Genomic DNA, 265,413 nt, shown 5'->3' on the forward strand with positions numbered 1-265,413 from the left:
AGGTGTCGATATATGTAATTTTTGTTTGTTCCGCTACTCATTTATCGTCATCGTCGGGATTAGTCCAAGAGGTAGAGAAGCTACGTAAAAAAATGATGAAATACGAACATTATTTCAATGAATTGTGTTTAATTTACCAGCTTGTTAACTGAAACAAATTTATTTCGATAAACAAATTAGGACTGTATTGAAGGGAATTCATTGAATACGTATCACTCACTGTCGTTTAGCCCCAGCATGATAATTTACAAGAGCTTTCCAGTTTATGTCTACATGTGACGTCACAAAACCACATTTTCCTGATACCGCGATCTCTTCACCGCTCCGTCTGCTTCAGTGTCATGGCCGTTGTGTTGTGGTTAACGTGTCTACCCGAAATAGCATTTATGTATTATTTACCGTAAAACAACAGTGACATGTTCTGATATTGGTGTGTTAGGGGTGCCGAAGCTCAAGAATTTTGTGGATGTAAAGTGACATGTTGTTGTGATTGAAAAAATAGTAAGTATAAATTATCGTAACATAGGGATCAAAGTTGCTTGCTACAATATGATTTGTCAGTTGTGTTGTTATCGTAGGAAGATGTTGTTCTAAGTTCCTTGTGCTGTTTGTTTATGCTTTCTCTTGTTTGTCCGTCTAAAATGTTATGACTGCATATATTTAGGGAAAACGTGTTGAAAATAATGTGATCAATTTCTCGATTGAAAATTAAACCAAGTCATGGATAGATAAAAGAAAGGGAGGGAGGGAACTGTTACGTAATATTCGTGTTTTGTGGATGAAGTGTCGTGGACTTACCTCGTGTGTGGACGGAGGTCATCCTCTTTTTTTTTATAACAGTACACAGCAAATTCTGTAGTCACCTTATATTATTTGTTTAATGTGTTTTGAGCGTTAGTTATTAAATTTCCGATAAAGATATATTTGTCGTTTTCATTGTATACTTATGTTAAGATAAAAGTGCAACTACCAAGTTTAGAACACAATTTGGTGTTACGCCGTCAGGGACACAATTGTCCACCCGTATAAAATTGACTATTTTAGGATTTTTTCGTAGGGGTAGAGTGTCTTTCAAACGTTCCCAAAGAATCCCAATTGAAATTTGTTTCTGCAAATTTTCCACTTGGCTTTCGAACTTCACTCTCTCATTTAGTAATGACATTGGTAAAACTATCATATGCGGGAAATCGCTTTAACTCGTTCATTCTCTACTTTTTTACATTCGTACTTACCTATTATCCATTGCGAAACATTTTTTAACAAGGGATTTCGCTTTTTTTTAATGAAATTAGTGGTACTGCTTTACTATACCGGAAACACCTATCAATGATTTATTTCGCAATTTTTTACATTGCTAACGTACTATTCTGCATTGCGGAACATTTATTTAGGTGAAATAACGAATTTCTAACGAAAATAATGTCTATTTCTTACATTAACGAGTACTTACTGTTGTTCCTTATTTCCCACAAACCATCCACGGGTAGCCCCAAAAACCATTGACATTAGCCCAAAAATTCACGAACCATCACGGGGACGAGGTATGCCTACTAGGTTAGGTTAGGCCTGTTAGGTTAGGTTCCATTAGCACTCCTTTCGTTCAATTTACCATATACGGACAATACGAGAGCGTATTGTGCTCTCATGCAGAAAGCAAATGGCGGCAGAAGCAATAGCGCATCGGAAATAGATTTTCGTAGAAAACAACATGCATTCGCATTAAAATGAATCAAAACTACATTCCCGAACATCAACAACGCTACAGAAAATGATTTGCCTAAGTACTTTCTCCTGTAAATTTGAAGAAATCCATCTCCGGTATAGTAAAGTGTTACCTTATTTTCGTTAGAAATTCATTATTTCACCTAAATAAATGTTCCGCAATGCAGAATAGTACGTTAGCAATGTAAAAAATTGCAAAATAAATCATTGATAGGTGTCTCTGGTATAGTAAAGTAGTACCAAATTAGTATCTATTGTCGACATATCGAGTAATTATTGTTCATTCTTTTCTCGCTTCTTGAACTTGCAAAATGGCGGGCAAATCTTGACTAGTGTGTTCAAACGGCAAGGTAGTGTTTCAACCTTAACAGAAAAATTCCCACATAGCCCCAAAAACCATTCATGCATAGCCCCAAAAACCATTTGGGATAGTATATCCATCCACGAATAGCCCCAAAAACCATTCTGGATCGTATAATCCACGAATAGCACCATCACAGTAAGGTTAGGTTAGGCTGCTTTAGATTGGGCAATATAGTGAAAAAACTGTGTGTTTGGATACACTTACCGGGGATTACGTCATCAGATGCTCGCAACATCTGGTTCAAGTACATGGATGGAAATGCAAGCAACAGCTTTCGTGCATTGGAGGGACATTATTATAGAAAAATACATGATTTAGCGGCCAAATACATTGCAAAATGCTAGAAAACACTTCTACGACCTTCCGAAATTACACAGAAATTCAATTCCGTAAGTACTTTCTCCTGTAAATTTGAAGAAATCCATTTCCCGGATATGACATTTTCATAAAATCTTATCCACACAGGAACTGTTGAGGTGATCATAGATAGTGGAGTTTATACTGTTCTGTGTGAAAAGGAAAACAACAACTTTATGCATTAATGGCCATGAAATATTCTTCTAACAATACTACGAGGGTGGTTCAATAATTATTGTCCCTGACATATAAGCAGTATTATTTTTCCACAAAGTCCCCCTTCACAGTAATGCACTTCTTCCACCTATGCTGTAAAGCCACTATGCCAGCTTCAAAGAATGTCTGTGGCTGAGCCGTGAGCCATTCTTCCACAGCGTCCATAACAGCAGCATTTGAGGGAAAATGCGTCCCCTTGAGGTGCTCCTTCAACTTCGGGAACAAATGAAAGTCACTAGGGGCGAGGTCGGGTGAGTAGGGAGGGTGTTCCAACACATGGAAACCAGCAGCATGGATTGCGGCACCAGTAACATGGCTTCTGTGTGCTGGAGCATTATTGTGGTGAAACAGCACTTTTCGCCGCAACATCCCACGCCGTTTCTCCTTGATTGCTTCGCGTAACTTAGGGATTAGGGCTGCATAATAGTCCCCAGTAACAGTGTCCCACCAGGTAGTCAATAAGGAGCACACCCTTCGCATCCCAAAAAATTGTGGCCATAACCTTGCGTGCTGATGCTTGCACCCTGAATTTGCGGGGGGGAGGTGAATTGCTGTGCCGCCACTCCATACTCTGTCGTTTGGACTCGGGATCATAGTGGTGGAGCCATGTCTCATCCACTGTCACAAATCTATCACAGAACTGCTTCAGGTCTGCCCCATCAGCTCCAAACCAGCCCTTGAACATTGAACTCTGTCTTTCTGTTGTTCACGGGATAACATTTTGGGGACCCATCGCGCTGACACCTTTCTGAATCCCAAGTGTTCATGCACAATGGTTTCCACTGAGCCTACAGAGATGTGCATGATGTCTGCTAACTGTTGCACCGTGATTCTTCTGTCAGCCATAATCATGTCATGCACAGCATCAATGTTTTCTGGGGTGGATGCTGTTGTTGGAGGACCAGCACCAGGGGCCTGTTGACAGCTTTTCCTGCCGCAACGGAAATCGCGGCACCAGTTTTTTACCACCTGGTAGGTAGGAGCCCCATCACCCAACACACTGACCATGTCCTCATGAATCTCCTTTGGGCTTAGCCCCTTTTTCTGGAGGTACTTGATGACAGCTCGTTGTTCGGTTTTCTCCATTTTTCAAACTAAGTACCACCTCTCACACCTAAAACAAGAAAAACAAATTTACTATAGCACCTACGGTTCTGAAATTTTGCATATAGGCATCTAAGACATTAGGCTACAATATCCCCATCATTCATTGCAATTCATATACTTTAAGTATGCCGGGGACAATAATTATTGAATCGCCCTCGTACTATACCATGAACCTTCTTGTGTAGCCCTATATATTTAAGCTAGCAGGATGCATGCTGTGTAAATATAATCCACATGCAAAATTTCTTGTCAAGTCCAAATTATAATTGTTTTAAAGAATGCAAATAGTAATACCTTTATTATTATTATTACTCAAGTAAAGTAGTTATGTTTAAACAATTTTATTGTATTACTGAATTGGGTAAATGTCTGTTATATCGGAGACACTTTTCTTCAAATTTACAGCAGAAACTACTTACGGAAATGAGTTTCTGTTGCATTTATCAAACTTCGTGGAGGTATTTTGTCACTATGGAATGCTGCACAACAGAAAATAAGCACTTTTGATGTAATAAAGTAGCCTTTTGTGCAAAGCGACAACATTATGCTGTTGTTTCCATTATGAACCTGCAGATGGCGCAAGTGTCGAAAGTCACGCGGTCTCGCGAGAGGAAGAAGTGTTTCCAAATGTGCATTTTTTTACCAGAATTTTTTAATTTTTTTAACTATGCTTACCCAACCTAACCTTGCCAGAAATGGTTCGTGGGGCTAACGTGAATGGTTTTTGGGGCTATCCGTCAATGGTTTGTGGGGCTATCGTGAATGGTTTGTGGGGCTATCGTGAATGGTTTTTTGGGGCTATCCATCAATGGTTTGTGATGACATAATGAACACAAAAGTAGGAATTTTTCGGTTAAGAAGGTTGCTACACTGCATGCCCACTCCAAATCGACAAAACACAAGCACGACGCGTGATGATCCACAGCTGTGCGTGAAATATTCTATGTTCCGCAACGGAAGAAAGGACCCAGAAGAATTACTCGTAATGTGAAAAATGAAAGTTATTTTCATGTAAAAAGCATAATGGTACCTTGAAATAGGTTCCGCAATACACAATTGGTAAGTACGAACCATTTGAAACTGAAAATATGCGTTAGAAATGTGTCTCCGATATAACAGACATTTACAATACACTATGAGATACACTGGTAACCATTCAGTTTTTGATACTTTATTGGCAATATTTCATGCATCTTAAGACACCCATCATTTGTGGAGGGAGGGCAAGAACTAGGAGAAAGTCAAAGTTAGGGTATAGTGGTCACACTACCTCACTTTTCACCCATTGCTTCTGTAATTTCATCTAGTCTCGGACAGGGTTGGCCCATGTGGGCCCAGCCCAGTTTTCCCCCATGCGATTTTTTTTTTTTCCCAGAAAAACCCACCTTGAAAAAACCACTCAGAGTGTGGGTTTTTCAGAAAAGGTTTAAGTAATTGTGTTTCTAGAATTGTCAACAGTTTGAAGACATTTGTAAAATAAAGGCTTAGCCAAGCTTACAATACTCAAAATAATTAATGTGGTACGACAAGTCACAGTGGGTTTTTTCAGGATATTTTTCTCAAATCATGCTAGAAATAGACATTTAACAGAAATAATACGAACATATAACAGAAATAATACGAACATATAACCAAGAAACAAAAAATCAAAAGTGTATGAAATATTTAGATAAAACTTTGAACGAACAAAGCTTATAATTTTGAAATGTGGTAGAACTTTAGATATCAGTCACTTCCGTATGAGGGCAAGCCACATAGTTTCACCTGTGACGATCAACTTTTAGAATAAATTTCTCCATGTATAAAACATTACAAAGGAGAATTGAATACATGTTACTGAAATGTCATGAAAGTAGAATAAAGTTAACTGTGGTATAATGAAATCAAACACTTTTCAAATTATTAATTTCATTTCTCAAAATTTAGTATGTGTGGAAACTATCTGTTTTCTTCCCAGTGCCTTGCACTCCCTCCTGTTCAGTGCATTGATTGAACGTACTGGGTTGCTTGCCCATGTAACATACATGTTATTGTGTTTAGGAGCTCTATACCCAAGAAGTCGAGCATGCTCATAATCTACCACAATTTCTTTTTTTTCTTCTTAAAAACAGGAGGTAGGGGTACTCAAGTAAATAGAATGCATACGTATACTTTCATATTTTGACCATTTTTGACATTTTCAAACCTTTATAGAGACTACAATTTCGAGCTTTGTGCATAATACTTTCAGGAGTATTGTGACATTACTTGCACTGTAAATTCACAATAAAATTATCGAAACATAAGGCACTACTTTGGAGAAGCATGGGTGGGGTGGATGGGCAAAGAAAGACAAGTCATCTATTTAGTGACCATGATAACATGTAATGTTTCTGCAGCTAGAAAACTTGACAGACTGCAATAGTATTATATGTGAGTGAAATTGAACAATGTGTTTCAAGATGTTGAATGAAAAACTGATTTTACTAATGTTGCATGCGTGCGTGCTCTGTGCCATGCTCTCTTTTCCCCAAAACTGATTACAATGCGTTTTCGGAGTACACTGGAACGAAACTCAGTTATTGTAGATAATCCATCGATCCGCAATTTTGCAGTAAAACTTTTAAAATTATATTTTATAGTTTAGGAGAGGAGTGGTGTTAAAATTGCAAACATACATTTTGCCATAAATGTAAAGCTTTTGAATTGCAATTTTTAGAGTTACAAAATAACTTAAAGGATTGGTGTCATATTATATTCGAGAAAAAAATGTCACCATGTTTATAGACGGTGGACTATTTAACATGCCTTGAGAGAGCTTTAAGTTATGCAAATATTTGAGGTTAGATTTACGTAGATTAAGAAAACCAAGTCTCAGCTACGTTAGGACATTGCTTGAGTTTGAAGCTTTTAATAAAAACTCTGTAATATAGTGTGTGGTTTATGAAGGGTGGGGCAAAGTCACCAATTTTGAGACCACGATATCTGTAGGAAATTTAGAGTTTTTAAGCTGAAATTCATGTCGCACCCAGGGATTGATGTTATTTTGCATTTGTTCAAAGCATTTCAAGATGGTGGAATAAAAATTGAGTTTTCATATTCTCAGGTAGCTCCAAATTCTGATGCCACTTTCAAATATCAGTGCAAACTACATTTTTGGAGATTAGAAAAAGAGACAAATATTTTAGGGCATTTTTTGAGCTATGGCATGACAATTTTTAACAGTATAGTGCATATGTATATTGGGATCCAAATGGGGGCCACTAATGTTTTGTCCATGGGAACTGTTAGTTTTATAACAGCCAGATGTTTTGGAGGATGGATACAGTATTCCATTTGGATGAAATCAGTCAATTAAATATGTCAGCCTTATAATTTTGGCATGGTTAATACACAGAAGCGATATTTAAACTTGAAAGATCCACAAGAATAATGGGAAAACAAAACTGTGAACAAACTGTATTAATGTTGTTTAGTAGGTAAAGGTAAAGTTCCCTGTGTATATAGCACAGCACCATGAAGGCACATTCAGGGACAAGACCAGGACAAATCCGACCTTAGACCACACACCCCAAGATTCGAACCCGGGTCTTCTGCATGGCAGTCAGCCAGCCTGTCTACTTTTTTTTTTACATTCGTAATAAAAGTAATACCCCTAAGCAATAGTATCCCCCTTTATCTCTATTTTCTCTATTATCATTGGGACAAACATCCACATCTGAACCAGGATTCGAACCCAGGACACCTGGCATTGCAGTGTGCTGTGCTAACCACTCTGCCACGGAGGTTGACTAAACCACCGCAGCTATCAAGTATTAGTATAGTATTGCAATGCGCCAACCCCGGAAACTGATCATATTAACTGTTACAGCATCCAGCAAGAGTAGAATCAAAGTATTGGTCAAATTTTTCAGAACATAGTATTTTAGATAATTTCATCATTTGTCCCGCACTGTGGCTGTGCGGTCATGCTTTGTGCTCCGGCTATGGGACGTGTGCAGGTTTGAGTCTCCATGGGGAAATCCAGGTATGTCTCTCCTTTGGGAAATGTAACAGCTTTCTCCTGAGATTTCGGCCTGTGTATGAGACTGGTGAACACTCACCATCATGATTAAATTGGGGAACTACGAATGAGTAGCTTAACCTGGTCATGAAAACCTACAGCGACGACTGGGGGTTCATCGTGCTGACCACACGTCACCCCGTAACAGGTTGGATGATCTTGTGCCTCAAAGTAGGATCAGGTGGGAGTGCGGCCGGCCAGTCGGTAGGTAGGCCTGGGCTCTCAATGGTCTGTTGCGGCACAGGTTATGTATGATTTTACTTTAATCATATCAAGGTGTGAGACCTTCAATAGCCATTCTTAACTATGTTAACAGAAAATATTAAATCGTTTTTGATTCAGTGAACTAAAACAATACAAATTGAATGTTCCAATATATTACTATCAGCGAAAAATGTATTTCATTTTTAAAATATATAGTATATTTATAAACATAGCCTGAAAAAACCCATTTTGCTCAGGTTTTATCTGAACCTCCCCCCCCCCCCAACCACCCAGGTTGTTTTTTTTTCGAGAAAAAAAAAACAGGCAAAATGCCAACCCTGGTGTGTGAGAGTGTGGCATCTTCAGAACTTGACGGATTACACACCATTGGAATTAGAAAATTGTTTATTCATGGGCGAAGTTAAGCCTGTGGCTGCTCTACCACAATTCTATAGTTACAGAATATTATAAAACCACAGTGCCACAAAACCAGCACACTGAAAATACTACTCTGTTGGTAAAGACAAAGAAATCAATAATAAACATCAATCCAAAAATGAAACACATGAGTGTGTGAGCAAACTTTTTTCGGTAAAAAGTCATCTTTTCCGCCAGTCGCAGCTAATCTATTTCACTGCAATTTCTGTTGTGAATTTACAGCTTTATAATGCCAGATTTTGCAATTAACTAAATAATTACATGGTGTAGCAGGAAAGAGGCAGATTTTGGCCTTTGCTTCTTGTTACTAATTTGTGTTAGTCTTGCACGTGTGTGGTGTGTACCCACTAGCCTAGTGGTAATCAAAGGGTAGTTAGTTTTGTGGTGGAACTGAACCACAGTGGAGATATATTGCATAGTGGTTCAGATTCCATTCTAAAACTGTAGTTTCAGTCCTGATTAACGTATCTTGGCTTTTTTATTTTTTTATTGCATTTGTATTATAAATGGACCTCCAGAATGGCATAAAGTAAAGCAGTTGCCTTGTAATAATAAGGAATTTCCAGTGGAGGCACAGTGGTTCGGATCACATATTAAATGGTAGGTCCAGTCACAATTATCCTATCGACCATAACATGGACTTAAAACAAATTGTTCCATGTTACTGCACGATTAAAAAAAATGATTCTTTTGCAGGTAGTCTTATTTGCTTCTGTATCAGTTTTAGGGCCACCATGCACTAGGCCAGTGTTCTCAATTGCTGACCCGTGAGAGGTTCCTTGACAATTAATTAAAATCTCAATTTATATTAAGAACTATGACTCTTTATGATCATGCCTCTATTTATTAATATTTAATTTCAAAGATTCATATTAAATAACTAAATTAAAGTTTAAAAAATCAAAAGAGTATCGGGACATCAGTTTCTAAGAAATGAAAATACCAGTCTGTGGTCTCACAAGGATTGAGAACCACTGCACTAGGCAGCCAAAATGCACCAGACCAGGTTTGGCCATTTAGTCCAATTATGCATGATACACTTGACAGCCAAAATACCAATTTATTTAGTGAACACAAATGTAAAGGAGTTTGTTACTAGATTTCATAAGATGTAGCAGTATTTTTCTTTTCGTTTATGTCAAATTCAAATGTTGAAAATCGTATCATACTATTAGATGCTATTTACAAAAAATATAGAAAACTACCTTGTTACATGAAAGTATATGTAGATATATTTAATAAGTCTACTGAAATATGAAGATAATATTAGGAAAAAAAACATCCATTCAAAGAAGCCACTTTTTTTAAACCACTTCTTAAGTCTAGCTATGAATGTTTAAATTTAGCAGTGAATGTATTTTTACAGTAGAGAGATAAACAAAAGTCATGTAAGAAGAAAAAATATTGCCAACTTGTGTATTTTCATTGATTTTAAACACTTTGAAAAGAAAAAGAGCCCAAAAATCCATGGAAAAAACTGATTTTTTCCCCAACAATTCTAAAGGAACCGAGAAGGGTAACCTCTGGCACACATTAGAAATGGTCAAAAGCTATATTTCAAATTCACTTCAGTAAGTTTACCCATGTGCATGGGCATCCGGAAAATGAAAGGCACCAAAAATTATGTATTTCACACATATAATTTCACTTTAGCCACAATAATATGTGTTAATTATTGCATTAACACCACAAATTCAAATTTAAGCAATGTTTTTTTAGGGAACTAACTTACACTCTTTTGGGGGAAAATGTGACTTCTTTGCCCCCCTGGAAAAAAAATACCTTCCTTGCCCCTCCCTGGAAAAAATCCTGCGGACGTCCATGCCCATGTGCATGTCCTTATGGGTTAATTAACTTTTGAGCACTCACTTTGAAGTAAATTTGCCCTTTTTTAACACAACAAAAAAAAATCACATTCCCAGAACGTTATCTGTGATTATGTTTGATCCTTTGACAAGATTCTTGTACAGGGCATTTTTTTGTTTGTTTATTCTGGTGTTACCTTGTTTATTAATTGTCAACCTCTTCGTTGATCAGTCTTTAATTTTGATACCAGCCTTATGTCCAGGCACATTAAGTGGCCATATTTCGATCTTGTCACCGAAGTTCACAGGTTTTGATTCCAGCCGGCGTATGAGTAATATTTGTGAATGTTCCTCATCTTCATCATGATTAGCCAAAAGTGGCAGAAAAGCAATGGAAAATAATAGAGAATCAAATACAATTTTGATGATTTGAAGTTTTAATACTTTTTTCCGAGTACAGTTTCCACAAACAGTGATGAAGCTTCAGTGGAAAAATTGCTTTCTTAAAAGTATTTAAGTCTCTGTTGTATTTAATTTTCTCTATAAAATAGCAGTTCAATTGGTGGATGAAATTCAGTGCTTACCAAATTGCTTTACTTACAAATGCAAGCAGTCATTCTTGCTGACACCCTCTGCTGTGTATCAACAGCATGTTGTATGAACCAAAAACTTTGCTTTTTTTTTTTTAGCTGTTACAGTGGTGGCGATTGGGTTCCAAAACTTGAGGGGGGGAGCAAAGACAGTATATTTCCCTTTGTAGATAAGGTTTAGCATTGTGCGGAGGCAAAAGTGGGGGGGGGGGCAACTGCTCCCCTAATCGCCGCCATACTGGCCTGTTTATCACTCCCGAGAATAGCCTGCTGATTCGCAAGTCAATGCAATGAACACTTTCTTTAGGCAAGCACGTACATACACTCGTGAAATTTGTGTACACATTTTTCAGACAGAACCTGTGGTTTGAATTGTTCTTACTGAACTGAATTTTATGTACCTAGTTATTTTCACGGAGTCATTGTTCATTAAAAAATAGTATGTTTTGGTTTTCTATTGTTGGTAGGGCATCTGACTGCCATACGGGAGACCCGGTTTCGATTCCTGGGTTGGGTGATCTAAGGTCAGAATTTTTTCAGCTTTGTTCTCACATAAAGCAGCTCTGGGGCTAGCCCAGCCTCAAACCAGTGTGTACCTGGGGGCAACCTATAGGATAAAAATGTCCGGTGCATGGTTGAATTTGAAGTTAAAATTTTGGGTGCGTCAGCACTTAGGCTATTTTGCACCCGTCACATTATACGGGGTCCAGCCCCTTATCGTTACACATAACAACTCTAACGTTAGTAGGAGCATTTAGAGAGTTCACAGCCCTCATTTGGGGCTCGAATCATCATGTGGGGCTCAGTGTTGCCAACTCACCCCACGAAAATTTCACCAACTGATATTTTGAAGTTTTTTATGATTTGAGGACAGAGTTGGCAACACTGTGGGCCCACTGTAGCCTTTTATGATGTATATTTTGAGGACAGAGTTGGCAACACTGTGGGCTTTTACTGTAGCCTTTTATGGGGGGGGTTTATTGCCCCCCCCCTGTTTACATCTGGCAACACTACCGTAGATTTGACAGTGTTGTCAACCTACTGGGTTTTATCACTGTAAACTTTCATCAAAGGACCTGAGGGGCCCATGTACCTATGTCTGGCAACACTGTTGGGGGCACAGTTGGCAACACTGTGGGCTCACTGTAGCTTTTTATGAGGGGTCTATTGCTCTGTTTATGTCTGGCAACACTGCCGTATGACAGAGTTGGGTTCACTGTAATCAAAGGACCTGAGGGGCCCATGCACCTGTCTGGCAACTGCCGTAGACAGAGTTGGCCTGTGGGCCCACTGTAGCCTTATGTATTTGAGGACAGAGTTGGCAACACTGTGTTACTGTAGCTTTTTATGAGGGGGGTCTATGGTTTTCTGTTTATGTCTGGCAACACTACCGTGGATTTTCTGACAGAGTTGGCAACACTGTGGGCTTTTACTGTAGCTTTTTATGTCTGCCAACACTGTTGGGGGCCCAGTGTTGCCAACTCTGTGTTACTGTAGTTTTTTATGAGGGGGGTCTATGGCCCCCTGTTTATGTCTGACAACACTGCCGTGGATTTTCTGACAGTGTTGTCAACCTGGGTTCACTGTAAATTTTCAAAGGGGCCTGAGGGGCCCATGTATTTTTTATGTCTGCCAACACTGTTGGGGGCACAGAGTTGGCGACACTGTGTTACTGTAGCTTTTTATGAGGGGGACCCATTGCCCTCTGTTTATATTTAGCAACGCATTCGAAGAAAATTCTACTATATGATCTTTCACTGGCTAAGCTAACCTACAAATAGGAATTGGCAACACGAGGCTCGAATTATTATTTGAGGCTCGAATTATTATTTGACGCTCGAATTATTATTTGAGGCTCGTCGGTGCTGCCTACCCATCCGAAGAAAATTCCACTATATGATTTTTCACTGGCTAAGCTAACCTACAAATAGGAATTGGCAGCACTGACTTATAAACCTACTGGGTCCTCTTGGCATGTTTTTTCATGATGTGTTGCTAGGCTATTGAGCATCTTGGCGTATACAATGTATATATTTTGAGAGGGGGGTTATGGCTTTTTATGCTGTACGAATACTGGAAGCTTGACAGTGACAACCAACAGAGTAGGTAAACCTACATCCAGGAACTGGCAACACTAGTTTCTGACAGTGAATTTGAAATAAAATATTAAACAAAATACACTGGGGGAAATAATTGTACAACAATTTGTACCTAATTGTACAACTTAGGCTGTGTCCCCTTGTAGTACGGTTGTTACTTTTCCCGCCAGGTGTCAGCCCGAATTTCACCCACAGCGCTCTGGGGCGCAGGCGCGCAGTGTGGAAGCAGAAGGTAGACGCCAAACAAACGTCACAATGATTTCCACCTATTTACTAGTTATATTAAAAATGTAACGTGCTACTTTATCATTTACAATTTTTCTACATTCAGTATTATCGATAAACTGTTAAAGTTTTACATTGTTTAATTAGTAAATGTTAGAATATGACTGCCAAGCGCAGGGTCACGGCGAGTTCAAGCGTGCATCTGTCGCGCCTCTCTGCTCTCCCATTCAACTTCACGTTTGCCGCGAATTCGGACAACAATGAAAGCACATGTTTTTTACGTTCTCGTAATACTAACCTTGCTCCATTGATTTTAAATTGCTTCCATCCGCTTTTTTTTTTTCTGTGTTATTTCCGTATGCACGCAACATTCGCTTTCAATAGTATTATCGCTCAGAAACAGAAGGAGTGTTAGTATAGCAGGCTCCGAGTTTACAATTTATTAAATTAAACAATAATTTATGTAAGAATATACTTGTACTTACCGAACACAAAATAAAAAGCACATGTGAATGTTTGCGTGTGTTTATGTTATATGACGAGTGAGTAAAAAATAATGTTGACTCCCCGAAACATAGAAATAAAAAGTAGGTCAAACTTTTTCAACACCCAACCATTTTAAACGTCCTCGCGTAGTAATACGATTTAGCTCAAGACGTTTAAAAGAGTACTCTTAGTCGACAAAGCTAATTGCTAGGGCCCTTATATTACTAAAATATTCTTTAATTTGCATATTTCTCATACCGCCATATGTTGTTCTAGTTGACTTCTTCCAAAAAAATGCTAATTAGTGAGAGTTAATTAAGCAAGGCGAGTAAAAGAAGCAAAATAGAACATATGTGCCGGCGTGAGAATATGTAAAAATTCGATTCAGAGGTGGGTCGAATTAAAATTGGAGGATATTTTGCATTTTTTTTTATCGTACATAATTTTTCCATTTACAACAGTATAAAATAAGAGGAATGTGTGACAATATCCATATTGCAGAATCTTCTACAACATTTTTATGCAACATGTTTGCAAGACGTAACAAATGAAGGTTTGTTTACATGAGAAATTACTAAACAATACACACTTGAAATAGTATAAAAAACTTGAGCAGCGCAAACATACGCGTCATAGATTTGAAAGATCATACAACCTCTGCCATCTATTGAATGAAAAAGAAACTACGTGATGAAAATCGGGAAGCTGTCGATTCTGTATAGAGGGAAGATGGAAAAAGAAAGCTCTACGGAAACTGACGCTTTTGACAATATTGTACGTCCGTAAAATTATATATAAATAAGACTGAGGCGTATTATCTGCTTTCATGTGAAATTTTACCAACCTGTCAGCTGTAGTGTTTAGATGACAAGCGACTTGCTCAAATATGATGCTCTTAACAATATTGTACACCCGTAAAAATTATATATAAATAAGACTTAAGTGTATTATCTGCCTTCATGTGAAATTTTACCAACCTGTCAGCTGTAGTGTTTAGGTAACAAGCGACTTGCTCAAATATGACGCTCTTAACAATATTGTACGCTCGTGAAAATTATATATAAATAAGACTTAAGCGTATTATCTGCTTTGATGTGAAATTTTACCAACCTGTCAGCTGTAGTGTTTAGGTAACAAGCGACTTGCTCAAATATGACGCTCTTAACAATATTGTACGCTCGTGAAAATTATATATAAATAAGACTTAAGCGTATTATCTGCTTTCATTTCAGATTTTACCAACCTGTCAGGTGTAGTGTTTAGGTAACAAGCGACTTGCTCAAATATGACGCTCTTGACAATATTGTACGCCCGTAAAATTATATATAAATAAGACTGAGGCGTATTATCTGCTTTGATGTGAAATTTTACCAACCTGCCAGCTGTAGTGTTTAGGTGACAAGCGACTTACTCAAATATGACGCTTTTGACAATATTGTACGTATATTGTATTGTATAGGAGGCTAGAAGCATATAATTTGACGAAAAAAAACCCAAGTAAGGTCTTAGAGAATAGTTAATAGTTAAAAAAAAAAAGTGAACAATTATATTTTGCATTGCACACCATTTGATATTAAATAACATACCCCCAAAAAATCTCTGCATTATGCGTTCTGTAAAAAATTGCCCTACGTGCCAAACTGCTGTGTCAAGTAAACATTTTCAAAGGCACTGTCGTACTTGTGTGCCGGAAAAGCGAATATGTGCGACCAAACTGTGCTCTAAGTGTGGAAAAAATATTTCTATTGCCAACTTCAAGCGACACCAGCTTACTTGCAAGAGCACTGGAACATCTCTACCGCAACCTTCCAAGCGAAAGGTAGAAGTAACCTCCCTCGATGCATCGCCACCTGCCAAACGCGTCAAGCTGGCGAAGAAAGCAGACCAATTTGCGTTTGAGCATTTATTAGAAGATTTTAACATAACATCAGACAGCTTCTGCGATGTGCGTAGTTTTCTGGAGAGCGAGCGAGCTAACATAATATCCATCCTCAACGATGCATTGGCTACACACTCCACTAAATTCTATGCTGTGCTATGCTGCAAGTATAAGAAACCGTCTGATGAAATATATAAATTCTTCCATGCCACAAAAGCAAAAACACTGCATCAGGCAGATGTCACTGACCTCGACAGCATCTACGGCAAGTTTGTCGAGAAGCTTGTAGCAAAGCACGAGGAGCATCAGGCTGAAGGCTCGGGCCACAAACTTCGTCTGAAACTTAACAAATTCCTGCCACTGGCAGGGTCTAGCTATATTGCCCTGCCACCCGAGGTTGAAGCAAGGAAAGCTGTTCTCAATATTCAGAACAAAGACACCAAATGCTTCCTCTGGTCGGTGCTGGCAGCATTGCACCCTATACCTTGGGAAAACCACTCGTACCGTGTTAACCACTACAAGCAGTATGAGTCGGAACTGGAGGATGCAATGGCCGAGATTGCCTACCCTGTAGAAGTCTCGCATATTCGCAAGTTTGAGGTTCGTGCTCGTGACTTGTTGGGCCTGCAATTAAGCATCAATGTTTACGGTCTCACCAAGACAAACATCGTCTACCCTATTCGGGTAAGTGATGTAGATGATGATAGTGCACAGCAAATTGACCTTCTTCTTATCAAGAATAACACCTGCCACCATTATACGCTTATTCGCTCTTTTTCCAGACTTGTTTCAAATCAGAAAAATAGACATAATGGTCACATCGAGGTGTGTCGCAGGTGCCTGTCCACTTTCGACAACCAAGGTCCCAACATTGCTGCTGAGAAGCTAGCTCGCCACATGCTCTACTGTGGTACCAACAAGCCTGCACGAACTATTCTGCCCGAACCTGGTGCAGTAGAGTGTTTTCGCATGCACAGTGCTATGGTGAAGCATCCTGCCTATATTGTAGCAGACTTCGAGGCTTTTCTTCAACCTCTGTCTAACTGCGAGCCCAACCCCGAAACATCCTCTACTATTCCTTTCCAAATCCACGAGGCCTCGAGTTACTCCTATGTTGTGGTGTGGCGAGACCATATTGCCTCCGAGCCCTATGTGTATCGCGGTCCCGACCCGGTCAAACACTTCCTGAAGAAAATGCAACAGGAAGCCATCAAAATAGGGAAGGTGCTGTTGGCCCCCAAGCCCATGCTGCCTCTGTCTCCGGAAGACAAGCATCAGCACGAAATGGCTCTAAATTGTCCTGTTTGCAAGTCGGTCTTCACTGACGATAACAAAAAGGTCCACCACCATGACCATTATGGGACCGGAAGCTACATTGGCCCGTGGTGCAACAGATGTAACTTGAGAGCCAGGGACCCGCGCTTCATACCGGTCTTTTTTCACAATGGCTCGGGATATGATTTCCATCACTTGGTCACACATCTAGGGTACGACAATACAAGAATCAATGTCCTGGCACAGAACGAGGAGCGTTACATTAGCATCAGCAAGTGGGTGCCGATCCCCGACTCAAGCAAGAGCATCGAGCTTCGGTTCCTCGACTCTCTGAGGTTCCTCCAGGCAAGCCTCGATGCTCTTGCTGGGAAGCTCAGAGACGACCAACTAGCCATTACCACATCAAGTTTCCCAAACTTAGATGTCGCACTCATCAGACGTAAAGGGGTCTACCCCTACGAATACGTCACAGACCGCTCCAAGTTCGAAGAAGAGTTGCTGCCTCCCCAGGATAAGTTCTACAGCCAGCTGAGAGGTTCAGGTATTACCGACGAGGAGTACAAGCATGCTCAGTCTATGTGGGTCGAGTTGGGTTGTCGAACTTTCGGTGATTACCACGATGCATACCTGAAGCTTGATGTGACGCTTCTTGCCGATGTGTTCCAGGCGTTTCGGGCGACTGCGATAAACATTTACAACCTGGACCCTGTATATTTTTACAGCCTTCCTGGACTGGCATGGTCGGCCATGCTCCTGCTGACTAAAATTAAACTTTCACTTATCTTCGATGTTGATATCATGCTTTTCATCGAGAGAGCTATCCGGGGCGGCATGGTCCAAGTGTCGCAACGCTTCGCACACGCCAACAATTACCACATGGCCACTGGTTACGACCCCTCCCAACCATCAAGCTACATCATGTACACTGACGTGAATAATCTTTACGGGCACTCCATGATGCGGCCACTCCCAACAGGACAGTTTGAGTGGGTTGATCCTTCCAACTTCGACGTTAAAGGTTTTGACGATTCGGAACATGGGTTTTTTGCCGAGGTGGACCTTGACTTCCCCGAGAAGCTGCAGGATACATTCTCTGACCTTTCGCCTGCTCCGGAATTCAAGTGTCCACCTGGCTCGGATCAACCGAAGCTCGTCATGGACTTGGAGCCCAAAAAACGTTATGTGCTACACTACCGGAACCTCCAGTGGTTAATACAGCAAGGGGTCTCGGTCAAAGCAGTTTACCACGTGCTCTTGTTCAGGCAGTCTCCATGGTTGAAGCCGTACATCGAACTGAACACCAAACATCGCACTGATGCCACTTCGGAACTTGATCGCGATTTTTTCAAATTAATGAACAATGCGGTATTTGGGAAGACCATGGAGAATGTGCGAAATAGCGTTGATGTGAGGTTGGTGACGAAGAAAACAGAATGTCGTCGACTTGTTGCAAGCCCGCTGTTTAGGTCTCGAACAATTTACAATGAACAGATGTCTCTGGTTCACATGAACCGGTGCGAGGTGCTACTCAACAAGCCCATCTATGTGGGAGCTGCAGTTTTGGATCTGAGCAAGTTGTGCATGTTCGAGACATATTACGACATACTACGTGCACACTACAACCACAATATCTCGCTCCTCTACACAGACACAGACAGCTTGGTGTACCATGTTCGCACGGACGATGCGTATGACGATATAGCCAAAGTTCCAGCTCTTGTCAAGCTCTTCGACACATCGGGCTATCCCCAGCTAAACCGGTATGGAATTCTACCCCAGAACAAAAAAATACCCGGCAAACTCAAGGACGAGAAAGACGGGGATGTGATTGTGGAGTTTGCTGGACTTCGTGCCAAAGCCTATGCGATCCGGGCTGAGGGCTCTGTAACAAAAAAGGTAAAGGGTGTAAGCAGGCAAGTGGTTCGGGAGCACCTCAAGTTTGAGGATTACCTCGAGTGCCTCAGAACAAAATCGCCCATTCTACAAAAAGAGCATCGTATCCAAAGCGTCGATCATGTGCTTACAACTAATATTGTCAGGAAAGTTGCTCTGGATGCACACGACGACAAGAGGTGTATTCTTGAATGTGGGGTCCATACACTTCCGTGGGGCCACTATCGCCTCCAAACTAGTAAGGCCTGCCCAGAGTGCAACAAAAAATAATAGGCAATGCGGAAAAAAAAATCAATTTTAATTTACTTCCACTTCCTCGATTACATGCATGGCACAGCAAAATTAAACTTCTGGAAACTGCTAATTGCAATTTGTACTTGTGTATATAAAATTCCACATTTCTTATTGTGTGCTATTTTTTTAAAATTTTTTTTGTATCTAAAACTGTTCAGTTACTCTTTCATTCTTGACGTCATACACAAATGTTTTCTCTGCAATAAGAATGACACTGCACAGAGTATCTGCAGGCAAGGCGTCGTGGAACTCGCATACAATCTTGATGTTGGTACGATCGTTGACAACCACGTGCTTCCTCTTAGATGTGTTGATGACGAACATGGGTCTGCGAGCTATGAACTCGTTGGGGTTGTAGTACACGTCCACATTGCTGGAGGTCACTCTCTTGTAAGCTGTGTACGCCTCGTAAAGTTTCAGGTAATCGTTGTTCGTAATGTTTAGATTGTAGTTCTCGCGTGGGAAAACTTCATTCCTACCATTTTTGAGGTAAACATTCTTAATTTTGCAATTATCGAACTGGCTAGAATCTTTCTCTTGGTTATTATCTTTCCCCGTCTGGAAGAGCACAACGGTAAACTCAGGCATATCGTACCGGATGCTGTTGAACTGCGTAGTAACATCAAATTCAAAATGGCTGCCGGAAGCAGGTTTCTGCACGCACTGGTAGCCGTAAAATTGGATGGGTACTTGGGGGTTCTTCAAGATGTCGGCTTTGTACTTGAGACCGTAATTAGATTCGTATTCTACCACAGGTATGCGCAGCTCCATGGACTGGATGACGCACTTGGCAGCGTCGGGTAGTGTGTTGGCAAGTGCTGCACCGTCTGCACCCAAGGTGCTGTAACGCATCAGCACATCGTTGTCGTTGGCGCTTCTGCGAAAAGTGACGCGTAAACCACCCTTCCACATAATCTCCGTGTAGTCGGAGAAAAAGCCTGGAAGCAAGCGCATGGGAAACAGTACTGTGTGGCTTTGAGTTTTGATTTTTGTATCTGCTTCGAATCCCCCTGCCTGGTAGTATGCTGCATCCGTCTTGGAGAGCTTCAGTGTTCCCACAGCTGTAGAAGTAATCCCGGGGTAGTCAACCCTATCGATGACGGTGCCATGCTTTCTAACTTCCACTTGCGAGAACAGATGCGGCACAAAATTGTCCACAAGTCTTAAATTTGCATTGGCGTTAAATGCTTCGCTGTTGTCTCTCTTCACCACATCAAACTTGATATACAAATCAGCTCTGTGAGGGTGAATAAACCCATCCCCGACGTCCACATCGTATTCGATCTCCCTGTTCGGTTCGTTCAAATTGGCAAACGTGCGACGATTGGGTGGGAAGGACTGCAACTCGTAACTTTCGATTTGCTCCATGATTGTTATTTATTATACGTTAATCTCCACGACGGCGGTGGTAGTAGCTCCGGCAAAATTCACCACCTCCCCCTTCTCGTTTGTCACTGCCAATTCTATGTTGTCTATGCGATTACGAGATATAGGGAAGTATATCGGTGGTGAGGGTGTGTATATAATCGGCTCCATGAATTCAGAGTTTGGTTTGAACGTAGCGATGATACCTGTCTGCTTGTGGCTGCCTGGGATGCCATCCGAGGATTTGGTGATCATGCCTTCTGCCACGTTGCAATGTATGTTCAGAGTCTCGATGGCTAGAAATTTAGGAATGTTGGCACCGATGTGCTTGATGCCAGGTTCGAGCTTTGTGTTGTTCTCGAATCCCAGAAGCTCTCCAATAGTGCCTAGGTCTACTGTTTCTGTAGCAGACACAATTTCAACTCTGTGAGTTACAGAATTTTGAGATAGCAGTATATTTCTTGGCAATTGGGCTTGCAAGGTAGACAGATTGTACTGCCCTGGCGTGATAACTATTTTTTCATTTCCAACAGTAATTTTGTTATTGTGCTCCGTGACATTGGGTATCAGGTACATGCTGTAGAATGCACGAAGAGCAATAGATTTAGGATAGATGATGTCGTCATGCAACGCGAGTTTCAAGACCGAAGTCTCGCTGGTGAGATGGAACACTCCCATGGTGTTTTAGGTACCACAATGCTTTCTGAAAATGCTCCACTGAGGGGTTATTTATTTTAGACATGTGTGCGAGAACAGAAAGGCATAGGTGGCCGCAGTTAACATCGGTGAAACCCTGGATGCGTTTGTCATTGTAGTAGAGGTTGGCAACACTGAGATACTTCACCAACCTGGCAGGCGGTGTGCCACCGAACGAATCGAAAACAAATGCTTTGTCATCGTCAATTTTGAGGTAGCATATCCAATGTGTACCAGGATTTTTGTAACTGTCCAGGTTGACCACGCCATACTCCTTTTTCTTCACAGCAGAGGGTAGAGAATCGGACATGAAAACACCCCTGAAGTTCCTTATTCCCAACAGTTCGATCAGAGATTCAATATCGAAGTTGGACAGGGCTTCTTCTTTTTTTTATATTTGTTCAAAGCATCGAGGTTGTTTTTTCGCTTTTTGGTCACACCTTTCCCCTTCTTTTCCATAGCCAGGTTGTGACGTTTCTGTTCTTCCAGCTCGGCCTTGTTCTTTTTTGCATCGATGACGGTTTTGGCGATAGCGGCACTGCCTCCAGCCAAGCTGCCCACTGCACCCAAAGCTGCCAAGATGGCCGGAATGCTGAATATGAAACCTCCAATCTTCTGCTGCTTCCGCGAATGCTGCAACTTTTTCAATTGTGGAGTGCTGAGCAGCAATTTCATTCCGTGTCCTTTGGACAAGCATGAACGTTTCTTCTTGAGTTGTTTCTTGGTGAGTAACCCATCGAGGGCACCCAGCGTTTTCAGATTCGAATATGGTATCTGGTACACGACGCCCTTGGCCTTCATGATGTAATTTTTTTTTTACGGTATGTTATTTTATATATGTTCAGAGATTTTTTGTTTTTCTCTCCCGTATAATTTTTTTACGGTATGTTATTTATATATACTTTGCAGCTATTAAACAAATTCGATTATGTGCTTTGTTTTCTTACCAAGAAGTTCTTTTGTCCCCTTGTACACGATTCGAGTTGTGTTCTCGATTAAAATGGATAGCTTCTCGTCGGATAACATGCCAGCGTATCGATCTGGTAAAAATAGACTGTATTGTCCGTTGAGCAACAGACGTACTTTAGGACCAAACTGGGTTGCAACAATTGAACCAGAAGTTATTGCATAAGGTTTGTCCACTTCCAATTCCTGAATTTTTATATATTCGATTGACAAATTTAGCATTTGTTTTAATGCCTGGACGTCACTAATTTTTTCACTCATATCGAAGAAATATTTTTTTGGTCTCGTAGATTTTTTACAGTATGTTATTTATAGAAAAAATTTCGGCATTGCCTAATGCGATCAAGTGATCGATGATCCTGCTGGTTTCAGCATTTGAAGCATACCAGTCGTCTGTATATCGTTTTCTCCCCTGTCTCCACTTGTGAAGTTCGTCCATCTTATCAGCCAATTTTTCATCAGCAGCCCGAAAAAAAAAAAAGCATAGGGAGAAGAAGAAGATTTTACATCGCTTATTTTTCTCAGATGATCCAGAAGTAGCATTTCACAGGGCAGGCAAAATTGTGGTGTTATTTTAGCTAAATCAATAAGCTTTTTAACATCCTCGTGACTATCGTCGAAAGTAAATGTAAATATTTTGTATAACACTTCTGTTGGTAAGTCTGTAGACATTTTTTTACTGTATGTTATTTAATTACAGCCCCCACCCCAATTTTTGTTTTGTATTCATGGCAATGGTCGTGCCCAATGCTGCAACCCGTTCACCCAGCGAGGCGTCTCTGCTGACGAGTCTCCCGAACGCGGCATGCTCCAATTTTCTATCAGCATCGTGACGCGCATCTAAATTCGTATATGTGTTGTAAGCAATGTCGTGATCCTTGCATGCAGCATCCAGCAGATTTACCCCCTTGTCTCCTCTCTCCAGTCGCCGTTCCAGTTTAGTACCCGGTCCGCAGTATTGGTAACCTGGTAGGTGCATCTCGAAGGGTAGCTTGTTGATGATGTCGTTCACGAGACCTCGACCCTCGGCCACATTCCAGAATTTGGGAGGCAGGGTGTTGATGATTTTGATAAGGTAACCTATACCTTTATTGTCGTTGACAATAAAGTTGCTAAGCTTGGTGCTAATCATGTCCATGATGCCCGCCTTCTCGTTGTGGAAGTTGCGATTGCCTGCATTTTCTTCGCCTGCGATAACCAGCAATCGATCTACAAGCTTCCTTACGTCGTCTACCCAAACAAACTCTTTAGGTAGGGTATTGTAGAGTTTGACACCGCTGCCAGTTTTAATTTGGTTCCATATTGGCTTGATGAGGTTCCTGTATTTTTCTCCACTGCTTGATTTTACGCGATTCTGTGTTGCATCGTTGTTTTGGTACAGGGCATCTGTTATGATTAAAATTTCTGTGTAACTTTGGTAATCCTCGTCTGTATAATCTTTAGGTTGCTTTTTGGTGATAAGTTCCCACAGGCCCACAGTGCCAGGATACCTAGTCCAGCTGTTCTTCTCGCCCAAATTAATTTTCACGTCGTCACCTTCGAACGTAACTTTTGACTTTCCAATTTTCCAAACCACACCCTCGTTAGGTTCCACAGAGGGGTACAATCCAAACACCTCGTCCTTTTCAAATTTCCCGGTGCTCAGGTAATCTCTCGCCAACGGACCTAATTCAACTACCTTGTCCGAAGAGGTACTGCCTAGAACCTGACGTCTCAGAGGTGCAGCTCCAAGTTCGAACGGGGTAGTGTGAATACTGGATATCGGTGTAGGCACAGCATAATTTCGAGCAGCAAGTGGCACGAGCTCGTTGATTAAATCTTTATTTTGCTCGGTAACATCTTTGATGTCTTTACCTAGTCCACTTATAGCATCGATGATAGGTTGGTCCTGTCGCTTTTTCTCTTCGTAAATTCCGCGATTCTCTGATTTCCAACCCCTGAAGCGTTTGGCCAGGTAGTCGCGCAGCTTCAAGTTGTCGTCTGCGAGTTTGCGTTTCATCATTTGTTATTTATAATACGTCAAGACGTTTCTTGTAACGTCGCAACGTTTAGAAAGTTGTTTATTTTGTTTCTGTATTTTCCGTCATTGGGTTTCCTCGTCATGTCTATCGTGGCGAATCCGAAATCATCTTGATTCCAGCATGAAGAGCAAAATTTGGAAAACTGATTGTAGTTCATGTCCCCGCCTACATAATCATCGTAAGCATGTTTTAAATTGGTGTGGTCTTGACGAAACAAGCAAATAAAATTAGCGTTGTCTCGGAGAAGCTGCTTGGGAATTTTAGAAAAAGTCTGAGCAAGATAGAAGCAGTCCATGCCTCTGTGCCGCCCCTGTGTAAAAAAATTGCGAATTTCGTTATGGTTCTCCAGGATGACATCGTCGAAGACCACCACCGAATTTTCGTGGCAGCAGTCTAGCGGCATTACTTCGGAGGCGAAAGTAGCTATGCTCAGCCCTTCGTACAGTTTTGTCAGCTGTTGATATTTTGCTTGCTCCAAACTTTTGGAAAAAACATACAAGTGCCTGTTCTTCCAATCTAACCAGTCGGGAGCAAGAAGAAAATTATCAATAAGTAAAGTTGTTTTCCCACACCCTGAAGGTCCGACAATAAGGCAGCGAATGTTGTCCGGCAACAGTTCGCCGTTTTTCCTAGCCTGACGCTCCGGGGGAAAATCTGGCAGTCGCCTCACCACATCCCAAGCACCCGTTACACAATCACCTCGTTTGCGTCGATCCAACTTTTTTCCTCGAGTCCCAACCATTTCACCAACAGTTTGTCACCTTTTCTACGTAATACTTTTTCGATAAGATACGTATTGGGGTATTTTGTTTTGGAGAGTTCCTCCTCGTAGAATCGCCCTTTCAAAATTTCGTCGCGATTATCTTTTATTATATACGTGTGACGGTTACCGGGTAACAATCGAGCAACAGTGAAAAGTTCCGTACTCCAGTTTTTGGTAAAGCCTTTTTCAAACATGCGTTTAAATTTACTAATTCTTACTTGGTCTCCAATTTTGAATTTCGGTTTTTTGTTAGTGGGCCGGTACTTGGGACAATAAACAGTAGAGATCAGTCGTGCCTCATCAGACTTGCTGACATCGGCAGGCTTCATGCGTATCGTGCTATGCAAACTGTGATTATAGTCGTTTACGAGTTCCGGAAGCACATTGACCCACTTGTGGTTACCTTGAAGCGTGAATCGTTTCCACATGCGTGTTTTGAGAGTACGGTTAAAACGTTCCACTATGCTGGCTTTGATGTGACTGAAAGTCGAGTAATGTTGAATATTTTGCTTCTGAACAAACTGTTGAAATATCGAGTTGTAAAATTCCTTTCCGTTATCCGTTTGAAGAAATCGAGGTCGCCTGCCACTTTCATTGAAAATAGTTTTGAATGCTTCCATTACGCACACACCTGTTTTAGCCTTGAGGGGCAAAGCCCACGCAAATTTTGAAAATGTATCTATAACAGTAAGAAGATACTTGTATCCTTTGTTGATTTTATGTAAATTTTTTAGGTTGCCGCTACTCATTTCCACAAGGTCAGCCTGCCAAAGGTCATCCACGCCTTTGGTCACCACCGCCAGTCGTTTGTAGTTTCGTCGTGCAGGTTTATGCAGCTCGTTCACGATACCCTGCCTAGACATGGCGCGAAAATAAGAATATAGCATGGATGGGATTTCTGGCTGCAGACAATGCTGGGTTTTCTATATACAGCTTGTCACCTATTTCTATGTCGATAATTTGAGTGGCATCTTCGGCATAGGCAGTCTCGCGACTTTCGGGGTGTGTGAAATCGACCAGCTCAACTCCTCTTATTTTAGGCTCATCGCCAATGTTCGTCACGGTCATGATTGGGTAGTGGGTTGCGTGAGGCAAAGACCAGTAGGAAACCTTGACGAACTGAAGTGTGCCAGCGAGGAAAAATTGATGATAGGCTTTTGCAGGAGTCAACATGTAGAGTTTGTAACCTGGATTGAAAGGGGAGGAGAATTCTCTGTTTGGTATGCTGTACAGTTCGATGACAATCGTAGACTTGAGATTGTCGATGCTGGCATTTAGAGTGTTTACGTTGGTTCGAACCTCAGTCTCCACATCCTCCAATCTACCATTCACCGATTCCAGGTGTTCCTCGATAGCGTGAACAACAGTGTCGTAGTTTGGTTTGATCTTTACATCGACAATAAGGCTCTTGAATTTTTCATTTAAGTCATGTAGTTGGGTGCTGAAATTAGCTATAGCCGATTCCTGACTTGCCTCGATACTCCCAATTTGCTCTTTCACGCTGGCAATAATCTGCTGCAGGCTTTCTACAAGCGTCAACTTGGAGCTCTGTATTACAAGGTCGTGGACCTGGGTTCTAATTTCCGCAAACAATTCATGCAGCTCGGTGATGTTCTGGTTGGTAGGTAAAGTCGCGACAGACCCCCGTATCGATTCAATTTCGGATTGGATGTTTTTGATGTCGTCGGATTTGAGTATTCGGTTGAGAGTTCTCTTCACGCTTTTCAGTTCCTGAGAGGTAGGCAGGGTGGCCACCGTGTTTTGGAGCGATTCCAAAGCTTTTTTCACCGCGTCCAACTCGGAGGCATCGGCAGCAGCACGTATGCCTTCTTGCAGTTGCGTTATGTCATCCTGGGTGGGGGTAGATTGTTGCAGGGTTTCCAACTTAGTCTGTATGTCGTCGATCAAGTGATGGAAATGAGACAACTCGGATTCTGCATTCAGATTTTCCAGTTTGGCGATTTGCTGTTGGACGTTGGCCAGTGTATCCCTGATGCCCGGCAGTTTGGTTTCCAGCTCATCGTGAACGTTCGCCAGATCATTTCTAATGACAGCAAGAGCATCCTCAATATGGGTTATGGTGCCTTGCAGCTTCCCGAAATCCTCGTAGGTCTCAAGTTGGACTTTGATGTTGGCCACGCTACGGGCAATGGCGTTCAGTTCGCTGGACGACGGTAGATTGTTGATAAAATCCTCCAGCGTTTGGAGTTTAGTTTTTACTTCGTTGATGGCCGCATGCAAAGCATCCGTTTGAAGCTCAGCCTTGATGCTTTCCAACGTAGGGATTTCGAAAGATTGAAACTGTTCGCGCAATTTAGCAATACTAGCGTTCACGCGATCGTAGTCGTCTTGTGTTTTAATGCTTTGGATGATAGTTTGCAGTTCGGTCTGGATGTTGCTTGTTTGATCCTGCAAGCGTTGTTTCAGCTGTTCAACGTCTGAGGTTTGCGTTTGTTGCAGCTTCAGAAGTTTGTTCTGCAGATTGCCCACACTCAGTGCCAGCTTGTCGAGATTGTCTATCGACGCAAGGTCGGTGTATTTTTGCAGCAGCGATTTTAGCTCTGCATCAATCTTGAGTACAGGGTCCAAGCACTGAGACTGCAAGCTGGCTATCTCGGACTGGAGGCTGGAGTTGAGCGTGGACTGGAGGGCCTGCAGATCGCTTCGCAGCTTCTTGACCCTGACGTCGAGCATGAGAAGCTCGTCGCCATGGTCGTCGCGTTTCGTATGGCCAAAAATATCGTTAGGCATTATTGTTATTTATTATAGGATAGCTGATTTTCATTTCTATGAAAAGAGGGATGAGTTTGTCGTAGTCGTCCAAGAGCTCTATGTACAGGCGATCGCCAGCAGATACATCGTACGTGGTGGTACTGTTCATCCTATCGTGTTTGATGCGATAGATGTTCTTGCCGGAGGAAATTTTGGCCTCTCCTTTATTCTCGGGATTCATGTCAAACTGCAGTTTGCCGGAGATGGGGAATTGGTAATAATTTAAGTTGTTGTTGAATATGTAGAAAGTCTTGCCCACATCCTCGTCGTACTGGGTCAGGATGCTATTCAAGTGTATAATCAACAAACCGTTGAGTTTAGATAATAGGGAGGGTAACAGGTCCCAGCTTGCAGGTGGCGATGGTGCGCTTTGGGCGGATACCTCCATAGCTTGCTTTCTGAAGCCAAACAGGTTCATAGGCATTGTTATTTTATTTTATATTTAGTGATTCGTTTCGAGCAAGCCAATTTCAGCAAGTTTAGTATTTTGTAGAGCGAGTTGGCAACACTGCCAGTGAGGTTAACATATATTATCAAAAACACATCATGAAAAGCTACGTTTTGTTCGGGCACACGTACACTCACACACACAAAAAGCTAAAAATTATATACCGTGAAAAGCTACGACGAGTTGGAAACACTGCTGGTGGGGTTAACATACACCATAAAAGGCTACGCCTCGCCCCGAGTTGGCAACACTGCTTGTGAGGTTAACATACACCGTGAAAAGCTTCAAAATATCTAGTAGAATTTTTGTAGAGTGGGTAGGCAACACCGACAAGCCTCAAATAATAATTCGAGCCTCGTCAGTGTTGCCACTATTTGTAGGTTAGCTTAGCCAGTGAAAGATCATATAGTGGAATTTTCTTCGAATAGGTTGGCAAAACCCCCTAAAAAAAACATCCAATAGAGTTGCAAAATATAAAAAGGGGGCAATAGGTCCCCCTCATAAAAAGCTACAGTGGGCCCACAGGCCAACACTAGGCCCCCAACAGTGTTGCCAGACATAGGTACATGGGCCCCTCAGGTCCTTTGATGAAAGTTTACAGTGATAAAACCCAGTAGGTTGACAACACTGTCAAATCTACGGTAGTGTTGCCAGATGTAAACAGGGGGGGCAATAAACCCCCCCCATAAAAGGCTACAGTAAAAGCCCACAGTGTTGCCAACTCTGTCCTCAAAATATACATCATAAAAGGCTACAGTGGGCCCACAGTGTTGCCAACTCTGTCCTCAAATCATAAAAAACTTCAAAATATCAGTTGGTGAAATTTTCGTGGGGTGAGTTGGCAACACTGAGCCCCACATGATGATTCGAGCCCCAAATGAGGGCTGTGAACTCTCTAAATGCTCCTACTAACGTTGCATAAATAAAATCATAAAATATTAAAATCTTCTCCGTTTCCGTTATGCAAGAGAACAGCTTTGAGACTAGTTTTTGAGAAATCTATGAATAGGCGCCATTTTTCCGGATTGTGAATCATTCCAAATTCCGTAAACAGCCCATTTATGTCATTACAATATACCAGATTCTCTGCCATTGAGAAAAAAGTGGAAAGACCAAGCTGTCGCGTAGGGTTTTTCTTGAAGACTAGATCCAAGTAATTCTGCTTGCCTTTTTGAAAGATTTATATGTCTTACAAGATCGTTCAATTCTGCCTGTGACAATGGCTGTGGTTGGGGCTGTGATGTAGATGCATGTAATCAAGATCTTCGTCATCACTACCATCGTCTGTTTCATCTTCCAGTCTCCATTCCACTGGTGGTTTTGGAACTGGGAGAGAATCAGAATGCAGAACTGAGCTCATTGCAGATTCCAAATTTGGATATGAAACTGTGTGTTTTGATTTACTTGAGATTCCTCTTACTTTCGTTAAACAAAAGTAGCAATCTGTTATATGGTCTCTAGGTTTCTTTCACAACTGTGGTACGGCAAATGGCATAGATGTGCGGGTTCCATGCAACCAACCTCTTAAATAGCGGTAGCAACGTGAGCAACAGTTCTGTGGTGCCCAACACTTACCCTCATCTGAGCGAGGAAATGGGATGTCTTTGGGACTTCGTCGTAAACTCATCACACATAACAGAAAAGGTTTGGTGAATTAATACACATCCTAGACATCGCTGACCACAAGAAACACGCGAACACGCACAAACCGTATTCTTCACGTTAGGGGATTTGCACGACACACACTGCAGGAACAGACACTGCTTGATCCCACTTGCAACTGACTGATGCAAATAACTGCAACTACACTATTCCTCAACCAAGTGGCTATCTATCCCTTCCCTCTCCACCACCTTTCCTATGCACTGTCGAGCCCTAGTAACAGGCTGTGCTGATAAGCGCCGCGACAACAATGACATGCAGTCGTACGCTGATAAAATTATGTTTCCAGAGAAAAGTTTAGGTGATAGTGAAAAACGGTTTTCACTATCGTCATCAGGGCACTGAACAAGGCACAGGTCACATGTTTTTGTTCTGCGGCAATTTTCATTGTCGCACAGTGTTATTAGAACTATTCCATTCTCTTTTGCAAACAGAATAGCTTCAAGGTTGCAATGGCTTTTGTGGTTATCAATTAGTAAAATAGTTTGCTACATGAAGCAAATTTATTAACATGCTCAAGAAATTTTGTAAACAAAGTCCCTGTCATCCATGAACTACATGGACCATTTAAAATCACATGAAATGTATTAGTTAATATTGCGGGAACTTTGATCACCATTCAAATATGCCCCAAAGATGCTGTTCAAATGTGGCCCAACAGAGCTGTTCAAATCTGCCCCCAATTTCCTTAATCTTTGTGAATGTCCCTCATCCTCGTCATCATACTCCCTTCGAAGATCCGGCGCATGCTACTGAGCCACCAGATGTTCATTGTGAGGTTAGGGAATACAGAAGGTCGTTTCACGTCCATGGTAACAAAGTTAGAACCCACCTTACCTTAAGAAAAACCGTGACACCAGGAGCGGTGGTGCTCCACGTGATACCCCTGTCATGTAGCAATGGCCCTGCAGCTGAGTTTCCATTGGAGGAGACTGCGTTGAAGAACAGATTGGTTCAAACGAACATATTCTTCCTGACAAGCTTTCCAAAGACTCTCAATTGTGCGGGGCCGTCTGCTTCCCAAGGCTCGTTTCAACAACGGAAACCCACAAAAATCCATGGAAGAGGCATCGGGGGATTTCACAGGGATGTCTGTAAAGGGGATTACATGAATGCCCGTTTCACGTGCCATCCGATCCATGTATGCCTGCGTGGACTTTGCCGTATGACTGGAAGCCTTGTCCTGGTGGATGACAACACGAGATGTGTTGCTGCCATAGAGAGAAGGAATATCATGGCTGTAAAGTGGCTCCAAAATATTCGTCTGGTAATAGGCTGCATTTATTTTAGCCTTTTTTTCCACTCTGCGCAGTGAAGTTTGCCGTTGTGGCAGTAACCACCAACAACCATGAACCCGCGTGGAAAACTTTCAGCACATTAACGTACCCACTCAGATCGACCTCTTGCATCACGTGGACGATAGTAGATGGCCTTTTTTTTTTTTTATCACATCACACCCATGCTTCATCCAGGAACACCACATACTTCCAGCGGTCCCCTGCCAGATGGCGTTCGTAGAGCTTCCGACTGTTGGTCTTCCTCTCCTGGACATGTGAGGCACGCAACTTATGAACTTGAGCCTTGTGCTTCCGCACAAGTTGTAAATCTTGGGCTATGATGCGATTCACAGTTGCAGGGAAACATTGCACTGCCTGTGCAATCACTCTTTGCGTTGCAGGGTTTTCACATCGCACCAAGGATCTCACTTTCCGCACAACATCGGAGGAACGCTTGGGCTTCCGATATGTCCGAGGCCCACTTTGACTGGTTCCAACAACAGGTACAGTGCAAGCTCTATGGCGATTCAACACTGCATTGATGCCCTTCTTTGATACATGGAAGGCTTTCGTCTGGCACTGTTGAATTATCTGGCTATAACTATAACCAACGTCGGAAAGTGCACAGATGTACCCCTCCTAAAAGACTGGAATTTTTGGTGCCATATAAGCACTCACTCACACACCAACCATCGTCTTTGAAAGTCAACACACAGTACTTTCGTCTTACTGGCTCTGGCTGCTCTGTGCTGTGCCTAAGTGCTGCTCCCTGGTGATCTAAATCGTTACCATCAACGTGAAACAACCTTCTGTATATGGCGTAATCTCTTGTTCTGAACAGATTTTTTTTTTTTTAAAGCATGTGTTTTATTTGGGTGTTTTTCTTCATCATACCATCACTCATCTTCACCTTCGCGATTAGCCAAAAGTTGCAGATATGCGAAGTAAAATAAACCAAATCAATCAATCAATCAACCCTCCGCTTAAAGCGCTGTTTATGATAAGCTCCAAACAATCATAACAACATTTCTCATAGTTTCCTTTGTTCCTTCTTGAATGCTTGACAAGATAAAGGAGGTGGAAGGAACTCGATCAAGGCTGTCCAAACTTTATTTTATTTTATTTTTTGTATTTATGGCCAACATATTACTTTAGAAAATTGTCGCGAGCCATGTTGCTTACATCAACAAAGACAATGTCCCAAAATAAAAGTAGCTATAAGTTTTATCACTGCCAAAGGCGGTCCACATAAAGTACTCTGGCATATCGGATGAGGCTCGCGGAACATACTGTGGGCAGCCCTGAAATAAATGGTGTTCTATATTTGAAATTTCAAATGTGGTGGGGTAATTATTATTACTGAATTGTGAGTGAGCCACCTCGGTTCAAGTAATTATCATTTATCTTCATCGTCGCGATTATCCAAACGCAACGTAAAATAGGAAAATGAAAAATTGATTGTGGTTAAAATTCCAAGTTTATGTAGGGGAAATGCGATGACAAATCATAGAAAATATCATTCTAAAAAGCACAACAGAAAAAGTAAAATTCAATAGATTAATTAATAAATGTCGGGAATAATTTTATGGGAAGTTTCTAAACAGCCACATGTACTGCTGCGCCAATAAATTTGATTTTAAACAGTTGTAACATATTGTAAGGATCCGCCCTGGATCGTACTTGGTTCGATTGGGTCTATTGAGCCTCGGCTTCACGCTCAGTATCTCTTCGGGGCTTGAGTCTCCTCGGCCCAAGGTTCGGGTTATTCCGGCTACTTCAATCCTCGATGTAAGGTCCCTCGAATTCTAGGTCAAAGGTTCTCAATGTACTTATAGATCTTGACCAAGATTCTATAAGCAATCGACAATCCTTTTTCCCACTGGGTTCTGTCGATATTCAGTTAAGTACCCAACTTCCTTTTCTCTTTTCAGCCTCTGACCAGAGAACTGAAAATTAATCCGTGACCACAGAATAAGAAAAGGTGTTCCCTGACCAGGGACACAAACGTTGACTACTAACAGTCTATCGACCGATCCCGAATTCTGGTGTATCCTACGACAATCACAATCCTCTCAATTATATCTCCTGACCAGGAGCATAGAACCGAGAGAACATAAGCCTTCTGACCAGAAGAGCTAAGTAATTGTCCTAACGATAATCCAGAATAAACTAATTCCTAGTAGCGACGTGGAAGTAAGCGCAGAAATACGGGTGTGAAAAGAAAAGACGGTAATACGAGTTCCGTATTTATCTGGAGTTCGAATACAAAAGGCCACGGGCCACCGAGCTTTGTTGCTTATATAGGATTTCTCGGTGCCGTGAAGGATTTACCAACTTTTATCTTTACCTCAATTTTACATTACAATAAAATACATATTAATAAAATATCAAAGAGGAACATAATTAGCTATATACAGAAATTATTATTTTTACCCTTTTGTGGATATTAAACATGCAATATAATTTTAATTGTTACACTCAGCATTTAATTTGACTAGGGAGTAAGGCTTCTTCCAACTCCCCTCTCTCCCTGCAACGGCCACGCGAAAAGACAACAAAGAAAAGAAAGAAAGTTTACAACGTTAAAATGTTAAGCAAAATTTTCTTTTAAATACAGGTTTTGTCTTGCGCGGGCATAACTTTCGTTTACCTTAACGTAACTAAATTCTGATTACACCGTCTTGAAGTAAAAGAATCAGGGATTAATATGATATTAGTTAAATTATTGTCCGCCAAGGGACACGACAGATATAGCGTGGGAAAGACAGCCTAATCTTTCGTCTTTTTCCCGGTTTCAACGTTTACATAAAGTTGAGTCTGCCTGGCTTCTACACAATAGCGATTGTTTTCTCGCATTGTTGTCACCGATAAAGAAATTCCAGCTCAGCTTGCTGGCAGAAAGAAACAAACTCTTTAAACTTATATTTAACATCTGGATGTATACTCTATATACGAGGTGGGTTCCACTTTTCTTGGTAATTAACCATTAACACCCAAAAATTATAAATACCAAACAAAGGAAAATATTAAGTTTATATACATCCTTGTAACGTGAACACTGCTACACGTTACAATTGCCCCGCTTCCTACGAGAAAATTTGAACAATTTTCTCTTTCATAGAAAAATTGTGAAAATTTTCAAAACTTCACTTAATGTTCATAAACAATTCACTGACAACTCTTGACGTTCCACACTAGTCACAAGAAATCTGGCTTTCTCCGAGTATTTCTCTCCGTCGTTCCTGGGAGCAGGTGAACTTCTTTAGGTTCTGGTAGTTAACCCGATCTATAGGCTCCTTTGTAGACGGCTGCAGGAGAAGTGCGGAGTTGTCCCTCATCTGGGTAGCGATGTATGGACCGACGTACACCTCGAAGAGTTTGGAGATGGTTTGGAGACGACTGGAGCTCAGCTTACGGTTCTTCACTAGGACCAGATCTCCTTCCTTCAAGATCAATGCTTGTCCTTGATTCTTCACTCTTCTCTTCTTCTGTTGGGCTTTTTCTCTCCCTTGAGCTTGATATAATTTAAAGGCCCAAGTCGTCTTCTCATCCTGTGGTACAGGCCAATAAAACCTTTCATGAGTTTCCTCCGGGATGGCTCTATTGAAGAAAAGTTCAGAAGGAGCATATCCCGTAACAGAGGAGACGGAATTGTTCAATAACCAAACCACATCATTGATGAAGGTGGCCCAACGAGTATGCTCTCTGTAGCAAAACAGCCGCAAAAGACGGACGACTTCTTGGTTAATTCTCTCTACCACATTACTGCTGGGATGATAGGCTGTAGTGCAGACATGAGTAATGCCCTTCCTTCTCATATACTCGCTCCAGGTTGTCGAAGTGAACTGGGTACCTCGGTCTGAGAGGATGACTTTTACTCGAGGATAGTGAGCAAAATACGTCTTCTCCAATAAGTTCACGATCTCCTGAGATGTAGCTCTCCTCAGAGGATAGGCCGAAACGAATTTCGTGCCAATGTCAACGGCGGTAAAAATGTAGGAGAACCCATGGGAAGTTGGTAGCTGGCCTATAATATCAATTGACAGCATCTCATGAGGGTCCTTGGGTGAAATGTGAAGCTTCTCTCTCAGGATTCCTATCTTATCCATTTTTGTCTTGGCACACATCTCACAGTCCTTAACATACCGAATAACATCTCCGGATAGTTTGGGCCAAAAATATCTATATTTTATTTTAGCTTTGGTTTTTGTAATGCCAAAGTGTCCTAGGTTATCGTGATTTTCTCTAAGTATCTGGGAAACAAATATTGCCGGCACACAAAGCTTCCAAATAATGGATTCACCCTGAACTCTTCTGAACAATAAACCTCCATGTAGACAATAATTCTTCCTAGTTCTACCTTGAGTAATGGTATCAGTCTCTTCTGGAGCTTCCAAGATGCTCAAGATGCTTTGACAAAACAAGTCCTCCCTCTGAGCTTCAATCCACTTTTCCAGTTCCACAGTTTCTTCCCGTTCTTGCCAAATATAGTTCACCTTAAAAAGTGTCTTCGGAATATCTCCTTCTGGTGAATCGGACACAGGATACCGGGAAAGAGTGTCAGCTATCTCATTATCCTTTCCTCTGACGTAAATAATCTGGAATTGGTAAGCCTGTAGTTTCAAAGCCCATCTAGTTAACCTGCTATTAAGATCCTGAGAGTTTTTTAACCAGATGAGTCCCTTGTGGTCCGAGTATATTTTAAATGATTGGCCTTTTAGATAAACAGAAAATTTCTCCACACCAAAAATGATACTCAGACACTCCAGTTCATGGATGGAATAATGTCTCTCATTGTTCCTCAGTTTTCGACTTGCATATTGGATAACATTTACAAATTTCTCGCCACCCTCTGGTTCTTGGAACAATATGCAGCCTAGCCCTTTAGCAGAGGCGTCGCACTGTAGACAAAAGCTTAAATTAAAGTCTGGCTGAGACAATGCACCAGTAGTAACTAACGTAATCTTAATTTTCTGGAACGCCTGTTCTTCCTCTTCACCCCAGCTCCACTTAACATCCTTCCTTAGGAGGTGACTTAAGGGTTCTACATCCTGTGCTAATCCAGGGTAAAATTTTCTTCTCCAATTAGCAAGACCTAAGAACTTCCGGAGGTCTTTCCTACAGGCTGGCCGAGGAAATCTCAAAATGGCTTCATTACCAGCAGGGTCAGGTTTTACTTCTTCTCCTGATACTATATGCCCTAAAAAGCGAATCTCCTTTTTGACAAATTCACATTTCCTTAATTTAATGGTCATCCCACATTCTCTCAATCGTTCTATGAGCAATTGTAAATGCTGTAAATGCTCTAGAAGCGTCTTGGAGTGAACAAGTAAATCATCCAGATACACGGTAAGATACTCCTCACTCTCTGGACCAAAATATTTTTGCATGACTGAGACAAAAGTGCTGACCGCATTCGAAAGTCCAAAAGGCATCCGAGTAAATTCATATAAGCGACCTCGATAAGAAAAAGCTGTGTATTTTCTGTGGCCAGGGTGTATTTTTACTTGAAGGTAGCCAGACGCGAGATCCAAGCTGGAAAAGTACCTGGATCCTCGGAAACGTTGCAAAGACTCATGGATGGGTTCGACGGAGCTTCTTGGAACTATCATTTTGTTGTTGAGCTGGCGAAAATCAATGCACGGGCGTATTTGTCCTTGAGGCTTATCCACTACTATCAAAGGATTCAAATAGGCAGAATTCGAAGGTTGAATGACTCCCCATTCCTTCCATAGATTTAGTTCCTTTTCTAAAGCTTCACGCTTGGCAACAGGGATAGGATAAGGCTTCCTAAACACTGGCTCTAAATCCTTCAACCATATCTCACACTGAACGTCTCTAGCACAGCCAGGTCTTTCTGAAAATACATGGTGATATTTCATAAGCAAATGGAACAAACTATCCTGTTCACTCTTGGACAAGAACTGACTTTCTTCAACCTTTTCCCTAATTTTATCTTCACTGGCACTCCACTTATCCAACACAGCGACGTTTACTCTGGCTTCCTTGCCTCCGTCGTAATCTATATTAACAGTGAGCGGGGTGCAACTACTTTGCAGTGTCAACTCGTTCTCCAACAAACAGATATTGGCTCCATAGGGCTTAAGAAACGGCATGCCCAGTAAAACATCAACACCTAACTTCTTTATCACAAATACTTCAGTGTTCAATTCTTCTTCTCCAAATTTAATGCTAATATTCCTTCTCCCACAAATCCTTATCCGATTCGAACCGGTTACTCCAACTATTCGAATTTCTGGATCCTTCTATAGTTTCATTCCCCTGTATTTCTCAAGTAGTTCCATCCAAATGTCGAAATTTAACAACGAAGCCTCGCTCCCAGTGTCGAGTAAGCAAACGACAGGAATGTCTGCAACTTGAGCTTTAACTTTGGGCGTACTATGGAAAGTAGTTAATTCAACAGACCTCTTAATCCCTTCTTCTACAGCTTTCTCTTCTACTTTGGTTAATGAGTAGCTGTAATGGATTTCGTAAGCCCTGTTAAAAGTTTCGCCATTGGATATTATTCGTTCCTTACTACTTCCTTGCCCAAGCGGAACGGAACTTAAGCAAGATTCCCATTTAAACCTTGGTTAGAGGGAACCACTGGAGCGCTCCAATAGAACTGACGAGTCTGATCAACAGCTTGTTGTTGCTCGAAGGTCCTCGGTAACTCTGATTCATATGTCTGAGATCCTGAAGTCATGAATTGCCGGTTAGGAGAATTGTACTCTCTTCTTCGAGGAGGAGATGCTGAGTTTCTTCTTCTCTCGACGTAACCTCCTTCTGGTGCTCTCGTCTCGGGATCAGATCTGGGTTCTTGTCTATTAGGTCGACTTCTATACCACGTCCTTCCTCTAAACTCCCTAGTTTGACGGTAACCATTATTACCTGTCCTTGGTTCTTCATGGTTACGAACGTTGTTGTTAATATTTCTTCCCGCAGGTACGTGGTTTTCTCGGACGACTTGTCTCACTGCTGCATTTCTCTGTATTGGTTGCTGATTTCTAAACCTTCCATTATTACTGTTCCCAGCTTCATTTCTCTTGAACCAATCTGTTCTCCAGCTTTCGGTCTCCTCATTCACTTCATATCTTTTCAGGAACGCTGCTAACTCTTCCATTGTCTTCGGTGGGTTAACGAGGCAAAGTTGTCTGACTTTATAAGACATCTGTTTAATTATCAAATTCAAGACCTCACTTTCTATGAGTACTGGAGAAAGATTCTTAAACCCAGCATAGATTCCCCACGCATACTCTTCCATGGTTTGATTGGAGCCTTTAGTGTACTTTCTATTTCTCAAGACGTCCAATTGTCTTTGCTTTGCTTCCTCTGAAGCAAATGTAGCAGTGAACTTTTTACAAAATCCATTGTAGCCCCTAAACTCTTCGTAATGGGCCTGGAACCAATGCTCGGCTTGTCCGGTAAACAATCTGGATAGTAACTGGAGACGATATTTCTCTGGAACTTGCATAAGCTCAAAGTTAACATTTAGTTCCTTCAAGTACTTCTGTGCACTTTGAGCTTCAATGTTACCACTGAACTTAGGGAGTTGATTTAAGTCAGATATTCGAGGTAATTTGACATATCGTCCTCCGATTTTTTTATCTAATTCCGAATCTGAAGATGGAGTTGAATTCCTTCCAGGTTTCCGCCTCTTTCGACGAATCCTTCCCGGTGGTCTTTCGTCCTCCGAAGATGAATCACAAGAAGGTCTCTTCCGATTTTTTTCTGTCTTCGAGGTTTTTCCAAACCTTCCAGCATCAGAGTTTCCAATGGAGGTCACAACTTTACTGTGATTAATTCTTTCTTCCATACCTCGAACAATTTGATCTTCCACTGTGGGCCTATCATTATTCTTCCTTGAGATCTTTCTCTTATTCGGAGGTCCACGTGCACCCTCACACTCAACGTAATCTGACGTCTCTCTAGCTGACTGATGGTTATCAAAGCGATAAGGTGACTTAACAGCGGTTTCCTGTTGAGATGAATCTACGTGAAGTCCTTGAAGCCTGTCTCTCAGGGAGCTTATGTTTTGTTCCACGTTTAATTTCAGCTGACGTAACTCGGTGGCCACACAAGTGTTATTCTTTGCAATGTTGTCCACATCTTCACGAACGCTGGTTATATTGTGGGTAACTTCTTCTCGGAAGCTGGAAATACTAGTATTTATCTCTTCACAAAAAGAGGAAGCCTTACTTTCTCCTTGACGTAGTTCTTCAGCAAAATTCTCTAACCTCTCGAAGCACTCAGCAACCTTAGAACTCACTTCCTCATTTTTCCCTAGATAAGCAGTCATCTGTTCCTTAATCTCGGTTACACTCACTCCCAGAGTGTCCATGGAACGAGTAATTCCTTCCATTTCACGCTCTCGCTCAACTGTAAGCGTTGTGTGCAGTACTTCCCATTTCTCATTATTTTGGGACTGTTCCCTGCTTAGAGTTTCATGCAGCTGTTTCCACCGTTCTTCATTTTCCGATCTATCAGCATGTCGCTGTCTTTCTTCTTCTGCTTTCTCTTCTTGTCGCTTTCTTTCTTCTTCGGCTTTCTCTTCTTGTCGCTTTCTTTCTTCTTCTGCTTTCTCTTCTTGTCGTTTTCTTTCTTCTTCTGCCTTCTCTTCTTGTCGCTTTCTTTTTTCTTCGGCTTTCTCTTCTTGTCGTTTTCTTTCTTCTTCGGCTTTCTCTTCTTGTCGTTTTCTTTCTTCTTCTGCTTTCTCTTCTTGTCGCTTTCTTTCTTCTTCTGCTTTCTCTTCTTGTCGTTTTCTTTCTTCTTCGGCTTTCTCTTCTTGTCGCTTTCTTTCTTCTTCTGCTTTCTCTTCTTGACGTTTTCTTTCTTCTTCGGCTTTCTCTTCTTGTCGCTTTCTTTCTTCTTCTGCTTTCTCTTCTTGTCGTTTTCTTTCTTCTTCGGCTTTCTCTTCTTGTCGCTTTCTTTCTTCTTCTGCTTTCTCTTCTTGTCGTTTTCTTTCTTCTTCGGCTTTCTCTTCTCTTAACATACTCCAGAACTGTTGCCACCTGTTCTCTTCAGCGATTTTTTTAGCTTTCTCTTCCGCCTTCCGAGCTTTTACCTCTGCAGCCTTTTCTATTTGACGTTTCCTTTCTTCTTCTGCTTTCTCTTCTGCTTTCTCTTTCTTTCTTTTCTTTCCTTCCATTTCGGACCAAACTGTCAACCACGGAGGAAGTTCAATAGCAGGTTCCTTATTCTCATCGTCATCGCCCTGGCAACCTTTACACCGGATGGCATCTAAATTTTGCCCTTCCACGGTTTCAGCCTCAAATTCGCAAACAAAATGCCTCCACTGGCTGCAGGAAATGCACCTAAGTGCCCCTTTATCTTCATCTTGATCGGAGCAACAATCAAAGTGCAAAATCCCATGTTCCTCTACAATCGTCGGCAATGAATTGCGTTTAGACTTTCTTGTTGCCATCTCGATGATTCGTAATTTCTGAACAACCACCGGATATATACTTCGAGCCCCAACGTTGCAGCGCCACTTGTAAGGATCCGCCCTGGATCGTACTTGGTTCGATTGGGTCTATTGAGCCTCGGCTTCACGCTCAGTATCTCTTCGGGGCTTGAGTCTCCTCGGCCCAAGGTTCGGGTTATTCCGGCTACTTCAATCCTCGATGTAAGGTCCCTCGAATTCTAGGTCAAAGGTTCTCAATGTACTTATAGATCTTGACCAAGATTCTATAAGCAATCGACAATCCTTTTTCCCACTGGGTTCTGTCGATATTCAGTTAAGTACCCAACTTCCTTTTCTCTTTTCAGCCTCTGACCAGAGAACTGAAAATTAATCCGTGACCACAGAATAAGAAAAGGTGTTCCCTGACCAGGGACACAAACGTTGACTACTAACAGTCTATCGACCGATCCCGAATTCTGGTGTATCCTACGACAATCACAATCCTCTCAATTATATCTCCTGACCAGGAGCATAGAACCGAGAGAACATAAGCCTTCTGACCAGAAGAGCTAAGTAATTGTCCTAACGATAATCCAGAATAAACTAATTCCTAGTAGCGACGTGGAAGTAAGCGCAGAAATACGGGTGTGAAAAGAAAAGACGGTAATACGAGTTCCGTATTTATCTGGAGTTCGAATACAAAAGGCCACGGGCCACCGAGCTTTGTTGCTTATATAGGATTTCTCGGTGCCGTGAAGGATTTACCAACTTTTATCTTTACCTCAATTTTACATTACAATAAAATACATATTAATAAAATATCAAAGAGGAACATAATTAGCTATATACAGAAATTATTATTTTTACCCTTTTGTGGATATTAAACATGCAATATAATTTTAATTGTTACACTCAGCATTTAATTTGACTAGGGAGTAAGGCTTCTTCCAACTCCCCTCTCTCCCTGCAACGGCCACGCGAAAAGACAACAAAGAAAAGAAAGAAAGTTTACAACGTTAAAATGTTAAGCAAAATTTTCTTTTAAATACAGGTTTTGTCTTGCGCGGGCATAACTTTCGTTTACCTTAACGTAACTAAATTCTGATTACACCGTCTTGAAGTAAAAGAATCGGGGATTAATATGATATTAGTTAAATTATTGTCCGCCAAGGGACACGACAGATATAGCGTGGGAAAGACAGCCTAATCTTTCGTCTTTTTCCCGGTTTCAACGTTTACATAAAGTTGAGTCTGCCTGGCTTCTACACAATAGCGATTGTTTTCTCGCATTGTTGTCACCGATAAAGAAATTCCAGCTCAGCTTGCTGGCAGAAAGAAACAAACTCTTTAAACTTATATTTAACATCTGGATGTATACTCTATATACGAGGTGGGTTCCACTTTTCTTGGTAATTAACCATTAACACCCAAAAATTATAAATACCAAACAAAGGAAAATATTAAGTTTATATACATCCTTGTAACGTGAACACTGCTACACGTTACAATATACGCGTAATATGTTGCATAATTTTTTACAAAAGCGTGGCTTAAGTACTGAACAGAGCTCTGTGAAGGAGGATGGAATGAAACCTTGACCATCAATAGAGAAAATTCTGCAGACAACCTTTTGCGCGCCCGTGTGTATGCACATATGTAATCTGTGCTCGTAGTTTTTAAATTTGGTTCTTGGGAAGTAAACATTTTCAGGAAAAATATACATCATTGTGTCGGAATGTTTAAGTACTTTTCCACGGTCTGAAGAATCGGAAATCCTCCACGTGCAGCGAAGTCCGCTATGTTTCAGGGACATCCTGAGTGGCCATGTATCTCCAGTCAGTGCCCAGCACGTGCAAGGTCGATACTGATGTGTCTGCTATCGGTCGAACTACCGTGTGTCGTGGTCGACCTAATCACCTTTATTTTTGATGGGTCCTTTCAGTTTCATATCCACTTTCAGCACAGAACTTGTAATGTTGTTTTCTTCATAGGGGGCGTTTCAAATCCTAAATACATTTTTACAAAATTTGATTTTTTATATTTTATTGATATATAGGGTGTTCCGTAAGTATGGAAACTCCCATTTGAAACAAATATTGATAATGAAATATGAATAAAACATACGGAAGTAGATGGGAAAATACTTGGGAGCAATTAATCATCATTTTAATTGACATTAATGGCTTTTTTATTCATTTTCGAGGGTGACGCTATTGTTAATTAATCAAGCGCCACGTGTCGTGGGTGGAGGAGGTGATGAGTCATCGATGACTCATGCACACGTGTGAGTTTGAAATTAATGGTTTTCCATTAGTGCACAAAAGATACTATTATGTATTCCGTTTTTTACCCTAACCTAACACTATATATGCGTTTCTGCCGGATATGAGTCATGGGTGCTTTATACAGACGTGGGAACTTGGAATTAATGGTTTTTCCATTAATGTACAAAAGACATTTTCGGCCTATTGTAAGGCGTCACGTCCGGCCATTTTGGCGTCGGTGGTGAGTCATATTAGCTATAATTAAGGATCCGGATTTACCCGTATTCAATCGGTGCCGACGCGTTCGAACGGAGGTAGAAGATATTATAACACATGTTCGCTTTAAACGCGAAGAAATTGAACGATGTATCCTATATGAAAACGAAGTATGCAGGCAGAATCCATGTTATTAATATTAACCTGTTATGAGTTTGCATTCTTCGCCACCCCATTCAGCGTGCGATCATGGATGCACGAGGGGGAGAATCGCCTCTATTGTTACGGGCCCCATCGGTCTTTTTCAGGAGTTGAATGGAAGCCTGGTCCCGCCAATTCTTTTACACGCGGGTATTGATTTTCTTTGAGGTTCCAATTCTATTTGGTGGAAGTAATCTACGCGTTCTTTTTTCTTCCGCCTTTTGTAACATTGCAAAGATTATTTAACCTAAGGCGTAACAAATTTGACTGAACTAGGAACATTCAGTTCCTGTATCTACAGGTTAAAGTGGATGCGATCCACTATTTGCCCTTATTTCGGGGTTGCGAACCACGGACCATTTGATTATTGCCTTATAAACATCAGGATTCACGTAAAATTGACCAGATGTTTTTACTGTTAGGGACAATATTTCGCATTTTTTCTGTATTTTTACTCAGAAAACGCTATTTGAACGATTCAAGCAAGAGTTCGCATGGCAATTTAGACACACAAACTGTGTTTCTTCAACTTTAGTTGAAGTTTAGGTTTATTTTTTACTCTAATATCACAATTTCTTCTATTCAGGCAACATTTTTTATTAAATTTTGGACTCACAAAGACATTTTTCAACTTTTAACTTGTTATTTTAAAAGTTTATTTCCATTTTTTACTCTAATATCACAATTTCATCTATTCTGGCAGGAGTGTTTATTGCAGTTTAGACTTGCAAAGATAATTTTTTCAACTTCTTTTATTAATTTTTCTATTTATTGCCTTTTGTATCTTATATTTATTAATTCTTAACTTTGAGTTTTGTTCTTTATTTAAAAAAATTCTCTAATCACTAAGGAAGAAGTACTTTTAAGTAAAACTGTACCCACAAATTTTATTATTACTATTATTATTATTATTATTATTATTATTGTTGTTTTTGTTTTGATGTAGTTGTTGAATCTTGTTGTTGTTGTTAGGGTTTATTGACTTCCACTACGCTATTTTTGGTTTGGTTCGTAGGAAAGTTTGCTTATTTTAGAGTTTCCTCGGTATTTTCTTACTGTTAGTGTAGGTAAAGTTTCCTAAATATATGAGTAGGGTTCCATATATTCTTGTTCTTGCATGTTTTTCATATGATGTGATCACCACAACTCTCCAAGTGCTTTTACTGCATGTTTCTATTTTTATTGAGGCTGAGTGATTCCTAGAGCCACTTTATGCATGAGAGAAAGCTTGAAAATTTTGATCTCAGATAATCGCCAACCTTATGTCAGAGTATTTTCGAGTATATTTTAGACTTATTATGGGCCACTAGAATATCACGGCTTGCTTAATTTTTAAGTATGTTGCGCAGTTATTGTATTTTTGCTTTTGCTTACTAGATAATCTGTATGAAATGTTTAATATTTGTACTTTTTTTGCACTTATAAGAGGCCAAACTTTTACTGTAACTAAAATTATTATGTCTCTAGGCACTGTAACCCCTTTACCAAGAGTACTATAACTGAATGTTTATTAATATTGTTTCTTTCATCCCTTAAATATAACAATTTAACAATATAATGACAAATCACAGGACAAGTCGATGTTAGCAGATGACTACGTGGCTTTTAAGTCCACCTGCCAAACTTTTCTTACCATGCTATTTACCTTTATAGTCTTTTATTCGGGTACGTTTCAACTACTATTGACTTTTTGAGTGTTTGATTAATACCAGGGGTTATTTGTATCTGTTATGCTGTATTATTTGAGGCTTCTTTTTTTATTCTACAATCACTATATGTCCCTGAGAACTAAATTCCGCTGACTGAAGCTTAAAGCTTAGGCTCTACAGCATGTTGAATGGTTAAGCACTGGTCAATATGAATTTTACAGAGGCTAGTAGGAGGCATAGGAACACACGCCAGAGCCTTATTAGCGTGCAAGAAGCACTTTCAGGGAGTACTACGAGGAAACGAAGTTGATTTTTTGAGTGCTTTACCAGTTACACAGCCAATATTTGCTATTTCAAGTAACTACATGTACCAGAACATTTTACAGCCCAACACTAACTAGACTTCAATTTATACTTTATTAGGTGCTAAATGTAGCAAGAACTCTGATTGTACATACTTTTAAGAATCCAACTATTTCAGGATTTTTTCTATGTAAGCATATTTTTATTGATTACTAACTTTAACAGACCAATCAGGAAGACGCCAAAATTCACTAAACTTAGTACTATAGTGTAGGTGATTGCATGAAAAGTAGAAATTATAACAACCACAAGATTTCGCTTTTTTGCTTTTGTGACTAATCGTGACGCTGAGGATGAATGGATGGCCAAAAATCTTAAGGACTGGATGTATTTTACCACTACAGACGCCTATGTAGAAACACTAGAGTACTGTTAGCTTTCAAAATTGAGGTTATACTGTACTGTTTCTTAAATATTTCGTATTTGGCACGCTTAACAAGTTACACTTATAACCATTTCAGGACAAATATTGCTAAAGCTCTCAAATTAATGTGTACAAGTTGATATTTCTGCTATCAGAGGAATTAACAACCATATTTTACAAACAAATGGTATTGTTTACACTTTATTTACTTCAATCTGAGACTAATATTTTACAGTAATTGAATCATTCAGCCCTAGTCAATACTTTACTGCATCAGAAAGTTTGTTATTAATCTAATAAGTATGCTATTTTGTGCTATTCTAACGCAAACGTTGTTTAATTCACTGGTTATAATGCAAACTTTTGCACAAATTCGATATATTCACTACCTTCAAACCAAACAATTGTACTTATTTAGCGCATTTCATTTATATTTCTTGTAATTAACTTATGTTTCTTATAATTAACAAACTAAACTAATTACTTTGGCATGTTAAAAACCTTATTTTTTACTATTTCCTATTCTATCAGGTTCTATATTGCTGTTTTTATCAATTTATGTAAGACCACACTCTGGTAAATGCACATATATTCTCTTTTATACACACACACACACACACACACACACACACACACACACACACACACACATACATTTACACACTTATACGAACATACATCTGACGTTTTTCAATATTTTGCTATGAAGTTTGCATCCACGCTATTCAAACAAGGGCAGGCAATGTAGTATTTATGAGTATTAGTAATCCCAAAGTGGTGTTTTTGGTGTCCAAGTTCAGATGAGAGTCTGCTATGTGCCTTTTGCAGGGGATTGCATGTGAAGTGTACGCATATTGAGCATTACTGAGTGTGTAGGCTTCCAAGTTTTGCTGTTATTTTCCTATAATTCTGCGAGACTGTTGAGAGTTCTCCCTTTTCTACCAGTTTTCTTTCATTGATTGGATACTTTTTGGGAACTTAGCAGTTTTTATGTTATGAAGCAGATTGTTGTAGAATATTTTGCCTGGTCTTTTGTGATATTGAGTGGCTGCTGTAACGGTAGTAAGTATCTTTCCTTCTTGTGTTGATGTTCTCGTGTAGGTTTCCTATTTTCGGTCAAGTTGCAGTAGGGAACTTAGCAGTTTTTTATGTTATGAAGCAGATTGTTGTAGAATATTTTGCATGGTCTTTTGTGATATTGAGTGGGTGCTGTAACGGTAGTAAGTATCTTTCCTTCTTGTGTTGATGTTCTTGTGTAGGTTTCCTATTTTCGGTCAAGTTGCAGTACTTAGAATAATCGCTATTGTCTTATTGATCTACGAAGCTCCTTTGAATAATCATTTGCATGTGACCCTATACTCCACGCTGTACTTTGTTCTGGGAGCTATCTTTTGAAGCCTTGGCATTCTGCTAGTACAGTATTATTATCGTAGAGGTAAATTAGTTCGTGAAAATATGTATTTTTCTGATTAACTATAGTCGCTTAGTTGTTCTAGCAGGTATAAGTAGTTACTGTTGATGTTGTTAATTTTCTATTCGCAGGGGCTATGTATGATGTAGCGTATTTGTGTTGGCTGTCCCTTTTATTCCTATGATGTTGAGTTTCTCCATAAGCATGTCCTGTTTTACTCTATTCTATGCCTTGTTCCTGCTAGATATCTGAGGTATGTTGCTGGTTCATATCTGAGTTAGCTTGTTTGACTATCTATTATTTTTGCTATGGCTGTGGCTATTGATGTCCCTTTCTGAATTCCATGTTGGTTTCTATTTATCCTTGTTGCTGCTTGTTATCTGAGTTAGCTCGATTGACTTCAGTGCTATCCTTTTTTAACTTTATTGTTGATTACTTTTTTGTTTATTTCCTTAATTTTTCTATTTGTTTACTGAATCTATTTGTTTTGTGTCTTGTAATATTATTTACTATAGTAACAAAATTATTTTCCTTCCATCCCACATTTATTATTCTGAGCAACAGAACTTCTCCTTCTTTCCCATATATTTGATTATTTCTTGTTCAGTATTTGTCAAAGTTTAATTTATTTTGTCCGCTATCTTTAGCAAGTAACACTATTTTGAAATTTAATATATAAATTCATGAAAATGTACTGTAATTTTATATCAACTAACATATTTATTTTAACAACAATAACAAAATTGTACAAAAGTTCAAATAGCAGAAGAATTGTACTTTTAAATTATTAACTTTGAAAGAATAAAATTTTTAAAACATTAACTTTGTAAAAATTGTACTTTTAAAACATTCACTTTGAAAAAATTGTACTTTTAAATCATTAACTTTGAAAAAATTGTACTTTTAAAACATTCACTTTGAAAAAATTGTACTTTTAAATTATTAACTTTGAAAAAATTGTACTTTTACACCAGAAATAATCAAATATATGGGAAAGAAGGAGAAGTTCTGTTGCTCAGAATAATAAATGTGGGATGGAAGGAAAATAATTTTGTTACTATAGTAAATAATATTACAAGACACAAAACAAATAGATTCAGTAAACAAATAGAAAAAATAAGGAAATAAACAAAAAAGTAATCAACAATAAAGTTAAAAAAGGATAGCACTGAAGTCAATCGAGCTAACTCAGATAACAAGCAGCAACAAGGATAAATAGAAGCCAACATGGAATTCAGAAAGGGACATCAATAGCCACAGCCATAGCAAAAATAATAAATAGTCAAACAAGCTAACTCAGATATGAACCAGCAACATACCTCAGATATCTAGCAGGAACAAGGCATAGAATAGAGTAAAACAGGACATGCTTATGGAGAAACTCAACATCATAGGAATAAAAGGGACAGCCAACACAAATACGCTACATCATACATAGCCCCTGCGAATAGAAAATTAACAACATCAGCAGTAACTACTTATACCTGCTAGAACAACTAAGCGACTATAGTTAATCAGAAAAATACATATTTTCACGAACTAATTTACCTCTACGATAATAATACTGTACTAGCAGAATGCCAAGGCTTCAAAAGTTAGCTCCCAGAACAAAGTACAGCGTGGAGTATAGGGTCACATGCAAATGATTATTCAAAGGAGCTTCGTAGATCAATAAGACAATAGCGATTATTCTAAGTACTGCAACTTGACCGAAAATAGGAAACCTACACAAGAACATCAACACAAGAAGGAAAGATACTTACTACCGTTACAGCACCCACTCAATATCACAAAAGACCATGCAAAATATTCTACAACAATCTGCTTCATAACATAAAAAACTGCTAAGTTCCCTACTGCAACTTGACCGAAAATAGGAAACCTACACGAGAACATCAACACAAGAAGGAAAGATACTTACTACCGTTACAGCAGCCACTCAATATCACAAAAGACCAGGCAAAATATTCTACAACAATCTGCTTCATAACATAAAAACTGCTAAGTTCCCAAAAAGTATCCAATCAATGAAAGAAAACTGGTAGAAAAGGGAGAACTCTCAACAGTCTCGCAGAATTATAGGAAAATAACAGCAAAACTTGGAAGCCTACACACTCAGTAATGCTCAATATGCGTACACTTCACATGCAATCCCCTGCAAAAGGCACATAGCAGACTCTCATCTGAACTTGGACACCAAAAACACCACTTTGGGATTACTAATACTCATAAATACTACATTGCCTGCCCTTGTTTGAATAGCGTGGATGCAAACTTCATAGCAAAATATTGAAAAACGTCAGATGTATGTTCGTATAAGTGTGTAAATGTATGTGTGTGTGTGTGTGTGTGTGTGTGTGTGTGTGTGTGTGTGTGTGTGTGTATAAAAGAGAATATATGTGCATTTACCAGAGTGTGGTCTTACATAAATTGATAAAAACAGCAATATAGAACCTGATAGAATAGGAAATAGTAAAAAATAAGGTTTTTAACATGCCAAAGTAATTAGTTTAGTTTGTTAATTATAAGAAACATAAGTTAATTACAAGAAATATAAATGAAATGCGCTAAATAAGTACAATTGTTTGGTTTGAAGGTAGTGAATATATCGAATTTGTGCAAAAGTTTGCATTATAACCAGTGAATTAAACAACGTTTGCGTTAGAATAGCACAAAATAGCATACTTATTAGATTAATAACAAACTTTCTGATGCAGTAAAGTATTGACTAGGGCTGAATGATTCAATTACTGTAAAATATTAGTCTCAGATTGAAGTAAATAAAGTGTAAACAATACCATTTGTTTGTAAAATATGGTTGTTAATTCCTCTGATAGCAGAAATATCAACTTGTACACATTAATTTGAGAGCTTTAGCAATATTTGTCCTGAAATGGTTATAAGTGTAACTTGTTAAGCGTGCCAAATACGAAATATTTAAGAAACAGTACAGTATAACCTCAATTTTGAAAGCTAACAGTACTCTAGTGTTTCTACATAGGCGTCTGTAGTGGTAAAATACATCCAGTCCTTAAGATTTTTGGCCATCCATTCATCCTCAGCGTCACGATTAGTCACAAAAGCAAAAAAGCGAAATCTTGTGGTTGTTATAATTTCTACTTTTCATGCAATCACCTACACTATAGTACTAAGTTTAGTGAATTTTGGCGTCTTCCTGATTGGTCTGTTAAAGTTAGTAATCAATAAAAATATGCTTACATAGAAAAAATCCTGAAATAGTTGGATTCTTAAAAGTATGTACAATCAGAGTTCTTGCTACATTTAGCACCTAATAAAGTATAAATTGAAGTCTAGTTAGTGTTGGGCTGTAAAATGTTCTGGTACATGTAGTTACTTGAAATAGCAAATATTGGCTGTGTAACTGGTAAAGCACTCAAAAAATCAACTTCGTTTCCTCGTAGTACTCCCTGAAAGTGCTTCTTGCACGCTAATAAGGCTCTGGCGTGTGTTCCTATGCCTCCTACTAGCCTCTGTAAAATTCATATTGACCAGTGCTTAACCATTCAACATGCTGTAGAGCCTAAGCTTTAAGCTTCAGTCAGCGGAATTTAGTTCTCAGGGACATATAGTGATTGTAGAATAAAAAAAGAAGCCTCAAATAATACAGCATAACAGATACAAATAACCCCTGGTATTAATCAAACACTCAAAAAGTCAATAGTAGTTGAAACGTACCCGAATAAAAGACTATAAAGGTAAATAGCATGGTAAGAAAAGTTTGGCAGGTGGACTTAAAAGCCACGTAGTCATCTGCTAACATCGACTTGTCCTGTGATTTGTCATTATATTGTTAAATTGTTATATTTAAGGGATGAAAGAAACAATATTAATAAACATTCAGTTATAGTACTCTTGGTAAAGGGGTTACAGTGCCTAGAGACATAATAATTTTAGTTACAGTAAAAGTTTGGCCTCTTATAAGTGCAAAAAAAGTACAAATATTAAACATTTCATACAGATTATCTAGTAAGCAAAAGCAAAAATACAATAACTGCGCAACATACTTAAAAATTAAGCAAGCCGTGATATTCTAGTGGCCCATAATAAGTCTAAAATATACTCGAAAATACTCTGACATAAGGTTGGCGATTATCTGAGATCAAAATTTTCAAGCTTTCTCTCATGCATAAAGTGGCTCTAGGAATTACTCAGCCTCAATAAAAATAGAAACATGCAGTAAAAGCACTTGGAGAGTTGTGGTGATCACATCATATGAAAAACATGCAAGAACAAGAATATATGGAACCCTACTCATATATTTAGGAAACTTTACCTACCCAAACAGTAAGAAAATACCGAGGAAACTCTAAAATAAGCAAACTTTCCTACGAACCAAACCAAAAATAGCGTAGTGGAAGTCAATAAACCCTAACAACAACAACAAGATTCAACAACTACATCAAAACAAAAACAACAATAATAATAATAATAATAATAATAATAGTAATAATAAAATTTGTGGGTACAGTTTTACTTAAAAGTACTTCTTCCTTAGTGATTAGAGAAATTTTTTAAATAAAGAACAAAACTCAAAGTTAAGAATTAATAAATATAAGATACAAAAGGCAATAAATAGAAAAATTAATAAAAGAAGTTGAAAAAATTATCTTTGCAAGTCTAAACTGCAATAAACACTCCTGCCAGAATAGATGAAATTGTGATATTAGAGTAAAAAATGGAAATAAACTTTTAAAATAACAAGTTAAAAGTTGAAAAATGTCTTTGTGAGTCCAAAATTTAATAAAAAATGTTGCCTGAATAGAAGAAATTGTGATATTAGAGTAAAAAATAAACCTAAACTTCAACTAAAGTTGAAGAAACACAGTTTGTGTGTCTAAATTGCCATGCGAACTCTTGCTTGAATCGTTCAAATAGCGTTTTCTGAGTAAAAATACAGAAAAAATGCGAAATATTGTCCCTAATAGTAAAAACATCTGGTCAATTTTACGTGAATCCTGATGTTTATAAGGCAATAATCAAATGGTCCGTGGTTCGCAACCCCGAAATAAGGGCAAATAGTGGATCGCATCCACTTTAACCTGTAGATACAGGAACTGAATGTTCCTAGTTCAGTCAAATTTGTTACGCCTTAGGTTAAATAATCTTTGCAATGTTACAAAAGGCGGAAGAAAAAAGAACGCGTAGATTACTTCCACCAAATAGAATTGGAACCTCAAAGAAAATCAATACCCGCGTGTAAAAGAATTGGCGGGACCAGGCTTCCATTCAACTCCTGAAAAAGACCGATGGGGCCCGTAACAATAGAGGCGATTCTCCCCCTCGTGCATCCATGATCGCACGCTGAATGGGGTGGCGAAGAATGCAAACTCATAACAGGTTAATATTAATAACATGGATTCTGCCTGCATACTTCGTTTTCATATAGGATACATCGTTCAATTTCTTCGCGTTTAAAGCGAACATGTGTTATAATATCTTCTACCTCCGTTCGAACGCGTCGGCACCGATTGAATACGGGTAAATCCGGATCCTTAATTATAGCTAATATGACTCACCACCGACGCCAAAATGGCCGGACGTGACGCCTTACAATAGGCCGAAAATGTCTTTTGTACATTAATGGAAAAACCATTAATTCCAAGTTCCCACGTCTGTATAAAGCACCCATGACTCATATCCGGCAGAAACGCATATATAGTGTTAGGTTAGGGTAAAAAACGGAATACATAATAGTATCTTTTGTGCACTAATGGAAAACCATTAATTTCAAACTCACACGTGTGCATGAGTCATCGATGACTCATCACCTCCTCCACCCACGACACGTGGCGCTTGATTAATTAACAATAGCGTCACCCTCGAAAATGAATAAAAAAGCCATTAATGTCAATTAAAATGATGATTAATTGCTCCCAAGTATTTTCCCATCTACTTACGGATACATTGAAGTCCGTCATCTTGGATTGAATTTCAGTTTTTAGTTGGGGAGATGGCCATGCGACATCCGAAAATGGGATAGAATTTGAAGATATATACGAGATTTGTGTGTCTCTTTCTCATGTAAATTTAACCCTACAAAGCTGGAAATTTCTCCAATTTGTTCCGATAGCCAATATGAGTTTTTAGACACACTATCGGAACCGATTGGTCAATTGTAATGAATTGGTTTCTATTGGAAAGTATTTTATTGTTTTCAATATACTGCTTATGAAAAATTCTTATCTATACAACTGTAAATGCAATGGAGAAATCATATAAAACAACTATAATAAATCTATCGTAAAGCATGTAGAATTTCTAACTTAAAAAAAACTTTCACATACAAAACTTTTTCAAATATATTAACACGTTTTTAACTCTGTAGCTTCATTGTGTTTAACACACTTATAGAAAATCGAAAAACATGCTGCTTCAGTCATAAATTGACATGTTGTTGTTCCTTTATACATGCGAAAACAACAAAAAATGAGGTTAAACAAAGACTCTCACCCACAACACTTGAAAAGGTGATGAGCAAACAACACACTGTCGAGATCGACGTAGTTGATCAAAAGATTGCTCATTTTTCCAATTGCATTACATACACATAAGATGAACCATGGAAATTCCATATTTAAAAAACAAAAAAACAAACAATAACTAATTGTAACATTTATTCCCTGCTTTAAGGTTGAGTTTGTTCTTAAGAAATAGTTCTACTTAGGTATTTATTCAGATAAATCTGACTGCAGTAGTATGCATTAGAATTCAGAAGAAATTTAGATCACAGATCACGTGTGTTGTTTTTTCGAAGAACTTCTAAATTCTAGGAAATGTGGTGTCAAGAATTAAACTACCTACGCTTGGAGTCAATAAATGAATTTATAACATGATGCTTCTACAATATATAGACCGTGTTAAAAATGTAAACATAAACATTGGTGAGGTCTTGCCCGGTCCCCCCGGAACTTCCGGTTTAGGCCAGTCCCCGTTGTTGCCAATGCAGATTCACCGGCATGCGAAGTAAGAAATGGGCGCTTGTTTTCATCAGTTGTGCGACGATAGTCAAGAAAGGTATTTGTTAAAGTTCTACTATGAAGGAGTGGACGTCTAGATTCCGTCGGATGATCAACTGCAGAGCAGATTATTTGGTTAAATATGACTTGTCTTTGTGGCTGCCAGTTGTATAGCACTGACAAGTATCTCATGTACATGCACGACGAACTCAAAATGTATGAAAGTTTATATATATATTCAATTATTTTGTGAATGGAAAAGTGAGGGAAAGATAATTCTATAAAACTTGTGATATTATTATATTATAAAGTATGGTTAAGTGAATCTTTGTCAACAAAGCTGCAGAAGTAATGAAATGACACATAACAAATGCTAGTAAATATATGTGCTTTCAACGTCGCCTTTCCGCCTGAGGGATTTAGGGAAAACCTATGATATGGCATGCCACTTTCACTTGCACGAATTTACTTCAAACAACAAGGGAGTTTTCAGACTGAAGCGACAAGCGATATCGGGATTTCGTACAGAAGCATTCGATCTAAAGCAAACCATTCACCAGTCAGGCTTGGGCAAATAACAGGCCGGGGCAACACAATACATTGATAAAACGGCCCATTCCAAGCGACAAGCGACACCTGCAATTTGTCGTGTCTCTTTAATTCGGAAGGTGTTGTTTATTTTTGAATGTTGGTTTCCAAGAGACGCGTATCGCTGCAGTCTGAAAGCTTCCTTTCGAACCAATTCACCACGAGAAAATGAACATGTCGCTTTGACTGGACTTGTTTTCTCGTGTCGCGTTGGTCTGTTGTACTCATATGAAAGGTGAATTGTTTCCTTTAGAGTAAAGGGGCTGTTGCTTGTCGCTTCGGTGTGTAATCTCCGTGCCACTTAAAAGTGAATCCTCAATGATCAATGAAATTTTTCGAACCGAAGCGACAGGACGAGCTGCACGTGTCGCTCAGATTTCCAATGGCGTGTATTGTGCCGCCTGAGACTTGATTTCCCATGAGCGGAAAATGCTTATTTATAGACTAAATGGGCCGGTGTCGCTTGTCACTTCGGTACGAACCACTGCTGTAGCGTGTCGCTTCGGTTTGAAACCTCACTAAGAGGCTTGCTTTTCACAACAACACAATACGCAGATAAACGATCAACAAGTTTGTAACATGCAAGTCGTACAAATCCTTTCCGGGTACCAATCCTTTCTTCGTTCTGCTTGTATCAAGAGATTTTGTCCCTCCACGTCCTTCGGAAACCTACGAAGTGATACTTGACTCAATAAATTTGTTCCCGATCGAACTGTACAACCATATGCTACACAGCTGACACCCTATTTCCTTGTAAAATAATCTCCACTTTGCCCTTTCATACTAACGTCCATAGCACCGTAAGGGTAGCCGGATGTTCGAGGGGGACCAGACGAGTGCGCATGCTCCTCAGTAGCTCCGCCTTTAACACCGTCTATACAAACTTACAATTGGATACAATTCACCAATTGGAAATTGTCTTGATTTTCTAATTGGTTTCAGTTGAGATTCCGATTGAAACCAATACATTCCAATAGCTGTATTAGGCGTCCGATAGAATCCGATTCATTCCAATTCAATCCAATCCAATTGAAATTTCAATTGGAACCAATAGAAAATTCCAGCTGGTAAAGCTGTTCAAAAATCGAACATTAACCGAGAAAGTTAGGTTTTGAAAAGCTTTAGGATTAAAGTTACACAAAAATTAAGCGTAGCACAGCGTTTCTCTTCAAATTCTAGCACATTTTCATGTATCGCATGCCCACTTTTCTATTTAAGAAAAACTGATGTTGAATCCAAGATGGCCGCCAAGCTTGCAGTATCTGGTTTTCCCTCTTCCCCGTATCGTCTTTTTTTTTTCCACAATTTATTCTTGTTTTAAATGGGAGTTGCCACTCTTATAAACCACCCTGTATTTTGCATTAAACGCTACTGAACATTTGGGAACAAATTTGACAGGATCTCAGCCGTACAATGAACGAGCTCGTTACGTATTTAAAATCAAAGGATTCGAGTCGTGGCGTTGAAGGATTAATTCGTATACATTTATGGTTTTGTGGAAGATAGGAGCAGACATAAATTAGTCCACTAATGGGTTGCTCTGAATTTTAGACTCGTCCCCAGTTTCTTTCTAAAAGTTTGTTCACCTTTTGCTCAGATAAGCTAATCGGGACTGGACCTACAGGTTTAATCCTTAAAAGCGATTTTATCTCTATAACCAGTTTACCACTTTGGGGATCTGAGAGGCCCCGATTTATTTTGGTGAACTGAGTGGCTGAAATTGTAAATTAAAATTTAAAATACGCATTTTACATGTTAATTAATAGTTATTGCTATTGTATTGATTAAAGCACAATGGGATCCTATGTTATGAATGAAAGTATTATTTTATGATTGGTATTTCCTGTGGATCATTGTAACGTTGACATCCTTGTTCACACTTAGAAGCCAGTTTTACAATTTTTGAATTGTTATTTAATTGAATATTTTCAGTTTTCTAATTTTCCCCGTATCATTGTCCATTTAAGGGGAACGTTATGGAAAACCGAACATACACAATCATACCTACTCCGTCTCTCTGTCTCACTCACGTCTGAAATTTCAAGATTTTGAGAAAGAAATCAATTTTAGATGGAGAAATTGACAGGAAGGGCTTTCAACCTCGGGCCCATTTAATCATGTCTGAACTAATCATACGTAGTTCCTGTGCAAAAATTAACAATCTCTGGATTTAAACACTTTCAATTTTACAGATCTATAAAATCGGCACGTTAATACCCACGAATTACAGTTAGAACCAAGTTTTATCTTTTATACTTATACACTTTCTGAAAATCCAAGACGCCTCCCTGATGGCGTAGTGGTAACGTACTCGCCTTGTAATCAACGGGTTCTGTTTAGATGCCCGGTGGAGGCACATAATGGTTCTCATTCCACTTTAAACTGTAGGTTCAGTCCCTATTAGCCTATCCAGCGATGGATGCTCAGCAGCGTAATATGGGACCTAACTTCGTGGGGGAGAGGGCATAACCCGTTAACAAAAAATGCCCTTAAATTATTTTTTTTATGAACCTGAAAATTAGGAGGCGGCAGTGCCCCCAAGTTAAGCCTAGGATGATGCTGATTGTTATCCAAGAACGAGACAATGACATAAACTAAACACAAAATTGAATATCGGTGACTGACTACAGAAAAACAATGTGGATTTATTACATAAGCGACGTTACCTTTGAATTATTTGTTGGAAAACACAAGAAATATTCCATACATGCAAAAAAAAAAAAAATAATTAAAAAAGAGGATTATTAGGGGGACCCCTCCCTCGCGCCCGCTAAGAACGCCCAACGCCAGTGTTCTATTACATATAGCGGCACGTGTACGTACCTAAGCTCAAGATCCGAAATGTGTGTTCTCTTATATTTTATCATCGAACATTAATTCGTATCATCTCGGCTAACATACGGCAGGTTAGATAGCCTAATGAAACTCCTGCCGAGATTTGCTTTTGGAGGTTTTATTTTCTGAGAAGGAAAAGGTAGCGGGCCACTGACCCGGAAGCATTTCTACTGTTACACTTTTCATTCTATTCCGTATGTGAGGATAATGGAAAAGGTCATTATGCGCCGGCGGCAAACATTCTGACACCGGTTTCTGCGCTGTCAGCATCAGAGGTACTTACTTACCCTGTGGCATAAGAAGAACCATTTTTTTTTACTATCTTATTTTAATTCCCTATGACGGAATTAAGGAACAGACTCAACCATTTTTGACACACATCTTACTTTTACATCTATGTTTTCAGTGACTAATACAGCCGACTTCTATGGCGGAGTGCTTAGAACAGCGCACTACTAGAGCAGAGGTCCTTGATTCGAATCCCAGCCTGGGCATGGGTGTTCTTTGTGAGTGTCCCCTTCATCAATTTCATCATATGATCACTCATCCTCATCGTTGCGATTGGCCAACCAAAAGTGTCAGAAAAGCGACGCTAAATAATAAATCAACAATAACTAATACAGTTCAACATTTCAAATCTAATAGGTAAAAAGGGGCAAAGCTCATGAAGGCACATTAAAGGATGTGAAAGTAGGGCCCCATTCATTCACAATGTCAACAATTTTTTGTAGGTGATGTGATCAGCACCACGATCTGGTCGCCTTTACTTCACAGGCACGCAATTATTAGAGGCTAGGTGAACACCAGAGTCGCTTTATGCAGAGACAGGCCGGAAGAGAGGGTTAGAGCGCTCGCGTTCGATTCTCGGTAGTAGCCACCAATTCGGCGTTGACCCTTGACCTAGCATTGAAAGGAAGTTGCAGACTCTCGAAAACCAGAAAACAGCTACGACGGAACTTGATGCTGTAGCCACGCAATCACGCATCATCCAATGAAAAGGCTGCTGGTAGTACCTGGACCGTATAAGGGTTTTGCACAATGGAGTTATTAGCCCAGCAGCGGCGCTAGAAAAATAAAGGAGATGCGAAAATGTATTGGAGGGTTTTGGGGGTTATATATAAATCATTCGAATCAGAGACCGTAAGCTAGCGGAGAGCGCTGTTTACCATGTAATCCTGCCCTTGCGTTGCCAAAAATGTGCGGCGTTTTTCAAGACATCGTCGTCACCTTTAGTGTCAAGTGTTTCTGTCACCCTGAAGGGGAAAACCGCACGCAGCGTATTATTTAAAGTTGTTGAAGAATTTGACAAGGAAGCAAGAGAGGGAAGCTGTACATATGGCAACAAACAAGTGGCTCTTGGGCATACGCGAAGGGGAATCGAAAGGAGAAAACATTCTTTCTTTCCTTCCTTCTTTCTTTCTTTCCTTCCTTCCTTCTTTCTTTCTTTCTTTCCCTCCTTTTTTTCTTTCTTTCTTTCTTTCCTTCTTTATTTCTTTCTTTCCTTCTTTCTTTCCTTCTTTCCTCCTTCTTTCTTTCTTCTTTCCTTCTTTCTTTCTTTCCTTCTTTCTATCTTAACTTCTTTAATTCTTTCTTTCCTTCTTTCTTCCTTTCCTTCTTTCTTTTTCTTTCTTCGTTCTTTTTCTTTCTTCGTTCTTTTTCTTTCTTCGTTCTTTTTCTTTCCTTCTTTCTTTTTTCTTTCTTCTTTCTTTCTTCTTTCTTTTTTCTTTCCTTCTTTCTTTCTTTCTGCCCTTCTTTCTTTGTCCTTCTTTCTTTCCTTCCTTCTTTAATTCTTTCTTTCCTTCTCTCTTTCTTTCTTTCTTTCTTTCTTTCTATAATTCTGTCCTCTTTGGTTCACGAATTTACCGGGGGTTTTCTCAATTTGATTGAGCTGTAGAATCGTCAAATACTACAAATATCTTGAAGTTACTGTCTCACATTAGAAGTAACAACTGTTTACGTTTTCATTGTTCATTACTTAAGTATTATTGTTTGGTTATTACTACAGCGCCTTGAATAACGTAGTGTGGAAAACGACCCAAGAAACTGGTTCCCCAGACGGATGAGAAACATAGATGGCAGTGTGATCAATGTCGGTGCTAATTTTCTTATGAAAGTAATGCGGCTTTGTTAGTTTTTTGAATATATTATGTAGATTTGTTTGTCTTGAAAGGCGGTACGTGAATTGATGGAAACAGTTATATTTGTGGAGTGATTTGCAGTCACGAAATGACATTAATTTGGAAAGAAAAGTAAAATAAAATTAATTAATAAATAGCATGAGTAACACAAGAAGAAACATCGCAAAGTGATTCCGGACGTCAGGGGTTGGATTGTGTACTAGAGTTTATTTTTCTATGTTATTAGAATATAAATAGTATCCTGAGAGATATTTCATACCGAGGCGACAAACCACAAGTGTCGCTTGGAAGCGAGCAGTCCGTAATCAATGCAGCCTTTCGAACCTTAGGGACACAAGCTCTGACTGCAACGTATCCTAAAGGAGATTTTACACCAAATTTGACACGCGACATACGATACGAGGATTTCACACCAAAGCGACACGGGTCCTTCGGTCCAAGGCAACTTTCATACCGAAGCGAGACATGTTGCTTGGAAACGAGCCAATCAAGAGCAACATTTCACATCGTAGCGGCATGACGGGAAGCACAGGCCAGCGTTCGGTTGGTGAAATCCTCAAGCGACAAGTGTCGCGTGCCCCCTGTCGCTTTGGTGGGCAATCTCCGTAAAGCAAGACACCCATTGCATCGCGCATGCGCGAACAACAAACCACGGCAACATGTTGCAAGATATTGAGGAAATGGCCCAGTTTGAGCGACGCACAACCGACAAAGCGACACGTGTGACTTATCGTGTCGCCTAGTCTGTTGTTGTAATGTGCGGTTTTTCTTGTCGCCTATCTGTTTGATTTGATTTGATTTTGATTTGATTTAGTTTATTGTACTTCGCGTTTTGTGCCTCTTGGCTAATTTGCGAAGATGGGGATGAGTGATGAAATGATGAAATTGATGAATGGACATTCACAAACAACCAAGCCCGAGCGGGATTCGAACCCGGGACCCTTGGCGTCGCAGCGCGATGTGCTAACCACTCGGCCACAGGGTCGGGCCCGCCTATCTGTTGTTCGCACAATTAGCAGCGAACGCTTGCCAATAGACTGAAGGCACCATGTCGCTTGTCACTTAGTTGGGAACTCCCCCTGTAGCGCGTCGAGCACCCTTCCTTTAAGGAGCTTTCCGACCGAAGTAACAAGTAGCACGCGAATACGCCATATGAACGTGTCGTTTGCTGTTTGGACCCTCATGTGCAATGAATGCTATTTTACAGTCTGGAAGTGTGTGTCACTAGTGTGACAGTATGAACATCCCGTGTCGCTTGTCCCATTGGTTTGAAAGTTTCCTTGCACTCATGTCGATGGCACTAAGAAAGTTTTGTGGGGTTCCCCTTGCCGTTTCATGGAATCATCATCGCCGCGATTAGTTTAAAGCGGAAGAAAAGAGACAGTAAATATCAAAAATACAAATGCTTCATTGTGTATATCTTTAAAAGAAATGATGATGTTTGATGATAATAATAATAATAATGAACCTAATTCATACACAAAAATTTAGTTGCCAAGGGCATTCCACGCGTATTTTTTCTCCCGTATTATTAAGGAAAGTATGACGATAACAGGACGTGGTCGACTGTCTAGGATGTTCGTTAATATCTTCGCGACCACTGTACCAAATATCATAGCAATTATCACATTCATAGAAATGCTTCATGTAAAAGAATCAGACGTTGCAGCGAAAACTCCATTTACTTCCATTATAAGCAGACGAATACCAACACCGGGTTCAACACCAGCCTGTAGCGGAGCATTTTCGAGTGGAACCAGCCAGAGCGCGCAGAACTGTGCCGTTTTCCACACTACGTTATTCAAGGCGCTGTAGTTATTACTGATTGATTGATTGATTTAGTTTATTTTACTTCGCGTTTTGTGCCTCTTGGCTAATTTGCGAAGATGGGGATGAGTGATGAAATGATGAAATTGATGAATGGACATTCACAAACAACCAAGCCCGACCAGGATTCGAATCCGGGACCCTTGGCGTCGCAGCGCGATGTGCTAACCACTTGGCCACAGGGTGTAGTTATTACTGTTAGATTTTAACAACTAAAATATGAATTATTCAAAAATGAAATTGTGTCATTGTGTTGTACTTTGTTGCCGTACTGGCAGTTATTATTATTAATATAATAATAATAATAATAATAGAGGATAACTCCGGGGCTTTTCTATATTGTTTAAACGAGTATTTGCCCTGTCATCCCAGATATCAACACAAATTGGTGTTTGTGTATCTTGAGTACTCCCTCTGTCCCATAATTATAGTCCGGTATGCCAAAATGGTAGTACAGAAATGACAGACGAAGAGGCAGATGGAAAGCACAATTTGTACTGATCCTTGAGTAGTAAAATTGTATGGCTCATTCCCTTGTTTCATGTTCTTCTTCTGTATACACCAATGTCACAGTTTGAATATCGGGCAATTATTATGAGACAACAAACAAAGGTGTACCGGACAATAATTATGGGACAGAGGGAGTACTAAACAAAATACTTACCCTCTTACGATCATATCCCGGCCTACGAGAATCTTAGTTGATAATTATCTTAGAACAGAATACACACTTCGCCACTGATCACGTCATTACCCTATCGGTATTGCTGTGTGAGATAATAGTGAATGCAAATCCCACGTACCCTCTGCCTTCGAGCGCACGCACGAGAAAAACGAACAAGTAGTTCGTTCATGAGATTTATTTAGTACCATATTTCCCAGATTCTTGTTGATAAATTGGCCAGACAAAAAAATCCAGAAAAATATATTTCATGAACGTACGTTCTCAATTTGTTTATAAGCAAGATTTTTGTGTTGTACTCAATGTACTATAGAGATAATTGTTTTTGTTTTTTCCCCCGCCGTTTGGCCGGTTTTCAAGGTCGAAACTAGCTATATCACACCGGATGTGCATTGCGAGGCCTTCGTGTTAGTGGTTTCGATTTACGTAACGGTAGCAGATTTGAGGTTGGTCATGATCTAACTTCACAACGTCAACAGTGTGTCGGAGCGTGGAGAAGAGTTGTGTAGAAGGTCGAGGCTTCTGAAAGTGAGAATTCCCTGATTTCATCTCGCTCATAGCAGGTGTCCACTGATTTGTGCTTGCGAGAGAAGAAAATACTCATTGGCCGAGTTTTTTCCCGACAGTTTTCAATGATTTGTAGTGCTTCTTTAATGTTCATTGACTTGGATTGATACTGTCAATTCATGTTCAGTCATTTGGACGCTTCGTTTATTCGGATTATTTCTGACAATGGTGAGTAGTATACATTGATTTTGATTGTAGTGGTAGTAGAACATTCTTTCAATTTGGGTGTTTGTGCTGGGTGTTCAGCGACATGGAAAGAGTCGTCTGTTTACGTACATTGTTAGAGACTATTAGTCAGTGACGTGCAGTGACGTCGACACTTGGGGTAGCAGTCAGTGGCGTGCTCAAGGGGCCTGGGGTTGGTGTGGGTCACACCCCTCCCCCCTTTAGGGTCTAGTATTCCTAGAAAAAAATAATGTCAATAGCAGGAAAAGATTGCAAAATGATGAACGAGTAGAGTAGAGGCGGCAAATGTGGAATACCGTTTTTGTTTTGAACTATAATTACTTTATTTGTGCACATTTTGATATGAAAATTCAACAAAAAAATACAATACACATTCCTTTTTCAAAAAAAACACTCAGAATATTTAAAATAATTAATGTGCTTTTGAAGAAAAAAACATTAGTGAATAAAGTGCGAAATGTCAACAAAATGAAAGGGGGGGATAATGTGGAATACAGTATTCCACATTACCCTCATAATTAGAGATTACGCAACTTTGACACTTAGCCTTATTGTTCTGTTCATTTATGTTAATTCGACATTCGTTATGCAGTTAAATGAAAAACTACATATTTACTTGCAAAAATCGCAAATAAACACATCTCCCTCTGATGCACTACAGAGGTCATGGACCCAGAATTCACACAATATACACTGGATCCACTTACTGCCTGGAACATCAGTCGACCAATTCTCTCCACAGAACAAGCACTCAGTGTCTGGGTTCCTCGGACCTACACTTTCACCAATCACACTACAAAGATCAGAGGTGATTCCATCACTTTCAATGGTCGATTCACTTGTTGTACGTGCAATGTCTTCCTGCTTCTTGCCACGCTTCGTTCTGGATTTTGCCATTTCATCTTTTCCTTTCCCTTCACACTGATTTGATTCTTTGAAGATACATCTCTTGCACGAGTTGCTTTTCTTTGACTACTTCTTTTCTGATTCATGAAGAGAGTGTTGTCGAGAATGTTTATAAGGTGTTCCTGTGAGTACAGTTGACGAAGTGGTTCTTGGATTGTGCATTACTTGTAGTTGGAACTGGAGATATATCCCATGGTGTTACTGCATGGTTGGGTTGAGTTGATCGGCGAGTGTAGACAGCATTTGTAGACTTTTCACTTGGTGAAGTTGTTTCCTGTACAGGCGGTGTGGGATTTTCAGTTGGCGAAGATGTGGATGGTTGTGGATTAACACTATCAGGAGGTAGAGAGACGTCATTACTGGCTGTGTTGGTAGCTCCAATGAAATCACTGTCCCTAAAAACGTTTGGATTCAGGGGATGAATCCCTGTGCATTTGAATCCATTAACAGCAATCTCGCCCGACTGAGCACGTAGGTAAGCTCTGGAAAAAGAGTTCTCCTACGTCAAAATGAGTTGCTCTTCTCCCATGGTTACGGAGAAACAATCTCAACTCCTCGTTGTAATATCTCTTCAGAGGGCCCAAGAATGTTCTATCAAGAGGTTGTAGCTTATGTGTCGAGTGTGGTGGCAAAGAAATTATAACAACAGATTCTTTCCGAGCTAGGTCAATAACCTCAATATTCCAGGTGTGGCTGTAGTGGCCATCAAGTATGAGGAGTACTGGGTCATCTTTGCTTGGCTTCACTTTACTGATGAAGTGACGAAACCAGTTAGTGAATATTGAGAGTTGAATCCAGCCTGAGGGATGGTACACTGCGATGGAACCTGGAGGTGCATATTTCATCAGTTGAACATTTTCATTTTTCCTTGGAAAAATTAACATGGGAGGGACAAATGAACCACCCGCACTCATACATGTTACTACAGTTATTAGTGATCCTCGCTCAGTGGATGTCAGAGTACCCACCTGTCTTTTCCCCTTTAATGCAATGATTTTGTCCTGCTTGGTTTGCGCCACAGTAAGTCCACTCTCATCTACACACGCCCAAGGGGGAAATTGAACTTCTTGTAGGCATCTTCCAAGTTGTTGAAACATTTAGCCACATTTTCGCGACTGAAGCCATTTACTCTCGCAAATGAGGTTCCAATGGGATTTCGAAGAGTCGCTACATCTTTATGTCTTTACCAGCACATTCTCTTACCACAGAGAACGGGTGCTTCACATTATTTCGAACAGCTAATTGATAAGCAACTGAACAAATGTCACGTTTTGTGAGTCCATAGTAACGAGATTCCATTTCTAAGACATAACTGACAAGATCATTTTCCATGGCTGGAGAGAAGATTGGCTTTCGACCTACACGTATTCTTGCAGCGTCATCTGCAGATTTGTCAGAATGTTCTCTAACTAATCGAAATAATGTGGTCCGTGGAACATCATATGTTTTGCTGGCACGCAGAAATCCCATTTCTTTTTGCCTGACTGCTGTCACTGCCTGCGTCATTTTCTCTGGGTCCCACTTCTTCTGCTGTACTCCTCCTTTCGGCATTCTGGGAGGGTCTGTGAATCTGCAAAATATAAAGAGACCATTTTGAGCATTAAATATGCAGATGAAATATAGGATTTTTTGTCATAATACATTTACAGTAATTATTCTATCTTAACATGGGTACAATTTCAATTTTCTTTCTGCAAGGGTTTAGGAAAATTTAATTTCGTAATAAGAACAGCAATAAGGGCTGAAGAAGGAATGGCTGCCGCATAATAAGATCAATGTCGAGGGAATATTTGCCAAAAATGTTCTCATTAACAAGTTGCAAAAATTTTGAGGGTGTCTTGAACCCTTCCCCCCCCCCACAACATGATAAACATTCTCTGCCATTTAGCTGTACCTTATAACTGCATGCAGGAAGTCATAAAACTATAAAAATGTGATTTTAACAAATTGTATCAAGGCCTGAAAAAAGATAGGGTAATGTGGAATAGTATTCCACATTAACCACCCTCACGTATTCCACATTACCCGCTAACTACTTTTCTTTTTTAATCTTAAATTAGATAATAACGGAAACTTCCAGGACACCTAATTGACAATGCTTATTTAGCTACGACATTGGTGAACAATGTCACATAGAACACTTGCAGAAATCTTACCTTGTGTTTGCTTTGTGTGTACAAAACGACGGTAACGAAAAAAAGTCCGCTCCCTCCAAAACAGCTTTTTGTGCTCTGTCAGCAAACATTCACAGTGGATGGCGGGGGTTGCTTCAGTGCTGCCATCTGTACATACTGTCTGATGGTTCTAAACTACCCCGATAGATGGTAGACGTATGTAGTTGTAAATATCATGGTATTCCACTTTTGCCGACCATTCCACATTCGCCGCCTCTACTCTACTAAAAAAAGTACACGTAAACGCCGCCCACATTCGAAAATAAAAAACTATTTTGGTTCGAATCTCGGCTTGGCCATGGGGTATTCTTTGTGTTTGTCTCTTCATCAATTTTATCGTCTCGTCTTCGCGATTAGCCAAAAATAGCGGAAAAGCGAAGTGAAATAAACCAAATCAAGCAATCAATCAATGATTTGATTTAATTTTTGTTAATTAGCGTCGCTTTTTCTCATATTTGGTTAATTGCGAAGATGATACGATAAACGTAATGAAGGGACAAACACAAAGAACACCCACGCCCAGGTAGGGGTTCGAACTCGGAATTCCTCGTGTCGTAGCGCGCTGTGATAACCACTCCCCCACGGTTGGTTGATTTGGTGTTTTAAGTACACTTTATGCACAGAAACAAAACAGGTAACAAAACACACTTTTTTGTAGTTTCTTCGATAATATTAGTAGTATAAGTGGCCCGGTTCTACGCCCGAAAATGAGGCTCGGTGAGGCTCGCAGTGTTGCCAACCCCTTATTCGAAAAAATCACCAAGGTTTTTATCTCGGTCTAACCTAATTTAAAGCAAAAAGCTGGCAATACTGCGAATCTCACCGAGCCTCATTTTCTTGCAGTGTTGCCAGCTCGAGCGAGGCGTAGCCTTTTACGGTGTATGTTAACGGTTTGCTCTCGTAAGGCATGAGCCTCATTTTCTCGCAGTGTTGCCAGCTCACCCCAAGAATATTTCACCATGTGATATTTTACAGGCGAAGCTAACCTACAAATGGGAGCTGGCAACACTGGCAACATCAATTGCGGTTCAGTGTTGCCAACTCACCTCAAGGATATTTTACCATGTGATATTTTACAGGCGAAGCTAACTTACAGAGTAGAGTAATCAAGCCGGTTCACCAACCGAAAATGGCGCTCGGTGGCGCTCGCAGTGTTGCTAACTCCTCACTTGAAAAAATCACCAAGGTTTTTGTTTTTGGGTATAACCTAACCTCAAGCAAGGAGCTGGCAACGCTTGAGGCTTTCTCGCAGTGTTGCCAACTCACCCCAAGAATATTTCACCATGTGATATTTTACAAGCGAAGCTAACCTACCAATGGGAGTTGGCAACACTGATTAGTGGAGGTGCACGGGTTCTGCAACATCAATTGGCGATCAGTGTTGCCAACTCACCCCAAGAATATTTCACCATGTGATATTTTACAAGCGAAGCTAACCTACGAATGGGAGTTAGCAACACTGATTAGTGTAATCAGCTCAGTTGAGCGCCATCAATTGGCGATGAGTGTTGCCAACTCACCCCAAGAATATTTCACCATATGATATTTTACAAGCAAAGCTAACCTACGAATGGGAGTTGGCAATACTGACTAGTGGAGGTGTACGGGTTCTGCGCTATTATTTGCGGTTCAGTGTTGCCAACTCACCTCAAGAATATTTCACCATGTGATATTTTACAGGCGAAGCTAACCTACAAATAGAAGTTAACAACACTGGCAACATCAATTGCGGTTCAATGTTGCCAACTCACCTGAAGAATATTTCACCATGTGATATTTTACAGGCGAAGCTAACCTACAAATAGAAGTTGACAACACTGGTAACATCAATTGCGATTCAATGTTGCCAACTCACCTGAAGAATATTTCACCATGTGATATTTTACAGGCGAAGCTAACCTACAAATAGAAGTTGACAACACTGACTAATAGAAGTGGCCAGGGTTGCGTCCGAATCAGCAGCAGATGTCACCTACACTGTTTCATCCGGGACTCAGCCAATCTCTGTTGTCCGAATTTGCGGTAGACGTGGAGTCGGAGGGAAGAGCAGAGAGGCGCGACAGATGCACGCTTGAACTCGCTGTGACGCTGCGCTTGGCAGCCATATTCTAACTTTCACTTTGTACAGACAATATTTACTGATTAGAGGATGTAAAACTCTATATTTTAATATTTTATCGATAATACTGAATGCAGAAAACATAAATAATGAAATAGCGTGTTATATTTTTAATGTGAGTAGTTAGGTGGAAATCATTGTCATGTTTGTTTGCGCCCCAGAGCGCGGTGGGTGAAGTTCGGGCTGACACCTGGCGGGAAAAGTGACAGGCGTACTACAAGGGGACATGCAGATTCGGACGACTTGGACGCGACTTCGAGTGCACGCGAGAGCAACGGGGGAGAACGGGATGGAGCGCTTGCCAATCCGGACACGGCTTTTGTAAACCTCTCTCGGGAACGATGTGCCACACACGCGCGCGCGCGCCTATCGGTAGATTACGTTTCGCGTATTTATTCGTTGTGCTGGCACAGCGTGATGAGTAAATAATGCATTTTCTCATTTTTGAAGTACGAATGCACTTTATCGTAATCTTCCAAGTCCCGGGGACACTAATGTTTGTATATCGTGACTTTTGTAAACCTCTCTCGGGAACGATGTGCCACACACACACACACGTGCACGCGCTGGCGCCTCTTATTATTTGTGCAAGAAAAAAGATGTTAAACATGTTAAAACTGCTCTGTGACCCTCTCGTTCTTCACGTCGTGGACGAAGGACTTCTCGGCGACCAGGATCACACTGCATACGGTGTCCTCGGGCAACGGACTGTTGAACTCGCAGACGATCTTGATGTTGGTTCGATCGTTGACCACCACCTGCTTCCTCTTAGATGTGTTGATGACGAACATCGGCCTGCGGGTTTTGAATTCACTGGGGGTGTAGTACATGTCCATGCTTCCCTCGGTCACGCGTTTGAAAGCCGTGTAAGCTTCGTAAAGTTTGAGATAATCGTCTTTGGTCATGTCGAGGTTGTAATTCTCGCGCGGGAACACTTCGTTGCGTCCATTTTTGAGATAAATGTTTTTGATCTTGCAGTCGTCGAATTTGCTGGAATCTTTTTCCTGGTTGTTATCGCGCCCGGTTTGAAAGAACACTACGACGAAATCTGGCATGTCGAACTGTATGTTGTTGAACTGCGTCGTCACGTCGAATTCCATGTGACTTCCCGATGCCATCTTCTGCACGCACTGGTAACCGTGAAAATGAATCGGCACCTGCGGACTCTTCAAGATCTCCGCTTTGTACTTGAGGGCGTAGTTTGTTTCGTATTCCACGATCGGCATTCTCAACTCCATGCTCCGGATGACGCACTTGGCCGCTTCGGGTAATGTGTTGGCTATCGGCGTGCCGTCAGCGTTCAAGTTGGTGTATCGCATCAGTGCGTTGTTGTCGTTGGCTGCTCTTCGAAACGTGACGCGCAATCCCCCCTTCCACATGATCTCCTTGTAGTCCGAGAAGAATCCCGGTAGCAGACGCATGGGAAAGAGTACCGTGTGACTTCTAGTCGATATTTTGGTCCCCGCTTCGAATCCTCCCGCCTGGTAGTATGCTGCGTCAGTTTTGGATAATTTCAATGTTCCCACTGCCGTCGACGTGATGCCTGGATAATCTATTCTGTCTATGACGGTGTTGTGTTTCCTCACCTCCACCTGCGAGAACAGGTGAGGCACGAAGTTGTCCACGAGTATCAAATTTGCTGTTGCGGGAAACGCGTCTCCGCTTTCCTTCTTCACCACGTCGAATTGAAGATAGAGGTCCGCTCTGTGAGGATGAACAAACCCGTCGCCTACGTCCACGTCGTATTCGATCTCCCTGTTCGCTTCGTTGAGATTGGCGAACGTGCGACGGTTGGGAGGGAAAGATTGCAATTCGTAACTTTCGATTTGCTCCATTTTTACTATGCGTGTTATTTATTATACGTTGATCTCCACGATGGCAGTGGTCGTTGCACCTGCGAAATCCACCACGTCTTTTTTCTCGTTTGTCACCACCAACTCTATGTCGTCTATGCGGTTGCGGCATACTGGAAAATAGATCGGCGAAGAGGGTGTGTAGATGATCGGTTCCATGAATTCGGAACTAGGTTTGAATGTGGCTATGATTCCTGTCTGCTTGTGACTTCCCAGTAATCCGTCCGAAGATTTAGTGATCATGCCTTCCGCCACGTTGCAGTGAACGTTTAGAGTTTCTATGGCTAGAAATTTAGGAATGTTGGTTGCCGTATGTTTGATGCCAGCTTCGAGTTTGGTGTCGTTCTCGAAACCTAAAAGTTCTCCCATGGTGCCCAGGTTTATGGTCTCCGTCGCCGATAGGATTTCCACTCTGTGCGTGACCGAATTTTGAGAAAAGTACGTGCCTTTGGGTAATTGAGCTTGCAAAGTGGAAAGATTGTATTGGCCTGGCGTGACGATGATGTGTTCGTTTCCGACGCTAATTTTGTTATTGTGCTCCGTGACATTGGGTATCAGGTACATGCTGTAGAATGCACGAAGAGCAATAGATTTAGGATAAATGATGTCGTCATGCAACGCGAGTTTCAAGACCGAAGTCTCGCTGGTGAGATGGAACACTCCCATGGTGTTTTAGGTACCACAATGCTTTCTGAAAATGTTCCACCGACGGGTTATTTATTTTAGACATGTATGCGAGAACGGAAAGGCATAGGTGGCCGCAGTTAACATCGGTGAAACCCTGGATGCGTTTGTCATTGTAGTAGAGGTTGGCAACACTGAGATACTTCACCAACCTGGCAGGCGGTGTGCCACCGAACGAATCGAAAACAAATGCATTGTTATCGTCAATTTTGAGGTAGCATATCCAATGTGTACCAGGATTTTTGTAACTGTCCAGGTTGACCACGCCATACTCCTTTTTCTTCACAGCAGAGGGTAGAGAATCGGACATGAAAACACCCCTGAAGTTTTTTATTCCCAACGGTTCGATCAGAGATTCAATATCGAAGTTGGACAGGGCTTCTTCTTTTTTTTATATTTCTTCAAAGCATCGAGGTTGCTTTTTCGCTTTTTGGTCACACCTTTCCCCTTCTTCTCCATAGCCAGGTTGTGACGTTTCTGTTCTTCCAATTCTGCCTTGTTTTTCTTCGAGTCGATGACGGTTTTCGCGATGGCGGCGCTACCGCCGGCCAAACTTCCAACGGCCCCCCAATGCTGCCAGGATGGCTGGGATGCTGAATATGAAACCTCCGATTTTTTGCTGTTTTCGCGAACGCTGCAAGCGTTTCAATTGAGGTGTGCTGAGAAGTAATTTCATTCCGTGTCCTTTCGTCAAGCAAGAACGTTTCTTCTCGCGTTGTTTCTTGGTGAGTAACCCATCGAGGGCACCTAGATTTTTCAGATTGGAGTATGGTATCTGGTACACGACACCCTTGGGCTTCATGATGATGCTCTATATGCTATCTTCACGGTATGTTATTTATATATATGTTCTGAGATTTTTTTTGTGTAATTTTTTTGGTATGTTATTTATATATAAATGTTCTGAGATTTTTTTTGTTCCGTGTAATTTTTTTTCAAGGATATACTTCGCGCAGAGTCGTTACACAAATTCTATTACGTGCTTTGTTTTTTTACCAAGAAGTTCTTTTGTACCCTTGTACACGATTCGAGTTTTGTTCTCGATTAAAATAGCTAGCTTCTCGTCGGATAACATGTCAGCGTATCGATCTGGTAAAAATAGACTGTATTGTGCGTTGAGCAACAGACGCGCCTTGGGGCCATACTGGGTAGAAACAATTGAACCGGAAGTTATCGTGTAAGGTTTGTCCACTTCTAATTCCTGAATTTTTACATATTCGACTGATGAATTTAGCATTTGTTTTAATGCTTGGGCGTCTAGTGATTGTTTACTCATTTTATAAATGGCAAACACAATTGGAGTTTTTTTTTTTTTACGTAGTGTTATTTATATACCGAAGAAATTTTTTTCACGGTAGAGAAATTCTTTTATTTCTACACACCCCATCCAAGTTTTTGTTTCGTGTTCATGGCGATGGTGGTGCCCAGTGCTGCAACTTTTTCTCCCAGCGAAGCGTCTCTGCTAACGAATCTTTCGAAAGCTGCGTGCTCTAACTTTCTGTCTGCTTCGTGACGTGCATCCAGATCGGAGCGAGTGGTGTTGTAAGCGATGTCGTGATCTTTGCATGCGGCGTCCAACAGATTCACACCCTTGTCTCCTCTCTCCAATCTTTTCTCGAGTTTGGTACCTGGTCCGCAGTACTGGTAGCCAGGTAAATGCATCTCGAAAGGTAACTTGTTGATGATGTCGTTCACGAGACCCTTTCCTTCGGCCACGTTCCAGAATCTCGGAGGCAGCGTGTTGATGATTTTAATGAGGTACCCTATGCCCTTGTCGTCGTTCACGATGAAGTTGGAAAGTTTTGTGCTGATCATGTCCACGATGCCAACCTTCTCGTTGTAGAAATTACGATTGCCTGCATTCTCCTCTCCTGCAATAACCAACAACCTGTCTATGAGCTTGCGCACGTCGTCCACCCACACAAACTCTTTGGGCAGGGTGTTGTAGAGTTTGACGCCGCTGCCTGTTTTCACCTGGTTCCATATCGGCTTGATGAGATTCCTGTATTTTTCGCCGCTGCTCGATTTCACCCTATTCTGCGTAGCGTCGTTGTTCTGGTACAAGGCGTCCGTCATGATCAGAATTTCCTTGTAACTCTGGTAATCTTCGTCGGTGTAATCTTTCGGCTGCTTTTTGGCAACAAGTTCCCACAGTCCCACCGTACCCGGATACCTGTTCCAGCTATTCTTATCGCCTAAATTGACTTTAATGTCGTTGCCTTCGAAGGTAACTTTCGATTTTCCAATCTTCCAAACCACACCGCCGCCTTCATTGGTTTCCATGGTGGGATACAATCCGAACACTTCATCCTTGTCGAACTTGCCCGTGCTCAGGTAGTCTCGTGCCAAAGGTCCCAACTCGATCTTATCCAAAGACGACGACGTGCTGCTTATGGCTCGACGTCCTGGCGGTACGTCCTTCAGTTCGAACGGCGTTGAAGGAATGCTCGAAATAGGCGTGGGTACGGTGTAACTTTTAGCTGCAAGTGGTACGAGTTCGTTGATCAAATTTTTATTTTGTTCTGTGACGCCTTTAATTTCTTTACCTAGATCGCTGATGGCATCGATCACAGGTTGATCTTGACGTTTCTTCTCTTCGTAGAATCCGCGATTCTCGGATTTCCAACCTTTGAAGCGTTTTGCGAGGTAGTTTCGCAACTTGAGATTTTCGTCTTCGATTTTTCGTTTCGCCATAACGTTATTTATACACGTTGTTGCTCACAACGTTGCAACGTTTAGAAAGTTGTTGATTTTGTTTCTGTATTTTCCATCGTTGGGTTTCCTCGTCATGTCGATCGTCGCGAATCCGAAATCGTCACTGTTCCAACAGTGGGAGCAGCAGCGTTCCGAAAATTGATTGTAGTTCATGTCTCCGCCTACGTAGTCATCGTACGCGTGCTTCAGGTTGGTGTGATCTTGACGAAACAAACATATGAAATTAGCGTTGTCACGTACTAACTGTTTTGGAATTTTGGAAAACGTTTGAGCTAGGAAGAAGCAATCTATTCCTTTGTGACGACCTTGCGTGAAAAAATTGCGAATTTCATTTTGATTTTCCAGAATAACATCGTCGAACACAACAACTGAATTTTCACGACAATCGTCGAGTGGTTTTATTTCCGAAGCGAACGTTGCAATGTCCAGACCATCGTACAGTTTTATCAGTTGCTGGTATTTCGCTTGTTCGAGACTTTTCGAAAATACGTAGAGGTGCCTGTTCTTCCAATCTAACCAATTCGGTGCGAGGAGAAAATTGTCCACGAGCAGTGTTGTTTTCCCACACCCTGAAGGGCCTACGATTAGACAACGGATGCTGTCGGGAAGCAACTCGCCGTTCTTTTTTCTCGTTTGACTTTCCGAATCCGGTAGACGTTTCACGACATTCCATGTACTTACAAGATCACTTCGTTCGCGTCGATCCAACTTTTTTCCGGAAGTCCCAGCCATTTCACCAATAGTTTGTCGCCTTTCCTACGCAATACTTTCTCGATGAGGTACGTGTCGGGGTGTTTTGTTTTAGAGAGTTCCTCCTCGTAGAAGCGCCCCAATAAAATTTCACCGCCACTGTCCTTTATTATATACGTGTGACGGTTTCCGGGTAAAACTCGAACCACGGTAAAAAGTTCCGTGCTCCAATTTTTTGTGAACCCCTTCTCGAAGGTGCGTTTGAATTTGCTGATCCTCACCTGGTCTCCAATTTTGAATTTTGATTTCTTGGTAGTCGTGGGAGTGTACTTTGGACAGTAAACTGAAGAAATTAAATGCTGCTCGTCAGATTTCGTAACGTCAGCTGGCTTCATGCCTATCGTTCTGTGTACCGTATCATTATAGGTGTCGACGAGTTCCGGCAGTATGTCGACCCATTTGTAATTTCCTCGAAGCGTGAATCGTTTCCACATGTGTGTTTTCAAGGTTCGATTAAATCTTTCCACGATGCTGGCTTTGATGTGACTGAAGGTTGAATAATGTCGAATGCCATGTTTTTGAATAAACTTTTGGAATACGACATTGTAAAATTCTTTACCGTTGTCTGTTTGCAAAAACCGAGGTTGTCTGTCGCTTTCGCGAAAAATTGTCTTGAATGCTTCCGTGACGCACGTTCCTGTTTTGGCTTTCAAAGGTAGAGCCCATGCGAATTTCGAAAACGTGTCTATGACGGTGAGGAGGTACTTGTTGCCCTTGTTCAATTTATGCACATTTTTTAGATTGCCGCTACTCATCTCCACGAGGTCACTTTGCCAGAGGTCATCGATTCCCTTGGTCACCACCGCCAAACGTTCGTAGTTGCGGCGTGCGGGTTTATGCAATTCTTCGACGATGGCTTGCCTAGACATTTTTAGAGATTACGTTTGAAGAGAAACACCAGCGTGATGGGATTCAAAGAGGGTGGCACTTCGCTCGTGTTTTGAATGATCAGCTTATCGCCGGCACTCACGTCAAAAACGGTGAGATCTTCGTCTTCGTGTATTTCATATATGTTGCGCGTTTCGTTCCAACGTGCCAGAGGAATGTTTCCTGCTTTCTGGACACCACGATTCGATATCAAGGTCATGGTGGGAACGCTAGCTTTTCTGCCGTGAGACCAATACGAAAATTCGTTTATCTGAATCGTGCCATCGAGGAGAAACTTGTAGTACGGATGATAAGGATGCAACATGTACAGTTTGTTACCTTCGACGAACGTGGAGATTCTCTGTTGATTGGGTACGCTGTTGATTTCGATGGCTTGCAGAGAATGCAGTTTAGCAAATTTAGTATCGACGCTAACGAGGTTGCTGTGAAGCTGCCCCAGTGTATTTTGTACGGGCAACAAATGTTCGACGATGGTATCCGTTACTGTAGAAAATGACGGTTTGATTTTCACTTCCACGTTCAACTGCTTGTAGTTTTCGTTGAGTTCTTGTAATTTGGCACCGAAAGAGGCCAGCGTCGATTCCTGCGTGGATTCCAGCACTCCAACTTGATCTCTGATGTTGACGACGATATTCTGAAGGTTCTCGACTTGATTCAATTTCGAGCTCTTCTCGGTAAGATCGTTCACGATGCTTCGCATCTCGGTAAACTGTGTGTGAAGGTCGGCGACGCTCTGCGAAGTGGGCAGCGTCGACACCAGCGAAGTAAGTTCGTCTCGAATCTGTTCCACGTTCGCCGTTTCCGTTTCTAGTCGTTTCAGCATACGTGATATGTTCCTTTTCAAAGCGTGTAATTCTTTGGAGGTGGGGAGATTGGCCACCCTACTCTCGAGATCGCTCAACGAACTTTTGATGTCGCTCGAATCGGATAGTGCCGTCACCGCCGTTTTCAATTTTTCCAAATCTTCGCTCGAAGGTACGCTCGTCCGTAACGATTCCAAGTCACCCTGTATGTTGTCTAGTACGTGATGAAAATGAGCAAGGTTCGATTCGACGTTCAAATTTTCCAAATATTCGATCTTCTGCTGAACCGTGCTCAACGTGTCTTGTATGCTCGTCAACGCGCTCGCTTCAGCGTGAATATTTTTAATTTCTTCGTTGATCAACTCCAGAGATGCCTGAAGCGTAGCGATGGTGGTTTGAATGTGTTCGAAATCTTGATAAGCCTCCAATTGAATTTTTATGTTCGCGACGCTTTTGCCGATGACCTGCAGTTCGTCTGACGATGGTAGGTTGGTCATGGTATCTTCCAAAGTCTGTAACTTGGATTTAATTTCTTCCAACGTGCCGGCGAATTCTTCTTGTAATTTGGAAACGACGACGTGCAAGCGTTCTACATCAATATCCTTCACGACGGTTTGAAGTTCAGAGAAATTCTTTTCGATTGCCGAAGTTCGTTCTTCGATTTCGAGTTTCAATTTTTCCAAATCTTCATTTTTTGATTGAAATTGCTGCAATTTGGCCAAATCATTTTGAAGCTTATCCACGCTCAACTGTATATTTTGAACGTTGTCGTAAGAAGGTACGTCGACATAATTTTTTATGAGCGTTTTTAGTTCGGAATCGATTTTCAGAATAGGGTCGAGACATTGCGTTTGGAGCGTAGCGATCTCCGACTCTAAACTTTTGTTTAAGGTCTCCTGCAAAGCGATTAAATCGCTCCTCAACTTTTTAATTCGGACGTCCAACATGAGAATCTCTTCTGCGTGGTCTACACGCTTAGTGTTGCCGAAAATATCGTTAGGCATTTTGGTTAACGGTTATTTATAATAGGATAGACGATTCGTAATTCTACGAAGAGAGGAATGAGTTTGTCGTAATCTCCGAGGAGTTCGACGTACAGGTAATCTCCTGCGGAAACATCGTACGTAATGTTAGAAAGCATCTTGTCGTGCTTGATTCGAAAAATGTTCTTGCCGGTAGATATTTTGATTTCGCCTACGTTTTCCGGATTCACGGCAATTTGAAGTTTTCCATCAATCGGAATTTCGTAGAAATGTAAATTGTTGTTGAAGACGTAAAACATCTTGCCCACATCGTCATCCAATTTCGTCCAAATGCTGTTAAGGTGAACGATCAGTAGACCGTTGAGTTTAGTTAACATGGAAGGTAGAAATTCATGATCTGTCGTCGCGCGGTGTACAGTCTCCATGTTGGTTTGTTTTCGGAAACCAAAAAGATTCATATTATGCTGGTTATTTAAAATACGGTCAAAGTTTTTTGTAATAACAGTCAGTGTTGTTTTTTTTTGTTTTCTTTTTTTTGTTTTGTTTTATGAATCTTCTGTTGAAGATGGGCATATGTTGCAGGTTTTGCTTTCTGCTAAGCGATAGTGCCCCCACGGCAGTGTGTGGATTCCACATTGGAGAACGCACCTCTTGTCGTCGTTGGGATCCAGGGCAATCTTCCTCACTTTGTTGGTGGTCAACACATGGTCGACGCTCTGGATGCGCTGTTCTGCTCTTAGAACCGACGACCTGGTCTTGAGGCAATCCACGAAGTCCTCGAATGTGAGATGCTCCCGAACCACCTGTCTGCCGACACCCTTGGCCTTTTTGGTAACGCTGCCCTCGGCTTTGATGGTATAGGCCTTGGCGCGAAGACCTGCAAACTCGAGAATCACGTCTCCATCCTTCTCATCTTTGAGTTTGCCGGGCACCTTCTTGTTGCTGGCCAGGATACCGTACTGGTTCGGCTGGGGATAGCCTGAGGTGTCGAAGAGCTCTTCAAGAGCTGGAACTGTGGCTATATCCCCGTATGCGTCGGCTGTGCGAACGTGGTACACCAAGCTGTCCGTGTCCGTGTAGAGAAGCGAGATGTCGTGGCCGTAGTGTGGACGTAATATGTCGTAGTATGTTTCGAACATGTGGAGCTTGCTCAGATCCAGAACAGTGGCTCCAACGTAGATGGGCTTGGTGAGTTTCACCACACCTTGCCTCATGTGAATCAGAGCCAGCTGCTCGTTATAGATTGTTCGAGACTTGAACAATGGACTCGCGACAAGCTGACGACATTGCTCTTTCCTCGTCACCAATTTTATGTCCACGCGATTCCGTACATTCTCCATGGTCTTGCCAAACACCGCATTATTCATGAGCTTGAAGAAATCCTTATCAAGCTCGGACGTGGCTGCGGTGCGGTGTTTAGTGTTGACTTCGATATATGGACGCAACCATGAAGAATGCTCGAACTTGAGGATGCGGTGAACTACGTGGACTGTGACCCCTCGCTGTATCAACCACCGGAGATTTCGGTAGTGAAGGACGTAATTCTTCTTGGGTTCGAAATCCATGACGAGCTTCTTCTGGTTGGAATCGGGTGGACACTTGAACTCGGGTGCAGGGGGGAGATCGCAGAACAAATCCTGCAGCTTCTCGGAGAACTCAAGGTCCACCTCGGCGAAGAACCCATGTTCCGAATCGTCGAAACCTTTAATGTTGAAGTTGGAAGGGTCAGCCCACTCGAACCCTCTAAAGGGGAGCGGCTGCATCATGGAGTGCCCGTACAAGTTATTCACGTCCGTGTGCATGATGTAGCTCGACGGCTGGGTGGAGTCGTAGCCAGTAGCCATGTGACGGTTGTTGGCGCGCGCGTGCCGTTGCGACACCTGGACCATGCCACCCCGCACGGCGCGTTCCACAAACAGCATCATGTCCACGTCCGAAAGAAGCTCCAGCTTGATTTTCGTCACCAGAAACATGGCTGACCACGCCAGTCCGGGGAGACTATAGAAGTAGGCGGGATCCAGGTGGTAGATGTTCATTGCAGTCGCCCGGAACGTCTGGAACACGTCGGCGAGGAGCGTCACATCAAGTCTGAGGTAGGCATCGTGGTAGTCTCCGAGATTTTGGCAATCCAGCTCGCGCCACATGGACTGGGCGTGATGATATTCTTCGTCGGTGATGTTCGAGCCTCGTAGCTGACTGTAGAACTTCGCCTGGGGAGGTAGCGACGTCTCCGCAAACTTGGTAGAGTCGGTGACGTATTCGTAGGGGTAGACCCCCTTACGCCTGAAGAGACCGGCGTCCAAGTTTGGAAAATTCGCAGAGGTAATGAGCATTTGCTCGTTGCTCAGCTTCCCTGCAAGGGCATCGAGGCTGGCCGGGAGGAACCTCAGGGAATCGAGGAAGCGAAGCTCGACGGTAGAGCCGGATTCTGGGATCGACACTCGCTTGCTCACACTGATGTAACGCTCCTCGTTCTGGGCGAGAACGTTGATTCGCATGTCGTCGTACCCAAGATGTTTGATCAGGTGGTGAAAGTCGTACCCCGAGCCGTTGTGAAAAAACACAGGGATGAAGCGTGGGTCCCGGGCCATACGGTTGCAATCATTGCACCAAGGACCAACGTACCTACCGTTAAAGTGATCGTGGTGACGGACTTAACGGTTTTTGGTAGTGTACTCCTCGACGCAGACAGGGCAAGCGATGGCCTCGTCGTGTCTGCGTTGATCGTCGGGGGACAGTGGGAGCATAGACTTGGGGGTCAACAGCACCTTCCCTATCTCGATGGCCTCGTCAACCATCCTCTCGAGGAAGTGTTTGGCTGCGTCGGGACCGCGATACACATAGGGCTCGGGGGCGATGTGTTGATCTCGTCGCACCACAACGTAAGCGAAACTGGATGCATCGTGGAGTTGGTAAGGGGTGGTGGAGGAAACTTCAGGATCGGGGTCGCAAGTGGACAGGGGTTTGAGGAAGGCCTCGAAATCCGCGATGATGATAGCAGGGTGCTCCACCATGGCACCGTGCATGTGGAAACGCTCCACGGTGCCAGGTTTGGGCAAGTCTGCCACCCCCGGTTCGTTGGCTTTGCAGTAGAGCTTGTGGTTAGCGAGCTTCTCGACAGCGATGTTGGGACCTCTGATGCGTTGATAATCCTGCTGTTTTTGATTACGAAATTTAGACAAGCACCTGGGACAAACTTCTATGTGGGTTTTGTCTTTGCTCAGCTGGCTTGAAACAAGCCGAGAGAGGGAACGGATGAGAGTGTAGTGGTGATGGGTCTCGTTCTTGATGAGTAGGAGATGAATTTCTTGCACACCATCATCGTCTACGTCGCTCACCCGGATAGGGTACACCACATTTTCGTCGGTGAGGCCGTAAACGTTGATGGCCAACCGAGGGTTGTGTGTACGGGCCTCGAACTTGCGAATGTCCGAAAGCGCCACCGGGTAGTCGATCCCAGCCATGGCATCTTCCAGCTCTGGCTCGTAGGGTAGGTAGTGGTTAACTCGGCGTGGTTGTTTTTTCCGGTCGACAGGGTGTAAGGCTGCAAGCACCGACCAGAGAAAACACTTGGCGTCACTGTTCTGAATGTTCAGGACGGCCTTTTTATCCTCAATCGCTTCTGGTAAGCGGACGTAGCTGGAGGCGGAGAGAGGTACAAACTTGCAAAGTTTGACGCGCAGTTCGTGAGGCTCGCCACACAGCGAACCCCCCGAGCCCTTGGCTTGATGTTCCTCCTGCTTTGCCACCAGCTCCTCGACAAACTTGTTGTAAATATCCTCGAGGTTGTCGACATCCGCCAGATGCAACGTCTTCGCCTTGGTGTTGTGGCAGAAGCTGTAAATTTCATCAGACGGCTTCTTGTACCGACAACGTAGCGATGCGTAGAATTTAGTGGAGTGCGTTGCAAGCGCATCGCCGAGGACGGAAATAATTTGCGCTTGCACGTTCTCTAAAAAGCTACGCACGTCGCATGAGCCCTCCGAAATAAAAGAAAAGTCCTCTAACGAACGCTGGAAAGCAGACTGGTCTGCTTTTATCGCAGGCTTGACGCGTTTGGCGAGTGGTGCATTGATGGAGGCTGCTTCCGCCTTCCTCTTGGTGGAGGTCGAAGGCTGGACCCCAGATGTATTTTTGTTTAGGCAAGTAAGCTTATGCTTTTTGGCATACGCAATTGTAATATGTTTATTACATCCGGAACACAGTTCGGTGGCAGCCAAATGCTTGCCTGGCACGCAGGTGCGACAATGTCTTGCAAAATGTTCGCTTGATATAGTTTTTTCGCACACAGGGCAACTTTTCATGGAGCGCATTTTTTTTGGGGTATGTTTATTTATATATGGGTGGTGTTGTCTTCCTCAAATATATGCTTTAATCAACTCTATAAAAAAAATTTAAAAAAATATATAAGAAAAATATGATTGTAGATAGAAAAAACACAATAAATATTGTCTGCATGTGTAATTCTATTTAGCTTATTTTTGCTAGACACGAATTTTCTTCAGATTTTATTGCCCACTAATATATTTTTTCTACCAATTTAATAGAAGTGTGAAACTATGAAAATGTTCTGAGACAATCTTCTCTAGAATATTCTTCCCCAAAGCTAATGTTAACAACCTGTTGTAATCTAAGCATCGTGTGTATTGCATCCGGCGAAGCCACGCTAACGCCCAAGCAGCTCGCTATTATGTACCTGCACGCTCCGGATATGCTGATGATCTTCCATCCCAGCTCGCTGTTGTGTGCCTGCATGCTCCGGTTATCTCGCTTGCTTTGAAACAAAATATAAATAAAACAAATTGTATACACCCAAGCGACCCGCTATTTATGTATTTTGCACGCTCCAGATGTTGCGGGGTAGGTGTATTGACGAGGCTCACCGTTGTGTAATTTTCGTCGTCCCAAGGCTTACGTATTGTTGATAGCACACGCAGAGAGGAGAGGGAGCAAAATTGTAGTTTTTCTAGATGTGTTTGCGCCATAATACAGAAATAATAAGAGGCGCCAGCGCGTGCACGTGTGTGTGTGTGTGGCACATCGTTCCCGAGAGAGGTTTACAAAAGTCACGATATACAAACATTAGTGTCCCCGGGACTTGGAAGATTACGATAAAGTGCATTCGTACTTCAAAAATGAGAAAATGCATTATTTACTCATCACGCTGTGCCAGCACAACGAATAAATACGCGAAACGTAATCTACCGATAGGCGCGCGCGCGCGTGTGTGGCACATCGTTCCCGAGAGAGGTTTACAAAAGCCGTGTCCGGATTGGCAAGCGCTCCATCCCGTTCTCCCCCGTTGCTCTCGCGTGCACTCGAAGTCGCGTCCAAGTCGTCCGAATCTGCATGTCACTTTTCCCGCCAGGTGTCAGCCCGAACTTCACCCACCGCGCTCTGGGGCGCAAACAAACATGACAATGATTTCCACCTAACTACTCACATTAAAAATATAACACGCTATTTCATTATTTGTTTTCTGCATTCAGTATTATCGATAAAATATTAAAATATAGAGTTTTACATCCTCTAATCAGTAAATATTGTCTGTACAAAGTGAAAGTTAGAATATGGCTGCCAAGCGCAGCGTCACAGCGAGTTCAAGCGTGCATCTGTCGCGCCTCCCTCCGACTCCACGTCTACCGCAAATTCGGACAACAGAGATTGGCTGAGTCCCGGATGAAACAGTGTAGGTGACATCTGCTGCTGATTCGGACGCAACCCTGGCCACTTCTATTAGTCAGTGTTGTCAACTTCTATTTGTAGGTTAGCTTCGCCTGTAAAATATCACATGGTGAAATATTCTTCAGGTGAGTTGGCAACATTGAATCGCAATTGATGTTACCAGTGTTGTCAACTTCTATTTGTAGGTTAGCTTCGCCTGTAAAATATCACATGGTGAAATATTCTTCAGGTGAGTTGGCAACATTGAACCGCAATTGATGTTGCCAGTGTTGTTAACTTCTATTTGTAGGTTAGCTTCGCCTGTAAAATATCACATGGTGAAATATTCTTGAGGTGAGTTGGCAACACTGAACCGCAAATAATAGCGCAGAACCCGTACACCTCCACTAGTCAGTATTGCCAACTCCCATTCGTAGGTTAGCTTTGCTTGTAAAATATCATATGGTGAAATATTCTTGGGGTGAGTTGGCAACACTCATCGCCAATTGATGGCGCTCAACTGAGCTGATTACACTAATCAGTGTTGCTAACTCCCATTCGTAGGTTAGCTTCGCTTGTAAAATATCACATGGTGAAATATTCTTGGGGTGAGTTGGCAACACTGATCGCCAATTGATGTTGCAGAACCCGTGCACCTCCACTAATCAGTGTTGCCAACTCCCATTGGTAGGTTAGCTTCGCTTGTAAAATATCACATGGTGAAATATTCTTGGGGTGAGTTGGCAACACTGCGAGAAAGCCTCAAGCGTTGCCAGCTCCTTGCTTGAGGTTAGGTTATACCCAAAAACAAAAACCTTGGTGATTTTTTCAAGTGAGGAGTTAGCAACACTGCGAGCGCCACCGAGCGCCATTTTCGGTTGGTGAACCGGCTTGATTACTCTACTCTGTAAGTTAGCTTCGCCTGTAAAATATCACATGGTAAAATATCCTTGAGGTGAGTTGGCAACACTGAACCGCAATTGATGTTGCCAGTGTTGCCAGCTCCCATTTGTAGGTTAGCTTCGCCTGTAAAATATCACATGGTGAAATATTCTTGGGGTGAGCTGGCAACACTGCGAGAAAATGAGGCTCATGCCTTACGAGAGCAAACCGTTAACATACACCGTAAAAGGCTACGCCTCGCTCGAGCTGGCAACACTGCAAGAAAATGAGGCTCGGTGAGATTCGCAGTATTGCCAGCTTTTTGCTTTAAATTAGGTTAGACCGAGATAAAAACCTTGGTGATTTTTTCGAGTAAGGGGTTGGCAACACTGCGAGCCTCACCGAGCCTCATTTTCGGGCGCAGAACCCGCACACCTGTACTACTAATATTCATTTAGCTTTTTGAGTTCTGAGATACATTTTTCATTCCAAATTATTTCATTATTCACTGCAGAGTACAACACATAGGACAAGAATGCACACTCATCACGGGTTCGAATCCTGGCCTGGATTGTTCATATGAGGTCCTTTAATCAATTTCATCATATCATCACTCATCCTCATTTTCGCGATAACCAAATGTGGCAGAAGAGCTAAGTAAAATAAACCAAACCAACAGCAATATGAACGCGCGTTCTCTTGCCCAAATAAATACATCCGTATTTATAACTGTTAGAGGCCAAGAGTAGTATATTTAAATAAAGCACTACTAAAACGAGAGTGAGAGAGAGCCCGAGCACATATTTGTAATTTAATCATTATATATTCCATACTTGAAAAAAAAAAAAAAAAAAAAAAGCATAACATTATTGTCTGCACATAACACGTTCCCATTTCATAAATAATAAAACTACATCCCATATTATACATACATATTGTACAACGTGTAAAAGGTTGTGTAAATAGAGAACATAAGTCCTGCAAAAATTTTACCCTGAATTCTTTAGAGGATTTACAAAAAATCTAAGAGAAACCAATCCCCTATCTGTCCTATAGGAGATAGACTAGGGGACCTGAAAGCGCGTGCTTTCAACCATTGCAACGGGGGGCGAGGGGGCAAGGGAGTTAGAGTTAAAAATCTTCCTTTTTCCTTCGGGCGGCCGTTTCTACCTGGAAACTGGTCAGGCGGAAGACGAGCGAGCTAGGGTATCCAGTCAGCTGTGTCCGCCGATCACACCGATGGACGAGAAGCGCGTGGAAAAGAAAGTGTTGCATATGAACTGTGGCTTTAACAAGACAATAAGTATTGTGATTTGAATATAATTCGAAATGTGAGATTGATTGATCTATCTCTGCTAGACTAGCTACTCCTCAGTGCACGTCCAGTCCAAATGAAGGAGTAGTTTCTGGGTTGTTCAGAAAGAAAACCTTTGTGATTTGAATTGTTTGAGAAAGAAAACTTGATCTGGATTGTTCAGAGGAGGTGTTCAAATCGTTGAAATAGAAGCTCATACTTTGGCTTGATCTCCGATACGAATTGTTCACTGGTTTGGTTAGTGCTGACACCGAGTGCTAATCCATTGAATTGTTTGGAAAAGAGCTGATCATTCGATTGGCTTTTTCTTCATAGCCAATTTGAATGGACACCCAGGTAATTATTTCGAGTTCTATCACGCTGAGTATGTCAGGGGAGTATAGGGTGCAGGATAGGAAGGGCCTCATATGCACTGGGCAATGTAGAGTGTCTTTTACGTAACATCCATTATGTCAGCACGAGGTTACTGGATCCAATATATGAAGTCACGGTGAAGGCAACTCTATTTTACCGCGCGGAACTATAAGGCGAGTGGTGGGGGTACGAGTTTCCAAGCGCGATTCATAAAACAACTACTTGGAACCAACATTACACGTATGGTGTTTTGCGAGATAAGGCAAAGCACAGGGAGGGAGTGGGGCCACGACGCGTTCTTTTAAGTACTGGTGAAATTGGAACAATGGGCTGGAGACTCGTTGAAGGAACAGTCTTTAAAGGTTCAGATTGGGGAAGAGTTTGCACGCCATTGGGCAATGGAGATCAGATGTGGCCTATATAGAATTTATCTGGGGGAACTGTGGGAAGAGGTGAGTGCGGGAGGTGTGATGTAGATATTGCAAATTATAAGGGAGAGAATGGCGGATAGCAGCAGACAAGATATCATTGCCGAATGTAGGGAGAAGGTAGCGCTCGCCGCCACACAACCACCAGTGATGTGGATGGGATGGAACATTGATGGATGTTCAAACCAGCAAAGAAGTGGACTCCTGGTTTCTGCTAGGGGGATTGGAGGCAATACAAGCTCAAAGAGCCGGAAGGTCATGCCATGTGCACACTACGGTGAACAAGAGACGAGGAAGCATATACTGGTTGCGTTTGCACACATAGTCTAATCTTAACTGGACCTACAGCTTAAAGTGGGATTCGAACTACTGTACAATGTGCCCTCACCGGTACCGAACCCGGGAATATACAGGTTGAATGTGTTTGGTCAGCGCCCCTCAGACAACGTAACTGGAAGGGGGGCGGAGTGCAAATATATATTTATGACATATACAGTCATGGACATAAGTATTCATACAAAGGCACTCTCTGAATGAAACGTGTTATTATACGAAGAAGACCGTAAAAACAAGTCAAGTCTGTAGCATATATGCTCCATTGGAATGGCAAGAATAGAAACGCAAAGCAATTGTGTGCGTAGAATTTAAATTGTCATGAGAAATGTGTGTAATCCTTAGATAAACTGCTTTCTGGATGGTCATAAGTTTCATACGCCAGGTTATAAACCCCCCAAAAAGTTCGTGAAACAACCGTTTCCATCATTCAGTGCCAGATATTTGTTTACTGCAGTTGCACCTGGGTAAGGAAGTGGTTGGTGTTGGCGTGCTGCAGGAAGTCAAATGAGCCGCAAAGGGAAGGAAACCACGATCAAAGAGAGGAGAATTATGATATCATTATACCACAATAAGAAATCATATTCTGAAATCACAGACATAGTTGGGAGAAGTCGTGCGACTGTGCAAAGTGTCATCAAACGATATAAAGACACAAAAGTGCTGATAAATAGGGAATGGGTTGGACGTCCTCAGAAACTTACTTAGAGAGAAACAAGGACTGTTGAGAATGATCAAGAAAAACCCAAAATTAACATCGTCAGCAGTGTCGGCACATGTTCACGAAAACCTGGGAAAACAAGTGTCCTCAAGAAGTATTAGAAGGCTTTTCAACCGAGCAGGGTACAGAGCTAGGGTACCTAGAAGGAAGCCATAAATCAGTAAGAAGAACAAGAAGGCCAGATTAACATTTGCAAAGGAGTTTGTGAGTAAAATTTGTACTTCTGGGATAAAGTGTTGTTTAGACGAGAGTAAATTTAATATTATCCATAGTGATGGTAGAATTTTGGTGTGGAGAAAGCCCAATACTGAGCTTGAGCCTCGAAATCTCTTGGCCACAGTTAAACATGGAGGTGGTGGCGTTATGGTCTGGGGCTGTATGTCAGCCTCAGGTGCTGGAGAACTCGTCTTTATTGAGGGAACTATGGATAGATTTGTCTACTTGGATATTCTGAAGAACAATTTGCAGCAGAGTATCGATCATTTGGGTCTTGGGAATGATTTTTACTTCCAGCAGGACAACGACCCTAAACATACAGCTGAAATTGTCCGCCTTTAGTTGTTATATAATACTCCCCACACACTCAAAACTCCACCTCAGTCCCCCGACCTTAACCCCATTGAACATCTTTGGAGCCATTTGGAAACCAGACTCCGAAAACATGACATAACAAGCAAGAATAGACTGAAAGAGGTCATTTTGCATAAGTGGCATAATATTACATCTGAAATAACCACGCCTCTTGTTCATTCTATGCAAGAGAGACTTACAGCTGTTCTCCATAACAGAGGAATGCATACTAAATTCTGACGACATGGTATTTGTTTCTTTATTTTCTTCAAAGTGAACTTTTATGTTGGTGTATGCATACTTTTGTCCAGCCAAAGAACCGGGTATTGAGAATGTATTGTATTTTATTTTTCTACAAGCAGCATCTGATATTTATTTTTGTTGTCAATATATCGTTTGGTGCATGCATGGCAAAGCATTAACAGTTTTGACTTCCTTATTGTTTTCCTAGCTGCTGCAATTCGTCCTTTCTTCCTTTCAGTTCCACTGTATGATTACTTTTGTCCATCACTGTAGGTATATTATTCTTAATGTGTGTTAACGTAACTTATGACGCATAGCTGAGCGGGGGAAAAGGTTTTTTTTCCTTAAATCGTGCCAATCAACCTAATATCATTGAACTTGTGATATGTATACACAAGAGAAAAATCGAGCAAACTGAACAGATGGAGCATTCCTCGAAATGTGCATTGCATAGGGTGTATCAGTGATCTGATGTACTCAGTAAATATCAAAGTCTCTTTCACCTAACAAGAATAAAATGAAAGAGGAGAGGGTGTGGTTTGAACCTACGGCGTTTCGTTCTTAACCAAAAAGAAGGATATCAACGATCTCTTGCGATGTCTTACCAACTGCCCCATTACATTACCAACGGGAAACTTTTCGAAATATTCGAACAGTAAAACCAAAGTAAAAGATGCGTTAGGTCGATTAGAAAATAACGTAAAATACAGGAACCAGGTTATGTTTTCATATCCTACCATTTAATCCAGATAATAAATGGTTCTACAGTTTTCAAAGCTATATATTTTGATGTGAAAGGTCCAAACGGTGTCCTGTAAAACGTGCCCAGTGAAAATTGCGCCTCCTACCTGTCCTACGGTTCCTACCTGTCAGAGTAAAACACACCCAGTACTGTCCCTACATGTCGATTGATCATATTTTTCAAATAAAACTGACTCCCATCACACTTTATCCACACTTTCCTTCGTTTGCCTTCCATACTTAACTCTGTCCTTATTAACGCACACACTGAATTTTCTGCTTCTGTCTTCATACATTCGATCACGTCTTTAATTTTTTAGGATTCGGCTTTCCCAGCATATTATTATTTTTTTTGTGCCAGCCTCCTACAGCGTTGGTGGTTCGATGACGCTGTCTGTAGCAACTCCAAAGACTGACCGGGACTTCACAATTTTCTAACCACCTCTCCACAAAATAGTCGAAAAACTCAGAAAGCTTGGCGACTGTAGGTGCTTGGGAATGTACGCTTGAGCCAGCCGTGAAAGACATCTCAGGCCGAAGGAACGCCAGCGCAGCACACATGCGGATATGCAATCTTACTTCTTCATTTTCCCTGTATTCGCGAGTAAGTCCCAATTCTTGCACTTTTCTCCACAGACATTTTTTCATGTGGAAATGGCATCCATGCACTTCAACTGATGGGAACGCAAGTTTTAGCGCAGAAATCGCTGCTGGTTCAAAATCAGCGGTCACATTTTTAGGATTCCCTTCTTTAATATGTTCAAGTACATTACGAAAAAGACGTATGTATGTCTCTTTTCTTTTGTTTGGTAAGAATGCAAGGGCCACTGGATAGATACTTGTTTCACTCTTTGAACTTCCAAAGTCTATATGGATCGTGCATATTTGAGAAAATTGCTTGCTACAGATTTTAAAGGTCCCATCCATAAAAAAAAGTCATGTTTACCGCGGTGGAATGTGTCTCATGGGGAGCAGGTGGGCCGTGACTCATGGTGACCAGGTAGTCGCTAGGAATGAATACTTGAACTGGTCGCAATTTACACAGATTTTTGTATGGGCGCGATTTTCATATATTCGGTCCAAACGACATAATTTTGTGGCTAAATATTTCTCTGATAGAAGTTTTCTCATGAATAACTTAGCATTTCAGTACACAACTGGATGAGATGTATAAAAGATAATGGTAAATAGTTGTGCTGGATAGTCGCTGGACCAGTGGATCGAGTAGAAAAGTATCCCCAATAATCAAAGAAATAATAATAATAAAAAAATGGAATAAATTTGGTTAATTTTTTCATTTTATAATAGTGATGTAGGTCATAACCATAATAATTATTACTGTTATTTCTTTTTTACTATTCGAGTTTTTATCAGTGGCCTGTCCCCCCCCCCCTTACAAAATTTTCTGGCGATGCCCATGATCTTTGTGGAAACAATCATTTGTCGGTGTTCTGCAAGGTATCGTTACTGAAAATTCGCCTAGAAATGTGAGAAATTTGCTTGTGTGTGTTCAAATGTGACGGCGATTCACTCCAGGTGGAGGAAAACGTGTTCAGTTTTTCAAACTGCACATACATTTCTCTCTCTTCAATTTGAGAACGTAAAATCGTAAATAATCTTCAACATTCTTATTTCTCCTTACATCTCTTTGATCGTGTATTATATTATTGGTTTATATTCTAACTCCATGAAATGTAGGAGAATGAAATCTTTTCACAAGAGCGTTTTCAGTTAGTCGGAATAGCTGTTTCAAAGTTGGTTTACTCTGTTGGTTCTGAAGTGCTATGTTACTAAATTGACGAATTGAAGACTGATATTTTTTCAAGGCGAGCAAATAAGAAGTTGAGAAGTGTACTTTTTTTTGTCTGTGTGTGTGTTCCGTAGGCGGATTTGTAAATAACGTATGATTATGATCTCAGTTTGTTTCTTTTCGCCTTCGAGTACCTTTCCGAAAAATAATGTAGTTTTGTGTGAATTTCTAAAATTACTTTTTTCTTGATCTAAAGTTCCACCCTCCCCTCGCGAGACCACTTATTTCTGATTTGGACTTATGGCCAAAATTGGTATTTGAAAAATTTCCAGTGAAGGGGAAAATTTCAGTAACTTTTCGAAGCATCGGAATTTATACATACACACTCATTCACACGCAGCAATATGTGTGTGTGTGTATTGTTTTTTGATATTTTACTTCGCCACGTTTGGCTAATAGTCCAGGAAACTAAGGCAAAAAATGGGGGGTTTGTCAGAAATAATTAGGGGAAAGCTGAATTTTGGTTTATTGTTATACCATCACAAGAGATGTATTTTCCCAAAAGTCCTCCCCCTCCCCTCCGTAGCTCCTCCCTTTACGCCCCCCTGAACATTCAATATGCAGTGTTTTATGAAAACGTCCATATCTCTGAAACTAGTGGACATATCGGGACGTTCTTTTTTAAAATTTCAGTGCCAACATTACTCTCTATAAATTTAGTCCTCTTTATGTTTTAAATTTTCTCAATGGGTTTTGAGTTATTTTAAGACAAAATAAAAAAAATATGTAAATTTTCATGCTTACTTTTTTTATTTTTGGCACTGCATTTTCGTTACGAATGATAATATTGGAAAATTATCCGAACAAAAGTTGTAGAGTATAAAATTACTTTTAATTTGATACCAATAATGACAAGATTGTTACTAAAATTTGCCCTTTAGCGAGTAAAATTTGAACGCGCGCGCGCGTTTTCACTCGCTATGTGCGCTCCCATACTCTCGCTGCGTTCTGCAAAAATTCACACAAAACATCATCTGTAGTACGGGCAGATTATTCTAATCGTGGGTCGTTAGTGACAACGCTAATTAGTAAAAGACATTCAAAGTTGATTCAAGATTTGGTTGGTTGGTTGATTTGGTGTTTGAAGTCCACTTAATGCAAGTAAGGCTATTCGGGAGACTGGACCTACACTTTGAAGTGCAGAAATGCCGGGTTGCCATATTTAACATTTTAATTTTTGAGGCAGAAACCTGGAAATCGATATGCTGCTTATTTATGGTAATGTGGTTTTAAGAAAATTGGGGCAATTTGGAAAAGACAAATACAATTTTTAACTTTCTGAATCCAGGAAACTGGAAACGGTGTACTGCTTAGCTATCAGAAATCTAACCAAATTGTGAAATGTTAAAAAAGAATAATGGTATGGGGGTTATGACTAACTTACTTGAAAAGTAGAAATCGAGCCTCGTCAAGTTCAGAGCCTTAGCTAGGGGGCGGCGGGAGTCGGCCATGTTTTCAGTTGCAAAAATTGGATCTAAAAATTTTCTTGCTTGCTTCGCTCGCAATATAGTTGTTATCTGTAATGTATTTAAATAATATATGTTGTATATGTGTATTGAATAAACTTTGAATACGTACACAATTTAGTGTTAGCATGTTACATATATATTTTCTTATTTTATGTCGCTCCATGTTGCATATGTGTAAAACATATCTTGTACGTGAAAGTTCCTACATGTTATGCAGAAAAAAATTATCTTCGGAATGCATTTATCGTTCATTGTCTGCCATTCATAAATACAGTTTGTGTGTTTGTTTTCCATTATTAACTAATGTGAAATTGCACGTGTTGAAAAAAATATTTCAAATCGTTTGTTCCAAACATATGCTTTAGCACCGACTTCTATCCCCTTTTTGCGTAATTTATGAGGAGAATCACGTCTTTGATACTACTACTATTAACACACTAGTAGTAATAATAGTAATAATAATAATGTCATTATTATTGTCATTATTATTAGTGTTATTATTATTGGTACGTTTATCCTGGTACTTGCCCCCTCCCCGACAAGAAATCGCGGTTGCGCCTCTGACTACGTGGAAGGGAAGTTGAGGATCATAAGTGATTACTGATTAGATTAAATTGATGAAGGAAAGCTCACAAAGAGTACCTATTCTCAGCCTGGGACTCAACCCCGGGATCTTTGGTGACGACCAATTAAAACACGTTCACAGAGACATACAGGCATATTCCTTAAGGTTGAAGCAAATAAGAGAGGGGCAAGCAATAATCAGGTGGAATTCCTCCTCATTCCCCCATCGAAGAACCACTGGAAGAGCATATTGAAAAATTTTCTAAAAATGAATTGAATGCAAGAACAATTTTTTATATGTATATAAACATGAGTATATATATATATATACATACATACACTGTTTGTACGTAGGATGTACGTATATGTGTATACATACTTGAGACCTATTTTTTTCTGATAGAACCATGCCCTTGATCACAACAAATAGCATAAAAACTTTGCAAAAAATGGAATCGATGAACTTCGAATTGCATAACCATGACATTCAGTTGAACAAATCACACGTGTTTGTGAGTAGCGCGTGCAGGAGTGTGCGTGCGTCCGAGACAGGAAAGACAGTCATTTTTCTGCGTTGCCAGTTGGCGGTTCATGACTGTGCGAATGCGGAGGAAACTTCAGGGAACTTGGTTTGCTGCTATTTCGGTCAAGGTCGCCGGCGTGCTCTCGCCAATTCACTGAGAAGAGTCTTCAAGGGAATCAAGGTTCCTCACCAACTGTTCGGAACGAACCGGATCATCAATACAAACCGTTCCAAGGAATCATATTTTAGACTTTTGCAAGTAATACGGATCAGTTTGTTTTAAGCCCATATTATGATGCGCAGGCTAATTGGCACTGGAGCTACAGTTTAAATTGGGATCCGAACCACCACGTGTCTCTCCTGGGGATCGAACCCAGGACTCCTTGGTTGCATTACCTGCAGGTCATCAGGGAGGCCCTAGGGTGTCTGCCTGACACGCAGAATGCCCCAGTTCAATTCTAAGGGGGTGGTTGATTTTAGGTATTTCTTCTTTCTTTTTACAACAATATCCCTGCATAAAGAGACTATTGGCTTCCTTAGCAGGTGTGCAGAGCGCGGTGGTTACATCACCTGCAGCAGTGGTTCCCAAAGTGTGCGCCGCGGCGCCTTCGGTGCCTTACTGGGCGCAGCGAAATGTTCCAATATTTTCACTGAAATGACACTTACTTGTTAGTCTACATATGGTTTTGGACATAATTGTGCCAAATATGTGCTTATTTAGTACTTTGTATAAAATGTTTCTGAATTTGAAATATGTGTTTATTTTTTAACTTAAGGCAAGCAACCTAACCACGCTAACTGAGCGTTGAAAGTGTTAGATAGGCCTACATTCTGACTTGAGCATCGCGGAAACATCTTGAAACACTAAGGGCGCCGTGAAACGAAAAAGTTTGAGAACCCCCCTCTTGTAATCAAGGGATCCCGGGTTCGATACCCGGTGGAGGCACATAGTGGTTCGGATACCGCTTTAAACTGTAGGTCCAGTCTCAATAGCCTTAATGTCCATAAAGAGGACTTAAAACACCAAATCAATCAATCTTTTATTGTGTAGCAGAAACAACTTTAAAAGTAACCTTAATTGAATTCGGTACCCAGCAAATACGTCATAAAAATCTCACTCCGGAAACCACAGCTGCCCTGAAAAGGTGATCACTTAATGTTAGACGTTAAGGAGGAGGTGATTATCATTTACGTAAATGCTAAATGATGATTTATTATCAGTTTTAGATATATTGTGGAGGGAATCGTCCACTCCACTCTTTCCATTATTCGCCTTGTAACGGAGTAGAGAAACTCCAAAGCATTGACTCTTTTCTTAAAATTTCATTCAGAAATCGCACTTCAACACACAACAATATCAGGAGTCCTACATCAGCAACCGTGTATAATATAGTCACACTTTTGACCTCGCTATCTGTGATTTCTGCAACCTGAAAGAAGTAAAAAAAAGTTATAGATTTTGTCACAGTACCCTAACCCATTCCTCATCTGCAGAAATATCAACTCGAGTCGCAGTTTGCAGTCCGAAGCCTCACCACATCTTGTTCATCTTCTCGGCAACCTGCCTATCTCCAGTTATTGTCCCTGGAACGCCCAGCGCCATGTCTATGAGGGGTGAAATAGAACAAGGAGAAAACGATCGCCCCTGCCACGCTTCCCCTGTCCTGTTAAATTGGGGGTGGCAAGAGGCTTGACTACTCTGTATTAGACTTTTTGTCGATGTGCAGAACACACATGTCGTTCCTCCCACATTGGGGGAGACGAGGGCCATCATACTCTGTCCAGGAGAATAGTCACAGTTTGTTGTACGATTGAATATTTAGCTGTCATTGTGATAAACGAGCGTCAGTGATCTTCTGTCCGTCTACCACTGACAATGGTCAGGCAAAAAGCGTCTCTGCGTTTACAAAGAGTAAATGTAGGACTATAAAAATATACAGTTACTCACATTGTTGATCGTACAGATGAAATGTAAACGAAAGCAAAAATTACAATAAGCCTTAGTACATTAGGTATTCTCCCTACATGTAATTATAACACGTGTGCTGATTTATTTACAACCGTTTGTTTCCCCACAAACTCTATTAATAACGAAAGAACATTATATTTTAGCACAAACATGCTATTTTGATGTCGACATTTCTGTTCGTAAAGTTGCAATGAAAACAGAAAAAACAAACATAAAAAAATTACAAAATGAGACAATTTTATCGGCAGAATCATAACCCTGTGCATACGTAGAAGCGACCAAGGTGTTGAAGGTGTCTGGGCAGATTCACTCCCACTTTAAAGCGACTGCCCTCTTCAGATGTTCTTTTGACTTGCACTCATGTTTAGGGACACGTTTCTTTCAAAATGTCCATAAATGCTCAATCGGATTCCGATCTGAACTTTGAACTAGTGTTTTCAAGTGCTTTGGTACATTCAGAATCAACCAGTCCCTGTTGAGTTGAGCAGTATGTTTGCTGGCGTTATCCTGTTGGAACGTGAACACACGTGGCAACCCCATTTTTTCACGTTATTCTTCAGGATATTATTACAGACATGTTTGTCCAGGATTCCACCAATGACTGGCATTTTCCCAACTCCTTTAGTCGACATACAGGCCCATGCCCAGATCATAATGTATCCTCCACCATGTTTTACCGTAGGCGTTGTATTGGCAACATTGTCCTGCGTATTTACCTTCCTCCACACTCTTGTCGCACCAACCGATCAGTGCAGGTTTATTTTGGTTTCATCGGACCAGATCACGTTGTCCCAAAACTCCTGATCCTTATGTAAATGCTCTTTAGCAAATCCGACTCTGTCGATACGTTTGCCCTGTACGAACAACATTGTGAGTAACTGTATTAAGCAGAGTTGCAGTCAACCTCTTCACAGTCTCCTAACACCTTGAAATATTTATGAGAACGAACTCCAAATGTTTTTGCACAAATCTTTAAGTTATTTATTTTGGTGTCACATTTACCATTACATTCTCCGTCCTGTAGGGTAACACGTCCTTCGTCGTCCCCAACGTAGGAAAATCACAACGTGTAAGCCAGTCTAGTGATGGTTAACAAATGGCAGACGTATGATTTGATCACTGTAATCCATGTATCACGAAGTGTATTTATATGGACAATTTTGAGAAACATGAGTTCAACATACCCGAGAGAAAAATCGATTTAGTGGAGGTTGTTTCTTTCTGTTCAGGAGCTTTAAGTCCACTTTATGCACAGAAAGGCTAATCTGAACTGGTCCTACAGTTTAAAGTGGAATCCTAGCCACCGTGTGTCTGCGCCGGGTATCGAATTCGACACCCCTTGATTACGAGGCTACTATATTACCATTACGCCATCGTGGAGGCCCTCTTGCTGTTCAACATTGCACATAGATTCAAAACGTGTTAATAATGCCTTTTGGTCCAGAAAAAGTGTGTATGCAGGTCTTAAGCCTGAAAATGAGACTTTGCTCACCTTTCTATTGTGATTAATTCCCAATATAATTCAATTAAGATGCCACGTTTCATAAATAACCGTCCCCTCTCCTCCGGAAAACGATCAAATAGGATCCACATCCACTCGCAATATTTAGATTCGGGCAAATCTAAATTTTTGAATTCGACCTTCCATTCCTTCTTGCAGCTATCTCTCTCGGTACCTCTTTGTTTTTTTCCCAATACCGAGATTGAACATACATGTATGCTAACATGTGCGCATGTATGTGTCGCTTCCTATGAATTGGAAATCACCAAACTGGAAATTTTCCTTGCTTTCTCCGACGCCCCTGGCTATAAAAGTCCTGTAAAAGTTCGAAAGTTGCATTATGTGGTGCAGGCATGAAGGTTCGTCAAATGTAGACCACAGAACCCGTTTGTAACTCGAATGCCACGTTGTGACGTCAGAGTTTCGAAAACCCGCCGGGCTTCTTCGCAAGTAGTTCCGTTTTCTTGTTTACTTTGCAACCTGAGCTGATTTTGTAGCAGCTCAAGTTGATCTTAAGATGTGACAGATGAGTGGGGTAGACGGTTTTAACATAGCAGAAATAAAACAAACACGTTTCGCTACAGCATATTATGTAAATGGAATAATTTCTACACTTCTAGGAGATTAATTCAAACAATACACATACACCCACAAACTGATACTAACCAAACATAATTCAATTTCAATTTTTCTTTATTGAAGGGTGAAGTTCAGCTTGCGGCTGTTCTGCCACCTAACCCCAATGGATACACAAACTACATACACATACATACTAAATGTTTGTACAAATAACAAACAACAAAAAAGAAGAAATAAACATAAAGAAGATACAAAAGTTAGAAAAAGTTAGGAAAAGGATTGAAATCAAATTCACAAAAGATACTCAAATTAAGAGACACAATTGTGCTTGGTGTGATATAGTTAAGACTAATACAAATTAAGATTATATAAAAACATATAAGCATTCTTAATACACGAGAAAGGACAAAATATGGTCAAGGGTTGGCAACATGTAAGGGTAAAGTAAATAAGCAAAATGAGAATGAAAATACTTGTTTTTAGTAAGTTGGTTCAGAAGTGAGATCTACTATTCGTGAGTGCTGTCTTTCAAGTGGCCATCTTGTGATATGCTTCCCAGTATTGAAGTCTTATCGAGCGAGTAATTTAGAGTATTGGGAAGGATGTTTAAGCGCGTGATGTTACTGCAGAAAAAGACTCCAGTACTGTGTAGCATCACAAGGCCACTTGTCCACAAGGCGACCACTTGAGATACATTCTTTTCTTTTTTTTTTTTTTTTTTTTTTTTTTTGTTAGTAACAGTTTATAGGTGCTTGTGTGTTATCTGATTTAATCTCCAAATGTACAGATTAATTGTTTCTGTTTTTTGAATTTATCTCCAAGAAGTGTAGAATTTATTCCATTTACGTAATATGCTCCAGTGAAACGTGTTCGTTTTGTTTCTGCTATTTTAAAACCGTCGGCTAATTATGCTCATCCCTGCACTTTTTTTGTAGGACACAGTGCGTACTGCGTAGTCGTGAGTCGTAGTCAACAATTTTTGCTATTTTTTATAGGACAATGAACTTATATTGTTATATATCTGTACTAGGATTATATAAAATTGAATATGTGGAAAACAAAAATTGTATTGAGTTGTCGTTAAGATTATGTTCTTGTATGCGTGATGTTTTGTTAAAATATTATATAAAGTAATGTGGCCATTTCCCATCCAGGATGAAGACTCTGAAGCATTAATTTTACATGCAATAATGTTTAAAGCAAGTCAAAATATATTGTTAAAGTTCAGCTTCAGTTTTCATCTTAACCGGCCTTGTGGTAGGTTTTTTTTATTGAATAAAATATATTTTTTCTTAATTTTGCAACTATACCTAAGTAGGGGGCGATTAAGTAAATGTTAAGAAAAAAAAAGAAAAAAAAAGGTCAAGAAAAGGGAAGGAGAGGTTCAGATACATACGCCTACAGCCTGTGCATTTCCTGTTCTATTACGATATGTGCTTGGTAGCTATCAACAAGACAGAATCCGGATATTACGATGAAGCTCAGGGTAAACAAACAAGAAATGTCAGCTAATGATTATATTCATATTAATTCTTGATTCTTTTGATGATCTGTGTTGCCAAGTCGGATAAAAATGTCAGCGGTTAAACTTCGGACGTTAGTAAAAAGTACCCGAAACAAAAAGGTGAAAGTTGTTGCATAATAGAGGAGGCAACCGTGCAATTACTTACATGGGTTTTTCAGACAAAAAAAGTTGCATTTAATCGTGCAACAAGTGACAAAGTTTACAGTCTACTTCATTAAGAGACCAGAAGCAGTGACTTCCCTCTAATCACTGTGATTATAAGCTACTAGGCTGAGAGACTTTCAGTGCGTCTCAGAAAAACCCTTCAAAGTATACACGTACGCTTCAAGCTTCAGTGGAATGCAACCCTGAATTGCAAGTAAATCTTTCGAGGACGACTCATTACCCAGAAGACATCATCTCTAGACGAGCTCAGGTACAGTCACCGGCAATAAAACTGAGAAACCTGGATCCTGAGCAAGGTGTTTTTTGTGTTGCCTAACTCTACGGCGATACGTGGATAATAGCTAATTTTCAATGGCAACTTCTACCACCGCCGTAGAGTTAGGCAACACACAAAACGTCTTGCAGGGAAGCGAGTATTTCAGGATCCATGTGTGCCAGTTTTATTGCCGGTGACTGTACCTAACGACCCTTTGGTTGAAAATGAGAAAAGGAAGTATACTTAAAGAACCCTCTTCACCCCTCTCAGAATAAGTAAATAACGTTTATTTCTAATTAATTTATTTTACGCCACTTCTCTGCCTCTTGGTGTAATTACAGCGATGATTGATTGATTTTAGTTTATTTTACTTCGCGTTTTGTGCCTCTTGGCTAATTTGCAAAGATGGGGATGAGTGATGAAATTGATAAATGGACATTCACAAACAACCAAGCCCGAGCGGGATTCGAACCCGGGACACTTGGCGTCGCAGCGCGATGTGCTAACCACACGGCCACAGGGTCCGGCAATTACAGCGATGAGAATGAACTGATGAACTAGATGATGCCCCAAGATGAACCTAAAACATCGGTCATTGTAGTTCGTTAGATGGACCACTCAGTCAGCGAAGCCGGCGGTAATGGTTTTGTGGTGTGTGTACTGGGTCTTTCTGCAGGTCACTCTACCTGATTCCAACATGATGATGCTCTTGTCCGTTATGCCCTTCCTGTTTGCCCTTGGCTTGATGGCAACTGCCCTGGAAAAGGAATTAAAAATAGACGCGGCTTTAAAGTGAAGTGGACTCCACATTCCTCAGACCTCACTCCTTTGGACTTCTTCCTCTAGTGGTAGAGTTTAATAATCTTCGTTTAACGCAATGATAAGAGAATTTAAACAAAACGCCAAACAAACTTCTGACAACCTCTCCATCAACATACGTAAAAATCCGTTCTAATCTGCTTCAATTTAATCGTTGAATGCACTGTTGAGGCTGAGAACGGAAAATGCCTTGTCAAATGCTTCGTCGTTAAAAGGGACATTTACAATGCCACAAAACCGTACTGTACGGGATAGAAAAAGTCATCAATACTTAATTTACCGAAGTACGGTTTTGCGAAAACGTTAATCTCCCCTTTATGGACGAGGTATATAACAAGGCCTTTTCCGTTGTCATTGAAGCCTCTACGTTGAAAGTTGAAGCACATTAGATTGAAAATCTCATATCTTCTACAACTTTCCCCTCTTTCCATTTTTTCGCTATCTGCGCTAATAACAGAGTTGTCCCATGGTGTCGGGACTTCTGAATCACCCTGTACCTGTGATTGATATTTTCTTCACAGAGGTAATTTATACTCTAAACAACCCTCTCGCCTAAGATGCAATAAATTTGAACCTAAGATTGATTCATTCTAATCGCAGATATTAATATATTTCATTTAACTTTTTTACAGGTTTTATTCAACGGTGTTATGGCATCGTTGGAGTAGCGCCTATGGTTTTGTGACCCTCAAATATTCCTAGAAGGTGAGTAACAATGATTTCTCCTTTCTGTTTGTGATCACTTTCACTAGTATTTAGACAGCTGTCCACTTCATGATTTGTGAGAGGTGAACATGGACTAGAATGATGTTTATAAATGAGATGGAAAAGGGAGAATTGTATTCGAATTATAGAGACGAGGCCCGAGCAACAAGAAATCGGCTCAGTTGAATCACGTGTATTGACATGACGTTCACTGTAAAGAAGTGGTAAAAGGTAAAGGTAAAGTGCTCCCCTGTGCTTAGCACCACGCCATGAAGGCGTATAGGGGGTGTGGTAGCGCACACTGTAAAGAAATGGGCGAACTATATTTGTTTGGAATTAATTTTTATTCAGAGAATTTTTTTAATTGCATAGTTGATTGATTTAGTTTATTTTACTTCGCGTTTTGTGCCTCTTGGCTAATTTGCGAAGATGGGGATGAGTGATGAAATGATGAAATTGATGAATGGACATTGACAAACAACCAAGCCCGAGCGGGATTCGAACCCGGGACCCTTGGCGTCGCAGCGCGATGTACTAACCACTCGGCCACAAGGTCCGGCTCTAATTCACACCTTTGGCAATAAAGTTATTTCGTAGTAATTTATAAAAGAAACCGAATAGAAATTTGCCAGCACTGACACTCAACATCAATGGGTTTCGGATTGGTGGGGAAAATTATTTGACAATGCAGTCAGTATACATAGTAGGCTACACGGTGATTCAAAAGTCTGAGAATAACCATATGATTTTTATAGATTTATTATTATTATTATTATATGCAATATCTAGGAGACCAAGTGAGGCATATTTGATGCATGTTACACGCCATCTTGGATCCACCATATTGGATTCAACTTAAATTTTTCAAATGGAAATAGGGGCATTTCAGAGACAGTGTAAAATGCCCGTGGTTATCAAAAATCTAGAAATATTACGTTGAACCACTCATAATCTTCCAACATATGAGAGGGAGTCGAGAAGATGAGAAACTTTGTCTGATACATTAAAATCTGTATTTTCGATAAGAATATGCCGAGCACTTAAAATGAAATTACATGCAGGGCAAAGCCGAAGTTCCAGCCCTTGCAGCAAATGACCATGCGTGAGGCAGATGTGTCCAATACGAAGCCGAGTTAGTACTACCCTTCTTTTCTGGAGGGACCTGTAAAATAACTAAAGGTTTCCAGGTATCGCTCATTGAAGAAGGGTTGCCACATGTCGTTGCTTTCAACTACAATAGAAGATTCCAGGAACTTTTGCTTTCAACTACAATAGAAGATTCCAGGAACTTTTGAGTATAACTATTACGAATATCAGAAAATGTTGTGATGTGTAGATTTTATGTTTATGAAGAGAGTTAATGGTAGATGGATTTACATGGGCCTTAGTCACAACGCGAATGCTGCAATGCCTGGTGGAGGGGAACTTACTTTTAGTTGTGATTTGATTGAATTGTTGTTTTAAGTCCACTTTATGCACAGAAAGGCACGGGACTTGGCCTACAGTTTAAAGTGGGATCGGAACCACTGTGCCATGTGCCTCCACCGGGTATCGAACCCGGGAACACTTGACTACAAGGAAACAATTTTACCACTACATTATCGGGAGGCCCTTAGTTGTGATTTGTTGTATGTTACAATCTTGGAAAAAAAAATTGGAAAATAATTCCAATTAGAAAGTAACCCAATTTACGTATATACCTGGACACATTAATAACGAATAAAAATTAAGAAAAAGAAATACATAAATTTTCTTTGATTTTTGTTATGTAGCGTCGCTTTTACTCCACTTTTGGTTAATCGCGACGATGATGAATGATGATATGATGAAATTGACGAAGCCACTCAGAAAGAACACCCATACCCAAGCCGGGATTCGAACCCGTATAATGAAAAATAAAGATTCGCACAGAAATGTGAAACTGAGATTGCATAAAACAATGGTGAAAACAGCGATATTAAACGTGGACATTAAGACAAAAGTAGGGAAAACAAATTGAACACATTTGAGAGAGAAAAAAATATTTGGAACAGTATGAGAAGGAAATCAATGGAGAAAAGATGCAAAAAACTTTACCAAAAGTATAAATACATAGATGTGGCATCAGATAACAAAATTTGAACATTACAATGGGCAGGACATGTAATCCGAAGGGACACAGCAAGGATCCCAAGGAAAGTCAGAGGGAAAGATGTGTATGGTTTGACAGCATTTATAGTTTTCTTGGTGAGATCAACAAGAGGTATTTTCATCCTCGCGAAAGAAGACATTGACACTCAATGTCTGAAGCACCTTCACACGTGGTGCCATGCCCAGTAAGTGACCTCCTAAAAATGTCTTCTCTCTCCATCCGCGCGTGGGTAGAAGCTGTACATCTCTGTCACCTGCCGTCTAATTACTGAATCACCATGCACTCTATTTTGTCCGATGCCGCCAGGCACCCAAAGAGATGTTTGCTCCTTATCAGGAACAAGGGAAGTAGAGGTTCCGCTGATGGAACTCAAAGATCAACTCCTTCTTTATTTGGAATGGATTCTGTGAAAAGAAATCGACAGGCTATGTTTCTAAATGACAACCTTTCGTTTGGGTGAGTAGACTGATCAGTGTTAGCACGTATTTAAGGGTGGGTGGGTCCCTCCCGGGGGTCCGGACCCCCCGAAAGACTTAACAAGTACTTAAATAATGAAAATAAACTTGTTTAGCATTTGTTGCATAATCGAGGGTTATTAATTTCCTCCAAACTTACTGGAGTGCAAGGATTATATTGGGATCATACGACTGCAGTAGAGGAGACCGGGTTTAGTTGAGCATGTTTCTATGTTTAAATTTCTGCAAGTCTTAAAAATTACTATCTACTATTGATGAAATGCTACGAGCAATACCTGTAGTTTCCTTGACCACTGTAATTTTTTATTACACCATGATGCTAAAACTTGTAAAGTTATTCCTTGTTTTTTCGAAGCGTGTCAGTATTGTCAATTCACCCCGTATATATGGGGTGAGTTAAGTATATGTGCGGGGTCAGTTGACAATATGTGTAATTCTACCTCATACATGGTTTGGAATATTTTATTTCAAACAATATACTGCCTTATAAATTACGGATTACAAAAATGTTTTCAAATGAACAGTATAACGTGAGACATACGCGTAAATGTTCCAAGCTTTAAAAAAAGTTTACAAAAGTGTTTACTGAATTTTTTACCCAGTGTTTGTTTATATATCACAAATACAAATGCAATATGCTGTCCTATAATCTTAATCTAATATATATTATTACAAACAATGTGTCTATATGCTAAGATGTTTTTGATGAAACAACAGAAGAACAATTTTCTCAATAGGCATACAGTATTGCCAACTAGCCCCTTCCTTCCTATTGTCAACTCACCCCGATCGCCATATTGGACTTCCTGGTCATGCCGCTGCTAAACATTGCAGTTTAACAAAGTATCCGAGTGTAGTATCGGTGCAATTTATCATAGTCTTCTGGATAGCCTTAGCATAAACTATGTGCTTACTTACTTTGAAAACGTATAAGAAAGAATATAGAGTTGAGAAAATTTACTTCGCAAGTAAGAATTGATGTTATTTGTCGTGCACTAGAAACTTTGTGAACAAGACACTCAACTTCTTAGGTGTGAATTGGTTCTAGAGAAGACACATATACACAGTAACCTGCAATGTTGCCAACTCTTGACTGGTAGGAATAAAATGGACTTTGTCAACTCGCCCCTATGGGCAACTCCCCCCGGTCTCCCCTACCAAAGATAATTTTATTTATTTATTATTTTGATTTGCTTTATTTTACTTCGCTTTTTGTGCCACTTTTGGCTAATTTGTGAAGATGGAGATGAGTGATGACATGATGAAATTGATGAATGTACACTCACAAACATCCACGCCCAGGCCGGGATTCGAACCCTACCAAAGATGAACACTACTACTTATAATAATATGCCTAAAATAATAATCAGAAACTTTATTTTTGTTCAATGATTATTCATTTTTTATCATTTTGACGTTCATTTCCGTGCCAGGACAGTTGTTTTTACAAATTTTGTCGATCTTAACTACATGGAAACTAGATAATGAATATGTGTTGTTATATCTCTATTCTTATACTGTCTTTTTACGTATTTATGTAATTATAACAATACAATATCAATTTACATATTATTATTACATATAAATTGTGAAGAAGGGAAAGCATATTAATTCAAACATTTATATTATTATTTCTGAGACACTTGTTTCGGACACTCCGCAATATATTTATAGATACTTGCCTGTGATAATCTTCACAATTGGATCTTGTGATTTTCTGGATATTCTTGGAATGAACGAATAGATTTATGATACTACATATATCGCTAATAAGTTCCTCATTAACAAGATGATAGATATCCCCTTCCCCTTGTCGTGACATTCGTCATACTATTCTAGATGTTTCACAAAAGAGATCTGCTTCTTTTATGTGGAGATTTCGAGGGAAAATCGTTCAACTCGGAGTTGGTGAATTGGAGTAAAGGTCAAAGGTTCGAATCCTGGTTAAGGTACGGACGTTTATTGCGTTGTTTCCTTAATCCATCCCATCCTCATCCAATCCAACTGTCACGAGGTAGTAAAGCAATATAAAATAACCGAAATACATTACAATGCAGCTGCAGGTCCACGCTAGAATTGCTCTCCAGAGGGGGGGGGGGGCTCACGGGTTATCAGGGGTGGCTTTGTAAATCAAGTCCATTTTTCAAAAAAATTGACAGAATTAAATGAGTCATTAACTTATATAAAATTTATAAATATCATGCAAATACTACATTTTTCTACATCTTTTAAATCATCTCTTAAAGTGTTAATTGATTGATACTGAAATCACCCTTTACAGTAGAGGTTCCCAAACGTTTTCGTTTCACAGCGCCCCTAGTGTTTCAAGATTCTTCCGCGGCGCCCTAGTCAGAATGTGGGCCTGGGAACAATATAATTATTTCAGTGAAAATAATGTAAAATTTGGCAGAGCCCCTAAAACAGAGCCACGGTGCACCAGGGTGCCGCGGCACACACTTCGGGGTCCACTACACACTCAATACTACTTTAGATGATATAGATATATATATATATCACACAAAAAAAATTACAATATTCAATCACATTGCTTACAGTAGAGGAGTAGGTCTAAATATGGGCGATTGTTTAAATATGGGTTTTGGAGTTATCAGCGCTCTCGGGTGCTGCAGCCTGGCAGAGGCTATTGGAACTGGTTATCTGTCAAGGACAAAGGTTGCCGCGCCAATTCCCAAGATAAAGTGGTGGTTAGTTTCGGCCTTGGACTCTGTTAATTTCGACCTCCGAAAACTTTTTGCAGGGATGTTTTAACTCAGCGTTTTCTGAATTCTCATCTGCTTTGTATGGGTTATGACATTAGCGGTACATAAAACAAATGTGGGCTTTTATAATGCCATGATATGTTTGTGAAATATGTACCACAGAGAGCAAAAATAAATTGAATAAGAAAAATAGCGTGATGGTCTAAATATGGGCTATGTCATGAGGTCTAATGTTGAGATCACATTTTCAACAAATATTTGGATGTTTTTCTTAATTTCGATTTTTCCCATTCCGCGTGATTTTCAAAATAACAGATTATTCATAAATATGAATTTTATAATGTTTTAGCGATAAATGACTGTTTTTTAAAATTTGAATTGCTTTTTTGCGATATTGCCACTAGTAGCCCATATTTAGACCACAATTTTGAAATACATCATTTTACAATTTTTTGGAAATTGCTTTTTTTTAAAAAAAATGGAGACCTTCTATACTTTAACATGCCATTACTTTTAAGTATATATTTCATCGATATGCATTTTAAAGGCAGGTGCTTGATATATTATTTTTTTCTCTCCGAAAATGACAACATAAAAAGGGGGGCCCATATTTAGACCTTTTCCTCTACATTTCACCCCCGGCCGAAGCAATGACACTCCCCTTCGTTCCTAAAACTTGGAGCTGTTGACCTTTGATGCAGATGCGAAGGGAATTTGCATGATGACATCAAAGTCACAGATTTCTGTCTGAACGGAAGGTCACAACAGGGACAGTGAAGGTACAGATAAAGAAGCCCCCCTATGAAAGAACTTACAAAGTCTAGATAATCTTCTAAATATTTGCAGCTACTTACACTCCTGCTCGTAAACAAGATGAGAGAATGTAACCGTTGCTGTTCATGTTCTGTGGATTTATCCTTAAAGTTGTGAGCTGTGTACATTTTCACTCTTCACTGGAAACAAATTACACAAAATAGTTTTACCTAATGTCAAGGGCGGCTGATGGTAGTGCCGGGGTGGGGGGGGGGGCTGAGCCCCCTGGCCCCTGCCTGGCTACGGGCCTGTGCAGCTGGCTCAGAGATATACTACGACTTTCAAGAAATTTGTCTTCTGTTTGCCCATATGAACTCGTACTTGGTCTAGTCTCAATTCGCACTATCGTCGATATAGGTTGTTTGATCACAATAATATCACGGATACGACGTTGCACTGGAGAACCTGACAGAAAGCAGTGGTTGAAGTGACGGACTCGTATTCAGGAAGTCTCCCATTCTAATTCTGACCGAATTGTTTTTGTAGTGGTTCATCATGCCTTCAGCAAATGAAGACATGGTCAGACAGTAGAAAGTACGTAAGAAGACACTGGCGTACCGAGAGGGAAGGTGATGGGATTATAGCCCTTTCCAAAATTTTGAGAAGATATAAATGTTCAAATGAAAGCAGTAAACAACTAAAAAGAAAAAAGTGGCGAATGCAACCCCCCCCCCCCCCATCCTTAAAATGACCTCAGATTACTATTTTCGTATTTGAACAACTTTTAAAATGAAGGTTAAGATGAGTTATTAACAAATGTTTTATTGTGTATCCCGTTCCCCTAGAACTGCAGCTACATCCATTTTTACAACCTTTACAACCTGCTCCGAAAAAAAATCCTATGCACGCTAATAACCACAAAGCCTAGTTGTAGGTAGTCTAGTCGTTAGAGCATCTACTCTCATGCGGGATACCCGGGGCTGGTGATCCAAGGTCAGAATTTTTCCGGCCTTGTCCCCGCATAAAGCGGCTCCGGGGCTCACCCAGCCTGAAATCAACGAATACTTACATTTTTTACCTAGTTACCACAAGAGCGGTCATGTCACCTTTTGGAGGAGGCGGTGAGTCAATTCTATATCTTGCCTTATTTACGTGCATTCGAAGTTCTTTTTTAATTAGGAAAGCTGACCAAATAGAGAGATATCACCGTCCCTAGGTACGCCATTGCCCACGGCCGTTGAAGAGCGACACACAGCAACTAAAATACACTACGATACAGTCCATCTAACCGTGGGAAGACCTGAAAATCAATCTACACGACGATGTTGCAACTGACCGTTAACCCTTCACCCCGAGACGAGGCTTTGTGATGGGGGGGACACGGAATGACCCTTCGCCGTCGTGTCCACAGCGTGTTTATTGTACGCTAGCTTTATCGGGACTGTTATCACGCCCTCTGTACAGGCCAAGTTCACTTTTGGTATTTTTCCAAGCGAGGCAACAACAGTCTGGGACGTGAAGGTGGATTCGTCTCGAAAGGTGAGTTAGGCGAGTCTCAACTCAGGAAAGACTTGGAGGTTAGTGCTCCTGTATCCGGAGGTTTTATTTTCCCTCCGATCTCATGACCTTGGCGTTTTCAGCGTGGTTGTAAGTTTGTTACATAAGTGCAGTTACGTCACGGGATAGTAAGTGTTCCTTGGCAAGTGTATAGCCGTGACCTTGTATCTACACTCGTACAGCGCAGTGCAGTGTGGAAGTTCAAGTTTTCGCCGCTCTGTGGCGCTCTGGATCTGTCTGTCGTTCAGAAGCTTTACGAACGAACCGAAAGATGGCTGTGCTGCTTATCATTTATTGGTTTGGTGTTGTTTGTGTCTGCGTTCGCAGAAGGAGTGAAAGGGAACACTTGCCCCCTGAGATATTTGGATAAAGTTTCTTGTAATTCGAATAATGAAATCGTACCGATATTTTAGTACAAATAATATTGTTTTCTGTTATTCACAGGCTGTAAATTACAGTAATGAACTGCCATATCCAACAAAATCACAGGCTGTAAATTACAGTAATTAACTGCTATATCCAACAAAATAACGAGAGAACGTTTTCACCAGAGACACTAAGGTCATGTTGAATGCCGTAGATATGTGCGGGACGGAAGAGTTTTGGTCGGGACGGGATTGAGAATGGAAATTTTTATACTCCCGACCTTCGGGACTGAAAAAAATCGCCATTTCCCGACCTGGTTGGGAATTTTCGAGACGGGAAATTTTCGAAATTTGATGATGCGGTGAAAATATCGAATTCTACACACTAGTTCTTTCTGAAATGATTGTTTTAGCACTTCTGGAATGAAAACTGTTAATTTCAAGAAATTTCAGACACTTAGTTCAGAAAATATCAAGAATTAACCACTTTAAATACAATATTTTGGAATTTCTCGACTCTTCGGGAACCGCAAAAATCGGTAAATTATTTCACGAAATCGTAATCTTAACATGTCAATTTTCGCGCCATCACTATGAATTACTTTTTGACAGTTCCCTTCGGTGAGTAAAAACAAGGATCAGAGGTGCCATGAAGGAGATAGATTAAGTTTGATGCATTATTCATCAACAAAGTAATAGATGTTTACGGAAAGGAAGCAAGGCGAATCCAGTTTCTAGCGGACTCATGTCTGAACTTGTCTACTTCAAAATATTTTCAAATCAATTTGAATTTTATGATTTATAAAATAATAAATATAATAATAACATCAATAAAAGGTAAAATATAAGTTTCTATGGCCAAAGGGCAAGATATGAAATCCTACTGCCCCCCCCCCCTCCCGCGAGAAAATATTCTGTGGGCGCCATTCATATAGAGAGTGCATCTGTGACGTCAGCTGAAGCCCAAATCGCTTGTGGCGGCTGTCGTGATTGTTCGTACCACGAACCCGTTAGCCCATTTGTTAACATTTAGCGAGAGGGAATTTCGTTGCGGGAAATGAAGTTGCTTGTTATGTTACCTTGCGTGTAAATCATGAGAAACATTTACACAAAGTTCATAACGAATTTTTATTTTGGTTTAGTAAATATTTCGGATTCATTTTATAACAGATCAATGAAATACATAAGACTGGACAATACTGCATCATATTTGTTTAACAGATATAGTTACCCGGGGACATAATTGCTACTGTGTAAATGTTAATAATACGTTGCATGTAATAATTCGAAAGGATAATATCACATTTTCTCCCCCTAGAATTAAACATTTTAGCAAAAAATGTGGTTTCTTCAATTTCAGTAATGTGATTTCCTTCACATTGTTATGAACACAGACACTCACTCACACTCTCTATCACACACACACATAGCACTTCTTACATATCAAAAATTAAAGTCGAACTAATAAATATTAAATGTAAAAAGAATAATGTTATGTATCGACTGACTACCATGCGAGAGACCCGGGTTCGATAACCGGCGGGGGAGAACCGGAATTTTTTCTGTCTGTTCAAGCAGCTCCGGCACCCACCCAGCGTCGTATAAAGTGGGTACCCGGAGGAAACTCTGTGGGGGTAAAGACGGTCAGAGGCGTGGTGCTAATCACATCACCCCATCTTCGGCCGAGATCAATAAAGTGTGGTGCCCTAACTCCACACCCCCTATACGCCTTCATGGCGTGTTGTAAAGTACAGGGGAGCACTTTACTTTTTTTAAAATTTGTTATGTACATTAATATTATATTATTCCAATATTTAGATTAACGCTGTTTAGAAATGCATTGTTGTTTAGCTGTAGCCTCGTTTATGACACTAAAACTACTAACATTAATAATGACGACAGTGGCTATTAAAAGGTTAGTATCTTTGGGCGACTGAAAGCTGAACGCCTCCCATTCTTAATGTATATACGTATTATGGGCCATGCTTCTTTAGATACGAGAAAGTAAACCCATTTCTCTGAAATATCCAAGGTCGGATAACAAAGCCTTCCAGGAAACAAAGGCAGGGTACTCACCCTTTCGCGATCCGTACGTAAATACCTCCCGCGTGTCGCTACCAAGGAGTGCAAATAGCATATGGAAACGACATGTGACAATTGCACACAGCCCCTCTTGTTATGCTATTCTTATTCGCCCAGCATGAGTACCTCCCGCCACAATGTGCCTTTCTCTTCGGCTCTTGCTGGGCCGGAAAAGAATACTCTGCAGAAGGTATTCCTGTTCAGTCCTCCCACGGGAACTCCTTGATAATTCCCTCATAACCTGGAAACTTGTGGACAATTCCCATGTCACTCGCTAGGCTTTGCGTGTCAACAACATTGCGATCACCTCTGGTTGTCCTTTGCTCTGTTCCTTTTTATTACGTTTGATGTGAATTCCGTCATCAGATTCCATTCCAGCTTGTTCGGTGCGTATAGACACATTTGGGACAATGTGTCTAAAAATAATAACAAAACGAAACCTTCTGGAAGGTGTTCGGCAAGTGTCCTTCAAAGTTCCGAAGTTTTTGCATTGCAAGAAAATCCGTCATCTTGATAAAGTCAGCCATGTTAGATGCATCATTTTTAATTTGTCGACCATATCTCTTGTGCTACTCAATATAAAACCTTGATCTTTTATGAACCCTTGAGTACAATATACATAATATAAAACGTTATCAGTATTTTTTCTATAAATACAACCAAATTGCAGAATAAAAAAAACCACTATAATTGAAGTGAAGAAATCATTTTCGTTTCATAATAACTTTTTATAGGGGACGATGTAGAAAAATATACTCAAGAAAGTTCTAGACTTTATAAGCTTTAAAATGATAAATAATTTCAAAATATAATCGTATCTGTGGTGTCTCTGTAGTCTTATGTCTAATGTTATCACAGTAATTTTAGAACACTAACTCACCTCCCCTAAAAAATTGTGACAACTCTTTATGAACAATACTATGTGATATTATAAATATATGTCATATAATTGTAACTTTACTACGTAACAAATGTACGTCAAGTTGTTTGACGCTCAGTTGCACGTTACGTAAGTGGAAGAGGGAGGGAAAAGTAATATTACGGTATTGACTGTAGGCCAACAAGAATCCCCATATCCTCCTACATGAAGTGTATTATATGTAATTTATTTTGGCACTTATTTTTAGGATGAAAAATGGTGTGTGTGTTCGTAAAGTTTCCTATTTTTTTATTTCTCCCCTTTCTTTGTCGTTTTGACCACTTTTTTTCCTTTGTGATTTTAAATGCCTGATAGTCTTTACCAGTGTTTATTAGCTCTTTCCTCCTCCTGTTGGGAAGTTTTTAGTGCTTATGTTCGTTATCACACCATGTGCAATATGCATTAGTTTGGAGCATTTGCTTTTTGTCGAAAAATCCAGTTTATTGAGAGGATGCCTGCACTCGTAGGCTACCCGTAAAGCAGGCTGCGTTTTCGGGTAGCCTACTCGACAGGATACACAGTATGGTAGTACGTATTATAGCACAGTGCCTGAAGTGGAAAACGTTAGCTGAGGTAAAGCCTTATGGTTAGCTGGGGAAATGCTCCTATGGTTTAACATGGTGACAATGAGACAACGGAGGGATACTTTACGAAATTTTGCTCTCTGGGGGATACCACACCACCCCCTTCGCTTCGAGCAATGAATTATCTATTCTTATGCAGAGATATTTTCTGTTTACAGTGTAGGCCTGAAGCGAAATACAGCAGTAACACTTTTTTTTTCTAGGAATTGACAAGTCTGGTATTGATTTATTTGTCTTGAAATATTGTGCGTGGATATCCTCAAATTATATTAAACTCGTAATAAATACCCTCTGTTTTTACTGCACTTATGAGTAAACCATGCAGTGGTGTGCCAAAAAGGGGGTCATAACAGTCCCCTCTCCTTTTGACCCAGCTTTCATGAAAAGAAACGTGTAATGCAGGAAAATGGCAAACAATAGGACTGACTATTGAAAGAAAGACGAACTTTCTTACGGAAATCGTGGGTATTCACTCACCATCTCCAGTTACAATAAAAGTTACCGCCGGCCCCCGTGGCGGAGTGGTTAGCACATTGCGCTACGACGCTAGGGGTCCCGGGTTCGAATTCTGACTTGGGCATGGGTGTTTGAGAGTGTCTGTCCATTCATCAATCATCACTCATCCCCATCTTCGCAATTAGCCAAAAGTGGCAGAAAAGCGATGTAAGATAAACTGAATCAAAGCAAATAAAATAAAATAAAATTCACTGCGTAAGGAAAGTAATTTTGGGAAAACAATGGCTTATGCTGGAAGTATGCATTTGAGAAGCTGCCTTCTAATCGATACTTATATAATTGTTATTTTTTGTTAATATGCTTAAGTCATGATGTCCCTTTTCGTATCAACTTACTAACCTGTCTAACGATACATCAACAGTTGTTTCCTAGAGTAGACATACAAAGGATCGGCGCGTGTACCAGATTGGATCTGAGAACACAGACTTCGCATAACGAAGTAAGGTGATATTCCAGAACCTCTTTGTGGGTGCTAGAAACATGTATCACGTTCTCCATTTCATAGACTGTTTACTTTTTCTTTTCAGACATCATATATGACACCCTTTTCCTTTCGCAAATCACGTGAGCAGTTTCCGGTGTTATGAAGGGAAACATGCATGGAAGGAAATTTTGCTCAGTCCACTATCCGTCATCCGGATAAAATGGATAACAAGGTTACATAGGTATCAGTTGTGAACTTTCTCAGAATCGGGACATCTTTCATTATTATATTCCGTTTGAGTCTTCACTATCGCGATGCTATTTGTTTGTTTTCCTGTTTTTTTGTATTTTTATCCCACAGAGTTACATGACTAGCTGGAAAAAGGAAACAAACAGTTTGTTGACTTTTCATGATCATCTGTGAAATGAAACGTAGAGGAAAACTTCACATAACTTCTGTTATGTCTTAATCTTCATGACAAACAAAAATACACATGCCAAGAGTGGAACTTCATAAAATATATATTTTAACTTATAACAAGGTGGATTTACATTTTAACACACAAAGCCATACATAGCAAGGTCCAATAAAGTTGCTGTGCACAGACTATTACAATTGCTCATAGCTGCCCGTTCACCATGCATAATAATACAGGTTATGGTGTATATATAACAACTTCTCTTTTCACAATGTGAAAATTTTAATGCAGTGTGATTTACTTGATAATGTTACAAATAGGAATTAAAATTGTTTCATTATAATACCAAGAGCAACGAGAGTAAAATTTTAGGATCCTCTTTAAATTATCCTTTATCCACATTTACATGTTTAATTTACACTTCCAGGATTATGACATTTTCAGCTACTGTTATTTGCAAATGAAATAAATTACTACAAGCACCACCACCACAAACGGTAGCAGCAGAAATAGCAACAGGAACACAGGGCCTCCCCGATGGCGTAGTGGTAACATCGTCACTTTTTAATCAAGGGGTCACAGGTTCGATACCTGGTGAAGGCACTTAGTGGTTTGGATCCCACTTTTAAACTGTAGATCCAAACCCGATTGGCCTTTCTGTCCATAAAGTGGGCTTGAAAGATTCAAACTCAGAACAGTAACAATGATAAGACACATGTTGAAAACAGGGAAATATACACATCTTTCTCCCTTCGAGAACGAATTATAAATGTGGAACTTGTGATAAAGACGAAATTCTCTTGTATGGTTCCCCCACCCACTCATTTCAGACACCGATAGTTAACTGAATTATGTTCCATCCAGGTAACAGTAACTCTCATTTCACTTGTCGGCTGAGTGCTAATTAGCATTTCTTTTTCGAGCTTACTCGAATGGCAAACTAAACTTTTGCAGCTAGAGTGAGATTATTTCCGTAACATTTTTGTTTGTTCTCATTTGCAGCTTGGTAGCGAGTCGCAAATCCAGAAGCTGCCAATCATCAAGTAATCCACTGACGTCATCTCAACCCAGCACCAATCCCTAATCGTCTTGCTCACGCTCTGCGCTGTGAAAGGCTCTCTAGCTAGACTCGCGCAGTCAGCCGGAGATGTCTCGAAAATAATCTGACTCTACTAATCTCATTTATTCTATCATTTTCTCCACATTAGGTCCCATTCTTCATTTTTTCCAGTGTTGTAAACATGTATGCAATACTTTCTGGCTTCTTGATACGGCTATTGTCGTTCATTGCTACAGCTTTTTTGTTGTTATTGTTCTTTAATTGAAATTGCATTTGTTCTTTGCAGAAAGCACTATGACTGAGGAAAGACCGTAAGGCCTGCGAAAGAGGTATGAGCAGCGGGAAGCAGCGAGATTGTTCCCAGAATTCCAGGGAGGAGTGGCGCCATATTGCGGCCCTGGTGTGTATCATTTAACTTCTCTTACTTGTGGGGAAAATACGGGGGCACACCCTTACCATAGGTTTTAATGTAACTCCTGGTGTTTTAAATATTTCGTAACATGTTAGGTAGCCAATTATTGCAAAACCTGCAGAAACAAAATTAAAGTACGTAGTAGGGTGGCGAACAATGCCCGACACCAGAGTGACTTTTAATTTTGCTTCTGCAGAGTTTGCAGGAAGAGTAGATTCCAGAAAACTTCGAGGTAACCGCTTCGATGTGAAAGTTGGCTTAGAATGGAGCTGTGCGATTGTTCATACTATTTGGTCTAACGTGTTGTCCTTCCCGCACGAGCGGCGGCTTTATACTTCCCGAACCAATCAGAAGCGAGGGAGAAGATGCATGCTAGCAGCAAGATGTAAATGAAAATCAGAGGAGCATCGGCTACACAAACTATGTCACCACTGTAATCCAATTGAATTCGTTGATTTTTGTTATTTTACGTCGACTTACTCCCACTTTTGACTATTCGCGACGATGAGGATGAGTGATGATATGATGAAATTGATGAAGCGACACTCGCAAAGAACACCCATACCCAGATCGAGATTCGAACTCGGGATCTCTGTCTTGGTAGCGCGTATTCAAATTGTTGACATACATTTGTTGCGAAGTGACGGTGATTTGTTTGTGCTGCACATTTGTGCATTCCTGTTGATCATCTGGTATGGAATTTATAATCGGGATAAACAACGGACCATGTGTTTATTCGTAGCCTAGTATCCTAACCATGTGAAGTTGATAGTCTAGTCTCTAGCTACAGTTTGTTCTCAAAAGAGTGTTCAATAAGCCCGGGATGGACAACAAATCGCGTGAACTGTATTTTCAACTTTTTTATTACCTACTTCTTGAGAAATTCACCCTATAATGTGTGAAGTTATCAGAGCAAAAATAGGACATATTATGAAGTAGACCATTGCCATAAAACCTGCGAATGTAAGATTATTTCGCAAATGATTTTAGTAAGAAGAACACTCCTGTGTTGCTGTGTTTATTTTTCTCACAATGTATGGTTTCAGTTTTCTATCCATGTACGGACAGTGTTGAAGACTGCGCAACAATATCGTGGCGACAGCTGTTTTTAGTAGCGGGCTTACGCAAACCTGGCCAGTTAGGCAACCTAGCTGGGTGAACAGGCCGCTCAACATTAAATATTGGACTCTAAATCTTCAATTAACGTATAGTTAGTTGCTTCCGAATGTTACATTCAATTTCATTCTAATTGTAATAAATATTACATATCATACGACCTATAACTGACAACTTCAAGTTCGTGTAAGATACAGAAATACTTGCATCCCGGAAATTACTAGTTAATGCGCCACTGAATTCTCAAGGGAAATTCTTTTTAAATAACGGATCTAAGGTTGGAATTTTCTCTGCCTTGTCCCTGCATAAAACTGTTCTGGGCTTCACCCAGCGTCAAATAAATGGGTACTTGAGAGGGTAAAGGCGGCCGGATCGTGATGCTGATCACTCCACCTAAAAAAAAAAAAAAAAAAGTCTACATCTGGAATGTATGGTGCTCTACCCCCATATCTCCCTAAATGTGTCTTCATGGCACGGTGCTACATCCCAAGTGGTGATGGAATGAAAACATGATTGCTTTTGCGTAACAAAATACCAAGGAAAAAATTACTTAAGTCCCTCGCTGTCAATGTTAAATATTTTAAATTTGTTTTAAAAATATAAAATTTGTTTTCAAAATATGAAATTTGTTTTAAAAATGTAAAATATTTTGAATATGTTAAGTATTTTGTGCCTGGATGAGCGAAGTCAAATTCACGAGCATCAATGAAGAGTCAGGAATATGAATTAAATGAAACCATAAAAAGAAATTAAGAAAAACAGAGATAAAGAAAACATTTACAGACTGAATCAAGCTATGCCTGCATGTGGCACGTGAAAACTGAATAGCAATACTTCGTACCCGTTACCTTGAAATTAGTTTTCCCGCTGTATCGCTCAGCGAAACCCTTGCGATGGAAAGTTTTCTTTATAAGTGCAATTAACCCAAAAGGATGGAAAGGAGGCGTTTCTTTTAATGTCCTCTGTGTTTTCTTGCCAAATCTTGTTGCCAAGCGACACATCATTAACACTTGTACTCGAAAGAAATATAATGGAGCAATGGCTTTTTGTTTTTCTATCAGAAATGTTACGCACCGAAAGATAAATTTGCTGGAAGTTTGGATGCTCTCATTGGAGCGGTTGTTCGTCCAGAGTTTCGTTGACAGTTAATTAAGTCTTAAATGGGGAATTTATATCAGCGTAGCCATATAATTGCTCCAGTAACCCTTGAGAGAAGATTTTCCGTGATTCCTTGGACACCACTTTTACGCATCAAGTCGGATCAAAAGAATGGAAGGGATATGCCAATATTGCGGACAAAATCATCCCAAATTTACCCACGTGAAGAAGAGATGCCATTTGTCCGATAAATTGAAGACTAATATGTTGAAGGTATCAGACTTGTGTTTCCAGGCACGTAGCCAGGGGGAGGTCTAAGGGGGCTGAAGTCCTCCGAAATCCTACAACTATTTAATTTAAATGTTATTTTTATTGTTAATAACAAAAATAAAGTTAAAACCATAGTAAAAACTACATTACATCCAATAAAGTTTAGTGTATAATAGAGGAACCAGGTTATAGTTTTATATTCTACCATTTAATCCAAGGAACAAATTCATCCATAGCTTCAAAAACTTATAGTTTTCTTTGTAAGAGGTCACAGAATATAAGCTTTATAAGTAAAATTTACCACTAACTGTTAAAGCCTTTCTTTGAAAGATTGTGTAAAAGTTAATAACAAAATACAATAACTATGATTTTCAGTACACTAACTGTACAAAATATAAGAAAGATAATGGACAACAATTGTGTTAGATATTCACTGATAAGGTGGGTCGAGTAGCAAAGTCACTTCATTTATGTAATAATAACAATAAATTTGGATTGAAATTGGTATATTTTTAATAACTTATAATAGTTATTATTGTAAAATAACAATAATTATTATTGTCATTATTATTATATTATTGTCATTGATTTGTACTAATCATGTTTTATCATTGGCCTGTACCCCTCTACAAATATTTCTGGCGATGCCCGTGCTGATAAAGGATGAGCCCCCCGAAATAAAATTCTGGCTACGAGGCCTGTGTTTATCATGTTGTTAATGAAAATGACGTTTCCAAGAAATCAATCCACCTTTTCCATAAATATCTAACTCGTTGATATCAATATTGTGGGACACCTTCAAAATGAAATTTTAATTGATAGTTGTTATTTAATTGTCACAGATAATGTAGGAAGCACATCAGCTTTACTAAACGGTTCGTGCTCTTGCCGGATTTCTGAAATTGCACATTGGTACTTTTGTATTTCACATTCGGTAGCTGCAGTTGCTAAAAATAAACTACTGTTCCGACGTCCTATTCACTGCACAACACTAAATTTGTCCTTTAGATGAAAATACGTGTTTCCAGTGTATTTGTGCGTGACAAAAATGAATCTGCAATTTGTTTCCGTGTATGACGTGTCATTTTGCCAAAAGCGTAAACTTAAAAAAGTTACATAAGAAACGTATGGTACAATAGCCGAAAGTGTGTTCCTCCTGTGTTACAAGGAATGAATGCTCTAAATTGTACGTATGTACATTGGTATGACAGGATAAGATGCATGCAACAAAGTTGAAATACTGTTGCTTCCTCTCTGAGTGGGACAGTCGGGACAGAGGTAATCATTATGTCCGTAAAGACTGGCCGCCACGACAGGCGTACATTACAGGCACCAAAAACATATCACGATATCTAATTGAGAAGCCCTAATATGTGGGATACGGCAACGAGGAAGAAGCTTCACGCGATTAAGCTTACTATAGGTGCATGGCGTTCCTCACCGTTTCTCTAGTCAAGAACCGGTCAGAAGAAGAGCATGAACTTCGGGAACTGATCAGAAGAAGCACATGAACTTCGGGAACGGGTCAAAAGAAGCGCATGAACTTCGGGAACTGATCAGAAGTAGCACCTGAACTTCGGGAACCGGCCAGAAGAAGCGCATGAACTTCGGGAACTGATCAGAAGAAGCACCTGAACTTCGGGAACTGATCAGAAGAAGCACCTGAACTTCGGGAACTGATCAGAAGAAGCGCATGAACTTCGGGAACTGATCAGAAGAAGCGCATGAACTTCGGGAACTGATCAGAAGAAGCGCATGAACTTCGGGAACTGATCAGAAGAAGCGCATGAACTTCGGGAACCGGTCAGAAGAAGCGCATGAACTTCGGGAACTCAGAAGAAGCACCTGAACTTCGGGAACTGATCAGAAGAAGAGCATGAACTTCGGGAACCGGTCAGAAGAAGCGCATGAAGCCGGAACTTGTCGGATAAAGTGCCTGAGGTTAGGAAACTGCTAAAAGGAAATGCCTGAAGTCAGGCAAGTTGTCAGAAGTACCTGTAGTTAGGGAACTGCTCAATTAGGGAAGTGTATAAACTAGACAATTGAACAAGAGAAAACGTGAGCTAAATGCCTTTGAAATATGCTAACTGAAGGGGATAAAACAGAACAGTAGTTAAAAAAATTTAAAAAACAAGGTAAAGGAACGATAACGTGGCAGCGTGATTGAAAAAAATGAATACAGCAGCTGAGAAGGTAGCGAACCAATCACGAACGACAACTTGATACAAAAAGCAAATAGGAATTATGTAAGCGATGGTCATTGTATGTTAGACACAAACATCTTCATATTTCATAAGCATTTTTAAAAAACGAAACTTAACAATAGCTGCGAAGCTTCTTGCCTTTTGATTCCTGTGCTTGCTGTCTCGTTATCCCACTTTTCTCTTTGAAAACTAGACAATGGAGGGTATGAAATTACCTTATCTTCATTAATGAAGTGACTGCCTATTAGAGTCTTTGTGACAGGAAAGTTATTTAGGCGTCTTATTCCCCTCATTAATATATTAAAACGTAAGGCCTACCGGATTATCGTGCATCGTTGAAGGAGGCTCCTTTACTGTACCTTCCTCGTTAGTTGCCGTTTCCTCTAGTGGCATTCGAGGAGGAACGTCGTAATCTAAGCTTTGTGATTGTGTCGGGTAGACATGTAAGGGCTGTCATCGAGATTCAATAATGGCTAGAGAGAGCTTGTTGTAGTAGTTTTTTGAAAAACATGCGGCAGGACTTTAGCAAGAAACACATACAAATAAGCAACATCGCCGTGGATATGGTAAATGGGCGGTATACTGATCCAGTCTTCATGGTCTTTTCATATCACCTTGTGTTTGCTTAGATAGAGTGATTGAATTAAAATTGTTAGGCCATTTTGCACCCTTCAGTGTATAGGGAAATATCCCCTTTTCTAAAATTCTTACTTAAAAAATTTAAACCAAAGGGGTGTAAAAAGCCCCTTGGGAAAATTAAGACTGCAAAGTTGTAAGAGGACCTGCACGAGATGTTTGCTTAGAAACCTGTAAGGTTTGATTTCTGCGACATAAGGCTTTTAATTTCAAAACTCAGATTTTGTTTTTTTACGTTGTTAATAAGTTGAAAGCTATTAAAATTGTAAAGGTTTGCTTAGTACGTTCAGCTATTAAGAACTTGTGAACTCTGATAATCTCACCCTGTTGGCGGCGCTGAAAAAAATCTAATTGCTTCAGTGGTATCGAATACTACTGCCAATACATAAGAAGTACAGGGTGTCTTGTTCATGGTGAGACGGCTTCAATGTGTTAGACACTTAAGAGTGTCGAGCTGAGAATGAAAAACTAAGGGCTCCACTTTAATTTGTCCCTCAGAGAGCCTTTCAGCGGGAAATTACGAGTGCAGATTTATTTGTACAGAAGGACAACTTTGCACTTCATTGCACTTTGTGTAGAAGGCATCCTTACAACCAAAGAGATCTCACGGACAAAACTTAACGACGATCGAGATCACTACGTCCCAAGATGCTTTGATTCGGTGTCGTAAGTGTCATCTTATACAACACAAGAATGTTCCAGTTACATTATATATATGTAATTGTGACGTTTCTGTCTGGTTTTGTTGCGCCACGTGCTCATCATCTGTTGAATCATCCCCCCTCCCCCAGCTAATTCACTCACTATCTTGCTCTGCGGCGCGAATATCCACAATCTAAAGAGAAAAAACTTATCTGTTAGACTTTGAATGGAATACACGTAATTTCAGATGCATCTCTCATACTTGTCATAGGCTGTCAATAAAATGGTATTCCTTATGCAAGGTAGAGTCCAATGAGATCCTTGACAAGTCCGACAAAATTATGTGACAGAATGTATACAGCTAAAATTTACATGCGATATCAAGAGTTATTTACTAATTGACCTCGAGGCTCCAACACTGATTAAGTGAGACTCAAAACGCCATTTTGTCATTTTAAAGATGGCGCCCCCTCCACACACTTGCACCAGTGAAGGTCAGTGGTTTCTTCCCTCTGCAAGCCTAAAGTTTATAGATATTCTCCGCCAAATGAAAAGTCAATATCTCTGTGTAAGCTCGCCACACCACCAGATTTACGAATGGAGGAGGAAGTTCGACAATGGCCTCAGTTCGCAGACAGCTGGGTGGAACAACTTTCTGTCATTTAAGGCCCAAATTTCAGAATGATTCGCGTTCTCTAATCAACTGAATTTCTTCGTAATACCGTAAATAAGATCTACCAAAGTGTACATAGCGCTAGTGGAAATGTATTGACATCGTACGACAAATTCCATTTAATCCAGGAAATACTGTATCTTCTTCTTCTTCTTCTTCTTTTGCTCTACAGCCCTTGGTGGGCTCTGGCATCCCAAACAATCTTCCTCCACCTCGTTCTATCTTGAGCTACATTTTTCCAATTGCGTATATTCATCCTTCTCAAATCTTCCTCAACCGCATCGATCCATCTTCCCCTCGGTCTTCCTTTTGGCCTTGTTCCCCACAATTTCTGATTGAATACCAGGCGTATACCAGGTAGCCTATCCTTTTCCATTCTCATCAGATGTCCTGCCTATCTTAAGCGTTGAGATTTTATATATCTCACCACATGTTCATATTGAATCAATCCTTCTAACTCCATATTATTCCTAATTCTATAGGATCCATCTTCATTCCTAACGGGGCCAAAGATCTTACGTAATATCTTCCTTTCAAAACACATTACCTTGCTTTCTGCTTTAGATGTAAGTTTCCAAGATTCTGCACCATATGCTATAACTGGTCTAATAAGTGTCCTATACAGTCTTAATTTTGTGTTCCTAGAGAGGTTTTTTGACTTAAATAATTCTATATGTGCATAATACTGTCTATTTCCAGCCTGTATCCTTTGGTTAACAATCTCTTCTTCTTCTATATTGTTATGTAGAAGAGCTCCAAGGTAAGTAAAAGTGGGTACTCCCTCAAAGTGATATGTACCCACATTCACAGCCAGAGAGTTTCGTCTGGCTGGCGATCTGGACATTCTCATATATGTTGTTGTAGTTTCATTAATTAATAGTCCTATTCCTCTGGATTTACTATCCATCTTTAAAAAAGTGCTTTTAAGATCTGCAAGTGTCCTTGATATTATCACAATATCGTCAGCATAAGCAAGTATCTGTGTTGTTTTGTAGAATATACTCCCCCTTTTTTGCAGTGGACTGATAATATCATGTAGTACAATAATGAAAATTAGGGTGGACAGAGCATCCCCTTGTCTCACTACTGTTTCTATGTTAATGGTTGGTGAGACTTCTCCCTGCACCATGACTCCCGCTGTTGTATTTTCCAAGGTTACCTTTATCAATCTTATTAATTTATCTGGAAATCCTACTTTCTTGAATACTTTCATGATCCCAGCTCTGTGTAAGCTATTAAATGCTCGTTGATAGTCTATAAATAAAAAATGTAGGTCTATATTTTCCTCATAGAATTTTTCCATAATTTGAGATATGGTGAAGATGTGATCTATGGTAGATCTATTTGGACGGAATCCACATTGATATTCCCCTAGGATTTCTTCTGCCTGCTTAGATGCTCTCATATATAGGATATTGGAAAATATTTTGTATCCAATATTTAATAGTGTTACTCCCCTGTAGTTGCCACAATTCCTTTTATCACCCTTTTTATGGATGGGGAAGATAACTCCATATTTCCAACTACATGGTAGTTTCTCTTGATCCCATATCATGCAAACTAGCTCATGAACTTTCTTCCAAAGTGTTTCTCCACCCTTTTTAAATATCTCCGCAGGGAGAAAATCTTCTCCAGGTGCTTTATTATTATTTAATTTTAATATTGCACACTTTACTTCTTCAAACGATGGTCTTTGTACCTCACATTCTATAACTTGGGTTTGGTCTTCATCTGCATTATCTGTTATATTAAATTTAGATTTATAGAGCTCCTGAAAATATTCTGACCATCTTTCCAGACATTTGGCTTGATCCGTAATAAGCTTCCCATTTTTGTCTTTACATAGGTTTAACCTTGGTTGATATCCAGTACTAAGATTTCTAACAGCTTTGTACATTTGTCTTGTATTACCCTCTGTCTGATGTTCCTCTATTTTCCTTACTCGCTCCTCCATCTTTATATGCATTCATCGATGCTCTTGTTTCTCTTTGAATCATCTTTTTCCGTAACTCATTTTTCTTCCCTATTAGTACTCTACACTCTTCATCATACCAATCTTTTCTGTTAGATCTCTTCCTTTGCCCTAATATCTCTTCTGATGTTTCAGTCAGAGTTTTCTTCAAATCATTCCATATTTCCTCAATGCTATTATTTTCATTCCCGTCACTTAATTGTTGGTGTATTTGTTCCTGAAAAGCTCTCTTATCGCTGTCTTTCTTTAACTTTTCTATATCCCAACCAGTTCTCCTTTTTCCCTTGATTTTGCCTACATTAGACAATCGTTGCCGCAATATAGATTTGACTAGGAAGTGATCACTGTCACAATTGGCCCCTCTGCGTGTTTTAACGTCTATAACAGATGTGGCATATCTGCTGTTCACCAGAACATGATCTATCTGGTTTGTGTATGTTCCGCCGGGAGCTCTCCAGGTGCCTTTATGAATATCTTTCCTGGGGAATTGGGTACTTTTTGCAAGCATTTTATTTTGTATACAGTATTGTATTAATCTCCAACCATTCTCACTGGCGACTGAATGTAAAGAATGCTTTCCTGCCACTTCTTTGACTTCAGATTCTCTTCCAATTTTTGCATTGAAGTCACCCATGACAAGTAGTATATCATGTCTACTTGTACTTTCATTTAACAAGTCCTACTCGTCATAGAATTTTTCCTTGTCCAGTTCTTCTGCATCCTCGTTAGGTGCGTAAGCAGAGATGATGGAGATGTTATAGAACTTGCCTTTAAGTCTAATTTTACACAGTCTGTCATTTACTGGTATAAATTCCATTAGTGATTCCCTAGCTTCTCTACTTATTATAAAGCCTCTACCCCTGTGTCCTCTGGTTTCAGCACCACTGTACAAAACTGTACAGTTTCCCTTGTCTATCTGACCACTCCCAGGCCATCTTATTTCTTGCAGTGCCAGAACATGCAACTTATATTTTATAAATTCATCAACAATTTCTGGCAGCTTACCAGCTTGTAGCATTGTTTGCACATTCCATGTCCCCACCCTGAGATCATTTACCTTAACTCGTAGCCGTGTTCGTCTTCTGGTTTCCTTCCATATCCGAGGCTCATTGTTGGGTCTCTGAACAGCGGATATTTTCCGAGGATTGGGTCGTCAGCCCAATGCCTCAACCCCCAGCCTGGAGGACCAGGATTTGTATTGGGTTTACTCCCTTAGAGAGATTGGCTTCACCACGCCTTACAGAGCTCTCTCTACAGGAAATACTGTATATAAAAAGATTTAAGATACTTTTCTTTCTATTTTTTTCAAGCAATTAATGATGTAACCAAATCACAAGTTCAAGATATTTTATCAGCTCATGTACAAATTAAACAGAATTCAAAGCTTTAGGACTCGGTACCAAGGGTAATACATAAATCAACGTAATTTATGTGGGAACTAGTATGATTTTAAATTAATATTTAGAAAAGCGTAGTTTCAATAGGTAATAGTATCTCGGCACATTAAGACACAAAAGAACGAAGATACAATCATATGAATTTAGAAAAAGTGCACGTGCCTGAAGTAATCCAAAAATTAATTGATAAAGCATACATAAACCATTAGGAACCCAAATCAATTACACCCCAAGTTATAATCATGTACTCACTATTCATGTGCTGTTATCAAATGTATGTAGCTTTGTTTCGACTTGTCTACCCTCCAGGGTCGATACCTCAAGACATAGGAATGAATGGTCGTTTCCTGAGGCCCCGACCTTGCCAGCCATTCATATTGAGGCACGACGTCATTCAAAATTACTAGAACCTTATATTTGTGTGCAAAGGGTTACAGTGGAAATACCTTTGCAGTGGATAATATTGCATCCCAAAGATGATTCTTCTTGACGTGTACAGGCACTAACTCAGACTTGTAGATGAGCAATGGGTCTATGCTAAATACAGCAGGGTGATTCCATGTCAAATCATCCAGGCCACGTCATCCACCATCTATGATTTTGATTAAATTCGGTATGTTTATAGAACTTTTGATGCTGATTACAAAAATGACAATGATTTTTAGATTGGTGAAGGGGTTCAGAAGTTATGCGCTTTTTAAAATCTCCGTATACGCCACATGCGGCTCCACTTTGAATGGCACGCATTAGCTTATAAATGATCGTATCTTCCCTCAGGTTTGACGTAGAACCCTCAAGTTTGTTTTCTTTTGTTCAGAATAGTGTAAGCTTTCACTTTAATAAAGTTTGAGATGAGCGTCTCAATAACCATGTATTTATGTATAGTTTTATGTATTTTATTTGAAAAACAAATGACTAAAACTTCAACAGCAAATTTCATGCAATGCCCCCCTTCAATTTCCGCCGATTTTTTTATATACGTAGGTAGCTCAGAGTGTGTACTAATGCCTGATGAAAAAAATCAGGATGGGCGGTTCAGAGACAGGGTGATAAAAAAAATCATTTGCACTAAATGATATTAAAAATTAATTTGATTAAAAATGTTTATTATAACACCATTAAGCCTTGTTCCCATGATATGAAAAACTCAGGTTTTGTCCAATAACATTAAATAAATAAAGTCCGAAAAAATAGCCTTTTAGGTGAAAGTACAGTTGACAAGGGAAAGCCACCTGCTAGAATGTTCCAGAACAACTTTCTAATAGTCTGGAGGGGAGTAATGTTTGTGTATATACATATATCGTCCTGTTTTTGTACTTTGTTACATTTGTACTTGGTGCAGAGTCTGAAGAAGACCTTGCTAGAAGGTTGAAACGTTACGTTTAGTTTGTTTTATAATAAAATAAATTACTGCCTTGGTCTGCATATTGAGTTTTTCAAAAATGTTTATGTATTTAGAACAATTAAGAAGACTGTCAGAACGAAATTTATTAAAAATATAATTGATTTTACAGACTATAAGCGTTTTACTTTCATGTATTCAAATAGTTCCAAATAACTTGGATATTCTTCGAAGGATTTCTTACATGTGATGTTTCGGACTTTATTTATTTAATGTTATTGGACAAAACCTGTAAATAAACCAAATCAAGAAATCAAATCAACCATCATTGCGTAACTATTCTTTCAACAGATCAAACGCAAGATGGACTGAAGGTAACTTGAAACGTCACATGATAAATTTTATATTCCTTTTACCATTGTAATTGTGGTAAGTTAGCAATGTAGTAGAATACGATGTAATAGTGTTGACTGAATTTAATGCAATGGTTTTTATTTGTTTTTACCTGTATGTTTAGGGAAGCCTTTAATCACCTCCTCTTGTTTTCTCTTTAGCTCCTCGCCGTCATTGCAGTAGCTGGTCGACCTCATGAAACCGAGGTCACGGCTACTCTACCCGACGCCCTGATGTCACCAGCCTTCGTCCTCAACTTGGCGGTTTCCTGGTGAGTGATTTCACACTATCCTTACACTTGAGTTCCCATGTTCTGATATGCTTATACCTGATAGAGCTGTATTGTCGATTTAAGGAATTATTTCAGTAAGGTCTCTTTCCTTTTACAATATTAAAAAGCTGAAGCTCATTGTTTTTTTTTTTATTATTGCTAGAGATTATCATCGTTAGTACGTATAGCAAACCCATGTGTTTATTGAGAGATTGACTGGTCCGTGGGCGCCATTAACATGACACCCTGTATATGAGATTGTTGCGCCATGTACGTTAAACCAAATCTTAGTGTTTGGCACATACAGGAGATGAACTATGTAGAAATTTCAGAGAAAGATGCAGGCTCGACCAGGACTCGAGCCTGGGTTTCTGCATACCGTGCCGTTGCTCTACCAACTGAGCTACCGAGCCGGCCCTGGTTTGTCCTGATTTTTCGCTATTGCTGTTTTACCTGTGTGGCATTGTCTCTGTCAGACGGAATCTGTTTTTGCTTAATGGACAGATTTTTCTTAAAATGTATGTACACTATACCCCTCGACGTCTAAATAGCTTTTCGTTAGATGAAAAGCGATTAGTGAATCGAGTCTCCATCACCGCCTTCACCTTGTTTTCTAGACCTAAGCCCTATGCCCTATTTCCAATTAATTCCCCTGTTGACGAAGCTGGGTCAAAATCGAAAATCGTCACCTTTCCCGCGCCTGCCAATCGTTGGCATTTCTAGCAGAAACCATGAGACATTGCAGCTGTAGACCGAATGAACTTCGCGTCGGAGGAAGCCTAGCGGGCTGAGAATAAGATACGCGTATCAAGATAGCACCATACTAAGGCCTTCTTTAGACGAAAGCATTTTTCTTAACATTTCTGCCATGACCAAAATGCTACCGTGTAAAGTGAAAAATCTTACGGAATTTCAGATGCCATGGCATATTTCATAGCATTTTTCGTAGCATAACCAATGAGAAGCAACCTCTAGGTCACGAGTGCAGATGCAATGGCGGGCGCGTGAGATGTAAACAATGCATAATTTCAATTTTTTAAAAGACAATAACTACTCAACCGAGAGGAATAACGTTTCGTATAAAACGATATTAGGTACAAATCAATGGCGCTGCTTAAATGCATACTTTATAACGTTGACAGTACATGTATGGAAGATATTTTAGTTACTTCATTTGAATTGTAAACACCGTGTACTCACCCTAGATGGAGTAACCCGACGTGCCTTTCGTGCTGTATATATTATACATTGTAATCACAAAAGCTAACCGAAATGTTCCATGAAAATCTTCCGTGTAAAGTATTATCTGCTGTAAGATTTTTGGAAGCATTTACATAGCATTTATAATACCTCCGTCTCAAAGGGCCTAACTACTACCACACTTACAAAACAATCTTCTTGCACAAAAGACGTGGAAGTTAGTCTACAAAGTGGCAACAGCGTCTACGTAAGCGCCTCTCTCCTGGCTTCCATTCGCTTCTCGCTGTCCAGCAGATGACTCTCTCCTCGTTTCTCATTGTGACAGAGATACCCGGTGGAGGCACTTAGTGGTTCGGATCCCACTTTAAACTATAGTCCCGATTAGCCTTACTGTGCATAAAGTGGACTTATAACACCAAATCAATCAATCAGTCATTGGAACAGAAACTGTCGAGCGATCGCTAGCGCGGGAAACATGACAGGTTGTACCAAATGCAGTTCAGGGCATAACATACAGCTTGTCCGCGTTGGTCGCGACCACCGGCGCGAGTGCGCATGCGTCAATTAGACGGGTTCAGTGGCAAAATAGGGGAGAAGGTTGCAATGTGGAACACAACGGGTAAGCAGGTGCCGTGAAAAAGAGTCCGTTGCTCACAGAACACTGAAGTTTCAAACGTAGTAACGTTGGCTGTAGTAAAAAATACGCGATAAAAAATAGACACGAGCGTATAGTCAGTGGTCTTTCTTCCTACTTTCCTTTTCGCGTCTGGACTCGTCCAATCGAGTTAGGCCTCGGTTTCCCGGTCGAAGATTAAGTCTGTGTAAAATGTCCACATTGTTAAGGCCGAATCACAAGCAACTGGATTTTCAGTAGGAATGGCGCTGGACTGGCTACCTGGCTGGAAATGATGGCTGCCAGGCGGGTTGCTGGACTGGTGTTAACAACTAGACCGTGCTCTAATTGCAACTGGCTTTTCTTTGCTAGATTCTGTGGAACAGACAATCAGAGCGGAAGTTTGGTCATGTGAAGATAGTCTGTGAATGACAAGGGGTAAAGTTTGTTGTCTGTGGTTTCCGAGTGTTGGTTGTATTTGTTCGGTGATCGATGAAAGAACAGACGCTGTGTATTCATGTTCATAAATATTTAGGAATTTATCCAAAGCGATGAGATTTTGTACACGGTAAATGCCATTAACCGATAATGAAAACCATTATCATCACTGCATTAAATGTTTGATATATTTGTTGAACAAAATATATTTTATGAATGAATCCTGCGAATCTCATGTATTGAATATACGTACATACCCTTCCAGAGTTCATTAAAAAGTCTTGTCGAGTATTCCTTGATTACCACATTTTCTTTCGAGCCAATTTCTAGACCTTAATTTTAATTATTTTAATTTGAAGTTTTATTAACAGCAGTAGCTATTTTCCATCTTTTTAGGTTGTCTGATCTGCGCAGTGCCTTTTGGGAACAAAAGTATACCGACAAGTACGGTAACAAATATCTTGTGAGGCGAAAACTAGCAGATGAGCCAGTACCACACAACTAGTCCAAGTCAACTGGAAAATCCAGCAGATCTAGACATTATTTGCTATTGTTGGAGCACCAACAATGGTCTACCTTATTTACTGGGTCTCTTGTGAGTATATGAAGACCCCATATTATGCACACACACACAGGCAGGCAGACAGAGGGAGACAGAAAAGGAAAGAGGGAGATGAAATCCAACCTTCCTTTAATAATAGTAACAACGATGCACCACACAGGAACGCTGTTAAGAATTCCTGGCATGCAGCTCAAAATGAGAGTGAACTCTCAACCTGCACAATATCCTCGAATTCCGTGAAGGAGGAAACTGGTGCTGGGGTAACGGCAGTCTGCCACCCACTATACCGAGATATGTCGATGTTACCCTTTTCAATTGCATTGGGTTTGGAGTTATTATTGGTTAAGTCGGAATTTGCCGATCCTGTCCGGGAATAGCATTGCAAATAAAGAGTTCACATTGACATTTTGGAAAGAAGGAGTGCCAATATATGCAGATGACAAATATCAGGATTACATACAAAATGTCTGGATTTTTTATTCTGAAATCCTGATTTTAAAAAAATAATTCCATGCCCGAATATAATAACAAAATTCGGCCAAGTCATAATAAAAAACTACAAAACTTTGAATTCTAGCACGTTAATACGTATTGCACTTGAGACAGGTTTATGGCATCCCATGCTAATCAGAGAATAACTTTTCGAAAATTCCAATATTTTCTTGTTTCGTAACATCAGAAAGAGGAAAACAGGAAAAACTCTTTTTCAGGTTTTTAAACTAATCTTCTTTGTTTTTATCTAATTACAGTATATCATTGATGATCTTTTTAGGAATTCAGGGGATAGAAAATGTCATATTTTAGGGGTTCGTAACATCCTAACGAGCAAAGCGTTATTAAAAAAAGTTATTCTTGATGTTCTCTACACGCTGTAAAAGTTTGTCGGTATAACGCAACACGCTATGTGTGGGTGTTGTTATATCGATTTGTTACATGAATTACACATTTTTCGTAAGGAAGGCGTGCTATAGACTGGATGCAGCTATTGTGACACGACTATTGTCGTTCTGGGTTGATTGAACAACCATCCTCCCACCTAATTTCACTCTCTGAAAAATCATAATTCCATCTGCCATACACAATACGTTTCATGAAATAGCAATTTGCAACACTGACGACGTAAGGACTGAACTTTATCGATGTTTTTGGTCCTGATTATATCGTATTTTTGGCAACACTGGAAGAAATATATTCCTGCAATACATGTGTATTCGAGAAGGTCAGCTGTGTTCAAAATTGTTACGTTGAAGGCAATTCGCTGTCAATAGACACAACAGATGCAAAGTTATCATAGCTATATACGTTTATTTCACATGTGAATATGCAGATATATTTGCAAACATATACAGAACTGCACTCAGCCATCTAGATCAATGCACTGATCTCTCTCTCTCTCCTCTCTATCTCCTCTCTCTCTCCTCTCCTCTCTATCTCCTCTCTCTCTCTCTCTCTCTCTCTCTCTCTCTCACACACACACACACACAGACACACACAGACACACATGCATGCATACATACATACATACATATATATCTTTATCTTTTTGACAGACTTGTAATTTCAATCGTAATGGATTTCCAGTAGCAAGCGTCTACGTAAGGTTCTCCATTTTGAGAGATAGAAATCGTGGATTTTGGACACACCACGCAAAAAGTATAAGATACATCGACGATTCATTGATTTATTGGTTTGCTTTATTTTACTTCGCTTCTTGTGCCACTTTTGGCTAATTTGATAAGATGGGGATGAGTGATGATATGATTAAATTGATGAATGGACACTCACAAACATCCATGCCCAGGCCGGGATTCGAATCGAATTGTACGAAAGAGAGAGGAATGAAATAATCAAATCGCAAATCTACTTTGCTGTTGTAATCTATCTCAACATTCCTTTTATGACATTCATCGTTGACGTTGCTGGTGTACACAATCAACAAAATGTAAAACACAAGCTTTAAGTAGGACTATAAATTTGACACTGAAGCACTGCCTCGGACTATACTACCTACTGAATAAACTTAAAAATGCCACGAAAAAAATATTTTAATTGAAGGGATGCACGTATTTCTGGCCCATTCTAAGCCTTTTCTTAAATCACCATGCTTGACAATGTTATAGTATCAGTCCTTAGCATTTGTCAAATTAGGTGAGTTAGGTAACTTTGAATTATTAATATTTTGTTGTTATTTCAGATATTCACAATGTCTAAATTATATTCTTGTCATCTGCTGCTCAATATCCCGAAGGATATTACTTGTGAAAATCTATGTCACCAAAAATAGAACGTAGCACTGTATAACGTCATAAATATGATATCTTGCTAACAAAGGTCGCGTTCAGTGAAAGTCCTTCTCTTCCTTCGTCATCCAGACGAAAAAATAGCACGTAAATTGATCAATGGCGTAATTAGAAAAGAAACTAAACACTATCTGAAGAAAGCAGATACCTCATATTAGTTGTTTCTCCTTGCTGAAGAGAAAATATAAAAATAAATAATTACTCAATTAGTATCACATTACCACCTACCTCCAGGTATCAACAGTGTGCTTCCCTTAGCTTAGAAGAAGAAACCAATTTTCCGGGTTCACCAGAATATAGGATGAACCATAGAAAAATCCCTTATTTCCAACATTAATTGAAGACATATGTTGTTTCAAATTATACCACTTTTGTAGGTATTTCTTCATCGATATGGAATTGAAATAAAGTGCCAAAGATAAGAGTTGATGGATTTGTAAATGTAGGATTAGTGAAATTGACATCCAAGTGGAAGGAATCATTATGAACACTAGGGGTGCTTTAAGTGTCGGTCCCGTCTCGTTTGGACATTGAAACTTACTGAGTGTTTCAGCTCGTTCGAAACTTAGTAAATTATCGTGCAAAGTATTACTCAAATATAATAATTAAAATTGTTTAGTGTGCGACTTATTCAACACAAGAAGATATGGTTGCCTTAAGTAATGATTGAAAGAAAGAAGTGGATCCCTGTTAGCCTTAGCAAGGGATATTATTGTGTTGAAAATAAAAAAATATATACATATTGCTTCTCAGTCAAAATCGTCAAGTAAGTTCTGATATCCGATTGGGACCAAGGGTCCAAATGCACGACAAGAAAATACTCCCAACATAATTACGTATATTCCGCGCTCATGCCCCAGTCAGCGCCTATTCTCGTCAGTGGATTGGTTAATTTGATCCTTTAAGTCCACTCTATGCACAGATATGCTAATCGGGACTGGGCTAACAGTTTAAAGTGAGATCCGAACCACAGTGCCATGTGCCTCCACCGGGTATCAAACCAGCGGCGTATACTGTGGGTCATCTAGGTAATCGCAGATGACCCGGCTGTATTTTTAATATATATATATATACATATTAGGGATGGCCAAACGGATCCGGATCCGAAAAATCCGGATCCGTTCGGATCCGGATCCGGATCCAAAAGTTACGGATCTGGATCCGGATCCGAAAATTCCGGATCCGGATCCGGATCTGAAAGTTCCGGATCTGGATCCGGATCCGAGAGTTCCGGATCCGCGGATCCGGATCCGAAAGTTCCGGATCTGGATCCGGATCCGAGAGTACCGGATCTGGATCCGGATCCGAGAGTTCCGGATCCGCGGATCCGGATCCGGGTCTGAAAGTTTCGGATCCGGATCCAAAAATTTCGGATCCGGGTCCGAAAGTTTCGGATCTCAATCCCATTATAATATTACCACACCTTAGTCCTACAAGAATTTTTTTCAAGTGTTGTTCCTAAAATACTTTGCTACGCATCGGCTAACACACTCGTGCACAAATGTCCTAAGTGATTTTGTAAATGCCATTGAAACGAATATGTATTCATTCGAATGTATTGGAAATGAAAACACACATAAATGTGAGACATTTCATTCCAGGATGAAACCTTTAACACATATAACAAGATAGAAATGTTATACAAAAATTATACAATTGTTCTACAGTTACAGTTCAACAAATTAAAATAAAACATTATAATATATGCAGTGTTAAATAATTACAAAATGTAAGACTAACAAGGGAGGTTATCTAAGTATCCCCCTCCGATTTCCATGAAACTTGGCAGGTGTATAGTGGGGCCCAAAGGAAGAATTACGTGTTTTTTTTTGTTTCAGCTAAAAAACGGTTTTAGGGGGCAAAGCCCCCTCAAATGTCAAGATGAGGACAAATTGAAGTGAGGATCTGACCCCTGTGTCTTTCCGATTTCCATGAAACTTGGCAGGTGTATAGTGGGGCCCAATGGAAGAAATACGTGTTTTTTTTGTTTCAGATAAAAAACGGTTTTAGGGGGCAAAACCCCCTCAAATGTCAAGATGAGGACAAATTGAAGTGAGGATCTGACCCTGTGTCCCCCTCCGATTTCCATGATACTTGGCAGGTGTGTGTATAAACGGGCCCAAATGAAGAAATACGTGATTTTTTTTTTGTTTCAGCTAAAAAACGGTTTTAGGGGCAAAACCCCCTCAAATGTCAAGATGAGGACAAATTGAAGTGAGGATCTGACCCCTGTGTCTTTCCGATTTCCATGAAACTTGGCAGGTGTATAGTGGGGCCCAATGGAAGAAATACGTGTTTTTTTGTTTCAGATAAAAACGGTTTTAGGGGGCAAAACCCCCTCAAATGTCAAGATGAGGACAAATTGAAGTGAGGATCTGACCCCTGTGTCCCTCCCATTTCCATAAAACTTGGCAGGTGTATAGTGGGGCCCAATGGAAGAAATAAGTGTTTTTTTTTGTTTCAGCTAAAAAACGGTTTTAGGGGGCAAAACCCTCTCAAATGTCAAGATGAGGACAAATTGAAGTGAGGATCGGACCCCTGTGTCCCCCTCCGATTTCCATGATACTTGGTAGGTGTGTGTATAAACGGGCCCAAATGAAGAAATACGTGTTTTTTTTGTTTCGGCTAAAAAACGATTTTAGGGGGCAACCCCCCCCCCAAATGTTAATATGAGGACAAATTTAAGTGGGCATTTGATTTGTGTGTCCCCCTCCGATTTCCATGAAACTTGGCAGGTGTATAGTGGGGCCCAAAGGAAGAAATACATGTTTTTTTTTGTTTCAGCTAAAAAACGGTTTTACAGTGCGAAACCCACTGAATTGTCAAGATGAGGACAAATTGAAGTGGGGATCTGACCCCTATGTCCTCCTCAGATTTCCATGAAACTTGGCAGGTGTGTGTATAAACGGGTCCAAATGAAGAAATACGTGTTTTTTTGTTTCGGAAAAAAATTTGTTCTAGGGGGCAACCTCCTCTCAAATGTCAAGATGAGGACAAATTGAAGTGGGGATCTGACCCCTGAGTTCCCCTCCGATTTCCATGAAACGTGGCAGGTGTATAGAGGGGCCCGAAGGAAGAATTACGTGTTTTTTTGTTTGAGCTAAAAACTGTTTCAGGGGGCAAAATCCCCTCAAATGTCAAGATGAGGACAAATTGAAGTAAGGATCTGACCCCTGTGTTCCCCTCCGATTTTCATGAAACTTCGCAGGTGTATAGAGGGGCCCAAAGGAAGAAATACGTGTTTTTTTGTTTCAGCTAAAATACTGTTTTAGGGGGCAAAACCCGCCTCAAATGTCAAGATTAGGACAAATTGCCGTGGGAATCATCTGACCCCTGTGTCCCCCTCCGATTCCCATGAAATTTGACAGGTGTATAGAGAGGCCGTATGCCCCCTGTTTCTTCCTATGCCATATTTACGTGGTTTCGGGGACAGATCCCCACTTCAATTTCTCCTCATCTTGACATTTGAGGGGGGGGCTCTATACACCTGCCAAGTTTCATGGAAACTTACCTCCTAATACACTTACCTCCCTAGTAGGTAAGTGTATTAATTAATTACAAATCGCGCACGCGAGCACACACACTATATATATATATATGTGTATGTATATTATATATATATGTATATTAGCAGGTAACAATATGTTATAAGCACATTCTTACTTTCCAAAGAAGCGCATGTGGGATGGCAAAACGGATCCGGATCCGAAAATTCCGGATCCGGATCCGAAAGTACCTGATCCGGATCTGAAAGTACCGGATCCGAAAGTTTTGGATCCGGATCCGAAAATTCTGGATCCGGATCCGAAAGTTCTGAATCCGGATCCGAAAGTTCTGGATCCGGATCCGAATTTGAAAATTCCGGATCCGCGGATCCGGATCCGAAAGTTCCGGATCCGGATCTGAAAATTCCGGATCCGAAATTTCTGGATCCGGATCCGGATCTGAAAATTCCGGATCCGCAGATCCGGATCCGAAAAATTTTAGGATCCGGATCCTCAGGATCCGGAACCAACCGGATCCGGATTTCGGATCCGCCAGGATCCGGATCTGGCCACCCATATATATATATACACATACATATATATATATATATACATTTCTTCGCAATATTCTTCCAAACCAATTTCGATGCATACATTTATTTGCTTCCAGCGCGCGAATGCTTCCAACCGTTTGCCGCTGAAAGTCCGGGAACCTTTCTCCAGCCGGTAGAATGACTTCAGGGAATCTCTCCTTACGTCATTCCTACCGCTTCCTCTACAACCCTTAGCGAGGAGAGAGGAGACACTGCTTCTCAGGCGCGGTGATTCCGTGCCCAGGGTAACCTCCTTCATGTGAGAGTCCACCGGTCGCACTCTCAACCTTCAGAGTCTTTCCCGTTCCCTCCTCTGAACTAGGGAAAACATACCCGGCAGAGTGCGAAGAACAGGAAAATTGAATAACATGGGCAAACCAATTCTACGCTAATTTTCACTTTACATTTGCTTCTGTCTTGCTGATTTCTGTTACTTGAACATAAATTTATCAAAAGGAAAAAGCTTAAATATTGAAGATGAAGCCAACTAAATTAAAATTCAAAGCTTAAGCAATTAAAGCACCTATATGCTGACTCCCCCCATCCTTGTATTTACAAAAATAGTGATTGTTTCTCCTCTCTAATCTTCAAAAGAAGCGAGAATATTTTATAAAGGGAATGATATCAAAAATAAATTATATATATAGATTAGTTAATTTAAGTTGCTATATTCCGCCTCTTTAGATTAATAGTGATGAAAATGAACGAATTAAACATTAAACGAAAAAACACATCAGGCACGTAGCCAGGTGGAGGACTCGGGGGGCTGAACCCCCCCCCCTCCCCGAAATCCTACAAATATCTAATTTAAAAGGTGTATAGTGGTAATTAATTTTACTTCATTAGTAGGATTAAACACCTTGCATAATACGTTGTAATAATCTGAGATTCATCTTCAGGACTTCTAACCCCAGTGTTTCAACTTTATGTGGCGGCCGCTAATAAGGGATGATCCCCATCCCGAAATAAAATTCTGGCTCTGGCCTGCAATGATTCGAACTTTTAAAACCTGTCATTTTTTTTTATCATTCATAGGGAATTTCATTCTGAGCCAGGAACACAATAACAGAAGTTTGGCGCGTGAAACTGAGTGCGTGTAGTCGTTGGCTTCGTGCTGTGCTTCGTGTTTATTATTTATTTAGGTGTTAGTGTTTGTCGTGATAGTGCTGTGTTAAAGGGTAATGGATGTGATACAAGATTTGCTGGTGAAACCTTTTGGAACAAGATCTTTTCAGGAGAAGTTGCAAATTGTTAATACAGGTAGTCCAGTGTCATCGCTTGAACTTATTTCTACACACAAAGACAAAAATCGGGAATATGTGAGGCATTTTCGCAAGCAAATTATGACATAACACCATGGTTGACAGGAAGTATAAGTGTTAATAAGCTTTTTTTGTTGGCCGTGATTACTTTTCGGGGCTGAAAAGAATGTATGGACGCGTGGCGGATACTGTAAACTAAACAATCTTTGCAACGCTTGTGCCAAACATGAAAAATCAAAAAGTCACATAACTTCCTTTGTTAAGCTGCAATCTTTCGCACAGACACGTATTGACGTGCAACTGGACAAACAGCGTGCTTTGGATGTAGTACAGCACAAGTAATCTGGTCCTGGAGTAAGTTGAATTTTGCACTTAAATTAATATTGCGGGTTTTTATTTCACTAGTGCACGTCTTTCATTTTATATTTCACAGGTTGTTTTTTTATAGCTTTATAATACTGTCTTGTTTTATTATTTGAAATTCTACACGTATATTAAACTGCAATAACGAGAATTCATTGATTATGGTCGTAGCAATAAGACAAACATTCCGACACAATATTCCTAAATCCAATATGGATCCTGACATAAATTGCACGGAAACTTTTGGAGTTTGAGGATCAAGGGTCGGAGATTACCCACAAGTTAGAACCAGCATACGCCACTGTATCAAACCCGGGACTACTTGAAGGCGATCTCGTCAGTGGACACTGGATGTACTGAAGTGCATTGGTAACTAGTCCTCAAGACTTATTATATTGTATGTTCAAAACTAGTACATAGGATGAACAACAACACATCATTAAATCAGGTAGTTCAGAATATGGATGACGAATCTTAGGTCTCGCTGAAGCTTTGGTCTGCGAAAGCAAATTTGTTTTCGAAAGTCTCGCTCCTTTCCAAAGGAACATATAGACAATATCACTGCAACAATCCCGGAAAACCCAAAAAACTTTTTTAATCTAATAAACTCAAGGAAAAATAACAGTAGGATTCCAGCTGAAATTACGCATGATAGTGAAAGTGCGATAGGCGACCGAAGGGCAGAACTCTTCAACGCTTATTTTCATGGTAACTTCTGCACCCCGTCTTCCCTTGCAGCGTTGCCAAACGTAAGACCAGTCTGTTCCTCCTCTCTAACAACGCTTGTCACTACACCCGATGAGGTGAAGGATCTATTGTCGTCTCTTTCAGTTCACCGTGCCCTAGGACCGGACGATGTCAACACCATGTTCCTCAGGAAAACTGTGCAATCCCTGTGCTATCCCCTTTCCATTCTCTTGAACAGAAGTTTTTCGGAAGGCATCTTTCCTCACGCTTGGAAACAAGCTAACATCACACCGATTCACAAAAGTGGTAACGAAAATTTTGTTTCATCTTACAGACCAATCTCCTTACTCTCTCCTCTGTCCATCACCTGTGAAAAAGTAATCAAAGACAGACTGTACAAATTTGTTTCTCCGTACTTAAGCTCTAAGCAACATGGTTTTCTTCCTGGTAGCTCCTGTCTTACAAACCTGTCTGTTTTACTCTCACATGCTATGAAATGCATTTCAAATAATTCACAATTAGATATAATATACTTTGATCTGGCCAAAGCCTTTGATACTGTTAGTCATCGTCTTCTGATTCACAAATTATGCAATAGATTCAACATTCATGGCAAATTTCTCACCCTTCTCACAGATTACCTTAGCGATCGCCAACAACGTGTCGTTCTTCCAGGAACTGTTTCTAACTTTCTTCCTGTCCTCTCTGGAGTTCCACAAGGTAGTGTTCTAGGACCTCTCTTGTTCATATTATTCGTCGATGACCTTGGCGACCATCTCACAGCTCCCTCTAGCAATTACCTTCTTCTCGCAGATGACTGTAAAATTTTCAGGGAAATCTCCACTTCCGACGATACTCATCTTCCTCAGAATGACATAGCAACATTTACTTCCTGGTGCCTGACATGGAACCTTACATTACATCCTGACAAGTGTACTACTCTCACTATCTCTCTCAAGAAGAATCTGTTCAAGTTATCTTACTCCATCTCTGGCAATAACATCGAAGCAGTATCCTCTCACAAAGACCTAGGCATTGTTTTCGACCACAAGTTCACATTTGAGGAACATATTTTATGCACCACAAAAAAGGACATGCGTCTCTTAGGTTTACTCTACCGTTTCACTGAAATTAGTGACATCTCAGCCCTCACCTTGTACTTCAAATCATTCATCTCACCAATAATAGAATACTGCTCTCCCGTCTGGTCCATGGCATGTCCCACTCACCTCTCCAGAATCGATTCAGTCTTTCACTTCTTCCTAGCTATAGTCCGTCACAGGGTTCCCTCATTACGCAATTTTTCATCTCCGCATCTCTTGTCTTTTCTAAACTTACAAACTGCTTATCAGCGACGTTTGCAGAATGATTTCAGTTACTTATACAAAATTGTGAATGGCAAAATCCGCTGCAACACACTCCTTGAGGAATTCCACTTTAGAGTACCTATGCGCACAACTCGCAATACAAGGTTATTTTATACAAAAAAACCTAGACTAGAAATTCAAAAAAGATCTCTCTTTTATAGACTTGCAGCAAAATACAATGATCTCCCCTCAAGTATTGATATATTTTCCTCCGAGTTTGCCTTTCGGTCTTCTACAGGGTGTCCCACGAACGGCGCAACTGGGAATTAAGAGTGGCGTTACTTTGTACAAACTTTGTACAAAGTAACGCCACTCTTAATTCCCAGTTGCGCCGTTCGTGGGACACCCGTTATCAGAAGAAATACTTGTAATTAATATCACATAGTGCCATCTCTTACTTATTTTTTTTGTTAATTTGCTATTCACTTTTATGTTGTTTTGTTACTCTTAATTATTTCTTATTTATTTTTATTTTTTTATTTTTTTATTTTTATGCTTATTATAATTATTGCTTTCTCATTGTTGACAATTTCAGTGTAAAATGGCCACCTGTGCTGTATCTGAAATTTTCTCAAATAAATAAATAAATAAATAAATAAAAAACCGCTATGGAATTTCGAATACGGAAAAAAATTAGATGTTTAGAATTTGTTCTGCATCATTCAAGTGAATCTTTGATATTTAGAAATTTACGATTGTTTCGTGACACGGTAGATCAATTTCCCATCGCGTACCTGCATGGTGAGTGTGTGTGGACAATCACATATGTGAATTCCAATGGGTCCATAACTTACAGAATGTGGGCAAAGGAGACGTTCCGTGTACACAAAGAAATAGTTTAAGAAAGCAGACGTGTTTACTCGGAACGAAGAAAACAGGAAGTCAATAGACTGCATTTACTAAAAGAAGGAATTTCTCATTTCATAGTAGGGTTTCCGGTTGGGACAATAGTGGATCGCACTGAAAGAAAAAGAGAGAGAAAACTGGAATATTGCGGAAATAGACACATATTCCCTTTCATTCCCACACAGTAGCCAGCCTCAATCTCCCACGTCTCGCACAAAAAGACCACAAACAACATTCTTGGGTGAAACACGCCCGCGTATGCTGCTAAGCAAAGACCAATATTTTTTTATACCACGAAGCAAAACTAACTCTCACGAGTTTTAATTACATTCTCTAGCGATTTCAACTTCTATTTTATGCTTATCACAGAAATATCACAATAGAAAAATTATCATCCTTCAAATTCAAAATAATATCTGACAAGACACATCCGAAGGTGACTGCGTGTGAAAAGTATCTGCTTTGGGGAAATAAAAAGCATAAAGCAAACATTTAATTTTACTGAGCACAGGAATTACAGACTTAAACGACGAAAGTCGATATGATCCCATTCTTACAAACAAAATAACCATGTTTATGATACATCGAAAAGTTGAGTGGATGGCCAACTGTTTTTATGGTATCCTGTGATCTCAAGCTTTTTAGAAAATAACTATGTACCGGATGTTTCAGAAATAATTTATGGGTTACAAAAATGTACGTATTGCAAGTAAAGTATTGAACTTACGTTAATGAAACCAGTCCAGAACGAACGGGAACGCACTTTTTTTTTACACCTGCAAATGTGTGCACCACGGGTGACACGCCACACATCGTCTAATTACGAGAGGCCTTGTCACACTCGCATCAACATAGGCCTGTCGATAGTGTCTATCGCTGCGATGATACGCTCCCTTTGGTCTGCGATATCACGCGGCATCGGTGGGACGAATACCCTGTCTTTGATAAAACCCTAGAAGAAGAAGTCCCACGGTGTAAGGTCCGGTGATCTTGGGGACCAAACACTGTGAGTGATGCGAGTGTAGCATAGCGGCAGGAATGTGAACTCTCAGCTTAACAAAACACACACGCACAAACTGTTTGCGCTTCTACTTCGTTCTGGACTGGACTTCATTAACGCAAGTTCAATAATTTACTTGAAATTTTTTTTTGTAACTCCTAAATTATTTCTGAAACACCTGGTATATTACAGACACAAGAAAGCAACTTGGAAGTAACAACTTAGCACGAGTTCCCGGGGTGAATCAAATACACGGGATCCACTTCTTTTACCAAAGCTAGTGTTGCCCACGAGACGAGACTTTGGTCTGTCTCGTCTCGTGGAAGTCTCGTGGAAATGCTGTCTCGTCTCGAAAATATTCGTTTGTCTCATGACACATGGTCAATCTCGTCTCGTCTCGAATTTTTAAAAGCCTGTCCCGTCTCGTCCCGTGGACAACACTAACCAAAGCACGTTTTTTGTTACAGAGAACAGATTTTCCTAAAGTTTGAATTGCGGGATTTCAACTATGAGATTTGGAGGATGCATTATCAACACTAAGCAACAAAAAGCAAACTAATAACAATCGTTTATTACCTACCATACCCCTACCCTTTCCCTTGACAAATGAACTTCTTTCACCAGTTTATTTCAACATAGCTTTGTTCGTATCGTTGTCCACAATCATAAGCGTAAGGAGGCACTTGCCCCCCAAAATGTTCAGGTTTATTAAAATTTACAAGTTAGGTGACCTGAGGAGCAAAGTGATAAAGAGCAATATTTGTGATTTCGCAAACGTCAGTCATTTAGCAAATAATCCTGGACGCTATTTTTATGAGATGGATAACTTTTTGACTCTCTTCCCCGCAAAGTTAAGCCCCAGGTTTGGTTCTGTCACCTCAAAATTAGTCCCCCAAGTCTGTTTTACCCCCTCAAAATTAGGTCCCAAGTTACACCCATGCCCACCATCAGCGTAATCTTTATCTTGAAACGTCTGGGTACTGCTGCGAGTTCAGAATTGTTTTTCGTTATCGCCATATGCACAATCAGTCTTGAAAGTTACACGAAATTAATAAACTAAACCCAGATAGTTGATAAGGAATTTGAGCTTCACAACTCAAAACGTTGAGGAAACACAAAGGAACTCCTGTCACGAGCACGGATGTATTCATTGACCCAGTGCTGACGTCAGTGTGTTTGCAACCTCACTACCAACTTCGGGTACTGTTTTCATTAACAAAGTCCATTTCGACGCCAACAAGCACTTCATTTCTCTCTTACAACGTGCGGGGATCAGGAACGATACTTAGATTTCATCTGTTGAGATGGAAGCATTCTTTGATCCAACGGTCGATGGGGGTGTATAATTCCACTTGGTTCTTTACTCGGTGGAGGCACATATGTAAATTCTTGAGTTGTAGTTCAATGTAAGCTATATTTTCCAGCAGACCACGTAAGTCCAATATTGTCTTGAATTACATCAACTTCTTGAAGAGTGACCCAGGGATTAAATATGTGACCTTGGAATTACAAGTAAGTTATTAACGGAAACGTACAGTGGACATTAAAACAAACAACTTTTCTCGGTAAAATGTTTCTCATTAGTGCGTAGTTTCGGCGCTACAGTACTTCAAAAAAGCCCGTTTTGCCGCCTGAATGTTGGCAACCACACACAACATTCTATCGCATCTGTGACGTCATTTCCTGCGGCGAAACAGTGTTGCACGGATCACACAAATTTTGGGAAAATGACATACCACCAACCACATTATGGTCTTTAAAACGAAGATAGATTCGCGTCCAGTAGACTGAACATCTAGGGAAACACGGCCTACCAGTCAGAAGACCAGCAAGCAGTCATCCCAAGAGAAGGGGAAAGTGAACCAACGATACGAAAAATGGTAGAAAAACAACGTATTCAAAATGAATATTTTGTCTCAGCCTACATGTCAAATATAATCATTATCAACAATAAATATTATTGGACTTACAGTTTACATCTGGCTGTTTACGCCCAGCTACATATCAAATATTTGTTGCAAGTTTGGTATCTACAGGTTTGTATATCCATTTGCCCTGATACATGCGTTGTGGTATTGTGGTGCTGATAGCGGAAGTATTCGAGGTTTACGTTGTTACATTAAGGCTAAAACGTGCACAACTACGGGTTGTTAGGTTGTTACAAGCTAATCATGAATCAGCAGGGAATGTACTGCCATATTCACAGTAATGTTGCAAAGTATTACATGTGTATCCGGTGCGTAGATAAACACAGTCGTCGGAGAACTTGCTTTGCTACTACTTATATCACTTTCAACCATTTTTGACCCTTGCCACATAATGCCGTGAATAGACACTACATTACGTGTTACTTAACTTTGGAATTTTGAGTTCTTTCACTTTTATTTTGCCAACTGTTCAGTGTGTCGCAGAAAACGAGTATCAGAAGGACGAAGTGGATAGACTTGGCAACGAGATTTGCAAATATTTGATATGTAAACTGAGACAAAATTCAATGTTACCACTTCCATTTGAATTCCTTTTTTCTAACATTTTTCGTATAGTTTGTTCACTTCCTGTTGGGTTACAGAACTGCTACGTCTCTTCGTGGGTAAGGTAAAGTCCACGTTGTGAGAGCCACTTATGCTACGTGCCTTGTGTGCACTGCTTAAAATAATATACCACGGCTGCAATATCTTCAGGGTAATAGGTTCTTTCTTGGAGAACGTAAATCAAAAAGCAGATATATGCCAAGGGATATAAGAAATGAGGATCTATATTCTGAAAATCTTCACAGTTTACAGAGATTATATATGAGGATTATATATATTATCTTTCTGCAAAGGTTAGATTCTTCTTAGATGGAAAACAAATTGGCTTCTTTTCTAGTAACCTTGCTGCCTTCTACTTCTTTCTTCCAAGGATTGAAAATTGGTCACTTTCTCCTTCCTTCTTCTACTTCTTCTGAAGGATGAAGCTTCTACTTCTTATTTCTTCTAATTACAGCAATCATCTATTTCTTCTACATCTTTTGAAGAATGGATCATCTACTTCTTATTTCTTCTATCTCTTCGGAAGAATGGATCATCTACTTCTTATTTCTTCTATCTCTTCGGAAGAATGGATCATCTACTTATTATTTCTTGTAATTACAGCAATCACCTATTTCTTCTATATTCTGAAGAATGGATCATCTACTTCTTATTTCTTCTATTTACAGCAATCCTCTATTTATTCTATTTACAGCACGCTTCCCCCTTTTATTAGGCATCGAGACAAAAGCTCAAATATATTCAGGGGCGACAAATCTGGATATAACGCCACCTCCTATATCAAACCAACAAGGGAAAACAGAGGATCGCTAAAGAAAAGCGCTACCTGTAGCTCAGTGCGTCTAAAATAGCTAGCGCAACCGTAGTGCTTCGGGGCGGCTAAAGATAACTATAGCGCCACCAAGGACAAATCAACCAAAATCTATCGATATACTCCTCGCCAGAGGTAACCGAAAAAACAAATTCGATCAAAGACCGAAAGACACAGTTTTGAAATGACATCCCGACTTCCTTACTTTGCTATACATTCAAACTATGTGTATATTATTAATCATTATAATTTCCTTTTCAATTTATGTTTCCTATCCTTTGTATACAATATTTTAATCGGTATTCATTTGTCTTTTGTTTGTTTTAATCAATACAATCATCTTTTGTATCCCGTTTTCGTTAATCAACTTTCTTTCCACTTTTCTGTCCCGCTGCCACCTGTTGTCACTTCCCCTAACTAGTTCATTCCATGTAAATGATTGTGCCACGTAACAGTACTCGTTTTCTCGCTTTGTTTTACGATACATAACGTGGCTGATTGTGGCTATGTCGTTTTTCACCACAGAATATGTGTGTTCCTAGCAACCCTGAAACGCATAACTTCACGACAGGAAATGGCGTCTCATATGAAATCTAAAATTGTGTTGGTGGTTGCCAGCATTCAGGCGGCAAAACGGGCTTTTTTGAACGACTGTAGCGCCGAAACTACGCACCAACGAGAAAAAACGTTACTGAGAAACGTTTGTTTTGATGTCCTCTGTATGTTTCCGTGGTCTGTGGGCGCCATTAAAATAACACCCTGTATAGTGGCTGTTTATATGTTCAAGATTGAGTTTTCAACGTTTGATCTTAATTGTAATTCCATCCTTATTGCTAATATACCTTAAGCATCAGCATCTCACATTGAAGTCTCCGGAACGATATAAGTTAAATGTATGCATCCCACTTGCCCGCTGAACCGTGCAGGTTGCAGATATCCCAGGAGACAAAGTGAAACTGTGCTGTTACGTAAGGGAGAGACGCTCCTTGTATCCCAACTGACAAACATGTCCCTTATCTTCCAGCATGTATCGACTTTCTTACCGTACTGATCGAGAGCTAGAAAATCTTCGTGAGAGAGGTTGTTGTAGTTCCTGTGGGAAATCGTTCATTCGATTACTCTCCCGAAATGACCAGATCAATTTGGAATTTCGCTGAAGTTTGAACTGTCGCTTTAATTAATTGCATATTCTGTTATTAACCGTAAAGGAAGAAGACTGATTTTGGTTTGTTATTTAGCCTTGCTTTTCTGCCCCTTTTGGTTCGTCGCGACGATGAGAATTCGTAATGATTTGATTAAATTGATGAAGGGACACTCACAAAGAACACTGATGTCCAGGCCAGGATTCGAACTCGGGACCGTAGCGTCGTAGCCCGCTGTTCTAACCACTCCGCCACGGAGGTCGGTAAAATGAACAAGAGTGACACTCGGTTCACATTCATTATTTTTTCTCCTGATACTTACAAATGGTATGAGTAAGGAATGGTGGAATAGTTATCTCAACGCGCTACGACGCCCAGGGTCTCGGATTAGAATCCCCTTCATCCATTTAATCATATCATCACTCAGACTCACCGTCGTGATTAGCCAAAAGTGGCAGAAAACCGACGCAAAATAACAAAATTGCAAATATCAAGGATACATCGAAGGGCAAGACAAGCAATGGCCAGAGGGTGAGGAAATAAATTTTTACAGGACCCTTGTTGAAAAATGTGACTGTAAAAGACCTGTAGGAAGGCCGAGACGAAGAGGGAAGGACAATGTTAAGATAGAATTGAGGAAAAATCAGCAATGATGGCCAGGACTACAGTATGTCCGAGAAGTCCCCATAGCCCTCCTTGCATGTAACAGATTGCGATTTTTTTTAAAAAAATGGCCAGATTTCTTTAGTTTTCAACTTTATATTCGCTTTATACTCACAGGACAATGGTTAGCGAACTAACTCAACCTGTCGATTACATAGCCCAGAACGTTCATGACTTTGTGTTTAATTTTATTAGAAAGTTTAAGTATGCATATATGGGCCTCGCTACTATTTTTGAAACAGTCTCAAAATTAATGTGTAGATCGGCTCTGTAAGGATGCACGTATCCATCCCCTGTCTGATTGTCAAATGTAAAGTTTGCAAGTATGTTATAATGTAAATAGAAAAATACACTTGTTATAATTAATAAATGTCACATACAGGGTGTTTCCTTGACCTTAAATGAAACTGGCAGGGCAGATGGAGACTGACCCAAGTACAAATATGAGATAAGGAACCCCTGTCCGGAAACGTGTCATTAAAAAGTTATAAGCCAAAACTAGTTGGGGGCTGCTCATGACACTGGAATAGGACAACTGAAAGAAGCGGCTTTGGACATTACTTCATCACTCTACCACAAAAACGTTACAGTAGTTGCTCAAAATGGCGACTCCAGCAAGAAGCTGTGTTGCGTCCGCTCTAACATCCATGGAGTCGTTCTGACTATATCACAGGCAGCAAGGATTCTTGCCAGGAGGGATGCAAGGGGTGTCCCTCGCCTCGGCACCTAATAGTCAGCCGTTACTGCCAGGCAGTCTCTGTATTACAGCTACAAGCAGCATCTTTCGATTGTCTTATTCCACTGTCATAGCAACCCAACTAGTTTTGGCTTATAACTTTTTAATGCCGAGTTTCCGTACCGGCGTTCCTCGTCTCATATTGGTACTTGGGTCAGTTTCCATCTACCCAGCCAGTTCTATTCAAGGTCACGGAAACACCCTGTATATCTAGGGATAATACGTACAGTCACGGACACTGCCGACTTGTAACGATTCCATTGAAAGTCAATGTATTCATTACAAGCCGACAGTGTCCGTGACTGTACTATGTAGTATAATCTAGGGATTCTTCTCGGATACCCTGTAGATTTACCCTTCTCAGTAGAGAAACAGATAGAAAGTTTGTCTCCATCTACCCTGCCAGTTTCATTCAAGGTCACGGAAGCACCCTGTATATCTAGGGATAATATGTACTATGTAGTATAATCTAGGGATTCTTATCGGACACCCTGTAGATTTACTCTTCTCAGTAGAGAAATAGGTAGAAAGTTTTGTCTCCAGTTTCATTCAAGGTCACGGAAGCACCCTGTATATCTAGGGATAATATGTACTATGTAGTATAATCTATGGGTTCTTCTCGGACACCCTGTAGATTTACCCTTCCCAGTAGAGAAACAGGTAGGAAGTTTGTTTTTATGCAGTAAACTTATGAGTTTGGGAATGCGACAACATTAATTAATTACTGCTTTAACTACTTGTAAAAGAACAGAAGAGTTATAGTGTTAACAGCAACATGTATGGTTTGTTTGCTCCGAAAACAACATTGCTCTTGTAGGGAGAAGTAGTGACGCCATTCTGAGAGAAGAAAATCAGCTTTGAAAATAATTATTAAAAGGTTAATTTGAGGCTTGAATTAGACCCATCAAACCGTCAAATTGGACGTAATGAAGCGTTAGATAAGGAAAGTCAGACTTGTCCGAGGACTATCAATAGAAATGCAGGAAAAGTAATTTCAAGAAGTTGGAAATAGCATGAACTTTAAACAAATTATGGTGTTCAACGACTCACCATACTTATATGAGTTCTTTTCCATTTCGAGCGAGAAATGTGAACTAGGAAAACTTTGATATGAACGGTGGTGCCTTTTCGTCAGGATATGAGAGAATTTTTTTACGGTCACGGAGATGCTTTCGTCATTTTTGAACAACCTGACGTCATCCAACTTCACAGGAGAGCCGTCTCTTCGAATATTTTCAGATTACAAAATAATCCATTAAATTTGGCCACATGTCGCATGGGAGAAAATATACACCTGATTTATTTCTCTCTGTTCTCCTTCTTTATCTCTTCTATGTATGTGAACTGGAGCAAGAGAGAAGCGGACTCTTATTCGAGATGTCACAAGTTCAGATCTCTTGGTTGACCATCTTGACTGAGGTTTTTCCGTGGTTTTCGTCAACCACTTCATACGTATTCTAGTATTATACATTTAACTGGGGCCACGGACAGTACTTCTAATTTCTTTACCACTTTCTTTCCAATTTTTATAGACATTTAAATGATTTTTTTTTAAAATTGCAAAATCAACTTACATCTTCTTCGACAGAGATTTTAATGATTGACAACGTTTGTAGCAAATTTGAATTTGAACGTCGGGTAAGGAACAACGTGTACAGTCATCATTGCCAGTATCAGTACTGCGTCATTGCATCTGTTAATTTGCATACGGAAGCGCAAAAACACATTACTACTGCTTGAGACTATTATGTAATGATCTGAGATGTTGGGTTCTATTGCTTTTATTTATTACCTTAATAGGTTACAATTAAGCCAAACGATGTTTCCTTATAATCATTATTAATGCAGATGTCTTGAGACCTTATATAGCTAAAAATGTGTACAAAACCCTACTACTAAGAAAAATTAAATGTACTGCAAGAAAGTACAGTACATGAATAAATAGAATACTATATAGTAGCAAAGTAAAAATAAATAAAAATAGGTCTATGAACACACAAACCCTAGGTGTAAAGATGTGCATCCACACCGATGCAGTTGGCTGTTTGTGGGATGATGTCAATTTTAATTATTAGTGTGTTCAGAATTTATAGACATGTGAACCGCACTTTGCTGGTACTGATCTGTATTCGTGAAAATAGGTAGTTCAGATATCTTGCCCTTATTTCGAATGGCCATTGGCATATTAGTGAGACAACATGGCAACGGAAACTCAATACCGAAGCTCATTTGTCGAAATGGACACTGGCCATTTGCTTGGTGATTAGAATTCTGTTGTAATCGTTAATCCTGCTTCTTCATCAGAGATATTCTTGGCTACCTTGCTTCTGAATATTGACTTAAACCCGTTCTGCTATTCTTAAAGTTATCGGAGAAAATATATTGGGAGTTCTGCATGAGTTGATATATCGGGCCGGGCGTAAGAAAAATCTTGGCGATTCTCATGTTGTGATTTTGACTGGTTGAGAAGCCGTGGGAAGGAATCCTTTCCTTATTCTTTTGGCCTTCTCTAACCCGACCCGGTCCTGCTTCGATCCAAGTATCGGTGCACTCAGTGAAAAATGCTATTTATGGATTGATTGTTTGATTTGCTTTATTTTACTTAGCTTTTTGTGCCATTTTTGGCTAATTTGCGAAAATGGGGAATGAACACTCGTAAACATCCATGTCCAAGCCGGGATTCGAACCCGGGACCCCTGGCGTCGTGATGTGATGTGATAACCACTCCGCCGCGGGGGCCGACAAAAATGCTATTTATAACACGGATGTAAGTTTCTTGGTGAATTTCATAACCCACCTGGATGTTCTTCCTCGCGGCAGCAGCTCGTGATTGTCATATGGATCTGACAATTCAAATGAAGCGGCAGAATGACGCAAGCTTGGCAGGGCTGGTAGAGACCAATGACGTAAGCAGTTTTCATTCCAAATTCTTCATACTTTTCCGGGAACTAATCCGCAATATTGAAATAAGAATTGCTCCGATTCGACGACAATTTCTGTCCCATGGAAATGTTTCATATCGAGCAGCTTGTTTCTCATCACTCAAATGTAAGCTTTTCCGGCTTGGGCATGGGCGTTCTTTGTAAGTGTCCCTTCATCAATTTCATCATATCACCACTTATCCTCATTGTCGCGATTAGCCAAAACTGGCAAAGAAGCGACGCTAAACAACACAAATAAAATTTTCTGTGATTCGAACCCCGACCTGGGCATGGGTTATCTATGGGAGTGTCCTTTCTGAAATTTCATCAAATCATTACTAATTCTCATCATCAGGATTGGACAAAAACTGACAAAAAAGCGACACCACGTGATGAAAAATGCACAAATCACACAGAGGATTATACTGGCTGTAAGGCCGAGGAATCTGAGCCTCGTTAGCCTATAGTAATGCAGTTTCTACGATGTGCTATGTGGAAAACCGGTAATTATTGCTAGGTTTCATACCTTGCACCATGATATGATTTCGTAGTCTTCAGATTTTGGTGTAATCGAGGAATATTTGTTCATAGTCGCTATTTGCTGCTATTGTTTTTGAAGAGATGGTTAACTTTTTAGTCGTACTTTTTAATTTTTTTCACTAGGCGTGTTATACTGTTAGGAAAATGTTCGCCTACAATTGGTAGACACAAGTAACCACGTCAGTTTTAATTTTATGTGCTCTAATTCACCTTTTACGTATTCATGGGAACTGTCTTAATAATGTGCTCTGTACAGTTAATAACCCCAACAAGCTCATAAATATCATTTTTTTTACGAATTCGTCTTGTTTTTACACGAACTTCATTGTTATGCATGACAATAATAGTAATAATTTAAAATAACAATGAAAACAGTTTTCTGCATGAAGGAAACTTCAAGTATCTGCGCGTGAGCACTTCATACCACCTACTAGAGTAGCGTACATACTCCATCTGATTATGCTTTTAATCTCAGCATTCTGAACAAGTTAACAGTGATAAGATACAAACAGAAATAATCGCGTGATAAAAATTTTCATTGGTGCAATAAGTAGCTTGTGGATGTATCGGAATGCAGGTATTGGCAGTATCTCTGCGTGTTCGGGCCAGTGACGAATCTTTAATTGACTTTAAGAAAAACGAACATTGTTGTCGTTAGGATTCGACAGATTGCGTTTAGGAAGAGGCTAAACGATTCTTGTGCATTTGGCGAGGTATTTTTAGGAGGAATCTGAACAAATTTTAAGAATTTGGTGCATTGTGATTGAGAGGTGGCGGAACGAATGCTGAAGATCCGACGGATTCTGTTCGGGTAAAGCTTGAGTAAATTCTAAGGATTTAGTGAATTGTGTTTTGGAAAGGATTGAACAAATTCGAAGGATTTGGTGGATTGTGTTTGGGAGCAGATTGAACAAAATTTAAGTATTTGGTGGATTGGGTTAGGGAAAAGTTTGAACAAGTTCTAAGAATTTGGTGGATTGTGTTTGGGAAAAGATTGAACAAACTATAAGGATCTGGTGAATTGTGTTTGGGAAAAGGTTGAACAAAGCCTAAGGATTAGGTGGATTGTGTTTGGGAAACGGTTGGACATATTCTAAGGATCTGATTGATTGTGTTTTGGAAAGGATTGAACAAAATATAAGGATTTGGTGAATTGTGTTTGGGAAAAGGTTGAAGAAAGCCCAAGGATTTTGATGGATTGTGTTTGGGAAAATACAACAAAATTTAAATATTCGGTAGATTGTGTTTGGGAAAACATTGAACAAATTCTAAGGATTTGGTAGGTTGTATTTGGGAAAAGATTGAACAAATCGTAAGGATTTAATGGATTGTGTTTGGGAAAAGATTGAACAAAATCTAAGGATTTGGTAGATTGTGTTTGGGAAAATGTTGAAAAAATTCTAAGTATTAGGAGGATTGTGTTTGGGAAAGATTGAACAAACTCTTGGGATTTGGTGGATTGTATTTGGGAAAAGATCGAACAAAATCTAAGGCTTTGGTGGATTGTGTTTTGGAAGAGATTGAACAAAATCTAAGGATTTGGTAGATTGTGTTTCGAAATAGGCTAAACAAATTTCAAGAATTTGACCAATTGTGTGCGAGAGGAGGCTGAACGAATTCTAAGCGTTTGAAATATTGTGACTGAGAGGGGGCTGAACAAATTCTGTGAACCTGGCCAGTGATTGCTCCCCTCTCGCGATTTTCCGATTGCTTTCGAAGCATTTCTCAGTTGGTGCTGGAGTGCGTGAAAGTGGTGCATGAAAATTTACCGGTCATTTTTCGGGGATTCGACTTCTGCCTCGTTTGGAGGGCCATAAGGTGCTTCCCCTGCGAAGTTACGACTCGAAGGAGGGTGTGCTTGGCGCAGGAGCCGTCGAGGTGTTCTTCAGGTGAGCGACGAAGCCCTTTTCCATGCTGGCCAGCGCACAGCTCTCAGTCTGGCAAGAGGCGTGCTTCGGAGAGGATGTAGGAAGGAGGCAGGCGTGGCCGCGTGTGGGCAGCATGGTGGCCAAGAACTTCGCATCCCAAGAAATGCCGTCCTACGTTCGGATCTTGCAGGAGGACTTGCTCGCTCTCGACGACATGAAGGCCCCCAGACCCCAGCCGCAGCTGTACTTTGACCTGAACACGTGCGCCATGCCTGAGTGAGTATCATTTGACGGCGTTCTTGTTTACATGTCTTTGCGTGTTTTGTGAACAGGGGATACCAATTGGTTGCTGGTAACCGCTTGACACCCTTTCTCGTTTCTTCTTCATTTAAGCCAGTTTACGTTTTTTTCTGTATTAAGTTAATCGCGACGATGAGGATAATGCCACAGGAAAAGATGCCAAGAAATACCCATGCCCAGGGGGTAGACAAAAGTAAAAAATATTAAGGCACCAGCTCCTTTTTCTCAGGAGACAACATTTTTAAAATTTATTATTGTCATTATGCAAATACGGGCTAAGAAAATTATCAATCTAACTAAGATAAAGCTATACATTTTGAAATATGACCTTAAAACGTATAATTTATTAATTAATAAAAATATTGGATTAAAAGTAATTAATTCTTCCGCCGGAGTGCCCTTCTAAAGAATTATATATACACATGGCTGTATCGGTAATAGATAGAGGCGCATTGTAGAGTGGTTCGGATCCCACTTAAAACTGTAGGTCCAGTCTCGATTAACCTGTCTGTGCATAATGTGGACTTAACAAGGATTCAACAACAACAGTTCTACTGGTAACAGCATGAATAACTGTGCAGTAAATTCTTAATATATGGAAATTTCCATACGAAAACTCGAAATATATATAATATAACTAAATTTGAAAATTCAAGCGCCAGGTGAATATTTTTAGGCACCATGGCAACGAGGTGCCCTGTATTTTTTCTACCCCTGTCCAAGCCTTAAATCTTATCTGAGACCTCCTCGCTTTGAGTCTATTTTTACATCTATACAGTCATAAGTAAAAGTAAACAGTTTATTTTTCGCTAGTTCCAACGTAATTTTACTCGTGACCGTACCAGTACGACAATAGTAATGGATGGGAGAAGAGTTGCAAAGCTTCTGTATTGCACAAGTATGTTTCTTATTCGACATCGTTAACGAGGCTCTGACGCCTGTACCTGTCAGGATAATTCTCTGTGGAGTTCATGTTGGGACGTCCCTGTATGTTTGTGATTGTCCATCCATCTCTTCGTATCACCATTTATACTCATCTTTGCGATTAGCCAAGAGTGGCAGAAAAGCGAAGTATAATAAAACAAAATTTAGGTCGCTTTTCTGTCTTTTTTTTACTAATCGCGAAGACGAGGATGAATGACGATTATCTGAAATTGAGGAAGGGACCCACAACACTCATGACCACGTCAGGCCTTCAATGCAAAGGCTCGCGAGATCTCGAGTCGACAACTCTATGCGCTATGCCACTGAGACTAAAAAAGCCTCCCAAATAAATAAACTACTGACGTAGGAATTTTTCACACAATTATTCTTCAGATCCTAACACTACATTCGAAATCCATTGCAACAGTATTAACTAAATCTAATATGAATCTCGACAATTATTGTTACAAGAGAAAGCAAGTCAGGCATGGTTTACTTTGTACTAGAACCCAGGAACGTACGATTTTCTTGCACTAACCACTTGATGTGGGCACCAGACGTTCTGAGTTCTAATCCCGGCTAGAACATTCATTTTAATAATTCATCCTCACCGTCGAGATTAAACTAAAGTGGTACAAAGGCGGGGTTTTGTAACAACGGCAATACAATAAAACAATATAAATGAAATCAAATGGTCCCTGGTTTGATTCCTGCTGGATGGATTTTTCACTGTGGTTATACGTTGATTTCATATCCATTGTTCTTCTTCTTTGGAGACGAAACCGAGAACAATGAACTTTCTCATTTTCACTAAACGATAACGACAAAATGATCTCTCGGATCACAACGATAATTCGGTTACATGCTAATTTGCTAGTCACTTTGGATGGGGTCTATCAGGAATCTATCGCAACAAGTGACATATTGTATGAATAACATAATTATTATTCAATATAAGCTTCTAAACAATAATATTCAGTTTGTATGTAAACATTTGAATATTGAAGTGTACAATCTGTGAGAACATCAGTTTGAGGTAACACATAAAACTAGATATAAACAATATTTAGAACCAAAAAGTCGTAAGAGAAATAATGCGTCCATAAGTATTAAGTAAATTATTGTATATCCAGTAAAGTATATTAGTATATTTTACGCAAATATGTATAACTTTTAAAAATATATTTAATATTTAGATCTACATCATTACTAATTTAGATTGTAACTTACTTTAGTGGACATGCACCAAAATAGTTACTATGCGAGTGTATTATGTAGACAAAGACCTGTATTTTAGCTACTTTTATTATTATTATAATTTGTCGTTGTTTGTCTATATCTTATCCGTTTGCAACATCATTCTTTTCACACAGTAGGCCCAGTCACGATTAATCTTTCTGTGCATAAAGTGAACTTTAAAAAAACGAAACAAGCGACATCATTCTCATGTATCTTTTCATCAATATCAAAATGCATCTGTGTATTAAATTATGTAAATAGTTCGACGTGATAAGGCATGTTTTGGAATATTTGAAAAGCGGTAGAAAATTCTAGTTATTCCATTTAAACTTGGTTGGTGATATTTTTGTTTTGATTGCTACAAGTTGCGCGTTATCATTTGTACCACTGTTCGATTAGAAGGATTTTTAGATAACGAACTGCTGTTATCACTATTTTTGATAAGCCTATTTTTTATATGCATCATCATAGTTGATTTTTCTGGAATTTGAGTGGTCGGCCGGCCTTTCTTATGCAAACCAGGAAGCATGTTGTTGAAATGAAGGTCAAGAGCTGTTTTACGTCGGAATATATTTCATACGCTGTTGATGTTTTGTAATGTTTCGCGTTTTACGTTATCTCTTACTTTTGCAACTTTTTTTGAAGAAATATTGGAATTGGGAAATTGTATATAAGATTATCTGTTATTTTTTTGGTGGTAGAATTGTTTGTTTGCAAGTGAAACCAACTTTTCATAATTCATTACGATGTTGTCATAATTATTGCTCTCATTATAATTATAGACTGCGGTAAGAAAAACTAAAACTAATTCAGGAGCCAGCCATTTTTTGGGGGGAGGGTAAATACGGTCAAAGAAAGCCATGAATCCAACTAACATAAAGCTACACATTTTGAAATATGATCTTAAACCTTAAAACATTTAATTTATTAATTAATTCAAGATTTGATTAAAAGTAATTAATTCTCACGCCGTATATGGCCGACTCTACCATATCGCCTCAGATTTTAAATTCGCTTAGCAACACTACAACACTTTATAATGGCATGTTTATTATTCTGATTTAATGATACACGTGATACAGTAAAAACACAAACATTAAAAAATACATACTGTACTCATTGTTTAAAAAAAAGGTAATGGAAATTTCCATAAGCGAAGTCGAAATATTTTTTTTAAAATACATATTATTTTAGAACTGAATTTGAAAATTCAGGCTCCAGGTGAAAATTTTCAGGCGCCCTGTATTTTTCTACCCCTGATTATAGATACAGTCATTGTTAGCTACAATACGTAGCATTACACCTGCATTTATAAAAGGTTTTTTTTTTCCACCAGATTTTGCCCTTGTACCTTTAGTTATAACCTCGACACCTTTTGGTAGACGAGGATCGGAGTATAAGTAAGTAAGTAAGTACAATTAGTTATTCCTGGTATACACTGTAGAGAGTTGAGTGAAGAAATAACAGTCTTAGACCGTAAATTTCCGCTGCCATCCAAAAACCGTAAAAATGACCTTGACCGTTTTTAAAAAAATTAACGCCTGTCCTAATTAATGTAATTTTAATGATTTCGTTTTTAAAGATATATTTATGATGCACGCATAATCATTACCTATATGTATGATAAAAATGTTCAAATTTAAATAGAAACTGTCGCGTCCAGATTTTATAAAATGCAGACTGTTAAATTTTAACGTAAAATATTGTAGAATTTATGCCAACTTCTAACAGTGAATATAAACATATTCCGGCACCTCTCTTTTGGTATTTATATTACTCGTCAGTCAAATGGTTGTATTCCTAAAACATTACAGAAGCATCCCTAAAACGTGATAGTAGCAGAAATAGTTATCAAAATATATCATGGGTAAATGCAATTCCGGATCTATAAACTACAAAATCCCACAGGGCGCGGGGATGAGCAATTACTTACGGGGCCCTAGCCATGCATACAGTACGTATAGGGTTCGTATTCAAATATATATACATATGTAAAACAATGATAGCAGTAATTTGTCTACAAACGCAGAGAAAATAAGAAAATACCACCTAAATATTTTAAGATGAAACATTTTGTTATTCATTTTAAGTTTGCTATCATGCAGCAGTTTTTGGTTAGTAACGTATGTTTAACACCCCATACCACAAACTAAACATTCATTTCTTCCACGCGGTTTTCTTTCCTGGCTCTGTGGTGCGGTGCTACTAGTTGAGATTGACTTGCAGTCACGGTCACTATTGGGTCGTAAGGATCCCATTGACTTTCAATAGGATCGTTACAACCCAGAATTGTCCGTGACCGTACAAAAAAGTGTTGGTAAATCGAGTTTTCCTAGAAGTCCAACACGGCAGGCCAATGGACGAAGAACGTGTATCGAACGAAGTTACTATTTACATTGGGTACCATCAAACCTAATTTGCTTAGTAAACCAGCACTGCATACCCAACCTAATGCATAACGATAACAAAAGCAGAATAATTACACAGACATATTTTGAAACAGATTGATACTTTCTATGGTTTATTATTAAGCGTATTATTATTAGATTTGGTACTATGTAGTTGTATTGTTCTTATTATTAATAACTCAGTAATACTCAGCGGTGAACGATGAGACTCGGCGAAGTACACAGACTCCCCTCAGGTACAGGGATAGTGTTAGGCAAAGACAATGCTTCACAGCACAGAGGAATAAAACCACATTATTGCAGTAGACAAAACGAAAGGATTTATTTTTTATTTATCGCGATTATAATGCAAACAGGCTTAGTACAAAGGGGAGGATTTAGCTTTGACGATGACTTGACTCAACTAAAACGCATAAACTCAATACGTGGCTATCGGCATGCCTATGATCACATAGGTTTAGCTTGCGCCCCGAACTACCACACCAAGAGATATGCAATAATAACTGAGCCAATGTTTGCTCTTTAGCCTTTTATTCCAAATTTATCTTTACGCTAGCTTTATTTCTTAACGTAGAATGATTGCAGGATTGCGCATATAGCATCAATGCATGGCCATCGGCATACCTATGGTCACATAGGCTTAGCTTGCGCCCCGAACTACCATAAAGTCGATGCGCTAGCTACGTTAACGACCGGCTGGCTTTGAAGTCGACGGAGCGCGCCCACGAGCTCCAACAATCACATTCAATGCACAGTTGCCACACATCTACTCTCCACATCTACTCTACGCCACCTTGTCCCTCCGCGCACAACCACCTTTCCACGGTCTCTACAGTGAAGTTGCAAAGTACGGCAACAGCGTATCCGCAGTCATGTGACTGAGACTCAACGTGGAGTAGACGAGCAGAATGACAGCTACGCCCATTGGCTCAAGGACTCCACGTGGAGTAGACGAGCAAAATGATAGCTGCGCCCATTGGCTGAAGGTTGAGTGTCATTGGACGAAAACAACTCGCCAGCTATTTATCCCCACCTACGTTTGTGGCGGCAGATTACTTAGTTCTTCGACATTAATGAAGTAAACGGGTTGACTATACCAAGATGTATGCACAACACCGATGAGTTATTTTTAAGTTAAAAATCTTGGACGATCTGTGGCGAATGCGTGTTATTTCTTATGCGATATCCTCGCTTTTATCTACTATTTCAAGAACACAGATTCAAGGACAGATGAATCACTTACTATCTACAAAAAGATGCTACCAACAAAACTGACATCTACGTTTAGAAATACAAGTTCACATAGTGCACTCTCGCAAATATAAAGATACATTGAACTACTCATAATAGACCATAAAATACAATAAATATTAAACAAAAGATATACATTACAAACAAGGTGCAATATTACATATAATAACACGAAAATTACGCTTTCTTTCACAAAAGAAATATATTAGTGACATATTTTAAAGTTGTGACGTCACAAAAATATGGATCATATCAAGATAGTGATTCATCATTCTCAGCTGAATTGTTCTATCTTCAAGCAGCTCTCTTTAAGGAGGGAGGGGCAAAATTCGTAGATCAGACACTGGGTAAATGGATACGAGAGTATCGTATAAGATTTATTTTCCTCCGTTCCTCTCTCTCACACACACGCAGAAAGAGAAAGAGAGAGAGAGATACACGGAAGAAACTGAATAACGGTAGAAGCTTTGGCATTTCTTTTCACAAGTACGGGAACTTTTGTCAAACACACACTTTCGGCTTACTGTTTTGTTCGATGTTCCCGTTTTAGTACTTATAAAACGTCTAATTTCATTCCGAGACAATACTTTTAGTAGTGTAACTATAATATTTTGCAAACGGGAGGGAGGGGCCAAATTCGTAGATCAGACACTGGGTAAATTGATACGAGAGTATCGTATAAGATTTATTTTCCTCCGTCGTATTTGTGCTTTTTTATTATTATTATTTGATATTTCTTTTGCATTTCTTCTTAAATGCGACAACGAGAGTGTGAGTGATGATTAGCCCAAGCCTGGAACACTACTAGTTTCATTTTTCAAGTCTTGGAACGGATAAATATGATTCGCGAATTCTAATTAGCTAGTAAAAATAGGCTTATTTCCCGTTTGATAATTACATGCTTTTACAATCTAGCTTCCAAGAATTTACAGCCGAAACACAAGTTTTCAGTCTCAACAAATCAACTCATAACAGTTGAACATTGTAATGAACAACAATTAACGAATAGAAGAAAAAATTATTTACATGATTTTCCCTCTTTTTTAACTTATGGTCGTCCAAAGGAACACTTCCGCCTGCTCTTTTATGTGGCCCACCTACTAAAAAAAATCCAGCCATAACATTTAGTGGAAGTACAATGTAATGTAGCCCGCGAACAATCGCTCAAGCTGTTATTGGTACTGTATACAGAACAAATTTGGGCAGCCCTGATATAAGACTTCCTTGTATCAATCAAAAGTTTTTTTTTTAATATCAAATTATGTTGGCAGTTCTCATAAAAAAATGTTTCCTGATAGTCGGAAGAAACGCATAGTTCGGTTCGTAGTTCGTGCATTGGTGAGCAAGTTGCTCCCGAACCACTTAGCGACGAGTTAGAAGTTTCGGGAATTTCAAAGACTTTTACAAGGCTTTTGCTTATTACACGCATAATAGAGCTCGCTCAATATTTACCTTCCGCCCCACTTACAATCACCCATTCCAGGGGCGTCGTGGTGCGGTTTTCACTAAAAGTTTGCGGCACTTCGCATAGTTCTGCTCTTGGGAAGATCATGCTGAGGAACGTCGCAGATACTCCGTCATTAGCATTCGTCGCCATAGCAATACTAACTTGTAACAGTTTGAGCGAGAATATTTTGTTAGCTTATTAACACCAAAAATGCATTAAAAATTGTAAACCTCAGATAACGTCACTAAATGTTTCATCGATTCATTCGTTCATGTGAAAAGTATGGCGTCTCATAATACTGCAGCGAGCAGGTGAGGTATTTTTGTTTTTACAAATAATGCTCTTTAAGTGGGATGCTGAGGATTTATCCAGGGTTGTTGCTATTTAGGAATCAGTCCCGCCTTCTGTGACGATCTCTCTTTGGATGTCAATTTGTAATCAAGGAGTCCCGAGTTCTATACCTGGTGGAGGCACATTGTGGTTCGGATCTCACTTTAATCTTTGGCATATCTGTGCATAAAGTAGACTTATGTCTAATAAAGCTCAAACTTAACAACAACCACAAAAAGACAGGAAGCTTGGAGGGTAATTAACGCGATTTTTTTCATTTCATTTTCTGGACCGTAAGGAACTTTTTTATCTTTAAAATATTTCAATTAGGTCCCAGGAATCTTTGTTCAGAATCAATTTAAATACGGCCCAAGTTCGATATTGAAATGAAACAATACGCCACTTGGACCGATTTTAAATTTCGCTAGAAAAATCGTTCCGGTTCTGTTACGAAACCAATAGAACCCATTAGAATTTATGAATTCTTAACAATCTTGGTCTTAAACCCGCAACAAGTGCAGTGATGGGATGTTAAATCCTTTATATCACTGGACAACATTGTCGTAATCATTGTGTAGAAATAGTTTGTGCCAAATTGACCATAACCAACAATATAATATGTGCAAGAATACAATTAATTTAACTTTTTAAAATATATAATAATAATTTGTTTCTTAAAGCATAATAAATGTAATGCATTTCTAGATTCATTTTAAATGATTGAACGATACTAATACCATTCGCATTTATCGATGACGCCACTCTTGTGTCACTCCGTCCTTCACCGCGAATCGAACAATATATGAACATCTAAGGAAGTAATCTTGACATTCATTGTTATCTATGTGAACCAACGCGATAAGGCTGTACTTATGTAGAATAATATTACTTAAGAGCTAGATAACCTAGTGACCTTCAATTGTATCACGCTTCTGACATTCTCATGAAGCATTTCTGCTGGATGGGGTACTTGGAAGAAAGTGATAAGATGTGACTTGCGTTTAATATGCAGATACACTGCTATATTAGGAAGAAGGGGTCATTGTTCTTGTTCATATGTGCAAGAAATGAGTGTGTAAATGGATATTTAATATTATATAAAGTATTATGTTTATTATAACAGGTTTTGTCTTTCATTGTAAAAATAACACTGGGTCTCTGCTAAACTTCCAGTTTCAACTTTCCACAAAGTGTAATGAAACTAGATCTGTTATATGTATGTCTATATGGGATGTAACGTAGCCTAAGTAATACACATTTCCTGTATGCAACGGTGTAAGCATGTAAACAGATGTAATCGAGGAAGAAGCTACAGGTTACTGAATCGGCATTGCTTAGACAAATTCGATTGCAATAAATAAGTGGAACAACGGGGGGTGGGGAGCAGAGCAGTCAGTGAGCTTTGGCAGTACGAGTCTGTGAGACGATTGCCAGAGAGTCCGTTTCACGATTCTCATCCAGGCCAAGGAGTTCGACGATTGTCAGTCAGACAATTGTATGAGTCGCAAGTCATACTCTTTACGCATTGTACAGTCTCTAGTACAACTCTTCACCGTAGAACTTCTCATCTAGCAGACAGACAGGTATACCTAATCATTATGCTGGTCCAGTTTTGAGGGCATAAGACCCAAGTGTTGTGTTGTACCATTCGTATGTGTATTTATCACCTCTCGGATATTACCATTAAGCTCTCCATGAATAGCGAGTACACCATTGTTGAGGATGAGTGATGAATGACCTACGCTACCCAGGTTTGATCCGTTTCATCGAGAAACGTTACGATATGTGCAAGAATTTAGTGTGTAAATGGATGTTATAACAGGTTTTGTCTTTCATTGTAAAAATAACACTGGGTCTCTGTTAAACTTCCAATTTCAACTTTTCACAAAGTGTAATGAAACTAGATCTGTTATGTATCTATATGGGATGTAACGTATCCTAAGTAATACATATCTCTCGTATGAATGCATATTGATGGAGAAAATGCTTAAAGACATGATATCAAGACTAAGACCAAACTTAACACATTCTTGTCTCGTCTTGTGAATATTTCCGTCTCGATTTCTACTGTCAGGCATTTTAATGTTGAAAATCTGCGGTAGAATTAGTTGTTTTGATACTTTGTCATCCTCATCGTTTTTTTTAAAAAAGAAAATCATTTTGTATCATTGTTCTTTGTAATAGTTATTAATGTTACTGCCGTTTTATGCGTATAGAACTCGGTTCATGAAGCTGGCCAAAATGAAAACGTTTCCACAATGCCGAAAGAAAAGGGACATGGAAATTATAGCTGTAAAACAAATGTAATTTTGTGTCTGGCGCCATGCGCAATTGTGGTTTTCGAGCAACATGCTTATTTCGGTTGGCTCGGTGAATGATATTTCATATGGGAATAAACTCGACATGATATTTCATATGGGAATAAACTCGACGTGAAAATCTTTTACGGTTTTCTAGTTACTAACGATCAAATTGTAGAAACACTGGATGTGGTTCAGAATTTGGGTTGAGCTACTTTAGAATCACCCTGTACTTTGCATTCATTTCAAGTTTTTAAGGCCTCTCCGATGACGTAGTGGTAACGTCGTCGACTTGTAATCAAGGGCTCCTGAATTCGATACCCGGTGGAGACATAAGTGGTTCGGATCCCACTTTAAACTGTAGGTCCAATCCCGATTAGCCTTCCTGTGCATAAAGTGGACTTAAAACAAAAACTCAAAAAAAATCAAGTTTTTAAATGACACATATATGGATAATTTACTATCTTTAAGTTCATAAAAACCCAGTGGCTAATTGCTGTATTGTTATGCGATCAGGATACTAATGTTCACAACAGTTTATTTCGGAATATAAAAACATCGCGTTTCGCTGCAGTTGTGGGTTGAACAGGTAGCCAAATTTGAACGACATTTTTGAAAAATAGTTAATTGTATGTTTCTGCCATGAGCAGTTTGACGAACGAAGCATGCTGCGTGTGTTTTCCACCTTTCTGCATTTACGTAAACCAAAATTGGATGAAGGGGGAAAGAACGGCATGGAGGAATGAGGGGGGGGGGGGTAACTGTGTAAATGACGCACAAAACCCTCTGTTTGGTACGCTTATATCAGAATAGACGACTTGCTTGTCATACGAAGAAAACTCACGTAATGATAGCTTTTAAATATATAATCTTCGTTGGGTTCGACGGATTTGTACTTTCCCTACCTGTAGTAAGATGAAAATTACGAATTAGGGTGTAACACTCTTATTGTATGTGCGACAAACCCCCGAAGTTGCACGTTGCTTTTTTGGTGGGGGAGGGGCTGTTAGAGTGCCTTTAAGTTGCTGGATTCCGGTGTGAGGAGGAAACATATTTTACACAAATTGTAGGGATAAATGAACAATAATAATAACTGTACGAATATCATTGAGATAATGTAAAAACTGCGAAATGATACATTCATTTATGTTCTTACACATTATCACTTTCCAAACATTCCCCGTTGATAGTTTTACTGACTTTTACAACATTAGATTTAGTATCTCCCCGATAGAATTGTGTCACCTTATAATGAAGGGGTCCTATGGTCGATTGTCGGCGAGGGCACAATGCAGGAATTCGAATCCCCATTACTCTGTCGCTATCCTGGGTTCCGGGTTCGATACCCGGTGGTGGCACATAGTGATTCGGATCCCACTTTAAGACTGTAGGACCAGTTCCTATTAGCCTCATTGTGCATGAAGTGGACTAAAAACAACAAATTAATCAACCAACTCTATCCTGGCATAAATGTATGCTCTGCACATTCCAATATGCCATGGAGACACACACACGATCTCGGCCATTTGTGGATGTGATGTAATCAGCACCACGCTTCGGTATTCTTTACCCTGTAGGATTGCCTCGATTACCCGTATATTAGTCACTGGATGAACTCCAGAACCACTCCATGCAGGTACATCATTGGAAGAATTACCACCTGAAATTGCTCACCCAAGAATCAAACCCGGTGGGTTCTTCTCCTTGCATAAATTGGACATAAAACAATCTTTGCCAAAACACTTACGTGGAATATATTTGCACGTTCTAAATGACTGGGGAAAATAGTAGAATTTGAAACAACCAGCATGTTGTTAGAAATGGGAGGATTCTTTAAACAACAGCAAAAAGTAATCCAGGCGAATGGTCCATCACCAGTTTCATTCAATCTGTTTTCCATAATGTGATGATCGTTAATTGAAATGAAAACCAATAAGCAGAGGACAACCTATCCTTTGCATGAACAGAATTTCATTCCTTAATACAACAATAGAAAAGAAGTGAAAAAGGCCACGGACAATTTTCCTACTATTATAATTGACGTTGGATGCAAAGACATTCGACCTGATGATCGCTGAGGTTTTCGGAGCATTGTGTTGCACTTCCGCATTTAAAATTTAAAAATAATTGGACTACTTGGTGCAGGATTACGTACGTGTCAATAAAGATCCTTTGGACAGTTATTTTTATTTTTATTTTTTATTATTTTTAAAGTAAATTTCTATGATGTTCTGCCAAGTACGATGCCATGACTATTAATGTCATACATAAACACACCTAATTCTAACCCACGTCCATTTCCCACCAACGCCGCCAAACTATGTGAATTAAATCCTATATGAATTTTGCCCAACTCTATTACGAAAGTTCGCTGTTCCTTATGATGGGACCAACATTTAAATCCGTTCACAATTGTTGGATGCAGTTGCGGCGATTAGGGGTGCAGTTGCTCCCCCTCTCACTTTTTGCCAGTTTTGCCCTTGTACTATAGCATCTTAATCTAAGCCTGGTCTACCAAGAGAAAGTAAACTGTCCTCCCCCCTTTTTCCAGTTGGCTGTATGCGTGGTAGCCGTAATTATGGTTATTTCTTGCAGTGCAGTTTAATAGCAACTTAGGTAATTCTTTATTTTTAAGAGAAATAAATGTGGCAACATTTTTCAAAGCTGCTGCGCAGTTTGAAAAACCCCTGTAATTGTCCGTTAAAACTTCGTTATATAGAAGGCAAGGGAGGTTATTTTCTTTGGGAAATGTCCAATTAACATGGGTTTTGTGCGATTTCAAAGAATTTCAGATGTACAAAACCTGTTAACATTGCAAACGTTTCTATAATTATTTACTAATAAATTAAGCGAACTGAATGGAATGTTTTTTGTTCAGGCACGTATCCAGAAATATATTTCAGAGGCTGAGGAACCAAATAACAACAATAATGTTTAAAATTATACGTTAATATAATTTATAGGTTTATTCATAATTGTGTAAATAAATTAATATTGTTATGAATAGATAAAAATAATAGATTTAAGAATAGAGATATAACAGGTTGTATTCATTATCTAGCTTGCGCATAGTTAAGATCAACAAAATTTATAAAATTTATGTTAAAACAATTTTTCTGGTAAGGAACAGAAAATTAAAGAATGAAATATTTTTTTAAAAAGATACAGAATGGAATATTTATTGAAAAGCAAGAAAACTATGTTAGATTCAGTTAACGAAAAGTAAAGTTCGTGAATAATGTCTTGTGCACATTATTATAAATAGTAGTGTGCATAAATCTTCTTTGGTACTCCCATACAAAGCCGTATGATCGCAATATAATCCTTGCCTTCCAGTAAGTTCGGTGGAAATAAATAAACAAATGGTAAACAAGCACATTTTCATTATTCTTAGTACTTGCTAAGTCTTTCGGGGGGGTCTGGACCCCCTGGTCGACCTTAAATACGTCCTTGTTTATGTTGCATTAAGGCAGTGGTTCGTTTAGCCTGCTAATTATAATCTTTCCGATTACTTTCTGTAAAAAAAAATAGACACTTTACATAGTACGCGAAGTATTTTTGCCTGACTTTCCATTTATTTAATCGCAGTGCCTGAATTTTATTGCATACAAGTAACTCACAATGTGTTACGAAGATGGCCGTAGGCAGAATTTTTTTTCGGGGAGGGGGGTTCAATCATAATTGTTCCAATAGGCGTCGCCAGAAATTTGAATAATAGAAATAATAACTATAATTATACAATAATAATTACAATTTCATAATAAATAAAACAATTTTATTGCAAAATAATAATAATAATAATAATAATTATTATATCCTTAAGGGGGCTTACTCAATCCAGCAGATGAGTGAGAATATCCAGCACAATATTTCTTTTTACGTTTCATACAGTGTGTACTGAAATGCACAATTATTATACTGTGTTATTAAATTTAAAATACCTTCAAGAAAAAGCTCAAAAATTTAGATGGAAATTATAGTCATAATTTTTTGTTGTTTGACCTTAAAACTTGTAACCTCAACGTAATGCGCTACGAAACTGGAGATCGGTTTGAACTCCTATCAAGGGGGATTTTCGACTTTATCGGACAGGGAATTTAAAAGTTGGAAAGAGAATTTTGGGACAATCATAAGGGAATCTTCAGTCTATATTCCTTGTGACGCAGGAACAACACTGGAAAGATGACAGCAGAAGTGATAATGGAGAGGTCGCGGGTGGGCTGCGATTCCGAGAATATATCCTGTTTCACTCAAGTTTCAGAATTCCAAATGTATGAAAATTCTAGCTCGATCGTTTCAACATTATCTCCTTGTATTTTTGTGATGCTTCGAAAAAAAATTTGAAAATGAGTTACAGATTTTGTTTTCTGAACTGCTATTAATCCAGCATGTCAGATGTTTCGGGGGGGTTTGAACCCTAGAAACCCCCCCTCTAAATACGACCATGGTTACGAATTCATTCTCCATCGTTACAACATTCTTCCCAACACAAAGCTGTAAAAAAACCCTCGAAATTTACATTCGTAAGCATAGCTGCTAATGGAGGGTTCCGCTCTTCCTGACGTACATGGCTGCGCGCATGAGTGGCTTCAACTGCGACCGTTGCAGAGTTAGCTATGTACCCTTATATACCCTTTCTCATTTGAACTACATATAATTTTATCAATGACTTCAAAGCTTATTCTGATGTAGCGAACAATATTATAAGGGTATTATTGAGTGCATTGTGGAAGTTTCTGTTGCAACATTTTTGGCTTCATTTGTTGTTACTGTGAGCACATTGTTGCTTGATAAATACCAGTGATTGTTGTTGCGAAACAGGGGATATCTGTGAATTGAGATGGTACAGTACAGCTGTATTCTGAACACTTGTTAGTGAGATTTGAAAATTGAAAGTGGAAGGAGAGACTTCCTTTTAGTTTTTTGTGTGTCTGTGTTTTTTGAACTCTTCTCGTTTATTATACAAATATAAACTAGTGCTAGCGTGTTAGCTAGTGTGTATTTTCATCATCTGCACCTGTGTTTCCGGGAATAATGTTGGCAAGAAGTAAAAAGGGATCTGAACTGAGCCCAGAGACCAGGACCCAGATCAGCATATTGCACCAAGAGCGTAAGTCAAAATCCGAAATTGCAGCCCAAATCAAGATAGCTCTAAGTACTGTCACAAAAATACTGAATAGAATTCAAGAAATCGGTTCATTCAAGTGTCGCACACGAAATGGCAGGCCACGTGTTATGTCTGATCGAACAGAGACAGCAATCGTTAGAATATGCAAACAATCTATCCCAAAACTACTTCTGCTAAAATAAGATCACACCTTCTAGAAGACATCAACAAACCGAGTTGCCGAACCATTAGACGTAGACTGTTTGATGCAGGTCTGAAATCCTACACTCCAGCAAAGAAGCCGAAACTATCACAAAAAAATGTCACTGATCGTATAAAATTTTGTCGTCGTTACGTGGCTTGGACAGCAGAGGACTGTGGAATCAGTGATATTTTCTGATGAATCAACATTTACTCAGTTTTTTCCGTTATAATAAATATGTAAGACGCCCCAAAAACATAACGTATGACCATAGTTTTGTCATTCCTACTGTGGAGCAAGCAGAAAAAGTGATGGTCTGGGGTTGTATTTCCGCAAAAGGACATGGATCACTGGATAATGCCAAGGAACACTACCATAAATGGAGAGGTGTATCTACAGATCCTTGAACAGAAGCTTCCAGCTGTTATGGACATTCATTAGTGTACTTATTTTCAACAAGATGGAGCTACTTGAGACGGTACTAAGGAAGTGAAATCCTGGCTAACCTCGCGCGACTACCAGTTGCTCCATCGATGGCCAGGTAGTTCGCCAGATCTAAACATCATAGAAAATGCATAGTCCATCATGAAGATGAAGGTCTCGGAGAAGTCCCCAACGTCATACAATGACCTGGTACAAGAAATCAAGGAAGTATGGGTCACTGAAATTACGCCAGATTACTGTCAACGCTTGGCGCACTCTATGTCCAAACGGATTTTGGAAGTGCTAAAAAACAAAGGACATGCTACAAAATACTAGAGTATGGAAATTATGATAATTTGTATCTATATTTGTTCAAGTAATCTTATAGTATACATTTTAAAAATAAAATGTAAAATTTCATCAATTGTATTAAGTGTGAGAAAATTAAAAAGTATGAATAATTGAAAATTTTGATGATTTTCCAGACTTTTGGCCACCACTGTATATATTATATCTCATTGGGTTAGGCTAGTTGGGTTTGGTTCTCTTTGAAGAAGAAGACGACGAAAATTGGTTATAGCAGCAATAGCGACCATTCTATAATATGTTACTGGGTCATTGTCCTGACATATCGAAGAACAAGAACAGCGAGATAAAACTATGTTGTTTGACAATTAAGAAATTTCAAGGTTATCAAGTTCCTGAGATAAGATAAAAAGCAGCTATGATCAGCTGTATAAACCTAGGTTAGTTCGTTGTGTAATTATCTGTTACGTGATTATATGAGAGATGCGTCCTTACGTTTTGAATTGTTTTTCCTCGAGTTATATTATTCCCCCTCCCATTCAGTGATTAACTCTGCTCGAGATATTTGATAATTAATAGATATCTTTTGCATCAGGTTGCAAACTGATACGCCTCATTGTAGTGCAAACACTGGCCTGAACTGTCCGTAACCTGTTTGTTCTTTCGTGAATCACGGTTACCTTACAATGCCTAAGGTAAATCCTCCAGTTTCCAGTGCACGCACCGTCTAGGTTCTAGAGTAGAGAGCCCCAATAAGCTGGCTGAAGAATACAGTTGCTTCGCGCATGCGCATCTGGAAGGATGCTTGCTTCAAATACTCATTTATTAAGCGCCACTTGTGGCGTTGTCACCCTTTCCAGTACCACACACGTTCCGAGCATTTCCATTCAAAATCCACAAGAGTATAACTCATCAACAACCTGGAAACAACGCCAGAGCGTTCTGATCACTACATAACCGGGATAATTGTAACAGGTTGACCAAAGTCATCCGATATACGGATTGATTATTGGTGAGGGAGGGGAAGATCTCAATTTACACTCCCCCACACACACGAATTATCGGCCTCCCGGATGGCGCAGTGGTACCGTCGTCGCCTAGTAATCAAGGAGTCCCCAGTTCGATACCCGGGGGAGGCACGTAGTGATTCGGATCCCACTTTAAACTGTAGGTCCAATCCCGATTAAGTGGTCTTCAGACACCAATTCAATCAATTAAACATACATGAATTATCATACAATATGCATATTTATTATGATATTACATATGAAAGTAAAGTAATAAATGCTTAAAAATATATGTATTATTAAATATACATAATGGAATTCACTTGTTGCTTTTAAACGTATACCTAGGTATATAAGACATTAATAAAGTAGCGATCTAATTTCTTTATCAAATGGTTAAAAATGTCAATATATTACAAATGTTAAAATGATTTTATTATGTATAACTTTTTGTTCAATTGTTTGCTTTCTATTAACATAAACCAATTAGATTTTATACTTATATTTGTATTGCATTCTTTTTTTGATTGAGTTGGTGTTTTAAGTCCATTTTATGCACAGTAAGGCTAATTGGGATTCTACATACGGTTTAAAGTGGGATCCGAACCACTATATGCCTCCACCGGGTATTGAACCCGGGACCCCTTGATTACAAGGCGACGACGATACCACTGCGCCATCGGGAAGGACCTATTGCATTCTTGTTTGAATTTTATTTGCATATATTATTATTGGTGTAGATCTGATGGTCTCTTGAATGAGAGGGAGACCAACCAACAAAGACTAATCTTCACTTGTCCTTGCCTAATCGTCGCGATTAGCCAAAAGGGGAAGAAAATCGACACAAAATAACATAAATACAAATGTAATTCGTCATCCGCCTTCTTATCTGGACGAAGATGTCTATCACCTCTCTTAGGTTGCCACTAATTACTTGAATTATAATTAGTTAACAAGGTCGTAGAAATATACAGTATCTATGCACTGCTTTTTATTGTTGTAAACGTATAACACAACTTTGAAATGTCTGACTGGCACAACTAATTTAGTTGACAGATTTCGCCGCGAACATCGATAACAAGCAGCCCAGCTCTACCGTATTGATGGATTGATTTGGTTTATTTTACCTCACTCTTCTGCCACTTTTGGCTAATCACGAAGATGAGAATGGGTGATGTACAGGGTGCCCACAGGCAGGAAAAATCAGGAAAAGTCAGGAATTTCAAGATTTGTCAAGAAAGATTGGAAAATAGTGAAATATTTGGTCAAAAGTCAGGAAAAAGTACAAAATCTACCGTTGGGTAAGGAAAATTTATGAAAGTCAAAAATAGTGAAGTCAAAGCCTTACAAAGTTGTTGCAGAGCAGGTTAGTAATAAATTTATCAAATGTAAGTTGTCTTTTTTCAAGATTATTTTTCTGAATGTCAGTCTTTTTTGATACATTTTCAATCTGCAAGTCCCTTGGCTCCGTATTTATTCTCTAAATTCCATAATCTCATGAGATCACTTACGAGTTGGCTCGTACAAGTAAGTTGAAATCAGCTCCCACTGTAAGTACACTCATGTCACTTGACCTTAATGATGCTGAAAACTTGCTTCCTGTAAATAAAGTTGATGTCGGCTTCCAGACCCAGAAGTTCGTAAAGGAAGTACAGGCAACTGAACTTGAATTGTTGCAATTCCGAAAGGAATGTCAGACATTTTTGAGAACTACGGTTGAGAAGTTAAAAGAAAGAAGCCCCTTGAGATATAAGGTAGTCAGAGGATTGTCTCCCCTGGATCCTTCTGTAATGTTAAACCAATCACAGGTTGGTTGCACTAGGTTCAAATGCCTCCTTCACTGTTTGTTCGAAGCTAACAGAGTACCAGAGGACCTCGCAGAAAATGCAAAAAAAGAGTACTCACTACTGTGTGAAGATTCCAGAACATCCTCTTCACAAAGCTTTGAAGCATATCTACAAGACAAGCAAGGAATTGCCAGACTAGATGATTTCTATGCTTCCCTTCTTTCAAACAACCAAAAATACTCATCATTGTGGAAAGTGATAAAGTTGAGCCTGATGTTTTCCCTCGGAAATTCTACAATTGAGGGTAGTTTCTCAAACCACAAGTTTGCCCTTATTGAAAACCAATGCGAGCATACAATCATAGCACTGAGGAGAGTGCATGATGCTGTTATCAATTGCAAAGGAATCCATAGTATTGTCATCACACAGATCTGCTCGGAGGCGATATGAAGATTATTTGGAAACACAGCGTAACACTAAGAAAACAGAAGAGAATAATTCTGCCAAAAAAAGGAAGGTCACGAATGAAAGAAACTGGAAGATATCAAAAGAAGTTGAGACAAAAATCTGAAATGGAGCAAGAACTTTCTCAGAAAATCATACTCTTGTGGCAGTTGCAAAATTAATATCTGTGGCCATTGTTAAAACTTCTGTTTTCATTCTGGTGATATTGTTCAAATTTTGTAATAGTCTAATATTCATTGCATATATACATAGAATTTATTCATATAAGTGTGTTGTAGTCGTTAGCATAACATGTTCATGATGGAAAAATGTAAATTTTGGTTATTTTAATCAGTACCATTGCAAAATATTTTAGTAAGAACTATTTTCATGTAATTTTATTGTATTTTGAATTGTAATGAAGTAATGAAAAGTAATGAAGTAATAAAAAGATTGCTACTCAGGTGAGAATTGGGCAGCTATGAGGATGGTGGAGGCTGCATGTAAAAGAAAGAAAATATTTTGCAAAAGTAAGAAATTGGATAGTGTGTGTCAGGAATTTTTTAAAAATCTGCTCAGGAAAAGTCAGGAAATGTCAGGAAATTTAACTTAACAAATTTTGTGGGCACCCTGTGATATGATGAAATCAATGTAGAGACACTCACAAAGGACACCCATGCCTAACCCAGGATTCGAACCCGCGGTTCGAATTATTGAGTATTATATAAACACGAGCTTGTTTGACTTTCTGAAAGTATTGGTGAACTCAGTCGTTTATAATGTGCCCCCTCACATTGTGGTTAATATACATTATACAGCCACTAAATTATTGGTTAGACAGTTTTTGTTGGAATTTTGCCTTAGTTACTCTGGCTCTTATCCGTATGTGTAAAATTGGTTGCCATCGTTAGAAATACCTAGACCAGAATTTCATCCCCACTCCTAAAACACCGTTCAGTACAAGGTGATATTATCGCCAATAATGATCAAAAACAAATCATTTTTCGTTGCTCTTCCACACTGGAGCAAGGCTGCAGTATACGTAAACATTAGTCTAATACGAAGTGAAGGTGCGCAATTATTTGCGCTGTGGCGTCCTGCGCATGCGTAGAAGATGGAAAAGAGCTGCGTGGGCGGAGCATCCTCTAGCCTCGCGTGCCATGTGGGCGTAAAATTTGAGCAAAAATGGAAGAGTAAACGAGTTATTTTTTTCGGTATATACTCGTGCTGGCTCTCGTCAATAGTAATAGACGTAGTTGTGGAAGTATAACCCCAACATTTTGTTCTTATGACTTATTTTTTTATTTTTTTTTTATTTAGTTGCATTTTTTTAATGGCAGGTATTCTTTCTCTTGCAGAAGTTCGTGTTCTAGCTCCATGTACCTTGGAGGCGGGGTTCCGGAAGAGGGCGTGGCCATGGAGCTCCAGGTCGACAGCAGCACCCTTTCCACAAAGGGGCGGCCTCGCAAGAGGAAGGGATCCTTCAAGTTAGTAGGTCACTCTTTGTTGCGGCATCTGCCAGGCAATTTGGTTCCATCAAATGTTATTCCTACTCTCAAACTTCCGGTGTTTGCAACTTTATATGACGCTTTTAAATAAGATGGAATGTCCTCGATACACAGGCAAGTCAATTAACATTTGTGCGAAGCTTGGTTGCATATATTCTAGGATGAATATGTCATATCTTGTCACCATATCTTGGACCACATACACAGACATGAAAATAGTAAATTCGCAGCTGACTATTTTTATTTAAATGGGAATATAAATTGTAAATGATAATAACTTTCGTGATACCTCCTTGAATGTGTACAGAGGATAACTAGAAAATTTGAAATTATAAAAATACACATCTCTTTCAAAAGTTGAAAGAACTTTAGTTGGAATTTCGAACATGTATTTTTTAAAAAAAGTTACTTTAACATGCTCGGAGTACTTTTCATTTATGTATTTCATCTTCTTTTCTATGGTGAGGTTAAGGCTGTGGACTCTTTCCTTTCACTTAACCATGTTTACATCTAAAATTTGTATATATGAAATTTAGAAGACTACAGGTATATTTTGGTCTTTAAAAAGATTGCAACGAAAAAGTTACATTCAGGAATAAAACACTTACCTACACGCACAGGAATACAACCCCCCCCCCCCTTCCCCCACATACTCGCAGTCAATAATTTGTAGGTCGGAATATTGTGTTGATTATGCGATTTCAGTGTTTTTCTGCAATTAAGCTTTATAAATCTGTGCCTAGTCTAACAGGTATTTATAACAGAAGGGCGTACGTATCAGGAAAGTGCAAATTAGCCACTGTCGGCCAACACCAGACATTATTATGCAGTGACATTGAATTTTGTGTAGGGCCTATTTTCCTATTCTTTTGCGAAGTTACAAACTCATCCTATATTTGAGAGACGGTGTGTGCGATCTCAAGCCCTTGAAGGAACATGTGTTGGAAATATTGCGTAACTTTTCATTCTTGGAAAAAACACTTACGGGCTTTCGACTAGAAAGTTTGCTTAGAGACGGATTAACTGGAAAGAATGAAAGAAAGACCTTTATATTTCATCCAAATAAACAACCATTACGAAATGTTTGCTCTCATAACTTTAACATTTTCACTTGTTTGTGTATATTTATAATATTTAGTTAATCTTTGTAAGGTTCCAAAATTAGTTATTCTGTCTCCAAGTAATGAACGAAACAAGAAGATGGGAATAAATAGAACATCGAAAAAACCAAACAAGTCACATTAATTCTAACTTAATGCAAAATTCATCGGTTAAGAAACAGTTTAAACTGAACAAAGTTGACTGAAGAGAAGACGGTCACTTTTCGTAGCCATCTAACCAGGGTGGATAAAAATCATGATTTTTATAAGATGGTTTTTAAAATTTAAATCTGATTATTTATTTAAATCGATTTTTTAATTTAAAAAAACACTCTTAAAATTGCTTGTATGTTTTTTTTGCACCATACATATAGATATGTTTTTATGAAAGGCTTTTTCTAGTAAACGGTCCTGTAAAATAGTTTGATTAAAGCAAATAAAACATTAATGTACGATAAATATACATTTTTGTGTTTCTGATACTGTATATACATATGAATGTACTATCGAAATGTTTGTTGAGTGTGTTATTGAAACTATAATACATAATTTCAGTAACTTTTCCAGTAAAACATTCTGGATGTACTCTGCAATTGTAACTTAAAATATTAACTCAAATATTTTAGTAGTCTTTGTAGCTGTATTTTGGCTATTTTTTTAATGATAGTTTGAAAAATATGAGCTGCCATGTTTATTTACAGTTTACTGATATAACACTATTAGTATTTTGTATATTTTTCTACACAATATTTACTATTTGTGCCTATAAAAATTATTGAATTTTAAATCAAGAAAAATGTGTTTACATTTCCTTTCGTATGAGCTTCACTCCATCAGTACATATATTTTTTCCCCTTTATTTTCCTTTCTTAGAGCCTAATAAACACCATTAAATGGTTACGAGTTTAATGTACTTTCAACAAAAGTGATTCTAATATCTACAAAATCCTTACGTACATTATTCTATAAATTATTTATTTAAAGTGTTTTTTTTTTTTCAAAATCGCGATTTAAATCAATCCACCTTGCATCTAACTATGCGGTAAAAAAATAACATGAATGGTTTCAAGGTATTAACGCCCTAGTTAACTTAATTTTAATTATTCAGGTTTGAAAAATATAGATTATAGTGCACTCAGCTACAATTTATAATCATTAACTATGTTTGTGCATGAAAATTTAAATTTTAAGGGTGCGTCCAATTTTTGTAAATTGACAAGCAGACTTAAATTTTAAAGGTAGAATATTGTAAATTTAACGACAGTTTCTAGTGTGGTTAGATATAGGGATATTATTTCTGAGAAGCTATGTACAAAATTTTTAAAATTGTTTTTACTACACTAAACGAGATTGCGTCGGCGAGGTTTTTTTTTTTAAAAAAAACTGTCACTTCTCTACGTCATGTACGATGTGATGAAACTGACTTCAAGTCACCTAGTAGTCAGGAATTCCTAGCTTCGGTTTCCGGTGGATACATTTTTGTCTGGCTGGCTATTTCGTCTCTTGGTTTCTTTAATTTGATTTTACGGTACTGGGTTAGCGCTCAGACCCCGAATACCATGATAGGGTTGCCATCTCCAGGGCTAGCCGCTTGACAGTCCACAGTGGGGGATGCAGATGGTCTTATTGCACTTCAATTCATCAGGAGAGTAATTTTGTCTTCATTAGAACCAAGTGAATGTTTTGGTCGTCTTTACCTGTTTTTATTTACTGACTGACATTTCAGTAGAAGTTTCAGCGAAAAATGCAGGCTCCACCAGGACTCGAAACCCGGTTTCTGGCATACTGTGCCATTGCTCTACCACTAAGCTACAGAGCCGTCCTGGCTTCGCCTGATTTTTCGCTGCCGCTGTTTTACCTGTGTGGAATCGTCTCTGCTATACTGAACGCAACTCGAACTGGCGGCTGGGAAACAGCGAATCAGCGATCAGTTGAATTTTCTTCGACTGAGATCGGGCATTTTCGAGTCACAAGGTACCGAACGTTGTTCGCGGGACGAAACAAATGAGCGTTGGGTACACCACATGTTGCCAAACGTACTGTAAAGCTAGAAAGAGTCTTCTCGGGTCAGCACCAGAAATCAGCGGAGGTTAATGGTACAACTGCACACGTGCTCCTGAACGATGAAGTTTCCGGAAGGACCACAAACAGGTCGGAATGCAGGCGGATACACAGTCATATAAAGAAAACTGGGAAAAACAGAAGTACGCTTGGCAACGTTGTTTCAGGTTGCTGACACCTATCGGACCACACACCCCCGAAAATGATTGGGGGAAAGAAAGCGCCAGAAATAGCCATCAAGGTCAACCGCCAGTTGGAGTTGCGATCAGTATAGTGCTACCGCAACGGGATCTGTTCCCTTTGAAACACTATAGCCGTCGACGTTGCCTGGTTCCTCCCAGCGTTATATACATTATTTACATTATTTACATCTCTACACAATCCCGTTGCGGTAGCACTAGCAGAGTCGATGATTCCACACAGGTAATCCAGCGGCAGCGAAAAATCAGGCGAAGCCAGGTCGGCCTCCGTGGTGGCGTGGTCAGCGCAGCGCGCTAGGACACCAAGGGTGTCGGGTTCGAATCCTGGTTCGGACATGGATGTTTGTGTTTGTCAGCAATGAGAAAACAGTGTGTTTAGTAAAAATTGACAAATGTGAAAACAGAAAAAGTGAATATCGGGGGATATTTTCGCTTATGTAGTATTCCTTTTAAAAAAGCGGTAGCGCAATGGCATAGTATATCAGAGACCTGGGTTCGAATCCTGGTCGAGCCTGCATTTTTCGCAGAAACTTCTACATAGTACATCTCCTGTGTGTGCCAAATCTTATTGGCATTTCAGTGTTTCGTAAAAAATAAAAAGCACTCTGTCAGTTTTAAAGCAAATGTTTTCAACAAGTTGTCACTATGTAATTATTATAATTCCTTCATACGGCAACGCCCTGGTAAATGAAAGTATCGTCAAGGGAGAAAGTGTTTTTCAAAGTTCGGTTACATTACCCTTTGCGGTCGCAGTTTCTTTTAATCCATTTCCGAATTAACGAAAACTCATCTCTCTCTCACCCACCTGAGCACATCCTCTCGTCGTTGCTTTGATTACGGTTCTTTGAGGGACATTCTTCCGTGAACATTGTCACGTACTAATTGAGAGACTCTCATTTCCGTCGATTTGCTGCCAGGCGCCGCGTTAATATTCTTCGGGGGCCCCTCGAGAGGTCACTCGTGAGGGGAGGTTGCCCCGGAAACAGGGTTGGAGCAGATGTAATCCGCAGTCGGGACGATCATATAAGATGCTCCTTAAGAAGTCTTCGAGCGACGACGTAATTTCGATGGAGTACAGCTTGGAACTTGGAAGTAGGCGTTATCGTAGTGTGTGTCAGATGAGGGCATTTTTTTTTCTCTGGAAATCTACCATTAGCAGCAGATACGTTATCGGATACACCGGATTGACGAAATGGAAAATGCAGCACGGTGGATAAAAATTACGATTTAAAAAAATGCTTTTTTATTCAAATCGTTTTTTTAATTTAAAAAAAAGCTTATCATTGCTTGCATAGTTTTGGCATCATACATATAGGTATATGTTTTTTCATAGAAAGGCTTTTTCTGGTAAAAGGCACTGTAAAATATTTGAACAGTTTGATTAAAGCAAATACAAATTATATGTAAAGATATATTTTTTTGCCTATAAAAAATATTGAATTTTAAATCAAGATAAATTTAAGGGTGTTTAAAGTTTACATATTACTAAAACATTAAAACGCTGACCCGTTTATAGTATAAAAAATATACATAAAAACGTAACGTTTCCACCCTCTAACAGGGTCGTCTTCAGACGAAACTTCACAATAAATTGATTGCATGTTACATTTCATTTCATATGAGCTTCACCCCATCAGTACATATATTTTGTTTCCTTTCTTTTCCTTTGTTATAGCCTAATAAACACCATTCAATGATTATGTACTTTCACCAAAAGTGATTCTGATATCTACCAAATCCTCATGTACATTATTCTATAAATTATATATTTAAAGTGTTTTAAGTTGCGATTTAAATCAACCTTGAAATGCAGCTTCACTTGAATTGGTTCAGTAAAGCTCACTTAGCCTAAGGCGACCAGCCGGTACAGTTCCATTTTTGATGTCTCTGTCCTGTTTTGGTTTTTTTTCGCACGTGAAACGGGTCGCCAAAATGCCCCTTTTTTGTGACTGATTTATCGGCAAGGAATTACTTCAACATTCTTCTCCATTCTTTCTATGAACTACAGCATTGTTGAGTCTCTCTCTTTTTCTCTCGGATAGAATTTTTTTCACATTTCAATGTCAACTATGAGCCATATTACAATTTTCTTTAAAATATTGATGTTTCTTCTCTGCTTACTTGAAACTAATGCCCCCACTGAACGAGTGTTTTCGTATACAAGTGGTTTATGGACAAGTGACATGAACGATCATTCAGTACAATTATTGAAAGCTATGTTGATTAATAAGTCGAATTTAATAACACGCGTGTAAACTCAGTTGCGTAGCAACATATCGCGAGGCCCTGGACGAGAATTGGCCCCCATCCGTTCTGTAAATTTGAAATCTCACTGTGAACAGATACAAAATACGCGAGGCCCCGGGCTGTCGTCTACTTCACCCACTATGTGAACTTTTACAAAATGCTATTTGAAAAGAAGGATGTATACTGGAAAAGATCCATTCATCGGCAAAAGTATTAATGAAATTTATTCCAAAGGACTGCTCGGTTGGAGTGCGGTGTATGGCACCATGTTATGCAAATTGTTTACACAGTGTTTATTTATTTAGTTTTCAGACATAAGTATTTATGACGGAACGGTTTTAATATTAAAATGTGCCGTCCCGTTTTTCCTCCAGGAAAGTATGAAAATGTCCCGTTTTGTTGTTTTAAAAATGTGGTCACCTTAACTTAGCCACTGTAAAGAGTTGACTTGAGACATGAAGGTGTACGACCGTCAGTTTCCTTTGCCGTCTAACTACCGTAAGAATATCGACAGTTGTTAGCCCATTAACGCCTATTGTAGAAGTAACCTAATTAATGTAATTCTAATGTTTGTGTTTTAAAAACGCAATATATTTATTTACAACCCATTAAATTAGACACACACAGGAGATGTACTGCGTAGAATTTTCAGCGAAAAATGCAGCCTCGGCCAGGACTCGAACCCGGGTCTCTGGCATACCGTGCTTTATTTACAATGTAATTTGCATTTATGCATAGACTATGAAATTTATGTAAAGAACAATTGCGTCCCGTTTTTGTAAACTGAGAATTACATTTTAACGCTAGAATATTGTAAATTCTACGCAGTGGCAGCGATGAGTGGGGGAGGGGGCGTGCCCCTCCATTTTTTGCCCCGCACTATGGTATCTTAATGCTAACCTTGTCTACGATTCTTGCTCCCCCCAGTTTTGAGTTCTTTCCTTCCCCCTTCCACCACCACCACCAGTTTTGACACCCAATCACCGCCACTGATTTTACGTTATAACAGTGTGGTTCCTTCGAGAATTTAGGCCTCGCATAGCTTCCGTAACGTCACTGTTGCACTGGTCCCGTATTGTTTTATTTTGGTATTTAACAAGACTCACTATAAAAATATTATTATAATTTTGTTTTCCAACCGAATAGTTCTTGCTTATTAATTCTGGATATTCCCTTATTCTCCAAGAACGGATTTACCTATATGTAGTAAAAATGTGCTAAATATGGAAATACATATTTAATTATTTTCACCAAAATATGGAGTTAAATATGGACTTAAAATTGTAAAATAATACATTTTTAATAATATAAGAGACTACACGAGCTATATAAAATACAGTATGCTTACAATGACATTAATTGTTCTGCAACACAAAACACTTTAGAGGGATTTATATTGACTAAAACTGTGTTCAATGTCGCAAGAAGTAATGTGAGTGTATTTCAAATTTGCCAGTTATTGGCAAGAAATTCACCCAACTCCTTCGGTCACACAGGGACATGTTGTTATTGCACGAATATGGAATATATGTTGAGAAATGTTCTGAAATATGAAAATAACATGTGAAACTAACTAAAATTTGTAAAATATGAGCCAAAACCTAATAGGTCAAAATATGGAAAATAGAAACTAAATTTCTCCAGTCTACATGCCATGATGTTCAAATATAATATAAAATATAACTGATTTCAGCTTCATACATAAATATATATTTACATATAAATCCTTTTCCTGATGATAAGTATAATATCCAATCTCCAGCTTTGTACGTGTTTCTTTTTTTTCAGTTGGTAAGAATCTAAAATATACAACATAGCAAAAAATATAATATTGGTTTTGAAATTACTCTCGGTTCGAAAATAATTTCCAACTTGTACGTGTATTATCATCAGTATATTGTTAAAGGAAATTGAAAATATGGACACGTATTTCACGTGAACTACACGAAAAGGTGTGTTTCTGAGTGAATATGTGAATGATAACTCAATAATCTTAACACTGTGACAAGAACATAAGTGCACTACATCTAGGTACTAATAATTCCACTTTGTTCGACAACATGCATTGTGTAAGACAATAAGGGTATCCCACGAATGTGGTCCAACAGAAAAAAAAAACATGCAACGGCAACTGTGTATCTAGCAGATACTATCTATGCTTCTTTATGGTCGTTTACACAGAGTATTATATTTTGTTCTCAACAATAAAAAAAAAACAGGTGTTCGTATGGAATACTGTAATCACTGCGCGCGTGTAATCTTTTTCTTAGATTGCATTGATTTAGGTAATCGAGTGTGATGTGAACCCTCTGTAAGAAGTTGCTTTGTCTAAAATCCAAGGCTATCTATACCTGTTTTTGTAATCTTACACGATTGCGTCGAGGCTCGAAATGGATGTGTCATCTGCATATCAGCTCTTGTTTTGTAAACTGCTTTTCAGTTCTTGCGAACCTGGTACTTACGTAATGCACTTTAGGTCTATATTTGGGATAAGGAAAACTCCTCAAACATTAGCGTTACAAAATATATTTTCACAATGGCTTCTTCAACAACCATAGGATTTAGACGGTGAAAACATAAACGTAGACAATCATGCACACATTTTAAATTATACATTTAAAGGTAAGCGGTAAGTATAGAAAAATCAGCCGGCCTATACGTGTTATAGTGGTTAACACAGCGCTACGACGCCAGGTATCCCGGGTTCGAGTACCGTCCTGGGTATGGGTATTCTTTGTTAATGTCCCTTCATCAATTGCATCATATCACTCATCCTCATCTTTGCGATTAGCCAAAAGTGGCAGAAATGATAAGAACAATAAACCAAATCAATCAATCAATTAAAGTAATATCACATAATTAAAATTTACAACATACGAAATTCGAATAAGTGGGCGACTCTCAATCTGGGCACCGAAGATTCCGGCTTCAGTTCTTGGCCTGGACATGGCCATCAGTTTCATCTAATCATTATTCATCCACATCGTCGCGATTAGCCAAAAGAAGCATAAAAAGTTATGTAATACGAGTATAAGAGAAAAACACAGTAACACCCTTCCTCGAAATTATTACTATTACATAAAACTTGAACGAGAAAGCTGTAAATCAGTGTGGTTAGTAGTAACTCAAAAAATATTGTATATCTCTCTGCCTTTGAATACCTTTTATACAACGAATAATGCCGTCATCAAAAGATGAAATCCTTTTTGTGATAAAGAGTTCGATTTTTCAAGTTATTCTGAACGACTATCTTTTTATTTCGTCGGTACCAAGTCGTAGAATAAGTCTACAAAAATAGAAAGGAATGGAAATTTAGGAATGGTAGGCAGGAAAAATTCGGAACTGGAATTTTGTCTTCGTGTTTTGCTGCTGGCAATGATTAAGTATAGAAACTTACACAACTTGGTTATTTCGAGTCTGAAACCATTTGGGGGCGTGCTTACATGACGTTGCGTCTTTTGAACCCTTTCCATTCTCCACCCACATCGTATGACTCCGTAGCTTGAAGGATCGTGTGAATCAATCCAATAAGTCTGGGAAGCCTTTTCAAGTTCACTTCTCCGTTGGTGGTAAGAGAGACAGAGAGAAAAGAAAGTGGGACACGTCACACTTCATACGTGTTTCACACTCTTGCCATTATCCAACATTTTTATATAGAGTTTCCGAAGCCAAGCTTATTGTGGCGGAAATGTCATCGTTAGAAAAATCAAGGATTGTGGTCATTGGTTCAAGTTAGTAAAACGTTCAACTTACCTGCGACGAGCATTATATCTTTCTCTTTTTTTTTGCCATCGTTTCAACTCATTCACACGGTCCTTTCTTTCATACCTTATAGCTAGGGCTTTGCATGACTTAGCATATTGTTTTTGGTAATGGAGATGTGTTCCCTAAATATATATAAATTGATATTATGAAGAAACTAATTAAATTAAGGTGCTTTTTAAGGACATATTTAAGCATATTTGACCATTTCTACGTTATAGAGCTTGTTTTGATAGATTTTCGGCCATATTCATCATATTTTAGCTTTTTCAAGGAATATACAGCCATTTTCGAAGTGGATTCGTTTTTACTCCCATGTTCACTCAAGTTGTTGATTTTTTTACAATTATACGTCCCAGTTTATTTCCTGATAAATGTGGAAAACCAGTCTCCTCTTCTATTGGAATGAAATGAGAAAATGGAATTTTGGGGCAAAATAACTCTGAGAAAATGTTTGTTTATTGTTGAATTTGTTTGAAGTGCAGATCACTGTTTATTTTCTGCAAAATTATGAGAATGAGAAGTACCTTCCTTTTTCTAGTGCAAGGCAATCAATTTTATTTGAAAATTTACAGAAAGTATTAATTGTACATTGCAACTGAGGGCTCATAAAGTGAACTAAAAATAGTATGTGAATATGTCTCAGCATGTTAAATATTGATGTCCGAAAAAGTTCAGTTGTAAGGGCATATTTTTCAAATTATAGTGCATATTTTTTTTAATTTTAGGTCATAAGAGCATTTTTTTATTTTGCATATTTTGATGATTTTTAGGTCATAAAAATCCTAGCCCTACTTACAGTATAGCTGACTGACCCCACCACGCACGCACACACACACACACACACAGACAGACAGTAAGGTTTTGATTGATTGAATTAGTGTTTTAAGTCCACTTTATGCACAGTAAGACTAATTGGGACTGGACCTACAGCTTTAAGTGGGATCCGAACCACTATGTGCCTCCACCGGGTATCGAACCCGGGACCCCTTGATTACAAGGCAACGACGACGCACAACTGTGTCCGAAAGGTGAAAGACCGTACTTGAAGCGAGCATCCTCGGAGAATGGTCTTGCAGGGCGGTTTAGAAGTCGTGGACTGGAAGTGAAAGTCTTTCGAATTGTACATTGACTGCAGCGCCAAATACGATCAGTAGATAAAACAGAGGACGCGTTGTTTTCCCCGCGTTTTAAACACTTGTTTTTCATTATATAAATCAGATAGCATTTTCAAATGTTCTTATACATACATTTCCACACATTAGAAGAACTTCAACCAACAACAACTTGGCCTGTAACGTACGGTATATTTAACCTGTGTTGCTGGCGTTCTACCTTCATGATTTGAAACAAATGAACAACGAGTGTAGAAATCACGTGATCAAGTCAGCAACGATCCGTACTCCGAGCTGTGGTCTCGAGTGTTCGTGTACTTCACGCTTTCGAACTGCACTAGGTGACGTCACTTCCGTCAAGGTACTTCAAGTCTGTACCTTATGGACACAGCCTGAGACTGACTGACTGAGTCCGGTTTTTCACAACGTGTGGAGGATATCAAGACGCACAACTTTTCTCGGTAACGTTTTGACCGTTCATGGTTGCCACTGTCGTCAATTTTTTCTGTTGGATATCGTAATCAAAGGGATAATATGCCACACGGACAGCATCGCCAGCAGATATATTGACAATGTGAAGACGCTTTATTTAACCCTTCCCCCCTCAAATAATATACGTATTACCACCTACGCATTATGCAGTTCTTCCTATTTTACACTTTCGCATTGAAGAACGGTTTGATACGTTTTGTGTACAAGTCCTCACACTTCAGAGGACGGCTCTTGTCTAAATTGGTTACACAATCTCCAGTGTTGTCGTTTTCCGAGAGAAAAAAAAATAGATGACAGTGGCAACCGTGAATCTGTGATGCGTGACTAGACCTCGGATTTTAGGTTTTCAACATATTTTTTTCCTTTGCAGGTAAATAAGAAATAACAAGTTATATCGGCGTTTCATAAAAAAAAAACGAAACAACTGACTAAGTTTTATAGTGCCTAAAATAACCTATTTTGCTTGTTAGAACCTATTTTAGGTTCATGTGCCTAAATTAAACATTTTTTTAGGTTTTTGTATTTTTTTTTAGGTTTTACAGGATTTTTATATCTCTCAGAGGTATTTACTAGGTTTGATGGCGAAATAATTCAATGACTGGCGTGTTTGAAACAGTTTCACCCTACTTTTTTTTTTTTTTACCCCTGCACTATAGACTCTTAATGCTAAGCCTTGCCTATTAAGATAAAGTAAACTGTCCTTGCCCCCCCCTCCCCATTCTCAGCTTCGCACCCAATCGTCTCTACTGCCTGCACAGCCCCAAGTGCAAACTTCTGATCTGTGCAGCCTTGCTCACTCTCATGTCAGTTTGGTCCTTTTTGGCATTCACGCCTTGCGAAGTAATATTTCAGCACTCAAATTAGCACTACTGACTATGTTTCTGTTCAAAGATAATTTTCAGCACGTGAAATGATCCTCACAGACAAAAGGTGGAGTTTGAGTGTGGATAACGCAAAAAGATTCATGGTGGTCACTAGGACCGTGACAAATTCCTGGTTTTCAAGGTGAACTTTCCAAAGATTCAAGGATACAAGCAGATGTTTTCGCTATTCCAACCTTACGTATTACCGACTCTCACCTTCCCTTCACACACACAAAAATATTGACAATATAAAGGGTTTGTATGATTCCAATGTAACAAAAAATTTACCTAATCAACTTCAAGATATATTATTTTGTAATAATCTTCCGTTTGTCAGATAGATTGTTCTGTAAAAGATACTAACAAAGTAAACGGATTGAGAATTTTTTTCCTGTATAGCTTTCTTTATCATCCTCAAAAAATTAATGAAATAAAAGCTAAACTGGGAGAAACTTGCCTCAGGGCATTTATAAACATGTATAAATTTAAAGGGATCTGGATTAATAAAAGTTGCAATTTTTCACATCTACGGAGAAAAAATGGAATAGAGAAAACATCCGCTTGTACCTTATTTCATGTCTTGCCAAAATTCATGAATAATTTCCAGAGCCAATAATTCACGCATAATTTCCGGAGCCAATAATTCACGTGTAATTCCCGGAATTCAAGGAATTCCAAGTGAGTAGCCACCCTGATATTGTGCTGCAAATTATACATATGTAATTCATTTTTCATATCAACAAGTAACTTTTTCTAACAGCACAAGTGCAGCATTATAATAATTTGTAGATCATTTTGAAAATGATATAAAGAAATGAAAATTTGTTTAGAAAATTAATATTTGGTTAGTACGGTTCTTGTGAAATTTTGTTTTTAACGATTGTATCTAATCAGTATTTTTCAGGAATTTTGTACCAAATTAAGTCTTTTTGCCACGCTTTTCAGGATTTTTAGAGCCTATTTTAAGGTTTTTAGAACCTATTTTCGGATTTTTAGAACCTATTTTAGTAGTGTTGCTCACGGGACGGGACATGTCCCGTCTCGTCTCGTTTTCGAGACGAGACACGAGACGGGACAAGCCTTTTGAAATTCGAGACGGGACGAGACGGAATGCCTTTCTCGTCTCGTTTTCGAGACGAGACACGAGACGGGACGGGACGGCTTTTGAAAAGTCTCGTCTCGTCTCGAATGTCTCGAAAAAATAAAAGCAAAATATTTAATCAGTTGCAAATACTTGTTTGCTTGGAAAAAGGTATTTCAATTAGAAACGTTGATAAGCGTGTGTTAAGTCAAAAGAAGACTATTCTAGAGAGAGGAATGAATAAATGAATACCTAAACTGATTTTCAATACTCTTTCGAAACACAGGGTTACTCCCCATTTTTATTTTTCAATTCATTCCAGGTTAATAATTTTATGTTAAGATAGTACTCCAGATACTAATACAATTCTGAATAAAATAAGTAAAAGGGCAGGTAGAGAAGGTGGAAGGAGGGGCCAAAAGATCGTGGAGTATCTGAGTCCGAGATTTATCTTGTAAACATAGTCTCAGCTCTATAGGTTGGAAAGATAAACGGACCGACGGATAGGGTTTATTATTATTATTATTATTTAATTTTTACATCAAAGGGTGTACAGAAGTGAATGTTATTAGGAAGTAGGAAAAACATTGTGGGAAACATGGCAGTACAAATTGATAAGGAGTTGTTGGGAAAGTTATTAAGGAGTCCAAGATATTAGCAAGACTAAGAGAAAGATATAATTAGGGACAAATAATCTTGCATTATCCCACTCAGAACAGCTGAGAGCTGAAGGAGGAGAAAATACGGGAAATGTGGAAATAAGTAATTTGGTGATTTTAGTGTTTACAGGGAACCATGACAAGATTTTACCACGTGATTATTTGCACGGGTTGCGAAATTTTTAGAATGTTATGGAAATTTCGGAAATGTCTGTTGAGAAAATTCTTGTTGTTTCCCTCAGGCATTCTACAGGTGGTTGGATTCGATTTTTTTACATCCGTTTGAAGATTATTTCCAATGCTTTTTTTTTATTTATTTATTTCTTATTTAAGGAGACTACTATTCCTTGGATTGTAATAACGAAATACTGAGCCTGATATAGATTAGATTTCAAATGAAGGAAGTGCGCTAAGTTCTGTATAATCGTCGGAGAAGGAAACGTTGTTCTATGGGGACTCCCCGATGGTACAGTAGTAGCGTCGTCACCTTGTAATCAAGGAGTGCCGGATTCGATACCCGGTGAAGGAACATAGTGATTTGAATCCCACTTTAAAGTGTGGGTCCAGTCCCGATTAGCCTTTCTGTAAATCAGATGAAGGAATGTTGTAGCTGTTCTTTTTATTCTGTGAATTTAGTTCCTCACTGACAGAGGTTTCGCTTTGAACAATGGACACCGTTGCTTCAGGGGGTAAACACCAAACATAGGGGCGAGGTTGACCTGCAGTAGCGGGTAAGTGCCATAAATCCAGGCCTAAAGTAGGAATGAAGGTTGATGCAAGGGAGGTCAATAAAAATTCTGTAATTTGCTTTGCTTGCTGAGAGGAAGTTTTGCAGGAAAAGCTGAAAAGGAAAACGGCAGACTTTGAATGAAAGAGGGACAGTGAACACAAGTTCTTTGTATTATTTGCCGACAGACAAGCTTCCATTTCGAAGGTGAGGCTATCAGCAGCGAAGTTATTAGAGAGTTGGAAGCAGTGACGACACCAGAAGAGGCAGGGGGACGCCCCATGTCAGACCCTTCGCCACCCCCCCCCCCCCGGGCCCTACAACTGAAGTTAATTAAATATCGAATAATAAGAGAGTTCATTTATAAGAGTACGAAGATTTTCACCTTTTCAAAGTGTTGTATTCTGCATGATATCACTTTCCTGCTTATAATACCAACTTGATTAACAAATATTAATTTGTTTAGTGTATATATATCTATGAGTATGTGACTTTCCTTCAAGATTCGAGCGCCGACCTGGGCATAGGTGATTTCTCATTCATTTATGTCCTGTAATAGCCGAGATTAACCTAAGTTTTAACCAGTTTTAAGAACTGGGAAAAAGTGTTGAATGTGGATGGTTTTAAAACATCACGAATATTTTCAGGACCACAAGACATCATCTGTAGTACGGGCAAATTATTCTAATCGTGGTCGTTAGTGACAACGCTAATTATTAAAAGACGTTCAAAGTTGATTCAAGATTTGGTTGGTTGGTTGATTTGGTGTTTGAAGTCCACTTTATGCACAGTAAGGCTAATCGGGATTGGACCTACAGTTTAAAGGGCCTCCACTGGGTATCGAACCCAGGACCAAAGGTGATCGAAGAAAACCCGACACTACATGTCAGTTGTTGTGGATTCATCGCGGTTTCTTACTATTCAGGGACTTGAATTTCGAGATGATGAGTCTGAGGAAACCGTAGCAAAGGGAATTTCTTCGATACTCTTGAAGTTAATGAGGGGATATTATTTGGAAATGTATTGAACGTGAACCTTAAAATGCAAATTACACTTAAAATTCGATTTAAAACTTATCGCGGGCAGGTAAAAGAATGCTTATTAGGATTTGCCACTCTTCAATCATTGGATGCAGGTTCGCTCTTTCTCGTACATATCAAAATCGTAGAACTTCTTCCCATGAACCCCATAGGCGCCTGTAATTGTGTAGCACAGACATACGTTGGAGTGGTAGAGTAAGAGTAAGTATTGCCAGGGTCAGAATATTTCTTGAATTATGAGATAACTGTAACCTTTGTCTGATTTCTTTATCCTGTGATAACATTTCCCTGAAAGGTGAAACACAAATTTTGCCCAAAACTCTTCAGCATTACGAAGATGGTTGTCCTTAAAATCTTTGAAAAGGTTTGCTCGAAACAGCATGCTGGATGCAAACTGCCTCATTTGGCTGTTCTTGCCATTGAGAAGAAATGTCAAGTCCTGGACGTACCAAAGGTGGGCAATGTGTTCTCCAAAGCACATAGAGCAGAATTCTCCTACAGGAGAAGTGCCTCACATTGTTTCTAATACTTAAGAAGATTCATTTCTTCCAACGTCACGTTTATTTTGCAAGAAAATTAAACTCTTCGAAGCATTTTTTCGTCATTTATATTAATATCTTATAACTAAAATAGTTATATCAGTAGTTTCATCTCAAGAAAGATGATGAATTATAAAATTATGATTGTCTTCCAATATTGAAATAGGCCACTAGAGACAACGCAACTTATCAATAAAAAAGAATTAATGTCTTTATTAAAACGAATCATGTGGAGATAAACTCGTAATCAAGAAGTAAATTTAGGCAGTAAACGTCCACTCTAAATAAAAGACAAACACAAAACACCATACATGAATATAATAATAATAATAATAATAATAATAATTATAATAATATTAATTATTATTATTATAAGTATTATTATATATGTATATATATGTGTAGTGTTTTCGGGCGTTTTAATGTGACTGCCCCCTTATAATATTTTGTTGCCAGCCTTCCGCCCCCCTCCAGTCACATTTCCCTGGCGCCGTCACTGGTTGGAAGTAAATTTATTAGGACGAGGAAAGTAACATTAGCTGTTGACAGTGTTGCACCAAAGGACGTGATGTGTGCTACTGTTTGTATAAATTATAGGAAATTTAAGCAAAAAATTATAATTGTTGAGACTTGAGAGTTGTTTCCTTCATTTGATCGTAGGAAGAGGTTTTCTGAGACAAAGTGGGATTATTTTACACATACATGAAAAAGGGTGGTTGTTTAAAGATAGAAACGTATTTTGCACATTTTTTAAAAGTTCAGATAAAACTAGAATTTAGCCTTACTCTTATGAAAAGAAATAACGCAGTACAGGGAAAGAATAACTCTTCACATTTCTCGCACCTGGTGGGATGCAACCCAGATGCACAAGAGTATTGCAGGAAGTCTATGAACGAGGATGAAGAGGGATATGTGAAATTTGACTTAGCTGCGGGTGAATTAGTGGGTTCTAATATTCTTAAGGTTGATATTGGGTTTTAAGTCCACTTGATTCACAAATAGGCTAAATCGCGAACCGACCTACAGTTTAAAGTGCGATCCGATCCACTTTGTGCCTCCATTGGGTATCGAACGCGGGGACCCTTGATTACAAGACCTCGACGTTATTACTACGTAATCGGGGAGGCACCCAATTTACGCAAATATGTTGATTCCAATAACACGTTATATGTATAATCTGATAATGATGCACTTTTGATGCATCTAAACATATTTTTTGCAACTATAGCATGTCTAAAAGAATCATTGAAGTTGGGATTTTTATAACTTCAGGAGGCACGGCTCTGTAAATGTGCGATATAAAATATATGCAAGTTTGCCTTCCATACGTGGTGGTTTTGTCACGTTTCTTCGCTTCGTACAACATACACTTTTGCAGGAACGGCTGCTTGCATCCTCCTGGGGCTTTGCTCTAGCTAAACAAAAATATATTTCTTTAGCATAATCGAGGGTTACTTTTTTATGCCGAACAAGGATTTTATTGCGATCATACGGCTTTGAATGACAGTATCAATGAAGATTTATGTACACTACTACTTATAATAATGAGAATAAAATATTAATCAGGAATTTTATTTTTCGTCAAGTGGACTTAACATCCTTTTTTGTTATTTAGCAAATATTCAATTCATCACCTTTTTTGACATTAAACTTCTTGCCAGGACAGTTGTTTTTATGCAAATTTATGCGATCTTAACTACACGTAAGCTAGATATTAGCTAATATTCGTGCTGTTATATTACTATTCTTCTACAATCTTTGTAACATTTCATGTAATAACAATAATAGAATTGATTAATTTACATATTCAAGTGAATAAACCTATGAATTATATTAATGTATTAATTTAAACATTTGCTTAATTGTTGTCGTTAATGTTATTATTATCATTTTTTCTGAAACACTTGGCTCGGACACTCTCCCCCGACATATATTTCTAGATGCGTGCCTGCCGAAGGATAAATTAGATCAAGCGGTGGTGGTATCTGACTTAGAGGCTAAAGAGAAAACAAAGAAGTATGTGCGTCATAAGCTGAGCATAAGAAACAGCACAATATCACAAAGAAACACTTTTTGAAACTTATGTCATAGAAGATGTTTAACAATATTAAAAACAATAAATGCTTTGTATTTGTAATATACTAAGTATTGAAATTTTAAATAGTCTTTTGTGTTCGTACTACACATTTAAAAACTTTTTTGTTGCTCCCGAGCGCCAAGCTTAGAATTTAAAGAAGAAATGTACATTTTCATAGTGCACGGAAGTTCGACATTCAGAAAGAAAGAAGGTTTAGTGCAAAACATTTCAAAACTTCCAAAAGGTATAGCAGTAATGAAAAGAGCACTCTTGTATGGAAGCCAGAAAAACCACAAGGTAGATTTCATAAGATACCTAGCAATCAGTAACCAACAAACTGCATTTTTAATATTAATGTCCTCATGATTAACGAACCTTATTTATTCTCACCACGCAATGGGTAAAATATTTGGAGCTTTATCCCACTTTCCGGAAAAATATTTCGTGTTTCTGCTACTTTTGACTTTTGTTGGCATGATATCCCGGATCACTTTTACGAGACGAGACAAAACGAGACGGGACGAGACGAGACGGGACAGAACCCTTCGAGACGGGACACGAGACGGGACAAACGAATATTTTCGAGACGAGACACGAGACGAGACAGCATTTTCACGAGACGGGACGGGACAGACCAAAGTCTCGTCTCGTCTCGTCTCGTGGGCAACACTATATTTTAGGAACCTAAAAGCACAATTTTTAGAACCTAAAAATCCGAGGTCTACTGATTACATGTACAGAATACAAATGCTATTTTCGGAAGGATCGTGGAGATCGAAACGAGACCTCAAATTGTTCTGAAACGTCACCAAAGGAAGAAATACAGGGTTTTCCAAGAGTCCTTCCCACATTTAAATTCACTATAACTTTGTAACGAACAGAGATATTTCAGTGAAATAAAGTTTGTACTTCACAATGGTCTTTAAAGTTTTACCTGGCAGCTCATATTGATGTATGAGGATTAGTCGATAAATACGGTACGAAGGATATGCAGTAGGATTCGAATCCTAGATCGGATATCCAAATCCAATAATCCGTTATAATACCGCCAATCTATACTCTGTTCCGGGTATCTCTGGAGGAAGAGAACGAAAACAAGTCTGCGCAACTAGTGACGCGAGACGGCTCGAACAATGAGCACGGGAGAGGGAGCAGGATTACGTGGAGCGGGGGGCGACTTACAGCAGTTACCAGCCTTCGCAGCAGCGTGTGCTGCTTCGCTTCGCCCATTCACTTTCTCTCCCCTCTCTGCCGCTATGCGTGGTCTTGCCCCGCAAATTCCCGGGATAAAATATAGTAGACTAGAATGGGCACGACTCATGAAACATTTTCATATGTAGTAGGTAGACGTTACCGTAAATGCGGTTCGTCTGAAATAATAATAATAACAATAATTAAAGATTTACGAAGAGTAGAATATAAAGAGGGTAGCCCACTTTTCAATGTTCGTCTTTGTGTTACTAATAGGCGTATCCAGAAAGTAAGTTTCCCACACGCCCACAGGTGGCAGGCCATGCGTATTGAAACCGGTTTTGCGCATGCGCGAGAGGCACATGCCCTGGCTAGTGAATATCCTGAAAGTCCTCAGTAGCGTCGCGGCAGCGATGAAACATGGCAGCTCTTATTCCATCTCCCGCCGCGTGCGAGGTTCGTTCGGTGATCAAGTTCTTGAACGCACAAAACATACAGCCGATCGAAATTCATCGTCAGCTGTGCCAGGTGTATGGGCCAGACGTCATGAGCAAGCAGATGGTGCGTCGTTGGTGCAGGACATTTACTGAAGACGGCAAAATGTGCATGACGACCAGCGCAGTAGGCGGCCATCGGCCATTATGGACGAGCTTGTGGAGCAGGTGCAGCAGCGCATATTGGAGGATCGTCGCGTCATGATCACGGAACTCAGCAACCGCAGATTTCTCGGTCGTTTTTGCACGACATTGTTACCAAACGCCTCTTGTTCCGGAAATTGTGTGCCCGGTGGGTTCCGAAACAACTGACGCCCGAACACAAAGGAAAACGCATGATCACGGCGCTGACATTTCTGCAGCGTTACCATGATTATGACGATTTTCTCAACCGGATCATCACAGGGTATGAAACGTGGGTTGCATACAGCACCCCAGAAAGTAAGCATGGCGTCATAGTGGATCTCCATGCAGGACGAAGTTCAAATAGACTATGTCGGCGCGAAAAGTAATGTGCACGGTGCTCTGGGACAGACAAGGCATTCTGCTCATCGAACTTCTACCCAGAGGTGAGACTGTGAACGCTAACCGTTACTGTGAAACACTGGGGACATTGCGACAAGCCATTCAGTATAAGCGACGCGGTACTCAGTGTCGGGGTGATCTTGCTGCACGACAATGCGAAGTCGCATATGGCTAGGCGCACTGCATCCCTTCTGGACAGGTTCGGTTGGGAGGTGTTCGATCATCCATCGTACAGCCCGGATCTCGCTCCCAGTGATTACCACCTGTTCTTGCACCTGAAAAAGTTCCTGTCCGGTCAACATTTTCACAGCGGCGAAAAGGTTCAGACGGCTGTTACACAGTGGTCGGCGCCCAGGCGGCGGACTTCTACGACGCAGGTATACAGAAGTTGGTCCCAAGCTATGACAAGTGCCTGAATTCCGGCGGGATTTATGTTGACAAGTAAATGGACAAGTGCTGTATCTGTGGCAATAAATCATTGAATGAAATAATGTTTCCTTTTTGTGCACGACCCCAGGGAAACTTACTTTCTGGATGCGCCTAATATTATTTTCAAAAGAGAGAGAAATGACTTCTGTTTTGTTTCCTTTACCTTCGCCTGTTTGTTTCTTTTCTTTTTTGTCTGTCCCTTTTTCATCTCGCTTGAATTCTCATCATGCTTCGGATACCTGCAGATGACCGTCCTTAATGAGAGGAAATGACAATTAAATTCGCGATTTCTTGGACGCCGTAATAACGCGTTGCCCCGTCTTCCAATGCACCCAGGAAGTTTTTCCTCTTCAGTTCAGGCGAGTCTAATTTCTTCCCCCTCTGCGATGGTCACATTGTTATCTTGTTTGTCGAATGTGTGTGTGTGAGTGGGGGTGTTAATATACCATCCCCTTCTCTTGTCAATTACCGAATTGATTCGGATTCTGGGCACGGACTTGATAGAGAAGTATGCTTTTACCCAGCTCATGTCCTTCTTTGGGGCAGGAATGCATGAACGGCGTGTTTTATACAGGGTCTTCCACAAGAAGTATCCGAAATTTGGGAGCATGCTCTACGTGTCATTTTTTAATTACAAACGCGATTAAGCGTGGACGACAAAGTAAGTTAGGAGACTAACCTATACGTATCTGAAAAATGCAAATCAACCTGACTTATGGGAGGTTATTGAATTCTACTGACAAGAATAAAAGTAAGACCGGAACACAAAAATTTCTCATTTTCGAATGTGTTGAATTCCTCGCAAATATGTTCTACTCGGTTCCTAAATTAGTCAGAAAGCGGAAACATAAGTGTAGAATTTGTATTATTCACTAAAAAAAAACACACACACACACACACACACACACACACACATACACACATACACACATACATACATACATACATACATACATACATATATATATATATATATATATATTCAAAGAATGTGTAACCCTAATTGCTGTATCTGAGGAGACTTATTTAAATTATTGGCCTGTGGTGCTCTCTAGCTGACTTTGAGTTTCGCGAGAGACCTGCTCACATTCTAATGAAATGACGTAAACAGCAGTTTGAGAGAGATCATTGTTGTGGAAGGAGTGTTGGGCAGAGTGAGCGCAGAGCTCACCAGCGACCTATTACGTTTTTTTTTAAAAAAAATTTTTTTGGGATAAATGCATTATTTAGTCAATACGTCTACGCTGTTTCTAGCAGGGGCGATTCCTTTACACTTGCTTCCAGTTCTCTACTTTTTAGGAGTTTAATAATAATGCGCGTTTTAATATACGTAGGTTGAGGTTTTTAAGATCCAGCGAGGAAGCATCGAGGGGTTCCTCAATCAGTGGTCACAACCCCATCAAAATGGTACTAAACGTAGCACAGTTTGATCTTCGATGGCCCCTAGCATCCTGCTTTTGGCATAATGGTCAAATCTAGTATAATCTGCAAACGCGAGTCCCTGAGAGAGGGAAATCGAATTCAAAGGAATAGGTTTTCAGGAAATAGAAATAAAATTACGTCCAAATACCATACCATTCTCTATCTTTTCTTTATCCTGTCGATTTTATTCCTGAGGAGATTTTACGGCAGTAAATCGATAGAAGGTTGGTAGTATACAAACCATTTTCTCAAACAGTTTCAAGTTCTATGCTGAACCCATTTCGTTTGTTGAGCCATTCTACACAATTTTGTGTAGTGAATAATAAGTAACGCAAGTTCAATACTCGAAAAGTATATGCATAATTGAACTTAAAACTGCAGTTATCCGAAAAAAAGTAATTAATAATAAATCCTAGCACAATTTAGAAGCATTTAGCATAATTTTAGAGTTTAAGCAGCACTTTTTATTATCCTCAATCCACCGACAGGGAGAGGGGACAAAATCGAAATTCTTGAAAAATCTGAAATATCGTCAATACTATTTTCGTTGGTTTTTATAGGTTCACATTAAGAAATTGCATAGTTCAAGGGGACAATGCCCCTTGCCCTACCTTGTGCGTGGGCCTACAGGTAACATTCTAAATGCAATGGATAGTACGAGCGATTTGTGCGACTGTAATTGAACGCATTTTTCAAACCTTCCTCAGTTTACCATAACTTGTTCCTACACTTCAAAAAAGCAACAAGTCTCCATTGGTTTCTAGTGATTTTTTTTTAAATACCTATCTGATTTTTTTCGTGTTTATAGAAAATACGTAAAGTATCTAAGTGATTTTAAGTTATATCAGATTTGTGGAGCACAGATGGAACTGCCCCAGAGTTCTTCAGGGCAGCTTTGAAGACCATGCGCTTTTTGTTAGCGTTGACTTGTTTGAATAAATAAACATTTTGAAACAAAAATGTAATAAAGAAGAAGGGATATAATAAACAGATCTTTAGAAGTACAAAAATAAATTTAAAAAAATTAAAATGCTGTGAAATGTGCCTGAAAAGCAAGGGTGAGCGCCGCGCTCACCCGCGACCGATGACGTGACAAATGAGCGCGACCGATCGCAGCCTAAGATCACCTGGAAAACCTGATAAAAGTCAGGGAATTTGTTTTGTCAAAATAATGAGAACTGGCTTATGTAATGTTTTAAATGTCTCGGGGCAGCTCTTTTACCCCCCTTAATCTCTTCATGGGTAAGTCCAAGAAGCAGATAATGTCGTCCGTTTGAGGGAGCATATGGCTGATTAAGAATGCCCTTTATCCGTGTCCTGCGAATGGAAAGGTTTGTCGGAAACCTTTCCAATTAAGCAACGATCTGCATTGTGATCCTTTGCGTCTTTGTAGCTTTGAGGAGCAGGTGCTGATAGCAGAATATCAGTGTTAAGTAGATCACGTCAGGTGCTAATGTCGGATCATTGGTGGTATTGCTATGTTTCCTTCCTCATTGGCCCTTCTGGGTGTGACGTTTGTTGAGAACTAGATTTAGACTTCATGAAACTCTTGGTCATGTGGCCATAGTCACAATTTTAACAAAATTTTGTTGTAGTCATTAGCGGAATGCACTTTGAGCCGCCATATTGGAAAATGCCGTTCGAAAGCAATACTTAGCCTGCAGCTGGCGATGTGGGAACTTCCCGAGGCAGAAAATTCATTTTGCGCAGCTGACATTTTGATTTTGATAATCAATTTGGAAGAAACTGTAGGTCAATATACAACTTACCGTATATCAGTGGAAAACATGAAATGTTCTTTTCATTTTTATTTTACTGTAAAAAGTTATCGAATGAAGAACTATTTTTTTTCAGTAGTAGATTTTCATTTTTTTAAAAAAAAATGCGTGGAACCTTTACAGTGTGAAGAAAATTTTGTAATGACAAACAAACTTTTGTCTTAAAATGATCTTTAAAACAAAAATAATTAATCTGATCATCCATTAAAAAGTTATAGGCTAAAGGGGCTTCTGGCCACTATTTTCAAATATGCTGGTCAAAGTTAATTCCGCCCATACCTTCATCGCTTAAATCACTAATTAGCTATTAATATCAAATATACTAAGTTCCAAACTTTTGAAGGTTCTTGAATTACAAATTCCGAAATTTTCGTCCACATTGCCGTAATATTAACATAAATTCAAATCTCGAAATGGCTATAGCCATTGATATCCCATATATACGTTCATTCAAAAAATCCTTGAGCTTTTATTATTTTTTTAACGTGCAAGCGCATGTAAACTGTAAAGGTAAAATTGAACCCTCTCCAATTGAAAAATAACGTATCGGCAAAAGCATCGGGCGTCAAACAGAAATCATTATTTGTCTCATCGTTGCTATCAACCATCGGCTACAAATATCGTGGAAAGAGGGAGCGTCCAGTCCTCTTCAGTAGTGAAACAGGACGCTTCACTAGGCATTGCCGGCCTTAACAAGATAATCGGGAGCAGGCCCATAGATGGCTCTTACACGGGAGATAATTAGCTGGGGACTCTCCTAGGAGAAGGAAAACCTTCGGCGAGTGACCGTCGAAGATATCTTTATTTTCCTTTCCACCTCTTCCCGTGGGAGTTTGAAGCCTTGAATCCCCGTTCTTTGCAGACGCTGTTGTGATCTTCGCTCTTCTAGAGCCAAATCTGATCCTTTGCACTGACACTTAAAATACTATCTCCAGGAGGAAATATGAACTCCAAATGCACTTCCAGTGTTTCTTCGATGTCCACTGTTTGTTCATACCTGTGAATTTGATGGTAATAATCGAATAACATTAGTTGAATTTCCTACTCACTTTAGTCCAACCGTAGGTCCGCTTCTTTCCCGACTGACGTTAGTTGAACCGTATATCACTCATTGATTAGAGACTGTATGGACCGCAGAGCAGAATTTTATGCAGTGACATTGTCGAGAAATTTAACCTGAGATGAACCACCCCGGTAATCGAAACAGAATCTCCCTTGCCGATGTCTTTTTCAATATGGAGAGGAGGAACACAACATTCCTATCGGCAGCACTAGAATTTAACTATAACTCGGAAGGTTTATCCTGAGAACGTTCCCGCCACTCCACGTTCTGCCGTCTGCCAGCCTAGCCGTCACGTGAGTGGTTCCACCCACTGATAGGAGCGCTGGAGACAGTACGTGCTCCGTTCTCTGCCAGCCAGAGCTCGCTATTCCTTTTGCGAGGGGAATTTGAACATATCGTTGCCAATATGCTGATTCCCACCCCTCCACACTGGAAATTATCAAATACTGCACTGCTTACATATGTCCCAACTGTACTGATGTTATTACTGCGCACGGTGTGAGCTGCTTCGTTCGCGTTTTATTTGGAACTTCGCATTGCGTAAAGTGATAGTGGCGTAAATAATTTGCCTGGAAATATTTATGCATCGCACTCTACTGGTTTCTTCCCGTAAACACTCGTGCTAAGCAATGTCATTGAAGATCCTTTCTGGTTGACTGATCCTACTATCGAAGGCAGGAAGTAGTAGGGAAATAATTCGCCTGAGATCGTCAGCTAGCCTGTTGAAAGAAACAAGTATTGTCAGTTCGCTAGCTAGTTCAGCGTCCATTAAGCTTAGTTTTGCCAGCAACACGCTTTGTTTTTTGCGTTCGAGCGTAAACGGTGACTGTAACATTGAGCTCTTGTTCGCAGGCCATCAAGCGAGACAAACGCTGAATGGAATTTTAGCGTGAATAGCAATGGAATGTACGGCCCGGAAGACATTTGGTAATCATTAGACGTGTGCTGTGACGTGGGGATAGTAAACATTCCCGCGTCCCGAGAAAGTTGATTGGGCTAATGGATTCCAGGTATCAGTGTGGGAGGCGAACTTCAGAATCTAAGGGCTAGATTTTAATTTAACCGTGCTAATTACTCGTGTTTAAGATGCGGTAGTCTACGTGGTTGCTTCCAAGCTGGTAACTTACATTGGAGCGGGACAGGATACGGAGGAAGCCAATGGAGAGATAGATTAAACTGGCCAACCAGTGGCGTGGTGCAAAGGCATACATGGAAGAGTTTTACGGGCCCAAACAAATCGCAGTTCCACCGCTTTAGTAATTTCCTATGTTATCAAACATAGGAATCTAGAATTTGGCTAAGTATCACCATATTTTAAATGGTTTTGAAAATGTTAAGTATGGTTCAGTAGGTGATCTGCAGATATATCCGGCTTGATATATAGATTGGCGGATATTGTATCTACCAGTTTCATTTGGTAACAATATCTGGATGCAGGCGCGCGAATACTCTGGAATCTCACTTGCTTTCGTAGCTGCAACACTGCAACTAGGCTCGCCAGTCTTCCTTGAAAGCTTGACACGAATCGTGGCAGTGGATGCGTTCATCCGGACAGGTTCCATTCAGGAGATGTACTGTGAGGAGCAAAACTAATAATGAACGATCTTCATGATTTTGTAAAATGTGGCTGTTTTGTAACAAAGTAATCCTGGACGCTATTTTAATGATATTGTCAACTTTTCGATTCTGCCCCCTACCAAAGTAGCTCCTCAAGTTACGTTCGTGTGCCTCTGTACAGTCAACGGCAAATATAATGGTACGCAAATTGTCCACCACTATTTTCATTATTTTTTTATTCTACATCCTGTGTTGTTTTAAGGAATGAAACTATGTTGGTTCGAAGCAGGCATTGTTCTCTGCTTATTGACGTCATTATTTCAGTTCATTATCATCACATTGTGTAATACAGACCGAATGAAACTGGTGGTGCACAATTTGCCTACTGTTTCTTTCGCCGTTGGGTGTACCATTCTCGTAAAGGAAGAGTTCACTTCGGCAGCGTGCTTGAAAACCTTAGAGTACCTTTTATACTCTAAGTTGAAAACCAAAACTATCTCGACAATGACAAGCAGTATTGCTGCAACTAGGAAACAAAATTTCCCTTTTACACCTAAATTTTCCCTTTATCTAAAAATTGGAATCGCGATTATAAAACTTCAATAACTGTTATTATTATTGTTTATTGTTATCATTGATGTGATTAGTAGCAGTGGTAGAATTGTTACTTCTACTGGTACACGACCACTACCTCACAGAAAACGTTAATTCTCAGAAGCCACAGATTAAGCTCAGAAATATTACGATTGAATGAATACACCGTGTATCAAAAAGAATCATCCGATTTAAAAGTTCTATATTTAGGAAACCAATGGACATAGAACCTTGCAGTAAGTTGTAAAATACATGTTGGAATATGAAGTTTCACTTACAATACGTTTTACGTTGTTGCAGGTAGGTACGTTCCGAAAATCTTAACGAAACGAATTTAACGAAGGTAACTGGGCTCATCGACCTAGTGAAACGAGTTATTTTCCAGACTTATGGGACGCTCTGGACGAAAGCGCAGGCGCAGCGTCCTCGTGGCGTCGAGCGGAAGGTATGTCCTTATGGCAGAAATAAACTCTACTGTGGGCATTCTTACTCATTTTAATCACATTGTAAGAACAGTTGAGGCACACTCGTCTTACGCATGTTGTTCACCGAACAAACCAGTCTCCTGGCCCGTGCGTTTGGTGAATCTCGTTCTTGCACGAGAAGCACGGAAAGCGACTTTTGGGACAGCATAACAAAACGCACGAGAGCACTTATAGGACGGCCATTTACCATAACTCGTTTAACGCGTTGAACTCGTGCGACTTTCGGAACGGGCGCCTGGTGCTGCTCACTCTTTAGTCCGCTTCAAGATAGCATCCCAACAACCGAAAGCTTTCTGCGTTCTCCACTTCAACAAATGTTGTCCGTTACAGTTGTGCAGTGTGAGTTTCGTCGTAAATACGGTGCTGCACCACCTACTGCTCATAGTATTCGACGTTGCACGCAGAATGCTGCCTGTTGCTGGGTTGCCATCCTGACGCGGACTAAAGAGTGAGCTGCACCAGTGGCACCTACCTGCAACAAAGTAAACCTTATTGCAAGCAAAACTTTATATTCCAGCATGTATTCTACAACTTACTGCAAGGTTCTATGTCCATTGGTTTCCTAAATTTAGCATTTTTAAATCGGATGATTCTTTTTGATACACCCTGTATAAAGAGGTAATAAGGAAGATTAGGAAAATATACGAAATGTGAACATTTTCACATAAATGAAGTTTATATTTGCTCACTAGTATTAATTGTGTTCCCAAGCTCTTTTTTCATCGTTATAGGGGATAAATCACGCGCGAAGACAATCTTAAGATTGGCTCTGCTCTGAGCTGTTAAGGAAAATAAACTTCCAAGTAACACCTTCTACAGCGAGGAGTACAACACCTTTGTACAGGTCATTCTCAAGGTTAAACATACACAAAACAAAAAAAAAACTCCAATCGTAGGAATTCAAGAATCGTTTAACTAGTTATTCCTAATACATGATTTGGATATATTCTTCGAATGTTGTTAGGCGCAAAATTTGGTGAAACACTAATTTATTGGATTTGACTCAAATGAATTTTAACTGTAGCTATTTATAATAAGTTATTACACCAATTTTAATTTTAACATTATATTATCTTTGTATGTTCAACATAAATGGGACTTCGTCCTGTGATGGACAAATAAATAAAATGAATTGAAGTGATCTGGATATCATGAATTTTCTTAATTCCCTTTTAGGCTAAATTTTTACCCTGCGCCGAGGGAAATTTCCCTTCAGTTGACAACAGTGACGACAATTCGATACGTTTAACGTATATTGCTCACTTCCAAACTCCTTTCAGCTTTCTTTGTGGGCGAAAGCAGTTGCCATTCACTTTCCCGTCAAGAGTAAAAGTCCGAGACACAGACCAATGCGTTGCAAGCCCTTTCCTCCTTCGCATCCTTAGCCACGCATCGAGAAAGGGGGCGAGGGGGAGGAGGGATCCTAATTGACCGATACCTGGAAGTACACTTTTGACCGCTCCCCGAGAGACTTGATATTCAATTCTGCCGCTGGTCGATATCAATGTCGATTCTTGGACATTCCAAAGTGACTTTTGTTTTCCTTTGTCTCCATAGCAACGACTCGAAACTCTGTAAGCTCCCATCACTTGAACACTTTTTTCCAGTTTGTTCTCTCGCCGAGATGAGATAAGTTCGAACTCCAGATGTCCGGCTGAGGGAGCTGGGGGGAGCCACAATCAGACCAAACTACGGAGTATATTGGCAACCAGAGTACCTCTTATTGAAAACGTCTTTCAAGGACTTGTAGCTCTTGTCTATAGTTTAGGCATGTATGGTATCTGCTTGTAAGCGGAGGATTTCGAGTTCGATTCCCGATTGGGGGTTACACTTCAGCGGTTCAGACCACACGTAGAATGGTTTGCCTCAGGTATACCTGAACCAACCTCGGCAACAAGTAACGATGTAAAGTAAATACAATCATGTATCATGCTGTTGATTTTTTTTCAACATTTCCAGATTTCGATTTTTTAAAATAAATAGTCTATTCCGTTTATTATTTAAAGTAAAAATGCCAGTAAAAAGGAGTAAAAGAAAGCTAGCAATATACTCGTACAAAAAAGCATCTACACTCTATAATTATAAGAGATTTTGGGATCAAATAACTTTAAAACAAACTTATTCTTATAAAAGTTAACATTTCTCAGGCTTTGGATCCAATTTGAAATGCAAACAGTTACCAATATCGTTCTTGCTTCCATCTATCTGGTTCCTAATTCATATATATATATATATATATATATATATATATATATATATATATATATATATATATCCTTTTGATGTCACATGAATTGTTATTTTTTTACTTATATCCTAATGCAAATCAACATCAATGTCTTAAATTGTTCATTCTTGAAACGGTTTAAGACATTGATGTTTTAACGACATCGAAACAAAATCTGAGGAAATAATATATCATACAAGCTAATCAGATTCAAACCATCTCCTTTGTGGAAGTCGTTCGTGTTCTTAAGGTACAATTTCTACATTCCATTGCCCTGTGGACATGTGCAGTGGCATTCTAAGGAAATATTTATGAAAATGCTTATTTGTGAAATATAGCACTGACTACCAAAAAAGAAACTGTGATCTGTTTTGGATCCTATCTCCATACGTGAACTCTGTACTGTTTATTCTTATTAAATTGATTTTAAAGTGTGATATGGTCTTCCTGCACATAATGCAAAGTGACTAGATTCATCCTAATGTGTATGCATCCATAGTGACGGAAAAAGTAAAATTTGGTTGCCTATGCATCAAGACTTTCATAGTTTATAACTGGCACTTCTTCAGGCATGCTGTATATGCACAATGCAACCTCTATTTCCACTTCCATTACAGGCAGATAATTTCATGATCTTGAACGTGTATGCTGACTGGTGGAGATTACATTTCTGATTTGCCAAGTGGGGTAATATGATTTTGCCATTAATATTAAAATGATTTTTGAAGTGTGATCTCATTTCAGCCCATCGTGATTTTTTCCCTGCAAAATTCATGCAATGAGGACTTCTAAACTTTTTTATAATAATGGTTTGATTTTCTAAGATCAAAATTTTGAAAATACCAGATAAATACAACTTACTTGAAATTGGTGTTTCTCACATATAATGTTAAGGAATATTAAAATAACTTTAATGAGAGGCCAGGCGAGTTCTCTATGGCCAGGAGTTGCAGATTTATTGATAATTTTGTACATACAAGCATGTAAAAAACATATCCTTCAAAAATAATTAAAAACCTGTAGTTTTTCATGAACTTAAATGGGAACTTTTAATATACAAGATCTGAAGTAAATCGAAATCATAGCAGACCTCTGGTTGATTCAATATGGAAGGAAAGAGATGCAGCTACCTAAAATATAGATTTCACATACTATGTGACTGTTGTGGTCATTTAGATGAAATATCAAACTGGTAGCTTTATTTTCTTCTCTTTTCAGTGAAGGAAGTGACTATGAGGATGAAGCATCTGAAGACAGCAAGTTTGCACGTTCCGTCGAGGATTCTAAGAAGTAAGAACCATATTTTGTTTTGCAATGTGTGCCAGTGTTATCAATGTCCCTTAAATTGAAACAATTTTGCTCTCTTCCTGAAAGTTTCGTCTTTCATGCTCTGTGTAAAGTATGCTGATATGAAGATTACTCTCTCTCTCTCTCTCTCTCTCTCTGTCTCTCTCTGTCTCTCTCTCTCTCTCTCTCTCTTTTTCTTTTTTTTTCTTTCCTTCTTTGTGTTTGTGAGTGTCACACTTCTTTGATTTGTAATGAAATGTGAGAAATTGGAAGTAAAAGCTGCCTTTGTGCACTTTTGTGACCAGCATAGATTGATTTTAAATTTTATCATATCCTGCTCAATTAATTTAAAACTTGAGTAAATTCAATATTCAGATGAATATATAATTTTCATTTAAGTTTTGTATTGTTCACATAGTAAATCATACGATATTATTAAAAATACTATCTCTGATGGTCACAAGACTAACTCATTATCCTGTACTTGTGGTGTTCATAACTTTAGTCAGCTGTACAAAAGACGGAAAAGATTTGAAAAAAGTTTCTTATGTACGAGGATTGGAACACATTAATGGGTACTCTATTGATATCTATCTGTACTTAATTTAGGCATTTATTGGTAACATTACTAACAGTGGGTTAAGAACCTGGGCTATCGCATCATATCATATTGTTGGAATGGACAAAAAATTGCTGGTGGATGTGTTATTTGTTTTGATGTTTCTCTGTGATTAAAAATATATACCTCATAAATAAAACATGGAAATATACACTGTCAGTAAGGAAAGGATTTCAAGAATTTCATTCTTATTTGCATAAATGAAAGGCCCATATTGTGAAATATTATGTAGGGTCTATTATTGATGAATAGACACTTGCAAACATCCATGCCCAGGCCGGGAGTCGAACCACTCCGCCACGAGGGCCGGAAATTTTGAAAGGAGTGTCTATTTTTACGAACTTCTAAACTATTTCATTCTTCATTGCTTTCAGTTTCCTTCTTTCACACTGCTCAAATACTCGCGATTTTGAGATATTGCACTCAATGAGAAAAATGCAAACTCCAACTGAAGTACTCAAACATTTGCACTGCACAATGCATTGACAACTCATCTAAGGACACCTGAAATCTTGATCATACCTCCCCTCTCTTCATTCATTTATTTATTGAAGCTAGCGCTAGGTCATTTGAAGCAGTGTTTGTCTTTCGCTGTTGTTGTAATTGTTCAATTCTGATCAAGATTTTCCATATGTTATTGTGTGAAACACTACATTTACAAAATAATGTTTAATAAATATAACACGAGCAAAGAACCAATTGCTCAAAATTCATGACAATGTGCAAAGAAAATACGGTGGAAACGTTTATCAAAATATTTTTTTCTTTTTTATTTATTGTCCAATTTTTTCTGATATTGTGCAGTGCCCGTACAATGTGGAACCTGTGGGTGCCACTATGTGTGCAGGGAGAGAGAGGCATGGCCGTATTTAGAGGGGGGGTTTTCAGGGTTCAAACCCCTCCCGAAACTTCTGGCATGTTGGATTAATGGGAGTTCAGGAAGTAAAATTTGTAACATATTTTAAAAAAAAAATATTTGCAGTTTCACAAAAATACAACAGAGAGACAATTCGGAAATGATCTAGCTAGAATTTTCAAACATTCTGAATTCTGAAATTTGAGCGAAATGGATTTAATTCTCAGAATCGCAGCCTACCTGCAACCCCTTCATTTTCACTTCTGCTGTCCTCTTTCCAGTGCTGTTCCTGAATCAGACTGAATATTCCCTTGTGATTGTCCCAAAATTTCCATTTCAACTTTTAAATTCCTTGTTCGATAAGAGTTTAAATCCCCCTTTATAAGAGTTCAAACCTAGGATATCCAGCTTGGTAGTGCATTATATTCACTACCCTTCACCCAGTGGTCGATATAGTACATACCTAGATACATTTAACCTATATGCAGTCCTATAAAGCACATACTTGTATAGTGCATGGTGGTTGTATATAATGCTGTTTGGTAAGTATAGGAACAATATGAACGTCGGAAAGTGGGATCGAACGTGTCTCTAGAACCCCCCCCCCCCCCCCCGAATTTACATCGTTTATTGTAAGTTACAAAATAGCAGAACGTTTCTTAGTTTTATTGTTAATAACAGAAATGAAGTCCAGTTAGTTAGTATTCGAAGAGAATAACCAAAGAAAAACAGCGTTAGATCGAAAAATTGAGGTTACATTACAGGCACCAGGTTATGCTTTACCATTTAATCCAAAGAATAATTGGTTTCCACAGTTTTCAAAATTCCAAAAATTAAGTTTTATGTGAATGGTCAAACAACATAATCTTTATGACTAAAATTTCTCTCTCTTACTATTAATAGCAAAATTTAATAGCTGTACATTTCAGTACACACTGCATGAAACGTAAAAAGAGAAACACTTGTGCTGCATATTCACACTTCTGAGGGATAGAGTAGAAAAGTCTCCTCAAGGATATAAGGACAGCAATAATAATAATAATAATAATAATATGTTTGGAATCAATTAGTTAATTATGAAATTTTAATTATTATTATTAATTAATAATCATTATTGTTATTATTTCTATTATTCAAATTTCTTGCGACTCAAGTGGGAACAATTATGAGTGACTCCCTCCTCTGAATTTTTTTCCTGCCTACGGCCATGGAGAGAGGTGTGCATGAAATGCATGAATATGCATGAAATTTAGGATGAAGATTTAGTTAAATGTAACAGTGAGATAGGGAGGCAATACAAATTTACAGTGAACATTTGGAGATGATGTGTAAACACTTAGTAGCAATAAAGTTTCCCTCTGTGCTTGGAACGATGCTACCAAGGCTCATAGGGTAAAGAACATTTTAAAACTTTGATGCATAAAGGTAAATTTTTAATTTTGTTAAAGTTGTTCCATACCTGAACACCTGTGTTCTCAAGGCCAACAAAAGACAGCAAGGTTAATAGGATTATGGAAAGAAGCCTTTCCAGTACTTCCTTGCAATGTGGTGCTGATGCCGAAAATCAATGTCACCTACTTTGGCAGAATGTCTACCTGCATTTTGTACATAGCTCTTCTTTGACCTGTATTTTTCATATCGGCACATGTATTATTTCCTTAGTGTACACTCACAAACTACTTGCAAAATATAATGTGCATACCTATGTGGAGACATATATATTGATTCAAATTTCATCACCGACAATGGGGAATCAATCAAAATCAAAGTAATCAAAATGTGTGGTGGAGTAGTTAATGAATGTGCCCTGCTGTATTCAAAAATTATTTTGCATTATTTCAATAGAAAATTGATATCTATTTTAAGCAGTGCTTGAAGTGAGGAGAAATGGTATCCCCCCTTACTAGCAAAATTTTTGCAAAGCATCCCCTCAGTTCAGTGGTGGATCCAGAAATTACTGTTGGGAGGGGTGAATTTCAGAGTTGGGTACCTCACGGAGCCTACAGCACTGTTTTATATTAACAATATATGGTTCTTGTAGCAGGAGACAGCTATGCTCTACGGATTAGCTTTTTTAAGGAGTCAGAGTGCAATAGATGGTTATTTTAGTATAGTTTTAAGTAGTCTACTCAGATTGGTCCGTCGAAAGAAACATTCGCGTTGTAAATTATGAACATGTCTGAGTTTATAAGCGACATAGGGAGTCTGAATGTATTCGAACCTATTGCTACCAATATATTTATTACAGATTCAGTTTTGAAGTTACGTAATCCATGTCATCGTTGCATTTCTTGTAATTTCACACCTAGATATTTAGCTTCCTTTACTCTTCTAAAATTTTTCTCTTGAGTTTTATCTGTGAGTGTTTATTAGCATTCAGCTTACCCGTTAGGATTATAAAGTGGGTCTCCTGGGTAGCAATCCTGAATTTCGTTATCGCACAAGTCCTCGAAAAAGTTTATCGCAATACTGGTCTTCCTTTCTAACTCCGTTCTTGAATTACCTTATATTACAATTGTTACGTCATCTGCATAGTCTATTTGTGCTTTTGATCCCGAAATATTTCCTAATTTTTCTAGTGATGGTTCCAAGTTTAGATTCCACAATTCTGGACCTAGAATTCATCTCCGTGAACATCCTTGTGTTGTTGATTTTGAGGCCGTGAAGTTAGGACACCTGATATGCTTTCCTGTTGGTGCAATAGCTTCCATAATTCTGTCGATGTTTCCTGGGCAATCTATGTCTCTTAAGGTCCTGAAAAGATGCAGCTTGGTTGTTACAGGTAGATGTCAGTTCAAAGCCCCACAATGCCGTCAATGTCTCTACCATCTGTGAGGGCCTCTTTTTTTCAGTTGGAAGAGGGATGCAAAGCCATTTGTACCTTACAGCCTTACACCAGAGAACTAACTGCAATTGACTTGATATGTCGCTTGCAATTAAGCTCGATATAAATGTCGATTGCATATGTGTATAACAAGATCTCGCTTTCATGGCCACAGCGATCTCTTGTAGTACACCATTCTTCCTTTTGAGTCTGCAATACTGACATGTTTAAATCTAAGACAGTGGCGGAGCGTGACCTTTCCAACAGTGTAAGCCTATGAAGGCTACTTCCTGTTGTGCTTATTTTTGGGAACGATCAGTGATTTATCCACACACATCGACCCCTCCCCCCATTTTTTCAGAACACTTCCCTAATTTTGGCACTAAATTTAACCTTACACCCCTTAAAAATGAAGTTACACTACATCAGATTAAATATTCTTGATAAATCCCTGAGCCTGGTGTTTTCATTACTAGGCTGTATATCTACTACATTTCAACTGATAATTACGTCAGTTTTATTCCTATCACAATGAGTAACGTAACCATAAAGAAAATGCAAAGTAAGATAAAATGAAGAATAATGATAACAAAGAAATGAAAGCAGAAAGAAACAGAAAAGTGTTGAATACTTTTTACAACCTCATAACCAGGTATCAGCTCGTACCATGAATCACAAAATCGGCACACTTTATTTTTCGTTTCTGTTAGGGTGCCTGCTAGAGAAGTGGTGGGCCTACCTACATCCACAAGTTCTTCTTGGCAGCAAAATCCTTGCTGGAAAATGGCATCTTCAACAAGTTCTCCACCCCACTGCACAATCACACTTGTTTTCTTCCGTAATGCAGTTGTTGTTGTTCACTATCACACCACAGCAGAGGGACGACATCCTTCTTTTCAATGGATGACATTCGCAAAGAAATTCCGCGAGACTTTAACCACGCACACAACACAAGAAAGGGGAAACAAAAACAAACCACATCCAAGAGCGGTCACTGCTCAAAGCAGAGATGTTTCTGACTCATAGCAGAACATCCCTTTCGGACATAAATAAATTCCCTCTCTTGCCTTAAAATTCCCTTATATTTCATAAAAAAAAAAAAGAACGACAAAATAAAATATAAAAGAAATGCTCGCTAATTCTAAGGATTTATCCAGAAATTTCTGTGAAAGGAGATGCAAGTGCTTTCTTAGGGTAGCGTTAAGGAAAATCTAGCACCTGAAAGACCATAAACAGGCTTTTCGTACATTGTTCGAAGAGTGTTTAAACCACGGACTATGTAATTAATAATATTTTGTTCAGATTTGACATGAGATTTGTAAAACTGGTTCAATATTCAGTTTTAATTAAACATTTTAATTTTTGAAAAAGTTATTGCACTTTTTAGCTCAATTACTACCAGCTGAGTTCAAATATAAACGAGAAACAGAGATCTTAATATTTCCAATGTTTATACTCTCCTACAAGCGAGAAACAGAAACAAGTGTTTAGCATATTAATGTATATCTAATTTTCCTGTTTCTCACTCATTTTTAGGTGTTTCTCCATTTTCCCCTTCCTGTTAGTTTTTTCGCTTCAGAATTCCCTGTTCCTGAAAAAAAAAAACTCCTTGAAACACCACTGGCTCAAATTTCCTTTGCAGGCAACAATAATTCATTCATAATACCCGACAACGCTGAATGCTTGAGAACCCTCCTCTTGCAGGACCTGAGTCTCGCTGGCGCATAACCCAAGGATAATGGTGCTAAGTCTCGCACAAGTTAAAAAGTCGTTTTGAAGTTGGGGATATAAATAAAACAAGAGAGCCGCTGTTTGTGGTAGTTTAATTTTCTCAAACTTTTCACGTATAACGTCAAACTCATCCGGTTGGTTGAACCATTCCAAATTATTTATGTTTTGTTACAAATTAATATTAACAATATGTAGATCGCAGAACAATTTAGTAGTAAGTAGCATAATTATGGAGTTAAAACGACACCATGGATGTCCAGAAGAAGCAAGGGGAGGAAGCCCTTCCTGGAAATTGAGTGTCAACCATAGAAGAATATATTTCACACATATAATTTCATTTCAGTCACATCAAATTATGTTAATTAATGTAAGAGCGTTGCAGAAATATGTTGAATTTGTATCTTTTGAGGAGGCAACTTTATTATGGGGGAAATATACCTAGTTTATCCCCACCCCTGGAAAAATTACTATGCTTAATCCTCTCTCATGGAAAGAAATACTGCGGACATCCATGAACAACACTTTTTCTAAACATGAGGTTTGCAACGCTGCTGTAAGCCTCTGGCCGTAGGTTTACACACGTAGGGTTTTGGCCACTCTTCTTCCTATATTTCTTGCTCTTCTCCATCCAGATACGGTAGGCACTGCTCGTTTGCGGTCAGAAATTTGTAAGGCAAAATCCAGAAGGCTTACAGTTTTCCACAAGCAGAAGGCTGGAGATCCCATGTGCCGCCTTGTGCTGAAGTGTTGCAATCTAACAAACAGGATCTCGAACACTGGTGTCGACCCGATTTGAACTTTGAAGTTTTTTACGAATTTTTGCCAGATAATTACATACATTTTACTGGACACTCCGTGCCTGCTCTAAGGTAATAAAAATTGCACAAAGCACTTGAAATACCTATCACTCAAGCTAACCTACAAGGTTAAGGAATTACTTCGCAGACCCAGAAGGAAAACCCATTAGTGGTCTTACATCACATACCTACTATTTGCATAGCTACACACACGCACACACTGACTATCAAGAATTACTTCATTACATAGCTACATTTTCCTGAAGTGACATGGGAAGATCTCAGGGATTACTGTTATTACTTTAATTGTACCGTGGTAAACTGGCCAAGTTCACCCCAGCATAACAACAGTGGATGCTGAGCCAGAATAGGACCTTCCCGACCCAGCAATATTCCAGAGCTGACAAACTCGTACATCTCGGAAAAAGTCATGTATTTTCACATCTGGTATAGGGCCACCAATGCAGAGGCAGGCCCATTGTCCTAGGTAGACGTCTCCTACCAAACGGTATGGAAAAACCGTATCGGGAGAGGTCCTACAGTTTTTTCTGCCATCCGAATAACAGGAATCCATGAGATATAGGAAACGTAACGTGTAAAGTGCTTTTAATTTTTTTTTTAAAAAAAACTGCCTTGGTCAGCAGCTATAGTACATGGAAGCAAGGCATAATTGTGTTACAGCAAGAATCCAAGTTACTTCAGGAAAACTAACATACAAGCAAACTAACTAATAGATAAAATAGCAGATAAAGATAATTAGCATTCATTCTGCAATCTAATCTATCAAGCTGCATACAGCAGTGTGATGGGACTCGATGAGTTCACTAAGGGCCATCGAACTGAAATCTCGTTGGCAGGCTTTGGCACTGCATGGCCACAGGGTTTATCTGTTTTATAGACAAACACCTTGAAACATATATTGCATTAATAAGGGTCCCGGGTTCGAATGATTGCTGGGTGTTCTTTGTGACTGTCCCATCATATTAATCTTCGCGAGTTTCGCGAGTAGCCAAAAGTGGCAGAAAAGCAGAGTAAAATAAGCCAAATCAATGTAGCATTAATAACATAAACATGCTGGTTGGGTGACAGTGTGTGTTAAGTGGCCAACTTTCGATCTTGCCACGTTCTAATATCGATCTGGGCATGGGTGTCCTTGTAAGTGTCATTTCTTTTATTTAATCATATCATCACTCATCCGCATCGTCGCTATTAGCCAGAAATTACAGAAAAGCGACTGAAAAATAATAAAATTCAAAAACTTACGTACTATCCTGCAGCTGCCAGCATCTCTCCATTTTTGAATGGAAATCCGGTATGAAGAACCTTTACCTTAAATAAAAGTACAATAGAATTCTTATGCATGTTGGTCGTCAGTTTTTGGATGTAGTTTCATAGCTACAGTAAGGAACTTCAACAATGAATAATAAGTGGTGCATGTTAAAAACATTGTTGTGCTGTTGTGTGTTAGATCACGTTCACTTACAAAATAATCTAGAATGTAAAGGAAGGAAGTTTCGAACATAAAGAAAGTAAATATTGAAACTGAACGTGAAGTTAGTAAATCTCTGGACTTTGTTTTATTTTAATATAGCCATTTTGACTTCGTTGCTCATTACCTGTATCCGTTCAATTTGAATTTCAGAACGTGGATAATTATTGTGAATCTCATTTTATTGTGTACGTCTGAAATGTTCTTGTGATAATTGCTCTTATTTCGAAAGAAATTTCACCAAATATGTGAAGTTTCCTTAATTTTCTGTTGTTTCTGCTGTGTATAATGTTTCTCGATGTTCTCGAACCACGAAGTTATGAGAAGTCAAAAATTGTGTTTATACTTATCAATCTTTGTAAGAACATTTCATTGTTGTTGTTTGACTTCCTGAATATTCTAAAATCAGATGGCTACCACCGGGTTTATTTAAAATACTAAATAGTTGATATATTCAATCAAAGTGTAATGTTTCACTAGAATTTATACTTACTTACTTCTTCTTCCCCTTCGTGCTGTTAGGCATCGGGGTCCTTCAGCCATCTGCTAAAACTCTTCCTATCTTGTGCCATGCTCTTAACTTCCATTAGTGCCTTTCCTCTTTTAGTAACCATCTCTGACAGGTATTGCTCCCATTCTATGCGAGGTCTTCCTCTTCCTCTCCTTCCTTCTGGTATCGCTTCCATTACTTGTTTCAGTTTTCTTTCTTCTCCCATTCTCATGACATGACCATACCAGCCCAGTGTTCTTCTCTCTATTATCTCTTCAATTGATTCTACTTGTAGCTGTTCTCTGATTTTAGTGTTCCTGATTCTATCTCATCTGGTTTTTCCTATGACTCTTCTGAGGTATTTCATCTCTGTTGTTCTTAATCTACTTTTATGCTTATTTTGGAGCGTTAAGCTTTCTATGCCATAGAGCATTGTTGGTATAATTATGGTTTTGTAAATCCTTAATTTAGTATTTTCTTGTACCTCCTTTTTCCCTACTATTGTATTACTTATTTGGTAATATATTTTATTTGTTTTTTGAACCCTGCTATTTATTTCTTCTACTTTTCCATTGGCTGTTATTATTGTTCCCAAATATTCATATCTATTCACTTGTTCTAGCTGTTCTCCTTGCCATTTTATTTCCAATCTCTCTTCATTTCCATGCTTTGATATATGCATTACTTTACTCTTCTTTGGGTTCACTATCATTTCTCTATCTTGTATTTAGCTGGCCCATTCTATTACTGTATTTTGTAGTTCCTGTTTTGTTGATGTTATTAATGCTATGTCATCAGCATACAGAAGTGATTGTACATAAACTGGTTTCAGTTTCCTATTTCCAACCTTACATTTTCGTGTTCTTCTTCTACTTTGTTTATGTATTTGATCCATTAGTATTATAAATAGTAAGGGGCTGAGGCTATCTCCTTGTTTAACTACTTTGTTCATGTTAAATTCTTTTGATTTCTCCCCTCCTATTCTCACTATTCCTTTAACTGTCTTGTAGACACTTTGTATTCTTCTTACTAATTTTTCTGAGGCTCCTATTTTCTGTAACGCTGACCATAGTTGCTGTCGTGGTACTGTATCAAAGGCTGCCTTTAAATACAGAAAGGCTACAAACAGTTCTTTTTCTCTGCTAAGAAATATATCTATGGCTTGTCGTAGCGTAAAAATGTGATCTTGCGTTTGTCTTTCTCTTCTGAAAGCTTCTTGTTCTTCTTCTAACTCCTCCTCTACTTCATCTCTTAGCCTTTTTTCTAAGATTCTTGTGTATATTTTTAGAGCTACTGAAGATAGACAGATTGCTCTATAGATTTCACATTTTACAGTGCTACCCTTTTTGTGGATTGGTATGATCATGTTTCTTTCCCAATCTTTGGGTATTTTAATTCTTTTCCATGCTTCATTACAAATCTTCCACAACCATTGTACAACTTTCTTTCCTCCCATCTTTATTAGTTCTGGGTATACTCCGTCTGCTCCTGCTGCTTTTCCTAATTTCACTCTCTTTATTATTGCATCCTCCACTTCTTGCATTTTTATTTCATCTCTTCCATCCTCTTCTTCCATCATGTAATGTTTCACTAGAATTTATAACTGGTTAAAATGTTGTAGTTTTATCAGCCACAAAAATTAGCCCTTTCCATCTATTTTTCTCACTTCTATTTATTACATTTAAAAAATGATAATAATAAGCCCATGGGGCTTGAGGTCCCGGGCGCTCGCCCACTTTGCCCACCCTTTGCTATGGCTCTTTTGTTATCACAATTCTTCCCATTGTCACGCTAAACTTAAGGTCAGATATGAGAAGTACAATGAATAAACAAAGAAATAAAAACACATTCTCTGCAGTGGTTTCAAGTCCGATTCCTTTTTAACACAGCTTGTAGACTCATTCTGATCCAAATTTAAACTGTAGGTCCAGTTCTGATTAGCCTATCATGAGCATAGAGTGGACTTCTTGAGCCTGTTAAACGTGGTGATGAAAATATAGAACGAATGAGTCTTGAAAATTATTATGCATAATAATATATCCAAAAGATGGCAGTTGGGAGGGGCAATCGCCCCCTACGCTCTCCCCGTGCATCCGCACCTGCCCCAGTTTTCTCATTGTCACCATATTAAACTACAGGAGCATCCCCTATCTAAATCTCAGGCTCGACCAAACATACCCCCAGCTAACAATTTACACTTCAGTTATAAGCTGTGAACAACCATGCAGATTTCCTTCGTTGAAACCGGTTCATGTGGCTGGAGTCAGATATCATTGAAATCAACATAATAACATCAAGCTTCTTATTTTGGAATGATCATGTAGCTAGTGCTTACATAAGAGTTGTTGTGGACCTCCCCGAGTGTGTAGTGGTAACGTCATCAACTTGTAATCATGGGGTCCCAGTTTTGATACCCACTGGAGGCACGTTCCACGGTGGTTCTGATCCCACCTTAAACTGTAGTTCAAGTCTCGATTAGCCTATTTATGCATAATGTGGACTTGAAACAACAATAAGAGTTGGGAAAATACACTTTCCCCCACAATGAGTTACTTCAGCATAACTCTAATTAAGTTGTCACATCTTTTGTAGAACAAGAACTCATTCTCTCCACTTGATAATTTCATACTTATCCTTCTCATTCCTACAGATATGGTTAAGTCAAAGTGTTTGTAAATTGTAAACATTTCTGGCTGACATTTGTTTGAGAAACTCTGTGTTTGTGTGTGTACGTACGTAAATACTCATTCGTGCTTAATACCTCTGTCTTATTTTTCAGGCAAAATCATAGTGAAATCGAGAAGAGGCGCAGGGATAAGATGAACACGTACATAACAGAACTATCGGCCATGGTTCCAATGTGCCACGCAATGTCTAGAAAGCTTGACAAGCTGACTGTTCTTCGGATGGCGGTGCAACACCTGAAAACCATCAGAGGAGCTGTGCATTCATACACAGAGGGGCACTACAAGCCTTCGTTCCTTTCAGATGAAGAGCTGAAGCATCTGATACTTCAGGTAGATAAAAAAAAATAATGATCATGAAGTTTAAAAGCTTTTTTTAAAAATTGGACTAGTATCATAAAGATTGCATCTTTTGTTTTATCTAAAGAAAAAACTAAAATGAAAACTTTTTAGTGCATCAGCCCTTTAAGGGCCAGGGCAAAAGTCCTAACTTAATGTAGAGGCTTACTATACTAATCAAATAACCTGAAACAAACTAGAAAATATTGAAATGCTCCTGAGAACGAGTCTGGACAGATTTGATGTTAATGAAAAGTCAATTGAGATGTAGCCTCTATGTTCCTACAATTTATTCTTCTACTGAAAGAATCTTGCATCGTATATTACCCGTTCACTTTCATTGTTATTTGTATGAACTGCCAGTACTGGATATATAAAATCATAGGAATTGAAGCTTATGTTTTCACAATTCATAACAATGCCTTAGGTGGTACTTCGAATGGGATTCCGAGCCAGCAGATCCATAAATAAGTTCTACAATCCAATATTTTACTCATATCTTTTTTCAAGGTGATCAACGAAAACATCAACTAAATATAATATATTTACAGATAGACTCTATATTGAAACAGATGGAACTAAGAGGAAATATATAAACTAGATTAAACAATTTATTGCATGTGCTGTTGATATTCTTTTAACAGCAAAGACAGATCTTTGTTCCTTTATCTGCAACTCTGTTTAGTATAGATTTTACCCATGCAAGAACATATGCACTGTACAGACAGTACTTCATATAATTTTAAAGCATTTCCACTTTTAGTCAAATGCATGTTATCTTCTTTTCTTGAATAATCCTTCTGCAATCTTCATCTCACCATTCATTTTTGGGAACTTTTCTTTCTTTCTGTATAACTTCATTAACTCTTTCTTTCTGTATAACTTCATTAACTGCTTTCTTTATTGCAGTTTGTTTGATGGGTAGGTTCCCACATGTTCACAATCTTCACCATTGTTAAGCTGTAGTCAGCAAAACACGCTGGCCACTTTTACCCCCAGGTACCAGTTTATTAGAGGCTGAGTGAACCTCAGAACGCTTTATACAGCAATATTGTCAGGAAAATTTCTCCACCTGAGATCACTCATCCTAGGATCAAACCCATGCTTCCCACATGGCAGTCACATGCCCCACCAACTGAACCACGCTTTTTTTGTATTTTCCAAATGCCTTCTGGAAGGAACCCGATTCCCCCTGCAAGTGTCTATAATGTATGTTAACTCAAATTGTTGCATAACTATTATTTCACATGCACACCATAAAATAATCCATCAATTCATTTTTATGTACTCATGAAGACATTTGCAATGATGTTGTAATTATTTCTTAGGTATGACAAAAATATCAATGAATTTATATTTGAATCGAGGATTTTTGTGTAAAATGAAATTCCTGACAGTAAAATCAACTTTTCAGGCAGCCGAGGGGTTTCTCTTTGTTGTTGGGTGTGACCGTGGAAGAATCCTCTATGTCTCGGAATCAGTATCACAGATACTGAATTACTCACAGGTGAGTGAACAATGTTGCATATTTTGTTGTGGACTTTTAATTTTGTGCAATTATTACTTAATATTACCATAAGAGATAAATGCCTGTTATTTTTGTTTCTTTTTTTTTCGTCCCCAATTTTGGCTATAGCTTTGAGAATGAAGTATTTTAGGATATTGAAAGGAAAAAAAATAAAGTGCTCCTCAGTGCTTTGCACCACAGCATGAAGGTGTATTGGGGTGTGGAATTAGGGCTCCACACTTTCTTGATTACGGCTGAAGGTGGGGTGATGTGATCAGCACCATGCCCCTGGCTGCCTTTACCCCCCAGAGTTTCCTCCCGGTACCCACTTTATATGATGCTGGGTGGGTGCCGGAGCCGCTTGACCAGGTGGAAAAAAAATCCCAGTCCACCCCCCCCCCCCCCCCCGGGATCGAACCTAGGTCTCTCGCATGGTAGTCAGATGTCCTAACGACTGATATGTTGCTTACTTCTTGAAGGATGAAATTCTCAAGACAAAAGTTATCAGGGTAGGCAAAATTAACATATCTGCCAGTCTGTTCCAAAACCAGTTTTTTGTGTGAAAAAAGTTCTAGGAATCTAGGATGAAGGGCCATCTTTAAGGAATAAAAACCACTTATTAGTGGACTATTCTGAGTGATTTAACAGTTGTGTGGATTTTTAACATGAACATTTGTTAAGATGGCAAGTAAAGTCAGCAGCCATGCAATGCCCAACTTCATTTTCATTCCTAAGTTTATGACCTGAAACATTTTATGATTTCAAAGCATAACATAGGGGTTTATCCGAAATTTTTCCATCTAGAAGGATGTAGGGGGCAAATTTAGAGCAAAATGACCATATATTCGACCTTTCTGATAAATTTTACACAAGTGTTGGGAAATTTTTGGTCAGTGTTGGGTGCATGTGGATAAATCACTGCTTTATATCAACCACAATAAATTTATTTATATGACGTCAATAGAGAAAATGCTATCTCCAAAAAGGCTGGCATATGTATTAGTCTTGCATGCAAAAAGATGTCATGGATTCTGTGAAGATGAATAATATAAGAATTAACATTTTTGATGTTGCTGTTGTTCTAAAATTTTCTTTATCTTTTCTCCTCATGCAGGGTGATTTGCTGGGCCAGAGCTGGTTTGATATATTGCATCCTAAGGATGTGGCGAAAGTGAAAGAACAACTCTCTTCCTCAGATCTCAGTCCAAGGGAAAGGTTAATTGATGCCAAAAGTAAGTTCGAATGACTTTTATTAAATATAAGAGCAATAGCAAGTTATCTGATCTAGAAGGTTTTAGCGTGAATCTTGCATAATTACAACAGAACAACAATCCAGGTGCAAAACAAGCAAACAAAAAGGTTTGTAAACTTGTGGATTAAAACAAGTATATGAAATGAGCAAAGGTCAGGGATGGTAGAGATGGTTGCAGTCAAAATTCTATCTGAAGCAACGATTATGGAACTAGAGAGAGATCAAACATTTTTCCTATATGCATGTCTTTCAAAGTATGTGCACTGTTTTAATACTACTCTATATTTTTCTTATTTGACTTTTATTTGTAGTCCTTTTGCAGATTTATGCTTGTTACGTGGTTCGACTACATAGTTCAGTAGCTGCAAAGATAACAGTAGGCAAATTGTTCATCACTAGTTTTATTCTCTTTTTTTCTTCTTCATTCTGTGTGTTTTTAGGGAATGGAATTGTACATGTGCTCAGATAGAGGTTCTCCTCTACTTTGTGCTTTTTGTTTCAATTCAAGAACCTAGGGATGTGCCGAAGCTGATTACAGAAATTGACATATCGGTATCGGCATCGGCAAAAATCCGATATTTAAACCGGTACAGATTATACTAGAGTATTACCTTCTAATAAGTTTTATATTTTAGTTTTGTAAGATTTGTTGAAAATTATTTTATGATTCTTCATCATTGTAGAGTTTTTGTAATAAAATTATTGCAAACTCTCATTCAGAGGATCAACCTAACTCAAAATCAGAAATAAAACAGTACATTGCTGAACCAACTAGTCCACGTGACCAGGATATGCTGTTGTGTTGGAAATTCAAAAATTAGTATTCAAACCTGAAGCAAGTGCTGAGAAAATACTTGGGCATACCTGCTGCATCAGTGTTCAGTGAATGAGAGTTCAGTGTTGCTGAACAGATTTGCAATAAGAGAAGAAGTATATTACTTCCAGAAGTACTTCCAAAACTCGTGTTTCTGAAGTTGAATCTGGCAGCAGTAAATTTCCAACATTAAGAACAGGAATTCATTTTGCATTTCAAAGAACTGCTTGTGTGCTAATGTTAAATCTCTTGAGAATCTGTGTTCTTCTTAAAGGTTCACATAACCACGTACATTATGATATGCAATAGAAATGTACATAGCAGTTATTTTTTTGTCATGCTGAAAATAACATGACATTTCTGTTTAATAATCTTATGTATCAGAATCGGTTAAATATCGGCATCGGTATCGGTTGCAAAAATTATCGGTGAGTACATTGGCATCGGTAAATTTTCAGCTTCGTCACATTCCTACAAGAACCCAATGTTGTGGAAAATGGTATGAATGATTTGTCGACTGTTACATTTACTGTACAAGAAATATCACAGTATTTCAGAATATTTATTTAAGATAGTTCAAGACAGTACTTTTACTAATATATGTATGTGTATATGTTTATACATTTTATAAAATACAATGTGTTCAAAAAGATAACAAAAAAAAATGACTAAGTGGTTGACTCATAATCTTTCCAGCAAAGGTTTTAGGTTTGAGTCATGATATGAATATGAATCTTCCTCTATGAGTTTTCCTTCGTCAGTTTCATCTAACAATGTTCGTCTTCATCATCACAATTAGCTTAACAAGAAAGAAGTAGTGTAAAATAAAAATACAGTATGTTACAACAGAAGAAAATATTAACAACAAGACCATCAAAATTTAGCAATTTTATTCATCATCATCATATTCTTCTACTGCCTGCTTTTTATCAGCTCTTGTGTACATCATATTGAATATGAGATACAACTCTAAGCTGACGTAAATAATAAAATCAATAGTTTACGTCCTGAAATGTTTTTCAGTTGAAAGTGTTAGTAAATTATAACTGAATTAATTTGTTTGTTCTAGCTATGTTGCCTGTGAAGACAGATGTGCCTCAAGGTCTCTCACGATTATGTCCAGGTGCTCGCAGGTCATTCTTTTGTCGAATGAAATGCAAAGTTGCTCCTTTGGTGAAAGAGGAGGCTGACACAACAACAGGGTGCCATAGGAGAAAAAAGTCTCAAAGTTCAGGTGAATATTGCCCTTCAGTAAATTTACTTAAGTAAGAAAAGTAGCATTCTTAGGAACATCAGTGCTGTTTTAGTTTGCTCTTTCCACCATGCAAAGGTAAGATGAAAATTTGGATCAATATATACATGTATTGCATGGGATAACTGAGGTCAAGAAATCTATGTGTGTGTCTGTGATCTCATAGGTTCTGACTAATATTGTTTTGGATTTTTTTTCTGAATTGCATTATTGGTATTTTCTGTATGAGATGGCAAATTTTTGTACCAGTTTCCCAAGTGATACACGATTTGCACCACCATGCAGTAAGCAGCAATGAAGAAAACGAGGTGGTTCACATTGCATACCACTGGGCAACAGATCAGGAGTGTGTGTTTGTGTAGGATTTGTTATCTTGATTTGATTTGGTTTATTTTACTTTGCTTTTCTGCCACTTTTGGCTAATCGCGAAGATGAGGATGAATGATGGTACAATGAAATTGATGAAGGTTAGAAACACCCATGCCCAGGCTAGGATCCAAACCCAGGACCTCTGGCATCATACTGTGCTGTGCTAACCACTCTGCCACAGAGGATGGCAGAACTGTGTTATCTAAATTACCTTCATGCAAAGAAGCTGAATGAGGTCAGAGATTTACATTTTCAGCATGCATTTGTTCATACTCATAGGGTTATTCATATGAACTTAACCCATTATAAGTGGTGCTCGAAGCCTTAGGAAACTTATCATAAAGCATCTCTCCTGCTGGGATAATTTGTGTACGCATCCTCCCACCTACTGCATTATTTTCATGTTGCTCTATACAAGCATCCTTCCTTCCTATCCTCAAACTGGACCAAGGACTCCCCCAGCTAGAATTTACATTTCGAGCACCGATTACAAGTTTCTTCAAGTAACAAACCAATTACATGAATAGAAAAAGAAACCACTAGTTTTCTATATGTATCTAAGTGGCTTTCTTCACATGAATATTGAAAATGGTTTCTTTCCTTCCATAAATACCATTTTGCAGTGGCGTGCTACATATTTTTGTGTGGTGTGGTCTCAACTTTTACCTTGCAAGTGTTGTATGTACATGTTTTCTCTATCCAAGAATTTGATTGTTTTAGGATACTTTAGGCAATGGAGTATATGTAACACCTTACCCCCCCCCCCCTGCCCCCTTTCTACACCCTTAGATCATCCACCATGGAAATTGAACCTGAGTTTCCCAGTTGGCAGTCATATGCCCAATCGACTACATACCACCACGGTTCGCTTTTTGAATAACACTATTTTTATCTCCCTTACTTTATTTTTATAATTCAGTATTTTTATAATTCAGTACATACATTGAACACCATGTGTCTCTAAGTTTTCTTTTATACTCGGTAACATTAAAATTTGAATGATAACAAGTTTTAACACACCTGACTAATTAGTAGACTTTGTAAGAATTTATTCCTTTCAATAAATTGGTTATCTACCCAGTGCAATAGTGAGATCACACAAGTTTCAAGTGTTGCTTCCAGAAAGAACTGAATCTAACTCTAATACTTTTTTTGCTGATGATTGGAGGGGAGCTATTTCCCCCAAAACCTATGTGAATACTGGTTGGTTAGGAGAAAGGGCCATTTTGCTTTTTAACTGTTGTCGTGAAAAGGATGTATAGGCTGTCAGACATGACATGTGAAAAGATCAGTATTGGGAGGGAACTGCACATTGTGAATAATCAGTTATTAGATAATTTGAGCAATGATTGAGCATTTTGAGGGTTTCTCAAAGAGAGAAGAAAATCAATCGGCTAATTCCCATGTTTTTTTATGCAAAGTAGTTGTGGATATGGCTAAGGGCCAGTTTTTCAATGTGCGATTAAAGTTCGGGTATGGCAGATAACTAGAGATTACTGCAATTTTGGGTTTTTCCATCTACGGTCAGCTCCTCAACTGGAGGTTAAGTGGCACTGAACTTGATCCATGCTTCGTCTGGTGGGCAGCGAGATGACTGGTAGTTTTGAACAAACATGGCTGACTCATCGGAAGATCGATCTTCACCAGATGATTTCTCAGGCACATTGATCGAGAAAAATTCAATAAAATGTTACATTGGTATAAAAATATACTTGTGATTGGGAGAGTTCAAATTAAGTGCGTAGTAACAGGTAAAACAAAGGAAATGGTCATGAGACTTTGATTTGTGTACACGAACTGGAGAAATCTCTCCTATCGTAAAGTAAAATGGCAAGTGGAAAGTTGGTGTAGTGCAAAGCATGTTTCCTTTTATGTCATGAATTCAAGTCCTGCTGCTGACTTTTTTTTTTCTTTTTCTTTTGTTATCATTCATTTACCACGATTTGGACATCAATTCTATATTTTTTTTTGCGCGACATTGATTCTATGTTTTATTTTGCGTGATCCTAAAATACATAATAAAAATTGTTGCTTTTAAAGATTATCAGGTAGAGATACTGTGTAAAAGTTACCCAGAAAACATGAAGGTTCAATGAAAATATTTAATTTCTGTGTGCTGTGACATTCTCTCAAGAGAGAAGAAACGTGTACAAACCAGGAATAAACTTTTAGTCAAAATATAAGTGCAAAATGTCAACTTATTTTCTCTTGTTACATAGCTACATAGGAGTTATTTGTATTTGATGTTCGTCTCTTCGTTCCGTAAGTACTACATATTACCATGTGTTTTGTGAAGTCGATCTGTTTTAGGAAAAAAGCCAAATGTGTAGTAATTGTTTTCTGCTTGTATGTATTTCTTTGTACGCAATACGTGGCACGTTAGGTTCTGTATTTGCAATGTAAACAATAAATTTCAACAACCGCATGTGGCTTATTGTAGTTCTACCTATTCACGCCAGGCAACATTTGATTTGAACTTAGACATCTAGATGGCAGGGAGATCGAAATTCTCGTTCAGCATTGCCTACTCGCAATTGTTACGTGCCCAACCTACGGTCAGTGAACCTTTGTTTATATTTGCATTGAAAAACCTGGTGTTGGTTAAGACTGGAGGTGAACTCCAACTGCTGGTCTAACCAAAAAGTTGACCAGACATTGAAAAACAGGCCCTAAGGGGAATTTTACTTGGTCAATCCTTGAGTTATCACTGACAATGGTGAGGGTAATGCATTTGAGATTTCTTAAGAGTTTCGTCACAAATTAGAGCATCCAAAATTGATTTAAAAGAAAAAAATACTGTAAGGAATGCACAAAAAAATGTAAATAAAGAGTGTACATAAACATACCATATCCAGTGGTTTAAATTATCCAGATTGCTGAGAAGGGTAGTTTAATAACCTGTAGGGGTAATTTAATTACACCTATACAAATCAAACAGTCAGTGTAAAAATCTCCAAAAAGCACCATTGTAGAACAATATATATCAAATACTATTTATTAAAGCTAATTTTTTGAAGATTTTTTTAAACTATGATATAGGGAACTTATTTGAATTGAGTGTTTGTATGTGTTTTTCTCTGCTATAATTGTTACACATGAAAATGGATGTTTTTCAGATAGGAAATATTGTGTGATCCAATGCACAGGATACCTGAAATCATGGGCTCCAGCAAAGATCGGAATCCAGGATCAAGACAGTGATGGTGACGGGGACACGTGCAACTTATCCTGCCTGGTGGCCGTTGGACGCCTCCAACCCCTTCTCTTCTCTTCAGGTCTGTCTCTTGGGGAGGGAATGAGGAAGGGAGGAAGGTTCCCAAACATCAGGACCATCGAATTCATCTCAAGGCATGCTATGGATGGGAAGTTTCTCTTCGTGGACCAAAGGTAGCTTATTTTAATACTGTGTACTTTGACTCCATTTAATATCTCATTAACCTTGTTTTTAACTAGCATTTGGGCATCTGCCTTGCCTTGTAATTGAGGGGTTGTGAGATTCATTCTGATGTGAGGTCGGCGGTCCATACAAATGAGTTAGATGATGTAGAGTAGTTAAATCATTTTCCTTCTTGAAGTAAATTGAATGTAAAGTTGTGACTTCCTATCGACCGTAAAGGAACAGGCCATTGGTGAGAGAAATCACCATATGATCTGCTTATGCTCTTCCAGTGATGACGCCTGCTGCCATCTGAAATAGACGAAATTTTGTGTTTGATTTACCCCCAATGTAAGATGATCGATTTCAGCCTTTACACCACCTTTGCTTAGGTTTAGTAACATAACATAACTGAACATACTTCCAGAAACTTGGAAGTTTGGAACTCTGAGAAAGGACCAGTCTGCAAAGATTCTCCTGGCAGATATAGTTAATGCTATGAAAAATCATTACAATGAAATGCTAATGATGAGCTCACAGCCTAATGATAGTGATAAAGCTAATGGTGGACACAGATAACTACCGATGACTAAACAAGGATTCTGCACCCAATTCTGAAGTAAAAGTTCCCAGCACCATCAACAAGTTCAGAAAGAACATGGCAAACTCAAAAAGAAAGGCTGTAATGTCACACCACATAATCTACATGGATTACTAAAAATACGCAAACCAGAAACATCCCTTTTTCTGATAGCTCTCTAAGCTTCCCAATACATGCACTTGCTACTCGTACATCAAAAACTCTGAACACTTTGTATCACTAACTCAACAAATGGAAATAGACAATAGTGACAAACTTGTGAGTAGAAAGCCTCTTCTCAACTGTCCCCACAGATGAAGCACACTAACAGTGATCAAAGATGACTTCAAAAATATAATACGCAACAGATCTGAACAATACTCACGGTTGAAGCCATCATAGAGTTACTGTCCATCTGCATGAAGATGACATACTTCCAAACCAGAAAAGTTCATACAAGAAGAATTGTGAATGCAGGCGACCATAAAGAAGAGAATGTGGTGCCCTTTTGGAGAGGAGTGCTACCTCCATTTGGTGCAAGGTGCATAAATCTTAATTTTAAACCTCAGCTAGAATATCTACAGGGTAGGGTTCTTTGTAGACAACGAAACCAGACAGGATACCTTCCAATGGAGAAGTTTAAACGTATATATTATTCAAACACAGGGTACATGGAATCAGAATATTTACATGATACATAAGCTACATTCTTCTGTAATTTTCATTCACAGTCAATTTTCATCTCAATATGCTTTTTATTATTTCTTTTCTCGATTTGAATATTCTTCTATATGGACTTCCTTCTTAATGGACGATCTGGATATGGACTTCCTTCTTAGTGGATGATCTGGATCTGGACTTCCTTCTTAATGTAGTCTGGATCTGGACTTCCTTCTTAATGTACAGTCTGAATCTGGACTTCCTTCTTAATGGATGATCTGCCGGACCCTGTGGCCGAGTGGTTAGCACATCACGCTGCGATGCCAAGGGTCCCGGGTTCGAATCCTGCTCGGGCTTGGTTGTGAATGTCCATTCATCAATTTCATCATTTCATCACTCATCCCCATCTTCGCAAATTAGCCAAGAGGCACAAAACGCGAAGTAAAATAAACTAAATCAATCAATCAAATTAATGGACAATCTGGATCTGGACTTCCTTCTTAATGGACGATCTGGATCTGGACTTCCTTCTTAGTGGACGATCTGGATCTAGACTTCCTTCTTCGTAGATGGTTTGGATATGGACTTTCTTGTTAATTTCCTTGTATTTCCGCTTTTTCTACGATTTGGGGATTGCTTTATCCTTCTTACAGCTTTTTCCCTTAGGCTTTGGGAACTATACTAATTTCCTCCCCTTTGGCTGCAATTGGGACGTGCCAACACTATGTCCAACCTAAGGTGTTGGGCTACTTAATGCCAAATGACTGACAGGTGCAACCAAAAGTGCTGTGGGGCGTCGACTGGAATGCACCACCACTGGGTAAACAAAAATTCCACTATTGGAAAGCTAAATCAAATCAGACAGATTCAAGACATGTTCAAAGACACAAATTTGTAGCAGTGCTTTGACTTCTTTAGTTTTCTGATCAATTTACATATGATCACTAGTTTGATTTATATACATTAATTTATTTCTTTTATATTTATTCTTTGTCTTCTTATAATATATTCTATTGTTTTTCATCTTTCCAATTTGCTTCGTTCTTATTTATAAAGTTATTCACATATATTATGCTAATTCTTAATCTTGCATGCCTGGTGCTGCCATCTCTATTCCTCTTTGGCAAACAATTTACATTACTTGGTCCTATTGGGTACATAACAGGAGGATGGATGAAGACGAGCAGCACACACACAAATGTGTAATAGATAAGTCAAATATAGCCGAACATGCATGGAATGAATCACATAGAATTCAGTGGAACATCATAAGAGTACTACACAAAGAACCAAATTGGAAACTGAGGAAATTCAAAGAAGCAGACTACATAGGAATGGCCTAAAATCCTGCATTCCAATGTAGAATTCAAGCAAATATGGTCCTCTTTCTCAGAAAATCGAAATAGTTGCATTGCATAAGTGGAGCAGAATTTCCAGGAGCACCGTGGAGCAGTTGGTTAGTGCACTGGATTTGTAGTAAAATCACAGGTTGAAGGTTCAATCCTCACCACGAGGAAAAAGATAGTTGTTCACCCAAAGACGAGAAGAGGTGGTCTCTCAAAATGCAGTATTAGAATAAGTATAGTTTAAAGCACTAGACGATGGATAATGTTTAATTAACATTGCATGACAATAAACAATCATTGTCAGTAACATTCAGAGAATTTTTCATGTAGTGCGCAGGTTTACTAATTTTTCAGTACTGATTGTTCCCGGATCACAAGGCCCCCCCCCAAACCCTCTCATTTTATTATGAACTGCTGTTTTATGTTAGTTTATTCGTTTTTATCCGAGTCTTTAAATGATAAAATTAGTTTACTTCAAAATATTGAAGAACCACAAAATTTTTAAAACAAGTTTCATGCCTTGTTTTAACATAATTCGTCTAAATAATTACTTTGTTATGTTTTTCTGGTACACATTTTTAGCCACAAATAGTTCTAATAAATTGTTCTATTCTTCCACAGAGCAACCTTAGTTCTTGGATTCCTCCCGCAAGAACTTCTAGGCAGCAGTATGTATGAATACTATCATCATGATGATATTCAACACCTTGCGGAGTCTCATAAAGCAGCTCTTCAGACTACTGACAGAATAGCTACACAGGTAACTAATCAACTATTTCTATAGTTACGAAGCTAATAATACATAAGAAATGTCCCTATATTTAAGAAAACTGTGTTTTTTCATGATGAATTGCTTGGGCTTTTAACCACTGTAGTTGGCCTTTTTATGTATACAGGGTGGACATTAAAGCATACATTTTTTTTTATTTCTCATAGCGACAGGGTATGAGAACAAATGTTACATTGGATGAAAGAAGAACTGTGAAAGATTTTTTTTAAACATACCCGCAAACTTGTACCTTCCCTCACTGGTGACTCCCGCTGAAGCATTCTGTGTGCTCGAGTTTACAAAGTGCGATTTGGTGGTTACTGTGCAGTGGGCCTTCCGCTGACAATTTGGAACAGAATATGTTTATGTGCCACCACTACTGACCTATCTGCCTGAATTGAGAAATCAGATTGTTCCAGCCATTCAGTCTATTGCATCAAACATGCTGATACAAGGGTGGCAGGAAATGGACTTCTGATTGATGTATGCCGTGTCACCAAGGGATTGTACATTGAACACTTGTAATGTAAGTTGCACAAACTTGGACAGTTCTTATTTCATTCATCGTAACATTTGTTGTTCTACCCCATTGCTACGAGTAATAAGAAAAATGTTGAAACTGGTATATTGTTTTATGTACACCCTATATATCACCGTGGCCATGGTGACTCAGTCGGTAACACGTCTGACTACCATGCTAAAGGTCCCAGGTTTGATCCCTGGCCGGTTCAAATCCTGGAACTTTTCTAACGATGGAAGCAGCCCCGGTGCCCACCCAGCGTCGAATAACATGGGTACCTGGGGGAAACCCTGGGGGGTAAAGGTGGTCAGGGGCGTGATGCTGATCACATCACCCCCACTCACGACCGGATCAAGAAAGTGTGGGGCGTTACCCCCACACCCCCTATATGCCTTCATGGCGTAGTGCTATGCACAGGGGAGCACTTTACCTTTACCTATATATCAACTCATTTTATGTCAATTAATGTATTGTGTTACGTGGCCATATGTAGGTGGTCCCTGAACACAGGGTTGGGTTTGGGGAAAGCATTCAATATCAGTGATAGTGTGTGGAATGATTATTTGGTGGTGGTCGAGACTCCATCCTGTCTAGAATTCTTGGCAGACAGTCCCTGCTTTGATGGTGTGAAACAGAATGTAAAACGGGCAGCAAATTGAAGTGAAATTAGTGTACTACTAGACAGAGTGGAGCTTCAGCTACCACTAATAATCCTCCCAAACATTACCACTCATATTGACTGCTTACCCTAAACGAATCCTATGTTCAGTGACTGCCTATATATGAGCACATAGCACAATACACTACCCTGAAGATAAAGTCAGAACAAGTCTCTTAAGTGTGTATGTATTTTTTTTTTTTAAGAAAAGTAGAAAGAAGGAAAAAGAAACTAGTGGTTAAAGTCCAAACAATTCATCATGAATCAACCATCACTGATCGCTTACATTAGTTACATGGTTTTCGTCATGCATGTTGTGTCGTCGTGACATCTGAAGTGAAAAATTCCAATGGTTTGGATTACCTGGTACCTATTGTCTCCATAAGATCAATCAAAGCGCCACTTATATAATGTTTAAAATAACTAAAAAATGCTAAAAAAAAATTAGATGTACATTGGTACAGTATCTTTTTATGTTGATGTTGCAAGGTATTCCAGTAATGTAGCATTTTCTTTCCCTTTTTTTCTGTGTTGCTGTTTGCTTGATGTGAGAAAATCTGTTTCCAGTCTTTGCAATGATTCTAAACACATGACAATTGTTGTTTTGTAATTCATATTTTTTTAAAAAATGTATCTAACAGTTCTTCCCTTTTCACTGCCTTCAGATCTATAGGTTCCGAAGTAAGGAAGGTTCCTTCGTACGTCTTCAGAGCGAATGGAAGTCTTTTAGAAATCCTTGGACCAAAGATTTTGAATATTTGATTGCCAAAAACTCAGTTATATTGTAAGTATTGTTTACAAGTCAGCACTTGGTAACATTAAAATTTTAGTGATAACTAGTTTGAACATAGCAAACAAATCAGCAGATTTTGATAAGACTTTATTCCTCACTATTCCTCACAATATATTAGTATTAGATTCAGTTCTTGCTGGAAGCAACGTTTGAAGCTTGTATGATATCAGTGTAGATTAAAGAAAGTGTTACATTACATTTTCTGTTGCAGATGGAGTATTAAATTTGAGGTAAAGATGTATTATAGTCAGGTTTATATATTACTCAACTAAACTCTAACTTAAATTAACAAGTGAAATTTTTTCTGGAGTTTATTCCAATATTGTTGCCTATGAACTGTAGTTCAACAGGATTCTCATGTTTGTTTTCTTTTTGTGTTTTGTTTAGTTGTGACAGCAGTTAAGTCCAGCAAAGTTGCTGATATTGTTTATAAATTGTCCTGATTTTTCAAACCTGAAACATTATATTTCAATGTAATATATGGGCAGTGGTAAAAAATAGCTGTATCTTGAACTTAAAAAAAATCTTTGTCAGATTTATCAAAAGTTAAAACGGATTAATTAACTGAAAGAAAATTTACAACTAGTTACATACATGCTATGTGGAAGAAACAAGAAGATATGCCTAATTGTGGATTATTTAACTTCTGTTGTGTAGAATGTTCATATGGTATTCACATCATTCTAAAAGATTTATTCATGATGGGCACTGTAAATGCAGTTTTAGTATTGCACAGGTGATGTTCTGTATTTCTGCGTAGCAAATTTATGGTTATGTCATGTGGGACGACGGTGGGAGTGCATCACTGCTTTCTTTGTTCCCTCATAGTGGTAGTTCCAAATTCTGGAGATGTCCCAGACCCAGTAACATTTGTTAATGAAAGCAGTGGTCCTTCAAAAGTAACCAGAAAACCAATTAAAATTGCAAGTATGGAACGTTACTTGTACAATATTAAAAGTTTTAGTTGTAACTGAAGAAAATGTACTTGCAAATTAAAAGGAAGCAATTACATTTTTAATCTCAATGTATAGTCATGTTGTTATTTGGCTTTTAAGAGTAATGTTTACCTTCCAGGTCAGATATTCGAGTTGTGGAAAGTAGTGCTGTGAGATCAGAGGGGCCATCTCAATCCCAAGACAACTTCGACTTCTTCTCTCATTGTAAGTTATACAGCTAGATCTGCTATTTAATAGTCATAAAAAAGTTGCTTTTTCGGTGTCACGATTAAATCCTCCGACTTTGAATAACCTGCACAAAGATTGTAAGTGTAACTCTTAGGGAGAATTCACACTGAAGTGACAGGTGACAATGTCACTCGAGAATGAACCAATCAGCAGCAACACTTCACACCTTAGTGCAATGACAGGCTTGCACAAGCCTGCATTCGATTGATGCAATCCTCAAGCAACATATATCACTTGTCGCTTCAGTGTGAATTCTCCCTTATATTCTAATGGTTGTACCAATACAAATTCAAATATTAATGTACCAGAATAGTTAATAGAACTAGCTTAGACATAAGTAATGTATAAAAATGTAAATGTTATTGCCAAAATTAATTACTGAGTGCCTAATTGTTAATTTATTTTTGTTTATAACCCTTGAGAAAGAATAATTTCTATTGTTCCGTCCTTTTGTGTTTTATATTTCCAAAGCCTGTACAAAGCCAACTTGTAATTTATTAGTATGTACAGTCACAACAAAATTGCTGTTGTCAATGACTTAATTGAAAAAAATGCTGAATTACAAATTACACCCTACCCCGAAAATGATGTTGCATTGTGTATTGCCTCTTCATTTGTACCATTATCTGACTTGCCTGACAAAAATGAATGTAAGTTATAGGACTTTTCGTAGGGAGTTGTAATTACGGCTGATTGATGGGTGCTCTATTGGTATCAGTTAATATACCCATGTCGGTGTATTAGTTTATATGTAAAATTGTTGATACTTTTATACCAATTTGATACATTTATTAATATATTATAATTTGGCACAAAAATTGCCATTTTGTTACAATTTTTATGAATATGAAGGCATAATTCATATTTGTTGCTTTTGTAAAAAGAAGTCTAAATACACAGTTTCATTTTCTAATTCTAAACCTATCAAATATGTTAATTAGTCAATAAATAGTTCAGATTCTTCACTGAATATTTACAATTTTGTAATGGATTGAATATTGGTCATCAAAAATAAATTTTAAATCAGGATTGGCAAAAATATATGTACGTATATATTTCTCAGCATACTACACTTTTAGGAACGTATCTACACGTCTCACAAATGTTACAACTTATTTGTGTTACATATTCTCTTTTACAGCAAACGGCATACTAGGAAGCCGAGAAATGCAGCGTCTCATAAGCTCTCATGTAGAGGCTAGCAAAATAGGACAACAAATAGCTGATGAAGTTCTGGATGCTCAAAGACGAGGAGACTCATCAAATGGAAGCACTCCTTCACCTGGGTTGGATACTGTATTGGGGACAACAGCAGAAAGACCCATTGTCAATAATTTAGTAAGTATTCCAATAGGATTATACCGATTATGCAGAAGCTGAATTGTGCAGTCAATTTGTAAATAAAATAGGTTTGCACATAGGATTACATAAATTTGCCATTTTCAACATAGACTACTTGTTCATCTAGTGCTGAGTAAGTGCCTGAATACCTCTAGGAAAATAGTCTTTGTGTGTACAATATCTCTTGCCATGTGGAAATCTTTACACACACTTGTCTATGAATTAGCATCATTGTCAGACTCTTCTACTTGTAAATTTGCTGGAGTTGTAGGCATGCATTATTGCAATATTGAATTTGTTTCATGCACAAGAGAAAAAAATTATAGTTCTGAGGTTTCCAGAGGACATGAACCCCCTTCCCTCCTCTCTTTGCTGGTGCAAATGAACTTTAAAATGACAAAATTACATTTTACCAGCTCATTTGGCCAGTGTTGCCACATCATGAATGTTTTGTAAATAATGGAAATTTTAGCTGTGAACAATCTGAAAACATTTTCACTTGACCCAACCTCATAAAAACAAACAGTTATAAGTAGATTTCAGAGTTAATCTGCAAAGTATCATTTTTGGAAGAAAAAAAAAATATAGAAACAAAATATGAATGCCCCTTCCTCTCCCCCAATTATTATTCTTAAGCCCGGTTTACATTGGTCAAATAATCATGTGAGTTGTCCTGTTCAAACTACTCTTCTCATGTAAACAGTTGTGAGAATTGGTCAAGTAATCATGTGAGTTGTCCTGTGCAAATTACTCTTCTCATGTAAACAGTTGTGAGAATTATGGGACAAGTACCGGCTTGAGCAGTTGCCTTCTGATCAGTTGACTTACTTCCTCCCCCATCAATTTTTTAAACTTGTTTATGTATACATTGCACTTGGGAAATGCAAATTGTTTTGCTGCAGTAGAATACAGTGATGATAAGGATAGATCTCTGAGCCTGACACCATAAAGTTTGTGGGATTGTAACAAGAACAAGTGTGTTATTGGAAAACACATTGGGAAACAAAGAAATGAAAGAAGTCATGTCAAGGGGAAATAAAGGTTTTGGATATAAATAACAAATAATAATCTGTGACGTAACAGCCCATGAAGGTCAGGGCTTACCTATCAACTGCTGATTTCATTCCCATGTGCAGGATGATGTGTGGTCAGCTTGACGAATCCACAGTCATCATTGTAGGTTTCCATGACTGGCTTACACTTAGTGATTAGTAGCTCCTTATTTCCTCACAATGGTGGGTGGCCACCGGTCTCATACACTGGCCGAAATCTCGGGGAAAAGGTTGTTATGCTTCCCCCAGGAGACTCGAACCAGTGCATGTCTCATAACCTGAGCCCAAAGCCCGACGCCTTAGACTGTATGGCCACAATGTGGGACAAAGGGTTTGGATAGGTGAAATAAAGCTAAAAGAAGTACTCTACAGGTATACTCTACAAAATATTGAATAACTGACTTTTTGTTTTGTTTATTGTTCGAAATGCTGATGTACAAAGGTTGGTCAAAAAGTAATGCACAACCCACTGTAGCTCAGAAATGGTAAGGACTAGGGAAATTAAATTTTGTAGGTAGAAGCATTGGTCCTTTGGTCCTTTGGAAATGTCACTCAATGTATGATCCATGAGCTTCACTGCACTGCAGCCATCTTTGTTTCCATGACACGAATGCACGTTCGTAAAACTCTTTAGGTTGGTCTTTACACCACTTTTTTACACACGCAATGTGCTCGTTGTCATCTCCAAACTGTTTCCCACGCAGATGAGCCTTCAGTTGTCCAAACAGATAGAAATCCGATGATGCTAGGTCAGGACTGTATGGGGGTTGTGGCATCCCAGTTGGCCAATCTTCTGAACTGTCATGAGTGCAGCATGCGTTTGTGCGTTATCGTGATGCAAATTGATGTCCGTTGCACGTAACTCTGGCCTCTTTGTTCAAACAATAACGTTCTTTGTTAATTGTCATTCCACTTTCAAGAAAGTCTTATGAAAATCACCCCACTGTGATCCCAAAAGAATGTTGCCATTATTTGTTGTGTGACCTGGCAAGTCGCGGCTTCTGTTGCCACGGAGATCCAGAATGCCTCCATTCCATAGACTGCCTTTTGCTCTCTGGATCGTAATGAAACATCCAGGTTGCATCACATGTGATGATGCCATGAAAGCATTGTGGACAATCCCCGGAGAAACTTTGCAGAAGATCATCACACGTGGTGTAATGACCAACCTAAAGAGTTTTACGAACGTGCATTCGTGTCATGGAAACAAAGATGGTTGCAGTGCAGTGAAGCACATGGATCATACATTGAGTGACATTTCCAAAGGACTAATGCTTCTACCTACAAAATTTCATTTCTCTAGTCCTGACCATTTCTGAGCTACAGTGGATTGTGCGTTACTTTTTGACCGATTTTTGTACAATAGAAATCTAGTGGAGTTTCCACTTAAGTTAGATCCTCGATAATTTTACACCCGATTTAGTTCTATAAAAGCATATTAAGACCTGTCTGCATACTTAGCTCAGAGGTGAAGCATCCGATCATCGGGAGATGTGGGGATGACCAAGCAAGATAATAAAAATATTGCATTTTAAATAGTTTAGAGAAGAAGTAAAAATAATAAGTCAGAATATTCTCATATTTGTGCGAAATAAGCCAAGCGACAGCATGAAATACGCAAGTGATTTGCTAATCTTAGCGCATCGAAATGAGGGCCCCTCGCGCCGAACCCTCCCGTCAAGTTTCCTATTGAAGGCAATGGTGTTAGAAGCCTCATCTCATCGCAGAAGTGGTGCGAATCCCTCTGCCGGTGCCGAGAACAGCTGAACGCTTCCGAAGAGGCAGACCTGGGTCATAACAGGCCTTTTTTTAAGTCCCCATTCCCGTGTTTACAGCCACGGCAGGGTTTCTCTGGAACCATCAAGATTATTAGCATGTCCAGTGGTGTGCTCAAGGAGGGGTTGGTGAGGGTCATAATCCCTCGTGACAGGCAGGAAAAGATGGCAAAATGAGTAATTGAGGAATGACTACGTAAAAATGTCACGCTTCGCCACTGACTTAGCTGTAAAGTAATTTACTGCAGGTGTTTTTAGATTTAAAAAAATCTATCTGGAACCATTTCAGGAGGGGGTCAAAGTCAATTTTGATGGTGTTAGAGGGCTGGTGGGCTGATAGATGAATCATTTTCCATTTGATAATCTGATACCTGAATGTATGGTTGATATCACATTACAATGGTTCTTAAGTATGTAAAATAATTGACTTTTCATTGCTGGTTAATGATGGTAATTGCAATGCTAACATGATTTTGAAAATTGTGACAAATGTATGAATTTTGTTTATAAAGTTATGTACTTTGTGTACATGTCTATTCAAGACAAAATTGTGGTAAATTAGAAACTTAAATATTGACAAAATCGAGGTCTGTAAAAATATGCCATTGACATATTTTATAATGAAAAATATTTCAGAGTATTTATGTTTTATTTTTCCAGCCTCAGATCTCAACAAGCGACACTGTCGAAAGTCAGCATGGTGGAGGCATTGTCCAGCGACCAAACCATAACAACAACATGACCACAAATTTCAATAATGTTAGAAACAATGCCCAACTGTCTAATGCAGTTAATGATACAGGTAAGGTTGATACAACTATATTTAAACATTTTTCTTGTATGTGCGCATTGCATTGTAGAACTCTTCTTCCAATTTACCGGGTGCTAAAAATATATTTCAACAGTAGTCACTCTAATACATTATCTTACATACATACACCCACACAGCTTTAAACCTTCTGAAACTCTCCCAGTTTGATTTGAAGTAAAGGGTGGAGAAACTATATTTTAGTGATAAAATACAGATATAAAATTTGTACAAATACCGATAATTTACTGGCCCAAAATTAGATGGCAAACATTGCATGAAGAGCTATTTTTAAGTAATGTAAGCAGGTGACATCATTGGATTTTGCCTAAGAAAAAAAAGGCATGTTTAGAATTTTACTTTTCAAGTATCCACCTACATTAATTATACTTTGGTATCCACAAATGCAATAACAAAGATGGAAGATTTGTGCACTCAGTTTGTGACTATTATACTGATAAACAGATATGTGTATTTCAGCTGATATTGTACTAAATGCTTCCTCCATTCCAAAATATGGTATAGAAACAAGTTCAACATGTAGGATTATTGTGCATGCACAGATGATTTGAATGTTGCCCTGTGCTAATATGTACAATATTGAAAGGTGCATCTATTGTGGCAATGTGACTGTTGTTAGCATACTGTGGGGAATCAAACCAATTTACATAGCTGATTAGGGATGGGAATCAAGTGGTCACCAGTAGTGACCTTTCCAGGAGGGGATTTATAAAATTTGGGCCCTTAGACTGTCCTTTAGGCCCTACCGACATTATTATTATTATTAACCACTTTTTTATGGTACTTCACTTCCACTAATTGCATGTTCTGTAGTAATAACACTTGTAAACTTTAAAATATACACACATCTGATCAAAAATTATATCCCTCCACTTGACTTTAAATTGTTGGCATCCAATATGTTTATATTTGTTTCTTTGAGGAACAATTGTTTATGTTCAAACACTGTTAAGTGACCTCTGAAAATAGTGTTATGATGTAAGAAGTTATTTGAACACTAGAAACTCCTATCATTTCAGTGTCTCATTTTTGTATGCCCCCTTTGGACTTGCAGCCCCTACGCTATAGCCTAGGATAGCCTAGTGGCAAATTTCCCCTCCCAAGGACCTTCCAGTACAAGCCCAAGAACCAGCAACTGGGCCAAATTTAAGTCGATGGTTGTAAGCTCAACAGTTGATACTTGGGTGTCACAATGTCACTGTGTCCTGCTCCAAATGAAGTTGTATAGACCATATTTTGCAGATATATATATATACACTATATTTTGAAACAAAATGAGTAATTTCTGTGCCTTATTTTGGAATATGTAGGGTATTTATACCATATATTGGAACAACATAAATTATATGTTTTTACTTCATATTTTGAACCAGAGGGAGTATATTTTAAAATATTTTGACACTGTTGAATTCTGAATACTCTTAAAGTGTCGGTATGAATTGAATTGTTTTAAGTCCACTTTATGCACAGAAAGGCTAATCAGGACTGGACCTACAGTTTAAAGTGGAATCCTAACCACTATGTGCCTCCACCGGGTATTGAACCCAAGACCTCGTGACAAGGCAACGACGCTACCACCAGCCATCAGAGAGGCCCAAGTGTCAGTATGAGTTAAACCCTATTTTTTATCAATACATTTTGTATATATCCACATCAATGCAAGTGGATATCTGGCACAGTTGATGTCATCAAACATATTTGAGTGAAACTCCAGTTCTGCCAGCTTATAAATGGCTGTTACATAGTGGTTTTCATAGTATTAAGACTTTACGAGAGGATGAAAAGCAAGTAATAAAATTGAAGAACAGTCAAATGCATGCACTGGTAGACTTTTTTAAAAAGTTTATCTATTTTTTCTTTTGAGTTTGCCATATTTTACACTGGATTTTCATCTTTAGGCTAATTGTGATGATAAGATGAATTATGCAGGGCACCCAGTGACGATATTGTGAGTCTAATCGACCTGTTTAGTGCTTGGTCACCAAGATGTCTACTAAAAGTTAAAATAAGCACCAGATGTAAAATTTTGAGGAGGCCACCTAAATGTTAAGTTTTTAAAAGTGAGAATATGTAAATGTCAGTGCTGTGCAGGGTGGCAAGTTTTTTTGCTATTTTTCCTTTCAAATCCAAACCATACTTTAATGATTTGTCCTTGACCTTGACACAGCATAATCCAATTCAAGATATATTGGTCATCAACTTAATTAGGCAGAAAGTGAATAATCCAGGTCTTCTAGATACTCCTAATTCATCTTTATGTCATATGTATTACTCCATCGACACTCGCAAGTAGCAGATCTCAAGACAAGATGAGGTTTCTCTCAAAAGTTCACCATACTATATTTTCACCTGCTATATTTTATGATAATGGTCATACACAAGTTGTTTCGTACCTCACCCATCCAAAAAAAAATGCAACATTTAGGATCTATCTACTCTTAAGGAAATATAAGGAGACACTCATCAACAGTTTGTTTAAGCTCACTTTATAAGCAAATAGGCTAATCAGGACTTGACCTACCACCTTAAGGTTGGATCGAAAGCACTAAAATGTAACCCTACTGAGAATTCGACCCAGACTCCTTGACAAGATAATACCAGGGAAGCCACAGTGAAATAATGATCAATTATAGCCCCACCCTTTGGCCAAGGATTCATCTAACATCACTTTACCTTCTGTGTAGATGCTGTTGCTTCTGCATATATTACATTATTACTTGGATGGATCAGAAAAAAAGGTTACAACAACAAATAAAAAAAACACAGTATGACCTGGTATGAATTGATGATATATTCTAAGAAGGCCACATGGGACACATCACTTTTCCATGTAATCACCAAGGCAATTGAGACATTTATCAGACCTCTGGACCAACTTGTTGATGCCGTCTTGGTAGAAATGATGTCCCTGCTCACTGAACCACTTTCTGGCAGCTGGCTGGACGTCATCGTCGGACGAGAACCGTATTCCAGACAAGTGTGCTTTCAGCTGGGATAAAGGAAAAAAGTCACTAAGGGGGGCCAAGTCCAGGATATATGGAGGGTGGTTCCACACTTCCCACCTGAAACGTTGCAGCAAACTGTTGAGTCTGGCAGGGCATGTGGGCTCTTGCATTGTCATGAAACAAGATGACACCCTCACTCAACGTGCCTGGTCGTTAGTATGTCAAATGACCTACACCATTTTGCAACATGTTGTCTACTGATAACACTCTCACCATTCACTTCAACGAGTTGACTATGAATATCCATCCGCTGCTGGAACAATCCTCTCCCACAAAAAGCGTATGACACTTTGCACTTCCACGGCAGGCAAATTCTGCAAGCGGTTCGCCATTGCATCAGCTACTACGCCATGACGGCAAACATAAAGTTGTCGAAACTCGCCATGCATATATGACGCCATCTGTTGCATCTTCAGGTAAATCGATTACTTACCTCCTATTTCATGCATTCACAGAATGCTTGTTGTAAATTTTTTTTCTGGTCCATTCATGTAGAGCTTATTTTCCATCTCTTATCTACAGTTACTTCCAGATCTAAATGCAATTTACATACATCAAAAGATATTCAATTTTCCACAATTCTTAGATTTTTCAAATACATAGCTATATCAACACAAAATTCAAATGATTAAAGATATTCTTATTAAAATAAATCTGAAGAGCTCAATTTGCTGATAGAATAATGTGACTTATAAATAATAAAACTTTTTTCATGTGTATAATTCAATAATTCCATATGGGATCGTCACAATCCCTGTTGTTAAATAATTCCTCTCAATACAGAGCCGAGGAGGACAACATAGGTTCTGCTACCCCAGGGAGAAACATCAGAAATGTCTTTACATGATCACAAAGTGTATATGCTAAATTCAGGTGGCTAATTCGTGAAAAGAACAACATAATATAGTGAAAATAAAGCAAGTAAAAGGAAGTACCTGGGAATGTAAATCTGAGTCTATATTGTTTTTCCATGGTCTTCCTCAGTCACTTGATATGAATGCTGTGATGGTACCTTGAACAAAAGCCACTTGCACATCCTTTGTCCTCTCACTTCCTGTCATGCTTACCCTAACGGTGCTAGTTCACCTAGACATGATAAAGTTGACCTTCACCCTTGATCCTAAACCAGCAAATTAACAAAGCAGTGTTGTGTTACGAGTATTTAACAACATTCACTCCATACTTGAGCTGTTTGTATGTGATCAAATGAATCATGAACAAGTCGTTGAATTGAACACTAAAATCGACACTTGAAAGGTGTTGAACAGTGTTGCTATTGGAACTCTTGAATGGTCTGAAATCGCACATGTACGCGATTAAAGAAAAAATGGATAAGTTCACATTTTACCAAAATGTGTAAGTGTATACAGCACGAAAAGAAATAGACTAGGGATTAGTCGTAACAAAAATAATAATTTTATTTCCAAAGGAAACTCGAAAGAAGTGTGTATTTTCCCAATATTAATAGTCTAAATGTAATCCGAGATACCAGAAAAACAATGCAAACACAACAAAATAATTTTATAAAAATCTCATTTCCACAGATATACAGATAGTTGTTTTTCATTGTGTTTATCTAAACTTCAATTTAAGATCAACAAAAGTATTATGTTTTTCGGTTTGTTGTTGAATATATTTTATCATCACATTACTCACTCCTGTAGAAATAAATATGTCATTCTTTTTTGTAAATAAATACAGACAAGAATGTTCCACTGCTCCTCCTATTCTTTCTCGCAAGTCGCAAACACGTGTTTACACTTTCTGCGTTGCTTTCTTTTCACCACATAATAGAAATAAAAAAAACCTTCTGTACCATATTGCTTCTTTCCGAAAATCGCTTTCAATAGCATGTGTTCCGATTGGTTGACAGTCAGGCTTGGTTGGTGTTATTTAGAACCGTTCCTAAATAGAAATTCTTGGACCTAACCTTGCATCCGAGAAAAATGACGTGGTCTCTGATTTCATTTCCTTTTAAGCATTCAATTCAGTGACTTGTTCTGAGTCATTTGATCGTGTATAAACAGCTTTAGAAATGATAACTGTTGTGTAAACATTATCTTCGCCAGTAGGAGGTCAACCAGACGATGAAGTGATAAGCATGATAAGTGGAGGTACGTTGCCCGAGTCACCCAACCAGAATGTCCCAAGCGATGGGAATGATGAGGCTGCAATGGCTGTCATAATGAGTTTGCTGGAGGCAGATGCTGGACTTGGGGGTCCAGTGGACTTTTCTGGATTACCATGGCCCCTACCGTGATTGGAGTTGCTTTCACAGTTTGATATAGTACAAAAAAATTGTGCCAGTGTGTGCTTGGCACTACAATGAAACTACACTTTTTTCAGCCCAGAGTTTCAAACATTTTTTGTTGTGGAATAGTACAAAGGTGTTCTGTGCCAGTGTTTCGTAAATTAAATGAGACAAAATAGTGATATACTTGCCCACGGCCCACAATCTTCTTTGTAGCAGAGACTATAGTTGAAGATTATTGGTGCTCCTTGCACAAAACCTCAGTGGATTTAAAAACAATGTCAGGACAAGCAAAGAGCTTATGCCATAAAGTGAGAGAACTATCGTTCCTAGTGCCTGTATATAAGATGTATATTCTTGTAGACCCAGTTATTTACACACAACATCGTTTGAGCAGCTTCAGAAGATACGGCTTCTACGCTGAAGCCTTTGTTGAGCATAATGACAATAAATATTTTGATATATATTGGTGAAATCTTAAGATTTTTCTTAAGTGATTACATGTATGTGAGAATTAATAGATGTGATAACATGCAGAGTGCATCATGTATAAAAATATTTTGTGAATTATATACTTTTTTGTCATGTTAACATTATGGGAACATTGAATGTGCTTGTAAAACAAATTTCACAATGCAAATTCCTTATTTATATGACATTGTGAAATGTGTGTATGTATGTATGTATGTATGTGTGTGTGTGTGTGAACTGGGTGAATGCTTATCCTTTACAAGACAGACATCTCAGTGTGCCATGAATGGATGTTTCAGAAATAATCTCATATTCATGAAATACATGATATATTACAATAAAAACTATATTTTGCTCAGAAAAACCTGGATTTGCAATATATGAGGGTTGTAAATAAAAATAGTGGCAACATATGTAATACAATGATTTTATTGAACTCGCATGCAAAATTCCATTCCTCCAACCTTTTGCAAAATGTGTGGGAGCTGTTAAATGCCGTCAGCGAAGTGATTACTGTTGATCACCGCAATGGAGCACCACTGCTCAGAGCACTGATGGAATATTGGAAAATCCTGATGGTTCTTTCAACAGTGGAAACCACAGACTATCATGTCAGGAAAATACCGAAGATGTTCCAAGACCTCCCAATGCTGCCTGTGCAACAAGATGGTCACTGCTTCTGTCGCAGGAGAAAAAAAAAAACATTGAGCAACTATCCAATACCGCTGCACATTGTTGCCGCAGGCTTTATGTAAGCCTCGATGACATTCCTTGCATTTTTGCCATGGGGCTGCTGGATTTTCATCCATCCATCCATGCTCTACAGTTGGGTACATGCTTTAGGGTGGTACACAGCATGCTATGTTCGCTTCAACTGCATATGTACACATAAGCACTATGTGCATCACCCACTTTTAGCACTCCACGTATCGATATGGGGTCCAACTGATAACACATGCTCGGTGTTATCGCCTCTTCCCAAGTGTGTTGCCACTTTTAATTTACAACCCATGTAGTTACAAAGTAACATGGATATATATGATAGTGTTTTGTTGAAAAAACAATTGGTGTAAGAACAGATTTTCTTCGACCTACATCATTGGAACAGGTATGTAAAAACATCACACTTAAGGAGTTGAAATGTGAGTATGTGATTATGTATAAAGGGGTATACCAATATGGAATATTTTCTGATACTGCCAATGAAAATGCCAATACAACTTCCTGGTGGTAGAAAACATAATATGCCTTTCTACCACTCTGTAAACCATTTTACTATCAGCAATAAATTAGAGTGAAGGTACCAGTAATGCTCAATACTTGGAAACACTGCTCATGATTAAGTAAATTTGACATTTCATAAGACAAATCATTAAGGAAGTGTTCAAGAGTGTATAAATGACCAATTGAAACAGAATAAAAAAAAATGTGTGGTGTTGATCCTTGATAAGGAAAAATGTCCATTAGTAGGAACTGAAGCTTTAGGGGGATTTCAAACCGAAGCGACAAGAGGCACACATTGCTTGAAAACCAGCCATGCCCAATGAATGTTTTGCTTTAGACTGAAGGGACCTGTACCGCGTGTTCCTTCGGTGTGAAACCTCCATGTCTCTTGTCGCTTTGGTCTGAAAGCTCCCTTACAACTCAAACAAGATTCTCCAGTGATGAGCCAAGTGCAATTGGATCTGGCTGATCACATAACATCTGTTTGACTATCCACCAGCTCTGTATGGAGCATGGTTACAAAGAACTTTGTGTGTATCTTAAGTCAATTTTTGCCCATTAAGCCTATATTACACACACAACCTTGCAGCACAAACACACATCACGTGTCCAGGTACTGAACGAATGAGTAAGTAGAGAACAGCATACTACCCTGAGGGCAGAGATAGAATCAGTCTTCGAAACGTAGGTATACAAACATTTATAACAGTGGTTAAAAGCTAAAAATTCAACATGAATGAAGCACCACTGATCACCTACAAAGAAAAATTTGCCTTGTTTATATTTTCTTATTTATCGGTGAACATTTCAGAAACAAATATGAAGAAAAGATTGTAGTACACTATGACATAGATATTCATTCCACCATGTAGCACAACAGCAATGGAAATATTATATAATGAAAACTTGAAGTGCAGATACATTTGATACAGATTCAACATATTGAAGGCTGATCCAATACCATTTTGAACCAATAATCGTGTCTATATCAAATTCTTGAAAATTAAGTGATTCAAAATATTGATTAACCCTCAGTCATCATGTACCACGCGTGGCACTCAGTGCCGCCCTATCAAAACCAAGGTTATTTTCATGAATTATTGATGCTAATCGATGTTGAATTACACTAGCACTTGCTGGAAATCAGGCCAAATATACATAAATGCAAACATGTCCATTTCGGACATTTTTATTAGCTATTAAAAAATAAAATAAAAAATGAAAGCGTTGCATAGAATTACAAGCTTAGAATCTTGAAGCCAATACACCAAAACATTATTCTGAAAATAATTAAAACTTTGCCATATAATGAAGGAACTAAAAAATTAACTTGCCATTCACAAAATTCTCAACATATTTTTTTTTGTAAAATTTGAACGCATTTTTTTTTTTGTAAAATTTCAACGTATTTTTTTGAAAAAAATAAACATTTTTCAAAACTAACTGAAATCGTACAACTTACGTGGGCTTAGAAAGGAACTATTTGTTCCAAAATTCTCAGTCAAAATCTTAATGACTCGCAGAAAAATCAATCAAATGTGTAAAATACAACTCGAAGAAACTTACAAAATATTTATAAAATTTTCAAATCTCAATACGTTTCTTTTACTCTTACGAGTTAAAAATAAAAAAAAAATCATACTGATTCAAATAAAAAGAACCGAATGTTGCCACTTTTCAATATCGTTATTTTGACGACTAACATTTCGTATGGGTACTGCAATGGTTTTTTGCATACTAATAATTTCCATTCTGAATCGCGTACCATCGTTTCATTCTTCTTATTTCCGGCACATTCGTGGCTGGCATGCTATGATTTAAGATAAGAACCGTTCCCGCGCACGGTACTGAGTGCCACCAAAGGACGACTGTCACTTCAAAGACATGTATGCAACTGAAGGAACGCTGTACAAAAGGTGCGAACGCTTGTATGTTTTCGTGGGTGTAGTGTAGATAAGTTACCTAGTGCTTTCCAGACCATTATTGTGTTGGTAAAAAAAATAATTCAAAATTTCAAAAAAGGCGGCACTGGGGGTTATGGAGGGTTAATATTATTAATATTAATAATTATTCTATTCCAATTATAAGCATCAATTTACCAGAGTTTTGCTTTAAAATATTCATTACACCATAATGTTAAAATCAGGGTTGTTAAAGATCCAGGAACTGTAAATGAATTATCTTGCGGTGTAGAACAGAAAATAACAGTGTAAATGGATTTGCGGCTGTGGAGAACGGTTTTCTCTTGAAAATTTGTTGATGCGGTCCCAGAACGAAAATCTCGCACACTGCTTTAAAAGGGTTTAAAATAAGGTTCCATTGAAATTGGTTCTAATTTGATTCTCTGCGGAAATGATGCCATAATACTGGACTCAAGCAAGCATTGTTTGCACTTAAATGAAAAGCCTGATTGGGACATTTTGGGTTCACATATAACATATTGAATATCATTAGAAGCCTAACAAAAAAATATTCACTTATAAGCATGAAAGACTGTTGCAGCTGCTGGCTGAGGAAATGCAACCATTTTGCCACATGCCCTAAACTTTTTTTTGTTTTTGTTTGTTTTCTAGAAAGCAACGTGTGGGCAATAGTTACAATTTTTAAAAAATGCAGTCAGCAATCATGTAGATTTGAACTCTCTCACTATCATCGAGTGAGGCGTAGAACTGTTAGGACTGCTGAGTTGCAGAATGTGAATGGTGATTTCGCAGGTACTTGCATTTGAAATTTTAGGTTGTAGTGGAGGCCTGAAGGCTTGCTTTCAACCTCCGAGAGAAATTTCTTTGCGAGATATGTAAATAGGATTTCTTTGACAGATGTGTCCAATAGATAAAGGTTTGTCATGTTACCGGCCACATTTCTCATTTTATCATCAATGCTTCCAACACCTATAAATAGGAATGTGACATTTTTGTTTTAATGATCACCAAAAAGTCGAGGAAAGCAAAATAAAGTGTATGAAATGTATTTGGGAAGGTTAATGAGACAAATTTTTGTTGTTTTGAAATCGTGAAATAACAAAAATTATGCAATTTTTCACAATAATGCCAAATTTTACACCAACGTCAAAAATGCCACAAAACATGCAATATAAACTGTGGATACACTTCTGTGTTCAAAGTGTGTTATAGATCGACCACAAGGCAAAAACCTTGGACGAAAAGTCCCCGCCCAGATTTCCCTTCTTCCGTTCAGCTTGGGCCATAAGGAAGCATGGTCCACTCTCCTCCTCGTGGGAGTAGGGTGCACAGGAGTCGCAGGTCTGCACAGGTTGTTTTGCTTGTGGTTCCACTATACGTGAAGTGCTAAGAGTTCCATTATTTCTAGTGTAGCTAGTGGTGTCTACTTCTTAGACAAAGTAGATGCTACTTACCATGTAAAGGTCCATTACAGACACAATAAGAAAGTATGAAATTAAATGCAAAAAAAATAGTCGCAATAGACTGGTCAATCTTTGACATCAATGTCTCGGATGTATGTTTCCAAACAAAACATTCAACCTCATTTGCTATAGATCGACCACAAGGGAAAAAAATCCTTGGATGAAAAGTCCCCGTGCAACTTTCACTTCTTCCCTTCAGCTCAGGCCATAAAGAAGCATGATCCACTCTCCCCCTCCCCTCCTCGTGGGAGTATGGTGCACAGGAGTTGAGTCTGCGCAGGTTGTTTTGCTTGTGGTTCCACTATACTATCCTTTTGAATTAAAAATGTATCAGAAAGGGATAACTTTTGTTACAGTGAAAGCAGTTAGCAAGCAAAATAGTGAGGTGTATCGCACATTTGCTTCAAGATTAGATTCTGGTGAATATGTAGATATTTTACTAATTACTTACAGATGAGGGGTTAAATGAGAAATAACGTAAGAAAATCAATTTTTTTTTTTTAGGAAACTGATGAAAAATTGAAGCCATCGGAATATTGACGGTTTTAGCCCATATTCTTATATATATCTTGACCTGGTAAAAACTGATTGTAGAAGGTTATCGTTTGTTACTGTGACAGGAATTAAGAAACAAAATACTGATGTGTATCAGTGTAAAAATAGGTCAATGTTCCTACAGTAAATTGACGGTTTCTTGAATAAAAATACCTGCTACATTATTTCTTCACTAACCCCTTATCCTTGATGAATGAGTAAACTATCCAGGTATTCTCCAGAATCTAGTCTTTACATTGGCGTATGTTACACATCATCTTTCTGTTTCCTTTAATAAAGTCTTACCTTTGTAATCAGTTTGCAATGCCAAACCATAGGGGCTTCGCTGCATGAAAGTTAGTTTGGAAACATACATCTGGGACAATGGCTTTGGTGACGTCATGCTTAACCAGTCCATTGTGTCAGATTCAGCTAGATACATAGCCTGTGTATTCAGTCTCTTGCTGTTCTACCTAGGTATTGGGGAAGCATGTGCTCCATGTACAGTACCATGTTGAGTGCACTAACTAAATTTGATTGCAAGCCTCTGAGGAAAAGAAACGAGCAACCTGAATGGAGTAGTGAAAATTAAGTCCGCATATTTCAATATAAGATAAAGGAGGCATTTGTACGTCCAGTTCCTGCAAAATGATAAAAAAGGTGCATTGTTATTTCCTGCTTCGATACAAACAAGGTGGAATTTGTGGTATTCTGTTTTTTACCTCACAAAATATATAGAAGATGATGTAGAGTTCTTTCAAACAGAAAGCCATTGAACTTTTTTCCAGCATGATTCCAGTACAGGTACACCCTGTAAAAGCCTCAACACTCTTCACAAAGGACCATGCATCAGATTTGGAAACCAGTATTGAAGATCTTGAGGGATCATCATATGCACTGCTCAACTTGAAAGCAAACTTCTAAACTTGAGAATGTTTTGCAGGCACTAATACAAGGATCATCTCTGTTTCAACCAGTGAAGCCTTGTCAAATATATCTTATACTTGTCTTCAAGCAAACAGCTATCCTTTCACTACAGAAATTAGGTACTCTCATGTAAAGAAACATTCCACCTCTGACAAAGTCTTCAATCCCCATATGCAAAATGATGTAACACCTGAACAGTTAGACTGCCAGGACAGGTAAACGGGATGGAGAAACTCCCAATCGAAGAAATAGCAAACACTGTAAAACAGATAATTGAAAGTGAAGCAATACAGGGTTATTACAAATGATTAGAATAGTTTCATGAGTTTGCTGTAGCTATAATATTTGACATATTGCCATGAAATGTTACAGGCATGTTTTGGATTTCTGTCGGCAGAGCGCAGCACTGAGCAGCGAGTAATTGCGACAGACGTTGAGGAAGCTTATGCTGTGCTGAAATTTCATGCATATCAGTTGGTCAAAACAGTGCAACGACACTTTAGAACATAGTTAAAGAAAAATGCACCGAGTACCAACTCCATTTGGCGATGGTATGCACAGTTTTTAACTACGGGATGCCTCTGTAAGCGGAAATCAACAGGTCGGCCTCCAGTGAGTGAAGAAACTGTTGAGTGCATGCGAACGAGTTACACACGTAGCCCACAGAAGCCGACGAATGGAGCAAGCAGAGAGCTGAACATTCCACAACCAACCGTTTGGAAGATCCTACGGAAACGATTGCACTGTTTTGACCGACTGATATGCATGAAATTATAGCATAAGCTTTCTCAGCACCTGTCACCATCTTTACTCACTGCTCAGTGCTGCGCTCTTCCGATAGAAATCCGAAACACACCTGTAAGAGAAGAAAACCTTTTGAGTTTTTCTACATTACTGTAAAATTTCATGGCAATATGTCAAATATTATAGCTACGGCAAACACATGAAACCGCTGCAATCATTTGTAATAACCCTGTATTATTGCCAGCTTCAAACGTAGAATCTGAAAGATTTTTCTTAGAGCTGAGCCGATACAGTTACCGATCTGTATCGGTTGGAATATACATATTTACCGATACTATTCCGGCATTTTGGTGATTGACAGACTCTGCAAAATGCACTGTGGCACTTTTTGCAGTGTAATTATCTTGGAAATTATGCAAAATTCGAAGTTTATTTTTATTTTGCACCAGTATTGTGTGAAACATTACATGTAATTTAATAATCTGAATATTTTAAAGCAGCAATTTGCTAAATTGATGCAAAGAATTAGAGTGGAATCCTTACACACAAATATTAACCAATATTTGGAACAACATTCAATTATTTCAATTTCCAAATATTGGCATCAGTATCAAAGGTTCAAAGCAGTATTGGCTCCGCCTTTTATTATATTATATATATATATATATATATATATATATATATATATATATATATATATATATATGTGCGCGCGCACGCACACGCACACGCACACGCACACACACACACACACACACACAAAACAAAGTAGTTAAACTGCGAGACAAAATCTTTCAGAAGAGCATGTGGGACTATTCACCACCTTGTCATTTGAGAAGTGAATGAGTACAACCTCAATCTTTGTGTTTAGAAGTGTGTTTTGTATAGAAGTGTTGACTGACTACTGTACACATTTACTACAATAGGTACAGCAACACAGCAAACACAATGTAATTGTAAATTGAAAAGTAAATTAAATTTATCTCCACTATTCAGCACTTACGCAATGTGAACATTTGTAATCATAGAAGGAACAGTAAAATTACATATTAAAATAACATCGATTTTAATAACACCAAATTTTACACTAAACTGCAAAAAATAACATAAAATTGCAGTAAAAAATAAACAAAATGAAAATTTAATGTCCCTACCAATCAAATGATGACCCCCAACAAATGTGGTGGAAGACCTTTGGATTTCGAATGGAAGTACTTTGAGTACATCTCCAATACGAAGAAATCAAGATGCTTTGTTCATGGCTCCAATACTGTACTTCAGTTAAATACATTAGTGTTATTTTGTTTTTGAATTATGTGTCTGCATTCCTCCACTTTTTATGCTGTTTCTGTCAATGTGAAAGTGTTCAATAAAATGAAGTGAAATAAGAAATTGGTTCCCTTTGGTTGTGTAAATATGCTGTAGATGGGAATTTCCACGTAAATGAAACTGGAGATACAGGCAGTGTGCTTGCACTTTCCCTTGGTTTTGCTTACTGTTACACAACTTACTTTTTCTCACAGATGTTTGCTTTATGGAGACTAACACCCAGTGGCGAAGTGTAGAGTTGCTAGCAGGGTAGGCACAAAAGTGTGATAATATCCATTACTTGCTTAAATCTGTAAAAGAAAGGGGGTGGGCTGTGTCATGGACAGTGGTTCAATGTCTCTCCAGGCCGCTTCTTTACTTGCCAGTGGCGCGACGTTGTCAAAAGTGTTGTTACCGGCCATCAGTACGATAATTATGTTTTAGAAGTCTCCTCCCGCCCACCAGATGTCATCGATCTAGATTTTTGTTCATTTAGTTTTTTTTTTGTTGTTTTTTTAAACCCCTGATTTATGCACGCACCTCCAGAAAGAACTACCAATCATGAGACATCGCGAAAATCCAACGAATAGTGCTCGAGCCCTGTTGTCAATTCTTCATCACTTTTTTCTAAATTTATTTATTTATTTTGCAATGAGGTGAAAAGGGCTAGAAGAACCCCATAATTTTCGGGTTAGTAGGACGTTTGTGCCATGAGCAGACGACAGAATTCTGCACTTTCAGCGACTGTCAGTTTGGTACGTTCTACTGTTGCCAACTTAGTTTTTTTTAGCAAGAATTCCTCGCACCGTGGAAAACACTATTGTTATTAATTCCAGTCTTGGCTTCCTAGATAAATGAATTTCTGACACCTGTATGTGCAAGTAAACATAATTTAAATTTTGGATATTTTCGTCTCATTTGTTCTTCTCTATGTTAATCGTGACGTTGAGAATTTATGGAGAATGAATTAAAGAGGATTGGGGAAACATTCACATGACCACAATTAGGTCACCTGGCTTCATAACGTGTTAGTATGACCACTATGGGGCTTTCAAGAAAAAACATAGGTAAAGGTGACCTCATTCTCATTCCGTGTGAATTAGGGGTGTGCGCAGGGGCGGCCGCTCATAAGGACGATACGGACGCCGCACTGCCGTGTGTAATCACAAGTGAACAAACATTACTTTAACATTTATATATTATATTTTACATTGTCTGAATTACAAATATTCCGTTGCTTATAGATCGTAGGTTAGTCGGTTCTGTGTTCATTCTTCCGCGATAATTGCGAAGTTTGCAGGCCACCGTGCGGGGGAATACGGAACTTCGAGAGAAATCTGGCAGGGCGGCGTCCTCCCACCTTACGAGACGTAGAGCATTTTCAGGCGCTGCCGCGAGGGGTAAGAGGCGAGGGAACTGGCTGAATAACACGCGCGGGATCTGTGGCTGGGAATGGGCTGGGAGGACGGAGGGTTTGTCGTCCGAAACCAACCCCCTAGGCGAAACTGGCCCTCTCTCTCCGGAGAACGGTAAACAATGAAGAGTTGCCAGAAGCAATGAAGTTAACGTAAGAAAGAAAATTACCAACCGTCGAAAGAAATCATTCTGTATTCCATAGAGCAATAAATAATGCAATTTCCAATGAGGAAAGAAAATATCGGTAACTGAAAAAGTACAGACAGGTGCTTGATATTTGTTATTTACCGTCGCTTTCTGCTACTTTTCGGTAATCACGACGATGAGGATAAGTGATAATTAAATGATGGAAGGGCACTCGCAAAGAACACCCATATCCAGGCCGGGATTCGAACCCAGGATCCATGGCTTTTTATAGTCACGGAAGTCGGCTACAGCTTCGTGTTACTCACAAAATTAGATTTAATTACATGTTTTGATTAGCACGTTTTGAAAAAAACCCTGATAGTGTGACAAACTTTCACAATTTCTTTTCAAGCGGACTGTTAAATAAATAAGAAACTAGTCATCTAAATTCACCAAGAGCCGCTACAGGAACCTGTGTACTACGAATTTCTGAAAAATTGGCAAAATTGTCTGGCAACCCCGAGGCAATAAAATGACTGCATGGGAAGACGATAGCATTGACACTTGTTGCAAAGAGAATACTCGATTCTCTTTGCTTGTTGTTTCTTCGTTTTCCATGGAAAAGTGAAGCTTTTTCGGTAGTGTGCTGTAGTTGTGCGTTTGTTGCGATGAGCTATGTGGAGAACTTGTTGGTGCGAAGTTTTTCTCCCAGAAGTCTAGATGAATAAAATAAACATAAAAAACCTAGGCCGGCCTAGACCGAATTTGAATCTAGAACAAGCATGTCTGAAGATGATTTCTGGTGAACAAGCATGTTTGAAGAAGATTTCTGGTAAGTTTGAAGTTTTTACTGTAGAGCTTGAGCTTCTGGTAACGCAGATATCACCTTTCCAGTGAGATATTTACTTTGCTGCCCTATTTCATATATCTATTAGTCATGTTGGACAGGAAACGTTTTTTGTGTAACATTTTTACTAGAAATTTTCACGTTCAATGCATGTAAATATTTTGTCATTGTGCTTATCAATTTTCCCCTATGTTAAGTTAAAAAACAAACAACTAAATCTGTTAGAACTCTATTTCTTCTTCCATCTTTCGTAATCTTCGCATTACTGTTAAATAATTATTAATTTATCATAATATGTGCAAATGTGCAAAGCATGATATTCGGTAAAGACGAATATATCAATTTCTTATGTTGGCTGTTATATACGAAATTAATCAATTAAACTCACATTACAAGTAGAGCAAATTTATGAGCTGTCGCCCCTCCACTTTGGTTCACCACGAGCCGCCACTGGGTGTGCGGGACAAAATTTTTTCAGTCGGGACGGGAAATTTTTTGAATACTGACATTCGGGACAGGAAAAATTTGCAAATTCCTGACAAAGTCGGGAAATTTTCGGGACAGGAAATATTTTAAATTTCCCCGAAGCTCTGGAAGTCTCGAATTCTACAGGTAATTTTCACATTAAGTGATTGCTTTTGCATTTATGGTACAAAAAGGCCCGATAAGTTCCAGACATTTATAATGCAGACAACGTCGAGAATTAACGACTTTTTAAAATGATCATTTGGTATTTCCCGACTACTCGGGATCCCGATAAGTCCGGAAGTCATTTCCCGAATTCTGGGGATATGAAATTTTTTTCCCAATCCCGCACACCCCTAGTGTGAATACTTCGCATCCTAGTTTGTTCTACCCACCTTTACGTGATAATAGAACATAGGATCCTTGTTTGGGACCCTGCTATGATGGCACACGAAAGGTTACTATGTAACATATACACAGGTTATAATAAATGTAGTTTCTCGAGAGAATAGAATCCCAATTTTTAGGCACAATTTAGCTCTTTTCTGCCAATCCAAAGTGACAACACTGGCCTTTTCCGCCAGACCTGAAACAGACATGGCCCCTGCAAAAACCCCAAAAAAAGTCTTCCCTTGCATTTTACTCTCATCGCCCGCCCTCTTCTTTGTTATCCCTTCAGGTAAACGAAACTGCCTACCTCTCCGCTTGTGTCGGCTGCATATAAAAATGTCTGCTTGTAATATCTATTCGACAACAGTGTTAATGCATTAAATAACGTTTCAACAACTTTAATTTTTTTTAAATTTTGCTGTCACTTGCCACTGCTACTTGCAAAGGAAAATAGGGTTGAAAACATTTTAGAAATTATTGTTATAAGAAGGAAACATGAAAGACCAAAAGTGGGTCCTACCTTACTCAATTGTTCTTGCATTTTAGTCCACCACTTTCTTGCATAAATCTGATCGCTGCACACAACATGAATCGCAAACAAAGCTCTACCGCCACGAACCTCGCGCTCCGAGCCACACACCCTTGTAGCATCCTGAGCAGGAGGCAAGTTTTCACAGAGAGGGAACAAGCGAGGGAATCCCCGTTCATGATAAAAATAAATTATTCTATTTCCAGTGAAAGTAAAACTACTTTGTAAATGTAAGGCGTAAGTAAAATTTTAATTTACATAATTTGGTATGAAGACTTACTTTACAAATATAAGTTCTTTAGACTTTCTGTTTACGCTACGTTGTTGGGTGAATCGACAAGACCATCAGCACTCTGACCAGAAAAAGAAGTCAGAACTACAGTACTCCGTAATTTTCAATTTCACTTACACTTGTCGATGAAAGGAAGGAAAACCTAAGTTTCATACAAAATATGGAGAATGTACAATAAAATATCTCTGCACGAACACAGGCTAATGTTTATAAAAAATGCTGGTACACCACAAATTTCCAACCCTGGCGGAAATGCAGTGTTGCTGGTATTATGTTCGTCCTAGTGGGTAACACCGCGAGGCTGGCCTCACGAGCATGTTATAAGCATACGTACAGTTCTCGTAAGATTAGGCTTCCCGCATATACGACCATACGACAGAATGTGAAGAGGCCCCAGCAAATGTGTCTCACTCCGTGGAAAGTTCGTATACTGGACAGGGTTAGAATTTTTTTGTAATTATCATAAATGAAAATGCCAAACTTTTGAATTGTGTTACATATGTTTTGACGAAATAAGTAAATACACCTTAAAAGAGTAATGGCGTGGGTAGGCCCGGCCTCCTGGCCTCATAGGACGCTTCGCCACTGCTAACACCCACATGTTCTCCTTGATTAGATTTACTCATTGGGTTAACACTTCACCAGGGTGGTTCATGAATGTGGCCTTGTTCGAATGTACTCATGAACCTATTTAGACTGGAACGTACTCATGAACCTATTTAGACGAACATTTAACCAGATAGAGCAGAGAATCAATTCGGAACCAATATAAACCTTATCATATGGACCAGAACCACTTTTTTCTGGAACCATTTAAAAAATAGTCCAATTTTGGTACCAAAAAGAAACAGTACTGAACTTGACCTGTATTTAAATTGTGCAAGGGTAAAAAAGTTCTGGTTCCTGTTACTGAACCCAATAGAACACATTACAATACAGTATATGCCTTTAATAACTGATTAAAATACCTCTCGTGTAATCACAAAATACAGTTTTCCCACACAATATTGGTGCAACTTAAATGGAAACTTCAAATTTTCCATAATTTCCAGGAGAATGGTGCCATGTGCCATTTTTGCAGACCTCACAAAAGACCGAAATGCTAGGAAAGTATCAACCGGTATCGGTAAATAAAATCTCACAGAAAATAAATGAAAGACCACAAATACGAAATAAAATGCACTTTATCAGAAGAGAAACACTGCTTACAATTAGTGCACAATTATGTAATTGAAGGAACATTACTTGTTCTTCAGTTCTTAACATCACATTTCTAAAAATATACTACTATTATGATATTTTTGCAGTTAAACATTTCCGCATCCGACGCATGCCACATGAAACATTTTGTACCTGCAACAATACTAATCTAATCAGTTTTCAACTGATCAAACTTTATCTTCAATATTTACACAATTTATTCACACCACAGAAAGTTTATACTTGATTACCGTTTCTTTAAAAACACTGCTAAGTCTTAAAATGCAAATTATCAGCTACTGTACATGAAAGATATGAAAATAGATAGCTAGTATAATTAATATGCACTTACTGACAACTAGATTTGTTCGGAAGTTTTCGACAATATATGGTTCTGATTTGCAGCCTGTGTTTGTAATATACACAATATAAAAACTGCATCAAAGCTAAGAGCTTTGGAAGGCAGGTTTACTAAGCAAATGACCTAAAAATTCTGAAAGATTTGTAAAACAAATTTATAAACTACCAAGAGAAATTCAAATTACAAATTAACATTACAGTATCTATCACATGTTCATTGTGTATGGTAGTACAAGTAAGAAAGTTCACTTTTTGTCATCTTTTACACTTCAAGTGCTGAGTTGAGGTACACAACAAAAATCATATGCAGATTTTCAAAAGTGAATGATTGTCGATTGTCAGACAAGAGAGCCTTGTACGTACATGGAAAAATTTATCTCGACTTCCGACACAAGAGGAGCGTACTTAAAATGAACAATATCACTTGAGACACTTGCTGTTAAGTCACTTTCAATTCCATGGAGTGCAAATCTCTTCCCTGACAAAATGTCGATACAGAGCACAAAACTTTGTACCCTTTGTTTCTTAACAATAATCCATCTGGCGACAATGTATTTACAGATAGAGGGGGAAATCACCTTGTTTGAGTTGAATTGTTACACAACAGCTTGTATCACCAATACTGCACAGAATTTCTTTGTTTCTTCAAACACAGTCATTCAGAACTGTGCTGAAGGCAATTAGATGAGTCAGGAACCTCTCTCCTATAAAGGCTTACATTTGCATGTAAAATGTCCCTTCTTTCACCAAAATGTAGAAAAATGCATAAGATGACTTTTAAAAGGCCGAAAAATGGCGAACGGTCTAAAAAGTTTAAAAATGACCTTTACTCCAAAAAGGGTCAAAAAATGCCCTAACAAAGGCATCCCAATTTAATAACTTACATGTAAAACACGTTCCTATCTACTTATGCAATGTTTCTGCCTTACCAAAAAAAAAGATGCATTTGCATCAAAATCCTAGCCCTAGATTATGTAGTTGGACCTTCCACCCTCATAAAAAAATGGCATCTGGAAAAACTGGTTTCAAAGAAGAAGATATGTAGTGACTTGTTCAATTATAACTTGTATGTTAGTGTGATCTGGCTCAGAAACATGCCTGGGGCTCTTAGATGTGCATTGGAAAAGTTTACCCGACTCATTATTTCATTTGTTATTATCGTAGCAAGTTTTGCATTACTATCAGATTTTAAGTACGGAAGAAAAAGACACTAAAGTAGAGAAATTTGCTGCAATGTGAGAGTGTTTTCTAAAATACAATAATGAAATGTTGAATTAAAATAATAAACTTCTTGTGGGCTTGATAACACAAACATCAGCTACATGGCAGCTGAGACTTCTGCCATACAACTGTATTGAATTGGATTATTGTTTTAAGTCCAATTTATGCACAGATAGGCTAATCGTAACTGGACCTACAGTTTAGAACCCAGGACCCTTTGATCCATACTACTGGAGAACAAGCACGCTGTCGTTACATGAACATCACAGGAAGAGCATAACTTTGTCATTCGTTACATTCCGTGTATTTCAGCAACTACATTGGAATCAGGAAACAGGCAACAGAAAAGTCATGCTGTAGCAGCTTGGCCAATGTATTGGATCACAGAAGCAGCAAACTGGCCCCCCAGATCTGGGAGTTTTCTAGTTCCCTTTTTTTTTTCTTCCTATGAACCACGGGCTTGTATTGGTATTTGGGGTCAGCAAGCCGCTGAATATGATTCCATTTCACACACACATGTAATAATAATAATTATAGCTAGCATTATAATATTACAATACACATGCAAGTTCAAATCTGGAATAACTATTTGAAAGCATTAATAACCCTTATGATTGTGTACTGGTTATTCCTGTTGGATTATGCAACAATTGGCATCTTTAAAGGTTAAGTATATCCTTTTTTACATTGTCAGTACCAACCAATTTAAATGCACGTGCTGAATATAGCAATCAAAGTAGGAGGTGGCATCCCCTCTACTATGATAATTTATGTAAAGCAGCCTATTTCCACGGATCAAACAAACCCACTCATTTAGGAATTTCCATTTTGAGCACGAAAACTATTAAGGAATCAACTGCCCAAATATGTAAATGTATTTACGGATTGTTCTATCGATTTGTGAGCAATTGTAGGATTATAATAAGATCACGTGGATAATTTCCATCATCTGCCTGAGCTTCAGAAACGAATACAAGTGCCTTTTATCGGGGGGAATTAAATCATCTTTTTTCCACTGGAAATGGTGGGGCTCCGTACATTTTTTCAACTGTACTTGTGTCACAGCGTTCCAAGATAAAATTATAATACGAGGCGTATTTTTAAAGTAAGTACCGTTTTGAAATTCTGCCGCTGCAGCGCTGCAGTCGGTGTCCCGTGCACGCGCACTGTATACCTACATCTGTTGGCAAGCCACAGACGCCATTGCGGCAACAATCGATCGTGTATACATTTGTTTTTGCATATTTCAAATGCCTCCACCGATTGAGAATCCCGCCGACTGCGAAATACGTGCCGTTATTAGTTTTCTTAGTGCTAAAGGCGTGAAAGCAGTTGAAATTCGCCGTCAGATTTGTGAAGTGTACGGACAAAACATTATGAGTGATGGAATGGTACGCAAATGGGTAAGAGCTTTCAAAGATGGCCAAAAGAATGTTCATGACGAGGAACGGAGTGGGCGACTCTCAGTGTTCACTGTCGATTTGGTGCAGAAAGTCGACGAAAAAGTGAAAGAGAACAGACGCTTCACGATTTCTTCGTTATCAGAGGAGTTCCCTGAAGTTTCAAGAAGTGTTATCTACAAAATTGTTACCGAACGCTTAAACTATCGAAAATTGTGCTCATGATGGGTACCAAAAATGTTAACTGAGGTGCACAAAAGCAAACATTTAGGTAGCACCTTGACTTTTCTTGTCAAGATCTCATCGCATCATTTGGCTGGGAACAATTTGATCATCCTCCATACAGCCCCGATCTAGCACTTAGTGACTACCACGTGTTTCTGCAACTGAAGAAGCATTTCGGAGGTCAGCGCCACGATGACGATGATAGCCTCAAAACGGCCATGTTGCAGTGGCTGTCAACTCAGGCGGCAAACTTCTATGACGACGAAATACAAGAGCTTGTTGTTCGATATGATAAGTGCCTTAATATTGGTGGCAATTATGTGGAAAAGTAGATAAAAGTGTGGTCTTCCATGTAACAATAAAATTGTTACAAAAAGTTTACTTGTTTTATGTACATATCAAAACGGTACTTACTTAAAAAATACGCCTCGTACTTGAAAATAATAGAAGAAAAATGTGCATAAAAGCTAGTCCAAGACTACAGTGTTACCTCTGATCTCCCTGTTGTATATATCGTGCGTTCATTTCGATCTTCAGCTGCGAGATCGGGAGAAGCGTGGCAGGCGGCGCTGACGGAGATGACGACATTTGCGGTCTTTAATGCCCGCTTATTTTTATGGACATATGCAGACATTTATATAAATATTGCAAAATGAGCACTAACCTGTATTATAACATGCAAAAGTTCTTCTGTAATTCATCACACAAACAAATACGCTTTAGAAACTATGTTAAGAGCCACAGATAATAAAACATTTTAATCATAGTTTTGACAAGTTACGTCCTGCTTAAGTTTATATCCTTGAAAGAGTTTTGTGTCGATGGGGATCGTTTGGAGGTTTCGAATGTGCAACACTGTATCAAGATTACGCTGCAGACGAAACCGTTAAAAGTAAATGGTTTTCGTGAGCTTCCTTGCAATCCTAATTCTCCAAGCACAAGTTTTTTTGTTCCTTGGCGACTAGATTAAGACAGAGCTGTGAATATAGTGGCGAGCAGATGTAAACCAAGAGCGTGTTAATTTCGTACAGTGCGCAAGTGTGTTATTCTTGGTTACTTGCTTGTGTTATTGCAGTGTGTATGTGTGTTGTGTCAGTGAGACAATTGGAATGCCAGTTGCAAGGTTCACGTTACGAAAGGGGCTGATAAGTTCTCGGCCCGACCCAGAAGGACTTTAGCTACAGGCACGAAACTTTCAGGCTATTCAACGTAGTCTCTCCTAAGGTCTACACACTTGGCACTTTGTTGCTCCAACTTCTCTAACCCCTCCATAAAAAAAAAAAAAAAAGATTTCTCCTGGTCTGCAAAAAAATGTTATAACCTCGCTATCACTTCTAAATTTCAGTTGTTATCAGATAATGAGAGACAATATGGGTATTTTCAACAAGATTCGGCCACAGCCCATACCGGAGCTGATTCTTTGGACGCTATAAGGGAGGTGTTTGATGACAATAATCTCTAGAGGTTTATGACCTTCACATTCGCCAGATCTTACCCTATGTGACTATTATTTGTGGGGAACCTTAAAAAATAGTCTACCAAAATAACCCTCATAGCATCGACGAACTAAAATACAATATAAGGGCAGAACTTGAAAGAATTACGGAAGAACTACTTTTGCGTGTGTATCAAAATTTCATCAAACGATGCCAGGAATGTGTGAATGTAGGTGGACATCACTTTGAACAACTCTTATAACACAGGTTAGTGCTCGTTTTGCAATATTTATATAAATGTCTGCATATGACCATAAAAATAAGCGGGCATTGCAGGCCGGAAATGTCGGCATCTCCTTCAGCGCCGCCCGCCACGCTCCTTCCGATCTCTCAGCTGAAGATCGAAATGGACGCACGGTACTAAGGCCCAGTCACTGGAACTAAGCAACCAATATTCATGAATACATACATGGCTTTATTTCTTACCCAAAAAACAATAGCAAGATATGCTAACACTTCTATGGAACAATGTGAAATATAAAAGATTCAAATGTTTTTTAAAGACTTTCATCACTCATTCCGTGCACAAGTAAGATCAATGAACTATAGAGTAGAGTTTGCAACTCTTGCAGACACCCACAGTCAGGAAGATGAAAGCAATTTATTTGCTGCATTTCAGCTGGCCAACTTAACAGGCAGTGAACAGTGGATTATACTGGATGGAGATCAGCACAGTCAAAAATGAAGCACGAACCACAACTACTGAGCATGAACACATTTTAAAAAATGAAGCAAAGTCATGGCCAGATTTTCAAAACACTTTAGGGCGAATTCACACCGAAGAGACACACGACATGAGACACATGGCACAAGAGCTTCACACCAGAGAGACATGATGCATGCAACATGTGGAAAGCGACACTTGTTTCTTTGCTCAGTTCGCATAATGGTACCGATATAATTGCATTAATCAGTTTATTAATCACCTGATAAAAACTTAACAGGACACATTGTTACATGTAAATCACGTTGTAAAATTTGTGCAAGTTATTGAAACTCGGGAGAGGCATGTTGTGCATGAGAAAACTGAGAAATCATATGCACTGACCTCAAACTGTATACACTAGACTTTCCAGCTTGGATAAAGCGAATACCTAAACACTAAAGAAATGGCTCTCAACATTCATGAAACCATGTCCCGGTTGTCTTTTTGTAATTAAGTGATCCCGGGTTCGATAACCAGTGGAGGCACATAGAGGTGCGGGTCCGACTTTAAACTGTAGGTCTAGTCCTGGTAAGTATATTTGTGCATAAAATGGACTTAAAAAACAAAAAAAAACTATCAACTATGATATTGAGATTATGATAGTTGTCAACCACTTTCAGCAGAACCATTCACAGCTCAATACAGTTGATATGAGGGCACGGTATCGGGTCGCAGCCCTGCGGTTGAGAAACAATTCACTACAGAACTTTACAATGTTGGATAATCTATTTTGGTCTAAAGTGCTTCCATATGCTGGCTTTTTAAAATAAAAGCAGGAACGTCATAAATGGTCACAAAACAGCCTCTTTACACGATGTTGAAGGCAAATTACAGCCGATAATTGCATCCAAAAACATGATAAAGCGAAAAGAAAGTTGTGTTTAAATCTTTAAACATTGTTAAAACAATGTACATATCGATACAAATTGTAGGTTCAAACATGATGCTGGTTCGTCTCTTCTAAAATTTAAATACAGCTCGTTGGAGTGAAGCATTTGTGAACAACAAACTGATGCACAGTATTTAGAAAATGGCCCCGTCCAAGAGAGACGTAAGAGACATGTGACATGTGCATCTTGCAGTCTCTTCAGTTCGAAAGGTTGCATTGATTACCAAGGGTTTGCTTCCAAGCAACACGTGTTGCATGTCACGTGCTTCGGTGTGAATTCTCCCTTACCCATTAACATGCAGGAAGCAACAAATACATGAAATATTCCATGAGAACTTCTGAAAAATCTACCCACGTGGTGGTTGACTTCTCTTTTCTTAGTGCATGCCATGCTACAAACAGGGATAAAGAACTGACATGGTGTTTTGTCAGGAAGCTAGTTTTACTACAGCCTTAGGTCAAGTTCTCCATGCATATAGCACTGTACCATGAAGGCACATTTAGGGGTGTGGAGGTAGGCCCCACACATTCTTTATCTCAGCCATTTTGGAGGTGATGTACCTATTTGAGGATGGGTGAACCCCAGAGCCACTTTATGCAGGGACAGGCTAAATTCTGATCTCCGATCACCCACCTTGGGAATTGAATCAGGGGTCTCCTGTATGACAGTCTCATACTCGATAGACTACACTACCGTGGCTCCACTACAGTATTGTATGGTTATAAACATAGCAGTAAGAAGTTAATTGGTTCTTATAACCAGCCTCCATTTTTACATTAGTGTCTTTGTGCTTAATGTGAGTGATGACACTCCTGGTAATAATTAACAAGAGAAAACACTGCTCATTGAAATTTGAAGACTTACATTAGTTACCAACACCTTTTGCTCAGTCACATATATTTGTTACAACTTATTATGAGGCACATGGGCAACTCTCGAAACCTGGTGTGTGAGAATTACAGAAGACATTCTAAGAAGGGAGAGGAAATATAGGGAGAAAAAAATAGGACCTACCTAGTTTCAAAAAATGGGGGGAAAAAAAATATAGAAATGAAATTCAGAGGTATGTAAGGTTTTGATTATCACACTGTCTGGAGACTTCACAAATCTCCTACACAATTTGCTGTCATTGCACAATGCAGTGTGCATTTGCTAACTAGTGTCCTGACTGCAGATGGGAAAGCAGGTTTCATAAAAATTGCCTTCATTCCACTTTGGAAAGGGTTTTTACGAGTTGTAACAGCCATCACAAATAGCAAATACACATACACAAAGAATGATAACAAGTATAATACTGATCTATTTGCATGTGTGTACTTTTTAAGTTCAAACCTGGGTACATCTTGCAGCAGTTGAACAATAGTAATGCATTTCTGAAACTAGGGACGTCCAAAGTGGATATCTCGTGAAGAGGAATTTTGGAAAATATGAGCTAATTGGTTGAGATGGAACAAATGTCAGAAGATAGCCCAGAGGACCATGGAACAAGTGAATAGACTAAATGAAGGAAGATCTGAGATGGATGAAATAGCAGACGTTGAGCTTGACAAATTTGTATGTGATGCAAAATGGACATTTAGGGTAACAAGTTCATTGCATTAAACAATAACATTCGAAATAATCTTTTCAACTCAATGTGCATATTTTATATCTCGAAGGGATATTTTGCTAAGGCTTATCATGAAGTTGAAATATGGTATTTATATGTACAATTTAGTATGCTATGTTAACTGGTCATAATCCATTGTCTAGTGCTTTTTACCTATACTTATCCTAACACTACAGCCAGCCGCACACCGGTTCTGACAAAACACAATGTGACGAGTTAATGAGATGCAACACAATGCTGCATTGAGAGTCAATTTGTTGGCTAAAATCTGATAGCAATTCTGGCAATGTACACAGTAGCTCTAGGTCCGTCTTTTATAATTTGAGAATTGGATAACAATGCATTGTAAGTATAACAGGTTACAGTAGACTCACTACATCAATGTGTATGTAGAATTGATATATCATATTACATGCTATGAATTGAGTATATTCCTAGTAATTAATTGGTTAGAAAATAGTAGGGATGGACCGATATGAAATTTCAAATGGTCCTTGAAAAACCTGAATGGTTTATTGACCTCCTGAATAAATGTGCGTTACCAGGTAACTGCAATGCAAAACAAGCTGCATATTTAGACATTTACTTTTAACAAAGTAAGGTATGGAGATTATATGTTGATATCCATAAAAATTATAACTAAATGGCAGAAAATTGCACTAAATTATAAGATATTTAAAGATATATTGGATCGGTAAAATTATCAGTAATTTTACCAATAAACCTAATTTAATTGCTGGCTTCAAGTTGCCCCCATTTCCGGCCTGTGATTAGATGTCTGTGCCTGAAGTGAATGGATTGGCACATGTGCATATCATTTTGTCGCAAGCTGCTCAACGCGAGACAAGTTCCACAGGTCTTTGTTGTTGTCACAAACCATTGCAAGGTAACTTTTAATCAAAAATAGGTAGGTTCTAATCTTAGTTTGGCATGGATGTTTGTTTACATACAACAGACCTGAAAATAAACACACTTGACATGTGTTCAATATCAAATACACGTATTTTAATGTTTTGTTAACGGCCAGCGGAGAAGGCCATTCAAGTCCTTATTTGCTGGTCTTTATTTACGAGCCAAGTTCAGCAATCACAATTATTGTTATTTACAAGAAATTAGGACACTGAGACATATGAAAAGAAATTATTTAATGGGCTGCCCAAATACTTACATCGTCTCATCACACTACATACGTTACCATAACAGCTCACTGTCGCAGTGAGTTGACATGCCCATCATGCACTGGGTAAAGACAATAGACGGTCGCGAGCCACGCTTGCTTGTGACGTTCCGTACACATACACAAACACTAATACTGATGCACTTCTTAATAAACAATAAAGTTTTACTGTAGATCAGAGAGCACACACATAATGACTGTTCGCACTGAAGTGAAGAGGAAAGTCTTTCTTGGAGTCTTGTGTTGAAGCTTCTTATGGGTTCAAGCGATGTACCGAAAACTGTTCGAGCAAAGTTTTTTCTCTCCCGGAGGGTTGGAGCGACGTATCAGAACTGTTTTTGATGTATCTTGGTTTCACCATTGATTCTCCAGGTACGCTGCCACCGGGGTGGAATTCCTTCTTCGTTATTGGTCAGTCTACTATAGCTCCACCCCCACGTGACAAAGTTTGCACTGAGGAGTGATGATCGCGTAGCATGGAAACACAATAACTCCTTGTTTGCGGGGTTGATTTGGAGGGCGAAAAGTACCTCGCTCTAATTAATTTTAGCTGCTCACAACTTGGGTGTGAAGAACTCACTTCAGACAATTTGTTAAAGTTATGCGTTCTGTGGCTGTCTAACCTTCACTGAGGCGAAGATATATTTTCGGGCAGGGTTGTAGTTCAAATTTTCATATCCGTCACATTAACAGGGAAATGTTCAAACTGTAGACTGGCTGGCGCGCTTGCAGGAGTTATGTCGTCTGCTACAGTTTGTTATGTGCAGAGCTGTTGTTTTAATTCTGGGCCTGGGCAACTGCATACTCCTTCGAGAACAGAGGATCCTTGTTTGGAACGAGGGCGAGAGTCTCGTTGGGGTTTTTAAATTTTAAAATGCTTGAAGTTTCATGATTAGCTGCATCTCACCGTTGGCCACCTGCTTCTCTAAATTTCAACCATCAAACCGAACGTGAATTGATGGTGACATGAGTCGAATGTGGACTGGATGGATATCAGAGTTTATTGCGGGAACACACTGGCTTCTTTCTCTTGGAAGTAGATGCGGTGATCAAATATAGGCAGGGCTTCATGGGAAAGAATGCTGGTTGGTTTGTTCGAGACGGCTGTGTCCTTTTCTCAGAGAGCAGAACAATGAGATCTTGGGAAGTGCGGAGAAAGACCGATGGAAATGGTAAATGGAAATTGGGACATCGGTCACAAACTCAAGTCAAATGTTTCGTTCGATGTGCAGTTTCCGACAAGAATGATTCATCGCATCATGTCATGTTGGATCCAGTGTGCTGCCCGGCATTTCAGAGAGTAC

At 39.0% G+C, this 265,413-nt stretch overlaps 1 protein-coding gene across 5 annotated transcripts; it reads left to right on the plus strand.

The window, feature by feature from the left end:
• The first annotated feature begins 337 nt into the window (after positions 1–337).
• On the plus strand, positions 338–242,012 carry cyc (basic helix-loop-helix ARNT-like protein cyc). 5 transcript variants are annotated; one of them, XM_083126560.1, is made up of 17 exons: positions 338–501; positions 99,576–99,648; positions 113,940–114,053; positions 125,970–126,079; positions 172,841–172,969; positions 203,937–204,008; positions 215,591–215,828; positions 217,249–217,341; positions 218,456–218,573; positions 220,477–220,641; positions 224,145–224,415; positions 227,612–227,750; positions 229,603–229,721; positions 230,805–230,890; positions 232,056–232,252; positions 235,743–235,884; positions 240,986–242,012. In XM_083126560.1, the coding sequence occupies exons 5-17, from the start codon at positions 172,860–172,862 to the stop codon at positions 241,174–241,176; spliced, it is 1,941 nt and encodes a 646-aa protein (XP_082982686.1). In that variant the 5' UTR covers positions 338–501; positions 99,576–99,648; positions 113,940–114,053; positions 125,970–126,079; positions 172,841–172,859; the 3' UTR covers positions 241,177–242,012. The 5 variants fall into 5 exon arrangements, with proteins under 5 accessions (XP_082982686.1, XP_082982689.1, XP_082982690.1 ...); XM_083126563.1 differs by having other exon boundaries at positions 240,989–242,012; XM_083126561.1 differs by lacking the exon at positions 338–501 and adding an exon at positions 62,383–62,619.
• The last annotated feature ends 23,401 nt before the right edge of the window (positions 242,013–265,413 follow it).

Source organism: Lepisma saccharinum, chromosome 8 (genome assembly GCF_977018435.1).
Source record: "Lepisma saccharinum chromosome 8, izLepSacc3.1, whole genome shotgun sequence".
Classification (NCBI taxonomy): domain Eukaryota; kingdom Metazoa; phylum Arthropoda; class Insecta; order Zygentoma; family Lepismatidae; genus Lepisma; species Lepisma saccharinum.

Bases quoted from the DNA above. Each gene is read 5' to 3' on its own strand.
- cyc (XM_083126560.1), top strand. From the start codon at position 172,860: ATGTACCTTGGAGGCGGGGTTCCGGAAGAGGGCGTGGCCATGGAGCTC. The intron at 224,416-227,611 runs GTAGCTTATTTT...ATTCTTCCACAG, and splicing joins TTTCTCTTCGTGGACCAAAG to AGCAACCTTAGTTCTTGGAT. The intron at 235,885-240,985 runs GTAAGGTTGATA...TATCTTCGCCAG, and splicing joins TAATGCAGTTAATGATACAG to TAGGAGGTCAACCAGACGAT.